Genomic DNA, 222,272 nt, shown 5'->3' on the forward strand with positions numbered 1-222,272 from the left:
AGAGGAGAGCACCCCTAAAATTGATTGGTCACACCAGATAAATGTTCTGCACTTAAATAGCACTTTTCTACCTATTGGTAGACACACACTCACACACTGATGGGGGAGCTGCTATGCAGCTGACCAACACTCACCGGGAGCAACTAAGTTGGGGTTCAGTGTCTTGCTCAAGGACACTTCGACATGTGACTGGAGGAGCTGGGGATTGAACCAACAACTGCGAGATTGGTGGATGACCGCTCTACCTTCCTACCTCACAGTGGCTCCTACAGATCCTAATTAGTTTTGATGCAGTTCTCTTTAAATTTGCAGAAATGTTCACCTCTCACCTCACCTGCAGTTGTTCACCTATGAATTCATTCAGATCAGTAAACTTGTTCCAGAAGCCGACATGAACCTCGGCATATGATACAACTTCATAGTGCTTCACAGATTAACTTTTGTGATTTGGACTGTTAGTAAATGCTTTCTTCCTTCACTCTTTGGCCTTTTCAGCTCTTTGGATGTTATTCTTGGTCTAAGTCGTCCATAAAACTTGGTTCCTTGGTACCTTTGAAGCTCATTTCTGCTTTATTTATTGCAAATCCCAACCTCGCTTTCTGACCGTTGAGGTTAAGGGGTATTTCTGCTTGTTAATGTGTTCTAATAGATTGTGTTGCCATCAGTCTTGCCTCTTGGACTTCGTTTTTGGGCATCTCTTCACATCTCTTTCAACAGTACATACATTTAGAACTTTCTCTGACTATGCACATGGAAAAACAAAAAGGTACAGAAAAACACAATTTTTAACTTAATACATAGTTAATACAAACAGCTAAAACCACATTATAAAAAAGCTTTAACAGACAATCATAAAAACTGTTTATTTACTAATGCATAGACTAAAATGTAAAGAACTACAAAACTGATATTTCATTATTCAGTTAATAAATCAGCTCATGAATTATTTTGATTTAAATTATTAATCTTTAATTAATAATTTATTAAATAAATAACCTCTGATTAAAAATACTAGCTGAATGTCAATACTTTCAACCTCATTTCCTGGACGTCAGGTTGTCCTCGTCCACCACTTTATTATACACTTTATTATATATTATTTTATTGTTTACTTTTTGTTAAGGGGACCATGATACATGTCTTTGTAAACATCCATCCATTACCTTTAACTTTTTTTTCCTGTTCAGGGTGATGGGGGCTGGATTATATACCACCTTTCATTGGGTGAGAGGCAGGGTCCAACCTGGAAGGTTCTCCAGTCTATCTCAGGGCCAACACACGGAGACATACACAGACAGACAACGCTTCACACCTGCGGGCAATTTAGAGTCACCAATTAACCTAACATTCATGTCTTCAGACTGTGGAAGGGAACCGGAGTACCTGGAGGAAACCCACGCAAACATGGGGAGAACATGCATGCATAAGTGGGTGGTCCTCACCCCAATCTAAAGCAGGATTATTCGGCTGAGGGAGCCGGACAGAAGCAAACGATTCCCAATAAAGTTTCCCTTAAAGACCTATGCTAGCTAAGCTGATCTTGAGCGAGTCGTGGTAGGTGAACAGTGATGGCTACGACAGCACCCATTGGCAGCCACAGCTAATCAGCTTGAACACTGCAAGTTTCTTCTCAGCAAGCTATGTATCTACAAAGTGCCACACATTTCAGTGAAACCTTTGTGCTAATGTATTGGTATTTAGCTAAGCGTAGTTATTGACAGATTGGTTATGTGTTGTGCAGCGCCAGGCATCGTCAACTAGGTCGCAAGACTGTCTGGACCCTATGGTATCATAGTGATGTTAGGCAGGACCCAAGAGATGAGACAGTGCGAGTGATAAAAAATAACTAAAGGCTTTTATTGACAGAAAACTTAAGGCAAACGGAAATCGCTCCTAACCGGTTAAGAACAAGACTAGACAAACTATCCACAGGATCAGAACACGAGGGGAGTTTACTTCATAGAAAACAAAATGACAACAGAACTAATCTTGAAAACAAGAGGGGAACACAATTTACTAAAATTAATACAACAAAGGCTCAGGGAATACACTAAACTAAATAGGACACGGGTAAGAAACAAATTACTAAAAAACAAAACGAACAAACAGGAAGGGACTAAGAACGTAATAAACAGAAAACACATCAAACCAGAGTCAGAGGTGTGTGTGTGTGTGTGTTCTGTTTTTTTCCAAGAATTCAGAGTGTAGATTGAGGGGCAACAAGGATCTGGCAGCAAAGCGTGGGGAAGACTGGACAAATAGGCATAACTAGGCACAGGAAGTGGGGAGAAGAGGCCACAAAATAAAAGTCCAGAGGGAGGAAAAGTGTGTCAGATCATGACACAAGGCGGAGATCCGTTGCTGTTCCCGTACTTAATTCTTACGTTCACTCCTTTTGCTCTCTTGAGGAATGAAACGTGGACTTCGTCCTCAGTCGATTCGCCAAGGAGAAACTTGCTGGTGCAGGGCTCGGAGAAAAACTCCTTACATTTCAAGGTTTGAAAGACATAATGATTTGATTTTTGTTTACGTGTCAGAGTATTTATAAAGTGGGTTAAATATTTAGATACAAGTCCAAGTTATTCCATATATACAAATCATATCTAACCCATAAGCTAATGTCTCATCAGTTTAAGACTCTAAAACCTTTTCATGTTAATAAATCAATAGATCTACTTTTAGTTCTTAGTCAGAACGTGCAGGTTTTGAAGCAATTAAGTTTGGAGAAAAGGCATACATGTTGATTACATGTTTAATATGCACAACTTATTTTCTTTGTTTTGTGAATGCTCACAAGTTTCTATCTGCTAATGTGAGGCGTGTATTATTTTCTCTTTTCAGGAAGCTACACAAATCCAGATGACTTCAAAGAGTTGAATTTAGAGGGACTTAGACAATTGGGAGAATTGAAGTCGCTCAGAATGTCTGGGACAACTAGAAGTCCCCAACTGATGCTTATTCCCTGTCCCAACGAGGGCTATCATGTGAGACATTTGAAAGATCCCCCAACCCTAATTGGACATGTTAACATTTTCATTCGTCCACTCCAAAGGAATCTGAATCTGGAACCTTTTTGGTTCTCTCTGAGCCCCCGAGCCTTGAAGAAGGAGATAATTGAGTGAGAGTGAAGCAACAGTGAGAACAACATCATGGAGGAAAGACTTAAACTTCTTGAGTCATGGATACTGCTGGTGTACACCTTAATCCGGTTAAGTGTGACACAGTACACTGGTCAGTGATATGTGCCCATGATGCGGGAGCTTGGGAAGCGGCAAAGATCAAGGACGTTTTCCTAACTGTTCCACCTTGGCAGCTACTGATATCTACTGTTGTATGTCTTATGGTTAAATTGTAATCAAAATGGGGGAAATTGTTTTGGAAAATCAAGGATGTATAATTTTAATGCTTATATTTGGTCTAGTTGGACTCATTGAATTTGCTCATTGTGAAAGATGTTTTATGGGGATGTTGTGAGACTTGGTTTGATATATATGTATTTGACCGGAGGAGTGTCTGTAGAGGTGAACACAGTCAGCTATATGATTGACTGCCCACACAGAGACATCTTCAGGTTGCACCAAGTTCCTATGTGCTTAACATATGTTGTAAAAGTTACCATAAAAAGGAGAAAGCTGGAGGCAGCCTGGGGGGGTAAATAGTATTCTGCCCAGTAACAGGAGGATATAAATTCATGTTAGACATGTTAAGACTCTAGAACTGCACGGGATGGAGACTTGAGACTCTGTTGGTGCACTTCTCTCTTGCAAGAAAATAAAACCCTTGAACACATCCTGGATGTGGAGGTTTCTTTAGTTATTAGGCTCAAGGAGTCTGTTGCCAGTAATTGTTGAATTGCCACGACAATTTATATTGCAACTCAAGATCGTTTGTGCTGTTATCAGTTATTACCAATCGTGCATTAAGTGTGCCAAGACTCTTGTAAAATTAATAAATTCTTATTTTTAATATTAGCCAGATGTAACAGCACAATTATCATCTGAAAAAAAGCAGATCATCAATGAGCTGTCTCTGTCCTGGAATTTGCCCCAAATCAATCATATAAAATCATATTAGCCTGACTCTGTTATTTTGTGAGATGACTCAGAGATGGGTGTCAAGAATATTTGGGCAAAACATCTTAGGATTTTTTGGTTCATTTGGCAGGTCGTTGAAAGAACTTTCAAGAGAGTCAAGCAACTACGGAGGGGTCTGAAAGAGACCTGATTCTGGCCTTTGCTAACAGAGAGTAGGGACAATTCCCCTTCCATTTCCATAAACATTTGATCTACACTGTACACCACAGGTAAGTGACAGATGCTCTTCGACAAGATAAAAATGGCCAAAAAGGGAATAAGATGAAGACAATGATGTGTCTTTGTAGGACACATGTAAGACCAGTGGATGTTGAAGTGGTGGAGAGCAACTTCCCAATGTGGTCTACCTGCTGTAAATTGCTAAACTTTCCAGGACATTACAAAGAGTAAAGTCTCTTTGAAGGAGACATACATAACTGTTCAAAATTTTAGACCTGAAATCTTCATTAATTTTAAGGGATGTGTATTATGCAATGCATCAAGTGTTATATAAGAAAACTGCTGTCAAATAAAATCCGTCTAAGTTTATTATTGCCATTTTTATGTTACTGAAGGCGTTTGAAAGTCAGTGCTTGGTAAATAATGCTATCAAAATCCTACTCTGGTATCAGAATTGCAAAGGCCTAGTACTTCAGGAACTAGAAACTTCTGAACACAGCTTAAGAAGCAAGAATCTATTGTAGCATTTCTGATAATAAGCTCACAATTTGTACATAGACATCCAGATTGTTGGACAGTGGGACATCGATGTCTCGAAGATGTTCAATTTCCTGCTCCACCAGTGAACGATGTAACTGATCTTCATGTCAACGGGTAATTGTTAAAAATTAATAAATAAATATTCAGCATTTCTAATATTTGTGGCAGTCATCCACATCAGTTTATTCCTTTTTATAGAACCTAGATTGAAAGAAATGTGGCAAACATTGTTGGTATGCTTCCATAAAAAATCTACAATTTTCTCTGAAATAATATAATATAATAAAATAAAAAGAAATTGGCAATATTTTTAAAATACTACAAAGCCAAACCAAATAGCATTGACTAAATCTTATTTAAATTGGCTAAATGAATGATTACAAGATTAAAGATTTTTTATGCTAATTACAGGAAAACCTAATAATATAATATAATATTATAATTTTATAAATTTATATAATTTTAATATTTATGATTTAACAAATGTCTGTGCCAGCATCATTTGTTGTAGTATTTCAAATATTCTCTTGATCCAAAAATTTATAGCAAATTTAAATCCATGCATTTTGTTTAATCAAAGTTAATTGTAGCAACACCTTAACTGAAAGTGCCTAAAATGTGCAGAAGCCCTTCCTCATAATGTCTCGCTGGAACAGGTTATGACAATAGAAAGTTTGAGTAAAATCACAAGGTAGGAATGGGAAAGTACAAATACAGTTACCATTTAAAAACTTTCCTGTTAAAGGTCTTGCTGGGCCTCATGCTCATGGGAAGTCCACAGTGGCAGAGGGGACTGTTGACAGTCAGTGAAAGTTCCAGCCACGCTGGAAAAACCAGGTGCTTCTGTGTGTGTGACAGAAAGCAACAGTGCAGAGCAAAGAGATGCACTTCGTTGTCAGGATTTAAGAGGCCTCCTCTCTCAAGGTTGGTAAAGATGATGTAGAAGAGATCAAGTGCTCCTGCATAAACATCTCTCTAGGGCCTTTCAATTTACCTCACTAGAATATTTATTATTCCTTTTAACAAAAACATTACAGGTAAAATTGCACTTTTCACCTTTTGCCTATTGTTTGATACAATACTGCCCACAATGAAAGGCCCAACATATGAAAACAGAATAAGGAGATGTTGTGGCTCTGTATTTAAATTAAGTTTACATAATATTTAATGTTAAGATTTAGTTTTAAAGACCCTCTATTGAAATTTGTGTTTCTTCTTTAATTCACTCTCATTTTCTGTTTATATTGAATGTGCAGTGTGAATTAATATGTAAAATTTCTCTGAAGCTCACCTTAAAACTTAAGGATGAAGAAGTATGAACATTATTTTGAAAGCTGGTCCCAGTCTAACATTATATACATTATAGATGAGGGGAAAAACTACAATACAGTCAATACAGTCGAAATGTTGAGTTAAGTGTGGGTACATTACTTTTGTATTAAAATGACCCTTTAAAATGTTAATCCACCTTCAATGTACTGTACATCATGTATAAATGGTAAACAAGTCAAAACTTCAAACGATCAAATAAAGTGAAGCCATTTATATTGCTATCTTTTACAAAAGTATAATGCTGATAAATGGAAGATTGTATAACCTTTGATTATGGACACTTCTGCCAGCAACTGCAAATTCCTGTTCAGTCCTCTGTTAGTCACCATGTAGCCTGCAACCTCAACATTTTCCCCCACCTTTATCAGACCTTACACATGATGGCACACCATAGACGCTTCCAGCTTCCAGGAAGCTCCTTAGGACTGTTGCTGCACGGTTGTTGGTGGTGGCTAAAACTGTAAACACCATCATGTACAACAATACACCATCTGAAAATGATATATATATATGTGCAGATTAAGATCAATACCACTGCCTACATTGTGCATTTCTAGACATGCAAGCTTAGGCCAGAGTGACACAAAACATACTGTGCATTTATCAGAGAGCTACTGAAATATTTAAACTTACATAAAACATTACATCACACTCAAAATATATAATGTAATGAAATTCTAGATAAGCATGTCTTCATATATAATTCCAATTGACACAAATCCGGTTGACATAAGGATTTACATTGCAACGCTGAACGCCACAGAAAACCTTAAAGGCAAAGTGTATTTATACACGGTTCTGATGAGTTATTTAAAATAGGCTTTGACTTACTACAGTATTACACAGTGCACTAATAAAGTATTAAGTCCCTGACAATATATCTCTGTACTCAAGCATGTTGAAATTACAATGAAAACCAAAGCGAGTACTGAGTAGAAAGTACTAACTACAAGCCCTAGTTTGTTTACTAGTGGCGAGTGTGGCGCAGGAAGGTAGAGGGGTTGTCTACCAATCTGACAGTTGTTGGGTCAATACCTGGTCTTCTGATCACATGTTGAAGTGTCCTTGAGCAAGATACTGAACCCCAACTTAGTTGGCCAGCTGCATAGGAACTGGTGTTTAAGTGTGTGAATGGGTGAATAAGAGGCAGTGTAAAGTGGTTTCAGTGCCAAGTGCTATATAAGTACAGACCATTTACCATTTAGTTGCACAGTGTGGGACTCAAAGCTCATTTTGTTATGATTACAGAGTTACCAGTGTTACCATGGGGATTATTGGCGACTCCATTGTTAGAGAAATCCGCTTAAAATCCTGGAGCCACTGTCACTGACATAGCGGAGAAAATTCCAAACCTGATATAAAGACATCCTATGGCAACAAAAGTCGTGATACGCGTTGGCCCAAAAGACACCAAACACCAGCAGTCTGAGTTGCTGAAACGTGACTTCATGTCACTTTTCAACTTACTATAGACTTTTCCCGACAGACGGTTTTTCATTTCCGTCCCAATTCCCACACTGGGTCGCGGTGTTGGCTGGTTCTCAAGACTCCTCAGCCTGTCATCTATTCATCATCTATTACTCTTTCCAAACGAAAGTGAACATAAGTCGTTTTGTGCACTGTTTTCTACATCATTTGCTAGTAATCTTAAATCATTTACAATGGCTTGTAATATAACTGCCATTATAGAACCAACCGATTAAAAATGCAAATGTGGAAAAAAGATTTGCAGATTTTTGCTGGTTCAATGGTAACAGTCCTGATGACGAAGTAGCTGCTTCAGCAAGGAAGAAGCAGTAGCACCCAATCAATGAAAACCACATAACCAATCCTGCTTTAGATTGGGATGAGGACCACCCACGTAATTAGCGTATGGACAACAAATTACAGAAATAAATAAATGTGAAAATGTATAAATAAATTTTGAAAAGTAGAAAAAAAATGAATGTAAGCGTAATGCAATGCGTATATCCACAAAGTACATTTATTTATTAATTCATTTATTTATGTATTTATTTTCAAGATATATTCATTTATTCTTTTATTTCTGTATTTTTTTTTATTCTGCATTTCCATATTTCTAAATAAGTCAGTTTTAGTCTTCCATACATTTGTTACTCAATTCTGTCTACAGAGAAAACTAATTACTTGAATAACCTAAAGCCTTAGTCAAGTCAAGTTTTATTGTCAGTTCTTCCACATGTACAGTACAAACATACAGGGATCTGAAATCGTGTTTCTCTCGGATCCATGGTGCGTACAGATAATTCTGACAGTGGCGCCTAAGATCTAGATCACATATAAATATAAAAATGTAAAATACAATTATACAATAAGGGCATTGAAGAGTAATACTAATAAAAGAAATAAATAAATAAAGTAAATAAGCAGCATAAGGCACATAGCAGATGGAGTGCAAACCAGTAAAGTGTAAATCAGTGCAGGTAACAGATTTAGTGCAAAAAAAGCTTTTTCAGTAGGAAGGGAATTGTAGATTTTTTTAATTTGATAATGCTGTTTCTACCTTAAGCACATAATGTTTTATGTTCAGCTTTGCTTTACAATGACCGTCTGACACTGATCAGCCATAACATTATGACCACCCAGCTGAAATTGTCCCCCTTTTGCAGCCAAAATAGTCCTGAGGCATAGTATCCAGTAGACCTCAATAAGATTCAGATGTGGAGAATCTGGTGGCCAAGTCAACACCTCAAACCTACCGTATGTCTATGAAACCATTCTTGAACAATTTCGCAGTTTGGCAGATTGCATTTTCTTGCTAAGAGAGGTCATCAGGAGAAGCGCAAGGCACGCGCACCCAGCCATGCACGAGGTTTCCAACACGTCGCTAGCGAGCTACCCACTTTCCAAGTAGCTCGCTAAAGGGTTAATGAATCCTACATAAATGTAAAAACCTAATTAGTTAAATTTGAGTGGTCACTCTGCAAACCAACTTACATGTATATCCAACCAAATTAATAAGTGTCCTGCCCCCTTCTTACACAAAAGGATTATTTGACAATTAGTCATCAAACAGTGTGCTGCTGTCAAGCTTGATGAGCCAGAGGTGATCAGTGTTTTTTTCCTTAAGCTGTATTTAGATATGTAACAAATAATTTGACATTGAACAATCATGTACAGTTTACAGTTGTACAACAAAAACAAAGCACAATTTGTAATTGGCAGTATATTATCATATAACAGAATAGCATGTAAAGATAGCACATTAAAGGAGAAAAATAAAAGTACAGTAAAATAAATAGGAAAATTGGGTGGGGTGGTTTGCTAGAGGATACAGTCATGTGTCATTTATAATGACAAAGTCCTGGCATATAAGCAAACATACAATTTTTCTTATCCATATATTTCAGAGAGGGAAAAAAGTTATTTTCAAGGTCTCTTAGGAAAACTGAAAATAGACTATTATTGAAATTCCTCATTTACATTTGTGAGTAAAAAATTCCAACTTACAGCAGGATATTTATAAGGAATTCAGATGGATCTTGGAGGTAGTGATATGCCAAATACAATATTTTGACTGAAGGGCAGGTATTTTGGAAGCACACCAATCATGCATGTCATTCCAGAAAGTTGATGACTGGTCACAGAAGACAAATAAATTACCTCCTTCAAAGTTATCACAGAAAATGCAATTTTTGTGATCAATGCCAAATATTTTTCTTTGGAGCTTTTTTGATGGATAGAGAATTCTATAATGGATTTCTTTTGCCTTAGATAGTATAGTAGTAGAATTTTTGATATTTTTTCTTAATATTTTAACATCCCCTTTTGAAAAAAAATGTTATTCCTATTAGAAATTGCTAGATGAATATTTGTGAGATAACAGGTATTTGTTAGTAAATTTTTGCATCTTAAAAATAGTTATTGAGGGAGGTGGGATGAGCTATAGGTATGTTTTGTACCAAGCACCAGTGAACTAGGGATAACTTTTATCATAGAATTGAAGTGCTATTTTGTACAATTCAGGTTATATTTAATGCAAAAATCTGACCAAATGTCTTTTTTCATCCACTCCTCAAAATATATTAGATTTTTTATATGTACAGTACATCTGTGGTTCCATATTAGTGATGATTCTTATGATTGTTATGATATGATTGATTGTCTACCTGCTGGTAGAATAAGGACAGTTTGAGCATCAATTTGGAAGTCACACTTTAGAAAATGATCAATACCCAAGTTTTTTTAAATAAAGCTCTGGGAATGTAAAACCAAATGCTGTTGCCATCTTTCATAAAGTGCTTAAGCCAATACATTTTGAAAGTTCCATTAATACATTAGAAGTCTTTTGCTTGTACTCCACCATTACTGTAGTTTTTTTATAAGTTCTGCTTTTTTGATAGTGTGGCGCTTTTCAAAAACAAATAATTAGAAATGTAACTGATCAGTGGCTTTACTGGCTTTTGTAGAAATGGATAAAGAGGATGCAGGGTAAATACACCTTGCCAGACTTTCAATTTTGGTTGAGTAGATTCTTCCTTAAGTCACAGTATTGGTGTGCATGAAAATCCCTTTCAGTGAATATATTGTTGTTAATACTTTAGAAGTCTGTGACGCTTGATTTAATAAATCAGTGTGATCCATGAACACGTGGTCAAGGTTAGCCTTGCAATTCCTTCAGGATCTTTTAGAAAAATTTATGTCTCATCTGCAAGTTGAGTGACTTGGATTCGGTGGTCACATATAGTAAGCTTATTCTGATCTGAGTTATATATATATTAAGTATCGCAAGTAATTCTGCTGTGATAAAGAGATAGTGAAATGAGACACCCTTGCTTTACGCCTCATTCAATTTCAAATCTGGGTGATGAGCCCTCTGATAAGCAGGCATAAATGTTGCAGACGTTTTTGCCAAAATAGTTCTAAGATACAGAAGATAAGGGAGTGTTCGAGAGAATCAAAAGCTTTGTAAAAGTCTAGAAAGAGAATTAGCCATCATCTTCTAATAAGTCACTATGATCAAATCCTGTATTAATTAATTTTGTGATATGAGCAACCCTTTACAAGTCCTGATTGAGTTACACTTATATGAGGGAATAATGTTCAGGCGAAGTTTTGAACGAATCTTTTATAATCATTGTTTAATAGGGAAATAGATTCCTTACATAGATTATAAGTTTACAGTTATTGTCTGGTTTATGACAAAGCATATAACCTTGTCTCAGTCACTGGAAGAATTTGGTTATTAATACATTCTGGAGCGGGACTTTTGTCCAAAGTTAAACAGTTGTAGAAGGAACTTTAGTTTCTACTTCCTCAAACCATTTAGCTCTTGATCGTATATATGCACGTTTTTCTTTTAATTAAAGGTCATCCAGTTTTCCTTGGAAGGTTCATAATTGCATTTTGTAATTTACTGAGATTGGGTTTACTACAGCAATTTGTAATGTGCTAGTTTTGGGGTAGGACCCAATAAAGGTGCTTGACAAAACTTCTCAGTTCTAATAAAGCTTATCATAGAATGTAACTGTTGGCAAAGCAGGATGATGATGTTGTAAGTCCTCCGACTCACTAAATGGCGCTCATCTCCAGTATATGAGGGAGGACACAGATGAGTACTTGGCACTGACTTGTGGGATATGGAGTCTAAACAAGAGACAAGACTTACTAGAGTGCGTGAGGAGACAAGCCGAGTCTGGATCTTACTGGGAGGGGTGGAGTATGGTCCTGGCAGTCTGGCAGGGATGAGTAGCTTGAAAAAAAAAAAGGGTAGGGGAACAATGGGGGAAGGGTCCACTGGGCAAGATGTAGTGGTCTGGGTCCGTAGCGCAGAGATCAGGTCTGGTATTGAGTGCGTGGAACGTAGCCGTGGTGGATCTCCAATCCCCGACGTGAAAAGAACTCTAATCTCTTTAGTGACACAATATAAAACTCCAATGATGCGAGATGTGGAAAACCAAGAGCACAATTCCAGAATCCTATCATTTCTGTTCATGAACGTAAAGTGATTCACAGTAATAGTGTGCATGAAAATCCCTTTCAGTGAATATTTAGTTGGTAATACTTTATTAAATCAAGCGTCACGGACTTCTAATCAGTGTGATCCATGAACACGTAGTCAAACACTCGTCTGATTGGCAGATACATATACATGGCGTAAATCAAAGCATAGCATGGAAAACGTTCTCCTTACATTGCCATGGTTACAAAGGTCCGCGATGATCTTGATTCCTTATGGGCATTTAGCAGTTTTCATAATCCTTAGCGTAATTTTTATGGTCGGCAACAGTGAGAGTCAATAGGTAGCTGTTACTCACTAACCAGAGCGGCAGGCAGAGCCAGGTCAACGAACATAGCGTGGTCCGAACCGTGGACAGCAACGATGAAGGCTGGAAAGTCGCGCAGCTTGATGAGGGAACTGAGGCGGTATATAAGCAGAGAGGTGAGAGCAGGGGAAACTGATTACCGGTGATTAGTAAAGCGAAGAAAATGCGATGCTTGTGATATGTAATGCTTTTAGGTTTTTGATGAAGTTCATAGATAAACATTTTATATTTGATGGATTCCCGTAAGAAACCAGTATCTTTTGCCGTTTCTAATATAGTTAGTTTTACTCCTTTGCAAAACTTATAACTTACAAAAACTAAACGATTCTTTAAGAGGCTGGTGTTGAATTTGAGTCAACATTTTTTTTTGGGGGGGGGGGTGCTTAAATTGCATGGTAATAAGTCAGTGATCTGTGAGTAAAACTGGTGATATAGATGTGGTCGGATAGAGGATGAGAAACCCACTAATAGCCAATCCTAGGTTTTATGGAGCCATCTGGTTTAAGCCAGGATAATTGTTTACAGTGTGGGTTAAGGCCTCTCCAGGAGTCCGAAAGATTTAGATTATTGCAAAAGTTCTCCATAGTAGGATTAAGGAGATAAACTGAAGTTTTGGGTGGGGATCTGTCCATCCATCCATTCATTTTCGATATTGAAGTCACCTACTATTATAATGAAAATAGATTTTTTTTTTGTTTGTATCTCAGTCTGAATTTGTAGTATTAATAATTTGTTTTGGCTCATATTGTTGCGACCATACACATGTCCTAAGATTATAAATGAGTCACACAGCAGCCAGATAATTACTTCCCAGGACAGTCATTAAAAAGAAAGGCGACACTTGCTTATCGTGATGTGCCATGTGAAAATAAACCTTATCGCCCATTGATTTGACTAATTTGACTCTTGAATTAGAGTGCAATGTGCCTTTTGGTCTTTAAAAAACATAAACACAGCTTTTCTTTTGGTACTGTCAATGTTTTGAATTAAGGTAGATCCATGTGAACAGACAGTAAGAGGGAGTAAACTAAATAACTTATGAAACATAACTTATGAAAAATTACAAGGCAGGTAGCAGAAATACATACTACACTGAACAAAAATACTAAACCTAGACTACAAACTAGTAAACAGAATAAGAAATAGACCAAGACCGAGTTCAGACTCCCAATTAGACAGGTCAGGTAAACCAAGGAGCAAGGTTTACTGTCCGGGAGTAAGACGAGGTTCTAGCAGTGAACTGTGGGGAGAACTGGGTCTAAATAGTGAGGGGAACAGGTGTGAACAATAATGACTGATGATGAATTTTGGAATAAACAGGGAACAGAAAGTGGTGTAATTATCCACCACCAACCCCAGGCAAGCATTCTGGCCCATCCCTACTTCACTGAGATTTCCTATGGTGGCCATCTATCTACAAGGGTTTGCCAACGACCCGGCTAAGCCTAAGGCTCCGGTTTCCACCTCGCCCCCATCACCAAGTCGGAGGATCTCACCAACAATGGCTTTCTGCCAGTCCCGACCGTGGAACCAAGCCATGCCACTCTCTTCGGAATGAAATACAACCTCAGAGTTGGCCGGTGCCCCACCCCGCCCTCTCCTATGGATGCCTTGCAACCCGCCTCGCTGATCGCTCCCATCGATGCATGGTTCAATCTGCGGTGGCAGCTAACAACATCTTTATTTTAGCAAGGCTCTGCTACCCGACGCTCTTCCCGCCAAATATGTTGCAAGCTCTCCAGCTCCATCCTTGCCATGTGTACCCATTCATCTCTCTTCCATCGCAAATGCCATCAGAAAGAATATGCTGGAGGGACCTATCTGCCCTGATGGTCTTATTTTCAGCACCTCATGAAGGACATGCAGACAGTGTCCTATTTGCCGCCATGTCACAGCTCAGATTTCCCTCAGGCTCCTCCCATGGAAGACAGCACTTATTTTGGTCCTCACCTTCATGAAGAGAGTGAGTGGCCTCTCTGCCCTTTCAGTCTCCCTGGAGTGTCTCTCCATCCGCAGAGACCTCAAGTCTGGATGTTCTGGCTGTGCCCCCTCACACTTCTGAGAACATGCTTCCTCTCATATAGCGCGCCAGATGGGAGGCATGTCCGCTATACAGCTTTCCGAGCGCCTTTTTTTGCATTACAAGGAGGGCTCTGCGGGACTCTTTCCGCTCAGCACCTGGCCCACTGGCTGTGTGGAGCCATTTCTCAGGCATATCAATCCTCTGGGGCACAGACTCCAGAGGTCATCTGGGCACACTCCACAAGAGGAATGCTTCCTCTGTGGGGCTGCTCAGACGGATGTTGTTGGAGGACATATGCCTGGTGGCATTTTAGTCCTCCGCGTGCTCTTTCGTCCAGTTTTATCTTTGAGCCATTTCAAGCCCCTCACTCTCCAGTTCCAGAGTGCACACTTTGGTGACGGTTAGTTGTCTTGTCTCTATATTCTGGTTCCCAGGCCCGTAGCGTACATAGCAAGTGCTTGGCACCCCTCCCCCACTTTCTCTTTCTGCTTTCCCACTGTCTGCTGGTGAATTCACAGCTGTGACCCCCCCACCCCTTTTACTTTTCACGGTTTGGGGCAGTCCAGCTGTGAAGCAGGGTTCTGTTTTTCCTGCTCCAAGCTGCTGTATGTCAGTACTGGCCCCACTAGTACAGTATGCTGGCTAAGGGAAAAAGGTCCGTTTGAGGGAAGATCTTCATAAAAGCTGCTCTTTTATGGTGCGACTGACGACATAATTGATTGCACCATGAGAGTGAGAAAGTAGCAACTTTTTTGGCCCACGTAATGGTGGGCGTAGACTATGCTTCTTCAGTTGGCATAGTGCGAACAGGGAGTGATTAATTACGCTACAGCCAGAGAGCTGCGCAACATAGTCATAGAAGCTAGCGTAACAATACTTAACCATCGTTATCATCTCTGAGAATCATGACAGATAATTGTCAATCATATAATGCATGTTTAAAGAGAAAACATTGGTTTGAACAAAAAAAGTCTTTTGGAAAAGTAAAGCCTAGATCAGATCCAGTTTATTAAGTTGTCGTCTTTTTCTGACAAAGTATTTGGTGGAAATTAACTGTGAACGTGTGATTTATTTGTCTTTGAATGTCTCCATTATTTAGGGGATTTTTTAGCCTGTTAGGCTGCGATTATCTGACCATTTATAACGGCAGTGTTACCTCTGAAGAAAGCTAATTTACAATTCTGGGCCAAGTGGCTGCCGAATTCCTTGCAGATTTCCAGACAGCATCCTTATGTTGTCTCGTCACAGATGGTATGATAATCTGTCGCATTTTACCCTCTTGTTTCCCTCCCGTCCAATGCACTGTGTTGATGATATTATCCATCGGCGTAGCCCCTTGCAGTGTTATTTTGGAGATAATGTGTATCATGCTGTCTCGTGTTTTCACCTTCTTGTTCCCAGAGACCGGAGATTGTATCCCCCTTATTTTAGAGTTTTTTCTCTTACTGCAGGGTTTTCTTTCATTACATCGGACAGCTGCTTCTCTTGCACCTTTATTTGTTCTTTGCATTTGTTTATTTCCGGTCCGGTTGGGAATTGGGAGCTGAGGTCTTCCATCTTTGAGGTTAGGTTGTTTAAAGATGAGAGGATTACATTGGAGATTTCTTCCCCCCCCCTTCCCCCCCTATTCTTAGGAGGAGGAGTTGTTTTAGATGGTGAGGGTACTAGTGGTCACAAGAGTCCATCAGATGAAGAGGTTTCCATTAGGGCCGGGGCTGTGTAGTTGTGCTGGTTTGTAATAACAATGTTAGCTTCTCCGGTTGTTCGTTCCTTTGTTTGCAGTGCTGTCCATGACACTTCAGGCTGTCAGGATTTCTAATGAATACAGTTCTGTTGAGTTGTAATGTTTACAGTAAATCAGTGGCACTGTTTAGAGTGGTATTAGGACCTGGACATGCAGGAAGCCACCGCTGGTATCCATACCAGTAAGAGAATACAAGAGAAAGAAATGCACACAGAAACACTAAATGCAAAAATACATACAGAAAAATCTTTTCTGTGTATCAAGCACAAAGAGTGAAAACCCATATTGATGTGTTTGTCGGTTTGAGATAAATCACGTGATGGATACAGCTGCTGTGTTGTAAGGAAGTGAAGCACCAAATTGTGTTTATCAGGATCACTACTTTTGACTGTATCCATGGTTAAAGGAGGAGACTGATATTTATGTAACCATCTGGGATCATTTCGATATTTTAACGCCACATAAAGTTTCCACTTTTGCTCAGTTTTTATTTAAGTTAATTGTGAGATATGTTAATATATATTAATTTTGAGAATTGTGTGATATGGAACCATAAGGTAATTTATATAGGGTTTTAAATTCTATTCTAGATTTAATGGGAAGCCAATGGAGAGAAGCTAGTGAAGGTGAAATATGATCTTTCTTGCTGGTTCCAGTCAGCACTCTTGCTGCAGGATTTTGGAATAATTGCAGACTTTTTTGGGAGTTAATGGGGCATTCCAAAAATTGGACAATAGTCCAAGAAGTAACAAATGCATGGACTTTTTTGGCATCACTTTAAGGCAGGATTCTCCTAATTTTGGAAATTTAGGTGGAAGAAGGCTGCTCTACAGACTTGTTTTATATGTTAAGGAAAAATCCTAGTCAAAAATAACTCCAAGGTTCCTTGCAGTAGTACTAGAGGCCAGATTTATGCCATTTTAGATATGGTTGGACATCATATTTCTGAGATTTTTGGGCCCAAATACTAGTGGGAGTGCATTGTGGGTTCTGACACCCTTCTATCAGAACCAGTATAATCTTTTTTTCCCAATTTGAGGTACATTAGCTTTTCTACTGGAGTGACCTACGCAGGCCAGTCTTAACTCCCCATCTGCATCACTCACCCTTGGCCACTCCTGATGCGTTAGGTCTGGACCACTGAAGACTGAGAACATACCACATGAGCTGCAGTTGTCTAACCATTACAATTTGGCCCTTGACAGTTACCCAAATACTTAGGCTTGCCCATGATTTCTGCTTCCAACACATCAACTTCACAGAACTAAATGTCATCTTGTTGCCTAATGGTATATCCCACCAACTTCTAATGAGATAAATACTGTGTTTCCTTTCATTCGTTGTTGTCCTAATGTAACGGCTGATCGGTGTATAAAAGTTTGCCTGATGATGAAGACAAAGTAGGTCAAAATGTAGCGTTAAAAATTTGTTAACAATTAGTTAGTTTTTTTAATTCCAGTGGAGAAAATATTCTTTTTTCTTTCTATTCAAAACCTATCAGCATTTTGAACAGGTCATCTTTTCTCCCATCTGGTAGAGTGAAGACAAATCTTGCATCTGGGTATAAAATTAATCCCTTTAAGTATCACTTAAGCCAAATGTGTATATGTAAAACATTTATTGTGTACAAAAAGTAGTTCCACAAGTTAATCATTGAAAAAAATGGACATTTGGCATGCCCCCCCCCCCAATGTGAACAATACCACATTTCTGCTTTAGTGATTAAGACTTGGGTGTTTAAAGCTCAACAGATCTATAAAAGTCAAATCTACTACTACACTATAAACAGAACTAGTTGGATCAAACACATTCAACTTTTCCTCTAGAATCTGAGCATGATTTCACTGTAATTTCAACCACTAAATGTAACCATTTTAAGAATAAACACGATAATCATGCATACTAATATGCAACAAAAGCTGCAGAATAACAAAAAAAACATCCTTTCATGGAGATAATTTTGTAATTTAATTTGACTTTGGTTTGCCAACAAAGTTAAATTCAGTTTGACCAGTTCTGGCAAAAATGTTGGTAATTAAAAAAAGCTATTGCAGCAGGGACTGACTGAATTTACGGCTTTTCATACCAGTTGCTGAAATTAATTTCTGGAGGAACTTAGATACCAGTGAATATAAAGACTTTACAATATCTCTGTTCTACAGACTAATCGATATCAGAGTATTAACTTAAGTCACAATTCAACACTATCAGACCTTATAAATCAGTTGCTAGACACACAGTTGAAGCCTCTGACAAAAATGAAAGTCAGAAGGGGAAAGACTTTCTTATTCAGCATTACAGTGCGTAGTGTTTCATATTTTATCAAAATGCTGAAATATATATTAAATCCACACAATTACTTTTTAGCCTTCTGTTTAGACAATGAACACCCAACCTTAATTAACCGCACAACAATTTCTAAACACAAAATCATAAATGAAGCGTTTCATGTAAACAAGTTGATTACATAACACAAGGACTCTCCAAGAGAAAATAGTAATGTAAAGCACAGCATACAAACAAGATAAAATAAGTCTCCCAAAATGATGCACAAGGTGTGAGGCCAACACTCAGAGACAATGCAGAGAATACAGAGCTGGATATTGCAGTCCCTGAGTATCACCTCACACACAACCAAACAGTGGCAATCTTGTGTCAGCTTTTAGATTGACAAAGCCAGTCACAAGTCATTTGTTCGCATCATTACTTCAGCTGCACAGCCATTGAAACTAAACACAAAACCCACATGCATCATTATAGATCCAGCCACATTTTGGCTTTTGTTTTAAGGTCAGCAATGTTTCTTGGCTGGGGGGTGGTAGTAGGGGGTATCTGGATGAGTTGGTTTCAGTGCACTACCAGCAAAGAAAACAAGGGGACTTATTACATTACAGTTGAAATGTCTAACACTTGACATGTAACCATGACCAACATATTTTATGGTTGCAAACACTCTTGTCCAACAGACCATCAATTCCATAAAGAAGACATAAGTAGACCCATCTATCAGGGCTGTGACACACCGATCTGACTGTGGGCCAATGGTAAGAGTAACTATTGGCCTCCTCTTTGCATTGTGTCCTGCATTATCTAAAGCTTTTTGTCCAATCTGAAGTTTTATTGGGGTTTACGTGTCAGTGAGTGAGCCGAAACATAACACCCAGCATCAAGAAAGCCTGAGAACCACAATTTCACATGGTTGTTGGAAAAGAAATATAAGCCAATGTTGGACTCACAGTTAACAAAAGGCAAAGCAAAGGACTGACTTGCAGTTTTAATGACAAACTTCACCCCCCTCCCAAAAAGAAAAGCTTTAATAAAGCTTAGTAGTTTTGCCCTCAGTTAGGAATTTTACTGAAGTGATATTTGTTGTAGGTCTCTGGATTTCAGTGTGCACTTTAACAAATTGGCAAGCAGGATGTCGAGCCAGGAATCCTAGGCAGCACAACAGGTTGCGTACAAGTTCACTTTCTTGCAAAAGTGGCTGACATCATTCAGTATCGAAAAGATTTTTACTGAGCTGCCTAGAGGATCTGAGTCAACACCTTGCTTTCCATTTTACATCACATTTTCTTTGCACCAGAGACCACACAAATGCAGCAGGGACAACGGATTCTCTGCTTATGTAATTGCCATCAGAATTAAAATTGTCAGTCAAGAAAAACCTGTAGAGACCATCTACAGATAGTATCAACAGTTAATTGTCAAACTTTGTTGATTCTTTAAAGAAGTTCTTGATTTGAGAGTTTAAAAACTGCAACATCTAAAAGCTGTTCATAACGCTGAAGTAATTATTTAATTGTATTTGTTTGCTCTCCAAAACAATATTAAGATCTGCTCTTAATTTTTTTAACGCTAAACTAAAATTATTTGCTTACGTTTATATTGACAGAGCAGAGGCCCTTATCCTGAGAATCTAAGTAACAGGCTCTTTCTTTTTATTTTTGTTACACAATGCTGCTGATCCAATACAAACAAATCTGTACAGTACTATTAGCAGTGGTGCAAATATTTAGTTGGGACACCACAGTTTGACTTTTTGGATTCATGGCCTTTGAGTAATACAAAGGGACTGGCATTGATAATTATTTTTTTAAAAAACACATTGAGTGGAGGCGAAATAGAGCCCAGTAGCTCAAAGGATTCTTTGTTTCATAAACAATAAAAACACCAAATTATGAGGGAGGAATCAAGATCGTATCCGAGGGCTTCCAGAGTAAAAAAAATTTTAAAATGGCAAAAGTAATGGCCATAAACTGAACACGTAAGCTTTACATGATGGCGCACTCTCTTGAAGACATTTTGCCCTGCAGAAAAAACAAGAAGTTTTGATCAAAGATTAATAGATTAACTTTGACTGGTTATTACATATCTATACTTAAGGATACTTAATATCAAAGACAGGCATGCTATACTTGTAACCACAAAGGGTCTGAATACTTCTGAAATTTCATTTGTTGTTGCATTGTCACTGTGGATTGAGTAGAAATTAATAGACAAAATGACTACTTCAGATTTTCAAATTCAGATTGAAAAGCTGAATTTGGGGGGTGAATACAACAACGTTTCATAGTCATATCTCAAATAGTCAGTCAAATATTTTAAAGAAGAGTGAATTCATCGTTAAGTAATGGAAAAATTATGGCAAAGACGTAAATCTGCCTAGAGCAGGCCATCCTTAAAATGTAATGACCATGGAAAAAGAGCTTCCTCTGTTGTTTGGAAATGGTTCCACAACAAATCAGATGTGTATCAAACATCTGTAATTTGCAATTATGGCAAATACATGAACCAAGAAGAGGTGGAAAATGCATCAAATGTGTTCCACCACCAAAAACATCAACAATATAAGGTGGTGGCCATGGCAGATGTTAAAGCAGTAACAGTAACTTCTTTTGTTCAGAAAAGGTAAATGGTCTGCACTTAAATAGCGCTTTTCTAAGTATTGGCACTCAAAGCACTTTACACTGCTTCTTATTCACCCATACGCACTAATAATCGATGGGGGAGCTGCTATGCAGCTGGGCAACACTCACCAGGAGCACCTAAGTCAGTGTCTTGCTCAAGGACACTTTGACATGTGACTGGAGGAGCTGGGGATTGAACCAACAACTGTGGGATTGGTGGATGCTCTACCGTCCTGTGCCACAGTCGCCCCAAACAGTAGCTTTAGATAACTGTTAATCTTGCTACTATGCCACTGTGATGGAACTCTGTCCTACTCACTCACATTGGATGACTTTGTTCAAATTCCTGCCACAACATTTTAATGGGGGTTGAGTCAAACTTTGATAGGGCCACTCCAAATCTTTAATTTTCTTTTCTTTTGAGCCACCAAAAGTGCTCTTAGCTCTGATGCTATGGATTACTGTCTTGAGGCTTGAGCTTCAAATTATGGACTAATGACCAGACATCCTTTGAATTTCCTAGTGGAAAACAGAAATCACGTTTTCCTCAGCTATAGCAAGTTGCCCATGTCCTAAAGCAGCAAAGATCCTCCTTATCTTTACACTACTGGCACCATGCTCAATCACAGAACCAATGTTATTTTTGTAATGCTGTTTGTAGTTTCAGCCAGATATAATGGAAACCTTGCTGTTGGTACATTGTATTATCTGAAGTAAATTAATAATTATAAATTGAAACACAATCCAAATAAGTATACTAACAGTTTGTGCTTCCTCTTCCTCATCCTCTCCATTTTCTATCTCCACCTGAGTTTTGGTAACACTCCTTCTGGCCACCTCCTGCAATCATAGTCAAAAGCTGATTCATAAAATTTCATTCATAATAACACTCAGGAACAGCATTTAATATACAGAATGATGTGGTAGACTGTGTAGCAAAAAAAAAAAAAAAAAAAAAGACAAATAATAATTCATGCATGAATGTCTTTACCTCGCCATCAGCGTTGATCAGTGAGGTAACAATGTAATTTCCTGTGCCCCAGGAAGCCTGGCTCTTCCATAGCAGATCAGAAGGAGGACTATGGGCCATACCAGCATCAGCAGACCACACCTGTACACACACATGCAGGTAAGTACATATAAAATGACCTGTTACAAAAAATCTGTACATAATATCAACATGGAATTAATAATATACTGACCCAGGTTAAAAAAAAATTGGTGCCTCAAATGTACTTAATTTTATATACGAGTGTAATTATTGATGTATTATTGTGTAAATGGCACATGTACAATCAAATTTTATTTTATTTAGTTTAATATATTTTTGGATTAGGAATAAAACCATATTTTGTATGTAGTCTAAAAAGTAACTGAAGCTGTGTTGCGGAGATGTCATGGCCACAGCCTCGGCCACACCAGCAAAAAAAAATTGACAATATTTTATCCAAGTTGTATTAACATAATTTTTGTTTTTCTTGGGTTACCAATCTGCTGGTTTGGGGAAGTTGGTCATCTGAATATAAGTTTGTACAGCGCACTTAAATAAATGTTCTGCACTTATATAGCGCTTTTCTACCTATTGGCACTCAAAGCGCTTTACACTGCTTCTTATTCACCCATTCACACTCACACACACTGATGCTGCTATGCAGCTGGCCAACACTCACCAGGAGCAACTAAGCTGGGGTTCAGTGTCTTGCTCAAGGACACTTCGACATGTGACCGGAGGAGCCGGGGATTGAACCAACAACTGTGAGATTGGTGGACAACCACTTAACCTTCCTGCACCACAGTAGTTTAAATACCTTCAACTATATATATATTTTATGTGTATGTGTATGTATGTTTTTATGTGTAAGAAAACCTCATTTGCTAGGATAATTTTGTTGCTTCTGTGTTGTGTAAATGTAAAGTTGTCTTGTCTGTATTTAAAGCAATAGGTCTACCCCTTATTTCCGTCACTGGTTTGACCAGGCAGTATAGTATACGTCACCCATTTTGTTAAAACATGTTAAAACTTTAAGGACACACAGATATTTTATACAACAACATATCAAATCAGGAACAACTAGAGGTTAACTGTGTCCTAGCAGAGTTAGGCGGCCACACAACGATTGACCCACCTCAATCCAGTATTCTAGTTCACATTTCTCACCGTGACTGACTGTCCAGCCTTGAGCACAAACTTTGGGGAGAACTTGTAGATGATCTCATCCCCATTGTCAATCTGTCTCTTCAACCTCCAGTTGCCCAAAAGCTGGTCCTGCAAATCACAAAAACCTTACTGTGAAAGTACAGAAACCTCTGTCCAAAATAAATTCACCCCCTCTCTGCGCATGCAAAACAGTTATTATTCATCCCTGTGGATTACTCCAGTCCCCAGTCAAAAACTGAAATATTTACTTAAAAATCTTAATACTGAAGAATTACTACATAAAAATATTAATTTAATCTATACCAGTGTGGCTGTGCAGAGACTCCAAAATGGTCAGTAAATGATATTCTGGGTCTTTAGAAGTGGATTATATCAAATGCTGCAGTTCAACCAGTATAGATGTGCTAAGTAGTATTGGGACAATGGTTTACACTGTTACAAATATAAGACTTTGTGCTTTAAAATGAAACTATCCAAGTTTGCCAAAGTTGGATAAATCCTAAATCTAAAGGGGTACAAAACTCACTCCCACATAAGGCCTTTTTTTTGGAATTAGAGTTCACACCAAACCTTTAAATTTAAAAATTCTTTGAATTAAATCACTGGTAATGAAGTAATTTATATTCAGTTTTTGCTGTGACACTAAGACACTACTAATCACCAAATGCTGGTCATCTGAAAACTTTCCGTCATGCAGTCTTACATACCTGCTCAGTATCATTGGTCAGTGTGACTGCATTTCCATCCATGTCAGTAGGCGATATGGTGACTGCTCCGCTAGCAGTAGCCTCTTCTGACACCAGCTGCTGCCCCTCTCCCCGTCCTATCTCCGGCAGATCCCTAGGCTCCACTTCCGCTCTCTTCCTCTTGGAGCGTGAGGAGGAAGATCCTGTTATCCTTGAAACAGTGACTCGGGGTGATGGGCTCGGGGAGAGCTTCAGTCTGAAAGAAGCACACCAGCAGCTAGTGAATTATATGCATAAGCTGAGCTGCAAGGGATTAGCAGAACTAGGTGTGGGTTAAAAACAACTCCTATATAAGCTACGGTTCAATTTCATCTACTATTCTTAACTGATATACATATTCCAATCAACTTTATTTACAGTCTCTAGCACCAATTCACAACAAAGTAATCTCAAGGAGCTTTACATAATAAAGATATATAGAGAAAACCCTACAAATCCCCCTTAAGCAAGCCCTTGGCAACAGTGAAGAATAAAAAATCCCTTTAAGGCTCAGGGTGGGCGGCCATCTGCCTTGAGCAGTTGAGGTGAATGGAAAGTGGAGACAAAAAAGAAAAAAAAAAACAAAAGGCCACAAAAAAACAAGTGGCAGGTTGGTAGGACTAGTAGTGGAGCACTGGAAAACACAGCTCAAAAGCCGGGTTACCTACAGAAAGGGACAGAGAGAGAGAAAGACAACTACAGGGGAAAAGCCTCTCTCTCTTTTTTGAAAGTTAATATTATTTGGTGGTGAAAAAAATGGGTGAATTGAGAGGAGAGAGGGACGAGAACAGGAAAGGTGCTCAGTGCATCAGAGAGTGGGTCCCCCAACAGTGTAAGCCTATAGCAACTAACTGTAAGTTTTATCAAGGATTAATGTTTTAAGCCTAGACTTAAAAGTAAAAGGGTGTCTGTTTCCTGAATATGAACTGGGAAGTTGTTCCACAGGAGAGGAGCTTGATAGCTAAAGGCTCTGCCTCCCATTCTACCTTTGGGGAATTAGGAAACCACTAGTAGACCACTTCTTTTTGGCTTTTACCAGTGTTGTTTCTGTACTATGATACTCTATGGTACTCTAAATCCTACTGAAAGCCTTGAGTGTTGAGAAAGGTGCCTAAAAAGAAAATGCGTTATTATGATTTCTGTACAGGTGTTTGTATAATTGATTTGAAACAACATTTTCAAGGATTTTAGACTTTTTAAAGTTGCAGTTTGATTAAAGCTACCTTATAGGCCTTTGGTCCTAGCCTGTTTCTAAAGATAAATTTGATTATATCGAATACAAATGTGTCTATTTAGGTTAAAGCATCCTTGAGCAGTCTACTTGGAATGCAAATGTTAATGATAATGAGGAAAAAAGGCAAACCTCAGACACAAGGTCAATGTGCAGCACAGGTAAAACATACAGCTACTTGATAAAGACCTTTGCAATATTAACATGGGGGATTTATTAAATGCTTTGCGCTGAATAACCAAAAGGACAAATACTGATGAAGGAGAGCACTAAACCATGGTAACAAAGGGAACCAGCTCAGCAGCACACACTACACAACTCTAGGGGGCAAAGAAAATGTACAATGTATTGTTTGGATAGTGTTGAGTCTTTCCGGTACCAATGCTGCGGCAGAAGCTGTTCTCCACTGCTCAAGACATAAGTTAATAACACCACAGAGCTCTGTTTTAAATGAGTGTCCACCTAAAGTCAGACTAAAAGTGAAATTAACACGAACACAAGTTTTTTAAATTAAAATAATTTTAAATTATTTCAGAGCATGATAATTAGGTACTTTTTAAATAGCATGAAAGCCGTTATTATATTTTAGCAGAACACGGTACCTTTTTTTTCCACTTTACAAAAAAAAAAAACCTATATTGCAATAAAACAATACAATCCATATTGCAATCCGTGCAATCATACAATGTAGAGCATTGTGATGATTGCAATAATCCGTTGGAAACAATGAAATGTATAAATTTATATGGTTTAAACATAGAAGTGTCTTGAGAAATTGTCTAAGCCTTAAAACAGAAATTAACAAACAAGGTCTGTAAGAAAACGGAAACTAAACTAGAAAAGCATAAAAAAAAGAAAATAAAAAAAAAGCACTGTGAATAAAAGGATTTTCCAAGCCATGCTGAAAATTCTATTGAAACAGCTGAACTGTTCGCTTTTGCTTAAAGCTGAATGTAAGCTCAACTGTTTAAAAAGCTTTTGCTGAAATAACTGACAATTTTATTTAAACAATGTAAATAGAAATTTGTTAATATAGAAAATAAGCTGAATTAAATCTTAACTGATTTTAAAAAATCTGAATCATTTTGCTTCAAGCAACTAACATAAAATAGTTGGATGGAAATCCTGAAAACTGTAGAAATGTAATAGTTGAGTGCAAAGATTAAGTCAAACACCTGAAGAATAGTAGAATTTATAAAATACTACCACTATTACAAAAGATGATCTGAAGTTAAAATCTTAGTAGGTCAGAGAATGCAGAACCATTTACATCTCAATCTAAAGAAAGATGAAGACGATTTTAACAATTATTTAATCTGAATACTGTAAAAAGTAAACAAAAGAATGTAAATAAGATGTATTTAAAAAGCTGAACCCTTATAATGTTGAAATCCCTTCAACTGCCTATCAAGCCTCAAAGTATTAACAGCATAGTGATAAAAAGTAATGAATCACATTTCATCATTCAGATCAATCTATTCTTCTGTCCTTTTCTTGTGAAAAAACACTTTTTTTAAGCAACCATTTAGGACGTACCAGATTTTGAGATTCTTATATTTCAGGTCACCATATTAGAATTGATCTGTTAAACAGATCAAAGACAGTTCACAATAGACCTTTATTCACACTTCTGCATTTCTCAACCACAAGCCGCCGAGAACAGGCTGCTTAACAGGCTTCTACACAAGCTATTGCTCATAACAGTAATTTGGTCTACATGCTCTACATTTTTGAGAGACAGTGACTGCTTCCATACAGATATGAGAGAGAGAGAGAGAGAGAGAGAGAGAGCGAGAGTAAGAGTTGAGATGGGAGGGAGACAACCAGCTGGAGTTTGTATGTCTCGGTTACATGTTATATACAGAAACATGACAGAAAAGACTCAAAACTTTGCCTCTGAAACAGGGCAGTAAAAAAGCCATATCTGAATAATTTCTTCGCCATGAGCGAAAGAAGGCTTCAAACTCAATGATATGCTTTATGTGAAGAAATTCTAAAACCTTAACTCACAGTCGCGAGTTACATACAGCCTTCAGCTGGGTCTGCTCAGAAAATTCTGGAACCCTCTCACAATAGCTTTTAATAGGGGAATTGGGTGGTATCGTCTGTCCTTTTGGTCATTTTCAACAGAGAACATACATTTCATATAAATGAGAAGTGCATTTTCTGGAAGATGACAATTTTCTCTACCGTTTATTGTATAATTTGTCTGTGAAAGTTAAAAACAGAGCAGAAGAGAAAAACCGAGGAAAAACAGTTTAAGAGCAAAAGAGCTTAAGCTACAGCGCATATTGTCATGAGAGCAGAAATTCCCAAAAACTCAGTGAGACTAAAACTGTGATTATTCAAAAACCGTAAAAGATATTAAAAAGGTTGAAGTATGCCTGACTAGTTAAAGCTGAAAGAAGACAAAGCTGAGGAGGAGCTAAAGAGTCTCTACATTAAGCTGAATGAGAAATAACTGCTGAAAAACGCTGAATACTATGAAAACTATAAAATATATAAAAAGCTAAATGGAAGCATGCATGTCCTTAATAAGCTAAACTTTTTCAAGTTTTGACAGTGCATCTAGCTGAAACTACCTCTAAATGTTGAAACTACATTAACATTAGTATGTACTGGTTACAGGCCTGCAAGTGTATTTTGTACCTGTGCTCCTCTCCCTCCAGAAGCTTCCTGTAGGCATTGATCTCCATATCTAGGGCAAGCTTCACATCCAATAACTCCTGGTATTCACTAAGTTGAGTGTTCATCCTTTCTCTTAGTTCACTCATCTCTATTTCTTTTCCTTCAATGGCTCGCCGGTGTTTGTCTCGCTCTGCTGACAGAATTTCTTCCAACTCTCTAATACGGTCTTCTGAGGTAGCCACCTACAAAATACACACATTTCCAGGCAGCATAATGAATTAGTAAAGCTAGTTATTGAATGGTGAAAATCTATGATTGTGTGGCCATGGAGATCATAAGGCAGTACAGTACCTGTTTCTGCAAGTTATTCAGCTGATATCCAAGGCTCTCTATTCTCATACGGGATTCCTGCAGTTCTTCTTTGGCTGTGTTCATTGCCTTGTCATTAATCTCTGAGGAGACCTTGGCATTATCCAGCTAGAGGGAGACGAACACAGACACTTGTTAGACACATGAGTCTAGGGCATTATTTAATAAAAATAAATAAAGGTTTGATTTTTACCTTGGCCCAGTAGGTTTGCTCCAATTCTTCTTTATAAAGAGAAACCTGCTCATCATGTTGTTTCCTTAAGTCCTATCAAGAAAGCACACACCTGATTAATGCTAATTTTCAAACAAAAGCTTGCTTAGGTGGTGGCTCACAGTAAATTTATCAAATTCCATATTTACAAAGCAACATCACACTGTTTTGGTTTCTGCTTCTACTTCGAAATTATCAAGTTGAATTTTCAATCAGAATCAGTATTAAAGAGTGAGAAGAGTTTATTCCAGTATTACTTTTTAAAGTAGTAGTGTAATGCAGTGCTTAGCATTTGGCTGCTAAGTGTTTATGCCCTTAAACTTTTGCTCATGTATTACAAAAAGAAATAAAATTCTAAATAAAATCATTTTGTCAAATTTGAGACCCTAGTTTCAGCAGGTCAAATTTAACACTTCTTAAGAATGTACTAAGAACATGTTGAATGTAATTAATGTAATGTTCCTAATCTATATCAATGCAAGTATCAAACGGAAAGCTGTTTAAAGTTTTAGCCCACACTGAGCTCTGCTACCTATAGAAGATGAAGCGATATCTATGCAACAGCGGAATTATGACAAGAGAAGGTGTAATGTTTTTGCTCCGTTATTGTCCAAAAACTATTCATCAGTCTGGGCAATGTGTTTTTAATAGTTTTTGGGACAACTGAGGTCTACAGCATCAATAAATGAGTGAATCCAGACAGCAGTCTGGCAACTACCTATATGTGAGTAGAGAAGATTCAGTGTTTGCTTTAATGTCTTCATGGCAATTGTGGACATTACGATTGTTTTTGAAAATGTCCAAATTTATCCTTTGAAGCTTTTTTAAAATGCATAACACGTAGTGAGATACTGACTCAACGGGAAAATTACTAAAGGTTTTCGAAACATAAGATAAACCAGGGAAAAAAAGCTTCAGTATAATTGGTTGACATCATGCTAAAAAGAATCCTGACACACTGTTTTATGGATAAATCTCTTTTCAAGTGGCAACAAGTTGACACGTTTTGAAAAGAAGTGGGGATGTGATTTTTCTCATATCAACAATTGAGTATTAAATTAAACACAAGAATTAATGTTTGTGAGCAACAAAAGGTTAGAATTTATTTATACACTCAAAAACTCCCTTGAATTAACATCTATATAAAATATAGTGCTGACATTAATGGGTAAAGTTTAACAGAATAAACGATAAGATTAAATTTACAGATGCTCTGTCCTCCTCTCTCTGATGAAGCAGTTCTATGAAGCAATATAACAAGGACGCCCGAAGCAGAGCTGAAAGACCACTTAAACGCTGCAATGTTGAGATCTAATAATCTCAGTCGCTGCCCTCTTTAGCTGCCAATACAATGTACCCAGTCTAGAAATGGGTATGCTGAGTAATGTTACCAAAGATTATAGAAATACACATTCTGATTCACTGCCTTGTTCCCGCTAATGCTACCAAACTCCTAAGCTGCACTGAGTGTTTTTTAAGCAGTCTTGTCTCTGCTAAAGGTAAAAAAAAAAAAAAAGTCAAACTGTGAAAACCAGCTATATACACAGAGCCAAGAACAGAATTCCTTAATTGTTCTTGTTCCTGTGTGTCACATTAACATGTTATTAGAGCTTTATGTGGCATCAGCATGACACAAAATCTAGGTGTGACTCGCAATTATTAAACTTTTACAATACATTCATTATTGTCTAACCACATTATTATAACTCGTAAATTTAAATCTGACCACACCACACAATCTAACCTGCCCTGTAGTAACTCCACTTTCCTTTCACCTCAGTCATCCTTTTCCAGAGCTCATTCAGTCCCAGTGCAGGGTATCTGGACACTTTTTAAAAGTAATACTCTATACTTTTTTAGACCTTCTTAAACACCTAAACATAGAACAGTTTATGCGTTTTTCATAGTGGAACAAATGTACTACAGGGCTCAGTGAGATATTTTAAAGGTATCACCATGCTTTTGACCTTAATAACAATTCTAAAATAAATATTTTAAATCAAGTTGGACAAAAAAAATTACTTACTTACTTTTTTTTGTCCATCACGTACATACAGCTGGCGCTTTCAAACCAAATCAGTCTAAGACTAAAGCCCACAAACCCCAAATAAGTCTGAGTGACTACCAGGACCAACAACAAAAGTATCTTTAAAAGACTTAAAAGACAACAGTTTACCTGGGCTCCACATAGACTGTTTTAAACATATGTACACATAGACTGCTGTCAAATGAAATCTAATTGCCCAACTACAGCACTATAATTTGCTTTAAGTCCTAATTGGACTTCATGTAACTTTTCCCAGACTGAAGCACAAGAATAACTACCCGACTTGCTAGTATCACATTTACATATTAAACTGCTTTTGTATTCTCTGTGACCATATCACCAATTCTGTTCAGTTGTAGATAATCTCAACTAAATTGAGGTAACTGCAATTTAGAACTTCTTTAGGATCTGTGGATACCTTGTAAAATTCCAGTATTGCTAGGTGCTTGGGGAAACTGCATATTTAATTTTTTTATTTTTTTTGCAGTGTGGGTTTTGGATTGAACTCTGCACCCTCTGATCATGAGACTTGTTAACCACTTAGCAAACATAATTAGACCCGTGAAGCGCTTCAAACACTAAAAGAGACTCAAAAGGATTTGAATAAGGCGAATTCAATAGAATATGGATAGGATAAATTATATTTGAGAATATACATATTTTCTAAAGTGCATATTTTTGAGGATGAAGAAAATAAAAACAAAGTGTGCTTTAAAAAAAAAAAAAAAAAGAAGCTATTTTTAGTCTGTTTGCTGCAATGGTTGTTTTTACTCCAGTCAACATGCAATAATATAAAATATGAAATATGTCCTGTTTCAAACTTTTGCATTCAACTAAGGCAAAGCTATATTTGTTTTGTTTTTCTAATGAATGTACTATATTCATACTGTTTGTTGTTGCTACCAAGCACTCCCTCAGACACGGAAGCAGTAGGAATGGCAGTTTAAATAAATCCATACATACCTGTAAAGCTTGCGCAAGTTTGAAATCATAGTCCTGTCTGGCTCCAGAATCCACCTCCACGATTCTCTGCTCTTGTCGTCGCCGAGACTCTTGCACCTCCTGAACACAAGGAGGAAAATGGGTTTAGTTATTTTATTCTACGGTGCATACAAAAAAATTTTGTTTGCTATTCTGAGGACAGAAAACAATTGGACAGAAGAATAATGGACGGCTTAGCTAAATTTGTTAAACATGAAGGACTTCTAACCTTAACGTTTTGTAATTCTGGCACTTAAGTTTGTGTACAGCTATTGCTGCCTGTGCAACTGCCTGTGCTATTTATGAGTTCAGACTAAAAAAGTCTGAGGGGAGAATTTGTCATTTCTACATGAGAAAGCAGAAACGTAACTAATACGTTGATTATTTAATAATTGTAAATAAAGATTTGTAGCAGTCCTACAAACATCATTGCCCATTCTCACACTGCTTACCTCTGCAAACATGCTCTTCCTGAACTCAAGCTCCTCCATAAGCGACTGACAGCGATTCTCCAAGTCTACACGCATGAGTGTCTCTGCCTCCAGCTGGCGCTTAGCCACAGCATGGCTTTCTTCTGCCTGAACACCACATCACATAATAGGAAACAATAACACACGAACAATCAAAACTTGTACATAACTGAGTTGACCATATTATAAACAAGATAGTGGAAAAGGTAAAAAAAAGATGCACCTGTTCACCTCTAGTTAGGTGTCATAATGTTTGTCATCATTTGAGCTAATACACTAAAAATGTACAAAGTTATTGTTTTGTTCATTTAAACAGGAAACCCTGCAGTGCAAACCTTAGCCAGCAGGTTCTTGACATCAGCCAGCTCAGAAGCCATAGCAGCATTCTCGCTTTGAGCTGTAGAAAGAGCTGCTTCACTCTTGTTCAGCTTGCCTTCCAAACCACTGGCCCTGGACATTGCTGCAGCGAGATCACCATCCTTCTTCTTGGCACTGGAAAAGAGAAGACAGGTATGGACTCCAACTTATCACCTAGTGCTCCCTCCCAGTCAATTCTAAATGCTTACTTATATCTGGTCTGATCTCAAACAATGTCGTTACCACTTCGACTTATCCTATAAGTTCAGGGTCACCACAGCAGATAATTAGCCTGCATCTTGATTTGGCTCAGTTTTTACACTGAACGCCCTTCCTGACACAAACCTCCCCAATTTCTACCAGCTTTGGGACTGGCACTGCACAGGGATGGGGATGGGCTGTTCAGTGGGTTCAATATCTTGCCCAGGGAAACTTCGAAATGTGGTCTGGAAGAGTGGGGTACAAACCTCCGACCCTATGGATGGCCACCATCTGAGACACTGCTGCTCCACCTCAATCTCAGACAATTTGTGATGCATAATAAGTAGGTGTACTGTCATCTCACCTGCGGGTGGCTTCCTCCAGCTCAGCCTGAGCCTTGCCAAGGTCTATCTGGAGCCTGGCTCTCTCTTTTGCAGTTTCATCCAAAACGCGACGAGCATCAGCTAACTCTGCCTCATACAGAGCCTTAAGGCCCGTCACCTAAAGAGAAGATGTGGTGGAATAGAGTAAAATTTGTCATATGGTTAGATAACAAGATGGGCTTATTGAAGATGTCACAGAGAGCATTAAAAGTCACAGGGTCTGTCATGTTTAGAGGAAAGCTTAAGATCACGTTGGGCACTTTGTTGTTATAAGGCCCCAAGGAATGTAGTAGATAGTGGGTCCTACAATTGTATTTAATTCAGATTCTTGGTATCCTGATTTTATTCGTGATTACTCTCAATTTGAATATGATAAAAATATTAAAAAAAAGCACCAAACCATTGATCATCTTCACACTGAGTTGCACATTGAACATAACTGACACTTAAACCAATTAGTTCTGACAAGGGTCATTGAGAAAAGCAGTAGAAAAAGGTGTGTGAGTGACTATGTAGCTTTTTTATTTGAGAAGATATTCAACTATATAAACAGGTTCTCTCCTACCCTGCTGGAAATCTGGTGCAGACCATTTTTGAAGAAAAAGAAAAAAGAAAAAGATAATGTCTATGGAAAACATCCTTCTTTAATTTTAGCTGTTCCTTTATTGGGACTTTTCTTTTGAACATCAAAACTGTCTCACTCCGACCAAACAAATGTAGACCATCACTTAGTTTCTTTGGTTTTAGTAAACTGCTTTGATAATGTAACAAAAATCGATACATTATTAGGGTTACAGTGATAACAGGCTAATGACTAACTCATTCTATAATGATATAGATAAAAATAACTGGTCAAAGGCTGTATCAGCTGTCTCCAACCCCTTCCCCCAAAAGCTACTTTTACAAAATGAGAATGGCGCATGAGGTACTCATGTTTTGTAAAATGTATTCTCTTTGTCTATTTCAACCTAAACAAGTTGATAAGCTGTTTTTCTGAACCTTAACAAATGTTGGTGTCTACAACTCACATTTTGCATTAAAAACATCACAAAAATATTTTTTTATGTATTTTTGCATTAGCGTCTCATTAGCGTATGCATTTCTTTCTATTGTATTCTCTTACTGGTATGAGCTAACAGCTCCAGTGTTCCTTTTACCACGGGTACCTCTTTGTAGCTTCACCTTCCACATCTTTTCTAACTCCTCTTTCAGCCCTTGGTATTTCCCGAGCGTCTGTTGTTCCTTCTTCCTGATGTTGCTATCACTTGGGATTGCTACATCTACCACTACAGCCTTGTTCTTCTGTTTGTCCACAACTACTATGTCGGGTTGGTTGGCCATTACCAGTTTGTCAGTCTGTATCTGGAAGTCCCACAGGATCTTTCATCCTCAACCGCCTTTGGACGTGTAACCCATTTTGACTTTGGGACTTCCAGCCTGTACACACAACAGATGTTTCGGTACACTATGCCAGCCACTTGGTTATGGTGTTGCATGCATGTTCTGCCTACTAGTATCTTGCAACCTGCTGTTATGTTCTGGATTGTCTCATAGGCATCTTTGCACAGCCTGCACCTGGAGTCCTGCCTGGTATAGTAGAACCCACCCTGATATGGTAGACTCCAGCCTGGTATGGTAGAATCCAGCCTCTATTGATCTTTTACTTAGATCCTGCTCCTGTGCTGCTAAGAGGACTGCCTATGTGCTGACTTTCATTCAAGCCTTCTCCAACCACTGGTAGGATTTTTTGATGGCCACATCATCAGTCAGACAGTGGTACATACTGTGCATGGGTTTGTCCTTCCATGAGGATTCCTGCCCTTCATTCATTTGAACTGGATAAGTGTGGTCGGATGGTAACAAGGAAAGGAACAGAAAGGCAGTCAGACCCGAGGGGATTGTACTACCAGAAGGCAAGATAGGAGATGTTGAGGAAAGCTACAAAAACCTTGGGATCCGACAGGCAAATGGTAACCAAAAAGAGTCTACAAGGAAAGGAGCTGACATCAAGAGAAGGAAGCTCCTTACAATGTATGGAGTGTTTTACTCCAAATCCAGCATCCTGAGACTGTACACTAAGCAGAATGAAGGAGTCAAAGGATCGGTGAGCTTCAGAGCCACTATGAAGGATGAAACAACCAAGATCCATGAACACATGAGGAAGATGGGCCCATGTGATGACGTGCTTAGTCAACAGGTGCATGGTTGTATTTATGCTGCTTGGTGAAGTCTGTCTTTTAAATGAACGTTTTTTTTTTTAGTTGAAATTCAGCCTTGTGTGTTTTGTGTTGTTACCACAAGCCACAATAACAGGCAGTTACCAGTTGGTAACCAGCACCAAATTCTTTCAAAACAACTTAAAAAATGTTGTGCTTTTCAATCATGATTTAATTAGTTTATTTTACAGTTTTCTAATGCAAATAAAGAAGCATAAGCTATAAAACAGTTGAGTTCAAAAGTTTGTATCCACTCCGTATTCTATTTATTAACATAATATTTAATGCATATCACCCAAGTATACATACACTACTCACAAAAGCTAGGGATATTCAAATTTTGGGTGAAATTTCAGAATGCACCTAAAATACCCTATAACCGTTACAGATGAACTTATTTTGATGTTCTCTAAACTTTTTAATGCAACTAGCAGTTCAATGTTTCAGTGCTTATTGTAAAACATGCTTTTCTCTAACGAGGTCATTAACGGCAAAAAACACAACTGGATACATAGATCACATCTGGTCCATGAATCAAAAGCTAAATGTTCTGGTTCAATGACACTTAACATTTAAAAAGTCCTCGTCATCGTGCCATTCAAATTTTGACATGATGAGACCAAGACAAAACATATCAATTGACAAGGTATTGAGACATTGACATTTTTGTTGTGGGATACCTGCTAAAGTTATTAGTTTTTGTTTCAGAAAATTATTTGAGATGAAAAAAGTACCATTACATGCTTCTACTTAAATGCCCTACTTTCATGATATAATATCACTGAAGCCCTTTTTACATTTTCCTTACATTTTACACGAAAGTTGAATATCCCTAACTTTTTGAGAGTGGTGTATGTTTATGAGAAATTAGTAAGATAAGAAGGGGGGGTGCAAACTTTGGCAATTATATTTATTATGTTACTATAACATTCTATACTCTTCTTGGACATTTTTGTTTTTTCTTAAGGTAAACATTTATATTAGCTAAATGAGCATTACTATGTTAGGTTTGTATATCCTTATATTCATTTCAAGGGAATGCAAACAACTCCCTAAAAAGATAACAATGCACCTTTAGCTGGTACAAATGTTTTTTCATTACGAGAAATAGAAGTTACCCTAGAAGAAGAATAATTATATTGTGCAAAGGTTTGCACAATAACTACTAACTTTAATAAAGTAACTTTATTTTACCTGGCATGTATTGGGAAAAAGATTTGCACTGCTTTATTTTATTAACATTGACATATTTCACTGCACTCGTATAACCGAGTGCCTGGGAATCACTTCTAGTCAACTTGTCACTAAAACTAAACACGCACAATTTCAGTATAACCTAGATACATTTAAATGAATATTTAGCGTTAGTAAAACGTCACGTTATAGTAAAGATATGTTGGTGCAGTTTCTCAATGGGTAAAGTAAACTGAGTAAAATAATTCTGGTCACAGTTGTAGATTGGCGCGATAACGTTAACACCCGCTCAATCCTCCATCGTTGTCACGTTTGAATTACGTTAGGGATACGGTAACGTGTAGCCTTCACGTGACGCCCAGGTTATTATTATCATTTACAAAGTTGTTCACCAAGTGAATAGTTATATGTTCTGATTAACTAAACTTGAGCAGAGCATTTGGCTGAAAATGATAAGTTTGTAAACTTGATCATTATCGCTATTATCGCCATAACGATAATACTAAACGTTATCTCTATTGTCACTGTTTTTAAGACTCACCTCTCTCGTTGTCACATCCTCCTTTTCACACACTTTGACCATAAGCCGCTCGTTCTCCACTTCTAGTGACCGGACCCGGTCGATATACACGGCCAGTCTATCATTTAGGTGCTGCAAATCTTGCTTCTCTTGTAAGCGAGAAATCCGGGTCGGGGAAAGAGTTGCAGAAAACGCCGAACGGGCTTCACGGCTTGGAGTAGCAGTCGCCATAGCTGTCTTTTGATAAACCGGAATTTGTTTCAGTGAGCAATAGAAAAAAACACGTATCTGCTGTCTTCGTTAAACGGGATACAAAAATAGTTGAAATCGTAAAGTAACGATGCGATGCAAACTAGTAAGTTTTATAATCATGCAAAGTGCCTGATGTCTGAAACGGTAATGTGATTCCAAGATGGCCGACGCCGCTATCAAGACCGCGCCAAAAGCAGACAACTATTCCTGCCTCGCAATGGATGATGGGAAACCCGTAGACCCGCCCGCTGAGACCCAGCTGCCGACAAGATGGCGTCTGACCGGAAGTTCTTCCTTTTTTTCGGACTTTGTTACGCTTTCCCGAAGTTGATTACAAAGACAAAAAACAAAACAAAAAACAAACAAACAAATATTTTGGGGGGGATTTTTGCATCCTTGTACATGTGCCACAGGGCAGAGCAGTAAAGATAAGCACTAAGAAACTTTGAAAGATAATTGAAAATATTATACATAGCGATCTGAAGTTTCATATACACTCTAATATTATTGTATCTTCTTATAATACATAAATGACAGTAAATGGGGTGACTGTGGTGCAAGAAGATAGAGCGGTTGTCTACCAGTCCTCCCAGTTGCTGTGTCAATCCCTGTCTCCTCCAGTCTCGTGTCAAAGTGTCCTTAAGCAAGACACTGAACACCAACTTAATTGCTCCCAGTGAGTGTTGGCCAGCTGCATAGCAGGTCGCCCATCGGTGTGTGATTGTGAGTGAAAATGGGTGAATAAGAAGCAGTGTAAGTCACTTTGAGTGTCAAAAGGTAGAAAAGCACTATAGACCATTTACCATAATAAGTATGTATCTATGTGTCAATGTTTAAGGCTTCACATTCAGAAATTTAAAGACTATGTCTCCAGTAAGTTACAATAAACTCAATGTCACTATTATAAACAAAATTAGCACACCCACCTGATGCCTGTTATTTCAGACAATCCAAAAGAGCCTGTGATATGCATGGAAGCCCAACTTTATCTAGTCAATCTTAATTTGACCCTGATTCTTGTCCTTGCTGGTGGTGGTCCCACAGGGTGGTGGCTCCATGTTATTTCTTTGGCCTGTGCAACCAAGCCCCATGGATGAAGGTCCATCAACCAGACTAATGAGCTCGGCCTCCCAGGTTTGGTTTTAAAAGGTTGTCCCAGTTTCTCTATTGTGGGGGAGTAACACATTGCTGTTCCATTTCCTGCCTCCCTGACTTTTATTTTGTATTCCCTGTTTCCACTTCCTGCCTTGTCTGTTCTGCTACTTTACATTAATCACCACACCTAATTGTCCTGCCTAGTTTGCCTGCCAGACTTCTCTGTGAAGCAACTCTCCAACTCACCTGCATGCCAGGTACTAGTCGAATTTGTACCTGAACCTGCTCACCTGTCTTACCCCCTGGCTTAAGTCTTTTTGATTATCTGAACTCTGCTTGACTGACTTGGATTCTGGATTTGTGTTTCTCTCTGGCCTTGCTCAGAACTATGATTTCATTGACTCTGTTTCTTGGATTGTGGACTTTTGCCTTAACTGTTCTGTGTCTACTTACTGGATCTGAACGTGAGTTTTCTGAACCTGACCCTGTGCTCTGTCAGTGCTCTAACCCTGTTGTGCTCTGCCCCAGTTTCCTGTCTCCCTAGTGTTTTCTGTCCAGTTCCTTTTTCCTGCAGTACTCGTTCAGACCTGACCCAATCTGCTCTTTGGACCTCAAACTCCCTGTCTAGACAGTGTCTGAAGACATCTGATCTGGCATTTGTCCAGCTCTGCTCATTTCTGCTCTGCCCACTCCCTCACCTGTTCCTCCAAGTGCACTGTATGTTCAATCCCCCGCTGTTTCTGGCTAAAAGTAAGCCCCTTTTGATTATCTGCATTTTGCCCCTCGAAGAAATGTATTATCACCTGTATCTCTTGTCCTCATTGCTTGGTCTCCCCTCTTCATTCGCACTGTAAACTGCATCCTGAAATCAGATTTCCCAGCTTTCGGATCTCCAATCATCTACTTCCACTATTAGCAATAAACTATCTTAAACCTTTCCCTTGTGTCCGTGCTTCTGGGTCCTATTACCTAAACTTATGACAGATTGATTAGAATTAGTTTTACTTTCTACTTTTTTTTTTCTTTACCCTTTTACTGAGAGTAAGGTGAATGACAAATGATTTCATATTTGAAAACGTGTTGAATACATAAGTGTTTACTCTAATAATACTGGTGACTTTCTAGCTGTTAGGCACAATAATATTACACGCTGCCACCATTCTGTTCATCAGTTAACAAATTATTTTATTGATTTGGCAAAAAATAGACGTAAAAACTTTTGCATCATTATTTAAAATTCTAATGAGTTTCTAATTCTCCTTTACCATTATTTGGTTTTGGAATAAAGGCTACAGCACTGTTTCAATGGTATAGGTAATTATTCCTGTGGGGAAGGGTCACCCCAGTGGATCATTTGTTCATGGCGCAACCCTCCTCAATTTCTACGAGGCTTGGGACCAGCACTGCACGGCTGGGGTTGGGGGTTTGGCTGTTGGGGGTTCAGAGTCTTGCGCAGGGACACTTCTACATGTGGTTGGGAAGAACCTTCGATGCTTAGGGGAATTGTATCTATGAGGTGTGTGTGTGTACAAATTATTCAAGTGTCCTCAAACAGATTGAATTTAGAAACAGAGTGAAAACCTCTTCACTGACTGTTTAAGGACAGATTAAAATGTTTTTTTTTTTTGTTGAAATCATTTGGGAATATGACGTCTAATTCAATTTTGATATTAGGCTCTGTTAGACTTCAGTCTTTTCCGAATACCAAGAAGGATGGCAACTGTATGGAAGACTTAACTTCTTAAAAATTGGCTCATTATAGAATAAAGTTAAAGTATTGATTTACTTTTACAAAAGAACATTTTGTGAAGCAAAAGAGCAAATTTTCAATAGCTAGGACAGAATCAGCCTAAACATATGGGAATAAGTACTATTACACAAGAGTTGATCAAAATCCTCAGTTCGCATTTCACAAAACGTACAACTAAAAGGCCCTTAATGAATTTTTGCAGAAAGATATCGGTAATGCCACTGATGATTTTGAAAAAAACTGCCTTTATCTTATTCATAATTAGATATTTAGGTGGCAAGTTTCAAATCTTCCAGATAAGAAGAAATAAGATTTTTCCCTTAAGACTTTACATATAGTACATAGACCGAATCATTTTGAAATATTGCACAAATGGTTACCACAGTAGTGTGTATAAATAACAAATATGTATAAAAATTACTCAGTTCCTGTAAAGCATTTGAACACCAAGCAACTGATGGCAAATTCATTTAGAGGTATGGTATATTTTCTGCACATATATAGCACTTTTCTACCCACTGACACCCGAAGTGCTTTACACTGCTTCTTATTCACCCATTTGCACTCACACACACACACACACTAATGGGGGAGATGCTATGCAGGTGGCCAACACTCACTGGGAGCAACAAAGTTTGAGTTCATGGTCTTGCTCAAAGACACTTTGACATGTGACTGGAGGAGCCGGGGATTGAACCAACAACTGTGAGATTGGTGGACAACCGCTCTACCTTCCTGCGCCACAGTACATCAAGACATAAGACTACAAAAATAAGTCTGGAAATTCCCTCTGCTTCACTAGAGAAAATTCCTATTCCTCTAGAAGACAGGTTTCTTTGCAGCCATCTAATAAACCTTTTTAGAATTTATCTAACAGAAAAACACATAAATTAGCAAAACACTGTGTAAGTGTAAATATAATGTTGAGAGCAACATGTTGTATGCAATTTGTTTCATATGAATTAGTATTTTATAATTTCTTTTCCCATACTAATAATACTAGATTTTATCTTAATAAACAGTGATAGCATAGTTTGTGTAGTTCTTTGGAGTGCACTCCAGCTGACTGAGAATTCGGATCCACCAAATAGGCCTAAATGTTAGGCATAGGTGCGCAAGGTCAGACAACAAACTACTGTCATTATAAGAATCGTGTACTTGATGAGCACTTGAGATGATTTACAGACATTACTGAGAATTGAGAGCAAAATCTTAAAATAGGGAACACTGACCACAGTGAGCTGTGTGCATAATTACAGATGACAGAATTAAATGTTAATCTTACAGTCCACTTGCCTGAAAAGAAAAGAGACTCAAAGATTGACTGTTGTTTTCTTCCTATGCGCTTTACTATATTGGAACCACTGGCTGCATTGGTTCCAATGAAATATGTGAAAATCCCAAAATTACAAAGAATAAAACTAATCACAGCTATTCTACATGAGAGCAAAATTCATATAGTATACAAGACAAACTACTCATTTGCCCTTACAAAATGAAAATCAGGCTGTCCAAGCTGAAGCAGAAAGTAGCTCTGCAATACAGTGTCCCAATACTGTATACTGCAATGGGATGCAAATGTGGAGTTCACAACAGTTAAAGGGATCATTTGAATTTCTTGTCACAAGATTGTATGAGTTACTAACCAGTAGTGATGTAGTTTTATCAACCTAAACTCTGGCTCTATATTTCTCAACCAGCCCCAGCTTGGAAGGACAACAGCTGCATCAGACAATACCCCATACTACCTTTAGTACTCCCTACTAAAAATGTTGTTGTCAAGGTTTAAAAGGTTCTTCAGCAACTGACCTTTTCTGCTGCTGTTGTTGTTGCTGTGGAGATGTTGGGAATTCTCTAAAAAAATTACTTCTTTAAAACTGGTGTAAGTCTCCTTATATCTTGATTAACACCCCCACCCATATATAAATGTTAGTGCAAACCCGATACAAATGATAGGACAATTAAATTTCAGGCTTTTTCAATTCAAAATATTTTAACTAGTTAATTCACCAAATAGCTCAGATTGGCCCGTGTTTCTGCAGAACTACTTGCAAATGTTCTGCCATACCATTGTAAAACAAGGAAGTGCAGTGGGATACACAGAGAATTTGGGTGAATAACTTCTTTCATCTACAAAAAATCAAAGTAAAGAGATTTTGACTCCATAAATGAGCAGAGGTTTACTGTTTTTTCTCAATTTTAAAATATATGTCACATATATATAGGTGGTTCAATTTTAGGGTCAGATTTAGATATGAAAAATCTCTGTTTTAAATACATGACAGAGCATAAAGCTGCACTTTAACACGCTGTGTGGACACAGGGTTAAAAAACTCACCAGTGGATCCCAGAACAAACAGAACAGTGGAGGAAAGGAAGGACAGACTTGGATCACTGGCTGGTGTCTGCAGGCCGGAGACTTCTACTGCTCACGTGGTCCAGGCTGTTACCTGCTGCTCAATCTCTAATAAAAGCAAATGTCCTCTCACTTCTGTCAACCAAAGACTCACAGACTATATCACATTGAGCTAGTTTAAGCTTTAGACAGTAGCCAATACCACTGAATGCACTGTTAATGTCGCTAGCTTGTCACTAGCATGCTAATAAACCAATTACATTATAACGCTATAAAAACTGCACGGAATTAATACAATATTACAAATGTACACATGTAGTTACCTTCTGAAAATTGCAATAAGGTCTTAACTAGGCAGTATTACTTTAAATGATGCAAAGGTATGGAGTTATTTACACAAAGCCTTATTGTAACTAGTCTTTTCCGATGCTGATTTTGTTCAGTTATAGACAAACTGGCAGCTTTACTCTGCAGTGTTGCTGGGGTCACCAAAAAATTACTCCTCTGCTTCAGTCAGCAAATGTTCTTGTTCCTTGTTTAAATTCAACCGCACCAACAGTACTCAGCTGTAATGTGCATTATCTACAGTCACGTTTTTGGTATTGAGCAATATATTATTTTGGAAAAATGTTGTTAGCAACTGAAATGTTTTTTTTTACCCATAAAGCATTGCAATATTCAGTTAAACTTTGCAAAATGACAGAACAAGAAGTTATTGTAAAATAGTACTGTAGAAATTATAGCAATGTGTTACAGTGTATGCGTTACTCACACTTCCAGTTTTTTTTTCTAATATGTCCAATGGCAAGTGAAATATCCACATTAGGTGGAAAAACAGGGAATTTGCTTGCAAATGGCATTTTCAGAGAAGATTGGTCTGTTGTACTGAACACATTGGATTATTAGTTATACTGTAATTGAAACGTGTATCCTGAAGCATTCACATGAAGCTTAGGGTACTGTCAATTGGGCAGCGAATGCTGGGGAACATATAAGTTAGTTGTACTAGTTGGTTGCTATGGTAATGGGCTTGTGATTGAACTCAAAACTGGAGAAATGGGCCAAACAAGGTGAACTGACTAAACATGGGCATACCACACATTATATATATATTTTTGGTAGGGTTATTGTAACTCTTGGTACTGCTCTAGCCCCAACTACCCACCCCCTGATGTACCTATGCTCACAAGACTGTGTAATTCTTCATACATCCGTGTTAAGATGCTAAACTGGCTGTAATGTAACACAGTGTGATGTAATTGTCTATAGAAATCAAAGGCTGGTTGTCTTTCTCTCGCATCCTAAACCTATAAATTCCCCAGTGCTTTTAACTGTGTGCAAAGATGCAATTTATTTTCCTGTTCAGATGGTGCCACTGATAATGGGAAACATTTGGATGTTGAATATTACTTTAATAGGACAATTTTTAATATAAGGAAGTGAACCTTTTCAATTGCAGATTAATTCGAACTAAATCAATATGCTTGATTACACTCAACAAACAACTTTATCTTGTTCAGACCTGCCATGCAAGGTCTGAACAAACATAATACTCTCGATTATTGCATAACTTGGATCCCTACTTCACCGACAGTACCTCCTCCAGTCGGCGAGGGGCAATATTCTGCCAATGATCAAAATCATCTTCCGGGTTAAACGTTCCATCCCCCTGCCTCGCTCACCATACAATCCTTCCGGTTTGACCGCCATCGTAGACACCAGGTAGGAATTTTAGGGTCATGTCTGCCAGTTAAAACCAATAAAAAATCTTCGCCATCCGTCACTTTTTTTTAAGTAAGCTGAACATATTACATTATACTGACTTAGCTCAGTATCTGTGTCCATTATTGTCAATTGTTTACTGTAAATTTTACACTTGTTAGGTCTGAACAGCATCGCCGGTTGTGTTCCGCTAACATCACTAACAGCAGTAGATAGGTAGCGGTGCACGTATGGAACATTACACATTGCTGCCAGCCACAACCAGTAATAATTTGTGTAACGTTAATTGGCTTAACCAACATCGAGCTAGAGTTTCAATGCGGTTTTTATCTTCGAAGTTAGCGAGAAGTTAATGTGGGCTAACGTTAGCACCAATCCAGTCGATTCCTGGACGCTGTGGGTGCACTGTCAGATAATGAGAAACCTAAATGATAGGACTTTGCTTTGATGTTTCCTGCTTGACTTAGGTTTTTGCTGCCTTGTACCTCACTTCTAAGTCGCTTTGGATAAAAGCGTCTGCTAAATGACTAAATGTAAATGAATTCGTTCATTTTGCTTTGACTGAACGTTACACTCGCTACATTATCATCACTGTACTGGAAGTGGGACCAGAGCAGTAAATGTTACAATTTGTCGTGATTTTTAGTGAGTTGTTTCAATGGCTGCCAAGGCTCAACAGTTAGTATTCTAGCTCATACTGGCACATTTATAGAAATACTCATTAACGTTCAGCGTTAATAAAATAAATAATGAAGTCCTTGGTTTATGACGTGGGGTGCTGGAATGTGGAGAAAACAACTGAAGCCACTGAATGCTGTTGTGTAGCTTTAGCTCAAACTACTTTGTTTGTGTGGTCTTTTGCAGACATGGCCATTCGCTACCCAATGGCCGTTGGCCTTAACAAAGGGCATCCAGTTACTAAAAATGTAACTGCTCCCAAACACAGCCGCCGGCGTGGGGTGAGTATTTTTTTCAAACTGAAATAAGGTTGTTTAGAGTAGCTGGGATAAGTCAAACTCTTGTCTGTATGTATCAGCTATTCTAAAGCACTGATGTTGTCTCACATACACCATCGTTTCCAGTAGGCCAAATAATGTCGTGAATGCACTAGCAAAAGTGCATCACGGTTTAACCACCATTATTGCCTTGAAGGCATTTGATGTCTTATGTGCGTGTTAAACTTTATGCTGCAGATGCTACCTGTTTTAAATGAACATGGATAGAATTGGCTTGGATGCTACCTGTGTTAAATGAACTCTGGAGCACCTTTATCAGCAGTGCTTCCTCTAAAGTTTTTGGGGCATGGTCTCATTAGCATGGTGTCCTACCATGCCTCTACTATTAAACAAAAACACTGCACTAGTTTTTAGGTCGGTGTGAATTAACATACGCGCCATACTAAAGGGCCAGCTGAACACCAATACGGCAGAGTTTGTATTTTGATTCCAATTCAATTAGAATTGGCTTTGAATCATTTTGGCAGCAGAAATATTAAAAGGACTCAGTGACTATCATGCTTTACTTCCACTGATAACTGATTAAATATGAAATGATCAGTAATTTCCACTGTGTACAGATATACTTTAACTATACCTTGTTTTTCCTGTGCAGCGTTTGACCAAACACAGCAAGTTTGTTCGGGACATGATCCGTGAGGTGTGTGGTTTTGCGCCATATGAGAGGCGAGCCATGGAGCTGCTGAAGGTGTCAAAGGACAAGAGAGCCCTCAAGTTTATCAAAAAGAGGGTGAGTTTGTCATGTCACTCATATTTGTCAACTGTGTGAGTGGACTTGTATAGCGGTTTTCTACCCATTGGCACTCAATAGGTAGGGGTGGCTGTAGCTCAGCTGGTAAGGCAGTCGTACATGGACCCCAGGGTCAGTGGTTCGATCCCCGCTCCTGGCTACATGTTGAAGTGTCCTCGGGCAAGACACTGAACCTGGTGTTGCTCCCGGTGGGTCAGCACCTTGCATGGCAGCCACTGCCATCGGTGTGTGTGTGTGAATGGGTGAATGAAAATCAACGTTGTTTATAACCACTCAAAGCGCTTTACAACATTGTGTTTCTTATTCACACAATCACTCTCACACACCGATGGGGGAGCTGGTATGCAGCTGTTCAACACTCACCAGGAGCAACTAAGTTGGGATTCAGTGTCTTCCTCGAGGACACTTCGACATGTGACAGAGGAGCCGGGTATTAAACCAATAACTGCAGAATTGGTGGGTGACTGCTCTACCTTCCTGCACCACAGGCACCTACAATGTGTGACCATAGTACACATTAATATGGCAGAATAGTACACAAAATGTATATCTTGCAAATATGGCTTTTCACAGCAGTATATTATTTTTTTTATTTGGACAATGCTTTTTGTTCTCGCACATGGCATGTATACAGGCAAGGTATTTGCATGAAGATAACACCAAATAAAGGTTACAAAACAGGGTAATTCCAAACAGCCTGTCTTTTAGCCAGATACTGTGACATGCTGATGGCAGGTCTGCCATGCAAGGTCTGATCTACCAGAAGCCAATTGGCCATCAAATGACTGAGCTACTGTTTACATATATCTATATTCATGTGTATAATTGTTTGTATGTAAACACTTGGAAGACTGTAGCAGGGATTTAGTGTGCAAAAGGTTGTAGTCTAGGTTTGCCTTCTGAGGGGCACATGGAGCATTACACTGACAACACAACTCAGCAGAGAAAGTGGAAATTACACACTGCTGAATCAAGTCCAGTCCTAATGTTGCTGTCTTTCATCCCCAGATTGGAACTCACATTCGGGCTAAAAGAAAGAGAGAGGAGCTGAGCAACGTGCTGGCTGCAATGAGAAAGGCCGCTGCCAAGAAGGACTAATCTGTCACTTAAATAAAAGTTTGCTTAAATAACACAACAACCAATCTGGGTTATTTCTCTGGTGCTTTGCCACCGTGCTTCTGTTCTTTTCGGCATATCTTTCTTCCTAATGTGCAGATTTTCATATACAATCTACAACTACAAATCCTCAGTTTGTTTCAACTTGGTTTACCATGACAGTGGGCCATATTGAGGGTAAGCAGAGAACTGTTGAAGCAGTGTAGGAATAAAAAGTTGTTGGGCTGATGCGTTTATTTATTTTTATTACCCCTCTGTCTCTGCTTTTACAGTTGCTGTAGTTGTGCTTGTCAGTGTTTATACTGACAAGTGGACATAATGATATTTTATTTCTACACCATAATACAACTCTTTTCAGATGAGCTGATATACTTCAGGCTATCAGTGCTTGTTTACTGATGATTACACCTAAACACTACTCATGTAAAGTGAGAAATACATTCTGTTATACATAAACTTTCACGAGAATCCAAACCAACTAATGGTTATAGTAATAAAGGCTAAACTTCACTATATAAAATCCAAATAACACCTTACTGATTTTTTTATATATGTTGATTTCAGTCTATATATCGGTAGGATGCTGAGGTTGGAGCTGCCAGGCAGGAGGTCTAGAGGAAGACCAAAGAGGAGATTTATGGATGTAGTGAGAGAGGACATGAAGTTAGTTGGTGTGAGAGAAGAGGATGCAGAGGATAGTTAGATGGAGGCACATGATTCGCTGTGGCGACACCTGAAAGGGAACAGCCGAAAGGAAAAGAAGAAGTAGTTTGTAATATTGAAATGTTTGTACTTTGGACGAACTTGGCAATATATTTTGACTAAGATGTAACAAAAAACAGACAACAGCTAGCGGCAAAATTACCACACAGCTTACTCAGATTTCTCCCTCGGGATTTAAAATGATGATACACTTAGATCCTCCAAAAGCTGGCATTGCAACATGACGACTGTCGCATCTGGCAGAATGAATTCAAATTATAAATTTAATTTAGATAAACAGATCACATGCTATAAATCTAAATGGGTGTTTTCTCACATGAAAAACAAAATAATGTTGCGAGATAGCATTATTAGGATAGAACTGATTAGTGATCTTGGCTCAAACCACTCTGCGAACACCTGGTGCGCAAACCATCCTGGGATAACTAGCTACCACAAATCTGCCCAAGTCAACTGCCAAAGCTTTTTTTCTCAATTATCCTAATTAAACAATGGTTATGGCATTACAATGTCAAGACAAATATAAAGCTGCAACAATATGTTCATTAAAACAGTTGAGTACAACATTCATAACTCGACATCAGTGAATATTGTTTGGCCTAAACATTTAAGCAGTTATTAAGCATTTCTAGTTTTCTTTACTACATGTTACTACATATTATTTTAAAACAAGTGACTTTAGGTTTACGGTTCTCACAAAGGACAGTTGTGGCACAGTAAGTCTTGGTGAACTGTAAGATACGCTGGTACGTAGTAGTGTTAAGAAAACTGCACATAAAATATCTTGTAATCTGCAGAGCACCTTCTCCAGAGCACTTAGGCATTAGAGCAGGCTATGCCATAAACTGAAGATCACTTCATAAAAAATATAATTTATAAGGATGCAGGAACTTTGACAGTGTTCTTTATCGTTACCTCCATTAGTGTCTTCGATAAAAAAAGACCAAGCAAATCCAAATGTAAACTATAAAAAGAGTCCATAGATGTAGCAATTGCAAAATATGAAGCATATAATTCGCCCATCGGACCCTATTGGCTGCTTCCTTCAAAATAATAATAATAATAGTTCATTTTATTTATAAAGCACTTTATGTTTGTTGACAAATCTCACAGTGCTACACTACACTAAGATTAAGAGCAAGAATAAAACATAAAAAATATGTAAAGGATAGAGATATATAAAACATAAAATAGCATACCTAAATTTTAAAAAGTAATGATCACTACAAAATGCTTTTCTGCACAGAAAAGTCTTTAACTGTTTTTTTTAAACAATCCACAGTCTGTGTTGCCCCTCAGGTTCTCAGGCAGAGCGTTCCAGAGCCGTGGAGCAGCTGCTGACAAAGCTCAGTCTCCCATTGTGTGGACTTTGGTTCTGGAGGGGTAGAGGCAATAAGTGTTGGTGGAACGAAAATGTCTTGTTGTAGTTTGTGATGTGATGGGTTCTTTAAGATATTGTGGCGCATTTCCATAGATGCACTGGTGGGTAAGTAGACAGAGTTTGAATTCAATGCGAAGGTGCATGGGGAGCCATTGAAGTGTCCGGAGAACAAAAGTGATGTGCTCCTGTTTCTGCACCCTCATAAGGATCCTGGCAGCACTGTTTTAAATGTATTGGAGCTTTTGAAGGTTCTGAGAGGTCAATCTCACGCAGAGCTGAGTATCATCAGCATAGCAGTGGATGGAGACTCCATGCTTGCCAATGACGTGGCCTAGTGGGAGCACATAGAATGGGTGAATGAGATTTGGCATCACCTAGGGCTACGTACTCAGCTCTTTTTGTGAGATAGGACCCAAACCACCCCAGAGCAGTGCCAGAAAATCCAACGACATGCTGTAGACGATGAAGAAGAATTTTGTGGTCAAACCGGGAGTGAGATCCAGAAGAATGAGAAGTGATGGGAAGCCCTGGTCAGCAGGCATTAGGAGGTCATTTGTGACCCTGACCAGGGTTGTCTCTGTGCTGTGGGAGGTGCCAGATTGTCATTTTTAAACAGATTGTATCAGTTGAGGTGATCCTGAAGCTAGGCTTAGACAGCTTTTTCCAGGAGCTTTGACAGGAATGGAAGGTTGGAGATTGGACGGTAGTTAGCCATAACTTCAGGTTCCAGCAGGTTTTTTTAGATGTGGTGAAATTATTGCAGTTTTCAATGATGTTGGGACTGTGCCACTCTGGAGGGAGTAATTAATGATGCTGGTGATAAGGGGGCTTATGTCTAAGACATTAGCTTTTACCAAGGCAGTGGGGAGAGGGTCCAAGGTGCACGTTTAGGGTTTTGGAGACAGACAGTGGTTTTCACCTTAGTGGTGAAATGTGCAATGAAACTGTTGCACTGCTCCTCTGTGATACTGCTGTCAGTGTGGGTTTGAAGTAATGCGAGGGTTTTCCTAAATAATTTACTTTAATTATTACTTTCAAAAAAAAAGGGGTACGCACACACGCCGCCTAGCCCTAAGACCAACCGTGTGTGGCGTTGCCCCTGGTGACGCGTCCGTATTTGCGTGTAGTCCCACCCATGCTCGTCATTTTCGACTTGTGATTGGCTGTCGGGCTAAGGTTAGCTCTCGGTTAGTTAGCTGTCTATATTTAGCTGATTGCATTATCGGATCAGATTCAACCTGCAGTTGTACAACATATAACGTTAGTCAAGTATATCAATTTTATGTTTTTTTCCGCCGAACATAAACTGCCATTGTTGTGAGCAAATTGTTCAAGCGAACATCGACAGTTGCATCGTTAACGACATATCAGCAGAGCTTGAGTTTTCCGTAAGAAGCGAGGACAGGAGATTTCTGAAATGTCTTCAGACGAAGACAGGGCCAAGGAAATTTTGAAGGGCTTCAAACTGTATCCTTTTTATTGCATGTTTAGTGATGGTCTGCTATCGGTGCCGTTGTCTGTTACTATAACGTCATCAAACATTAGCAAGATGGTAGTTACAAGTGATGTCTGTTGTTGTCTAATGTACGAGCTTAGCTGCAGTTTATGAATCATCTGATTTAGCCAGTGATACACACAACCGATGCTGGTGCTTAGTTGGTGTGTTAATGTGAAGCATGTAAAATGTCCCTGAAGTTACAGAGCTAGCTAACTTCGTTCACATCTGAATCATGGCCAGACAGCTCCAGTAACTGAGCATGGCCTGTAGCTAACTTGCCGGGCTAACTGCTCAGGTTGCCCAAGTTTATATGGAATTGGTGAAACGGTTTCTTTTCTTTAAAAACAGTACATTTCGTTTTTGCTTTGCATGAAGATCATACCAGTGTATTTTCATATACACATATCTTCCACCAAAAGTTAAGTATACTTTATCTTATATTCCAATTTCAAATTAGTAATTTAAGACGATTATTACTTTACCAACAATTGAATTTGTGTAATCCCATTGAACCAGGGTTTATATTATGCTTATTCTCTGGCACCCCGTCTACATTGTCCCATTTTATTGTTCACGGTATTCAGCACATTGCCTGTAATACATAGTATACAGACATGTTGGAAAGAGAAAAACATGAGAAGGAAGAGCGATTTGGGAACTTAAATGTATTGCTAGCCAAAGTTATCAGGTGTCAGAATACAGTGAATCATAGCTTGTTGTGTTTGATCAAACGTGTAAAATTTATATGGGCTGTGTCCCACATTAATTGGACATTACAGTGCCCTTCTTGTAATTTAGTTGGTATATATATATCATAGCACTCAGTAGTTGTTGGCGGAACACTCTGATTCATCCACTTTTGTTGCCTCAATCCCTGACTTAAAATAGATTTTTAATGGCAAGATCATCTGCAAAATACTTACCAGGGTAGGTAGGGTAGGTACCAGGGTTACCTCAGAGCAAGAAAGCACACAGAAATTGCTTAGTGAAGTAATGTTACATTTTAAAATGTCAAGTGTAAACATGGTCAAAGAAGTCAGCTGGTTTTACAAAAATGAACTGGTTCGGCCATCAGATTAGATGGAATGGCGACCTTTTGAATTAGTTTGATTTCTATAAACTTTCTTTTATATATACTTAAAAATTAATGAATGTATGCTTTTAATGGGTTTGAGTCAATAGACAAAGAGGTAACTGCAATTTGTAAAAAAATCACAACAAAGTGAACACAGAGGGTTCTACATAAATAAATAGATAATAGATAAATAGAAAATAAATAAAGTAAAAAGGATGTCTAAACACCACTTGAACATCTCATGAGAGGTCAAGACACCCAGACTCTGTGCAAAAAGTCATGATAATTTCCCCATTTCTTGACATAGAATTCCTATAATTATTTGGAGACTGACTACTCAACCAAAATGCCTGCATTTATGGTCAGTCCCATATCATATAGATCAGAATGCCTTTCTGTGCCAGCATCAGATCCTTAGCCAGCCTCACTTTGTGGAGTCTGTCGGGCATCCAAAAGACTGTTTATAATCATAAATTGTCTGATTTTCAGTTCTCTTGACATATTTTTTCATTTTTAAGTGATACACTTAAATCAAAATCTTTGAAATTGTACTAAAATGGGCAGAAGGTGTGGAAAGTAGAGCCATAGTAGAAGAACGAGGAGTACGAGAAGCAGTTCATGCTCTGAAAGATATGGGGGAGCAATGATATAAAGATATAAAAAATAAATAATTACAATATTTGAGGGGAAGCCAGTGAAGCTGTTAAAAGAGAATGGGTAACATCCAGTATAGTATGATGGGAGTCGGAGTAATAATACAAGCAGCATGAGAGTTCTGATATAAAAGATATGGTGCTTTCAAAGAGAAAACCCAAATTGTTAATCTGGGTGGAAGGGGAGACAGACAATTTATCAATGGGAAGCGAGAAAGTCTCAAACTTTAACATGAAATTGAGTCCTTGCTGTAAAAAAAAAAAAAATCAAGACGACTTAAATTGTATCACAGTACATGCCAATTTTTACAAAAAGTGGAGCTGCGGTGTTTGTGTTGGTGCGTGTTTCTTGGTAAAGTTGTGTTTCTTGCTGTTCTCTGGCATATGCCTGAATCCATCATTTAAAGCATCAGAGTTTTATGCCACCAGCTGTCCATACAGATATTAAAACCAGGACAGGGTTACAACAGAGCATCTGTAGGATTGCCATACAAGCAGAAGCACTTGCTTCAGTTAGCTACTGACCGTCGGATATATTCAAACCCAAAGTCTGGCATTGTTGGGAGAGAGGTTATGGCATGTTGTTATACATTTCATTAAATACAAATTTTGAAATAATTGCAAAAACAACTATTACAAATGTTTGTTTGCAGCTTAACAGACCCAGTCCTCTTACAATGATTTAAAGTGTAAAGAAATGTGGACAGGTTCCAATCCTTTTTTCTAAGTCTCACTTTGCTCTGCAATTGGCATGGATTTGGTTTATCCAACAGCATTCGTGTAGCTACATATTACAGTATTACTATAGTTTTCTAATATTGAATAAAAATATACTCCTGAGTTTAGATGTGTTTAAGGACTTACTGTGATGATATGCTTATGAACTGTAAGTGTTCAGTAGCTGTGTGTTGGGGCTGTTGTTAGTATAGTTAGGGATCAGGAAGCTAGCTGTACTTGAGCTATTAACATGTCTTTAAAAATAAATTCAGACTAAACCATGACAGCATCTTTTCACTAGGGACTCATTAACTGGTGCGTGTGTGTGTGTGTGTGTGTGTGTGTGTGTGTTCTGTCAGATTCGTGCAGGCTCCCTAGTGGTTTACACACACACAACCTGCTGCTAGCTGTGGGGAGGCTATGTATCAACCTCATATTATGTTGACAGAGCTTGCATCAGTTTGTGAGGAAGTGAGAAAGAAAAGTGCACACATTTTCTGAACAGACTACATGGGTGATGGGTTTTCCTTACTCAAGCTGATCAAGTCTCCCACTCTTTTGCAGATTTTTGTGTTGCTGTTTTTATAGTGAGGCCACTGACATCATAGACCTCCTACTGAAATGAAGCAGAATGGTCTTTTTCACAGTAAAACACATTTAGAGATTAGAGTAGCCAACCTGGAGCTAGCAGCATCAGAGAGAAGGACATTGACATCCAGTCTGGATTATTCAGGAAGGTGTAGAGGATCAGGTTGATGTAGGGGACTGGATTAAGTTAGACTTGAGAGGATTAGAGAAAGCATTTAATTTAGCACACTTCTAGAAAGTCAGTGGAAAAGGTGGGGGATGATGGAGTCGGTAGAATTCTGTTGTAGCATCTGACTTTTCAGCATGAAACAACATCCAATGTGTTATGTTAGATGAATATTTAATGTGCAGTATGAATATTTAATTACAATTATGACCTTTTAATGAAAAAACTCAAAATCAAGTACTCTTATTAATACAACAGATGTGAAATGCTGATGAAATATTTATTTAAACAAGTATTCAACCAGATGATGGTAGTATTTGAGATGCTGAAGTTGTTTGAGTGTGTGTTATTGAAGCTGTTTGTATTAGATTCCTAGTTTACTTTATGGAATAACTGTCCAAGTCTGTTGTGATAAACTTAAAAATTATATGACCGTTGAGCAGTAGGATGTTTTTTCTAGCAGATGCTTGTTGTTTATTTATTTATTGTGTACCTAGATAAATATAGAGCCACATACAGCCACAACTGTAACTGTATAATATGTTCAGTGTTTATCAGGACCAGGCTTATTTTGTGATCTCACCATAGGTATTGTAGATTCCATCCATCCATCTTAACTGCTTATCCTGTACCAGCTGTCATTGGGTGAGAGGCGGGGTTTACCCTGGCAAGGTCGACAGTCTATCTCTGGGCCAACACAGAGAGACGTACACAGACAGACAAGCATTCACACTCACATTCACACCTATCAATGTCAATTTATCACCAGCAACATTTCAATTTGCTTATGCAACTTTCTTGTGCATAGTAATATAGATAACAGTACATATAGATAAGTGAAGTTCTTGAATCTAGTGTTCTTTAAGCTGGTTCATTGTGGGGAGGTGGGAGGACAGGCTTCCCAGATGGTGTGAAACTGAAGCACTTTGACACTAAGTAGTATGTTATGGTGGCACGAGGCTCAGTGGAGAATCTTCTCATAGAATCCTATGAGTGTGATTTCCAAAAATACTTTGTGTTTCTTTGTCCTAGGTGTTATCAGTATGCTTTCTGCCTGCCTTTCCACACATCTCTTCTAGTAAAACCTGCAATGGAATTAAAATGGTGTTTAAATAAACAGAAAAATATTATTGTGAAAAATCACGAGATAAAACTCTTAAGTGTGTCTGAAGATAGAAGAACTTTACCACTTTAAAACACCAGCATTTTTTGGGTCCGCAAATTGTTTCTATAGTAGAGGATGTGAGTTTCATCTCTGCTTATTTTCAGTTTTTATCTACTATAGTAGCCACGTACAATATTTAGGACTTTTGTTTTTTATAGAACACCACCAATTGGACGAAACACAGACCCAGCTTTAGCAAAAAAAATGCTGTAAATGCAGCAAAATCAATCAAATCCTAAAATTAACCACTTCCAAGAGGAACAAATAACAGACAAGTTTGATAACTAGTTCATTTTCCAACACCAGTCTGCTTCTGTAGCTTTGAGTCACCACCATAACTGCTGACTTTTTCCAATGAAACAACTGTGAGTTAATGAATATTTCAGTAGTTGATACTGTATTGTTTTTTTTCTATTCTTTAGTTGTAGTCACTTAACCTTTTCCTGACAGAAACTGGATGAATCTTCGAGATGCAGAGACAGGCAAAGTGCTGTGGCAGGGAACTGAAGACCTGTCTGTACCAGGAGTAGAACATGAAGGTAAATTCATATAAAACACAAACATTAAAAATTTTTGTCTTTTTGGAACAAAGAATTAAATATTCACAGTACTGGTGGGGAAAAATAAGTGAATCCTTGATGGCAAATCTGACATATATTTAATGCTTAATGTGTGATTACACGCTAGTAATTAAATAGATGGTTTACTATTGAAACTAAAATCTGGCAATATTTCAAGAGAAATGTTTAAATACTGTAAATGCAGGAAAGTAAAAAGGTTGACATGACCAAAGCAGCATTTTCTCCATAGACCACATTTATGAAAGAGACATATGTGCATTTTTGAACAACAAACGTCAATTAATACCCACTATTATAAATGGTTTTGTATTCGTAAAATGTTCCCAGAGCCTAGAAAAGTAGGTTTCATTTTTCTCATATCATAATCTAAACTCTGCCCTTTAACATACATGTACAGTGGGGCAGACAAGACAAAAACAAACCTGGAAGGTGGAAAACTCTGTCTAGCTCATTCCCCAGGTGAACAGTTTTAATTCATGTCACAGTAGCTTTTGCTTATCGGTACTGTGCTCATGGAAGGGAAACATTGTTCTGCAGCTGAATAATACTCTCACGTAACTTAACAACATCCTTTTATCCAACATTTCAATACTTTTACTATAAACTTAGGAATATGACTGTATTTCTCATTGCATTTTCATTTATTATCATTATTATGACTCATCTGCTGGTGTGGTTTCTTGCTCATTATGCTTGTTCATTCAAGCATTTACAAAATCACTACTCTCTCACTATCATTTTAAAAGCAACACTAACGTGTGTTCTACATCCAACTGGACATCACCTCATGCCTCTAAAACTGGCAGTGTGTAACAACCATTGTCTAAAACAGGCAAATGAGATGCTGTAGAAAAGAAGTACTTTTTTTGTTTGTTGTTTTTCAAAATGCTTGACTAACACTAAATAAATATAGAAAAAAAAAGAACTGGACAAAATTATAAAAATGTAAAATATAAATCTTACAAATTTGTTGTTAAAAGGCTAACAGCACTAGTAGGAATAATAACTTTGATCATTAGACTTTCTGTGCGTTTAAACTGTTATATGGTAGATATACACTGTTTTATTTGTGAAAATGTGAAGATTTTGGTTAACAAAATAAAGTGCAGAAATTTCCTGATGATTAAATCATCATCAAGCTCTAAGAAATCATCATCCCAGTGATGTGCTCATGCATGGTCGGTCATTTCACTAAAGTAGAAAATGCTGAGGTGGATGGATTGTAGCATTTTGTGATCGAATGTTTCAACAAATCTGTTAGGGTTGAAGTATGGTTGGAATCGATACTGTATAACCAAAGGCTGTCTTCAGCAGGCCACATTCTACCAGTGCCATACATGCTTTCAATCTAGCTAAAGCTTTTAGAGCTCAGTCAATAATAGTTTTTTACTGTCTCTCTAGCTCGTGTCCCAAAGAAGATTCTGAAGTGTAAAGCAGTGTCCAGAGAGCTCAACTTTTCTTCCTCTGAGAAACTCGAGAAATTCAGGCTGGAGCAGAAAGTTTTCTTCAAAGGACAGTGTCTAGAAGGTAATCGACCAAAATAGTGGACCTGAAGGTCTTTCAGTTGGTATTCAATGGTACCCTATGGAGTTCTGACCAAAAGTAGTCACAGTCTCCTTTTGGTTTACCATACACAGACTTCATGGAAACACACAGTGTGTTTTGATGAGAAATGCTGAATATAAACATGCAGAAACTTTTTTGTTTTATAAATTGTTTCAGATTTGAAAGGAAAGGCCAATGTCAATAGACTGGGCGATCCAACAGAGACTTCTACAACATGTCTAGCATGTCTGACATGTGGGTATAGTCCGTTTCTTAAAGAAGAATATAAGGTCATTAGGCAGAAAACAATGTTACTATGATGCTACAAGATACTATTTTGTCTCATGGGACTGTAAATGATGTGCAGTGTCTTGGCAACAAAAAAAACTTTGACAACATTAGAAAACACTCCATAAAATTCCATTACTATGCTAATGACACCCAGCTATATCGAACTATGGAACCAGATATAAAAAATAACATTAAATCAAACAAGACATAAAGCCCTGGATGTCCTACACTTCTAAACTCAAACAAAACTGAAGTCATAGACTTTGGGCCTAAAAATCACAGAAATATGCTGTCTAATCATATCATTATTCTAGTTGGCATAACTCTGACCCCTAGTACTACTGCAAGGAACCTCTGAATTATTTTTGACCAGGATTTGTCCTTAACTTTACATAGACAGAATACATGTGTGTGAATGAGAGGGACTCAAGTGGAACGGTGAGGTTACAGGGAGCAGAGGTGAAGAAGGTGCAGGACTTTAAGTACTTAGCGTCAACGGTAAGATGGAGAGTGTGAAAAGAAGTGAAGAGCCGAGTGCAAGCAGATTGGACCAGAAAGAAAGTGTCAGGTGTGCTGTGTGATAAAAGAGTATCAGCAAGAATAACAGGAAAGGTGTTCGAGATGGTTGTGAGATCAGCGATGATGTACGAAAAGACAGGAGGCAGGGCTGGAGGTAGCACTGCTTAAGATGTTGAAGTTCTCTTTGGGAGTGACGAGGATGGACAGTATCAGGAATGAGGACATCAGAGGGGCAGCTCATGTTAGATGTTTGGGAGATGAAGTTAGAGAGGCTGTATTGAGGTGGTTTGCACATGTTCAGAGGAGAGACTGTGAATATATCAATCAAATGAGGCTGAGGGTGGAGCTGCCAGGCAGGAAGTCTAGAGAAAGACCAAAGAGGAGATTTATGGATATAGTGAGAGAGTCAGGATCAATTCCTTCTTCAAGACTTTTATTTTGCAGTCACTTCCTGTTCCTGGTCCCTTCACGTTTACTCCGCTTAACTAATCACCGGTAATCCATTTCACCTGCTCTCATTCCTTTGTTTATATACCTCCTCGGTTCACTTACCAAAGTGCCAGATCGTCTGCATTCTAACAGCGACTTTCCAGCTCTCGTCAAGTTCATCATTGCTATCTACGATTCGGACCACATACAATTATCGACCTGACTCTGTCTACTACTCTGGTTTTGTGAGTAACTGCTTCCTATTCGCTCTCTGTTGCCGACCTAATGATTGACTAAGGATTATGAGTACTGTTATCTGCCCATGAGGAATCAAGATTATCAAGAGCCCTTCTAACCACATCATTATAAGGTGAAGATTACCATGTCATGTCTATGCTTTAATCATGCCATGCACACGTTTTTACCAAGCCATCTGATTATCTGACTATAACTTATACGGAGCTCAGAAAAGTGTCCATCATGTGTTCAAGTATTCCATTACCACGCACTCATTACCAGGCCTGCCTCTGTGTTACAGATTCAGACCACTACATCGTCCTCAGTGGACACTCTCCCCACCTATCTTTTCTTTAAGTTAATCATCCTCGCTGCATCTAAGGATCTACCTACAGTACCAGGATCATACTCCGCTCTTAAGACATAAGACCCCTGTCTCCTCCAGACTCTGCTTCTCTCCCCACTCACTCTATTTAGTCTTGTTTCATGTTTAGACTCCATATCCCACAAGTCATTGCTAAGATACTCATCTGCATGTCCTCTCTCATAGACTGGAGTTCAGCACCACCTAGTGAGTCAGAGGACTTACTACATCTTCATCTTGCTTTGCCAAATATATTTTATAATAAACTTTATTTAAACTGAGCGGTTGTGTCGAAGAAGGAGCGGTCAAAGTCGAAGAAGGAGAGGAGAAAAGTGTGTTTGTAGGCAGAGAGAGAAGAGAAAAGCTAAGAATGTAGGACTGACAGTAGGGACTTTGAATGTTGGGAATATGACAGGGAAGGCTGGAGAGCTGGTTGACATGATGCAGAGAAGGAAGGTGGATATACTGTATGTCCAGGAGACCAGGTGGAAAGGTAGCAACGCTAGAAGCTTAGGAGCAGGGTTCAAGTTGTTCTACCATGGGTCAGATAGAAAGAGAAATGGAGTAGGAGTTATCCTGAAAGAGGAGTTGGTGAGGAATGTTCTAGAGGTGAAAAGAGTATCAGACAGGTGGATTCTGAAGCTGGAAATTGAAGGGGTGACGTTCAATGTTGTGAGTGGTTATGCCCCACAGGTAGGATGTGAGTTAGAAGAGAAGGAGAAATTCTGGAGTGAGTTAGATGAAGTGATGCAGAACATCCCCAAAGGTGAGAGAGTGGTGATTAGTGCAGATTTCAATGGACATGTAGGTGAAGGGAAAAGAGGTGATGAGAATGTGATGGGCAGATGGTGGTAGACTTTGTAAAGAGGATGGAAATGGCTGTAGTGAACACTTTCTTCCAGAAGAGGCAGGAACATAAGGTGACATATAAGAGCGGAGGGAGAAGCACTCAGGTAGACTACATCTTAAGCCGACAGTGTAAGAGATCAGTGACTGCAAAGTATTGGTAGGGGAGAGAGTAGCTAGACAACACAGTTTGGAGCTGCAAGGCAGGAGGTCTAGAGGAAGACCAAAGAGGAGATTTATGGATGTAGTGACAGAAGACGTGAAGTTAGTTGGTAGAGAATGCAAAGGATAGAGTTGGATGGAGGCACATGATTCTCTGTGGCGTCCCCTGAAAGGGAACGGTCGGAAAAAAAAAGAGGAATATGGTTTCATGCCTAGAAAGAGTACAACAGATGCAGTATTTGCTTTGAGGATGCTGATGGAGAGAGTGGTGATTGGTGCAGATTTCAATGGACATGTAGGGGAAGGGAACAGAGGTGATGAGACTGTGATGGGCAGGGTTGGTCTTCAGGACAGATGGTGGTAGACTTTGCAACGAGGATGGAAATGGCTGTAGTGAACACTTTCTTCCAGAAGAGGCAGGAACAAAGGGTGACATATAAGAGAGGAGGTAGAAGAACTCAGGTGGACGCATCTTGTGTAGACGTTGTAATCTGAAAGAGACCAGTGACTGTAAAGTGTTGGTAGGGGAGAGTGTAGCCAGACAACACAGGATGGTGGTGTATAAAATTATGGCGGTTGGTGAGGAAGATTACGAGGACGAAGGCAGAAAAGAGGACGAAGTGGTGGAAGGTAAAAAAGAAGAATGTTGTGTAGTTTTCAGGGAGGAGCTGAGACGTGCTCCCAGATGAGCACGTCTCATCTGGGAGCACGGCTGCAGGACCACTACAGCTCCCTGTGATCAGGGAGACAGGTAGGAGGGTACTCGGTGTGTCATCTGGAAAGAGGAAAGTGGACAAGGAGACAAGTTCAGGAGTGTATACAGACAAAGAGGTTAGCTAAGAAGAAGTGGGACACTGAGAGGACTGAAGAGAGTAGACAGGAGAACAGGGAGATGTAGCGTAAGGTGAAGGTAGAGGTGGTAAAGGCAAAACAAAGAGCATATGAGGACTTGTATGCTAGGTTGGACACTAAAGAGGGAGAGGTGGATTTGTACAGGTTGGCCAGACAAAGAGATAGAGATGGAAGGATGTGGAGCAAGTTAGTGTGATTAAAGAATAAGGATGGAAATGTATTGACAGGTGCCAGGAGTGTGATGGGAATATGGAAGGAGAACTTTTTAAGAATTGATGAATGAGGAAAATTAAAGGAAAGAGAGTAGAAGAGGTGACTGGTGTGGAGCAGGAAGTAGCAAAGATTAGTAAGAGTGAAGTGAGGAGGACGTTGAAGATGATGAAGAGTGGAAAGGCAGTTGGTCCTGATGACATACCTGTGGAGGTATGGAAGTGTCTAGGAGAGGTGGCAGTAGAGTTTCTGACTAGTTTGTTTAACAAGATCTTGGAGAGTGAGAGGATGCTGAGGACTGGAGGAGAAGTGTACTGGTGCCCATTTTTAAGAACAAGGGAGATGTGCAGAGCTGTGGCAACTACAGAGGAATAAAGCTGATGAGCCACACAATGAAGTTGTGGGAAAGAGTAGTGGAAGCTCGGCTAAGGGCAGAGGTGAACATTTGTGAGCAGCAATATGGTTTCATGCCTAGAAAGAGTAAAACAGATGCAGTATTTCCTTTGAGGATTCTGATGGAGAAGTACAGAGAAGGTCAGGGGGAGTTGCATTGTGTCTTTGTAGATTTAGAGAAAGCGTATGACAGGGTGCAGAGAGAGGAGCTGTGGTATTGTATGAGGACGTCTGGAGCGGCAGAGAAGTATGTTAGAGTGGTGCAGAACATGTATGAAAGCAGTGGAGGTGGGTCTGCATCAAGGATCGGCTCTGAGCCCCTTCTTTTTTGCTCTGGTGATGGACAGGCTGACAGATGAGGTTAGACAGGAATCTCCGTGGACTATGATCTTTGCGGATGACATTGTGATTTGTAGTGAGAGCAGGGAGCAGGTGGAGGAAAATCTAGAGAGGTGGAGGTCTGCTCTGGAAAACAGAGGAACGAAGCTTGGCCGCAGTAAGACAGAATACATGTCAATGAGAGGGACCCAGGTGGAACGGTGAGGTTACAGGGAGCAGAGGTGAAGAAGGTGCAGGACTTTAAGTACTTAGGGTCAACGGTTCAGAGCAACGGTGAGTGTGGAAAAGAGGTGAAGAGGCGAGTGCAGGCAGGTTGGAACGGGTGGAGAAAAGTGTCAGGTGTGTTGTGTGATTAAAGAGTATCAGCGAGAATGAAAGGAAAGTTGTTCAAGACGGTGGTGAGACCAGCAATGTTGTTCGGCTTAGAGACAGTGGCACTGAAGAAAAGACAGGAGGCAGAGTTGGAGGTAGCAGAGCTTAAGATGTTGAGGTTCTTATTGGGAGTGACGAGGATGGACAGGATCAGGAATGAGGACATCAGATGGACAGCTCATATTTTCGATGTTTTGAAGATAGTCATAGAAGCCAGATTGAGGTGGTTTGGACATGTTCAGAGGAGTAAATGTGAATATATTGGTAGAAGGAGCTGCCAGGCAGGAGATCTAGAGGAAGACATGAAGTTAGGAGAGAGAGAGAGAGAGAGAGAGAGAGAGAGAGAGGGTGTGAGAGAATGCAGAGGACTTGAGGTTAGTTGGAGGCATATGCTTTGGTGTGGCGACCCCTGAAAGGTAGCAGCCTCAAGGTTAAGAAGATTAGTCCATGCATTCGTTACTTCCAGGTTGGATTGGTCCCCTACTTTTAGGATGTCCCAGTAACTCCCTAAAAAGCCTACAATTAATCCAAAATACTTCAGTTAGACTGCTAAATGGAATTAGAACCTCATAGTATCATATCATCCAAATAGACCACTTCAATCTCAGAATGCAGGCCTTCTTGTGGTTCCCAGAAATTTAAAAGGTAGGCAGAGCCTTTAGCTATCAAGCTTCTCTTCTGTGGAACCAGAGGATGCAGACACCCTCTGTACCTTTAAGTCTAGGCTTAAAACCTTCTTTGATAAAGCTTATAGTTAGTCATAGTCATACTGCTATAGGCTTAGACTGCTCGGGGACCCAACCCTGATGCACTGAGCTCCTTTCCCTCCATAGTATTGAATTTATTGTTTAAAGTGCCTTGAGATGACTTTGTTGGGAATGGTGCTATATAAATAAAGTTGAATTGAAATTTAAACAGTTTATCGATATTGAGGATTTTCTAATTCAAATTTCATAAAGGATATACTGTATATAAAAATGTAAAGGTTCTAATTTCATTTTAGTCAAATATAATGCTGTCTTCAAATGTTGGAAATTTACAGCTGTTAAAAATTCTCCCTGAACTCTTTTATTGCAAAATAACAGTTGCAAAGTAGCTCAAGAAAGTAGGATAAAAGGAGAAACTGTTTGCAGCCAAAGGATTTGAGCATCATTGTTAATGTTACTAAACACACCTGCTCATAGTTGGGCGTGATCTCCAATCACGTCAGCATTCAGACCAGTTAACTGTGAATGTGTTACCACTTCCTTGTTACTTTGGGTTAGGTGTGCTGTCCCAGGGGCCTGCTGAGGAGAGGCTACAGAAACCAAACCCCCAAGGGACAACACACAGTCCTCACCAACACAACATGTTTGTGCTATTTGTTCTACCAGAGAGAGAGAGTGACATCTCTGGACCATTATTCACACCTATCTGCCACAACATTATATCTACCTGGTAGGGAAAATGTAGTGAACAGGGGTCAGCGTAGTCACTCTGGTCTGTGGCTACACAGCCACATTTAGAGCAAGTTGTTCTGACAGCTGTTCATTTTGACCAGCCATACATTTTCCCATGCTACTCCCTGTCTAGACTATTAATACCTCCTGGTGGTATTAAAGTTGTGGTTCATGGTCTACAACATAATAGTATACTAAAACAAATAAACATATTGTATGATGAACTGAGTTATTTCTCTGTCTGTGTCTCTTGGTCCAGAATGGTTCTTTGAGTTTGGTTTTGTTATCCCCAACTCCACCAACACATGGCAGTCTCTGATAGAAGCAGCTCCAGAGTCCCAGATGATGCCAGCAAATGTTTTAACGTAAGTCTTCTCTCAGATGGCCTTTATTTGTCCTATGAATCATGTTCCTGTACTGCTGACACATGCAGTATTTCTTTTGTCAACTTAGGTAGAGGTTAGTAACATGTACAATACAGTGTATCCAGAAAGTATTCACCAAAATATCTATCGATTATTGTATTAATTATTTTCGTCAACATTCTACAAACAAACCCTCATAATCTCAATGTGAAAGAAGTTTGTTTGAAATCTTTGGTAATTTATTAAAGATAAAAAAACCACATCACATGTACATGCCTGCTCCAAAAATCACATGTACATAAGTATACACAGCCTTTGCCATGACACTCAAAATTACACTCTGATGTCTCCTATTTTCACTGATCATTCATTAAATGTTTCTACAACTTGATTGGAGTTTACCTGTGGGAAATTCAGTTAATTGAACATACACCTGTCTATATAGGGTCCCAGTTAACAGTGCATATTAGAGCACAAACCCAGCAATAAAGTCCAAGGAAATTGTCTGTAGACCTCCAAAACAGGATTATATCGAGGCCCAGATCTGGTGAAGGGTACAGAATAGTTTTTGCAGCATTTGCCTGTACCGACAGTCCCTACAGTAAAGCATGGTGGTGGTAGCATCATGTTGTGGGGAAGTCTTTTAATGGCAGGAACTGGGAGACTAGTCAGGATTGAGGGAAAGACGAATGCAGCAATGTACAGAGACATCCTTTATGAAATGCTGTTCCACAGCCTTCTGGACCTCAGATTGGGGTCACAGTTTTTCTTTCAACAGGACAACAGTAAGAATACAGCCAAGATAACAAGGTAGTGGGTATGGGACTCTGTGAATGTCCTTATCTCAGACTTGAACCCAATTGAACATCTCTGAAGGGATCTGAAAATGGCTGTGCACCGATGCTCCCCATCCGACCTGATGGAGATTGAGAGGTAGTGCAAAGAAGAATGGGAGAAACTACCCAGAGATAGGTGTGCTAAGCTTATAGCATCATACTCAAAAAGATTTGAGGCTGTAACTGGTGCTAAAGGTGCTTCAAAAAAGTAGTAGGCAAAGGCAGTAAAAACGTATGTACATGTGATTTTTTTTTTTTTTGTATTTATTTTTTAAAGACATTTAATATATTTGCAAAGATTTGAAACAAACTTTTTCATGTTGTCATTATGGGGTATTGTTTGTAGAATTGCGAGGAAAATAATGAATTTAATCTGATTTGGAATAAGGCTGTAACAAAACAAAATGTGGAAAAATACTTTCTGGATGCACTATGAAAACTATGAATATGGTTATATGACATAATATTTTCTGTGGACATACTGCAATTGAGCAAATAATGTTGGAATGCTAAAAAATAATTTGTACAATCTGGACTTGTGTCTATGTGTATGTTCATCATTTCTGTTGGCCTGTAGTATTTCTCATCTGGGAGCACAGTCCCACTATGAAAATCAAACAAAGACTCATTTATTTGGAGAGAACTCCAAATAAAAGGTAAAAGGTGAAATGATTGCTTTCCCTTGCTATTTCCTGCTTTAACTTGATCTTTTATGTGCATCAGTTTTTATGGTGCAGTGTAGTAATGTTTTCCAAAAAATGTGTGCACTTCCACTTACCTCTGAAACTTCTGTGTCAAACTTTATCTTTATGATGTCGCCAAGTTCTTTTAGGCCTTTAACTGTGTGTTGAATTGTAGATTCATAAAATGTAGTATAGTGTACACGTGTTTTTGTGGCAGTGAAACTGTCAGACAGTGATATTAAAGTTGACTTTTGTTTGCATTCCAGTGGAAATGTGATCATAGAGACCAAGTTCTACGATGATGACCTTCATGTCAGTACCTCCAGGGTACGGCTTTTCTACGTCTGACCCCTGACCCAAGACTCTTCCTTAAAATATGCTGACATCTGCCAAGGTCTTTAAATTTCCAAGGTTAGCTACAATTTGCGGCAGTAAACGGTTCACTGCTGATATGGGATCAGCACATCTGTGTGAAACCCAGAGAAGTGAGCTTTGGTTCTTCTATTGTTTGTGACCTAAAAACTTTCTAGAACTTTGGGGGGGAGGGTGGGGAAGAGGAGGAGAGAGATCTTCCCATGACCTAAGATCATTTGTCTCTGGATATTCTCCTCCAGACTGTTCCACTGTACATAAATTAGCACTGATCACAACTCAGCCAGGAAGCCACTCGGAAATGACACGATTTGTGCATTTTTTTTTTTTTTTTTTTTTTTTTTAGAATTCTACCTTGTCTCACTCCAAGGTTGCATTTACTCAGGAACAGAATGTTAGACTTGTAATCTTCTGTGATTTGATCTTCTTTCTTTCTGAACATGAAAACACTCCTATGACGTGTTGTCTGTTTAAACATCAGCCTCATATTAGTCCTGAGTGAAGTTTCTGTCCTGAGCTACATTCAAGATGTCTTTATCATTAAACACTAGGTAATATTACCTCTAGCTTTGATGCATTCTAGAGGCAACTACAATTCGAGTCTCCATTTACTTCCTCCCACCATGGGGAAGTAGGGCTGTTCCCTCCCAAAGGCCCAGTAAAATGCATTTGTAGGCCACCTTTCCTGTTTTCTGACTACATGAGGTAGTGTAGTGGTTTTTAGGTTAATGTGATGAAGGACCAAGTACCTGTTTCTGCTCCAGTCCACTACAAGAACCAATAGTTTACAGAATTGACAAACTATATTTTACCCTCATCAGCAAACACAATTATAATTAGATTGTTAATGTAAAATAGTAATATTAAACTTTGAGCTAACTCATCATCAGGTGTCAAGTAAAACTGGCATTATTTCTTCTAGACAGTTCATCAGATTACAATTGTATCTGAACTTAAGCCTGATGTTAACAGCTGCTCAGCTGTACTCCATTCATCTTGACGACATTTTTAACTTTGGTGTCTCGTCCAATTCACTGCATTTATCTCATTGTTTTCTCTTAGCTGCTAACTGAGCTGTGTAAAATAGACATGTTTTACTATAACAAAAGTTGTGGATTAAAGTCACCTGATGTTGTAATAATATGATGTGTGTTTGTTTGGTCTTTACTGTATTGTCATTTTTGCCCGGGAAAACTAAAAATATTTCATGTATTCAAATGCCAAGTGTGTGATCCAACCAGGGTTTGCCTTTATAGTTTACCTTTTTAAGGTTGTTTAACCAGTTGTCTTAGAAACAGTGTATTTAGAAATATTTAGAAATCAGCTTTGGGAAAGAATAGACGCAGCTATAGGAGCTGCAAGATACAGCTATTAGAGATTTAAGTTAAGCTATTAAATCTGATAGAACAGACTACAATGTAGTGGGGACAAGGTATAAGTGAAAGGTTCACTGTGTGGCTGTGGAGGCACAGGGTTTCTTACCTGGAATTGATTTATGAACGTTTTTGTGAAATCACTATTCATAAACGTGTGCTGTAGAATTACGGCTAAGTTGAAAAATTAAATGTTCAGTGTTCTCTGGAGCGGATTTTTAGACCAATGGATAATAGAACGATCGCCTTTCATGGAACCTCATGAGAAACTGATGACATGTACTGAATTTTTTAGAGTGGAAACTTGTGAAATCGGTCAGATATGACCGGATCATAACAGGAGGGTTAACGAAAAGACGAGGAAGAAGAAGTTGGACTACATGTTCCAGCAAACCTTTCGTTTGCGAGGAAGGGGAGGGGCTTGTCTCGACCTTGGAGTCTGAGGTATTGCAGCATGGCGAGCAGGGAGCCCAATGTAAGTGTTAGAAATGTTAATTATTATTACTGAAAGAGGTTTTGTATGCGTCCTTTGTGACGTCGTTAGTAAGACTTAAAGAAGGTAATAGTGGATCAGTGAGTTAACACTAACAAAGCTAATCACATAACTCTTAAACGGGTCGGTCAGTTAGCATGTGGTATTAACTGTTGTGCAAACTCGTGTGTCCGTGAACCTGTCAGACAGTATTGTTAACGAGATTGTAACGGAATTGTAACATAATGACATACAGTGTAATGGTTGTTATGAAGCATTTATTTTCTGATGCTTTAGACAGATACGGAGTGGAAATGGCCAGTAGGCCTTGGCTTATTAGTTTATGAATGAATTAAAGTCCAGACTGGTTGATACAAGACTTCATTGTCCAATATAATCTAATTTCACCTTATACTTCAGTTAACTGAAAAACTCCCCTTAATCCCCTTAACGTTACTTTAAAATGGCAAAAATAGGAAATTTAATATTATTCTTGATATAAGTAATAATTTTTTGATCAACATAACATTTAATGCTCATTCAGCTAGTATAAATGTTCCCTCATCATCAGAAGTAACAGAAATGGTAAGGAGCGTATAAAAATAACTTTTTAGTAAAAGAATGAAAATTATATTATTTCACCCCCCTTCATGAAACATTCTCTAATACTCTTTATGTCGTGTCTTTCCCTTTATACTCTTCCCCAGCCTCCTTGGCTACCTTCTAACTTAACCCCATTCGTCCACCTGATGGTTGGTTGGCAAACATGTATAGCCTTCTTTAAATCTATCCCCTGGTTCTCAATGATATTTAAGTCTAAAGACTGGAAAGGCCATGGTAAAACAAACCTAATTCTTTTTAAACCTTAAAACTTAAAACAACTTTCCATTTTCCTTTGGACAATTGTCATGTTAAAGGATCCACTGCCTCTTCATTTTTAGCTTTGTGTATTATGGCAGGAGGCTTAGCTTTAATATCTTCTGATGTTAGGTTGCATTCTTTATTCCTTATACCTTTTGCAGTGCTCCAGTTCCTGCTGCAGACACCCCCAAAAGATTAGCGAGCCTTCATATTTCCATGACCAAATAATTAGGGTTCAGCAGACCACATAATCTGACAGTGCAGATGTGGAGTTTTATTCCAGTTGCCACTAAGAACTTCATATCTCCTGCTGTTTGGTTTTTATTCTTATGTATTTCTCAAAAGAGATTCCTAGCTCCTTCTTTATGGTATTGTTCTTGGTCTTCCACTTCTTGGAAGGGTCTTGGGTCCTGTCACTTATTTTATGTCCAGTTCCAGTCTTGAGGTTTTGTCTCTATAACATCCTAACTTTCTCTCTCTTCTGTCACCTTATTTCATTAAACCTCTGACGTGATCACTTTATTAGGTACATTTTGGAACTACTAGATTAGATCCCCTTTTGCCTCCAGAACTCCCTTAATTTATTCGTGGTATAAATTCAACAAGGTGCTGAAATGATTCCCCAGAAATTCTGGTCTATATTCACATGATATCATAACAAAGCTGTTGGAGATTTGTTGGCTGCACATCCATGATGTTCTGACAGGTCTTCCATCCCTGCTGCCCATTGTGCCCTGCCAATGAATGGCATGTGGTAGTCCCATTATCACACAGCAAAAGAGCCCAAGCAAAGCTCTTCGGCTTAATCATCCCATGATGGTGGAACAAGCTGCCAAATTCTGAATGCTCAGCAGCTTTCCTCTCAATTTTAAAAAGTAGTGGTAACAATAATGATAATAATAATATAATAATAATACATTTTTGGTTCAGAGATTAGGCAGTTAAGAGCAAAATTGTTTTGTAAACACAAAAAAGTATCTTAAATATTTTAAAAAAAGTATAATGAACAAGTCTGACAGGGCTTCGTCTATTCCCCATCCTCATTTCAAATGATTCACCAGCAATTGAGAATCAGTCAAGAAAATGTGTTTGGCCTATGGCCCCCTCTAGTCTTAAGATGAATAAATTACAAATACATTTTCTGGGAGCCACAGTTTAATTGACTTGAAACTGCAGTCTGTTGACCTTTTTTACATTGTGTATTGTTACATATTTAAATCACAAAATTATGTGTCAGTGCTTTGTTACACCACTAGCTTATTAGCTGCTGCTCTTAGCATGCAGGATTAATATTGGATTAATATTTCACACATCATTAGCCACTTGATCTCGTCTTTTGTTGTCTCTTTTGTGATTTTTGTCTGGCTTTGTATAGATTAGGCTCTGTTTTTTTCATTAAAAATAAATCAATTTTGTTTTATTTTATTTTGCTTAATTTTATTTAATTTTGCTTGTCACATTTAAAAAAATATTTTGACTACAGGTCACCATGATATGAATTAAAGAAAGATTATCGTCACAATTTACTAATCACTTACTTAGGTAATTGTAACTTAACTTACTTAATTGTAGGCCATCCCTAATGTTCACTTCATACAAGAACATGATTGTGATCTTTTATTGTCTCTTATCCACACACACACACACACACACACACACACACACACAATTACATACACACAGCGCTTTGTCCAAAAGCTAAAGGGTCTAGCAGGTTGGATGTCTTCCTCTGGTGGTAGAGGGGCTGGATTAGGACTGAAGCTGCTACTTGGAGCTGGTGCTTTGGCATATGGCGTTAAAGAAGCTACCTACACAGGTAAATACATTTGTATTTAATATTTTTCCTTCAAGCTATCACTTTGTGACAAATGTAAGCAGAGGGGCACTGATATTCCAGAAAATATACCCAAAGTTTAGGGGGCCAAAGTTTAAGCGGTTGTCCACAGACCACAGGGTCAGTGGTTCGATCCCTGGCCCTGGCTATATGTTGAAGTGTCTCTGGCAAGACACTGAACCCCTAACAGCCCATTCCCCTTCCCAGCTGTGCAGTGCCGGTCCAAGCCCGGTAGAAATTGAGGAGGGTTGCATCAGGAAGGGCATCCAGCGTAAAAACTGTGCCAAACTGTGCCAAATCAACATGCGGACAATGATCCGCTGTAGCGACCCTGAACTCACGGGATAAGCCGAAAGGACAGAAAAATAAATAAAAAATACCCAAAGTTTCCTTTTTATAAAACTATGTTGTATCTTTCACAGAGCTTACATATACATAATAATCTTACACAAATACTGTGTGTGTGTGTGTGTGTGTGTGTGTGTGTGTGTGTGTGTGTTGGAGAGCAGTTGAGGGTGGTCAAAGAGCCATCATTTTTAACAGGATTGGAGGGATGCAGATGGACACTGTTCTGGCTGAGGGGCTTCATTTCAGGTAGGATCAGCTCAAATCAAATTAAATTGTGTTAGTCAAATTCCCAAAATCCAAAATTTGTCTCTGTTGAACCTTTAATTGGAAAAAAATGGAAGAATCTTCAGAAAGAGCAACAGATGAGAAATCCCTCCTCCAAGACAGACAGACATGTAATAGATGTCAACAAAGTCTATTTATATTTGTTGACAGGAAAACAACAATACAAATTATTTTAAGATGCAGTGTGCAACATTTTTCAGGAGGCGTATTCTCTTAAGGTTTTGGAACATGGTGTGCCTTTCTGACCAATCGGAATAGGATGAGTTCTACTTGATTAGCTAGTTTTGTAGCTTCTACTTATTGTATTTTGATAAAGACTAATACCTGTAGGGCTGTAGAGAGTTTAAAGAGCAAACCAAAAATGTGTTACAGCACAGACTGAGAGAGCTGGGCTTAGCTGAGCGGACTTCTTTTTCAGTCGAATTCATTTTAAGCCACAAACTGTAGCTTTAAGTACACAGCCAAAATAAAATACAATAAAAATAAAATAACTAGCCATGTACAGAAAGTGAGTGTGCAATGGGAGGTAGTGCAACTTGAAAAAGTGGGTGACTGTCCATGAGTAGGGGGGGGTTATCTGGGGGGGATTTGGCCACTGTGCAGCAGACTGACTTCGATGGGGAACAAACTTCTTGTTACGTGAGGTCCTGGTTTTGATGGACCGGAGCCTCTTGCCAGAGGAGGAGCTGAAACAGTTTGTGTCTGTGATCAGAGGGGTCAGCTGCAATCCTGTCTGCCCTTCTTCGGGTCCACCAGACGGTCCATCTCAATGCTGTAGGCCTACTCGTCTCCATCAGAGATGAGGCCGATGAGGGAGTTGTCATCTCCAAACTTCAGGAGTTTTGACAATGTCCAGATGTACAGCTGTTGGTATACGGGGAGAATAACAGAGGAGATAGGACGCAGCCTTGCGGGGATCCAGTGCTGATGGTTATTGAATCCGAGATGTATTTCCCCCTCTGTATTGAAAGCAGAGCTGAAGTCCACAAACAGTATCCTGGTGTAGGATCCTGGGGAGTCCAGATGCTGGGGGATGAAGTGGACGGCCATGTTTTCAATGTTGTCTACAGAGCTGTTGGCTCTGCAGGGGGTCCAGAAGGTGGTCTGTTATATCCCTTGAGGTGGGACAAGACGAGATGCTCAAAAGACTTCTTGACCACAGAAGTCAGGACAATGGGTCTGTAATCATTAAGTCCCATCCTCCTTGCCTTTTTGGGGGCTGGTACAGTGGCTGATGTCTTAAAACAGACTGACACATGGCGGATCTACACGGAGGTGTTAAAAATGCCTGTGAACACCGGAGACAACTGATTGGCAACAGTGCTTCAGGGTGGAAGACAGACTTCGGGCCCGCAGTTTTACGAGGGTTTAGCTGTTTAAATAGTCTATTCACATCTCCTTCTTTGATGGTGAGAGGTGTGAGGGACGGAGGGGAGGGGGCACACTGAGGTGTGAAGCAGTGTGGGTGATCCAGGTGAGGAAGTGGATGGAGGGGGGCTGCTGCTGATCAGTGGTTGGTGGGGTGTATCAGGTTCTTCCCAATGTCTTTCAAAGCGGCAATAAAACTGGCTGTTGGCAAGGCGCCAGCCATACACAGAGTGGGGGGCTCTAAGCTTGTAGCTAGTGATGCTTTCAGCCCTTTCCAGACAGAGTTGTTGGCTGGGAATTGCTGTTCCATTCTCTCGGCATGTGCTGATTTAGCTCTGCTCACCTCTTTGCGAAATCTGTACTTAGCCTCTCTGTATTTGTCTTTGTCTCAGCTTCTGATGCGGCCTCTCTCTCTGACCTCAGCTGTCTGAGATTAGCTGTAAACCAGGGTTTATCATTGTTATAACTCACCCTGGTGCAAGATGAAATGACGCTGTCCTCACAGAAGTTAATGTAGGACGTCACAGTGTCTGTGTACTCATCGAGACTGGTAGTGGCAGAGCTATTGAGAAGCATTGCAGATGGTGGTGTAGCAATGGTCTAAGACATTTTCCTCTCTGGCCCCGCACTTAATAAACCGTTTGTATTTTGGGAGTTTTTTGAGAGAGATTACCCTCGTTAAAGTCTCCTAGGACAATAACCAAGGAGTCTGGGTTTGACCGTTTCACACACATATCTCCTCAGCCAGCACGCTGCACCTCACGCACATTGCCTAGTGGCGGAAGGAAAACACTAACAAAGATGAATAAGGAGAATTCACGGGGTGAACAAAAAGGCTTGTAGTTACTGATAAAGGGCTCCAGGTCCAAGGAGCAGTGCATAGACAGTACCAAAACATTGTTGCACGTTAGAGAGGAATACACTCGGGAGCGCGGTGCGTAATCCGCACTGACAGAGACGCACATGCACACCTGAGCATTTACCTCTTCTCCGGGGCTTCACTTTGTTGTGCACCTCCTTAATCAAAACAGCAAGTAAATCTGCAGTAGAAGTAGAAGCAGTTCTAGCAGTTCTAATGTTCAGGAGTTCTTCCCTGGAGTAAGGGCCACCAGAACTTTTGCAGAAAACCAAATGAAAACACAAAACAATACAAAGTAGAGCGCACCAAAACACAGAGGCTGCCATCTTTGATGACATGACAGTGCACTTAATGTCAACTAAAGGTTGGCTGTCTTTCGTTGTTTTATGCTCAAATTATTAGGTTAAAAAGTTCCCAATTGCCGCCATATTTGTTTTGGCATTAGAACACATGAGACATTTCCATTCTCATGGCATTTGGGGCTGTGTCTATTTCCAAGAGCGAGCCTCTTATAGCATAGTTCTTACAGTATAGCCAGCCCAGTTGGCACTAGTTAGACCTCTATTGGCAACCTCTTTTTTTTCTTATTTTTTATTTTACATTAAATTATTGACCCAACAAAAAGCAGGCCACAAGGAGACCTCCTGACCTTCCCCACTAGCCACACCAGCATTGATCACAGATTAAAGAATCTCAGTGTACGATTTCTATTTCAAGAAGCAGGTTACTACCCTAAAACTACCCTAATCATGCAGTTGAGAGAGTGATGATGAAGAAGATGCCTAACAGTGCATAATGGGTTGAGCTTTCCAGGGTTCAAGAAAGGCTTAAGCGTTTTCTTTTTAAGTAGTAGTTGGTAATCAAGTCATTCAGTTTATGCTGTAGCTGGTCCAGCTATTAGGCACAGTGGGTATTAATTTCATTACAACACCTTATTATACCAGAAATTTGAAATTTTAATCTATGTTATAGGATCCCTTGGTTCCAGTACCCTATCATCTATGACATCAGAGCCAAACCCAGGAAGATCTCATCTTTGACTGGCAGCAAAGGTAACGAACACTGGACACGTATACACATGCTGGTCTCCCTGTCTTTGTGAGGACCCTTTAACAAAATACCTAACTTAAAACCTTTATCCTAATATGGTCCTTATAACATTGACACAGAATGAATTACTCATAATTAACCATTTGAAGCACAGTCGCAAAGGAACTGCCAGAATATCCGCTTTACATACATGTCCTCGCTAGCGACTGTTGCTTAGAAGGTAAAGCGGTCATCCGCCAATCCCACAGTTGTTGGTTCGATCCCCGGCTCCTCCGGTCACATGTCAAATTGTCCTTGAGCAAGACACTGAACTTCAACTTAGTTGCACTCGGTGAGTGTTGACCAGCTGCATAGAATGGGTGAATGAGAAGCAGTGTAAAGTGCTTTCAGTACCAATAGGTAGAAAAGTGCTATTTAATTGCAGAACATTTACAAGCATTATTTTGAAGTCCTTGTAAAGCAGAAATAAACAGGTGTTGTGGTTTTGCCACTCCATAAAATTAGGTTTCAAATGAATATATAAGCAGTAGTCTTCTCTGAGATGCTGGGGTGTGGTGGTTGAAACACGAGTGAATACTCATGTCACATCGATTCGTCTACGTCTATAAAACTCCTCACCGCTCTCTTCCAAAGTAATTATTTGAGAGTTCTAGCTGTTTCTAATTTCTGCTGTCTATAAACCTCTGCATAATTTAGTCCTCTTTCTCTAGCTGGTAATCCAAAAACTGAACTTGCTGTGAACCAGTGACATTTTGGGTTTGGCTCATTTGATGACCAGTGGCATGTAGCATGTGAATGCTGCGAGGGCTCACGAGGAATGATGTCCTTTAAAGACCACTACAAAACTTAATATTAGATAAATATATATTGAAATGTTATACAAACATGTACGTACATACAATACAAATGTAAACAATGTTTTATAGCTAGCTGAATACATTAAAACTATTTATTATTTATACAATAAATGCCTTTGGCATGTCTCTGCATATATGGGAATCATTCCAGTGCATTTATATCATTAAAACATGTCACAAGGAAACTACAACAGTAGAGGCAACTGTAAAAGAGGAGGTAAAGCAGTCGTCCATCAATCCCACAGTTGTTGGTTCGATCCCCAGTCCCATGTTGAAGTGTCCTTAAGCAAGACACTGAACCCCAACCTTGTTGCTCCTGGTGTGACTATGAGTGTGAATGAGAAGCAGTGTAAAGCGCTTTGAGTACCAATAGGTAGAAGTGGGCTATATAAGTGCAAACCATTTACATGACACAGATACCTTGTGTATACTTATTATTTATTTATGTTTATATTTATTTATTATTCACCCCCTTTTATTGTTTTATGCCACTGAATGATGCTTTATTTTTTTAGCTCTTTTTGACATTAAAAAATAAAACAGATCTCTTAAAGGGATCCATATTATAAACAAAATAAGTCATTGCATCGTCCTCTGATAATAGGACCCATACATTGTTGCTGTTTGCCAATGCTTACGTATAGACAACAGCACCGTCATGTTAAATAGCCCCCCACCACACACTGGAATGGCTCAACTTGCCTAAGATCTCCACAGAATTAGACGTTGTTTTGTTTTCTCTGCCTTCGATGAGGCTTTGGGATTCTGAAAAACTCCCAAAAAGTTATTTCTGACAATTGGCACAGACCTTTGCAAACAAAAGATATTATTTAACTAGTTAAATGGTCTGAACGAATATAGCGCTTTAAACTGCTTCTCATTTACCCATTCACACTCACCAGGAGAAACCAAGTTAGGGTTCAGTGTCTTGCTGAAGGACACTTCATCAAATAGCCGGAAGAGCCGAGGATCGAACCAGAAAATGGGGGATTGGTGGATGACCGCACTGCCTTCCTAAGTCACAGTCACATAGTTGTCCCTATGCACCCCCAGACAGCTCTGCAGAGTTCAGAAACTTTATGAACAAATCAAGCTTCAATACCAAAACCATAAACAAACTAATTTACGGTACACAACAGCGGCCTGGTCATTCTAGATTGTGTGTGTTTGTGTGTGTGTAGATTTACAGATGGTGAATATAGCGGTGCGAGTCTTGTCTAGGCCCATGGCGTCAAGGCTGCCTTCTATGTACCAACAGCTGGGCAAAGACTATGATGAGAGAGTCCTACCCTCTATTGTCAATGAGGTCCTCAAGTCTGTAGTGGCGAAGTTTAATGCCTCGCAGCTCATCACACAGAGAGCACAGGTACCGCTGTCATCACACTGTCGGCACACTGCTGGAATGCTTATTAATGATATTTCCTCTTTTTATAAATATACCTATTTTGTTCCTTGTAGCCTAGATTTTACATTTACTTGCTCTACACCAGTGTCTGCATCTGTCAGAAAGAGGTGGTCTGCTGCATCTTATAAGTTAGGTGCATTCACATTAGATGTGTGGTTCAACTGTAGTGAACCAGAAATAGCTTTGTATGAGGCGTTCAGGCAGCAGGTGTCAGTACAGAGTTTATATTGTGCAACCCCCTCAAAATAATATTGTTTATTGGTAGATAATATTGTTTATTTTCATTTTTAATAATTTCTCTCTATCATTAATGTTAACAATATTGATCACTTACTTTTAACCATGTTATATAATAACTCTCTCAGCTTTACCCATAGCAATTAATAACGCTGTTAAACTTAAATCCTTTTTGCTCTCAGGTATTCAAACCATGCAGTAATATCACGAATATCTGTGATACTGTCAGTTTGGTGCTATTTCACTTGGGATACATTTCTTTCTAGTTGAATTATCATAACTAAAGCTGGTTTCTTGACATTCATGGTTAATACCTGAACTTATTTTTATTGTAATTCTTTTTTTAAAGCAATATTTATGAAAATAGCACGGTTAAACTTTGCCTTTAATAACTGGTAGGATGAATAGATATTCTGTTGTATATGGCATCAGCATAAACATCCCAGAGGGCTTTAATTGAGGCCCCCAGTGAAACATACAGGAGAAATTATTTACATGCAATAAATACATATTAATAATATTCACTTTGTTTTACTTGACCCTTGCATGGAATTAAGCAAGCAAAGGTGTTGCATGAGAAATAAATACCAACATTTCTTATGTGTGTCAGTACAGAACCTCTATTATATTCTTGCCCCCGTGACAGAATTTTTTTCTGGGGGGAACACTGTGTGTTACTCCAGGCTTTAGATATCTGTCCTGCAGTCTGACTGCCCTGGTACTTTGTAGCTGGTGCCACCAAATAAATTGGTGATGTGGAATTATTAGTTCATAAACTTCATAAACCCCTAAATGAACATATTTTAGTGTTGTCTCTGTTTAAAAACATACCTAGTAGGTTTTTGTTGAGAGTTAGATTTAGATTATGATGAAAGCAAATATTAATAGTAATAAAATGTCATCTTTACTTCATTCTGTTAACCATCTTTACTTTCTCCATGTTTCTGTAGCATTCTGACTTTCTCCTCCTCTCCACTCCCTCTAAAATAGGAAACCTCTCTGTTTTAAAAAAATCATTAAGCAGTAATGTTAATGTATTATGTAGTGTGTGTATAGGTTAGCAGCTGTGGAGTTAATATTAAGGTAACTAAAGTATAACGTAGCAATGACAATGTGACACTGTGTAAAATTACTCTACATTAAGGACTCCTATCTAACATTGTGATTTTTCATTTAAAATGAATTTGTAAAAGCTACACACTACTGACTAAAGACTTGAAACCTGTTCAAGTTCATACATACATATGTGCTACTGTTGAAGTGTTGAGTGATGATATGATTCTGTGTTGTTGTCTAGGTGTCCCTACTGGTCCGCAGGGAACTGTTTGAGAGAGCCAAAGACTTTAACATCATTCTTGATGATGTAGCCATTACTGAGTTAAGCTTCAGTAGCCAGTACACTGCTGCTGTGGAGGCTAAGCAAGTGGGTAAGGATCAATATACTGTACCAGACCTATCTTGTCAGTTAGTGTGGCCATTGTGTTGCATGTTTATGCTGTTCATCGGCCTTAATAATCTTAAATTAATCTTAAATTAATCTTAAGAATTTTATATACCTTATATGCATTTAGTTTGATCATAACTGGAAACTCAGATTTTTTTTATGCCCAAATAAGCATATTGAGATACCAATTGTAACTTCAATCTACCTGAGCCAATAATTAATAGGGTTTGTGATGTAAATTACTATCAGATAATGAAATTAAGTAATTGGTGGTAAGTGGTCAGCATAGTGAGTCTCTGTCAACAGTTAATGGTTTTTGGATCAGTGTGTACAAAAGGTTAAGATGTTGTTGCATGTATATAAATGCACACAGCTGCTAAACTCGCATCTAATTGTATTAAAGATGTACACTGTCAAGAAAAAGTTTAGAAACGCCAACATAGTTTTATATTTCTATTATCTTTTATTGTTTTTTTATTTAATCAAATGGTTGTAAATGGTTCACAAACACACACAAAAATAGACTAATCACTTTTAAGTTTATTTGAGTAACGAGTAATAGTCAAATCAAATCTGGATGTTAAACTTTACTTTCATTAAAAAAACTCCCCTTTGCAGCAGTAACTGCATCATCCCAGGCCTTCAGTAGCACTTCACAAAGGTCTGCCTTGCTGGGTGGGCAGTATTCCTTTACTTTTGTCCAGCCTCACCGCACCACCTTGATAGATCACGTTTCCATCTGCTTGCTTTACTAATGGTGTTGGGCAGGCATCTATCTTGTCTTCATGAGCTCTGCATATTCGCTTGTATCCAGTCACCTAAACTTTGATTCATCAGTCTACAAGACATTGTTTGAGTCATCTAAACTCCCCTGTTTGTACATCTACAACCTTTTCTTCCAATTTGGTAGCCAAAGTAGGGTTTTTGTCTCTCTTCCCTCAAGGCTAGCTGATCAAAGTGTCCTACTTAGATTGTCTATGCACACTCTCTCTTGTTCTAGTCAAGGGTACAGCCAATTCAGGAGCAGTGAGGTGTCTAGTGTTTTTTTCTTTTCTTTTTTTTTAGCTAGGACCCACGTAAGTACTTGTCTTGAGCAGATGAGTGCTTGTAACTTCCTCTGTGTCTTCTGCCCTGATTGCATTCAGTTGCAGCATGTCTCTGGAGCATATAGTGTGCACCTTTTAAAGAAATCTTTAATTTCTGGCCTATGTTTATGGAGGAAGAGCCAAATATAAAGTCATTATTGGATTACTGGACATTCACTTATTTTAATGTGTTTAAACACCTGGGAGGGATATACATGATCCATTTTATACCATAAGCTCTTGAATTCATGGTAAAACTGAAAATTAGAAAGCCAAAGATTTGTCAGGCAGTTATAGCTGAAATCAAAATTTTAGATGCAAATTTGATTTAAATTGTCTTGTATAGTGCTTTACACTGCTTCTCATTTCCACATGTGCACTCACACACCAATGGGGGAGCTGCTATGCAGCTGGCCTACACTCACTGGGAGCAACTAAGTTGAAATCATTGAAAACCCAGCTGCTCCTTGATAGTCATGTCCAGGATGAGTTTATGTAATTATATAACCATAACCAGAAAACGAAGATTGCACATTGTTCACTTACATCTCGATGCCTTTTTATCTGTGCCAATAATTTTGCTCATATGAAAGCTGAAATTCTGAAATTTCATGTTATCATGTTTTCATGTTAAACCATGAAATCAGTGAACAGCAAAAACAAATATGGCATTTCATACATTTGGAGGGGAGTTTCTATGTCTCTTCATAGAAAGGTATTTTTACGTCATTAATGTGATTAGAATTTCTGAGAATATTTTTTGAATATTGTTTGCACCAAGATGAATTTAATCAGTGATTGTGTGTGTTTGTGCGTGTCCGTTTTAGCTCAACAAGAGGCCCAGCGAGCCCAATTCTATGTGGAGAAAGCCAAACAGGATCAGAGACAAAAAATCATACAGGCTGAAGGAGAATCTGAAGCTGCCAGAATGGTAACTGACATTGAATTATCTTGTTCACACTGTCACAGTGGTAAAGGCAGTGCTCAACCTCAGGAGTTTTATGGAGAAATAGATTTTAAATGTCTAAATAATACCATTGAACATCAACCACTGTGTAGTATGAAGAATAGTTCTGGTTTTGTTGTATAAATATAGTGCATCCAAAAGCATTTTTAAAAATTTTGTTATGTTACAGACTTATTCCAAAATTCATTATTTTCCTCTAAATTCTTCAAACAATACCCCATAATGACGTGAAAGAAATTTGTTTTAAATTTTGGCAAATTTTCTAAAATTAAAGAACGGGTGGGAAAAAAAATCACATGTATATAAGTATTCACCGCCTTTGCTTAATACTTCGTTGAAGCAACTTTATCACCAATTACAGCCTCGAGTCTATGATGCTACAAGCTCAGAACACCTATTTCTGGGTTGTTTCTCCCATTCTTCTTTGCAGTACCTCTCGAGCTTCATCAGGTTTGATGGGCAGCGTCTGTGCACAGCCATTTTTAGATCTCTCCAGAGATGTTCAATCGGCTTCAGCTCTGGGCCCTGGCGGTGCTCTCAAAGACTTTCAAATAGTTGTCCCATAGCCAGTTCTTTGTTATCTTGGCGGTGTGCTTAGGGTTGTTGTCCTTTTGAAAGATGAACCGTCACACCAATCTGCGATCTCAGAGCACTCTGCAAAAGTTTTTCATCACGGATGTTGGTAGGGAGGGTATTGGCCAGGTGGTCAGCGGTGCCTGGTTTCCTTCAGACATGACACTTGGCATTCAGGCCAGAGACTTTAATCTTTCATCAGACCAAAGAATTTTGTTTCTCATGGTCTGAGAGTCCTTCAGGTGGGCTGTCATGTGCCTCTTACTAAGGAGAGGTTTCCGTCTGGCAACTACCATACAGGCCTGACTGGTGGAGTGCTGTAGAGATGGTTGTTCGTCTGGAAGGTTCTCCTCTATCTACGGGGAAATGGTGGAGCTCTTTCAAAGTGACCATTGGTTTCAGGTCATCTCCCTGACTAAGGTTTTTCTCTCTTGACCGCTCAGTTTGGCTGGCCAGCCACTCTAGGGAGAGTCCTGGTGGTACCAAACTTCTTCTTACAGATGATAAGAGCCCACTTTACTCATTGGAACCTTCAATGCTGCAAAAATGTTTCTGTACCCTTCCCCAGATCTGTGCCTCAATTAAATTCTTTAAAAAAAATAACTGGACTTCATGGCTTGGTTTGAAATCTGACAACTGTGGGACCTTATATAGACACCAGTCACCAGAGTCTGGTTTTCCAATTCATGTCCAATCAACTGAATTTCCCACAGGTGGACTCCAATCAAGTTGTAGAAAACATCTAAAGGGTGATCATTGGAAACAGGATCCACTAGAGCTCAATTTTGATTGTCATGGCATGAAGGCTATGAATACCTATGTACATGTGATTTTATTTTATTTTTATTTATTTTTTATTGTTTTTTCTTCGTTTTAAAAAATGTGCAAAGATTTCAAACTAACTTCTTTCACATTGCCCTTATGGGGTATTGTTTGTAGAATTTTGAGAATGCAACGACAAGGGGACACAGGACAGTGTCTTCTTGCGCCAGTCCCAATTCTGGATAAATCAGAGGGTTGTGCCAAACTAAACATGTGAATGATGACTTACACACCGACACTGACTTCCATACCAGAACGGTTGGGGCCCAGGTTAACAAGGACCTCCACCGGTGCTGTTGACCTGCAGGATGCCAGTGGAAACTGGGCTACTGTTGGTCGAAGAAGGACAGGAGGAAGGTGTGTTCGTAGGCAAAAAGAGGTGAATAGGCATGTACAAGCAGGTTGGAATGGGTGTGTCAGGTGTGTTGTGTGATAAAAAAGTATTGTCGACAATGAAAGGAAAGGTGTTCACAACGGTGGTGAGACCAGCGATGTTGTTCGGCTTAGAGACAGTGGCACTGAAGAAAAGACAGGAGGCAGAGCTGGAGGTAGCAGAGCTTAAGATGTTCAGGTTCTCTTTGGGAGGGATGAGGATGGACAGGATCAGGAATGAGGACATCAGAGGGACAGCTCATGTTAGATGTGTTGGAGATAAAGTCAGAGAGGACAGATTGAGGTGGTTTGGACATGTTCAGAGGAGAAACCGTGAATATATCGGTAGAAGGATGCTGAGGTTGGAGCTGCCAGGCAGGAGGTCTAGAGGAAGAGCAAAGAGGAGATTTATGGATGTAGTGAGAGAGGACATGAAGTTAGTTGGTGTGAGAGAAGAGGATAAAGAAGATTAGTTGGAGGGCAAGGGTTAGATGGAGGCACATGACTTGCACACGATTCGCTGTGAATACTTTCTGAATGCACTGTATGTTTACAAAACTGTGTGTGTGTGTTTAAGTTGGGCCAAGCAGTGACCAAGAACCCCGGTTATCTGAAGCTGAGGCGAATTAGAGCAGCACAAAACATCGCTAAGACGGTTGGTCCTCTTGTTTTATCTACCATGAAAACATGTCTCTCTGTTCCACTCTAGATTTGATTGATGATACTGATTTCTCCTTCCAGGTTGCATCATCTCAGAACAAGGTGTACATTAATGCGGATAGTTTGGTCCTAAACCTACAAGACCAGGCATTTTTTAACGAGTAAGTTTGTGCACATTCACCTGCCCTTAAAACACAAAGCATTTCCTCTGAAGTCCGAGTGATTGGTTTTCAGTCAGTAAGCTCTCACGCAGGTTACATACTATGTTATGGTAACTGCTACTGTAGGAGGGAAGTCCCAATCATTGACGTTCAGGAGCTCACCACAGCTCCTTCCATAACGCATCAGGACACGTTTTTGCTTTTTAAACAAATGTTACAAAAGGAAACGGTATTTGTAACTGTTTAAGGAACTATCAGTCAGAACCATCAGTTGGATAAGAGCATTTTTATAAAAGAATTTAAAATGCACGATTATAACTCAGCCGCTTATCAGTTGTTAAACAGTGATTGTGCTCATACTGTGCACACGCCCTATTCTTATTTGTGTAACTGCTCTCCAACACTGTAGTTGAAATTGTGGGCCAGCGACAGCTGGTATTAAGCTGCTAGAAACTTGAGTTGTGCATGTGTGTATCAAGGTAGGATTGCATGAAATAAATGACTAATTTCAGCTATTTAAAATGCTTAGGAATGTCCACACGAGGCCTCTCATTGACAGTACCCCCCCAAAAAACTGCTTTCCTCCTCTTTTGTGACAGTACTGGCTAATGAACTAATGAATGAACTGTTTTTCAGCTTTTCATTATGCACAAAGAAATGATGAAGAGACATGGAGGGAGAAGGCAGAAGTGTCCGTGTCATCAGTTTTGTTTTGTTTGTGAGACATAATGAACAAACAGGACTCAAGGGACAAGTGTGAAAATTGTGGAAAAGAAAGAAGAAATTTGTTTTTGTTTTTTTTTAAGTCCCTCATATCTTTGGGAGGGGTATGTGTTATCCTAAATGTTTTACGGGGAATTTAAGTGTAACAAGAACCCTAATGAAAAAAAGTGTTTTTTAAATAAAATACAACAAACTCATAAAATAAAACTCATCAAACTGTAAGGATGACCATATATTGCCTGATATTTTTAACTTTTGTAATTTCAGTTTATAAAAATTTAACATAAGATTCATCACTACTTCAAAATAAGATTAACTTTTACTACTTATATCTCTTAAGGCACAAATGTCAGATGAAGCATGAGACATGAGTGTTCTCCTCTGTGTCATGTTTTACTCCAAATGACAGATTTCACTGCTGTGTTCAGTCTTAGATGCCAATCTCCATAGATAACAAACCAAATCATAGAGTACCAGTTTCAAGCGCTTGCAAGAATGTTAATAGAACGCTAATATCATTTATAGAGCATCAACTTCAAAGCTGTTCTTTTCTGCTTTGCCACCCATCTGTATTTTTTGCAATATCAATTCAATCAAGTTACTCATTGGGATTTAGGGTTAATTTGTCCCACACAAAGCCAGACCAGGAACCAACATCTTTCAATACATTTTGTATAACAAACCTATTCCAGTGGTTATTTCAACACCAACACTATGACATAAAAAGGTAAATGTTCAACCTTATAGTGTATTGATTTAACAATATGTGTTTTTACAGTTTTTTTTTAAAGAAATTAAATGATTGATGTAACTGATATAATTGCTCATTGAAGAGTTTGAAGTTCCTGGAGTAATGTGATCCATCATAATGAAATCTCTGGATTCCTTATTCTGAAAGTTGTATTGCTTGATGTAACTCTGACTGCGTACTATCAGTGTATGGTAATTTAAAGCAGACTTTTTAAATCAGTCTGGCCTTGCACTGTCTTACCATTTACATTTAATCATTTAGCAGATGCTTTTATCCAAAGCGAATTACAACTGAGGTAGAAGGCTGCAAAAAACTAAGTCAAGGAGATAATGTAAAAGACAATGCAGACTTTATTAAGCACTTTGATAGACTGCACATTTTAAGTCCTAAATAATGTTTATCAATCTTGAGATTCACATGAATAAATTCAACTTTATTTATATACAAAGTCATCTCAAGACACTTTACAGAATAAAGTTAAGACTATAAAGATGTATAGAGAAAACCAACAATCCCCTTGAGCGAGCCCAGTAGAGTGTAAAAACTTTTAACAGAAGAAACCTCCAGCAGAACCAGGCTCAGGGTGGACGACCATCTGCCTCGACCGGTTGGGGCGAGTGTAAAGTGAAGAGAGAAAAGAACAGAGCAACAAAAAGCAACAACAAAACATCGGGCAGGTTGATAGGACCAGTAGCTGCACGCTGGAAAACACACAGCTTCAAAGCCGGGGACACCTGCAGAAAGGGACAGAGAGAGGGGGACAGAGGAGGACAAAGACAACTACGGGAGAGAACACAAAGTTAATGTCATACAGTGGTGACAATATGACAATTACTGTATGTTGGATTGTAATAGATGGACAAACACCTGCTATGCTGTATTGGTCACTTAATTTGAAAATGGAACAGGTCAACTTGTGCATCAAGTGCTCAAACTGCACTCATCTATATGACTGCATGCTGAATTTTTTCTATTGGAGCTAAAAGACATCTTGACAGACAGAAAGCTAACCCCAGGGGTTTAGGGTTAGGTAAATGTAACAAAGGTCAAATTAGTTGCTAAAGATTCAGATTCCTGCTTTTTTGCATAATGGTTCAGTGACATGACGTTGTGGGACACGTAAATAGGTTCACATGAATAGATTTCCAAGCAGCTTCGTGGCAGTTCAAATGTGGCATAAATACAAACCCCATTTCCAGAAAGGGTGGGCTGTTTTCTTAAAAGCAGTAAAAATTTTAATCTGTGCTTAATTTTCTTAACAAAAGTTAAAAGAAAAGATTCTTAGTGTTTGCAACTTGATTATGTTTTGTCAAAAGAACAAAATAAGACTATGGGTAGTGTCATTTGATTTTTCAAATTGGACAGAGATGGTGGTGGCCCTCGGTAAACAGGGTGACACCTGGTGGGGGGGATTTGATCCCACTGCCTTCTGTATCCCAACCCAATAGTCTACACATTGAGTCACCAGGCCCCCTACAGGCTGCTACTTACAGTTTTTTTTATTGCTAAACGACAGCAGGCACAACTGGAGTCACATGTGCAAAACTCTAGGTAATTTTTCTTTGCTTGAACACAGTTTTCAAAACACACTTAGTCTACACACTTATTCCATGACTTAAACCACAACCTGCACAACACTGTGGATTTACAGCAGTTTGTTCAAATGTTAACACACTGCTGTCAAAACTGTGAACCACACATTCAAAACAGATAAAATTTCAGCCTTGTGCCTTTCAAACACTGCTGATTGCAATTTCAGCTGAAAGGTTAAGCAGGTGTCTTGTTTTAGACTTGTTAGTTCTGAAAGACAAATTTTGGAAATGGAACAAGGAAGACGGGTTCGTGGAGGGAGAAGCGGGGCAGGGAGAGGGGACAAAGAAGACAAATTGCTGTTATTTCAGAAGAAATAAGGGCTTCACTTATAGACCATGTCGTGAACCATGGTCTCTCATTGAGAGAGGCAGGGTTGAGGGTGCAAAGATCCACAGTGGCATCTGTAATGCGAGTTTTCCATCATACAAACAGGTGAGAGTTACATCCTTACAGTAAATGAAAACATTACAGGAATTTATTTGGTATTGCAATTATAGAATATTTACACAGATACAGTTATTTTGACTGTAAAATATGACTTCACATCAGAACCCAAAGGTTGCCCCCAACAGGAGGAAGAGGAAAAATATTTTCAGATGTGCAGGAAAATGCTATTCTTGACTTGGTTGTTGTCAACAATGCAATAAAACTGCGGGAGATTCAAGATAGAGAGCTGGCTGATAATGATATATTTGAAAATGTTACTGTAATTCTGTCAGCAATTTTGTTTCTACCTTTTTTTTCTCATTACTGTAATTCTTTAAATTACTACAGACTATTGAAGCAAACTGCTAATTTTCATTTACCTTAAAGAATTGTCATGTTCTTAAAATTTAAATAAATCATGTGAAAGAATGTCACTCTTTTCTTTGAAGAAAATATTACTTTGTATGAAGTCACTGAAATTGTTGAAACTGTAAAGTTGAAAAGTTGAAAAGTTTGTATTTTCTATATTGGTGTTTGATGCTAGTATATTTACTCTCAGTGTGTTCTGAGGGACAGTGTGTGTTATCTCAGGGAGGGTTGTGCATAGTGTTTGGCTGCACTGAGCCTGTTTTGAGCCATGTGTTAAGAGTTGTGTTGCTTGGAATGAGTTTTGCAGATGATGTGAACTGTTTAGCTCAGGTGACTGTTGGTAGTTTAGACTGTGGTTAGAGTTTGGCACATGTAGCTCCAGTTGTGCTCACTGTCGTTTAGCAACAGAAAAAAACTGTAAAAGCCAAACAAATTGAGATGATTCAACAATATTAGCACCTGTATGGTTTGTATGGTATATACATAATTTTTGTTTTGTATAAATATTTTTTTTAAATGACCAAAGTTATCTTCTGTAATATTTTCATTTCATTTGCATTTTAGAAAAAGTCACACATTTTGGGGAGATGGGGTTCATAGCAAACATACTTAGTTATTTCCGTGTCTATAAAAAGTTTTTACTTTTTTTGTCCTTTATCCCTTGAGTTCAGTGTTGCCACAGCGGATCATTTGTCTGCATGTTGATCTGGCACAGTTTTTATGCCAGATGTCCTTCCTGACGTAACCCTCCCCATCTAATTTAGTAGCAGACATCAGGATAGATACGAAAACATTTCCAAGTCACCGAGTTCCTTTTGGAGAAAAATTACATTTACACCTTAGAAGTGGAAAAAACATGAAAGTGTCACAGGTGTAAATCTGTTCCCGCCATTCCCACTCACATTCACACCAACCGGCAATTTAGAGTCACCAAGTATGTCTTAAGACTGTGGGAGGCAACTCACGCAAGCATTGGGATAACATGCAAACCCCACAAAGAAATGCAACAGCAGTGGGATTCAAACCAGGGACCTTCTAGAGTGGCGGCTCGAAGCGCTCCACTACTGTGCTTCTCATTGGTTAATATAATTCACAACGATTACTGCAAAAACTACATTGTGGTAGTGAGGTATGTAGAATGGCCTCCTGTGAAGAGATCTTTAGTCATTTTGTGTTTTTATGTGCTGTTTAACAATCTCCCCTACTGTTAGGATCTGTTGACTCAACATCATTTTGATCAGTAATTCAGATGGAACCTCCATCCATGTCCAAAGAAATCAGCACATCAATAACAACAAAACTGTGTATGTTAGCAACTAGGAATTAAATAAAACTTTTATATATAAAGGCAATATTATACTATTATATAAAAGTGAATTGAAGACTTGATGGTCTTCAACTTACACCTACTGTGAATAAATTGTGTCTTGAAACCTAATTCATCATGTAGGAGACATGACAACCTAAATTATGATTTAAACTTTGGCTCTCTAGAACTGATCAATGTCTCGCTCAGAATGGGCTGGGACATCAATTTGTAAACATATACTGTAATAATTAAGAAGTTTTAATGCCCTGTCTCTTGCCTACAGGGTGATCACCTCTGCAGCTCCTGCTTACCTGAATTCCCTCATTCAGGTTTACAATCCCTTCCATCTGCTGCAGTCTGTCACTGAATGACGTGTGTTGGTCCCAGCACCACACAGAAGACACCAAACAAAACTCTTAAGCGCAATGATCCCATGATGGTGGAACAAGCTACCAAACTCTGCAAACTCACCACCAATATTCAAAAAATTGCTGAAAACAGCACCTATCCACCTAAATCTATTAAAAGCAAAAAAAAAAAAAAAAAAAAAAAAAAAAAAAAAAATTCTGCTCTTTCTCGCACTTTTTTCAGGAATTGTCAACACTTTTCTGATAGGACTTTGCTTTGATCTTTTCTCCTTGACTTAGATTTTTGCTGCCTTGTACCTCAATTGTAAGTTGCTTTGGATAAAAGTGTCTGCTTAATGACTAAATGTAAATGTAAAGAACATTGATCCAGGACCGACCGTTGGTGCTTTGCGACCAACACAGGGTTGCAAAACATGTTGAAGACAAAACACACATTAACTGCAAGACATGTAAAAAATTCAAGTATTAATATTTCAGGAACTCTTTAGCATCCAGTGCCTTTATTTTCCAGACCTGCAACCTTCCTAGAATCTGCAGAACCACATGGTGCAAGGTCTTCATCAAGAATGGGCCAACCAATACGTTGCTGTGTACTTCATTGTGGTGATAAACTCTAAATACTACTGCAAGGGGTGAATGTGGCGGGAGGTAGAGCAGTCATCCACCAATCCTAGTGTTGTTGGTTCGATCCCTAGCTCCTCCTGTCACATTTTAAAGTGTCCTTGAGCAAGACCCGAACCCCAGACTACTTGGTCCTTGTAAGTGTTGGTCAGCTGCATAGCAGCTCCCCCATCGGTGTGGGGCTGTGAGTGCAAATGTGTGAATAAGAAGCAGTTTAAAGTACTTTGAGTACCAATAGGCTCACTATACTATATATAGTACTATATAAGTGCAGACCTTTTACCATTTACCGTAATCCATTAGTTTCTGCTGAAGTCTGTATTATTCAAACAGACCCTCTCATGTATCCAAGTACGCCACCGGTTGGCTGGCCAAAAGGACCCAAATACACACACACACACACACACTTACTCAGTGTGAAGGACAACATTGTCAACTATTATTATTGACTTTCTAACTCCTTTTATTGACTGACTTTCAACATTTATTTAAAGTTATTAAAATGTGAAAATGTAGTGTGATAGTGTCTACTTGCTAAAGCTACATTAATGATGGTAATTTATTTGTCACCCTTTTTATTTATTATTTTATTATTTATTATTTATTTGTCACATATTTCAGATTCAAACATCCTTTTTGAGAAGCACTTTGAACTTACATTAAAGGCTTTTCCTGTATCCATTATTTACACACACTCACACCACCCTAGTAAATCAGGTAGAAAGTAACAGTTAAACTAAACTACAATATGGTTTTAAGGTACTACTTCATTCTGTGTCTTCACTAGATTTCAGAGGCAAATATAATACTTTTATGCTATTGATTTAACTGTAATTACTAGTTATTAGTAATGATAAATAAAGTGGTGATCAGAGGTGTAGAGTGTAACGTAGTGCACCTACGCTGCTCATCACCACCTCAGAGACATCTCATCTGAGCAGACAGACAGTGGGCACCACAATGTCGTCTGTGGAAACATGCATTTTTGCTGGTGTAGAGAGACAAAGAAGTTGACTCTCCAAATGACAGGAGGCCATAAACCTTAGAAAGATGATAGGACTGCAAACCTAAAATGTTTATTGTGTGGTTGCCTTTAGACACATATTTTACGGTACCTCTATCCATAGGTGAAATTGCTTTACTGGAACTTTATTAATATTTATTTTAATTGTTTGGCTTGTCCTTGTGTGTGTGTGTGTGTGTGTGTGTGTGTGTGTGTGTTTTGATACCCTGTTCCACCTGGCTACATGTCACAATGTTCTTGAGCAACACTGAACCACAAATTTAGTTGCTCCCGGTTAGTGTTGTTGGTGCGTGAGTAAAGCACTTTAGGTACCAATAGGTAGATACCAACATTTACCATTTATTCACCAACAGTGTGATACTCCTGCTATAACCACAGTCTCTTTGTTATTTACATGTTTCTGTCTGGACAGTTGAAATGAATAAGGCATGTTAAATTCTGTATTCCATCCAAAATAATCAATAAAAAAGCAACACATCTTACAAACCATCTGAGTGGTTTTAATCCATTAATAATGTTTCTTGGTGTGGGCACAGTGTGTGGGAAAGCAGCAGACTCTGTATTTATCTGGTTGTCACACTGTATCCTTCAGCATTTTCACACCCTTCCATCCAGCTCCACCTTGTACTGCAGCTCCACTCTGGGTTTTCCATGCAGCCACTCTGCAGTGCTGCTGCTCTCCTCTTCTCTCCTCCGCCATTTCAAGCAGTCTGTCTCTGTCTTCCTCCATCACGGGATGGAAGAGAAAAGCACTGTTGAGAAGCAAAAGAGGATGAAGGGAGGGAATGGAAGGAGATCAGACAGGACACCACTGCTGCAAACAGCAACACAGTTACTCTGCTCTAGAACTGAGGGAAATCAAAGAGTCAAGGAAAAGTTGCAACATTTGGTAAAATTGAATTCTCCTTTGAAACAAAACACTCAAGATTCAAATTTAATTCAAACTTAAATGCCAATAAAAAGCAAAAGGACATGATTAATAAGTATTGCAAGACCACCTCCAACCTCTGGTATATGGGGGGCATACAGTATAGGTCTTTGTCTAATAAATGCTGTTAACGAATTTAAGGAAATTATTCATCATCTTCATCATTTACTTCAGTGCTATGTATCAATACAATGAAGAGCTGTCGCATTAACTTTAGTCCCATACCAATCCCAAATAAATTACCTTGTCAATAATTCTGCTGCCTCACTGCATAATGTATCTGTATTATGTACCAGAGACTTGTAAGGTTGCTGTGATCAAATTACATTTAAAATAATCTTCTCTTGACCCATGTGTTTTTGCCAATTATAGGCTGATATCCAATGTGCTTTATTTCTAAAACCTTTGAAAAAGAAATTGCAAAAATTATTAATGTCTTAATAACTTAATAAAAAATAATAAATAATCCAAAATGCTGCAGCAATACTGACTGGTATATTAGCAAGAGAGATCATTTTTCCCCTTCAATAGCTTCTCTCTATAAAATTAAGAATAGAATTTAAACCCTCGTCCTTACATACAAGGCCCTTAATAGCCAAGCTCCATTGGATCTTAAATCTGATAGTATCATATTATCTCAATACAACACTTTAGTCTAAGTGTGCAAACCAGCTTGTGGTTCCTAGAATTTCCACATGTAGAATGGGAGGCAGAGCCTTTAGTTACCAAGCTCCTCTCCTGTGGAAAGTCCACCGTGAGCATGGTTCTGGCCAAGGTTTCAATTGTCAGACACTTTTTCTGTTCCGCTTTCACCTTTGTGCTTGCTCATGGGGGATTTATTAATGTTTTTTTCAGAAAACCTGTCTAGTCTTGACTTTATTATGTAAAGTCCCTAAGATGATTTTGTTGTGACTTGGCGCTGTAATAAAGCTAAAGGGAATTGAAAAAACTGATCAGTGCAATTAAGCCAATTTCTAACCAAATGACTGAAAGTGTCAATTTCCCATTTGATCAAGAATGCGCTGTGTTTGTGTGTGAGTGTGAAAGGGGCAGGACATTGATCAACATTGGCTCTAATTTAACTGACAGCATTCACCCAATGTTGCACCCAAGGTTTCATTTTAAGTCATTTTTAATTAAAAAACATTTGTAATAGCTAATCGTGCATTAAAAAATATCTTTGTTTACTCTTTTTGTCATTTCAAAATAAGGGAGTAGTGACTTTTGCATTTGACAGTAGTTTTATGGAAATTTCAGGTACCCTGTCATTTTTAGCATATTTTACTCTATTGTTTTATTTTGAAATGTGTTTATTTTGAAATTAATGCAACACATTTTTCTACTCAACACACAATGGAAACCTAACCCATAAAGAAAACTTCTGTAAATGTATTAGTCAAATACTAAAATACATCCTTTCCCTTGGTTAAGTCTTGTAAAATTCTCACAGTTTTCCCATTCTACCTGACAGATCCTCTAAACTAACTAACTAACTAACTTTGACAGTATAATGTATTAATAAAGCAGAAAACAATCCTGAAGAAATGTAATGTTTCAGTAGTGGTCTGTGGTCCCCTGCTTGCCTGCATAACCAACAGAGTAATTTTCTATTACGGCATGTAGCTATTTGCTATGAGCTGAATTGGGGATCACAATGGAAAATGTTAAAAAGTAGGTTTAAAGTTTGAAAAACAATTTAACTCGATCCAAATATTTGAAAATAAGATCTGAATAGCAAAGTCATGTGACGTCGCAGTGTAATCCGGACAGGACGTCCCCATGGAGTAAAGTCTGTTAGTGGATCCTACACAAAGTTCATGTTACTGTGTAATACAAGATTTGGTCACCTAAAATTATTTGGCTGCAGTTACTAAACTACAAACGGGGGAAAAGTTATGGAAAAAATAAAGACCTTGACCCTACACTGAGGGGATACGGTGGCTCTGTTACACTGTGGGGATATATTGCTGGCAGGTTTGGGTCCCTTAGAGTGAAAGCTCCCTGCAAATCAATACAAAGTTTTTATGCTACCCTCCAATTGTCCCTTCCAAGGATGTTAATGAGGTATTACACTAAAAACTGGTCCACAATTCCCATAGGTGTTTAGTTAGATTGAGATCTGGCGACTGCCAACACCATAACATATGATTTAAATGGTAAATGGTAACTATAGTATCTATTGGTACTCAAGGTCTCAAGGTGATCACTCAGAATATCTTGGACTGATTTGTGACCCTCAGATGCCCTCAGGCATCAAGCATTTAAGGCTTTTTCTTTAATATGTCACTGATGTGTATTTAGCTAAGCTGGTGTAAAGTGATCTTCTGTTCTTCTGTAGCGTTTCGGTGAACAAGTCTACTAACAAATACTGCTGTGGATGTGCTGTGGGCTGTTCACCACTGATGTCTGCATGGGGCCTTCAAAACATGGCCACTTTTTGTGTCTCCAACTTTACATACCAACAGCCAGCTGCCGATTTTATCTTACGCACGAAAATGTGATTTGCTCATGAGGACTAAACCGTTGGACTTTTTTAGGATTTTAAAGTTTTAAGTAATCATTAATAAACCAAATGACTTGTTTCCTTTTAAAGATGAATTAAAACATTTATATCAAAACATCTACTGCATTACAACTTTAATGTTTGTTATTTGAATTTATTGTTTATTGAAAAAAATAAAGACCTTGACCCTACACTGAGGGGATACGGTGGCTCTTGTACACTGTATACTGTATGTACTGTACACCTAATGGATAAAGCACTGGCCTCCTAAGGCAGGGATTGTGGGTTCGAGTCCCATCTGGGGTGGTTGAAAGCAGAGTGGCTCAGCAGAAGTGTGCTGGGCCCATAACCCAGAGGTCGATGGATCGAAACCATTCTCTGCTAACTGTGTGTTATAAGCTGACTTAGGGCCTTTATGACTTGGGGCGGCTGTAGCTGAGTTGGTAAGGCAATTGACCATGGACCACAGGGTCAGTGGTTCAATCCCCGCTCCTGGCTACAAGTTGAACCCCAAGTTGCTCCCGGTGGGTCAGGTGAGCACCTTGCATGGCAGCCTCCGCCATCGGTGTGTGAGTGTGTGTGTGAATGGGAATCAACATTGTAAAGTGCTTTGGATAAAAGCGCTATATAAGTTACTATTTACCATTTATAACTATGACTATTTACACTGTGGGGATACAGGTTTGGGTCCCTTAGAGTGAAAGCTCACTGCAAATCAATACAAAGTTTTTATGCTATCCTCCAAGGATGTTAATGAGGTATTACACTAAAAACTGGTCCACAATCTCCCATAGGTGTTTAGTTAGATTGAGATCTGGCGACTGCCAACACCATAACATATGATTTAAATACGTTTAAATTACGTGATTAGACATAGGCCGCAAAAATAGTGAAAAACATTTAAACAGCATAAGCTCATATAATTCCATATAAGCTTTTAATTGACTTTTAAAGATGATACTAATATACTAATACATACTATACATATTAATAGTTAAGTTAGAGTTATGCTATCTGAAAATCTGAACTTTCAGAAATCCATGACTTTTGAACATTGCTACACTTAGATTTTAAGGTATGAAAAGTACCATCAATAATAAGGGAAAATTTCACAGTATGAAAACATTCATACTAAGGTCAAACACTGATCATGTAAAATGTTGAAGTACATAACTTTGTTCAGTTACTGCATTTCAAAGTGAATATAACTACAACATGTTGATTGAATTGTTTGATCATTTGGGAAACTATTGAACTGCTGTTTTATACAGACATGTTTTGTTATTTACCATAACCTCACCAATATCAATGTTACTTTAAAAAGCAACATCAGAGACTATTTGTCTCTTCCATTATCAAATCGTTCAATGTCTTTGGCCCTCTGAGTGAAATGTTTCAAATGAAGGAGAAACCAAACTTAATAATTACTCTAATCCCAACTGACTGAAGAAAGGCAACGAGCTGTAGGTTTCATTGCAGGTCAAAATACTGTACATCCCTTATTATATAAGTAATAATTGATAAACTGTGTTGAGTCTTCTAACACTTTACTGAAGCCTCAGTGACTGAAAAAGTCTGACACGTTTCATCACTAATGTTTGTCTCTACAACGTTATTTTACCAAATGCAAGCCAAAAGCAGCATAACTATAAGCTTTATTAACTGTTAAGCCTGGACTTAAAACTAGAGAAGGTGTTTGCTTCCTGAATCTAAACTGGGAGCTGGTTCCATAGAAGAGGAGCTTGATAGATAAACCCTCTGCCTCCCATTCTACCTTTGGAAACCACAAGTAGGCCTGCATTCTGAGATAGGGATGATATGGTGCTATGAATTTTTTTAGCTATGATGGAGCTTGACTGTTTATACCTTTATATATGTAAGAATCAGGGTTTTAAAAGTAAAAGTACTCCACAAAGTTAAGAATGTATTTTTAACAATACCGATTATGATAATTAAGGTAAAACATGTACAGTAATGAATAAAAATAATGTACTATGGTCACTTTGGTTGAACTGATACTTATGCATTTGTTAGATCTTAATATTTCAGAAAAAACATTTTATATTTTTGTATTAAAACCACAGGTTGTATTAGTGTTGGTGATGATCTTTGTATTTCAAACAGTTGCATCAATAATTCATTAGTAGAGCTTCTGCTATTCCATTTATCCATTATCTCTCTAGCCGCTTATCCTGTTCAGGGTGTGGGGGGAGCCTATCCCATTTGTCAATATGCAAGAGACGGAGTCCACCCTGGACAGGTCTTCAGTCTCCAGTCTCACGGTCAACACAGACAGCCAACCACTAACACTCAAATTCACACCTATGAACAATGTTGAGTTATCATTTAACCTAACATGCATGTCTTTGGACTGTGGGGGGAAACCGGAGTACTCGGAGGAAACCCATGCAAGCACGGGGAGAAGACCCACACTCCACACAGAAAGGCCACAGCTGGGAATTTCAACTGGGAACCTTCTAACTTTGAAATGGTAACGATAACCACTCCGACACAGGAGACTGTGGTGCAGAAAAATAGAGCGGTTGTCCACACAATCTTGCAGTTGTTGGTACAATCCTCAGCTCCTCTGGTCACATGTTGAAGTGTCCTTGAGCAACACACTGAACCCCAACTTAGTTGCTCCCGGTGAGTGTTGGGCAGCTACACAGCAGCTCCCCCATCGGTGTATGTGTGTGTGTGTGATTGTGAGTGTGAATGGGTGAATAAGAAGCAGTGTAAAGCGCTTTGAGTGCCAATAGGTAGAAAAGCGCTATATAAGTGTAAGTGCAGAGCATTTACCATTTACTCCACCACTGTGCTGCTTAGGTCAAGACCTTACAGATTTACAAAGGAAACCCTGGATTAAGCAGTAGGTGACAGTGCAGAGGAAAACTCCTATTGACATAAAGAACCTCCAATAGAACCAGGCTCACGGTGGCCGGCTATCTGCCTGAATGGTTGGGGTGACTGGATGCAGAGAGGGAAAGAAAAGAAGAGCAACAAGGTGCAATGGAAAAAAATGGCAGGTTGGTAGGACCAGTAACACACAGAAACAAACAATTCAAGAGTTGTCTCAACCTCTCTGTGAAGACACAGAGGTAGAAACACAACTACAGGAGAAAGACCACACAATGTCATGCAATGCTGACTTATAAGTGCACAGAGAAGAGAGGAGAGTTTCTCAGTGCATCAAAGGACTAACACCACTAGTTTCTAACAGTTCACTTACACTCACCCTAGGGTCTGTCCATTGTCTGTCCAACACTGCTCCCTGCTGTCAAGTTGCCAGAAGGACACTAATATATAGACTACAAACAAAGACCTAATCCTGAAAAGCCCATAGGCCTCAGTAACAATGGCAACATCTAGGCTAATTGGTTTTAAAAAAAAGGTGGGGTTTAGTGTCTTGCTCAGTTAATCTCAACATGTGACAGGAAGCCGGAAATCGAACCAGCGACTCTGGTACTGGTGAGCAACTAATAATCCGCGGGGTGGCGTTTTATTGTCATATGGCTTATTAGCGTATGATCCTGTCTGTCTCGAAATTGATGCTAGCGTCATCAAACACCCGCCCACTTTTACAGCTCTGGCTGATTGGCAGCAGTATCAGCCACTCATAGGGCGCAAAGCGTCACCCTTATATCCACTACAGCTCAGTAACCAATCAGCCGAAATGCTCAACAATCACGACGCCATATGGACTCTGAAGACCGCCATGTTTGTGAGGGACACGAAACACAACGCTGCTCACTCTCTTTCAAATGAGGAGCGTTTACAGGGAAACGCCAGTGTAACGACAAAAACAAACAAACTAGAATAATGGAGCTGCAAAACAGAAGTGTTTGTACTGTGTCTTAACATACAGTAATTCTGTGTGATCCACAGTCTTACATTAGGAGAACTTCAAATCTGTCCCATTTCTATCTCTCTGTCTCCCTATTACTTTATTAGCTGCTGTTGAACCTTCTCCCTTCTTCCTCACTGGCCATCATTCACCCACTGTCTAATTCCTTCTTTCTCACTCTCCATCTGTGCTCTTTCTCCTTCTCTCTCACTTTTTAGTCCTCTCTCCATCTGTGCCACTAGTTCTAATTCTACAGACTGTATCTGTATCTATCATACAGCAATCAGCCACATCATTTAAACAACCAGTGTCATTTAGCCATCACTATCTGAAACTTGTCAAAGTTGCTCCCATCCTTACTCTATTTGTCCTGGACTGAGCACATCAACTTCAGAATCTCACTTCCTGTGTTATATATATCCCACCCCTTGACAGGTGCCATCGTAACAAGGTTTCTAGTGTTCACCTGTCAGTGGTTTCAGGTTTGGCTTATTGCTGTACATCTGTATGTGCTGCAATTATGAAAAACAGCTGTAGAATAAAACCTGCACAAACAGTTATAAAAAAAGATCAATGAGGAACAGAACAAAAAGTAGAAGAGTTTATTAACCACATATTTTGGTTTAACCAGTAGTTGTCATTCCAGTGGCAATTGTGTAATAATTATAAGAGTAGTAGTTAATGCAGTAGCTTAATAACAGTGGTAGTGCCAGTAATATTGTAATACCAGTACCACCAGCAGTAAGCTAATAGAAATACAAATACATAAAGCAACTTAAGTAATGGATGGTTTGTTCATCCAACAGTTAAGAGACAAGGATTCCACACTCAATCTAAAGCATTTAATACATTCAGAAATAAAATTATAAAAATTACAATAGGTAGATCAAACAGTATATAAATGTATATAAATAATGACTACTTTTATTTTATAAAGTAAATAAGTTAACAGATCTATAATAATATAGATTCTCACTTTTATTTATTAATTTTTTAATGCAGAACCATTACTATTACCACAAAAAAATCATTGTACTACCAGTATACGAGTTGCACAGTCGGTAGTAGAACCAGCAGTTGTTTGTCACAGTGAGGAGCTGAGAGATGACAGTAATGAAAATGCGGCGGGACGCACACTCTAAGCTGTAGATGTAACGTGGGTGCGTCTGTGTGTTAGACATCAGAGGGCAGGTGTGAGAGTGGATAAAAACAAAATCTGCTCATTTTCGAGGCAACACACAAACACACACACACACACGTCTTTTGTTTCCTTATGGCCAATAGCAGGCTGCATATCCTCGAGGCTAATCGACCAATCCCTGGATGCTCCAGACACAGGTCTCCTCCCAGTGCTCAATAAACGAGGAGCTCCGGTTGGACACGCCGCTTTCGTTTAATACCAACTTAAAGAAAATACTCTTGGTCCTTCTCTAAATTTCGCAATATTCTGGGGGGATATTCATTCCTTTTTCTATCTTTAACATGGCGGACAGTAAAGTAGAGGCAAGCGGAGAACTGAGCACCAAGGTAAGGACAGGAGAAGATTATAGGCACCCAGCGCTTTGTGGAGCCAAAGTCCTGCCTCCATGTCCAACTATGTTAGTAATTCATTATTTTACGCACAATGTAGAGATAGAAAATACGTTTATTAAATACTATGCAACCACGTTGTAGCTGTTGAGCTTCATGACAGAAGCTCTTGAGTATTGCATTCCACGGAAATGTGCACTGTGTGAATGGATGAGTGAAGACAGGCTGGACAAGGGACCGAAAATTTTATTTTTATTTACGAAAAATAGTCTACATCAGCCGCCTTAGTAGGTCTCCTCATGAAATGTCCCCTAATGTCCCTTGACAAACTAGGTTTCCAAGCTCCCCTGATACTCGCTCCAGGTTGGTGACTCTGTAGAAGGCAGTTCGTACCAATTTGTCGCCGAACTAACTGAAACATTTTGCTAATTCAGTGGACAAAATCAGTAAGTGTAGGGACGTGTTCCAATGTATACTATCGTAATGAAATGGAGCCGCTTTTAATTAGTCCAACAAAGTGGTGAAAATAAAGGTTTCCCTCCGCTGATTCGCTTCGCTCAGTGTCTCTATGAAGGACCGGGAATGACCGCGGAGGCCAATAAATTAGAAAACGCATTGCTGAAACCACGCGTTTTGCTTTTGAAACTGACCTAAAGAAATACCCGCTGGTGTTTCCAGCACGATTTCTTTTCGATTTTGGACACTTATGTTCACCAAATAAGAATTGTAAGCTTATTAGCTGACATGTCGGAGATGGAGCAGGCTCTACAGTGACAGCGATGATGATGCCTATAGCAGCCAGCTTAAGTCTCTGCAGGCTGTAGTTCGCTGACGGTGACAGAACAATAACAGTTTGTTCGTTCTGACTTCTCCAGGCTGTCGGTGAGTGATCATTGGAAACGCGCGTGGCTTTGTTGATTACTAATTTTGTATTTGTAAAATCCAGTTTCGCTTTATGCCACACGCCCGACACACGACACATAGGCTGCTTAGTTGGAACAATGTACAGTTGTATTGTCCCAGAAAAAGTAAAATATAAATAATTGGAACTATATCACTACATCGTGAAATGTCGCTCCCTCCTTTACTCGTTTTTTGAATTGGGAAGATTTCCCGAACTCCGTCGTCCCCCCTGGACCTGCTGGCTATGCTGATGCCCAGGCAGTTCCTGTGAGTCCACTTGTGTTTCTGAGCTGCTGCAATACGATGTGATGGGTAACAATTTGAAACATAGTGAAACATTGTATGTACCATAAAGCCCGCGTTCCCCTCAGTTACTTCAAGGAGCGCGTGCGCGAGGATCAGGATCGTGTCTTCCAGTCGCGCGTGCAGCGCTCGGGCAGACTGCAAGCCACAGGAGGTCGCGAGGGAAAACGACTTGCAAAAACAAGAGTAGGGTACTGTCACTGGGATGACAGAAAGACAGACAGGTGAAGATATGGCAGGTATTGTACAGTGTGTGCAGGAAAAGAAGCCACAGTCTCTGGGATACGATAAACTGCAAGTATGTGTAGTAGGCTGCAAACGTTTGTTCAGGTGAAGTGACACTGAATTGAAACCCTGATAGACCAGGCTCAGGTCATCTGTTTGACGAGCTTTCAAAAAAGAAAAACTTGCTCTGGCACCTGTTCTAACTGTTACAGAACAATCAGCTGCCGTGCGGTTGAGAGTAGCCGTCTTTGAACTGGTGTGTGTGTGTGTGTGTGTGTGGTTTCCCCACCAGGCTCCGCTCACTGCAGCGGTGTCAGGATTCAGGCAGCCAGCAGCAGCTGGGAGGGACTTAGAAAGAACTGACCAATGGGTGTCTGAGCTAAGCGCAGCCAGTCTGTAAAGTCAGCTTTCAGCGCGGCTTCAGGAAGGTGAGGAGGATGGAGAGGAAAACATCTGTCAGAGTTTCCCTCTTCTTTCAGCAGGACAGACTTGTGTTTGTTACAGAGAGCATGGGAAAGCCCAACTAAGAACTGGATCTGAAACTGAACCGCATCTAGGCTACAACTGCAACAAACTGCATTTTCACGTGCTGCCAATTGATTTCTTGCTGAGCTTATGTATGAAAATATGTTTGATTTTAGGAGCTGAAAGACAAGAAACAGGCGGAAGAGACTGAGAATGGAAAGGATGCTGCAGCCAATGGCAGAACTGTATGAACAGCTCCTCCTGCTCTTCTCTTAGCTAGAGCATGATTGCTTGTCTATCTGCAGGTGTCCAATATAACTCTGTCTCCCCTTGTCAGGACGAGGAGAATGGTGGATTGGGGAATGAGGTAGAGGAGGATGAGGAGGATGTGGGAGAAGACGAAGATGAGGAGGAAGGAGAGGGTAGGCCATTTACCATTTACAGAAAGACTATGACACCCGGCCAAGGCACAACTCACACTATTCATATGAAACATTTGGATAACAAACATTTTAACAATGAGCATTGGCAACCAAGAAGTTTTTTAGAGTTATGGGAAATTATCAGTCACCTTCAGTATGTGCAACAGCAACTCATTCTCATATTTACAGCATATAACTCTGACACAATAGTATCTCTCAGACAAGATTTCTTTTACAGGCGCATAGTCAGTTGACTCAGACTGTTCACTTCGGTCACTTTTTCCAATTCAAACTGTATTTTGGTGTCGTGTGAACATGGTGTTATTTAATTTGCACAGTTAATGTTTTCACAGGAGAAGGGTTGGCCTGCCACCTGCTGGGCAGACTATGTAACTGCATAATGTATTTTAGATGACAGCTACAACATTAATACTACTTGATGGTTTTAATATAAAAATATTCTTATAAATGCTGATGTCTTATTCTGGGTTTCCACCTGTCAGCACATGTTCACACAGCAAGTGTTAAAATCAGTTCCACCTTTAGCAACAGTTATCTTTGAAACTTTTTTAACTATTGTTCATATTTTGTCATAATTCCAATACATAATCAACATTGTTTAAAGTACATTGTTTTCAGACTAGAGTACTTGAATTTTGTACTAAGGTAAATTTAAATAACATGTTTAGTACTTTTATGAGTGAAAGTTTTGAAGTAGTACTTTTGTAGTGTAGTGACTTTTTAGGTCATTAGTTCCACTTTTACTTTAGACATACTTAATCAAAACTTTGGGTTTAAGTAACTTAATAAGTAGCTCTGATGTTTACTTCCATGCCACCCAGACCTGTGAACCAGCTCACTACCTCTGGACAGTGGTGTCCACTGTACTTAGCTCCAGAATCCCCGTATCTCCATCTCTATGTCTGCTTGGTGACAATACAGATGTTGACTATCTCCCCTAAATATAGGAACCCACTCCAAAATAATAGTTCCAAACTGGAAGAATATAAACTACATTTTGATCACTGGATCATGGTTCTTGTTGAACACATAACTTTTTATGATTTTATCATAATTATTGCTGTTTCATTAGCCAATGCATAATAAACTCTTCAGAACTAATAAGATCTTCCTTTAAATAAACCTATTTCACTACACCACACATTACACCAATTATTTTCAACCTCTTCCTATTCTACACATGAATGATCATAACACATTGATTTCATGTCTGCTATTGATATTAATTGCTATGAATAAAACCACATGTATGCACACAACTCTTTTCTGTCTAGTTTGTCTTGTTTTTCATGTTCTGTCCTTGAGACAAAAACAAAAATTCTTTTGGGGGAAATTGTGTACCATTGTTAAAAGTAGTATGTAGAATGTTTACAATGAAGATTCAATATAAACACTGAGTAAAGATGTGAATTGGTGTTATTTACCACGATGTCCTCTACAAAAGGTCTCTACTTCAGTGTATGTGTGCAAAAATGCCTTGTTAGAAACCAGGGCTTTCATTGTTAATGAAGCTATAGTGTGTTTAATGAATCCTCACACTAAGATTGTTTGTATATTTGTGTATAACATAATATTGTGTGGCTCTGTCTTGAAAAAACAGAAAAATACATATATAACATAATTTACTGAGTTTACCTGTGTGTATGCAGGTGATGAGGGGGAGGATGAAGATGATGATCTTGATAGGCCAAGGGGGAAGAGAGCAGCTGAGGATGATGATGATGACGAAGAGGTGAGGAAGAGGCACATCATAAAAGAGGATTTCAGTAACAGGGAGAACAGAAACAAAAGAACACGTGCTGTACAGATGTCATTGTATCCTTATTGTTTAAAACACTCATTATTTTAATAATGCATGATGGAAAGTGAATTTCACACAAAAGTACAGGTTGATTGCTAACAGATTTACTGATTCCATTGAAAGTGTAATTCCATTGAAAGTTTTAAACGCTTTTGAACTATTTTTATACATAAAACTGATCTCCAAAAACTAGTGGTGGCAACTGTGATTCAGTTGGTACAGCAGTTGTTTATTGGTCCTATTTTTGGTGGTTTGATTCCTGGTTTCTCCTGGCCACATTATAAAGGATTCTTAGAGGAGCCACTGAATCCCACATAGTAACATTATGAAGTTTAATAATAATGATTATTAATAAAAGGGTTAAATGCATAAATTATGTTTTTCCTGCCTAAGCACTGGAGAGCCCTTTATAATGCTATATTTTCTCATATTTTAATGTTCTTTTGTGATTAACCATTAACAGTGCCCCCTCGTGAGCTGTAATATATTGTAATGTTTGTGAAGCTCATGTCAGACAGCTGTTTTTTTAAATGTGTTCAAACCTCTGAAGAAGCATAGCTAGGTGTGGTTACTAGAGAGATACTAAAGAGAGATGACCACCTTGTTCTCACTTATTTCCAGGATGAAGGGGAAACCAAGAAGCAGAAGACAGATAAGTAGAGTGTGTACTTGCTACGTCTAGAGGACCACAACATGAAGATACAGCCAATGTTTCAGCAAACCAACACCTCAGTCCTCCCTTCTTAACAAGAATACTTTAAAAAAAAGAGAATTTGTTTGTATTTTTATTTACATTTTATACTTTTGTAAATACTGTAAGGAGGTTGGTCATTTTCCAACAGTGATCTTTCTGGTGCTTTCAGGACTTTCAGATCCAGACTCATCATCAGCTGTCCACATGCTGTTTGAACTAATAAGAAGCATCCAGCTCTTTATTCCATCAACAAACACACACATGCTTTTATTACAATATAAGATTCAAGGGTCTAGAAACAAGATATGTAGTCACATAGAGGAGTTAAAGTCACCCAGCAATGAGTGTGTGCTGAGTGTGTATTAGTGATAGTTCTGAGATTCCAAGGCTGCAGTTTCTAAAGTCATCTGTCTTTGTCTGCCATGTCTGGATTTAAATATTTTTGTCTGTGCCATATTCTTTGTTGAACAATAAACATACATTTGATTTTGTTTGTAACTATGTTAGTTTATATTAGTTGTATGTGCTCAAAGAAAAAAGGAAAAAAAGAGAATAAATCCGTTGTCAGTGATGTGTGGGCTCTTCACCAGGGATTAATGCTCAGCTATGACTCCAAGTGGCTGCGTGTGTACAGTTGAACAAAAAATATCACATCACAGCCAATATCTCTGGACAGCTATAAAAAAATGTAGTGAGCTCCTTGATGCTGACAAACCAACCCATGAAAAGTTTAGAGGCTATCTTCATAATTTTCTTTTGAAAAATGTTCTGCTTGCCAGTTTCAATAAAGTTTGTTGAAAAAAAGTCTGGAAGCCACGTCTCTTCATAGTGTAACAAGTGAGTGAACCAATAAACAAGGCACATAGATCTTTCATCATCTATAGCTACATATCCAGTGAAGAGCTGCAAAGACTTGCGAGGTGACCTACATTCAAAATCGCTTGTTGATCTTCTCAGCAAAAGTTGAATTCACCTTTACAGTTTTCAGAAAACATTTTGATTAAAATGCAAAGCTGTATCTAACAATTATATTTACAATTAATTTATACATGTGTCAAAAAATATCAAGAGGAGATGTTGCGACATGAACATTGGTGAGGAATAATGCAAATCTTTCAGTCTATTCGAATGTAGATCATAGTACGTTGTGGAAAAATTACATTAGTGAAGATTTTATTTTTTTGGACTGAAAACATACTCAAAACAGTTGGCTGACTGTTAATTAGCTGACAAAGGCCAGGTTTAGGTTTATCAGCTATTCACACCCATGTTATGAAAAGAACTTTTTGCAGTGCTTGAGTGAAAAAACAAAAAACAAAACTATACACATTAAGCCAGCGGGAGTCATATGTGAGCAATAACCCCTGGTGAAAAGCCCACACATCACTGACAATGGATTCTCTTCTTTCCTTTGTATGGTGAGCACAAACAACTGATATAAACTCACATAGTTATTGTTCAACCAAGAATATGCTACAGACAAAAATATTTAAAACCAGCTGTTCCTTAACTTTATTAAATTAAGTGTTTGTGTCACTCAGTAAAATTATGGTTGCCTAAAAATATTTAACACATCCATACATTCTTAATAACTGCAGGCGGAAACCTTGGCTTCTGTGGTACTGTGTAAACAATTCATCAACCATCAATCCATTTTTGTTACTCCTGATGATAACAGGACATTTGTCGTAGCTGAATGGGAAGTAAATTTTGTTTCCATAAAAAAAAATAAAAAAATTCTGAAAATAATTTGTTTTGTTGTTTTTTCCTTTCCAAATATGAGTAGGAAACACACACACATACATAGATATAAACACACACATATACACTGATGTACACACACACACACAGTCTGGAAGTCCTAATAAGATTTGTGTTGATTACTATGGTGGAGTAGTCTTAGCTGAGGTCGGGGTCAGGTAGGTATGCGGCTGCGGAGGTATTCCAACACTGCATCTGTCCCTTTGGCCAGGATGGCTGTTCTTGGTGTCCGGAAAGGATTCCCCTCAAGACTGAGACACCTGAAGGACAACACAGGCTTTGAGTTATGTTGTCTATGGGATTTTTTCACCTATTTTACAGTGAAGGGTTCAGAAAATGTAGGTTTTAAGGCACAGGATAGTGTGTAGACATTTTGACCAGGTGTGATTCCTACCTAAGGTTGGTACAGAGGCCCAGTTCAGGGGGGATGTTAAGTAGGTCATTGTTTGACAGATCAAGTGTGGACAGATGAGTCAACTTCATCAGATGACTAGGGTCCACTGCACCCACCTGATTGTTACCAAGCAACACAGTCTCCAAGGTAACAATATGATAGAGGACTTCAGGGAAAGACTTGAACCTGTGATAAGTACAAAGACAGCAGACAGTTCACGTGGCTGAGCCAAAATGGATGCTAGTTGGGCTTTAAATGGTCTGCACTTACATAGGTCTTTTCTAACTTGTCTGGACTTATAACACATTGCTTCTCATTCACCCATTCATTCTCGCAATCACATTAACACTCTGACGGGAGAGCTTGGCAACTTAATCCTCCCGTTCCCCCCCCCCAAAAAAAAGCCAGAGATTATGCTTTTCGTGCCATAGTCCAGGGGTTGGCAGCAGACAATTACCTTAGATGGAAGATAAGGTAGCAGGTCAAGTAAAAAGTATATTTTAAATAAAAATTAGGAGACAGAAAAGTCCAGAGGGTACTTAACTACATACATTAAAGTGATTCATAATAATAAAACCTTGTCTAACAGACGGGACAATCTTTTGAGTTTGGTTCACCATCCTGCCAGAAATCAAACCATTGACTCTGCAATTGGCGGACAACTGTTTTACCTACTAAGTCATAGTAGCTCACTCCTACTACCTACTTATGGTTCACAGAATATCGAAAAGTAGAATGGGACGCAGTGTGTTTTGTGCAGCTACTGGTCTTTACCAACCTGCCTAATGTTTTGTTGTTGCTCTTTTCTCTACTTCTCCACTTTCCACTCATCCCAACCTGTCAGGGCAGATGGCCACCCACCCTGAGCCAGGTTCTGCTGGAGGCTTCTTCCGATAAAGGGAGTTGTTGGGTTTTCTCTATATAGCTGTCTTGACTTTATTCTGTAAAGTGCCTTGAGATGACTTTGTCATAAATTGGGACTATATAAATAAAGTTAAATTGAATGAGGTGGGCAAAACATTAAAACCATTTCTTCTTATAATGCACTCCAATACAACTCCACTACCCAGGAAAGGCAGATCACTGTATCTTACTGTGTCTTTTAATATTGTAACATTAAAAAAAAAAAAAAAGCATTGTGTTAAATTGTAGTATCAATTTAAAAATGATTACTCATTCAGCCCTAATTACACCTTAAGCTAACTGAAAATGTATTTCACCTACTAAAGAGGAGACTAAGGGGAGAAAGCACTAATAGCAAACAGCTGAACGGGACGGCAGTAAAATACTTAAAAAGCCTACACTATAGAAACAAAAAAGTCTTTGGTGATGTGTTGGAGCTTAGCAGTACCCTCTGGTGGACAGAAATGATAACGACACCCAGTGACTGCTGCCTGACCAATACCGCTGTCACATGTACTGTGGTCACGTTAGGAGTGAGCAGATGGACAAAGTGTTGCATGTGCGTTCATTAAACGATGTATGATTATTAACACGCTACACATAATTTTTGTTTAGCTTTGAGTCGATCTGTAATTTAGTTAAGTTGTTAGTTCTGGAAACTTCTTAAATGGCTTAATTGGCAGGATGTAGCAACTTATTAGCCTTAATCTCGCAGTACCAAGATGAATTTAAAGTGCTTCCATAAAGTATTTACAGCGCTCATCTTTTGCCACTTTTTGTTTTGTTACAGCCTTATTTCAAAATGGATGAAATTCATTATTTCATCATAATTCTACAAACAATACCCCATAATGACAACGTGAAAGAAGTTTGTTTGAAATCTTTGCAAATGCATTAAAAAAAATTAAAAATAAAATCACATGTACATAAGTATTCATGGCCTTTACCATTACACTCAAAATTGAGTTCTGGTGCCTCCTGTTTCGATCATCGACGATCATCACTGAAATGTTTCTACAGCTTGATTGGAGTCCACCTGTGGGAAATTGAGCTCATTGGACATGATTTGGAAAAGCATTCACCAGTCTACATATCGTTCCACAGTTAACAGTGCATGTTAACAGAGCAACAAAACAGGCAATTTAGTCCAAGGAATTGTCTGTACACCTCCAAGAAAGGATTATATTGAGGCACAGATCTGGTGAAGGGTACAGAAAACTTTCTGTAGTATTGAAGTTCCCAATGAGCACAGTGACCTCCATCATCCGTAAATTGAAGAAATTTGGAAACACCAGGACTCCACCTGGTCTGAAGAAACCAAGATTTAACTCTTTGGCCTGAATGCTAAGTGATGTCTGGAGGACACCGCTCACCACCTGGCCAATACTATCCCTACAGTAGGCATGGTGGTGGTAGTATAACGCTATGGGGATGATTTTCAGCAGCGGAACTGGGAGACTAGTCAGGATTGAGAGGAAAGATGAACGCAGCAATTTACAGAGACATCTTTGATGAAAACCTGTTCCAGAGTGTTCTGGATCTCAGACTGGGGTGATCTTCTTTCAACAAAACAACAACCCTAAGCACACAGCCAAGATAACAAAGGACTGGCTTACAGAAAACTATGTGAAAGTCCTTGAGTGGCTCAGCCAGAACCCGGCCTTGAACCCAATTGAACATCTCTGGAGACATCTGAAAATGGCTGTGCACCGATGCTCCCAACCCAACCTGATGGAGCTTGAGAGGTATTGCAAAGAAGAATCAGAGAAACAGGGCAAAAATAGCAGTGCCAAGCTTGTAGCATCATACTCAAAAACACTTGAGGCTGTAAGTAAGCAAAAGCAGTGAATACTAATGTACATGTGATTAGTTTTGTTTTTGTTTTATTTGATTTCCATCAAACATCTTTCACATTGTTACTATGGAGTATTGTTTGTAGAATTTTGAAGAAACTAATTTAATTTATTTTAGAATATGGCTCTAACATAACAAAATGTTAAAAAAGTTCTCTGAATATTTTCTGGATAGACCAAGCAACAACATCATGGATGTTGTTGCTTGTTACTAAGAAAATGTATATGAATAATTTGTTATTTTTCTGTATAACTCAGTATTTGAAACTAAAGATTGAATCCTAAGTTCAATTGCTGAGTTTGCTATGGTTTAAGATTGAAAATTCTACCAGGGCGACTGAAGCGCAGGAAGGTAGAGCGGTTGTCCACCAATCTCGCAGTTGTTGCTTCGATCCCCGGCTCCTCCGGTCACATGTCGAAAGTGTCCCTGAGCGAGATACTGAACCCCAACTTAGTTGCTCCCAGTGAGTGTTGGCCAGCTGCATAGTAGCTCCCCCATCGGTGTATGAGTGTGTGTGTGATTGAGAGTGTGATTGGGTGAATAAGAAGCAGTGTAAAGCGCTTTGAGAACCAATAGGTAGAAAAGCGCTATATAAGTGCAGAACATTTACCATTTACATTTACCATACTGTGTCATCATTATAGTGGCAGACTGGGTTACTACATGCTAATTGTGTTAATTGTATCACATAACTTTGATATTTCTGGAATATTACCTTGTTATTATGTTAGTTATGTTATGTTAATATTAGGCATTATTGTTTATTACTCACCCTGTTGATAGATTTTTCTATATTCTCTGTTCTCACAAACACACATACACCAATACACACATACACATACACACACACACACACGGCCAACCCTTGCATCCCAAATGGGGCTGAGCTGAAACTGAAAATAAACAATAGAAACAACATCCTTTCTCAAGAGCCCGATTCTTTGACAGGAATCTGTGTCCATATTGGCCATTAAACAACCATCTTTCAACAAGACAACAAACCTTGTTTAATGTTGTGTATTGGAATGTAAATACTATTAAAGAGAAGCTAAAATTCAGAACCTTCATTTTATATCCATATTTTGATCTTCAGCCCAAACATCTTTGGTGTATGACTAAAACAAATGTTGGTGTTGCTGTTTCTATACTTTTAGAGGAGCCTGTTTGGTCATGTATGACATCTACTGTACATGTAATTAAATATTTGGCAGCAGTAACAAAACACACATACACTCCTTTGAGCTCAATACTAATCCATCCATCATCTTTAACCAATCATCCTTTTCAGGGTTGCAGAAGGACTGGATAATAACATTCTTTGTAAAATGCTCCAGTCTGTCAGTTAAAAAGTGTGTTTGGAGCTAATATGAACTTTAGTTTTATATAAGAGATTCCAGCAAATTTAGAATTTGTCTGGTTGTTAAAATAGAAAATTACCTGTTGTAATTGAGAATAATGGATGTCAATCTAGTTAACGCCTTCATCTCAGATGGCAGTTCACTTAGCTGGTTATTCCTGAAAAAAACCAACAAACCAACATCCATTACTGGTAGTTGTGCAGTCTTTGAAGATCTAATTCCCATCGCATCCCAACTCAGCCACTACTAAAGATCTTCACATTCCAAAAGCATCAGTTCAAACAACTGTACATAAATAAAAATTACTGGGAAGTCTAGTCATTTTCCAGGGTCTGTAACTGTCTCACTCAGATGAGAGGACAAGTTTAGAATTTTTCATAGGGCCTTGCCCAAGGACACTTTGATGTGCAGCAAGTAGGAACTGGAAATCAATAGGTGTGATGTACGTGTAGTTTTGCGCCATACATTTAAGGTTGTGCACCAAATTTGTGGTGCTTTCTTTTAAAGACCCATGTTAATCATTATGCGTCTGACAATAAAAATAAATAATAAACAAATCTAATCAACTCTGGATATCCTGGTAAATACCATAATATCCAGGTCATTCATTAGAACCAATATAGAATTCCAGAAACTGTCAAAACATTAGGAGCAAAAAAAAGCAAGAATATTTATTAACAAACTAGCAATGGGGAAAAAAGCTAAGAGTGGGAGACTGATGGTTACTGTGTTGTCAGTGTCTCTAATGTGAATAATTATTTTACTGTTAACTGAATATTTGGGGATTTGGACTGTGGGACAAATTAAGACAATTAAAGAATTCCCTTAGCATCCTAGGAAACTGGAGTGGCCATATACTAGTTTCTGAGGTTTTATAGAAAATTAAATTCATCAACAAAATAAAAAAAATTGACATTACCTAAATATGCCTGAGTTGCTTCCCTACATGCGAATATTGTATAAGCAGAACTCATGTTCAACATACATACAAAATTCTATGGAGGAGTCTAAACATAGTATGTGTGTTGATCTTTCCACATGTGTACCTGAGGTCGATGTGTCTCAACTGCAGACATGTGAAGATGTTGGGAGAAAAGGAGTTTAGTCTGTTGAATCCCAGATTGATATCTGACAGTGAGGAGTGGAACTCCACCAGTCTACACACACACACACACACACACACAAACACACACACAATACAGTAACTACATGTTTTCTGGACAGTACACAACAGCACAGTGCATAACAAAAACCTGTGCAACCTTCACTCTGTACAGGAACCCTAGTAACATCCTATTAGAACTGATCCTGGTGTATTTAAATGTCATCAGATCAGCCTTTACTCTTTTTACAGAATGATGTGTGGAGATTATTACATTGATTAAAAAAACATTGGAAGTTTTCACCTTCAATAATTTTATAACATTAAATCTTGGTTGACTTAATTCGACTTTTCTGGAGCAAATATTTAGACTAACAAAATACTACATAATTTCATTATATTTTTTGAAACAGATCTCTACTGAGTAATGTAATAAAAACAAAACTAAAAATCAAATTATTGCCTAAAAGCTGAACCCCTCACCTAAACCATCAGTAGTGTGGCCATTAATTAATTGCTAGTAGACATCACCTAAATTAAGTGAATCTGTTTAAAGGATTACAGTCTACATTCAAGAGTTACTGGTCCAGTCACTAGTTTCAGTATCTTGACCAAAACTACACCATGAAGACAAAAGAACATTCTATTAAAAGATTATGGAAAAGCAGAATTCAGTGGATTGATAAAAAAAACCCTATTCAATAAATATTTCTTGGCACACAATACATTCATAAGTAAGAAATGAAAGGCTGGAGGGAACACTAACTTGATTTAATGTGAGCTGTATAGCCAGCTTTGCACTAATAAAAAGGGTCCAATGACCAAACTTCAAAATAAAAGTAAAATCTCTTCAGGACTTATCTTACAATGCTGACATCAGCATGACCAATGCTCAGTGTATGTGTGTGAGTTGTGTGTTTACCTCGAAGGTATGGAAGTCAGGTGGTTCTTGCTGAAGTCAACCGCAGTAACACTTTGACCATCTGCAGCATTAAACAGCTCATCTGGAATATTATCTGCCTGCTTGCCACTAAACACAAACAGTTTCGTTACAGTCAAATTACTTACACATGTAGACCAGCAACATGTTGATATAAACATGGAATCAATTGATAAAGTTGTTTCAGTTCTAAAACTTAATAAATATTCAAGCTTTAAAAGGAACATTTTTTTTAAATGTAAACTTATATTATTACATTATAAGTTTAAATTTTTATAATAATTATAAGAATCTTATTTCTGTGTGTTGTATTTCAGTCACCATAATGCTGCACTCAGCAATGTAAACACTAGGAAGTTTGATGGGTCAATATATAGGAGCAGACAGATGATCAAGTTAGAAACATAATACAAATCTATGCATATCTTCTATATCACTTTATTTTGAGGTCAAATTGAAAGTGAGTTTATGTTAAAAAAAGTCACTAATAGGTGCTCAACCCTCACACAATTACAGAATGCACAGCAATTTAGCTGAAGCAGAAAAGATGCTGGGTTTTTTAAGTCGATACTGACCTAAAAAATAGTCATAAAATATCAAGGCTTTTTCTCCCATTTACACACTTTGGATAAGTATGGTCAACTGATTGCAAATAAAATCCCAAAGAATTGACTCACAAGGTTACTCTTTTGCCTTTTTGGTTGCCAAGTTTACTCTTGACATTTAAGAAAAGTGTGTGTGTATATGTATATGTCTATTACTAACCTGTATTCCAATAACTTGAGAGTTTTAATTTTATGTTCATTGATCGTGGCCTGGCTGGGTAATGTCATCGCTGTAAGTCCTTCATCCGCTCTCTCAGGCTTCTCTGCAAATTCACAAACATAACTATATGTACACTCGTACACACACATATGTATGAATCATTTGGGTCTACTGTTGATCTTAGATTGTAATGGTTCAAAGCTTTACTGTACTGTTTACAATAACAGTTATGTACATGGAAACTCAACATGGTGACTAAGTTTACTTTGTTTTGCTAGTGATTTGATCCACAGCCAATTTAATTCAATTATGCTGCAATATACTAAACAACGTCAGCGTGCTGCACATGTTTTTGGAGAACAATAGCTTCCTCTGTGGTGTCTTGCCATGGATACCATGCCTGTTTAATATTTTGCATATGGTTGACTCATGAACAGAGATTTTAAGACACTTGAATCAAATAATCCTACAAGTCCTTAGTTGTTGTGTCACTGGCCTTTCTGTATTGGGCCTTTGTAGTTACCTTGGATGGGTGTCTACTTCTTTGGAGAGTAGCCAAACTACAAAATAGTCTCCTTTTATAGATAATGTTTCTAACTGTGGACTGATGGATATCTAAAGTCTTTGAGATTTCTCTGTAGGCCTTTCCATCTCCAGAAGAATTAACTGATGTAGTAGTTATTCTCTGAAGAAAAGATAAATAAATACTTATGGAAGACACAGTTTCAGTTCAGAAACATTTGGATAATAAGTGGGAAAGAAACAACAGATTTTTTTGTTTTTTGATGTTTGCAATTAAGTCAGAAAATAATATAGAAAATAAAATACTGTTCATCGCAAACAATGGAAATCTGTACCTTCAATTCGTCCTCTTAAGTATTTCAGAAGCTCATTGGTTCCTTTCTGTTAAGCAGACAACACAAAAAGTATGTTAGCAGTTAGAAAATGCAAAATTATGTTTCCCACCTGATTAGAAATAGTGCTGAAATTCTAAAAATACACAACCACCACTTAACTTCTAAATTACAACATCTGCAGTGTACTGCATTACATGTCTAGCTTACATAAAATGTTCACAATCTACAATTATAGATGCATATCGTGTGCATAACCTTTTGCAAACTATTAATGATTAATCTTTAAAATGAAGAATTTAACCTTTCTTAGAAGAGTCTGTATCTTATAAGAGTCTTTACAGGCAAATATGTTGAACATTGTTGATAATGGGCTGAACAACCTTTAAACGGAGGAAGTTAATTTTCTTTGGGCAGCCATTCTCAGAACACGGTCTCATAAAATGGTCTTTACATATATAGCGCTTTTCTAGCTTGGTGGTTATCGAGTTATACTGCTCACCATTTACTCATTATTTCATGAGTTTCTGTTAAGCACTAATATAAAAACAGGATATAATTTTTTTAAGTTAAGAAATAATCACAATTTATAGTATAGTTCTTTTGATAGGACTCGAAGATTCTTTCTGAAATTGATAGTAACATTAAAAGCTAGTAGAACACAACTGTTTTTAACTCTGTGTTTCTGTCTAGTTTGCCACCTACAGTGAGCAGGTCTCTTCTGATTCCTCGAAGAGGGTTTCCCTCCAACAGTAACACCTTCAGATTGGGCAACAGGCTGAGAGATGCTGGAAGCCTAATAAAAATTGATACCAGGTAAAATGTAAATGTATGGCTTGCATGCCTCATCAAACTGAAATATTTTAGGATTACATCAAATCAAATACATTTTTATTAACGTAGCCAGAAAAAATATTTATAAGTAAATATAAATAACTTCTAGATGGAGCAAAGCATACTGATTGCATTTATTTTCTAATTCATTATTTCAGTCGAGTTGAGACTGACACATGAGCATAAACACTGGTCATGGTGCCTGTGACTTACGTGGTAACATCATTGTTGGTGAGGTCGAGGCGTGTGAGTGTACTCAGTAAGGTGATGTGTTCAGGGAGGGTTTTGATCTTGTTGTCTCTGACTTCTAGAATGGAGATGGCTGTCAGGGTTGCCAGCTGCTCTGTCTCCAACTGCTCAATCTGGTTGTTTCCAACATACAACTCCTGCACATATAAATAGCAATATTCCTTGAATACCTAATGAGCAAAAATAACTAAGGCAATGTACAGTGTGGATGCAATTCAGAATGTGCCAGAAACAACCCACATGGGTCAGTCTGTGAGATCACAAACAACATAATTACACTTGGGGAAGCTAGTGTTGCTATGTTTACCTTAAGTGCAGGTGCTGACAGCTGTGGGAGAAAGCGGAGCTTGTTGTGTCTAAGGTAGAGCTGCTCCAGAGCAAGCATCTCTGATAGGCTGGCAGGAATGTCAGTCAGTTGGTTGTTGCTGCAATCCAACAGCTTAACATCTGCAAAATCAAATCAGAACTACAGTCATACAGGCTGGGTTTTTGTCCTGAAAGAGTAATATCCTTCATTTTAATTTGGTTGTTATGATTTAATCCTCTTTTTTGGACAAAAACATATAATTTGGGTAGTCAGTGAGCAGGCACAGTCTTATGGGTATTTGGGCATTTTTAAGAAGATGTTGGAGGGAGAGAGGAGTGTAGGACTAGATTTCCACTGACTGGAGCTTAACTCTGTGCTACCATGCTTTAAGTTGCTGTACACTACCTAAACAGCCAGTTAAAGGACCACATGCAGCTATACAACGATGTTAATCCAGGTTTCAACTATCTAGTTAATAGGTTATGAGGTTATTGCTGTTTTTTGTCTTGGCATGGATGAACCACCAGCTGTAGTCAATCATGATTACTAATAATGAAAATTAAGGGGCCAAAAGCTTGGCACATTTCAACCTTTCAGCATCACAGAATTAATATTCCTTGTGGGTATACTAGTATGCATAGTTTTGACCTGTATGTAGAATTTTAATCTAGTGTTGACATCAGAAACCAAACCAAAAAAATGAAATAAACCCTGTCCAACAAATTCTTGGGGTTTTTAGTTATTGAAGATTTACTGGATTTTATACTCCAATTGACCACTGACAGTCACACCTGTGTTGAGTGTTTGTAAACCTATAACCCCAAATGTAACTTCTGCAGATAAAGTTCTGTAGAATTTGTACTGTGGGAGGGTTATGGGAATAGCAGGCCATTGAAACTGTACTTTAGCCCTAATTGCCTGATAAAAACTTTTCAAATAAACACAGATGTGGACAATGTTTCTTTCTCTTCCTCAGGGAATGAAATATGATCATATGATTCCAAAACATTCTATTAATGTCCCAACTGTGCACCAATTTCATTAGATGTTGATGTACCAGATGATAACATACATAAATGGAAAACATTGCAAATAAAAGCATTCAGGCTAATTAATAAATTCAGGCTTTTTATTTAATTACAAGTGTGAAAGGAAGCAGAGTTAGCTGGCCTTACTTCTGAGCTGGCCCAGGCTGCCAGGCAGACAGCTGAGCTTGTTGTGACACAGGTTTAACTTCTGCAGACAGGTGAGATAGCCCAGGCTAGATGGTAGGCCGTTTAAATAGTTGTTGGATAGGTCCTAAAACCAAACACAAGAGACAGGACACCTCTGTCAGCCAATCACTCAACATAGAAGAAAATGCCAGGTGGGAGGGTGTAACACAGAGTAAGTAACACAGAGTTTGTTACTTACCAGCTCAGTCAGGTTCTCCAGGTGCCCCAGTTCCTCTGGCAGGCTCTCCAACAGGTTTTGCTGCATTGTGAGGCTGCGGAGGTTCTTCAGAGTACACAGCTCCACTGGCAATGATGTCAACTTGTTATGACTGGCCACATAGGTGATCAAAGACGCATTAGATTTAAGTTTATTATAAACTCATTATATATGTCACATAATTTTTCCCTTCAGATCCTCATAGGTGTGATCAGACTGAATGAGAGGTGCCTATAAACTACTATCTCTACACATTTTCTGTGTTTTTTTTATGGCTGGGCTTTGAGTGGACAACTCAGTGACAGAGACATGTCCTGAAGCCACTTCAGTGTTGTCTTTGGTGTTTGCTTCAGTTCACAGACATGCAAGGTGAACAATCTCAGGTTCCAAGAACTCTAAAGTTGTTGTCATTAAAAATGTCTGAATTCATCATCATTAAATTCTGACCAGGTTCCCCATCTGTGCCTCACCACATTATGTTACTGAGGGCAGGTCTACACTAAGTTCCTTGGACCTTATGTCTTGGTTTATGTCCTTAGATGCAGTCCTAATTATGGGTCCTTATATAAATTATGTCCAGTCAATACTTGCCATACTTAAAGAAACATAATCTATAATGTTTTTTTATACATCATAACCACATTATAATATAATATCCAAGTACAAAGCTTGATACCTCGAATATCAGGTCTAAAACGTTTGTATCTGTAAGGTGGAATAATGGTTAGCTTTGTATCTTCACAGCAAGGAAATAAAGTGCTTAAACCTGAATAGGCCTTCTCCCTTCTGTGTAAATGGTCTGTACTTATATAGTGCTCTCAAAGTGCTTTACACTGCTTCTTATTGACCCATTTGCACCCACAATCACATACCAATGGGGGAGCAACCTGTTTTCTAATGCCAGTGTGGGTTTCCTCTCACAGTCCAAAGACATGTAATGAGGTTAATGGTGCCTAAACTGCACTCAGGTATCAATTTGAGTGTGGAATGTCTACCTCTGTGTGTAGCGCTGTGATACAATGGTGATCTGTACAGTGTGCATCTGCCTAATGCCCCATTTCCTGTGACCCTAGGATTTGTGTGTGTGTGTGTGTACCTGAGTCGCAACTGCTGGAGCTCCTGCAGTTCTCCCAAAGCACTCGGTAAACTGCTCAGCTGATTGTCATGGAGCTGATGAAGCAAAATTAAAATATTACACACCTTATGTTACTAACCAGTCTTATTAGTAGCACTACATTTATCAAATGGTAAATGTTCTGCACTTATATAGTGCTTTTCTACCTATTGGCACTCAAAGCGCTTTACACTCCTTCTCATTCACCTATCCGCACTCACAATCACACATACGGTCATGGCCAAAAATATTGGCACCCCTGCAACTCTGTCAGAAAATGCAATCCTTCTCTCAGAAAATTGTTCAAATGGAAATATTTTTTCTATTCACATTTATATTGTTTTTGTTTGCACTAGAACACCCAAAGAAAAATCAACAAAAGTCAAACTAATCAAAAATGGACTAGAAAAAAACCTTGTCAAAATTGTAAGAAATTATTGCTTTTTAAGCATGTGATGTTCCTGTAATTTGTATTTAGACACACCTGTGGCAAGTAACAGGTGTAATCACACTTGCAACTACATAAAATGGAGAAAAGTTGACTTTTCAAACTGAGCATGGATAAATGAAAGAAGTGTAAAGAGATGTCTGTGGATATGAAAGATTAGTGGAAAAACATGGACAATCTCAAGGCTAGAAGTCCATCTCCAGAGATCTTAATGTTCCTGTATCTACTGTGCTCAATATCATCCATAGCTTTACAGCTCATGGCACTGTAAGCTAACCTCTCTGGACGTTGACAGAAAAGAAAAGAAAAAGAAAAATGAAAAATTTTGTTTATTTTGAAGGCTTGATAAAGAACCCAAGTTAATTTCCATACAAATTCAAGCTGATCTGCAGACACAGGGTACAACAGTGTCAGCTCACACTATCAGTTGCCATCTGAATGAAAAGGGACACTATGGTAGGAGACCAAGGAGGCCACCACTGCTGACACAAAGGCATAAAAAAGTGGACTGGATTTTCCCAAAACTTTATCTGACAAAACCACAATCCTTCTGGGAGAACGTACTGTGGACAGAAAAGTAGAGCTTTTTAGTAAAGGACATCATGACACTGTTTACAGAAAAAGAAATGAGGCCTTCAAAGAAAAGAACATAGTTCTACAGTCAAACATGGTGGAGGTTGAAATATGTTTTGGTGTTGCTTTGCTGCTTCTAGCATTAGATGCCTGGAGAGTTCTGGAATGGCCAGCAATAAGCCCAGATCTGAATCCCATAGAAAAACTGTGGAGAGGTCTCAAGACAGCAGTTGGGAGAAGGCATCCTTCAAATCTCAATGGCCTGGAGCAGTTTGCAATAGAAGAGTGGTTCAAAACTCCAGTAGAGAGGTGTAGACACTCATTCATGGTTACAGGAGGCATTTGATTTCAGTTATTTTTTCCCAAAGGGGGTGCTACCAAATACTAAGTTAAGGGTTCCAATAATTTTTTCCAGTGCATTTTTTGGGTTCTGTGTGGAATTTTTTGTGGACTTTAGTTTTTTCGTGTTGTGACAATGCAAACAAAACAATTAAGCACGTAAATACCAATACTACTTTGCAATTTTCTGAGAGAAGGGTTGCCTTTTCTAAGAGAATTGCAAGGGTGCCAATACTTTTGGCCATGACTGTACACACACACAGATAGGGCAGCTGCTGAGCAGCTGGCCAACACTCACTCAACTAAGTTAGGGTTCAGTATATTGCTCGACACTTTGACATATGACATGTGACCAGAGGAGCCTATCAAACCAACGACTATGAGATTGGTGGACGACCGCTGTACCTTCCTGCACCACAGTTGCCCCGAAAAGTCTACAGGAATAAAACCCAGACAAAGGTGATGCTTCTTTATGTATTTGTTACGTAATTTAGGGACTCAGTTCAGGGCTTAACATTACATAACAGCTTTTGACCACTTGCACTTCAGACTAGCTTGAAAGCCACACTTGTCTAAAACAGAAAATGTAGAGATATTATTTTTATTATATTTATTATTGCTCTTTATTTTATTAAAAGTAAAATAATAATTAATAATAAATAATTAATAATATTAATTTCAATAAAATTGAAATGTAATCTCTTTACTTTTCAAATCTATTATTTCAAATTTACTTTTAAAGTAGGGGCAACTTTAACAATATAAAACTTCAGAAAAAAGTATTACATATCATTACTTAATCTGTCTTCAGATGACACCTGTATTTTGGAAGGGTATTGCCATAAAATAGACTACCTTATAGTTAAGTTTTAACAGTTACAATATTTTAGGCCATATGTTAAATTATAAAATATTAAATTTTGGTGGAGTCAACACAAATCTCTGGGGGGTTGTCCACGGACCACAGGGTGAGTGGTTTGATCCCCGGCCCTGGCTATATGTCGAAGTGTCCCTGGGCAAGACACTGAACCCCTAATAGCCCATACCCCTCCCCAGCTGTGCAGTGCCGGTCCAAGCCTGGTAGAAATTGGGGAGGGTTGCGTCAGGAAGGGCATCCGGTGTAAAAACTTTGCCAACTCAACATGCGGACAATGATCCGCTGGGGCGACCCCGAAAGGATGTGTGTGTGTGTGGTGGAGTTGACACAAATCACATTTAGGAGAGTTGCTTTGCTTTGATCTGATCAATTCTAATTAAATCCAGCCAAAATCGTCTGTTTCAACAAACTAGTTAACTTATTGGTGACATTTAAATATACACCAATCTGCCATAACATTATGACCACCTGTCCAATTTAATACAATCCAATACAATGGCTCTGCCATGAATTCTACTTTTACAAAGTTATAATTTCTCAGTTTTTAAGCTAAAACTGTCAGAAAGGTGATAATTCTACTGTGTTTAATATTGAGTGCATATTAACAAGAGGTGGTTCTTGGCCACCTCATTAATTTTAAATACAGTGAACAGCCTCATCCTAATATGCACTCCAGTATGACTCCACTACCCACTTTGACCTCAATAATAAACACTGTTTATGTGTCTGCCTGATGATGGTAGGATTATGTCAGCATTTTGCCACTACAACATTTTGTATAAAACAAACATGAGGAAACAACCCCATTGCTTACAAGAACTTGAATCCGTGACCAAAACCTGTAACATATTTTACATAATGCCCTGCAAATCTGCGTGAGTCCGCGCGCACTAACAACCTCTACAGTCTTATGGGTATTGGCAGGAAATGTACGTATGCTAAATAGGAACTACTAGAACACACCTTCAACACTTTCTTCAGAAAAATATTAGCAAATGAGATCCACTGTCAAATACGAGCTGACGTTACTTACATCCAGCGTACTCAGTGCAGCCAGTAACTTGATGTCATCAGATAGTTGTGTGAGTTGATTGGATGAGAGCAGTAGTTTGGTGAGGTCAGTTTGTTCCCACCAGCGATCTGATGCTCCGAAGGACAAATTCTGCTGTGCGTCCTCTGGTGTGTCAGCGTTCAGACGATAGACATTCTGAGGAACTGTGGCATTTAATTTTATTATTTAATATAGTGCTAACTTGCAACAAAAAAAAAACTTTAATATTGTTAACAGACTGAAATCTCCAGAGGCTCAAAGCTTTAACTGCTACCAAATGTGCATCTACTAAAAACTGACTTAATTGAACAATGTAATTGACATTTGCTTGTAGAATTTTTTCATCGACTTGAAAGATACTTTTACAGTTTTTGTGAAAAAGCCAAATAAAAATTGGTTTCAATATTGTAAAAAAAAAAATTAATTAAAAAAAAAAAAACTTGTGTAAGTGTAAACTTTTTAAGCACTGTATAATTATATTTTTATCATAAAGACAGGCTTTAAATAAAAAAAAATAAAATAAAATAAAATAAAATTAAAACAGTATTCTAACCTAAACACAAGAGGTAAGGTTGCAGCTCTAACAGACATAAAATTAAAACATTGCATTCACACACACAGATATAAAAGCATGTGGAGTAGCTTCTAATTGACAATAATTATGTAGTACATCAAAAGAGGCAGGCTTATTCGTATTCGTTGGTCCAAAAATGATCCATTCCATAGGTCACTGTATATGACTAACAATAAACATTTGTTGAATTCCACGTTCCACAATTGAGCTCATAACAAAGTATTTCCACAGAAAATGTTGAGATGAAAACCAATCAAGTGCATAAACACATTCCAAACACTGATTCCACAGAACATGTTCTTCTAGTCTCCACCACTTCACACACTGTAGAGCTGTCTGATCTTGGTTATGAGGTATCAAGCTCGTTAATCTTTGTATTGATATGAGCCTTGATATGTTCACATTCAAATTGCAGCTTATTGATAATTTATCTGTGCATAATGTGGCTGTTCTCCCAGGATCCGAGAATGCATACAAACTAACTACTTTGTTGCCTTTCCCTTTACTCTGACAGGAACTATGGCAAGAATGCGCTCTGTGTTCCCAGGCCTGGTATGAAAATGCTGACTACGTCTGGTTTTCACTAATCCACTCATCACTGACTGTTCATCACCATCCACAGATTGCCTTTCCTTAATAGTTGTGTTTTCCTTGAATTTTACGTGCAGCAATGTGGGGTGTGTCCGTAAGCAAATCTTTTTTACTCATATGCCCTGGTTTCAGACAACTGAAGCATGCTCTTGAGGAAGGCCTTGTTAGAACTGGGCTCTATGTTCACATGCTCTTTATATTTACGGGCTTTGCAGTGATGATGAAGCTCCTCTCTGCTCTCTCTGGCTTGACACTTAAAGAATATTCTATGTGTTTTTTGGGTTTGTCCCTTATGTCTCCAAACAAAGGGTGCAGTGCAACCTTGGCTTGTTTGTTTGCAAAAATCCACTACGTCTTTAAATGTAGCCTTGCGCTCATTTTTCTCATGAATGTTAAAAGCAACATTCCTCCACTTCTTTCTCAACGTGTACAGAAGTGTAGAAACAATAGCCTGCATGTTGGCACCAATAAGCTCTTCCATAAATTCCAAATTCGTCATTGCATTTCCACAACTGGCCACATAAAGAGCAAATGAGTTGAGCACTTCATCAGCTTTAATTGTTTGCCAACTTCAGGTCTTATCCATGTAGGCTACAGAGATCTTATATTCATTGCCAAAATGCTCTTTTAAATATATCTTGGCCCTTTTGTGTCCTCGGTCCGGTAACATGTGAAAACAACTTTGCACACTCTCTCTTGTTTGCCCACTTATACTATAAGTATACTGCTTCTAGAAAAATAGAGCCGATTATTCTCTGTTTTGCTCTCCGCCCCGTGTTCAAATGCTCTGATGAAAAGTCTATAGTCCAGAGGATCACCTCTAACTAATATTTTGAGGAAATAGCATAGACATCCTTTGGCGCTGCATTTAGTGAAGCATGCTGAATTTCTGAAACTGGAAGATGGCTTGCTTGGGAACCACAGTGGCCTGTTTCTGTCCTTGGATTCCCACTGGCCTTAGCACTAACATACCTCACATTAGGCTCATCGCTCACTACTTGACACTGTGCAAATGATAAATGGTAATTATTCGCTTATATAGCGCTTTTATCCAAAGCGCTTTACAATGTTGATTCCCATTCACACACACACACTCCCACAACGATAGCGGTGGCTGCCATGCTCACCTGAACCACCGGGCGCAACTTGGGGTTTAGTGTCTTGCCCAAGGACACTTCGACATGTAGCTGGGAGCGGGGATCCATTGATCCATTGACAACCATTGACACTGTGGTCTTTGGTCAACTGTCTTACCAACTGAGCTACAGCCACCCAACAGCATTGATAACAGCAGTACCAGGTACGTTATCCATTGCACTTGTTGTCTGTATATGATTTGATTTGAAATTGTCCCTGCTGCTCTTCGAGCCAACCAACACCACCACCTTTATATTTCTGCAAAATCTCAAGTTGAGCATTAGTAGCAGCAAGTGCAGCCTTCACTTCCAATTGTTCTTTCTTTACTCTAACTTTTAATTCCAATTCCTACTTTTCTGCCTTGTTTTTCTCCTTTTCTGCCTGAAGCTTAACTTCTTGCTGTGCCAGAGCATGTTTTTGCTTTAATTCCACAGCCTTAGCTAATAAAGGCATACTGATAAAGCTGAAGATGCAACAAGGTGCACACAACTTGTTTTGGATTTCCTGGATCTCCTAGAGGACGCCACAGACCCACTGACCTCAGGACTTACATGCTCACTTGCATTGTTTGCTTATTTAATTCACTAATGTGACCCCTTAATCCAAAGAGCAACATCATCACAAAATGTTCTGAATGAATTTGCCCTTGCCTCAAACCAGCACTGCTGATTACATCTCTTGTTGGCTCACACAACACCTAAACGTGAACACCTATAAATAAACAGTAATATCACAAACTTCTACATAGTTTAAAACATTACACAGTTTTGCTAGAATAAAAATGTAGCATTATGAAGACTCGAAATGCAACGATAACGTTAGTTAAATACTAGCTACAATGTTGAAGATATGTATTTGTATATGTATTTTTCAGTTGTTACGGTTACTCTTAACGATGCATAGCTAGCTGCCACTTTTACCTTCAGTCAGCCCTCGGCCGGACAGATTGAGCTGGCCGCTTTTCCTGGCTGCCTTCAGCAGAGCATACGGAATGGCCGGTTCTGTCTTCACCGTCTTAAAACCCACCAGAGAATCGATTTTATCCACTCTTTTAAATCTAGACATTTTAAATGCGAAACAAACGCACACCATAGACCGAGTCCACGCTAACACGAGAAACCCTCACGTCCAAACGGTTGTTGTGTTCCGCCCGTCAGCAGCAGAAAAAAAAATAAAATTCCTCATCCGTCCAGAAACCTTCAGAATAAAAGCACTGAGCTCGTTTCGAGAGGAGTAAACTTTGTGCAGATTCGATCACTGGTGATATTGAACAGACACTTAAGTGGGGTGATAAAACAAAAGAACATTTATTGTACACAATCATTAAACACTGGAAAAATCATTACCTCTCATTCATTTTTATTAGGGTCGCCAAAACATTAGAATCATCTCTTCTTATAATGCACCCAATTACGACTCCACCAACCACTATGACCTTAATAATAAACAGAGTAGAATTATAACCTTGCTGACAGTTTCAACATAAAAACTGAAAAATTGTAACATTGTAAAAATATAATTCATGGCTGCTGTGTTGGATTACATAGGGGTGATTGTGGCGTTCAAAGCTATAATGGTCGTCCACTAATCTCACAGATGTTGGTTCAATCCCCGGTGTGTCACCGAGCAAGACACTGAATCCCAAGTGCAGATCATTTACCATTCGATTGTACAGGTGTACCTAATATACTGGCCATTGAGTGTATATTACACAGAATTAAAGCTTTTAACAGGAATCCCGCAACTAGGCAAACCCTACGGGTTATTATACAATGGGTTTCTTTGATGTTTGAGGAAATAGGGAGTAATTTAACCCAAATTCCAAATAAGTTGGGACAATGTGTAAAAGGTAAATAAAAACAGAGTGCAATGATTTGCAAAGGAGACTATTTTTAGGAGAGGAATGTTGTCCCATTCTTGTCGGATGCATATTCTAGCATTTTATGATGTGCCAAATGTTTTCTACTGGTGAAGGTCTGGACTGCAGGCAGGCCAGTTCAGCACACTGACTCGTCTCCTGTGAATCCATGCTGTTGTGATGGATGCAATATGTGGTTTAGCACTGTCTTGCTGAAATGTTCAAGGCTTCTCTTGAAAAAAAAAAAAAAACATCGTCTGGATGGGAGCATCTGTTGCTCTGAAACCTGTATGTCCTTTTCAGCATTGACTTCAGCTTTTTTGCATATTACGGCTTTAACGTATATTTGTGTATCATATAGCAAACTGTCCTCAACTGTGCTTTCAGCCAGTGATTTCAGGAAGCCCCTGCAGTGATGTCCAGTAGAAATGATGCCTGTTTTTAATGCAGTGCCACCTGAGGGCCAAAGATCATGTGCATCCAGTTTTGACCTTCGGCTTTGCCCTATGTGCACAGAGAGATTCTCTGAATCTATGGATGACATTATATACTGTAGATGGTGGGATCTTCAAAGGCTGATGTGCAATGAATATTATGTAGAATATCTATTGTAATTATTTTTGACAAAATAAGGGGATGCTAACTTTTACAGCCAACTGTAACTGTACACCAGAAAGCTAGAGTTTACCTGACGGCAGATTTAAGCAGATAACATAGCAAGTTAGACTTTGTATTGCAGCGTATGTAGTTACAAAAACGTATTCGAATTTCAGTCTATGTGGTTATAGAAAGAGTTGGGTTGATTATACAGAATTCTATTTATATTAATGTGAAAACATGTTTAAATGTTGAATGCATTTAATATCGTTTATGTACAAGTTCTTGATGAACATTACCATGATCATGAAATTTCCACTTATAAATTTCACCAAACTAAAACTAGTATAAAACCAACATAGTCACATACAACTTCTGTGAAATAACTGATGAAGTCTGAAGCATTCAGCTATTGTCTAAGAAGTCTAGACTAAATTTCTGGAGGCTGTATCTGCTGCTGCTGAATAATAGTAATTTGAGGATTTTTTCTTTAGCCTTCAGAATAATTTTATGAAGTATGGGCATTTTGCAAAATAATACTTGTGTGCATGTTTTCTGGGTGACCGTGGGGGTCTTGCAGGTATGTGAGGGCATGAACAGAGTGGCAGGTAGAAAGCCACATTACAGGGAGTCAGCTTGCTATACAAACATTTTCCAAAAGACTTCAGTTAAATATATATATGTCAATTTGAAATGTATCTTCAAAACAAATCATTGATGCAAAACACTACATTGTGTAAGGTGGGTAAAATCCCTATGCTAGCTATTGGTCTAGGTCTGCCCTTTATGATATTGCCCAGGCCGAAAACCATTAATAGAGAACTAACAAACCTGTTTTTTTAACAAACCATCACCCCATCCCATCTTCCTGCCGTCTCCTATAAAAGCAACTTCTGTCTGTCATTTAGACTGTGGAGAGTCGAGAGGTTTGAGGTTTAAGTTTAGCAATAGAACAGTTAGAATGCAGAGATTTAAAATGTGTTTAAACATTAGTCAACATTAGCCCTCTAGGTGACAGAGGGGGAAAGTACATTTACTCAAGTGCTCCTCTTCCGTACATTGTGTATTTTACTGGAATATTTCCAATTGCCTCTACTTTTACTCGTACTCCACCACCATGTCTTCTAGACCCGCTCGTCCCTCAGCTTCTAATCTATGGCTCACTGACTGGATCTGTGAGCAACGTACCACGCTTAGGAGTGCTGAGAGGAAGTGGTTCAAATTCGAGACTCCATCTGCTCTTGGTGAGTATCAGGATCTGCTTGGATCTTTTTCTTACAGTGTCACCAGGAGAAGCTCAGCAACACCATCTACCCACCTCCACCTCTGTCACTGCTGACGACTTTGCCGGCTTCTTTACTAATAAGGTGGCAGCCATCATCTCACAGTTCTGTCCTCAAGATGATCACATCCTGCTCACTTTTTCATCGATCCCTTCACCTCTCTTTCAAGCAGTTGGTCTGCAATTTGTAGAGTCACTGTTGTAATAAATAATTTATCAAAACGTTATGACAAAAAGATCATTAAGAATGTTGATTGTTGCCAGAAAAACTAGGCTTTGGAAATTGTAATTGTGTAATTAATACCATAAAATGTCAATATTTACTAAAATGTCAATATTTACTTTAAAATTAAATCATATAAAATATTTGGGGATTATAAATTTGTCTCAATCTTGTAAACTCAGCTCATTTCTTTGCAAATGATACTAAGAGTTGTTTGCTGATAGATTAGTAGCACACACTTTATTATACAATAAATCAGTTTTTAAGGGAGTCATTTATCACCATTTCTAATCTTCCATAATTGGACCATAAATGCTCTGCTCGAAAATATGCTTCCCTGAGCATGTGAGCATGAATGCAGTAAGTGTGATGAAGTGCGACGAAGTTGCAAGGCGAGCAGCTCAGACAAGCGGTCTGCTGCGCGCCCGGTGCCTGGCACCCTGGCCAAGCGCGTTGCTCTGGGCCGGGGGTCCCTGGGACCCCTCCTGTACGCAATGCCGCGGGGGTCCCTGGGACCCCTCGGGAGAGCACGAGGGTTAAGGTACTGCAGTTAAAAGCTTACATTATGCTTTCCCTTCCTTTAGAGAAATGTCTTTTAAAAAAGACCACGAAAGGACCTCCCCTTTTTTGTCCGAGGTCGGGACCGGCACCAACGTTGCCCTTGGTGGCTGGGTGGGGCCACACCTGGTGCTACCTCCAGCTCTCCCTCCTGTCTTTTATTCAGTGCCAATGTCTCTAAGCTGTACAACATTGCTGGTCTCACCAATGTCTTAAACCCCTTTCTTTTCATTCTCGCTGATACTCTTTTATCACACAACACACAATGGCAAAATCCAATGTCTGTTTGTGCCAGTCCCAAGATTGGTCATGGCCCGGGTTAAAAATGGCCACCACAGGTGCTGTTGACCTACAGGGTGCCAATGGAGATAGGCTAATGTTGGTTGAAGGAGATGAGGAAGGTGTGTTCATAGACAAAGAGAGAAGAGGAAAGCCAAGACTGTAGGACTGACAGTAGGTACTTTGAATGCTGGGACAATGACAGGGAAGGTTAGAGAGTTGGTTAACATGATGCAAAGAAAGAAGGTGGATATATGGTGTGTCCAGGAGACCAGGTGGAAAGGTAGCAAGGCTCAAAGCTTCGGACCAGGGTTCAAGTTGTTTTACCATGGTGTGGATAGGAAGAGAAATGGTGTAGGAGTTATCCTGAAAGAGTAGTTTGTGAGGAATGTTCTAGATGTTAAAGGAGTATTAGACAGGTTCATGAGTCAGAAGTTGGAAATTCAAGGCATGATATTCAATGCTAGTGCTTATGCCCCACAGGAAGGATGTAAGTTAGAAGAGAAGGAGAAATTCTGGAGTGAGTTAGTTAAAGTGATGCAGAGCATCCCCAGAGGTGAGACAGTGATGATTGGTGCAGATTTCAATGGACTTGTTTGTGAAGGAAACTGAGGTGATGAGAATGTGATGGGCAGGTTTGGTCTTCAGGACAGGAATGGTTTTGCAAAGGGATGGAAATGGGTGTAGTGAATAATTTCTTCCAGAAGAGCCAGGAACATAGGGTAACATATAAGAGCAGAGGTAGAAGCACTCAGGTGGACGACATCCTGTGTCAACATTGTAATCTGAAAGAGATCGGTGATTGCAAAATATCGTTGGACACTAAGGAGGGAGAGGTGCACTTGTACAGGTTGGCAAGATAAAGAGATAGACATGAGAAGGATGTGCAACAGGTTATGGAGATTATAGATAAGATGGAAATTTATTGGCCGTCTGGAGTGGCAGAGAAGTATGTTAGAGTGGTGCAGGACATGTATGAGAGCTGTAAGACAGTGGTGAGGTGCTGTAGGTGTGACAGAGGAGTTCAAGGTGGAGGTGGGTCTGTAGCTACAGCAATATAGAATATCTGTGTGAATGAGATGGACCTAAGTGGAACAGTGAGGTCACAAGGAGCAGAGGTAAAGAAGCTGCACTACTTGAGGTCAATGGTTCAGAGCAATGGAGAGTGTGGAAAAGAGGTGAAGAGGCAAGTGCAAGCAGGTTGGAACGGGTGGAGAAAAGTGTCAGGTGTGATAAAAGAGTATCAGGTAGAATGAAAGGAAAGGTTTTCAAGACGGTGGTGAGACCAGAGATGTTGTTTGGCTTAGAGACAGTGGCACTGAAGAAAAGATGGGAGGCAGAGCTGGAGGTAGCAGAGCTTAAGATGTTGAGGTTTTCTTTGGGAGTGACGAGGATGGACAGGATCAGGAATGAGGACATCAGATGGACAGCTCGTGTTAGAAAAAGTCAGAGAGGCCAGATTGAGGTTGTTTGGACATGTTTGGAGAAACTGTGAATATATTGGTTGAAGGATGCTGAGGTTGAAGCTGCCAGGCAGGAGGTCTAATGGAAGACCAAAGAGGAGATTTATGGATGTAGTGAGGGAGGACATGAAGTTAGTTGGTGTGAGTGAAGAAGATGGGGTTAGATGGGGCACATGATTTGCTGTGGTGACCCCTGAAAGGGAACAGCCAAAAATACCTTGATTTTTATAAATGAGTGTTAGTACACAATCTATAAAGGTATTTTATTTTACTTCCCATTTTTACTTTTATTTATTACCTTCTTCTCCGGTGTATCACCGGTGCCCCTTTCAGCACCTGGCCTCACTATGACCAGAGGCAGTGGGCAGTACCAGGTGTTGGGTTGTTGTAAATGTTGTGCTCATAAGTTGTACTGCTGGTCTGCTTATATAGTGCTATTTAATATTGTTTTTCATTCATCCATTCTCTCTCTCTCTCTCTCTCTCTCTCTCTCTCTCTCTCACCCACACCCACTCACAGACCAATGGTGGTGGCTGCCATGCAAGGTGCTCACTTTACCCATCCGGAGCAACTTGGGGTCCAGTCTCTTGCCCAAGAACACATGCCAGGAGGGACTTGTAGTTGAAGCACTGGCCCCATGTCAACTAGGCTACAGTCGTGTTGTAGCAGGGCCTGGGATTTATGATAGGCAGAGCAGGGAGCAACATGATCAGAGCTCCTGTCCAATCAGTCAGTGGACTTGGCTAGTGAGAAACCAGAGTGTTATGTGAGAAGCTTTTCTGCCTTCAAAAAGCCTATTAGAAGACTTTTAACAGGCAGGCTTTCAACACGCTGGCTGTTACAAGGAGGATTCTGACCTGTGTGTTGGAAAGAGTTAAAATACTGACAAATTATTACACTGAGCATAGTCCAACTGAGCATTTATGATTACAATTTATATCAGACAGGCAGGGTAGACACATCTTTGATTTTCAGAAAAAAGCATGTGTGTGTGGAGCCAGAAAGACACCTGCTTATATTATATTAAGATTTAATTATAATTAACATATTATATTGTATATTAACTCTTCTATGTAATTTCTATCCACTACACCTGCAGGGTAGAGGAAATGGCAGCTCTAAAAAAAGCATGTAAAGTCAGGGTTTTTCTCTTTGAGAGGAAGGAGCCAGTTCAGAAAGTTCCATATATTCTCTTTATGTTTCTTTTCCCAAATGGTACATTTATTCAGTTCTCTCATAAAATAAAGAGCATCCTGGGTTAGTTTGACATTTGAATCATTTATTAAACCAACATCTCGTACACTTCCAGTCTTCTGTTGGACAGAGTGAGTGACAGTGGACTTTACAAAACAACTGAAAAACCTGGAGGATTGAGGTGGAAGTGAAGATCAGTTTCACATCAGCTGTCTCACACCTTGTCTTCATTGTCAGTTTCTTCACATTAGACTAACAGCATTGACACCCACAACCAATTCATCATTAGTAGGAACCAAGTAGAAAACACAATCAGAAAAATGGATTAAAAAGAGCATCATCTTTTTCTTAGTGGATAAAGCTAAATACTGTAACACTTCTTCTCTGTAAATTCTGTTGTCCATGTGTATTGTCAGGTTTTATTAAATTCAAGTCTTAGAGAGTGAAGACTCTACATCTGCATGCTAGTTAGTTGATCTGTTGGGTCTATCTACAACCATCTTGGACATAAAACAAAGATTCTGTCACAGACACACACTCATATACTAACATACACAGCGCCACAAAGTTTCAGCCTTTTCTGGCTAAAGCCAATGCTTGTTTAATAAACGGAAAGAAAATTCAATCATTTGTCAAGATTCATACCTCTATAAAGAAGTCACCTGTTCAATAAAGAAGCTACGTGTTCTAATGTTAGTTATTCGTTTTTCTCAAGTAACTTTAATAGTAATATTTTTGCCTTTTTGGTCTTATCAGTCAAAATAACACAATATTAACGATAGAAAAAAATTGGGGTTTTGTGTAGCCACTTTGAAATGAGGTACCTGTACATAAGACATCTTCGGAGTTATTTGAAGGAAGTGGATCAGCTTTGACAAAGCTAAGCTATGTGCTGCTTGGCTCAAATCTTCAAACTTGCTATATCTTTACAGTATGCACAGATATAAACTGATATAAATGTGGGGATCCTTTGCACAAAGAACTTGAACAGCATCTTTAACTAGTTTCCCACACACAACTCTGACATTGATAACCAGTAACTGACAGTTTTCCCAAACTGACAATCCACAACCTCCACTTTATCCACCACCTTATGTTAGTACATATTGCTAATGTAGATACTACTTAAACCTAACTTCTGAATAGGGTCAGTTTAACTTTTCTACATAAAACCAACTTCTTTATGTGAAGAAAAAGTCTCATTGGTCCTCAGCCCTTCCCGGAAGTTAATGCAAATTCAGGAAATTCCTAACATTGCAAGTTTTGTCCAATGACCACATATTTCACCTACAATCTGTACGGTTCCTGAACACCTCACGAGTACACCTCACCACAGCTGCTGATTAGAGTGAAATAATGCTGCTGAAAGGAAAATGCATTTACAAGGCAAATGACAGCTCCACTTATGAGAGAAACTTACAGAAGAAATCTCTGAATTCCCATCACATATAATGTGCTGGACTTACTAATAATATGCAGGAAACTACAGGAATGATTGGATGTCTGCAAAAAGGTCATTCAATTGTGGCAATTCAAGGCAATTCAATGATGTTCTGTTTTGCACCACCTACAAAACATTGGGGTGGAAGATAAATGAAACTCATCAACTGACACTTTTCTCTCATTACTCATTCTCATCACACTTGAAGAACGGCTAAAATGTGCTGTATTTAGATCTTTTGCAAGTGCATGTGAGTGTATGTTACAGTCAGCAGTGAGATTTCTTCTCACTGAAATAAATTCCCTTTGTTTTTTTAACTAATTATAAATAAATATCAAGATTTTGCAATTTTCACTTGCTCACACATGCATCAGAAGTTTTTAGAAAACCTCGTGTTTTCACAAAAGTAATCGCTATAAGTTCTCTTTCATTCCAACTTCTGCTGCTCTGCTAAATAAATCTGCTTAACAAATCTCTGGTTTACTAAAGTTATTTTATCATTATGTTTATCATTTTTAAAGTGTTAGATTGGAGGTTAAAGGGTTAGGGCTTTTCCAAAATTGTCTGTTTTTATTTTCTTATCGATAAACCTTAAGTTATAGCTTGTCTCCTAAATTGCATGTCCTTTGGTTTGTCTTGTACAAATAGTAGCTCTATTACTGTACTACGGTTCTAAGTAAGAGCTATAATTTTGTCCAATTCATTTTATTGTTTTTCACCACAATGATCCGCATGTGCAAAGGTTGCAATACGTTACGAGAGTGCTGCAATTATCATACTGTAAACTGTGTAGACTGTTCCTTCTCTCAAGGCTTGTCAGACATGTGTGTACTGTTGATATATTCACAGCTGCTACCCAGATAACAATACATACATGTAGGTAAACTATAGTAAGATTAAACTGATGAAGCTAAAATCAAAAATGTGTCATTTCAACCCAAACCTTTAAAAAGGGGCATGCTCCCTTAAGATAATCACTTCTTTGTAGAGGATGAATCAGACCTAATGTTACAGAAATTGAGGCTCTATAAACAACTTCTTGTACTTGAATCGATGATGGGTACAAACCTCATGGTAGACTGTTCTGAGGTTTTAAATAGCCACTTTTTCTATTTATGTAAGCAAAATTGACACTTTAACAAGACTTAAAAACTAGCCCTCACCCTCTTATATCATCTTCCACAGCAAGTTCCAATGTTACATATGGTGATTTTTACGTCTCATCTCTGTATATACTGTACGTATTTTTACATAGTCTGTACACTGTCAAAGTACATGGTATCTATGTGGAGTGTGTATGTCAGAGTGAGTGTACAGCACATCACATCACATGACATCACACACACACACACACACGCACGCACACACACACACACACACACACACACAGCCAAAGATTTAATGTTAGACTAAGTCTCTGTCACCTGGACCTTAACAATTGAAATCAGTGTTTTTCCATGAATGTCCATGAATCATTCAGTCATGTGTTCAGTTGTGTCACAAAAGACAAAATCAAACTGCTACAGCAAGATCCACACAGTTATACATAAACACATATGTGAAAACTGCACACTTACACCTCCACACGCACACATACACTCACGCTGTAACAAAAACACACTGGAGCCTACAATACAGTATCTCGAAGGCATTAAGGAAATTTCCCCAAATAAATATAAATAAATTATATCATATAAAATGAATGGGTTAAAAAAACATAGAAATTTTGTTAAATGCAGCAATAATAATGAAGAAATGTAATAAACAACAGTACTTGCTCGTAGAGACAGACGCCATGGATATAAGAAATTGACACATTTTGTAAACAATGACAGGAAGACAGACAAGCACAAAGACAGGTAGACACATTCAATAAGTGAGCAGAAAGGCGGAGGTGGTGGGGTTGGGTGGGGTGGGATAATGGGGCTAGGGGAAGGCTGGCACTTCTCAAAACCCTCCCAGGAAGTAGGGGGATGCTGTGCTGTGTTGAAACATGGGAAATAGGACCTTACTGGCAGTGACGCTGTCATCCAGCCTATTGTATCTGTTGCTCATGGGTTCAGAGGAAAGCGGTGGACAGCCAACATGCCTGAACAACACCAAGAACTGTGGCAGAGTGGACAAACAAGACCCCATCGCTAGTTCCAACCAGGGAGAAGTGATCACGACTAAAGTCACTGGATGTTTTCTTTAGTTAGCAGAGGAGCTTTTATTTGCCTCCTTATCATTCGATTGCCCACCTCTGTGTTAAGCTATTAGAACACGGACACCAAAAATGACCTGTACTGTAGGTCACTGACACCAGGTAGCTTTAACAAATAATATATAATAATTATCTATAATATTAAACGCAAACATAACAGTTTTGCACTTAGGCTGGAGCCTATCCCAGCTGTCACAGGGTGAGAAATGTCACCAGCCCATATCAAGAAAATGTATTCATTAACTGAAATATGATAAACCAATGTAAATAAAAGGACGGATGTATATATGTATGTATGTCCTATATGTTTATTATAGTGAATAAATCCCATAAAAACACCAAAACCAATTAAACCATCACTTCTTTCTTGGGGAAATGCATTTCAGAGACAAAAAAGGGATGGTCATAGTTTTTTGGAGCTCTAAATTAAAAATAAATAAATAAATAAATAAAGACAATTACATTTTTAAAGAGGAATAAACATATTACCCAGTGCTAATGTTTTTTAACTTGTTGAACTATAACAGACCTGAACAAGCTGTTATCAATCTATTAATTAATCTTTATTTATATAGCACTTTAAAAATAACCAGGAGTTGACCAAAGTGCTATAAATACAAAAAAGGAAGATAAAAAGGGATAAAATGATAAAAACAATATGATTAAAACAATAATTTATAAAAATTGAAAGTATTTAAATAAATTAAATAGTTTAAAAACACACAAAATATGTCCACACTACTATAAATAATTAGCAGCTTGGATTTAAAACATGCCAAATCTGTAATGCAGTGATGTCCCCATCTTCTCATCTGGATTTTGGAACTTCTAAAAGAAGTTGAGCAAATGTCCGAAGTACTCTGCCATGTTTGCAGAACTATTAATTCACTTAAAAACAAACAGCAACAGTTTAAAATCTATTCTAAAATGAACTGAAAGACAATGGAGTGACTGAAGAATGAGTTTTGTGTTCACGCTTGGGGATCTTGTTTAAAAGTCGAGCAGCAGCATTTTGAACCAGTTGGAGGCGAGATAGTGAAGACTAGCTGACTATGACATAAAGTGCGTTGCAATAATCCAGTTTTGAGCTGATAAAGGCATGAATTGCCTTTTGAAGATCTTTTTGGGATAAGATTGGCTTAACTTTTGCCAGGAGACGAAGCTGACAAACGCTGCCTTTTACAACAGAATTAATCTGTTTATGAAATCTTAGGTCAGTGTCCCCAGATTCTTTACTTTTCTTATGTTCTAAGATAAGTGGCTAGACTACCAAGATCCACGTTTAAGCCATTATCCTTAACAGATGAGCCAAACAGACTCTCTCTTGCAAATCATCTGTGTAACAGTGGAAGGAGAGATTTTGCTTGTGGATGATTGACCCAAGTCGGAGCATATACAGCAAAAACAGGACGGGGCCGAGAATGGAACCCTGTGGGACCAAAGGAGAGAGATGCACAGGAAGAGGACGTGTCCCCTATCATTACAGAAAACTTCCTATTAGATAAATAGGACTGGAACCATCTAAGAACAGTGCCCTGGATACCTACACACTGGGCAAGGCGAGAGATGAGGGCTGCATGATCCAGTTTCAAAGGCAGCTGTAAGATGCAGAAGCACCAATACAGCAAGGTTCCCTGCATCCACAGATAAAACAATATCCTTATGAACCCTCGGAAAGCTGACTCAGTACTATGTCTAAATCTAAAGCCAGATTGGAATTTCTCAAAAACGTTATTTTCCAGAAAAGCAATTGATTAAAAACAGTCTTTTCTAGAACTTTTGAGAGAAAGGGAAGATGAAACACAGGTACAAAATAAGATAAAACGACTTATCAAGGTGAGGCTTTTTAAGAAGTGGCATTACCACTGCATGCTTAAAAACATCTGGTACAACTCCTGAGCTAAGATAGTTCTTAATAATTGTAAGAAAACATGGCCCTACAATATTAAAAACCTCTTTTAAAACCTTAGCTGGAACAATATCCAAAGGACAATGGGTAGGTTTCATGTGCCTCACCATCTCAGCAAGAGCTAGGAGAATATAGACTCAAATGCTCAAATACAACAGAGCATGTGGGGTAGCAGACAAGTCAAGAGTAACATTATTTTTATCCTGTCTAACTGTGGCTATTTTCTCAATACAATGAATAAGAAACCTATCACAGGTAGCTCTTGGTACATCTGTCAGCACAGATATACACTGATTAATTACAGACATTATGTTGGTAAATAACACTCTAGGAGGATGACAGCTGTTATTAATAAGACTGGATGAATATTGAAATTTAGCAGCTTTTACAGCCTTCTGATAGTCTGACAAAGAGTCCTTCAGAATATCCAGAGATACATATAATTTTCTTCATTCCACCTCCGCCTCTTGCCTGCAGGGCTGTCTGGGAGTACGTGTGGTGTCATTTAGACGAGGTTCTATTGTTGATTTTGAAGATTTGTGCCTTAAAGGGGCAACAGAGTTCAGAATAGCAGCGTAGGTCGAGTTAAAAGAAGAGAGAAAATCCTATGGGCCTGAGTGAGCAACCGACCCCCCCACTGCATAAATCTCAGTTAGTTTCCTTCAGTTAATGAAGTGATGGCGTAGTACGATGGCGACACAAAGAGATTGTAAAAATTGTAAATGGTAAATTGTCTGCACTTTACACTGCTTCTCATTCACAATCCCACACACACACACACACACCGATGAGGAGCTGCTATACAGCAGGCCAACACTCAGCAAGAGCAACTAAGTTGACGTTCAGTGTCTTTCTCAAAGACATGTGATTGGAAAGGCCGGGCATCAAACCAGCAACTGGGGGGATTGGTGCGTTACCTCTACCTCCTGCTCCATAATCTGAAATATTATGGGGAAGTGATCAGAAATACCAAACTGAAGAGAAACTCCTAGGTGATGACAAGATCCAAAGTATGTCCATGCTGATGTGTGGGTCTCTGTACGGCCTGAGTGAGGTCAAAAGAGTCCAATAAACATTTAAAATCATTCGCTAATAGATTAGAAGCTCAACAGGAAGGACATGACTGTTAAAATCCCAACATATTGGAAGCTTTTCTTTAGGGATGACCCCAGCTAAAAACTCTGACAACTCATTATAAAAGTCCATATTAAATTTCTGTGGACACATAACAGGGCAAAGAAGTTAACCACAAAGAGCTGTAGCTCAAAACTTTAATAATTATCTGAGGATATTAAGCGGCAGTTAAAGTTATTTTTAAAAACAGCAGCCAGGCCTCCACCTCAACCTGAAAACGGCGGTGTGCTAAAAAATGAACAACCAGGTGGAAGAAGCTTTAGAGAAGGCGCTGGTTGCAGCATCCCGCAGTCAGAAACCCGGAGCCACATGGTAGCTCTACTCCAAGGAGGGTTAGATAAAGAGTCCAAACTTTGTGGAACAGCGAAGTGGTAAACTGTGGAAATCATGCCCAGAGTGCGATCGCAGGTAAGCCATAATTCTCAGGAGCACTCCTCCTCCTCTGCGCTTGTTATGGTGAGAGATGTTGGGCAGATCCCGAAGACCAGGTGGTATTTATATCACAGCAATAGTGGGGAAGTTTTCCAATGTCCATTTAAGCCATAAAACGGTAGCTTCTCGACAGAGGAGCAGATGTTGAGGAGGAGTCTGGGGATCATAGATTAGTCGTGATGACACATTTTGGGCATAAAGCACTGAAACACATAAGAAAGTTCAGACGGCAGGCCACACACACAGGCGCCATCTTTAATCTATATCAGCTTCTGTTTTTACAGATATTACAGTGAGTTAGCCCAGGTCATGGTTGGTCTTTTTATGGGATTTGAAAATAAAAAAATCAAAGATTTTTTTGAGATGAAGTCATTTCAAGATAGATGCCCCACTGTAGTTGGGAGTAACACAGCAGTGCACAGCAGCCACTTGCACGCACAATCCATCCCTACCGCACACTAACATTACGGCTCACAACTGGCAGGAGAAATGATTAGACGTTTATATTATATTGTGGTGAATTTATTATTTATAAATACTTTTAATGGGCTACAGGTAAACTGAATAAAATAACTTATGGTTGCGGTCATTCCGTACATCTGATATGACGAAAAAGCAAACAACCTGAACATACTATGCTAATGTGTAGTAAAAGTGTTGAAACCAAAAAACAGCCGGGAATCACCTAGTGTCCACATTCTTCTGAGTTAAGGATGCCTTCACTGATTCCGCTTCTTTTGGTTCTAGTTTGGGTAATACATGTAAATAAATGCCATTAAACTTCCCTATAGTAAAATATCTCTACTTCTAGCTGGAATATGCCTCCACATGACATCACATGGAAGAACCTTCAGGTCAGATTATGTTATTTTTTTGCTCTTCCCATGAAGTTTGTTATTATGGTCAACCAAAAACTTCAGATGATGTCATCTGGGGTTGCTCTACAAAAAAGCTCCCCCAGATGACATCATCTGAAGTTTTTTCAGGTAGAAGCAGAAAAATATTTGGATTTTAGAAGTTTGGATGGAAGTTTAAAAGCATAAGTTGAAAATTGGAAAATTTTAATTTAATGGCTAACTGACCAACCGATCATCATATCCATGTCTTTCATCCTTTGTGGCTACACTCTTTTTAAAGTCAGGGAACATCTGAGCATCTAAAAGACATCATGGTTTCACCCAAATTGTTTTACTTATGTTTTCCGTCCCTTCAGAGAAAAAAGATGACCACGCAGGGGAGAAGTAAAGAGCCTCGGGGTTTTCAGCTTCCACGATGTAGTGGCAATGTAAAATATTTGGATGGCTAATTGTTGGACACAGCTTCACCTTACAACACCAGACGCTCAATCTGTTACAGTAAACCCCTGATGAAATGGTGTAGTTAGGCTTTGTATCTCATAAATCTAGTGCTGAACCAATGTAATGCTTTGCTTAGCAAGTGATCCCAACATGTACAACTGTATGTTTGAGAGACCCCTGTGGAAGAACATGTTTGGCGCATATTATGTGATGAAAGAATGCAAGGATGGTTTTTGCTGCATGTTAAATGGTATTGTACATTGCAGAAAAACTTAAAAAAGAATGGTTCCTGATTTTTGAAGCTGGTCTTATTACAGTCTGTTTCATATGTCACGTTCAGTGTGCATATATTTTTAAATGGTCTGTACTTATATGGCGCTTTTTTAAGTATTGGTACTCAAAGCGCTTTACACTGGTTCTCATTCACCCATTCCCGCAACAATGGGGGATCTGCTATGCAGCTGGCCAACACTCACCGGGAGCAACTAAAGTTAGGGTTCAGTGTCTTGCTGAAGGACACTTCGAAATGTAATGGGAGGAGCTGGGGATCAAACCAACAACTGTGGGATTGAGGGACAACCGTTCTAACTCCTGTGCCACAGTCATAGTAGCCACAGGTGCAAGACAAGTCTTGGAAGGTATAGCTGTTTGTGTTTTCCTCAGTGTTGGTAAAATTGTTTTACTAGGAATCTGACTTCTGTAATAAATGGGTGACAACATGTTCAGCCTTTACCCTGTGCAAAATTCTGGAAACTCCTATAAAATTTTAACAGTCCCACTAAGCTAAATTGAAAGGGGATATTTCCAAGATACAGTAAACCTAAACTAATTTCCTTTTGCTTTTCAAGCTTTGTTGGAGGGATAACTTCTAATCAACAAAAAAAAAGGGTAGTTTGTGTTAAAAACACTGCATCTTTTAAAGATGTAGTTTAGTGGAACTGATAAAGTTTCCTGGAAGTCTCAGCCAGAAAGAAAAAGAAACAATGAATCAAAGAAATGCATAACAAAACCACAATATGATGCAAAACAACTAAAAAATGACCTAAAAATTTTAAAAACAGGCTCCAAATGACAGAAAAGAGAGAGTATGGGGCCAATCACATAATATGCCCATGGGCGCAGCTAAACTTTGGAATGAGTTTTATATCGGCTGCTCTGCAGAGCAGAAAGATTAATAGTTACTTTAGTTACTGTCTGATACAAATTGGAACCTTTATGCATTATTGTAAAATACTTTTACTTTCTTAATATATGCACTTTTTCTAGTCTGAGTTTATCCACATCATTACCAAGATTATATACATATGTTTGAAGGCTCAACACTGTATTAAGATCAGCATGAAAAATTGCGAACCATTCCCTTATTATTTTAGCGTGTTCATGTGTTGATACTAAAATGTGTGTGTTAAGCAGGGGAAATAAAGGAAAGGTCAGTTCATATAAAACAAGTAAGATTAAAATGAACAGTGGGGGAGTGTGTGAAACTAACATGGGAATCCAGTGATGTTATGAGGTCCCTGCTTAGTCCTTCATACTGTGTGAACTGGATTTGTGTATGTGAAGGCACACACAGTACTGTTATCATTTGAAAGCTTTGTAACTTCAACACTGGTGTTTTTCTAATGTAAATGTCACATGTATAGTGACAGAAACAAATAATGAAACAACTGAAAATGTACAGTGGACAAACTCAAATCAAGGCAGTTATTGTTAGTTCCAGAGAGTAAACTTGTTGAAAATGCATGGTATTCACCCAGCAGCAACACTGTGTACATGGGGAGTGAGTAGAGGCCTGTCATGGAGGAGGCTGACAGCAGTGTAAAGGGAGGCTGAGGGATAGAGTATGGATAGTGTGTGTGTGTGTGTATGTGTGAGTGTGTGTGTTGTTGGGCTATAGGATTCCATCCATGAAGCTGGTGTCCAGCCGCTGGATAAGCACCCGGATGAAGGACATCTCTTTGCGAGTGTTCTCGAAGATCACCCTGGGGTCGTCGGACTGGCAGCGCAGACAGTTGGGAGCCATGACCATGGCCAGGTTGTTGACATCCATCTTGGTGATTGCCACATTGGCAGGCTGGGCGAATACCTGCACAGAGTACAACACAGTACTGTAAAGGTCTTAAGTGCCTTACACTTAATTTGAGACATTTTAACGCCTTTCTGAAGCTTTCTAAGGTTAGAGTTAAGGCAGAACTTAGGCCATCCAGTCCCAACATTATATCCCTCAAGGGTGCGAATTACCAGGGGGGGATTCACCCATTTAAGACTCCACCCCCCCTTAAAATATTTATGCATTCTCTACAAATTCATAACTATAATATTATACATTACCAGTCCCTTTGGCCTGAAGAAGCATATGATATGAAATCACACACCGCTTCAGTGGACCATATATATGTCTATGGTTCAAGTAAGTTTATGGATTTGTGTAGATGAAAATGTGTTATTTAACACAAACAAAAACAACTACAATTAGATAACTTCTTAGACAGAAGTACACAATGATTCTTCTTACAAAGGCAAGTATCTTTGTGTTACCTGCAGGAAGCGGATGAGGTAGCAGAGCACCAGTTTGTTGATGTGTGGCAGGCCTAACACCACATTGACAGCTGCCTCTGGGTTGTCATAGTTACTGATACACTCCTCATAAAACTCATGAGGGATCAGTGGCTCTTCCAGCTCCCTGTACCAAAGCTTTAATAGTGATGCTGGGGAGGACACACAGGACGATACAGAGAAAGCACATTAGCCTTGTTTGTACTGTATAACCAGGTAGAACCAGAACCAGGTCCACAGATTAGCAGTCATATACAGTAAGTTAGTGCATGTGTGTACCTGGGATGTGTGGGTCTTCCAGTCCTGTAGGGATTTTCCACTGATCCACTTGCAGCTTGAGGGCATTGACTTCATCTATGTCCCCTGGTACCCTGAAGGTCGAAGGTCACATGATTGTTACTCTTTAGCCCCCGGTCTTTCCAGTCACTGTTTATTATTTAAGCAGTTGATCGTGTTCCCGCATAACCATTTTTGGGATAAAATCAAATTTTCAGATGTATAAATCCTAAATCCTAAAAAAAAAACCAACATCTGGAAAGTAACAGAGTTGTTTCTGTGACCTGCTACTTGTACAGAGCTGAACTCTGCCTAAAGAGGTCAGATTATGTAGCTGATGTTTTTAGATTAAAGCTAGATATAGAGTTCAATATTCAATACCTGAAACTTTAATAAGGTCTAGGAGCAGTAATCAATCTTTTTGCATGTCCAACCTGAGGCTGAAGGGATTTAATTGTTTTAGTTGTTACACAATGTGAAACGATTTGACACAGCATTAACAAAGAAGAAGGGGAGTGATTATCACTCTTACTCAAGGATCATCATTGATTCTTTATGTTTTAATGCCACCGTTGAAAGACTAATACATTTATTTCAAACAGTCTACTCTGCTCTCTCCTCCCATTCACCTGAAGATGCCTTCTGTCTGGTCTCCATTGAGACCCAGAACCTCCTCAGAGAGGCGAGTCTGCACCCAGGGCAGCTGGCGATCTGGATACCGTTCCTTCTGCAATACCATCACTTCCTCCAGGGAGGATCCGAACATAGAGGGACTGAAGATGGCATTCCTGGCATGCTTGATCTCTTCCAGACAAGGCTTCTGCAGGCCCTGAACACAGACACACACAGGGGAGCTGGTGTTAATGCAACACGGCAGATGAAAAGCAGCTTGAATGTTGGAGGGATACAGTAGAAGCAGAAAGCAGTGGGAGCTGAAGACAGCCAAATATTCAGATGTGAGTGACAAGGACATCCATCCACAGGACACGCAGGCCATTACTGGGCTGCTGGAGGTTAACACCAGTAAAACACAGCAGAGGCCGAAAGGTGACAAATCATCTCTGTTATGACCTGCTGAGGTTCTGGCACTTCAAGCTCTGAACAAGCTGCTCCCTGCCAACACACACACTCACACAAAGTACACATGCATGAGATGTAATGCCAAACCCATGGGCATTCATCAGCTGCTATATCAACGGGATTAATGCCAGAGCCAGCCTGTGGCTTGAATCTTCAGTTAGCGGAAACATCTGCATTGTCCTAAAATACCTAGTTTGTATAATGACTTTATATCAGTGGAACTAATATGAATATGAAACCCAGGAACATTGTTTAAAATGTGGGTTGTGCTCAAATTAGAATTATGGTTCAACTGTTGTGAATGAGTCCATTATCATTCCCACTGCTTTTAACTTATATGTACATATAGTATAGTCTATATTATCTGTTTATTATTCTAATAATTATATAATGTTGTTTATTATTAAGGTCAAACCTCAATAATAGTTTATGAATAATAAAGTTTAATCAACAAAGAGGAGAATTATCACTTTTCTGAAAGTTTCAAGTTAAAAGACTGAGAAATTGAACAGTAAAAGTAGAATTCATGCAAGGGATTGTACAGGTTCACCTAGTAAAGTAGCCAGTGAGTGTGTGTGTGTGTGTGTGTGTGTGTGTATATAAAGGGGCATATGATCCGTGTACCAAAAATGTAGAGGAGTTTTAGAGACATTTACGTTTCCAGGAACCACTGGGCTTGACACTTAGGGCCACAGTCAGGGCAGAGAAAGTCTTACAATGTGGTTTTAACCTGGTTTAATCCTTCTATTAGGATGTGCTGATAATAAACATATTGACATTTGCAGACAAATTCTGTGATAATCGAGTTTTAAACAGCAGAAACAACAACATAAAGACAGAAGCTGCTTACCTTCTTGGCTCCAGTCAGAGCAGCTTTTGTCAGTTTCCTGTAGCAGTATTTAGCATAGCTGCTAATGGCCACTCCTGGAGCAGCAAAAAAATAAATAAAAAAAAAAGAGGCCATTAACACCATAAGAAGGTCACTATCTTGTCCTTTTGCATGAAATGAAAGTTAATTTGTTACTTTAGAAACTTCTCAGCTTACTAGCTTTTATCCGGGTTTTCAAACTAACCTAGCTCAGTTGTCATCCCTTGAGAAACCACGATTAAGTGGACCCTAATTAAATGTAGGTTTGTATATTTGTGTGTGAGAGAGAGAGCACGAGACAGACGTGATACATACATGTACCATATCATTTTGATCACATGTAAAACATGGTATAAACTACAGGCCTTGGATGGACTTACCTTCAGAAGAACCCACCTTTTTTTTTTCCTGGTTTTACTACAGCTCATAACCATTTATGTTGAAAATAAACCAACCACAAGAAAACTGAATGGACTGCTATGGTCTCTCATTTAATCAATCACGGTGCCAAAACATACCAGTTAGCAGAGTTTTCACGGAGGACAACTGAATACACTTTTACTCTAGACTAGTGCTAAGCCTGATCAGTTATTCATAGTGCCCACCTGTAGGGGGAAGCAGAGCACAAGCATGTCATTCTGTCTTCCAGAGAATGAAAATGAAAACTATTTAATACTGTTGGTATTGATGTCTTTCCACGTGTCACCTGCTCTCGGATGCAAGTCACGGGACATGATTTTGTAGTTGACATGTTGCAAATTGGGCTTTAGTGCACAGTGTCCTACATCAACTGATATTCTACATGGGACATGAGTTAGCAGCTTATTGATTTTCTGTTTAGAACAAGAGTAGTAAATGCTCTGAAGATTTGTGCTGGGTTCAACATGTGTATCAGCTTCCTTCTTATCTGATATTTCATACTGCAGTTTCCCAGTACTGTCTTAAGTGCAGCTCAAATCAATATCCTCCATCCATTGTTCACTTAACACTTGTTAAAGGTTTGGCAAAGGTGCTGGACTGATTTTCAATATTGAAAAAAATCAATAACTAATATGTGGCTGTTTTTTTACAATTGAACTGCACCTACTTTTTTCCTAACATTAACCACATTTAGTAAACCTGGATGTTAGATGCATGTGGTGCGACAATTTGTGCACTTACCAACCAGACAAATTTCCGTGTTGTATAATCCAGGCAGCAATTACATTTTCTCCAAATGACAAATCCATTAGGTGGAGTATAAACATCATTTTAAGTAGAAATGCTTAACATACTGATAATTTGTTGCTTGGAATGTGCTCAGAACATTTCACTGCAATTTCCTCGTTAGATTTTAATTGTTCACATGTACTGAAAATATTCTGAAGTAAGGCCAGAACACATGAAGACCAATTTAAAGAACTAGTGGTGATGAAGGCCCACTGTAAATCTGGGCAAAATGGAGCACCTGAACACAACACACCCTACAGCCAATAGCTAACTAGCATGTACTATACATTCTCTGCTCAAAGCAGAAATGTCTTTACCATTATGACCAATGTCCACCAATGTCACTCACCACAGATGGTTTATAGCTATTATTGATATAAAATATGTTCTCAAAAATATTCTCATATTGAACTGCTTCAGATAGGATGAGGAAGGAAAATGTCTCCACTTGTAGACGGATTTGCTAAGCTGAACAGCCAAACGTAGCACTCACGGCCCAATAAGGACCACGGCTTAACCATTTAAGAAGCCACTTACTTCTCTTTCTAGCAATAATAGTGCCGGATAGAACACGTAAATTTAGGCATCAGGCACCAGAAGCTGGCTAACAGCTGCAGTTTGGCTTGGTAGAAAAATCAATGTAGGTAGGTTCCCTTGGAAACATTATTATCATTACATTACATAATTGTCCACCAAAATGTTGGTTAAGGGAGTATGTGTATGTGTGTGTGTGTGTTTGTGTGTGTGTGTGTGTGGTTTGCTCCCTCACCCTTAGTGTCGTTGAGGGGGTCCATGTGTCGGTAGATGTAACCCTCCAGGTAGTTGTGGAAGCGGGGTGTGGGTGGGAAGAAGGCCAGACAGATGGCCATCAGCTCCCAGCCTCGCTCCAGGCTGTCGTAGCGGAAGTTCTCTGTGGTTTGGCGACATAGCTGGATGTAGAGCTCATCTCGCAGACCCTGGTTACTCCAGCCACGCACCACTACCTGATAAACCGGCAGACAGACATGTAAGATAAAGAGAAAAGTTATGACTGCAGCTGTTGAATTACTTAATGATGATCACCTTCACCTAAGATGCTATATGTTGAAATGTATTGTTATTCTGAAAGGTCTATGGTTGATTTGATATTAACACTTTTTTATTAACAGGGATCCTTTCAAAGGCCTTCTTTAACATTTCATTAACAACTTTGAATTTAATATTTGAAATGTACTTAAAGTAAAAAAAGTAGTGCAGTGAGAACGTGTCTGGGATCCATTGTGTTACTTATAAAAACAAAGCATTTTAAACAATCTTGATTTTGATGCTGTTGATAGCATGAAGTCTATCCACGTGTTCCATGTGTGCCTTATATATAAGGTCTCAGCAGAGATCTAAAATGTGCGGGTCTTCTGTATTTTAATTCACGTACAACAAGAGAACCACTTCAAAATTCTGTCTTTGAACTATTTAATTTATACTGTCACTCTAGTAACTTTATGTAAATATAGTACTTGGATAAATGTGCTGAGTTGTTTTACACTTCTGGCCTGAATGCATCCTAAACAAACCCTGAATAAAACTGCTGGTGTTGCTCTAATTACATAGGTGGTGTATATATATTTATTACTTCCTCTTGACAGTCATGTATGATCGTCCTGTCAGTACCCAAGTAGGGATCTTAACCACTATATGGTAAATGGTCTGCACTTTTCTACCTATTGGCACTCAAAGCACTTTAAACTGCTTCTTTATACCCCTGTCGCACAGCGATGCAGAAGCTGCTATGCAGCTGGCCAACACTCACCGGAGCAACTAAGTTGGGAATTCCGTGTCTTGCTCAAGGACACTTCGACATGTGACCGGAGGAGCCGGGGATCGAACCAACAACTGCAAGATTCCCTCTACAGAAACCTTCAGATTCTGTTGGTTTACTTTTTGCTTTACTTTACTGTCTTCAACTTGGATGCTTTGGTTGAGTCTCTCATTAACTATTATATATATACAGAAAGCTGTTTTAAGTGAAAGGGCTCTGCCACCAACAGTTAACCATCTAGGACCTAGAGAGTCAGATATTTATCTCAGGATTTGATGAAAACCTATTTCGGAGCTCACAGGCTGGATACAGGACTAATGATTATTTGGGGGAGAGTAGTGTGCAGACTATGAGGCTCATCTGCATGAGCATATTTTCAAGATGATTGTGTAAGTAAAAGGTATTATTAGTGAAAATGTGCATGATTTATGAATAGGATTAGATTTTCCTGTGTGCCACTTCTGTTTTTGTATGCAAATAAACCTTTGATATAATTCCTATTCAGAGCCCCCGGTGTGTTAAAGATTTAAGAGTCACTTCATTGTATGAAGCTGCTTGTCCTTCTGTACACTACAGCAGTACTGCAGAGAAAAGAGACAAGTTTGATATGTGGAGACAATTCCTAACACTTCTGCACTCATCCAAACCAGGTCTGGTAATTATATTGTGCATGAGTGAATGGGTTTCAGGAATGTGATGTTAGAGGCTGAGCCAGGGCACAGCTGTTTACAGACCTCCAGAGCCACAGAGAGGGGATCAGCCTTAGAGCGACGGTCTCCCATGTAGGTCTGTATGAGCTTGAAGATGTCCACTGCCTCCTTCTTCACGGTGCGGTCTGCAGTCACAATCATTGGCTTCTTGATGGGCTCACTGCTCCAGGCCAGCATGTTTGCAATGGGTACCTTTCTTCTAAAGAGTCCCTGAGAAAACACCAAAACGAACAAATGAGGAGAGAAACAGATGAGGGAATATGAGTGAAAGACAAATACTGTTAGGATTTTCTCAAGTATATTAATTACTAAATTAAGTACTGTATGTAAAGGAAGCAGTACACAGTAAAAGGCATGCACAAATAGATTTGGTAGCAAAGGGATGCATCAGCATCACTTATCATTCAAGCTTCTTCAGCTTCAGGAATATTATTTAGGATTACTTTGAGAAATCTGTGTTCACTTTGACATGATCCATCCGTCCATTATCTGTAACTGCTTATCTTGTTTAGGATCTCGGAGGGCTAGAACCTATTCCAGCCAGTCTATCTCAGGTCGAACACAAGAGACATACACAGACAGACAACCATTCACACTCATACTCACAGCATAGCAGTGCTGACCACTCCACCATCATGCTGTCTGACATGATAGTCTTTTTTTGTATTGTGTTGTCAAAAAAGGCCAAATAACTTGACCGTAATTCCATGTTTAAAATTTGTTTTCTAAAATATAAGTTAAATAAATATGTGTATATAAAGAAGCGTGCTGATTATATATGCTACTTATTGCTTATTGAGTCTAGATGGTTGGGTCCATACGATAGTGAGTGCACAGTTGAAGACAGTGGTGGTGGAGATAGAGGGGGCTGATAAAGGGGGCTGGCAGTGGCACCAGTAGGTTTATATTTCATGGTATACACAAGGACTTCTCGTCCACTTGTAGGTTACCATTTTGTATAGATCTAACAAACAGCTTTGCACCTTTGATGAACACACGAACATCTACCTACTCAGTAAGTGAGACAGCAGGCAAGCAAGAGCGAGTTCATTCTGCATCCCCAGGCTAAATCCGACATTGCAAACAGGATGGTTAAACTGTAGACATTTTGATCATGTCATTACCACTGTGTTCTAGTGAAAGAAATATTGAACAAAACCATCAAAAGAAAAAGCAGGTGCAAACATGATAATGCCTGCCAGTGTCACTCTGGGCTGAGGCAGGTTGTTAAAGAGAGTGATAACCCTGAGGCAAAAGCAGTTCAGGTGTCTGGTGATTCTGGTCCTGATGGAGCTGATATGACAGCGACACAGGAAGAGACAATGACCTGGGTGGGTCCTCACCATCACACCAGAAAAAATAGGGATTGTTTTGAGTGTAGGGACAAGGATGATTATTTTGTGGACAGCAATGTGCTATGATTATGAAAGGCACTGATCACTCTGTGACTGAGCAAATATTTTAACCCTAAAACTGTTGATAAGAAGAGATTAGTAGAAAGCTGTAATATTTTAATTTCAACATCTTTTGGTCTTGTATGTGGAAATAAATATGCACACTGTATGTGACATATGAGACAGATATACCATAAGAGAATACAACAGTGACATTACAAGTCAACAAAGGGACACTGCACAATGTCATACACACATATCGGTCAGATGCAGACATCCTCTACCTGTGTGTGTTTGTTAAAGTGTTTGGATGCCCAGTTCTCAATGTCAGTCTCAGATGAGGGCTTTCTCAGGGTGAATTCCGGAAAAATGCCACAGCTGGCGCTCGGCATCATATTCCTGGCATTTCGACTGGCCTCAAACTGGATACAGGCTCCAAGGTCCTCCGACTGACAGGAAACACAAGGAGTACAAAACACAGTCACAAATTGTCACTCATCTCATCGATGCTAGTGCAGAACATTAAAAGAGGTTTGAGACCTGGAGAGAGTTTCTTTAGTGTCCCAGAGGTGACTGGGATTAATACTGATGTGTTAATGCATCAATTTGCATCTTGATTGAAAATTCTATACAAATACTGTAGCTGTAGACAACAATCCGATGCAGGAAAAGCTGTTCTAAGACAGTCATAACCATCACAGTTACCTAAAGCTTTCTCATTTTCTCCGACTTTAAGAGGGTGATGGTGATTCACATAATGATGAATCCTCCATGCACACAAAGGTTAGCTATGGAGTTCCACAAGGCTCTGTGTTAGGACCAATACTTTTTACTTTATATATGTCTCCTTTAGGGAACATTATTAGAAAACACTCCATACATTTCCACTGCTATGCTGATGATACCCAGCTATATTTATCTATGGAACCAGATGAAAATAATCAGTTAATAAAGCTTTAAGCCTACAAGACATAACAATTTTTTACTTCTAAACTCAGACAAAACTGAAGTCATAGTATTTGGGCCCAAAAATCTCAGAAATCTAATGTCCAACCATATTGTTACTCTAGATGGCATAAGTCTGGCCTCCAGTACTACTGCAAAGAACCTTGGAGTTATTTTTGACCAGGATTTGTACTTTACCTCACATATTAAACAAATCTCTAGAACAGCCTTCTTCCACCTACGGAACATTGCCAAAATTAGGAGCATCCTGTCTCAAAGTGATGCCGAAAAACTGGTCCATGCATTTGTTACCTCTAGGTTGTAATTCCCTACTTTCAGGGTGCCCCAGTAGCTCCCTAAAGAGCCTGCAATTAATCCAAAATTCTGCAGCAAGATTGCTCTTCACTTTCCACTCATCCCAACTGGTCGAGGCAGATGGCCGTCCACCCTGAGCCTGGTTCTGCTAGAGGTTTCTTCCGTTAAAGGGAGTTTTCCCTCCCCACTGTTGCCTATGGCTTGCTCCAGGTGGAATTGTTGGGTTCTCTCTACACATCTTTATAATCTTGACTTTATTCTGTAAAGTGCCCTGAGATGACTTTGTGGTGGATTGGTGCTATATAAATAAATAAAGTTGAATTGAATTGAATTGATTAGCTGCAAGCGATTCCAGTTCAATTTTAGGCAACCAAAATGAATGGTGGCTCTCATTCAGAGTGTAATTATTGCCACGATATGGGACATTGGAAGACAGACTGTCCTATGTTTACCTAAAACAAGGGTAATTGTGCAGGAGCTAAACCTGTAAAACCTGCAGCTCTAATAGCTCCAATTAGAAAAAAGCCTGTATGTTTCACGAAAACCCAACATGCAGTTAAATCTGGTACTGAAAAACACTTTTGAAGCATTTGTTTCAGATGGCTTTGTGTCTCTTACATATAGTAGAGTTAATGTCCCTGTAAAAACTTTACAAGATACTGGTGCAAAATTCTTTTATCCTACAGTCTGTGCTGCCTTTTCCTGAAGCAATGGATATTGGTGATTGTGTATTAGTACGAGGAATGGGATTAGCTACGTTGTGTGTTCCTTTACATAAAGTCAACCTGTCTTGTAGCCTTGTGGACAGTTCGTCCAGAACTGCCAGTTGATGGCATCGATGTGATTCTAGGGAATGATTTGGCTGGAAACTGGGTTTTGCCTGCTAGGTCTTCATTAATCAAATCCATACCTATGTGTTTGAAAGATTTGGATAACTGTAAACAAGAGTTTCCTGATGTTTTTACATCTTGTGCTGTCACACGAGCTGCCAGAGAGGTGTGTCATGACAATATTTAAAATATAATAGTTGTCAAAATCTCAGTCTAACATGAAACACTGGTATGATCACAATTCAGAGACAATTCAATTTAGTCCAGGTGATCAACTTCTTGTTTTACTGCCAGTTGAGGCATCGCCATTTTAGGCAAAGTTTATAGGACTGTCAGACCAAAACTACCTTATTGCTACTCCTGATTGCAGGAAAAGGAACCATCTCCGCCATGTGAATTTGTTGAAACCATAATACGCATGTTCAGCTTCTCCGGATGGGCCTGAACATTTGACTTCATCTTCCCCAGAAGTGCATTCAGTTGTGGCCGCTTCTACCGTACTGCAGCCGTCATATTCTGGTGACACACCTTCTAAAACAAACTTGCTAGAGCATGACATTGATGTTGGTGATGCAGCACCAATTCGCCAGTGTTACTATAGGGTTTCAGAACAGAAAAGGAAAACCTTTGATGCTCAAGTGAAATACATGCTTGATAATAATATTGCTGTGGTTTCTTCTTCAAGTGCTGCATCACCCTGTTTGTTGGTGGAAAAAGCTGCTAAATCAACATGCTGTTGCACAGATTTTTCGCTTTGCAGCATTTTCAAGTTTATCTTGATTCAACAAGGCCAATAGTTGTATATACTGACCATAACCCACTTACATTCTTGAACTCTCTTTAGAATCCTAATCAGAATTGGGCTCTGTTTTTGCAGCATTATAACCTGGTTATTAAACATATTAAGGGTAAAGATAACACCATGGCAGATGCTCTTTCCCGTGCACCTATATAATGCTTACTATCATTGTTAGTAAGACTTTTTTCTGTTTTTTTGTAGTCTGTTTTTCTCCTCTTAAATTGCTCCCAGGCACAAGGGTTGCTGAGATGGGAGATGTGGATCCTTTTAGAATGGGGAGTTGTAAGTTGTTAGTGTGTGTGGGAAGATTGTCTCAGGTAAGCTCTATTAATTCTTGTGTTGAGTAGCCCTGAGTTTATGTACCTGATTAACGCCAGAATACGCTGTTCAACTGTTAATTTGTTTCAACTAAAATTGAAATGGTAATAAGGTCCTGGGTAGGAACCCTGTCTTACAGGGGGGTGGAGTGTGATGGCCTAAGCCACATCTGGGTTCTGTCTTTGTCCATGTGTGGTTGGCTTTGTTTTTTCTTGTTTTCCAGGAAGCCAGTGGGTGGAGCTGAGATTTAGGCCGTACACCTGGGTCAATTGGGTTGAGGTTCCTATAAAGGAGGCCTTAAAGATGGGCTCATTCTCTTCCCCTGGGCCTGCTTGCTGAGTTCTCTTTTTGTTTTGTCTACATGTCTTTTACACCTTCCATCCAACATTGCATACAACACTGATTTGCTTACAAAGTCGAATCTTTATGTACTCAGTTAAAATATGTTGAGTTACTTGAGACCCTTGTGTGGCCTCCCTTCTTTGTTGCATACTGTTGAGCCAGGTCGTGACATTCTGTTGGTCGAAGAAGAAGAGGAGGAAGTCGTGTTCGTAGGCAGAGAGAGAAGGCAAAAGCCAAGAATGTTGTTTAAAATGACTCTGTTGGTGAGGAAGATGAAGAAGACTGAGCCAGAGTAGAGGACAAAGTGGTGGAAGGTGAAAAAGGAAGAATGTCGTGTAGTTTTCAGGGAGGAGCTGAGATAGACTCTGGGTGGTCAGGAGGTGCTTCCAGATGACTGGACCACTACAGCTGAGATTGTTTGGAATAAAGGGTACTCGGTGTGTCATCGGGAAAGAGGAAAGTGGACAAGGAAATTTGGTGGTGGAACGAGGAAGTTGGAAATGTAAGGAGTGTTATGGACAGATGGAAGGAGTACTTTGAAGAGTTGATAAATGAAGGAAATAAAAGGGAATGAAGAGTAGAGCAGGAAGTAGCAAAGATTAGTAAGAGTGAAGTGAGGAGGGCGTTGAAGAGGATGAAGAGCGGAAAGGCAGTTGGTCCTGATGACAAACCTGTGGAGGTATGGAAGTGTCTAGGAGAGGTGGCAGTAGAGTTTCTGACTAGTTTGTTTAACAAGATCTTGGAGAGTGAGAGGATGCTGAGGACTGGAGGAGAAGTGTACTGGTACCAATTTTTAAAAATAAGTGAGATATGCAGAGCCGTTTGGACATGTTCAGAGGAGAGATGGTAAATAATTCGGTAGAAGGATGCTGAGGTTGGAGCTGCCAGGCAGGAGGTCTAGAGGACGACCAAAGAGGAGATTTATGGATGTAGTGAGAGAGGACATGAAGTTAGTTGGTGTGAGAGAAGAGGATGCTGAGGACAGAGTTAGATGGAGGCACATGATTCGCTGTGGTGACGCCTGAAAGGGAACAGCCCAAAGGAAAAGAAGAGGATTGCATGTTAAAATACTTAAATTGACTTCCTTTCACTATGTTCATTTATTGATTGATGTCACTGAGATTGTTTTTGGAATAAAGGTTAATTCACATTTTTCCCCATCACAACTTTAGTGTGGTTTATGAATTTCTCTTATTCTCTGCTTTTATGTCCCTGATCATTTCACCATCTTTTCTCTCTCTTCTCTTCTCTCTCCCCTTCGTCCACTGATGTTCTTTAAGCTTTAAATTCAAGAGTTGCATTGCGGAATTTAAAAAGAGAAACACAGAGAGAGCCAAAACATTAAGATGAGATTATTATGTGGATACTGTGACCAGTCTGCAGCTGAAATGCCCTGGGTGTTTGGACGCCTGTTAATCATGGTCAGTATTCCATTTTCCCCTGCAGCGTCCAGGCCATTACGACATATAAAGCTAGAGATGTAGCAGAGTGGTGTATATAACAGGTAGCTTGTGTTTTGGGTAAACTCACCCTGCTGTCAGACTGAAGACCAACCATTACATCACACATTTATGTCACACAGACACTTTCTAAGGGAGATAATCACTTTCAATTTACCGTGACCGCAAGTTTAGGTCAACTGCTTCAGATTAAAACAGATTTAAGTGTTCCTTGCTTGTAAACTACCATCAGCCCTACAGCCCTAATTGCTTAAACAGAATTTTAGGACAAAAATTGTTTCTGCTCCACGCAGACCTCATTATGTCTTTGACTACAGCAAAACACTGTTTCGTTTCACTGCCTAATCCCTGTTAGTACTTTAGATATGAGCCTTATTATAGTGGTTACTTGATTTGAAGTCGTACATATTACAAGTCGTACTGTGTCCTTATGGTAAAGCCCCTAAAAAAAAATGCAATGTATTTGTCATGGACTTTGAAAAAAACGGCAAAACTATTCTTATCTGTTTCATATATTGCATATATCCCACTTAAAGCTCCATTCAGAAGCTGTCTTCACTCACAAATGTTTAGTTATGGCTCGCAATAGACTGTGTTTCTTACTACTTTCTTTCATTCATAATACAAATTAATCTGTATTAACATCAGATCTGAAAAAACATCTGAACATTGTTTAGAACATGTGTGTATAATGGGTAATGAGATCACAAAAAAGGGTCCTATTTTAGTAGTTTTGTCCACCACTTTTATTAGTCTACAACTATCTTCTCAATCACTCAACTATGTAAAAAAGACTGAAGCAACCTGAAACTATCCTTTAAATATGGACACAGACTTCCAGCATGCAGTAGTACCTGTGAGGGGTGAAGGTAGGGCTCAGGGGAGGCTAGGTTAGTCTGGACAGAGAGGCTTTTCTCCAGCAGGGCCTGAGGGAAGCCCAACCGATCGAAGGTACTGCGTTTCCAGTGATGACCGTCGCTCTGTGCCAGTGCCTCGTCTTCACTGAATGCCCTGACTACAGGTCCTGGTAATGGTAGAGGCACCGCTCCATCGCTCTCGTAGCCGTCTTTGGAGCCACTTCCCTGGGCTGACCCTCCTCCCTGCCCTGAGTCCCAACTGCTCCTCTGTTTCATTACCTGCTGAGCCTCCCATGCCAGCCTGGCCTGGGCCAGCATTGCCTCAGATGCTGTGCCTGCCAACTCCCCCTCTAGCCCAGCACAGCGTGCCAACTCCTGAGGGAGAGACGGTTTGCGGCTCTTGCGTTTGCGGTTGCCTCCAGGAGAGAAAGCACCAGGACCGCCTGTAGAGGAAGAGGAGAGGGAGTGGGTCTGGTTGGATGTCCAGGATATGGAGTCCTCATAAAGCAATCTCTGGCCTCCCTCTCCACCCTCCCCACTGTAGTCTAATAGTAGGCGGGGATCCCTGATCAAAGACTGGCTGTGCTGCAGAGTATAGGACCCCCCATATGAGCCACCATAACCCCCTGTAGTGCCATAACGCAGCAGGCGATCAGCAGTCTTGAAGCGAGGGCTGGAAGTTGACTGCTCAACATACACAAGTTGTTTGACATACTCCTTCCCCACAGGACTGTACTCCAGACTCTGGGTCTTTTCTGGACACTTCTGCCTGGTCAGAACCAGCTGCCCATAGGGTGACTGGCCCTGCTTGGGGGAGTGATAGAGGGGAGCAGAAGACTTGCGAGCAGGTGACTTCCCAGTGCCATAGAAGGATGGGTCAGAAAGATGCATGTCAGTGGGAGGTTCCTCATAGATGGGAGGGGGCTGGTACTCCGAGGGTGGCTCCTCGTACAGGGGGGGCTCATAGGCATAGCGTGGCGAAGGAGGCTGTGAGTCTGCAGAGGAGCGGCGGTGGGTGCCAGTGCCACCGAGCTCCGCCCGCTTCAGGAAGGGCGACTGACGCCGGTCAGCATAGAGAACAGGGGAGCTGTCGGGTTCCATCGGTGGGTTTCCTCCAGAGGAACGCCGCGTTCGTGAGGTGGTGCCACCTCCAGAAGGCACACCAGGAGTGGGGGGGTCACATGGGGAGTAACCATTTCCCTGGTGGGCCAAGAAGCTGGGTTCTCTGTCTGTCACTTTGATCAACATTCGCTCTTTAGTACCAGTGTTCCACCTGAAGGGAGAGGTTCTGAGGATAGAAGACGAGGAGACAGGAGAGGAGAGATTTCATTAACACTGTGTCTACATAAAAGGCATAATGTTAGCAGAATGTCAACAGGGAAGCACCAGCTTCAGTGCTGCATGTGTGTTTAGACTGGATACATTCAGGTACAGTATTCAGTGTAGACACAATGTGTAGGGAGCACATTCACTGAAATATAACAGATCTTTATATGTTTCAGAAATGGTTTATCTCTAACATACAACTTCAAAATATTTAAACCTACAAATTGCAAAGTAAAGTAACATTATTTACCTTTTTTGGGATAATTTTTTGTAGAGATATACTCCAAAACATATGTTAATGTGAAGAGGGGCAGTCGAAGTCTGCTATAAGGTACATATTTGACATTTACCTCACTTATAAGGTGCTTTGGATAAAAGCATCTGCCAAATGACTTAATCTTCTTCTTATCCCTTCAGCTGTTCCATTTCCGGGGTTGTCACAGCAATTCATCTGCCTCCATCTAACTCTGTCCTCTGCATCCTCTTCTCTCACACCAACTAACTTCATGTCCTCTCACACTACATCCATAAATCTCCTCTTTGCTCTTCCTCTAGACCTCCTCCCTTGCAGCTCCAACCTCAGCATCCTTCTACCGATATATTCACAGTTTCTCCAATGAACATGTCCAAACCACCTCAATCTGGCCTCTCTGACTTTATCTCCAACACATCTAACATGAGCTGTCCCTCTGATGTCCTCATTCCTGATCCTGTCCATCCTCGTCACTCCCAAAGAGAACCTCAACATCTTAAGCTCTGCTACCTCCAGCTCTGCCTCCTGTCTTTTCTTCAGTGCCACTGTACAACTTTGCTGGTCTCACCACCCCCTTAAACACTTTCCTTTCATTCTCGCTGCTACTTTTATCACAGAACACAGCTTTTTTCCACCCGTTCCAACCTGCTTGCACATGCCAAATGACTAAATGTAAATTGTAAATTTATTATAGCACTAGCATTAGAATTGGAATCAGCCTACTCTGCTACACCTAGGTTTCCCTCTGCCTGCTCTGCTACACTCTGCACGGTGCTTTAGGTAGTCACCCTATGAAATTACAATATATCTCAATGCTCTGAATGCTTATGAGCAGAAATCCTTCAAATTCTCTAAGCAATTCCCTAAGATTCTACCAGCTTGAAATAGCATTATGTTCACTAGATCTAAATAAACGTTTTCACAGTGTGGTGGAGGAGCATTTCAGGAGCAAATGCCTGAAAAAAAAGTACTATGGTAAAATTGAAACAATTGTGCCCAACTATAATCTATTTTAGTTTTCTTAGAGTAAAGCTTGCAGAAGGTTTAATTGCAACAATATTTCAAGCAGGGAGAGTCCACAGCTAATGTCCACCACTAAGCAGTCCAATTGAAGCCCTTTAATACATTGCTTCACATTTACTCAGTATATCCAAACAGTGATCATTCTACTTGTTTATCAGACAATAGGAAGAAGGAGGAGGGAGAGCAGTGTGGGATGAAGAATAAAAGGTGAACTGAGCTAGAAGGACCGAAGTGTGAAATTAATTGCAGCATTGGCCAGCTTCCATCTCCAAATACTTCCACTCAGTGATCCCCAGGACTGCTGCTCAAAAGTGGCTGTGTGTGTGTTGTTTGTGTGTGTGTGTGCGCGTGCATGTAAAACATCGAAAGAAAGAGGACAGGATTAGGCATCACGGTGCTGTGCTGGCATCTATCACAACACGCTCCATGCTGTAACCCACTTTCTTTCTCCTTCTTCCTCATCGATCCACATCTCTGCTCTAAATCTTCTGTTTTTCTATTCCACTTATTCAAGCTGCAGACCTGTTCCCTTGTCTGCATGTCCAAACAACACACTGAGCATGAATTCTTCTCTCCTTTTCCTTTAATTAATAACAATTTGACCTTGACATCAAGTTACACATTATTCATATATATTAAGTCCAATATGCAAAATGTACTTGGATCAAGGACTCACTCCAATTGTATCTGCTCTTTCAATAACAGGGAATAATGACACTCAAAGAACAGGCATTCAAACAGAATTTCAGTCATCCTGCAGATTTGTCTTTCTTAGCCTGGCAAGTAAATGAAATAACAGTGAGTGTTTTATTTAATCTTGTGAAGCAAATAAAGTTTTAGCAAGTAACACTATTTTTAGTCTGTGGAGAACACGAATGTAACATGAATGTAATGAAAAGTGAATAGACTGAACATACAGATGGTTTAAGTCCAGGCTAAACATGTGGTAATTTATGATTTACGTAGCACATCACATTTTGCATAAAAAGATAAGATAATAGAATCTAAGACTATCTACTGAAAATATAATTTAAATTGCTGTTACTTACAGTAGTCCAGATCTACCTGTGCTGTCTATTAGACTACATAACTGATACTGTACATTAATCAATCATTAAAACTACTTGCAGCATCATGTGCAATATTTTTTTAACCCAAAATTTAACTTGATATTAACAAACAATAAACACAAAAAAAGAACAAAGGGCCTTCACTATATCATATCAGATTAGAAGCCACTGCTGTAAATGTTTCATGCCACCCATTAACACAGATCTCTCTGCAGCTCCATGTAAATGGGCAGTGGGGAAAAAACAAGACCGAGACCAGTGTTTGATACTGAGAGACAGAGGTGATTTCCATTGAGTGACCACTATCTGTAACCTGAGCCATTAAGATCCTTCTGACATTGATGGTTTCTGTTCAGCACTGTACCCAGGCTGACTAAGAGCAATAGTTCTGTTCAGTCTAGTTTTCCCTTAACTCTGAGCAGCAATGCGTTTCTGACTTTCTTTCTGAATAAAATTGTAGCTGTTAGAGAAAAAAATCACTAGATCCTCCCCCCAAATATTACATATAAATCTTTATGTACAACAGCGCTAGAATCCTCAATAACACCCCAAAACCCTCTTAGACTGCTGTTTACCCATAGATATCGCTGAGCTAACTTCAAATATTACTTCATCAAATCTAACAACCTGTCCCCTAGACCCTATTCCAACTTGATTGCTTAAGTGAGCTTAACCCTTAATGTAAAGCTATGTACCAAAGGCCTATAAGGTAGCTGTAATCAAACGACTATTTAAAAAACCTATTTGGCCCAGGTGTTTTAGCCAATTACAGACCAATATCTAATCTCCTCTTTATTTCCAAAAGTCTTGAAAAAATAGCTGCAAACCACCTGTACAGAACTAATTAGTTTGAAGACAAAGTTGGGATTCGGAGTTCATCAAAGTACTGAAACAGCACTGGTAAAAGTCACCAACGTTCTTCTCTTGGCTTCAGATAATGAGCTCTTCCCTACACTTGCTCTGTTAGATCTTAATGCTACATTCCACACCATTGATCAACATTTTATTATAGAGACTGGAACATGAAATTGGGATTAAAGGAATTTTAATCCAAATGTCCCCGTGGACATTTGTTGCACTTTTCTTTTCTCTATATATCTTTATAGTCTTGACTATTATGTAAAACGCCTCGGGATGACTTTGTTGTGAATTGGCGCTATATAAATAAAGTTGAATTAAATTGAATTAATTCAATACGTAATGATAACATCAAAAACACCTATGGTCACAGGCACAGTGCAAAACAAAGAAATGTGACAGCCCAGAAGCTACTTCATTTTAAAAAGGCACTAAAGAACAGTCCCACATCATGTAAATCAAGGTGCCAGGACAATTTAATATGACAATATAGATGGCTTCGATTAGACGCATCTTTAATGTTTTTACAGGTGACATCCTTGTCAAATTGGGGATCAATATTAGGTCAATGCCATCGCAATATTGTAGATAGGGTCTTATCAGCCGATCCCTAGGAGTGTCAGTCACGTTACTGACCTGTGCCCAGTTAACCTAATTAGTTGTCAAATGCTCCTCCATTTGTTCTTTACTTGAAGCAATACATTTTCCAGCCTTTTGTTGCACCTCTTCCAAGTTTTCTGAGATGTGTTGCTGCCATCAAATTCAAAACGAACTAATGATTTTCCATGAAATGGTAAAATGTCTGAGTGTGAACATCTGATATGTTGTTTATGTTCTATTGTGAATAAAATATGGCTTAATGAGATTTGCAACTCACTGCATTCTGTTGTTACTTGCGTTTTACACAACTTTTTTGAACTGGGGTTGTACGTCAGAATACAACTTTCTTGTTGTGGTTAGCATGCACAATGATCTTGTACAGATTATTGTACAAGATTGTTACAGAAAGCTGTTTACATCGCTACGTCATGCTGCTGCTATTGTACTATTCAGTTTGATAAGAAATAAAAAAAGCCAGAGTCACATATATAATGTATATATTTATTATTGCTGTAACATGTCAGTCAGTATACATGTTTGGTTTCTGACATTTTCTTTGCTGGTTTAGTAGCAGCTTCAGCTTATTAACAAATGCAAACCTCAACTGGTTTTAATGACAAAAATAAAGTACACTCAGAAAGAGCAGGCTGAGACAAAAAGCAAATGTACTAAATCCTGATTATTGTGGCTGTTAAGATGCTTCCAAACAGCCTAAATGGCAGGTCAGTTATATGAATATAGAAATTCAATTCGTGCATGCTGTATGTCTTTGTTTTGGCAGTTCTGCCCCAAGGTCATCAAGGTTATTGCATCCATTAAGGAAAAACAATTAAGTTTAAAAATAGATTTAAAATACTGTAAGTAATGTACAACTGTACTCATACAGTATCTTATTGATACAATCATCAACTGCATCCTTTTACTAGAGAAGAAGCCACAGAACATAAAAAGAGTTATGATCAGTTTCCATGTGGTCCAGACTACATGGTGACTGTGACTCCAGAGGCTAATTTCCACTGCTGCTCCTGTGTTTGTGCATGTGTGTATGTATGTGAGAAAGCGAGAGCGAGACTAAGAGACTTGGTGGATACTGCAAATACTGTATAACAAGATCAATTAAAGGATGGGTGAGAGCAGATCTTCCAGCCATCTGGGGTGACAGTCTATGGCTGTGTCACTAGGTCTCTCACAAGACACACATGAGTGCACACTCACATTGGATCAAAGACTTGAGGACAAGAGTAGCTTCAAGGCCAGGATTCTGGACTATCCACAAAAAATTCCCTTTTACATAAGAGGTTAACACAGAGGCAGATAAAAGGTAAAAGCCAGGTGCAGGAGGGGGAATGACACTGGCAATTCCAAATTTTTGTGCATTTGGACTTGGAACTGAACATACATTTTAGACTTTTTCACTGATTAAAGCCTGCTGACCTGCTGTTTTATAGATGTTCTGAACCAATCATCTTCTTCTTTTCCTTTGGGCTGTTCCCTTTCAGGAGTCACCACAGCGAATCATGTGCCTCCATCTAACTCTGTCCTCAGCATCCTCTTCTCTCACACCAATTAACTTCATGTCCTCTCTCACTACATCCATAAATCTCCTCTTTGGTCTTCAACATCTTTCCTTTCATTCTTGCTGATACTCTTTTATCACACAACACACCTGACACTTTTCTCCACCTGTTCCAACCTGCCTGCACTCGCCTCTTCACCTCTTTTCCACACTCTCCGTTGCTCTGAACCGTTGACCCTAAGTACTTAAAGTCCTGCACCTTCTTCACCTCTGCTCCCTGTAACCTCACTGTTCCACCTGGGTCCCTCTCATTCACACACATGTATTCTGTCTTGCTGCGGCTAAGCTTCATTCCTCTGTTTTCCAGAGCAGACCTCCACCTCTCTAGATTTTCCTCCACCTGCTCCCTGCTCTCACTACAAATCACAATATCATCTGCAAACATCATAGTCCATGGAGATTCTTGTCTAACCTCATCTGTCAGCCTGTCCATCACCAGAGTAAACAAGAAGGGGCTCAGAGCTGATCCTTGATGCAGACCCACCTCCACCTTGAACTCCTCTGTCACACCTACAGCACCTCACCACGGTCTTTCTGCTTTCATACATGTCCTGCACCACTCTAACATACTTCTCTGCCACTTCAGACGTCCTCATACACACACAGCTCCTCTCTCTGCACCCTGTCATACGCTTTTTCTAAATCTACGATGACACAATGCAACTTCTCTGTACTTCTCCATCAGTATCCTCAAGCAAATACTGCATCTACTTAGTTGCTCCCGGTGAGTGTTGGCCAGCTGCATAGCAGCTCTCCCACCAGTGTGTGAGTGTGTGCAATTGTGAGTGTGAATGGGTGAATAAGAAGCAGTGTAAAGTGCTTTGAGTGCCAATAGGTAGAAAAGCACTATATAAGTGCAGACTACTTCTCCTCCAGTCATCAGCATCCTCTCACTCTCCAAGATCTTGTTAAACAAAGTAGTCAGAAACTCTACTGCCACCTCTCCTAGACACTTCCATACCTCCACAGGTTTGTCATCAGGACCAACTGCCTTTCCACTCTTCATCCTCTTCAACATCTTCCTCACTTAACTCTTACTAATCTTTGCTACTTCCTGCTCCACACCAGTCACCTCTTCTACTCTTTGTTTGGCCTTTGCCACATCTACCTTCACCTTACGCTGTATCTCCCTGTACTCCTGTCGAGTCTCTTCAGTCCTCTCAGTGTCCCACTTCTTCTTAGCTAACCTCTTTCTCTGTATACACTCCTGAACTTCCTTGTTCCACCACCAAGTCTCCTTGTCCACTTTCCTCTTTCCAGATGACACACCGAGTACCCTCCTACCTGTCTTCCTGATCACATTAGTTGTAGTGGTCCAGTCATCTGGAAGCACCTCCAAACCACCCAGATTCTGTCTCAGCTCTTCCCTTAAAGCTACACAACATTCTTCCTATTTCAACTTCCACTACTTTCTCCTCTGCTCTGCCTTTGTCCTCTTCATCTTCCTCACCACTAGAGTAATTTTAGACATGACCATCCTGTGTTGTCTGGCTACACTCTCCCCTACCAATACTTTACAGTCACTGATCTCTTTTAGATTATAACGTCTACACAAGATGTCGTCCTACCTTCTACCTCGGCTCTTATATGTTACCCTATGTTCCTGCCTCTTCTGGAAGAAAGTGTTCACTACAGCCATTTCCATCCTCTTTACAAAGTCTACCATGCTCTGTCCTTCTGTGTTCCTGTCCTGCACCAATCATCACTGTCTCACCTCTGGGGATGCTCTGCATCACTTCATCTAACTCACTCCAGAATTTCTCCTTCTCTTCTAACTCACATCCTACCTGTGGGGCATAACCACTAACAACATTGGACATCACCCCTTCGACTTCCAGCTTCAGACTCATCAACCTGTCTGATACTCTAATGACCTCTAGAACATTCCTCACAAAATCCTCTTTCAGGATAACTCCTCCATGGTAGAACAACTTGAACCCTGCTCCTAAGCTTCTAGCCTTGCTACCTTTCCACCTGGTCTCCTGGACACACAGTATGCCCACCTTCCTTCACTGCATCATGTCGATCAACTCCCTAGCCTTCCCTGTCATCGTACCAACATTCAAAGTCCCTACTGTCAGTCCTACATTCTTAGCTTTCCTCTTCTCTCTCTGCCTACGAACACACCTTCCTCCTCTCGTTTTTCGACCAACAGTAGTCCAATTTACCCTGTAGGTCAACAGCACCGGTGGCGGTCATTGTTAACCCGGCCCCGATGGATCCGGTATGGGAGTCATTTTCGGTGTGAAAGTCATGATTCGCATTTTTTAATTTGGCATGTGTTTTACGTCGGATGCCCTTCCTGACACAACCCTCTGAATTTAACTAGACTTGGGACTGGCACAAGAAGACACTGGCTTGTGCCCCCTTGTGGTTGCATTTTCTGAACCAATCATCTAATCCTTACAATTAGCTTTCCAAAACCATTCAGATCCTTAAGTTTTTTGGCCGACCACATGTTGAAGTGCCACTTGGCAAGACACTGAATTCCCAACAGCCCATCCCCATCCCCAGCTGTGCAGTGCCGGTCCCACGGCCGGTAGAAATTGGGGAGGGTTGCGTCAGGAAGGGCAAGTCAATAAGCCAAGATAAGCCAAGAGGACAAAAAAATAAATAAATAAAAATCTATGTTATTTATTTAACCTATCAAGGGTTACAATGCTGTGGCTGATATGGTTTATTATAATGATGAATGCTAATCTGTAGAAAATTATGCTCAGTGCCAACTCCTTCTTTTCATTACTTTATTATTTCTGGATGCATTCTGTTGATTGTTGTAGCTACAGCAGTCTTAACGTTCAACTGGCTGTTTAAGTTCATTGTGTGAGTAGGGATGTAAATATTAAGCTATCTTCTTTTATTTTCATCATTAACAATCCATAATACTTTGTTAACAAGATAAGAAATAAGAAACAAAAATAAAGTTCATAATAAAAAGTTTAGCCATTGATATTAATCAGTAAATTTGTATTTAGGAACAGATTAGGAAATTCCAAGTTATATGAATTGTAATTTAAACAGCTAAATTAGTAAATTTAAAACTACTGAGCTTCCACTCCTGTATGTAACTATTCAGCCACTGTCTAGAATATTTCAGAAAATTAAAGATAAATGATGCTCTGGAAATTTATCTACGCTCTCCACTGTGTAACACTCAGCTCCAAGCCTGCAATAAAGACCAGCTGCTTGGGTTGATTACTTGCACTAACATGAGCTTCAAATAACTTATCTTCTCGTCAGTTAGCTAATCCAGTGTCTTCATTGGTGCTATACAATAAAGGCAAATGATTAATATAAAGTATCTCTACACAGGCATTTTTCTGATCTGCTAAATAACTGTTCCTATGCAGGGTTTTACAATATGAACTGGCAGATGTGCATTCATTGTACAGTAGGTTTCTGTGATAACTGATAATTGGATTTCCAGCTTTCTATCTTGCACAGATGAATGAAAAGATTCTAATTTACATCGCATGTGACAGAAGGGCAACCATCCAGACTAAAAGAGAAACAATTACTTTTCATTTATACTTTTTTCTTTTTATTGTGACCTTTATCATTATGTCCCCCTCTGTCTTTCTTTCTCTTCGTTTGTCTCTCAGTCACTCCCTCCTTTAACGAGATCCTTGGTGTGTAGGGGAAGGTAGAGCTGTGTAGAGGTCAATAGCTCCCATCTGTCACAGAGGAAGCTCTGTGCTCTATGACAAACTACCTGTCTCGCTCTCCTTAACAGCATTCACTCTCTCCAGAGGCCATCTTTAGCCTGATGCTCTAGTCTCTGCACACACACTTCCCAACTGCTAAATGCTAAATCTAAATGCAGAAGTTAAGCTACTTATGCAAGAGGTCATTCATACCATTTGATTCTCTTTTCAAGATTTATTATCAAGACATAATAATCGCCTTAGGTACCAATAAGGTAGAAAAGCGGCATATAAGTGCACACCATTTACCATTTACAGACAAAAAATAAATAAACTAAAACCAAACAAAGCTATTGTTAGATGTAAGAGAACTAAAATAAAATAATAAAAGCCATATTGTCTATATATGGCTGGAATGGATTATTAATCAGTGTCGCACTCTAAACACTTCAGTTAACTGTGCCCGTGACCTAGAAACCTAGAAAAATCTTTAAAGGTAAAAGGGTGTTACACAAGTTGAAAGAAAGAAAGTTACAAAAGCTGAAAGAAAAAACAGTGAGGGAAAAGTCAAAATCTAGCAACAGCAGACAAGGTCAGTGGTGACCAGCACCAATCGATAAACCACACTTGTCAATTAGTCCACTAATTCAACCAGGTAATTCAAACAGGCAATGTAACAAACAAGCTTCAAAGAATTGTGTACTACACTTCAAATTTAAAACTCAGACTACTTAATTCCAATTAAAATGCAAAGAGGAACTCAGATTGTCAGTCTGTTATTAATGTTTTTAGGTAAACACAAAAAATGTCCATGTTGATTTTTGTTTCTATGATTTCTTTGTTCATGAATCTAGTCCTGCATTTAAAGTAAGATTTGCCAGTCTAAAACTAAAGTATTGTAGTCTTCATGCATCTATAAGTGCATGAATCTTCATGATCAGTACATCTTTTTTCACATTACACTGGTCCTTGGCAACCTTTTTCCTAAGCTAAAATTAGTAAAATGTAAAATATAAAATAAAGTAAAATCAACAAAATAGAAATGATTCCATAAAAACTAAACTAAAACTAATAAAACCACTAGTGAAACGAACTAAAACCGCCACTAAAACCAAATTCAGGTTGAATTCAAAAAATATTATCAAAATAAAAACTAATTTTAAAACACAAAACTATAACACCTCTCTGGTGGGTAGATGGATAAGTACATGAGCCAACTGACATATCCATGATGAGATTTAAAATAGATTTCATTTTCAGAACATTTCCTAAATTAGGGAATTTGGTTTCAATGTGTGGAGAAAGTACAAAGTGAGCATGACTGTACTACTGTCAATAACCAACTGAGTACAATTGCATGAGTTGCATGATGCTTTGTTTCTCACCAAGCATGCTAAGATTTATAGTATGAGAAGTATAGTGTAAGTATGCTTAAAACAGATCCACAGTGAAATAGTGCTACATGTAGTATACGTTTTTTAGGTCAACTAAGACTGAACAATATGGGGGAGACAAGCTTTAAAAAGATGCAACATTAGCAGCAATTTTCCACTGCAGGTAAACTAACGTGCCGGTCACCAAACTGAGTATGTTAAACGCCTCAGTACTGACGATGGATGGGATCCCATGATAGAACAGCTTGCTTAACATACCTGGAGCAACAACAAGCACTCAGACATGTGACACAGACATTGGACCAAACCAAAGTCGACGAGTGCATAACATTGCTGAAATAAAGCCATAATGCAGGAATTGACAGATTGATACCAAGGGGGGTAAAACAAATGTCACCTAGATAACTGTATTGGAGCAGAGGGTTTCGCTGGAGCTTGTGGCAGCTAAATGACTGAGAGAGAAAGTTACCAACCGGCTGAAGAAACAAAGAGGCTTGAACAGGCATTGTGGTTGTTTATGAACTAGAAACAGACTGTGTGCATTTTTAAAATTATTTTATAATTCTGAAAATAGTATTATGGATTTTTACTTTATTATATCCCACCATGAGTTTTTGGTGTCATTACATTCCTCTCAACATGCACTCCATCCATCCATCCATCATCAGGGTTTATGTCAAGGCTAACACAGAGAGACATACACAGACAGACAACCATTCACGCCTAGGGGCAATTTAGAGTCACCAATTAACCTAACGTACAAGCACGAGCAGAACATGCAAACGTGACACAGAAAGGCCATAAGTGGCAGGTGGATTTGAACTGAGGACCTTCTAGGTGTTAGGTGGCAGCACTAACAACCCCTTCACCGTGCTGCCCCCAACATGCACTGTCATCATGTAGACCAAAGAGAGAGAAGCAAACCTTATCATTCTTTGCACAACTTTCTGTTCTTCTTTCTCTATGTCAATACTCACACATCCCACACATACAGTTCATTGCTTCTATAAAAGACTGGATTATCCAGGTCCGAGCTAACAAATCCCTTTCTTAATCTAACATCAGTGTTTTCATGTTTTTATTCATCTTGTTGTAATGCATTTCCACAACTGACATATGGCCTCATTGAACCGCTAGAGATGGGTTTTTGTGGCATTACCTGACCACCGAATTAGTACAACACCTGCTCCTGTTGTGTATCCTCTGGTATAAAACCAAAATAGGTCCAGATGATGTCGAGGCTAATAGGACCGATGCAAAACTAGTTTATTTCCACCCTCACTAACTTCCTCTACAGGGTTCATGCTGTCTGCAGGGGAGGACAGAGTGTCTGCATATGAAGCAATGCCGAAAAAAGCTTAAATCTAAGCCTTTCATTTTGGAAATTACGATGTTAAATTGCAACATTGATTGGGAAATGATTAATCATTTAATATAATATTTAATATTCCGTTAGTTCGGATCAAATCTCTTGGCAATTAGAGACCAGATTGTCTGATGCTGTTTCTGCTAACCTCTTCTAGCGCCACCATCAGGCCAGAACTAAAAACAAACAACAACATACAAATCTAATGGGGGATTGTCATGCATTTTACTGAATCCTCTCTGCGACTCATAAGAACAGAGCTTTTAAAATCATCAGCTGATCAGCAGGTCAGTAAAGGGTTAATAAAATTGCAGCATTACTCTGTCAAATCTGCACCACTCCACATATTCACCTTGAGCTACATGCAGACAGAGTCTATATTTGTCTATAAGAGCAGTGATTTGCTGTTTCAAAGTGTACACAATGTGAATAACTGGCTTAGAAAAGCTACTCCGTGGGAACTCACTGTGTACTCCGTGTTTGTGTGTGTCCTAATGCTGAGGCAGGACACAGGACACTGTGACCCCAGCCAGGCACATACACGAATCACTGCCGACTGCAGCAGATTACTGCAAACCCACAAACCAGGAGCGGTTAGACAGAGGGGAAGGAATGATAGGATCCTGAGGATGAAATAGAGAGCTAGAAAATGAGTGGTGAGAGGCTATGAAGGTGAGAGAGGAGAGAAATTAATGGACAGCGACAGACACAGAAAGGAGGAGACAAGATGCTGAGAGAGAAAGAGAGAGAAGAAAGAGACTCAAGGATGAGATTATGGGCAATGTAATTCTAACCTTTCTCTATAAGGGAGAACTACAGGTGGCATGTAAATTAGGGTTATTTACACTTGGCTTATTTCTACAACTTGGTCATCACAGAGGATCATCAGAATCATGTAAGAAAATGTGACTTTATACTGTGACCCCCTTTCTCTCCTTACCTCTCTCGTCCTCCTATTTGTTCATTCATTTACTTTACTTTGTTCTGCTTAGTGACTATGAACTGTTTAGTGTTTAGGATCACTAAACACATTGTACTAAATGAAATACAACATCAAAGTGTTTGATAGCACAACAGCTATTTTACTGTCCCGTTCAAATATCTATGATAGAAAATTCTGCAGACTTCAAACTCATCAGCATGAAATACAGAACTCATCATACATGTCTAGAACATTTTAACTTAAGCACTGTGGTGCAAACCAGTTATAAAATGTAAATTTGAAAAAAGAATGCAATGATTTGTGAATTATTTGAAACCAAGTGTAAAGTGCAAATAGTATATAGACAACAAATTGAATTTTTCACATGCTCATTTTGATATGCTAGCAACACATTTTCTGTAAAAAAAACAAACAAAACACATTTACATATATATATATAGAGAGAGAGACAGAAAGAAAAAGAGATAGAAAAATCTTATTGAATTACTTTAAACAGGTGCTGACCAATAACATGTATTTTATTTATACTTGCTATAAATTAGCGGATGCATGTAAACATTTGGTTTCACCACTGCAAGAATCATTTTTTGGCAAATGAGATCAACAGAAAGTATAGTTGTGGCGATCACAGTGCAGTCTCTCTCTGCACTACACTTGATGACACGCACACTAAACGTTTAGCAAGTAAAACAACAATGCAAGTAATTTATCAAAAGCCACAGTCTGCCGCAGTGTTTCATAGTGTCACCAAGTCAAAAACTGAATGCTACCAGGATACTAACACCAGGAAGATGTTTTCCACTTTCAAATCACTCCTCCAACCCCTTTTGCATCCTCCATCTTCCTCTTTCACTGCTGATGGATTTTTCACTGATAAGGTGGCAGCTGTTAGCTCACAGTTCTCCCAACCATGGCAACATCCTGCTAACTTCATCTAGCAGCTTTGATATGATGAATGATATGTTTATTTGTTATCTGAACAATCTCCTTGATTTCAACCAGTCCAGCTTCAGGAGCGGTAGTTTTACAGAAACGGCTCTCCTGATGGTTGTGGTATCCATGGGAGCTGCAAAAGCTGTGGTTCAATCTTCCATCCTAATCTTTCTTGATCTATCAGCAGCCTTTGACACTGTGAACCACCACATTCTTCTGCCTGTACTCTGACTTAGGCATCTCTAATACTGTACAGCTTCGGACTGGCTTATGTCTTATCTGGACAAACCTTCAAGGTAACTCGGCAGGGGCAAGTTTCTAACCTCTCCCCCGGTGTGCCAAAGGGCTTGGCTCGGCTTGGTCCTCTCCTTTTTACCTTCTACTACAGCCCTGGGTTCTACCATCCACCTCTCTAGATGATCCAACATGCAGCAGGAAGTCTCGCTGAATTCCAGGAGCCACATGCATCCGGTTCAAAGCTTTGACACTTGCTTACAATTAGTCGACTCAAAAACACCTGCCTACTTAAACACCACCCCAAGTCAACCATCCCATCCCTTTGCTCTGCCAATGAACAGTCACTGGTGGTCCCTACATCACACAGCAAGAGATCCAAAGCAAAGCTTTCAGTTCAGTGGTCCCACAAGTGGTGGAACAAGCTACTAAACTATTCTAAATATAGTTGAAAAGAGAACTTTTTCACAAACTCCTATGGACTATAGGGAAAAAATCCTATCTGTTCTTTCCTGCACTATGAAACTTAAACATTTTTCTCATGGCATTACACTTTGATGTTTTCTGTACTTACTTCACAGACACAGCATAATATGTGTCACTATGCCGCAGAATTCACGGTAGTGGTGTGAAAACTGCAGTGAATCTAGTTGCAATTGCTATCTGTTAAAAGCTCCCACACATATTGCGTCTGCACCAGAAAACAAAAGTGACACTTAATGTAACCAATATTGAATTTATGCATAATGTGGTAAATCCTTAAATGGTTTAAGTGGCTTCTACAACAACTCTTTTCACAAATAAACTGTATATGCTCCGATACCTGTAAACACACCAGTGTTTCTGAGACCAGCAGTCTTACCTGTCTCCCTCTTCTCTATTGCCCTGTTTTTCAGACAGCTCCTGGTCCAGGGATGAGGAGGTACTTCCTTCTCGGCTGACCCCGCTGTTGCGGCCTGGGCTGTTGTCGGCCGATGCTCTGCCACCTCCTCCGCTAGAAGGACGGGGGTTGCCGGCATCGGTATTCTGCTTCAGAGTCTGCAACTTAGCCAGGGGGATGATGTCGCAGCCCTGGGGCCGGTGCCACACTGTACGCTGGGTGGAGGCATTGTAGTAGTAGAAGCGGGAGGTGTTGGGGTCAAAAAGCTCCCACCACTGGTTGTCACCGGTGCGCTTGATGCGAACACCCTGCGGGGGATCCCATACGCACTCGCCTGTAAGCAAGTTGGCATACATCCGCTCCCTGGTGCGTGGCTCAATGATCTCCACCCACTCCAACCTGCAGGGGGAAGAGTTCAGAATGAGTTTCTTGGCAAACTAACCTGGATGCTGTTCACTCCGTGCACCTATAAAGTGACCATAAACAAGTACAATGATGGAGTACTTTAAGTAAGTACTTTGGATTTGACAGTACAGCAACAACAATCCATCTTCAGAGCTTAAACATGAAGCATTACCTTTCATTGTATTAATTTGAGTATAAAGGCCCACGCAAATTTAATGGGAATCAATATACTACCTCTAAAAACGCTGCTAATCCAGCATGTGTAAACACCAACCCTACAGAAAACAATAAACCCAATTTTATCAATGTTTCCATCCATTGAAGCTATAACATGATTAGGGAAAGAATACCAATAAGACTGAGCCGCTGTAAATACCAGAATGTGATTATCCTTTTAATACTTCTATGTAGAGATACGGGGAGCACTCTGATTTCATTAGGCTCCTGGAACAGTATTGGGGTCTTACTTCTAACATGTCTGTGTGGACAAGCAGCTATATGCAAGCCACTTCCTGCTTATTGTGCATATCTAAAGCTGTTTTGACTTTTCTTCGGTTGCCTTTATTTTTTTTACGGAGAAAAGCTCTCGACTACAGCCAAAGTGTGTTCTACTGCTCTCTATACTCACTGCAGCAGTATGGGCTTTGATGCTTTGCTGAAAGGCACCTGAGCAACAGTACTGAGGAAGTGACAAGTGCTGCCATTTCATTTTTCAGCCTCAGCTGTTTTCGAGCTGCTTTGTATTGGGTACCATAAAATACTTTGTGTTAAACCAATATCCATCGTAACATATTATCAGTTGCTGATAATGTTGTGGCTGGTCATTGTAATTCTTAAAAATCAACTCTTTAATAACTGCAAGGCGTAATTTACTGTGCTGCAGACTCTGTTTTCAGGTTTTCTTTGGAGTATCCACATTTATTTCTTTTGGCTAAGATCTTCACTTGCTATTTGTTTTGAACAATTACACATCACGGACCAAGTGAATAAACATGTTTTGTTCAGTAAGAGCAGCAATGGAAGATAAAAGTGCACAGCAGGTTGTTAATGGGGTACAACAACACAGAATTGCAAAGGGATTACACAAAGCTACAACATATTATGAATAATATAATAGAAGCCCACTCACATTGCTCTCTACAAAGCAGTCTGCTCATGCATATGCCTTCACACACTCTTTCTCTCCCTCTCTCTCTGTGTCTCTCATCTGTCTTTAGCATTAATGCAGCTGTTCATAGTTCAGGGAGAGGGAGGGACGTTTTAATATGACTAACATACACCTACTGAGCAAAACAGACATATTTATATCCCAAAATACTTGAACACATATAAGTCTTTCTCCTATCTTATGGCTTTTACATAATGCATTCTCTGGCCCCTGACACCAACATTAACAAAACAGAAATGACACAAACACACACACGCGCGCACCCACACCCACACACACACAACATTTAAACAGCATTATGAAACCACATAGCGTGCGTGTTTGTGAACCTGCGAACTTATGAGCAGCTGTTGTTGAATAAGAGGTCCATCAATAGCAGAGAGAGGGTGGATACCTATGTGTCAGACCAGCTGAGGAGGATGCAGCAATGCAGAGAGGATCCTGGCAAAGACTTCAGCACCAGTCATTTCATGCTGTTACACTGGCTGATAGGCTGATATGTTCTTTCATCACTATCAATACTTGATTTCGACACAGTCACACATACATCTGCTTTTTGCCAAAAATGTTTACCAGAGCACTAAATGTGGATTCATCCGCCAATGAAACTGAGTAAGTTCATTAAAACCTACAGAACCCGATGTTTTAGGGAATTAGTTAGCTTTTTGAATAATGAAACTATGAATTCATGAGGTACCCTCACCAGTCACTTTATTAAATACACCATGTTTTTGCAAATATCCAATCAGCCAATCATTCATTCATTCAGCCATTCATTTAGGCACATGGTGAAGATGATATGCTGATGTTCAAACAGAGCATCAGAATGGGGAAAGGTGATTTAAGTGGCTTTAAATTTGGTTTGTTGTGGCATACGAGTATCTCAGTATTTCAGAAACTGATAATCTACTGGGATATTCACCCAACCACCTCTAGGGTTTACAGAGAATAGTCTGATGAAGAGAAAATGGCAAAAATGCCTCTGCTTCTGATGATCCTTGGATCGAAGGGTCCGACTTTGGCTTAAACAACACAAAAGCATGCATCCATCTTGCCTTGTATCAATGGCTCAGGTGGTGGTGTAATGGTGTGGGGAATATTTTCTGGCACACTTTAGCACCAACTGAGCATTGTTGAAATGCCACAATCTGCCTATTGTTTTGTTGCTGCCCATGTTCATCCCTTTATGACTACAGTCACAAAGCTGAAATCATCTCACACTGGTTTCTTCAACATGATGATGAGTTCACTGTACTCAAATGGCCTCACTCACCAGATTTTGATTGAATGGAGCAGCTTTGGGATGTGGTGGTGGAAGTATAGATTGGCATCATGGATGTGCAGCCGACAATTCACAACTGTGTGATGCTTTCATGTCAATATGGACCAAATCTTCTAAGGAATGTTTCCAGCAAATGGTTGAAACTATGCCACAAACAATTAAGGCTGTTCTGAAGGCAAAAGGGGGCCAAACCTGGCACTAACAAGGCGCATCTAATAAAGTGGTTAGTGAGTTCATTTAAAAGATGTTTTTCAGAAGGAAACAATGGGTTTGAGGCAGAGAGCCACACAGGGGGGTAGGAAAACTCAGAGAGTGTAATGTTGACAATCAAATGTTGAAGACAAACCTTTAAATAAAGTTTAAAGTCTTTATAGTCATTATAAACTTAAATGAGGTGAAACCATTCATCATTATTGAAAATATTGCCAGGTGTGTACTGTATTTGGACACAGTTCTATTTCTAAATCTGCATCTAGCCAGTGAGGGAATTCTTAATGCATGGAAATTTAGATGTTGAGGCGAGGGTCCAAAACATGGACAACAAGGACACAGTGACCTCTACAACTGCCCAAGTTGTAAGGAGACCATTTCAGAAGGTGTCCCACATAACACTAAATTAAAAATGTATTTGAGTCATAGAGAAAAATGTACATTCTTAGTTTAAGTTAGCTCTGCTGTGTCGATCGGGGGCATCAAGTACAATTGACACACTGAAACAGGAGCCAGGAAGTCCACATAAAGTTATCCTGGATTTTATGGCTTCTCAGACGCTTCAATATTTTTTTACTCAATTCAACTTTATTTATATACAATGCTGTACAAGACATTTTTTGAAATGTATCATATCACCTTGTTGTGTGATATTACTTTTTTTTTTTTTTTTTGTCCTTTCAGCTTATCCCGTGAGTTCAGGGTCTCCACAGCAGATCAATGTCCGCATGTTGATTTGGCACAGTTTTTACGCCAGATGCGTTTCCTGACGCAACCCTCCCAAATTTCTACCGGGCTCGGACCGGCACTGAACAGCTGGGGAGGGGAATGGGCTGTTAGTGGTTCAGTGTCTTGCCCAGGGACACTTCGACATATAGCCAGGGCCGGGGATCGAACCCGACTGCCTTTACCAGCTGAGCTACAGCCGCCCTATTGTGTGATGTTACATTATAGCAAAGAATATGCCAGGTTTTGCTGGACAATGGTGTAGTGATTAGCCAGAAACCTTTCAGCGGGTCATCAGATGGCATATGTCAGTCTGAACAGCCTTTTTTAAAATTCACTGAAAATTCAGTAATTACATCTGCTGAACTGCTTTTAACAGAGCAACATAGTGGCTAATGTGTGAATCTGAATCTGATCCACTCAGACATGAGCATAGCGTAGCGTAGCTTAATGGCTAGATCCTGTCCTGCCCAGTATTGACCACAGTCCTGACAGCTGATGTATCACACAGGAACTGACATGCAATTAATGCAGAACAAGTCCTATTTAATACCTATGATGCATCCATTCCTCTAGCACTACTGTATTCCTATGTATTATGTAAACATAAGAAGTATAACAGTAAATATGTAAATAAAGTCAGTTGCTGGTCAGATGATAAATCATTTTTACATTTTTATTTTGAAGGATAAAATTTGAGCACAACTCATTACCCTTAATTTTGTAGGTATTCAGGGAAGATAATATTGTACTAAATAAATGACTGAAATCAGTAAAAAATGAGCAAATCATATGAAGCACATATGAAGTTTATTTACAAATTAAAGTATTCTCTTATCTCACCTTATTATAGAAAAGATACCAAAATAATTGTGATTATTTTTAATCACAATTACAGTAATTGTGAGACTGAAATTATGGTCACCATTTTTGTAGTTTCTTTGACAGTTTCCTTATGATTCTAAAATATTTCCATCAGCCAGTAGAGTTCTCTGCCAGTGCGAATCATCTCAGCTCTTTAAGCGGGACAGGCTTGTTGAACACTGAGGCAGCCACAGTTACTGCTACAGCTACTGTGGTTGAGAAGGAAAGAGAGAGAAAGAAATGGTACATCAACTGTCAGAGTGAATGCTCATCAAATGGAGCAGAACAGGCCAGTGGAATAGAGAGATCGAGAGTGGAGATTGTAGGATTAATTGGCAATAATTGGTTGTGTGGGGATCCAACTGACCCAGTTTGGCTGACAAGTCCATGTCTCCCTGTGCACTGCAGAGACGGTCTCTGTGTCACTGTTAGCATACACACAAGTTGCTAATGTGAAAACTTTACAACAGGGGTTTAAAAACATATCATATCAAGGATCCTCACACATTAGATTTTGAATCTTGACCTAGAAAAGTGTCAGCTACATTGACTTGCTGGCAGTCTTGTCTGAGCCATGATGTTGCTAGGCATCCAGCAGACTCCAGAATATTCCTGCACCTAACTATAAGTCATATTAAAGTATTAACCTTGTGGGTTCCAACAACAGTTAAGTCCTTCCACTGTGTAACTTTTTCTGCTTGTAATCACTTTGCTCACTAGTTATGTCTGGCTACTTCACTATGCATCCCAGAAAACTCTTCTAATGTTTTATGGTCCCCATCACACAGGAATACCTGCTTACTCAGACCCTTCATAGACAAAAAAACAAACAAAAAAACAAGAAGACTAAGTCACTGTTGTCATGCTCCCCAGAATTTATAAATCTGGGTCACCATGACAATACAAGCAGGTGGGGTTATAATATCTTTAATTTATACACCAGTTGAGCCTGATCTACCAACCTTTCTGTTATAATCACGTTAATTATGTCAACTTAAATCCATTAACTAGTTGTGTGATTAAAACAATGTATGTACATTCTAAGCACTGTTACATAATTGTTCCACATGTTACACACACTCCAAGTATTTAATTTGCACTGTGGACAAAGCCAGCAGCCAACATTCAGATGTCAGGAAAGTACCAAATTGTGTGAGTGTTACTGGTGATTTAGTGTTGGTCCAGGTTTAGGTTGATTGGACACATTAGTTAGTTCAAAGCACACCTGTCAGTCCCAGGACACTTTTCCCAGAGAAAACACTGCAGAGCACACTTCCAAACCAAATCTAGAGCTCTTTATACCCACTAGTACAAGGAAGCACTGTGCATTATAGCTTATTTATTGTCACAGTTCCCGCTTCTGGACTTCAGTTTCCTTTAGTTCTACTTCCTTCTCCTGGCTTTTATTTTGTTAACTCTCAGCACCACTCCCCAGTTAGTTTCTTTAGCTAATTGTTTCTCATTAACCCTGATTGTTTTCACCTGTGCCCCCTTGTACTTATACCCAGCTTTCCACACTGTTTGCTGCCAGATTGTCTGTCCCTCCTCCTCTGTGAATGGTCCTGTGCTGAGTCTATGCTTTTGGACCCTTTCCATGACCTGCCTGAGCCTTGTGTTTGGACTCTCCCACTTATGTTTTGGTCTGAGGTTTGCTTTCCTGTTTGTCTCTGTGTCTAGGTTTTGTCTTTTGTTATCTCCGCTTGTTAGGCCCTGAGTGTTCATTTGTCCACTTCAGTCTGTCAGTTTGTTCGTGTGTGCCTCCCCTTAGTTATTGAGTTAGTTCCCTCGTACTTTTATTTAGTTTATCTTTTCCGCTCAATGTGTTTAAGTTCATGTTGTGTGTTATTCCTGCCCTCCTCATGGAGGGATTTTGAGTTGTTTTTATCCTTTTGTTAATAAACTCCGTTTTCACATTTCAAATCTCCTATTTTCGGGTCCTACTAAAATTAAATATACACAATTTATTACACTGGTAATAGTTGGTTAATTAAGGGTAAAAGTTTATTAGTTCTGCCCTGGAACAAAGTGCTCTCCCCATGTCCAATTGTAAACCACTAAATACATTTAAATTACATTTTACTCTGGCTGCTCTGACAAAATATAATTTAATTTGTACTTACAAATAAAGACAAGAAGAGACTTTAGGTTTAGATTACATTAGGTCTGACCCACTGTGAGATCTCCATCACAATAAAGCATCATCCAAAACCGGCAATTGAAGCCCTGACTCTCACAGTGCTGATTGCTCCTCTACAATCTCTTCTTAAGGTTAGTTTGCACTTCTGCCAGAGCATTTCTCAGTCCAAAATCGCTGCAGCTCTGTTGCTGGGAGACTACATAGAATCCTGGCAACACTTTTATTAAGGTATGAATAGAAAGAGGGTATTTGACAAGGACAGAAGTACTAATGAGCAGTGGAGGTGGTGGGGATAGAGAGGCAGACAGACAGGACTAATTCCTGTTCAATATTATAAAAACACATTTGATTAATTCCTCATCACTCTTTCAGTCTCTATCTGTATAGTCTTTAAATGGTTCACATTTGTACCAGTACTAACCTCTTTTAGGAGACAGGCTTTCATTTAGAAGGTCCCCAGTTTTAGAGGTTTATGTTGTATTTTAGTGACAAATGTCCCCCTTCTGATCTGAGCTATTCCTCTGGTTAGTAATGTACAGCTGACTGCAAATATAACATTTTTAGTGTAGGAAACACAGTTGTAGCAGGGGGACAGTTATAACATACATTTTTATCAGCTTGTGTACAACAATAAAACATTTAGACTTAGGTTGTGTCTCACTCTGTGTCAACCCTTATAGAGTGGTGATTTCAGGAGCTTTAAGTTAAAGTAAGTATAAAGTCATGATTGTTTTCATGTGTATAAAACATACCCATCAAACATGAAAACAGATGGTGAAAAAAACTAATGAAAATGCTGTTTTAATAAAGGGTTGAATGGTTAGCAACCATACTTTGCTTCTGGGAAATGTTTTCTTGCTAGTGTGCAATTTTTGTTTTTTATGATGTATGTAGTGAACTGTTGTGTTCTTCTCAAAAAAATTCTACCTTTGTTTCAACTCTCCCCAAGACATTTTCACAGTATATTTCACAGTCTTTAGCTATTACTCTAGGGATCTTTTTTACTTTACTGAACATTCTGTCTTGTGCCTTTGAAATTAACTTAGCTAGGTAGCCCCTTTTTAGCTACATGCAAATCAAGTACTCTTGATTATCTAGTAGGACTTCTAAGATGTATTTTTTTTTTAATTAACTGATATTGCTTGTGAATAGCACGCTGACACTGGATTTCTATTACAAATAAAGGTATTTCTAAAACACACCTCCATTCTCATTTTATTGATTACACAGAAAAACTTAATTAGGATATGACTTATTTTAAACTAGGGTATCAAATTTCAGTACTTTTATGGGAGAGACTAAACTGCTTAAATACAATCAAGAATAGAAAAAGTCCTAGTCAATCAGCATCAAAGCTCAGTAACTATACATGCCTAGTTACTGGGAAACAGGATAGCTTTAACAAGTGTATTTTAATCAAGAATCAAGTTACAGTGGTCAACACAGCCAGTAAAATTACTTGAAACCCTCAGAACTTGCTTGGAGACTTGTATACAACTACAAAGCCAACTATAATCTATTTGAGTGGCTGACTGTACAAAGCAGCAGGCCATTTCTGTATACTCTTAAAAAAGATCCAGGGAGGCCAAAAGACCTACGGTGGGATGATAAGCTGGTCTCCACAGATGGTAACATGACAAGGAGCTCTGTCTAAACCTGTTGTATGAAGAAAATCTGTATGCTGTAAGACATCAGTTCACACCTGTGAAAGTTGCTGAGTGACACCTTCTCAAATGATCGGAGCCTCTTGGCCCCCAAAAATAAATAGTCCCATGGCTCTTCTGTTCTTTACTAACAATAGTGTTTTCATCACACCTACATCTAGTAACATATGCATTTCTTACTGGAGGAAAATAGTGCACTTTAATAGAAGCAGAATTCTTACATCTCTCTCTCTCTCTCACACACACACACACACACACACACACACACACACACACACACACACACACACACACACACACACACACACACACACACACACACACAACACACATTGACGTCTTCAAAATTCTGTGAATTTGTTGCTTAAGATTTTCAACTATGGTGAGCAATAGAGTAGGGGTTTATTGGGTTTTATTATTGTCTTCTCTTACATATGAAAGGTGTAAGAAAAGATCATGATGACAATGAACAACAAAAATGCACAGAAAGTAAGGGACTGTATGTTCGTAACAAACCTAAAGCATCGCTCTGTGTCTTTGAACAGCATGTCGTGTGGTGTGCTACAGCTGTGCTCTGACAAAGCTCACCTCCCTTTGCAGTCACACAGACAATCCTCACCTCTCATTTACATTTTAGAATAACAACAGTCTTGCTGCAAAAGAAGAAATGAATAACCATTTATCATGTAAATGAAGAGGAATAACTGGCCAGGGAACACTTCTACCTTGTTTGGAGAAAGAATTGAGCAGAATATAAACAATACACCTTCTGGGAAAGTGTGTGTGTGTGTGTTTGTGCATGTACATGCATGTTTGGCACATTATTACTCTTCTCTGTGGCTATGGTTTAAAGGAGCAGAAGAAGAATGAAAATAGGTTAGTTTACAGAAGCACGATTTCCAAGACCAAGAATTCTTTTGTAAAATATAGTTTCGTTCACTGACTTACATTTACATTTAGTCATTTAACAGACGCTTTTATCCAATGCGACTTACAAGTGAGGTATCAGGCAAGCAAGAATCTAAGTCAAGGAGAAAACATCAAAGCAAAGTCCTATCAGAAAAGTGTTAACATTTCACGAGATGCAAGTGTGACGAAGAGAAGAAAGAAAGTTTTTTTGTTTTTTCTTTCATTTAAAAAAAATGTATTTAATTGCAAAGGAAGGTGCGGAAGAGTTCTGTTTTTCAACCTGTTGCGAGCAGCTACAGGAAGCCTAAGCCTGTAGAGATCTAAAGAGAGGTGTTACATGGGTCCTTTTTGGCAGATAAAAAATGAGGCGAGCTGCTGCGTTTTGGATTATCAGGTTTGATTGTGGATAACAGTAACCCCATCAACAAAGCGTTGCAGTAATCAAGACGAGATATGACCAGGACCTGTACAATGAGTTGGGTTGTATATTCCATGATGTAGGGTCTGATCTTCCTGATGTTGTAGAGGGCAAATCTGCATGTCCTCTAGACTGAGGAGATGTGGTCCTTAAAGCTCATTTGGTCGTCTATGATGACTCCCAGATTTTTGGCCAACTTAGTGGGGACAATCACTGTAGCTCCAATGTTGATGCTGATGTGTTGCAATGAAGGTCTGGCTGGGAAGACAAGGACTTCGGTCTTAGAGATGTTGAGCTGAAGATGCCTCTGTCTCATCCAGGCAGAGATGTCTGAGAGACAGGCAAAAATGCGTGATGAGACAATGGAGTCGTCTGGTGGAAAGGACAGGAAGAGTTGTGTGTCATCAGCATAGCAGTGATAGGAAAGACCATGTGAGTAAATGATAGAACCCAGGGATTCAGTATAGACAGAAAAAAGAAGAGGACCAAGAACCTCTGCCCTGTGGCACACTGGTAGAGAGGCTATGAGAGTGAGAAACATGCCTCCCCAGGATACCTTGAAGTTTCGTCCCGATAGGTAAGAATGAAGCCAGGCTAGAGCTGATCCAGAGATGTCTAAGTCAGAGATTGTGGAGTTTCGGATGGTTCACAGTGTCAAAGGCTAAAGATAGATCAAGGAGGATTAAGACAGAAGTCTGACCTGTGGGTTTTGCAGCTCGAAGAGATTCCACAACAGACAGGAGTGGCGTTTATGTGGAGTGACCCTCCTTGAAGCCAGATTGGTTGACGTTGAGGAAGTTGTTCTTGGAAAGAAAGTCTGAGAGTCCATTGTAAACTGCTCGTTCCATTGTCTTGGCCAAATATGGAAGAAGGGAGACAGGTCGTTAATTCTCCACAAGAGAAGCTGTCTGTGGCTAGATCTGCATCGAGATTGAAGAGGTCCTGTGTTGGGGGCAGAGTTGTGGAGACCAGCGAAGAGATCCGGGTTGAGAGACCTGAGGTCACGACGGGATGTTACAAGTGTGGTGGTAGAATGCGAAGGTCTAGGGCTGAAGACTGTGAATTGAATAAAGAAATGATCCGATAAATGCAGAGGAGTGACCAACATGTTTTCTGCAGTGCAGTTCCGGGCGAGGTTTTTGCCAGCTTTGTGGGTCAAACGTCTTTAGGAGAGCAAACACGTCAGCCGCCTGTGGTTTGTCAAGGTGGATGTTCAGGTCTCCCATGACAATGAGAGAAGTGCCATCTTCAGGGAAGTGGGACAGCAACACGTCAAGCTCATCCCAGAAGTTCCCCAGCTTGCCCGGTGGTCGATATATCACAATCCCCTGGACTGTAATCGGTAAGTGACTCTGAGCAAAGGTATGGAGTTCAGGCTACATGAGAGGTTCCCAGGATTGAACCTAAAACCTTGCACTTCAGAGATGAACAATAGGCAGTTGTCTCTCTTTGATTATGTTAGCGATAACCCTGCTGGAGTCTAATACTGTATGATGGATGACTGAGCATCTGGGAGACTGGCTTCTGTGTTGTATCCTTCATCATTGATACTAGCCAGATGCTTATTCTCTCACTGACGCAGCTGATGTCAGTGTCTCGGTGTCTCTCCTTAACCATAACATTTAAAATGTACAACTCCAGTATTTAAAATAAAGTCCACTAGATTTATCATGTACACCGACAGCAGAAATGTGGAAAACTACCATGTAATTGCTCAGACATTTAATCAGCAGTCAGCAACACAGATGACCAAAATTTAATTCAATCACATCGTCCAGGAGCAGGTTAATTGGTCATTCATTTATTGTTCAGGCTGCACATGAGACAATACTCGAGAAGTACAAGCAAATTGTAGCAAAAATCTATTCAATTCCATACAGTGTCTGTGTACATGTAATATTAGCAAGGAATCATCTACTCACTGTGGTAAAATAGAGCAAATTTAGTCATGAAGGTTAGAATTTAAGACAATGTACAGCATCTACATTTATATCCATAAAAAAGGGTTTGTTCTTTGTTGAGCCCAGAAGGATGTAACAGATGATGGATCTTGAGGGTGAAAGGTCTAAGGTACAGAAGGTATAAAATGAGAAACTGTGGTGTTTTTCCCTATGCAGACATACAGTATGTTAAATTAAAATGGTTCATCATGCTTCGCACCTTGCTTTTTCTGACCAATGTCCTTTCATCATTTCTTCAAAGATCTAGTATAAAGAATAGGACAAATGTCTACAACATTACCTGTGCACATTACATTACCTACACAATCACAACAGCATTGTTTCAAGATATGCTCAAGTATCTACAACCAGACTACCATACTTTAGAAGCTTTTGGTAAAAACATCAGGAGATCGGCCTGTGAACGGTAATTTTACTATGGACAGTCAGGGTAATAAATTGTCTTAGTGTCTGAGAGTTTGAGACTTAGGGTCTGAGTTTTCTGGAAGAAGTTTCACTGGTAGAACTACAGCAAACCTGTCAATGACATAAGTTTGATTTAAATTCAATTCTCAAACACTTAGCTTAGGTAGGTTTTAATCTATCTCAGTGCCAGTAAAACTTCCAAATACATACTAAGACTTCCAGTAAATATGTTTCCGTATCTCTATCTGATTATCAATGAGCTCTGCTGGATGCTCCGGTTATCTAATGTAGTGTTAGGACAGACACTGTCACTGCAGGCCTACACATTCACACATCTGGGAAAGAAAGCAGCTATTAAATGTATTATAAAACTAAAATTTCACAGTGAGCAAGCACTGTTTGTTCAGAGCATAGCACAAATGACTGCAGCCAGGATGTCTGACTGTCCAATAGGACAGTTGGTCCCAGCATATTTGCACAAAGATGCGATAAACCTTCACACATTTTAACTGGATCAACAATGTGTGTGTCATAAGTCTGTTCTGTTTAGCTTGAAAGTAAATTTGATGTTCTGCACTGAATCTAATTATAGTGTGTATAGTGGAAAACCACATCACATGTGCAGGACAGACAGGCAGGCTTCCAGAAAACATATACGTGGAAAATACATCAAGTAAATCCAACGGGCCAACACACACACAGATTGCAACACATGTTCTTTTTCAATTTACATGTTATGACAGACGCTGATTTGATGTATAAACAGCAGGCGTATTTCACTGTCAGCTGTGATCCATTCAAATCTAGTGAAAAGTACAAACAATCCAGAAGAGGAAGAAGAGGAAGAAGAAGAAAAAGAAGAGGAAACATAATAATATGTTGATTAATCAGGCACTTAATTTGTAGGAAAAAAAATCACAATTATTTCATCCTTTTTTTCCAAGTAAAAAAAGAGTTAGATAGACAAATACCGGAAGATTCTCAGCGTAAACAAAGAAAGAAGTTGCAAATTTTTTGTTGTTGGTGGGTTTACAATACAGTGTCTCATAGACAAAATATTCAAGTTAGTCAATCAAAAGATCAAAAACAACCAGCAGAAAAATCCCTAATTCAAATAATAGATGTGAGAGTTTAGGAACACAACACGATTGGTGAGCTGCAGGAGGCAGTCGAAGCTCCATAACAAGCCAATAAAAGTAGTTTATTACAATACACTATAATAAAAATTAATAATAAATAATAATAATTTCAGCTTTCCCTATGGTTTTCCATCAACCGTCACTATGTGTCGGTTCAATGGATCAATGAGTGAGAGTGACTGATTTCTATTCTTCTTTATCCTTTTTAAACTTCATCCAGTGATCAATGTCAGAACCACTTTTCATTTCATAAAGATTTTATATTTAAAGGATAATGAGTCTGAGATGTTGTTATTGTAGAAATGATAAATCTAGTTTTTTTGGGTTCACCAAACTAAAACTAACTCAGTCTAATCCATCAGTTTTATAGTACAATCTACTTCATGAAGGTGAAAACTGTTTTCAGTGTCATCCGTAATTGCAGCCTTACAAATTTCTTTAAGCTACTCGTTTTGTTCTCTTTGTGTTCTTGCAGTCTGTTGTGCCACATACTGCAGGTTTGACTTGTTTGCCCTTGTCCTTCTTCAATCCATCTCTCTTCTCTGCTCTGCTAAGCAGTATTGAGCAGAGCGAGACTCTGAATCTAATCAAGATTAAATATTGTATTCTGTGTGAGAGTATGTGTGTGTGTGTGTGTGTTCTGAGAGGTTGGGCATCTAGACAGTAAAGAGGAGAGAAGAAAAGGTTTACAGATATGCACAGAGAAAAGGGATTTAAAGCACTGGTGTTACGTCAACTTGGTCTCTTTTACCTATATTTTTTCTATTAAAGGAGCTAGAATAATATCTTTTTATAAACATTGGATATATATATATATATATATATATATATGGCTTGAAATGTGCGTATTAAAAAACCTGCATAGAAATATAACCAACCCTGAAGTTGCCCCCAGTTTAAGTTTTTTACTGTAGCCTTTTGTTACAGCCACAGCTGGTTTCAGAGAAAACTGTCCACATCCTGCTCAGCAAACCTTAGCAGGGGCAACAGACAGAATGAACAGAGCAGGAGATGCCACATGTACAAGGTGGAGCAACATAACAGATCTATATTATGGACAATCAGAATGACAACACAGATTGTAGACATATTGTAAATGTATTTAAATTTTGAAAAAAGACACTTTGCACACGTTCTCTCCATCTGTATACAAGGCTACTCACACCTCTGCTGTTACAGCATCTTTAATTGGATATAGACAGGTTTCAGTAATGATCATGAAGCACGCAAACATTCACCAACCTGAAAGCTGTAATGCAAATGGCAGTGGCAGTGAAACTTTAACAACGTTAATCTACAGGATCCTCAGGCAGGACGAGAAAAAGTTTTACTGCTTCCGGACATCATAGCAATGCTTTCTGTTTAAAATCTAGATATGAGTGTCTACTTAAGATGAGAATTAAAGACAGTGTGGCTGTGTTAGTGTACACAAACATGCATCAGCTTCACATATATTATAAGTTTGGGTTATATATAGAAAGAGAGCTCTGAGAGATGATGTGACCCCATCCCAGAATTCATCTGTCAAATGACAACACCACCACGATTAACATGTCATACAAAATTTCATGACAACATCCACCTCTTTAACCACTGTGTTGGCATGTGGGGTTGCAGTGTCTGGTACATTTGTACCTAAATTTAATCTTCATGCTTTATACAAACTAGCAGCTTCAGAAAGACATCTCTCTATAACTTTTGACACAGATTGAGAAACAAGTTTAAATTGTATTATTATAAGTTAATGCCATTGCACATATTGTTTCGTTGGATTATATTAGACACAAGCTGAGACATAAAGCATGTCACAGCTCGCCCTTTATGTAGCACCATTTACAGTCAGTGTTATACTACTAACCTGAGTAAAAGCTGCTGTTGTCATCCACAACTCATCTCCCCATTGCCAAGACCAGGGACACCCACACTGCTGGTTAAGGTGCTTTGCTCTCAAACATCGTGCATCCCTCTGCTTTCAGTATTATGACCTGAATCTTTATTATTGTTACACACTGTTGTTTTTAAGCATTTGTTGTAAGTCACGGCGTTGGAAGCAATTAAAACAAACATATATTAATATTAATTAGCGTTAGCATGTAACGTCCGCACTGGAGGGTAAATACCTAAATGGCACTAAAATGTGTGTGGACATCTAATCAAAGCTACCAACTGTATACACCACCAGTTTCAGCACCCATTCCTGTTCCTGGTACAGCACACACATACAGATTCTACACACTGTTGTGAGCTCCTGTGATATTGCTCTTACTCTGCTTTGTGTGTCTGCATGACAGCTGAGGGAAATAGCTGCCATTCAGCTTAATTACAGTACATGATCCTGCAGCTATTTTCCTCACTAGTTCTCCTGTGTGTGTTGTATAAAAAACAACAGAAGCTCAAAACTTTCATACTCCACCTATTCACTGTTTGAGAGGGAACTACAGAAACAGTCTATCCTAAGTATCCTGTAGAGTGGTGCATCTCACATCATAAACTATCTTTGTTTGACACAGTAAAACCATGATGAACTGTTTCTCTCATGCATTATCTACAAAGAAAGCATTTTAGTCACATTTTCAGTTGTGTGGCTCAGTGGTAGAGTGGCTGCCCACTGACCATAGGGGTTAAGGTTCACACCCTGCTCTTTCCGACCACATGTTGAAGTCTCACTGAACAAGACACTGAACCCCCAACAGCCCATCCCCAGCTGGGCAGTGCCGATCCTTAGCCTGGTATAAATTGGGGAAGGTTGTTTCAGGAAGTCATCCAGTGTAAAAACTGTGCCAAATCAAAATGCGGACTAATGATCCGCTGTGGTGACCCTGAACGTACGGGATTAGCCGAAAGGACAAAGAATACAAAACAGAAATGTTTTTTAAATTCAGCGTTGTACACAGAGGGTGACTTGAAGCCCAGAGAATCAGGGCTGGATAGTGATGCAGTTTTAGTTTTAGTCTTAGTCATCAAAATTTAGTCATCGAATTTTTTTTCTAATTTTCACCTGTGATAAATTAGTTTAATTTCTCTCTATATTTATACATTATTAATAATGAGGAGTGAAAGTTTGATTCCAAATATTCTGTAGGTTAGTGATAAAGACTTTGCAATAAAACACTTTCCCTTATCTCCATTTTTCCCTCTTTCACATTATTGTTCAGTTTGTATTCGTTGACGAATAATGTCAAATTGGTTGTCATTCATTTGCAAAGGATAATTTTGTTTACATTTTATTTTGTTATTGTCTGTTGTAAAAAAATGGTTGTCAACAAATAATTTTTGTCATCATTTCAGTAAAAAAAATTAACAATGATAGTGGCTGGTAGTTGTACTGCGACTTCTATGTTGATCATGTGACACACTCAAGGCTCAAAAGTTTTAGCCATTGAATCACATTGAATCACTCAATTTGTCAGAGTGAAAAAAACCCAACAAAGTTTTTTTATGATCAATTTGATTAATTCAGTCCAATTCATTGTTTAGAATATATCCATGGCTCACGTGTCATCCAAGCTATAGGCGAGAGTAACCACAACTCATTGTCTGGACTTTGCACAGCAATGATGCATTGACTGACTGACAGCATTCAGGAGAGGGACCATCCACAGTATCTTGAGCCCAGTTGAAGTAACAGATTTGTGTGTTTAAAAGTTACTAGACACCAAAAAACAGCACTGTGGTTTGTAATACTCACAGACAAACTGTTATCTGTGTGATAATGCAGGGAAAATGTGTGTATGCAGCCTTGTGGCTGCTGCGCTTCTTACCATCTTACCACCTGTTACCATTGTGAGAAGAGGAGGCAGCAGGGGGTGCGGGGAGCCCTATTCATACTGTGGAGAGTAACAGGGGGGCCTCCATGTCCTCTGACCTTAGGAGGTTCCTCCCTCACCACCTCCTCTGTTACACTTTAAAGTGTGGGAACAAAAACAATTCTCACAATGATGTATGTGTCGGTGTGTGTGTGTGTGTGTGTGTGTGTGAGAAAACCACGGAAGGAAAACAATTGTTTCATCACTTCCTACTCTCACGCTTAGCATTTTTTATTCTCCAGAAGCTAAAACCATGTCTACTTTAAGCCAAGTAAATCTGTTACTGTTATTTATCCCATAAACCGGAGCTTTTCCGAACCAGCGTTCAGGCTGTGTGAATCTTACACCCACTGGCTTGACATTGTAGTGTACTTGAGGAAAATAGAACTGGTAGAAATGCTGTTATATTCCTACCCCAACAGGTGGCAGTAGTAGAGTGGCATTTTTCTCTTCAAGCAGTCGAACAGCTTTCTCTGGCTGGATGGTTGATCTGCTTGTACCTTGATGCTGTTCTCTGCTAGTTCAGTGGTAAAGCTGGAACTTGACTACTACTGCTAAACATGGTGCAGACTGGCAATTATTTCTTCTCCTTCGTTGGATTACTTGAAACTTGAGCCTAAAACTATCTTAATTCTAACTTTAATTCCCCTTAAATGCTTCACATAAAGGAAATATACAACTGCTGCAGACTTCCATCATTGAAACCTGACTGTAAACCCCGAGAGACACTATAACAGCAGAGAGGAAGGGAAAGTTTTACAGTCTGCATTGTAATTGTTTGAAATTGCTACGATTGTGTGTAACATTGTAAGTGGTAGATTTGCAGGGATCATTAAAATAAGTTTGCCTTTGCTCCCCTACCTCAGACTAATCCCTAAATTAATGATAACACTGCCCAATGCTGTGTTCCACACTGGCACCTTATTGCAGCTACTTGCTAAATATTAGTGGATAAGGTCAGTGATTTCCAGTATTTTTGTTATTGTTAACAAATCCCAGAATAAGACTAAAAGCACCAATTTGTGTCTAACTAGTGTCTGTAAATGCAGAACATGATTTTAGCTTATTGCGCAAAAGAGCTATATTGTGGTTCAGAACTGTTATAAACATGTCTTTGAGACACACTGTCACATTGCGTGACATGTTTCTTTCTTACAACATACATCTTTTTTTAAGTAAAGAGCTCCAAAGGCTTAGAACACCCTTCACTTATTACAGTTACAGTTACAAGCAAGAAGAGGTTCAATAAAAATTGATGGTTGTTCTTAACTTTTGGAGCTCTCTCTTTTTAAAATACTTCCATCATTGAAACCTGACTGTAAACCCCGAGAGACACTATAACAGCAGAGAGGAAGGGAAAGTTTTACAGTCTGCATTGTAATTGTTTGAAATTGCTACGATTGTGTGTAACATTGTAAGTGGTAGATTTGCAGGGATCATTAAAATAAGTTTGCCTTTGCTCCCCTACCTCAGACTAATCCCTAAATTAATGATAACACTGCCCAATGCTGTGTTCCACACTGGCACCTTATTGCAGCTACTTGCTAAATATTAGTGGATAAGGTCAGTGATTTCCAGTATTTTTGTTATTGTTAACAAATCCCAGAATAAGACTAAAAGCACCAATTTGTGTCTAACTAGTGTCTGTAAATGCAGAACATGATTTTAGCTTATTGCGCAAAAGAGCTATATTGTGGTTCAGAACTGTTATAAACATGTCTTTGAGACACACTGTCACATTGCGTGACATGTTTCTTTCTTACAACATACATCTTTTTTTAAGTAAAGAGCTCCAAAGGCTTAGAACACCCTTCACTTATTACAGTTACAGTTACAAGCAAGAAGAGGTTCAATAAAAATTGATGGTTGTTCTTAACTTTTGGAGCTCTCTCTTTTTAAAATACAACTTTTTTCCGCTATTTTCTTTTCCTCTTACATTTTAACAACCCTCTGGTAATATTTCCCCTTTCTACAGCAGCACAGTCGAGCTCTAACATCCTGTCCACACACTCCAGCTTATCAGCAGCCAGGAGCTCTTAGCACTGCTGCCTGCCCCTCTTAGGGATGGTTTAAAGTATTTTATCTTGGCAGCAGAGAGGCAGATCAACCTGATGGGCTCTGGTGTGGGATCAGATCATCAGATCCCCTGACTGTCTTGAGCTCAGCAAACACAATCTAGAAATGTCAGCCAGGAACATTTCTTAGTATAGACCTATATCGGTTCCACTGTCTGCCGAGTGGTACAGTCTTCAGAGTTTTCATTAGCTTAACAATCACCAGGTTCTCAGAAATGTTTGCACTCACATATACTGTATTTTACAAAGGGAACTGTTAAGGTGTAATGGTGATCTTGAATGTAACCACTAGGTTTGAAATGTTACGCCAAATTCCCAGTGTTTACAGACAATTATTCAGGTGTGTTTCAACTTCTGTCATAATGCCACATTGAAACAGGGTAATATCCAAGATGACAGTGGATAAACCCATGCAAATGCTTCCTTCCATTAACCACGAACATCAGAAATCAGACTAACTGTAACATAACATCATATGAATTAGCCGTGTACTGGTACACCAACCACAGAGGGAGGTCATCCATTACGATAGCGGTTTATAGCCAAGTTAGCAAATACGTAGTATTTTGGGCATAAACTACAGATAGAAGTTAGACAGTACTATGTATATGACTGCTGTCATGTTATGCCAATATAATAAAAGTACAGGTACCTAAAGCTGCCATTATTCCAGCGTGTTGACTGGCAAAGTTCACATACATGTAGGCACCTCCAAGGAAGTGGTATGTAAAACCACTGGTGCAGGAAGGTAGAGGGGTCGTCCACCAATCCCCCAGTATCTGGTTCAATCCCTGGCTCATCCAGTCACATGTCAAACTGTCCTTGAGCAAGACACTGATCTGCAACTTAGTTTTTTCTGGTGTTGGCCAGCTGCATAGCAGCTCCACCACGTATGAGTGAGTGTGTGTGATTGTGAGTGCAAATGAGTGAATGAGAAGCAGTGTAAAGCACTTAAAGTGCCAATAGGTAGAAAAGTGCTATATATGTGCAGATCATTTACTGTTTAAAATGTTACTGCAGGGAAAGTACCAATCTGAATTTTGGTATTTAGGCAGTTTTCCATAAATGTAGTTATTTTTTTAAAGTAAAATCAAATTAAAACAATGGTTGATCGACAATGTTTTCCACCATGTTCAGATTCTGTTGTCCTTCAGGTTTCAAATTGTTAATCACACCACACTCCTTTGTTTGCGTTAGAAAAAAACACTATTCTCAGTCATTTAATGAGTTTTTAGTAGCAGCACCAGTGAAACAAAACTTCTCCACTGATGGTACTGCATTGAAATCAAGGCTACACATCTGCATTGTACTGGCATAAACAGGCATATGGGTCCAAGCAAGTAGATGAGATCATGTTGCCACTTGAGTTTGCACAAAGAGGTACATGTGATAAGCCTGCAGTGAGTCAGGGAGAGAAGGAAGCAGCAGGGATGAAGAGAGTGAGGGTGTGAGCAATGAAGGAGTCAAGAGGGGGAGTTGCAGTTTCATGACTGAGAAAAAAGGGGTCGGTGGAGACAAAGTGAGAGAGAATAAAAATGAGGATGCAGGGGGTAAAGATGGAAAAGCAACTAGTGCTTGCAAATGAATGGGGCGGGGAGCAGGATAAAGAACAGGAGGCAAAAAGAAAGACAATGGAGAAAGAACATTCATGGACCTCAGGCATCTGAAGCCATTTGTGCAATTAGCATTTGTGTACTGATCGAGCATGTATGTGGGGGGAAATATGCATTTCTTTCCTGGGCAGATTTACTTTTTCCTTCATTTTAAAACCTGAATGACCAACTAATAAAAAGACACAGCCCTTATCATTTAATACTACTTTGAATACTACACAACAACCAATAGATGATTGTAAAATACCATAATGATGTAACAGGTGTGCATCTGTCCCTATGTTAATTCAGTGAAGAGCTTGTTTTGTGGTGTGAAAAGAGGCCAACTGAACAGAGTCTTTGATGGAATTCAGCAGATGGAGCTTTACTCCACATTGCTCTTGAGTATAGGGTCTAGACATCATCCAGGCTCTGCTGGTGTTATTGTTCCCTCATGGCGGAGCACCAGTAGGACTCAAGCTTCCCCTTTCACTCGGCCCTTTGTTTCAATTAATCTGACCTCAATTGGTTCAATCAGTGCCGCTGTTAGGGCCAACTGGCCTGGTGCTGGAGGTTTACAACACAGTGGGAAGAGAAGAGAAAAGAGAAGAAAAAAGAGAAAAGAGAAAAGAGAAGAGAGAAAAGAAGTTTTGAATGAGACTGCAGGGACTCTTTCCCTTCCCCCCTCCCCCCACCATACCTTAATAAACTTAAAAGGTTATACATAGCCTATGTGTTTACACCTATAGTCACTTCTATGTACTGTGTGTAGCCACTTTTACACATGGACTGGAATTCTGACATTATGTACTTTGTCAGGTGTGGGTGCATATGTGAACGTACATGCACCCGCTGAAGACATTATCTGGACTTTATCCTTCAAATTCCTATGGCAAGGTCCATATTATGTGCATGAGCTTGTGTGTCTCTCCCTAATCCTGGGGAGGATTAAAAGCGAGCGACCAGACATGTTGGTACTCAACTGCTGTTATAGTCGAGTAATTGAAACTTCTTTATTAGATGCATAGCTCTGATTTTCTGTAATAAAAACACTGTTTCCCACAGCTTAGATTTTATATCATGTTTTGCCTTCTGTGCGCAATGATCGCACATGGAAATCAAGCAGATTTTCACACAAGTAGAAGCCTCTCACTCAGGCAATCTCTGGCTGTGAGTTAGACGTCTGAAAGGCCCCTCTGGAGAATGTCCAAGGCTGAATCCTCCAAACATTAAGATGTAACAGTAACATGACTGGGCACAAAAGGGGCATTTCAGTGAGGCAGAGCCTCTCAAATGTAATGATGGGCAGAGGTTCACCAATGTGTGACAAACTGCACTTTAAAGATCCCACCCCTCTATAATATATAATATCATCAAAGGATTCAGAGAATCACGAGGAATCTCTATGCACAAGGGAAAAGGCTGGTCAAAACTGGAGGCATCTTTAGGCCCTCAGATTAAAAATAGTATTAAAAATCTCTATTGGACATCACTGCATGGGCTCAGGAACACTTCCAGAAATCACTGTGCAATCCACAAATGTAATTGGAAGTTGTGTCCTGCGGACTAAAGAGGAGATGGAAGATCCAGCTTGTTATCAGTGGACGGTTCAAAAGCCTGCATCTCTGATGGTGTGGGGTGCATTAGTGCCTATGATGTGGGCAGCTTACACATCTGGAAAGGCACCGTCAATGGCGAAAAGTACATAGAGGTTTTAGAGCAACATATGCTTCCATCCGCGCAACATCTCTTTCAGGGAAGACCTTGCATATTTCAGGACTGCATCCATCACAACAGCATGGCTTCACAGGAGCAGAGTCTGGGTGCTTAACTGGCCTGCAGTCCAGACCTTTCAGCATTAGAAACGATTTGTTGAATCATAAAACAAAGAATCCGGCATAAGACACATTCCTCTCCAAAAACTCCAGCAACTGGTCTGCTCACTTCCCAGACGATTAAAGACAGTTGTTAAAAGAAGAAAAGATGCTAGAAAATGGTAAACATCACCCTGTTCCAACTTTTTTGAGGTGAGTTGCTGCCTATAAGTTCAAAGTGAGCTAATATTTTCCATGAAATGGTAAAATGTCTCAGCTTCAACATGTGATATGTTGTTTATGTTCTACTATAAATAAAATATGGGTTGATGAGATTTGCAAATCTCATGTGTGGGGAGTTTGCATGTTCTCCCCGTGCTTTTGTGGGTTTCTTTCAGGTACTCCGGTTTCCTATCACAGTCCAAAGACATGCATGTTAGGTGAATTGGTGACTCTAAATTGCCTGTAGGTGTGAATGTGAGTCTAAATGGTTGTCTGTCTGTGTATGTCTCTCGGTGTTGGCCCTGAGACAGACTGGAGAACTGTCGGGGAGGACACTGACCTCTGACTGCTGGGATAGACTCAAGTCACTCGAACCGAAACAATATAAGTTGTTATAGATAATGGATGGAAGGATGCTTTTTTAATGTATGGTTCAATGTCTAATAATGTATCTTATAGGTTTAAAAATAAACATAAAAAGTATACAAAATATGTGAGACTACCCAAAACTGTAGTTTTAGTAAATCTCATATACCCTGCTATAATCATTTATAAATTGTCATCATAATCTTCGAAATATCTATCATGTATTATCCATTCTAATGTTAAACCAGGGCTTGAGCTATTAAGTGTTTTTATAATGGAGTATTCTTATTTTTTTCTTTTATTAATCAAGTAATCAGAACAGAAAAAAAATGCTTTATTAAAGATCTATAGTGAATATGCCAAAAAAATAAAATAAAATAAAACAGCTCCCATAAAATGAAAAACTAACTGGGATAAAAAATAGAACATTTTTTATTGCTCAAAAAGCAGACTAGTATTATCTGTCAAATCCATTTAGTGGTAATAATATAATAGTATATCTTTCTTATTAATTGATTATGTTTGTATTATGATTTTTTGTATAAATCTGTAACTAAAGTAAAAGCTGTCAGATAAATATAATGTTGCTTTGAGTTCTAAAGTAAGGTAACTTAAAATAGTCAAGTATTCAAGTTCTTGCAGTTATAGTTTACTAAATTTTTTTCATTACTAATCTGAAATGATTTAAAGATTAAGTAATTTGCAATAAACTGTACAATACATCAGATAGGATTTGCCTAACAAAGGCAAACACTGAGTTTGGGGTGACCCCTTGCACAGACTGGTTGGTGAAATCAAGACCACCCAGTCTGGGAAGCTTGTAGTAATACTGCCAATATTAAATACCCCTTAAAAAAACACTCAAAATGACAGGTCTCTAAATGAAACTATGAAGAAAATATCATTTTAATTTTGCTTTGTTCATTGTAGAAACAGTGGTTCTGCATAAGGCTACAATGAGACCACAAAGTCACAGCAAAAGGAGTTAAATAAATAATGACATTACTTTAGCTGTGCAGAAAAAAGCCTCTCATCAATCTGGAAACACACACCAATGACTATCATAATAGCTCACATCGAGCTGCTCAGGGTCTGGCCCTGGGTTACACTTCCCCCCTTTGGACTTTTATTTTGCAGCCCTGCTTCCTGTTGCTTTAGCTTTACCGTTCGTTATCCCTAATTGTTTGCACCTGTTCCCCTCACTAAGTCCACATTTCCCCAGTTAGAGGTTTCTTTTGACGTGTGGTGTCTTTGTTTGTAATCCAATGTTTTCTGTTACCTGTCGTGGTTTTCTTTGTACCCTCCTGTTACGAGCGATTGCAGTTTAAATTTTTACCAATAAGCGTGTTTGTTAGTCCAGTCCCTCTCACAGTCTCCTCACTTGGGTCTGGCTTTGCCCCAATTGTGATACAGGGTTTCACAAACTCAGCATTTGCAGCATTTTACTTTCTGTGATTATTATCTTGAGGATAATCATGGGACATCATTACTTACAAGCAAACTGATTTGCATTAAATGACAATAACATCAATGACCTTGCTTTTTGTGCTGTGATGCTGCAGCATTGATGCAATGTTGTGGTTGGCTGGTTCAGATTTACATGTTAGTGGCATGAGTTTTTTCAGCTGGAGTGATCCCAGGTCTTTGACACTGTGCTGTTCGCTGGCCTGTCTTCTCTTTTCCGCCTTACGTGTCTCTGTCTTTTCCATTTTAAATCCACGTTATCACTCAAATGTAGCTTGTTGTGCTACAGCAATAATCATCCTTCCAAAACACAATGAACTGTAGTCATGTGGCTTAAACAAAGACATATTTTAGTCTTTGAGTTACTCAAGGAATCATTTCATCCCAGAATGTCAGTAAAATGACATGACTGTCCTGCTCTTAGCCACTGAAAAATCCATAATCGATTAACTAGATTTACCTACTATAAAAAGCAATATGTGTAACTGCACAACTTTATCTCCTAATTCTATTGTCACATACAGTGGTACAAAGACACAACAGCCCTGGTGAAGACAACTTGGACCTACAGCTCCTCAACCCTCCATTAAGCTCCAACGCTTGCATAATGGACACTTGTGACCTCAACAACTATTAACCCATAACAATAATAGCCTGTCCTCAGAAAGGCTCAGCTGTGGATGTATTTCCTACAACAGCTGAGGAACTTTGATCAGCCACAGGAGCTGCTGATCCAGTTCTACACTGCTGTCATTGAGTCTGTCCTGTGCTCCTCCATCACAGTCTGGTTGGAGCATCCACCAAACAGGAGAAGAACAGACGTCAGCGACAGTAAGAAGTGCAGAATAAATCCTGGGTGCTCCACTTCCCACTCTCCAGGACTTGTACACATCAAGAGCCACTAACCAGGCAAATAAAATCACCACTGACCCCCCTCACCCTTGACACAGCCTCTTCCAACTTCTGCCCTCTGGCAGGTGCTACAAACCTCTTTTGGTCAAAACCAGCAGACACTAAAACAGTTTCTTTCTTCAGGCCATCACACTCATTAACAGCTGACCTCGTACTCACTGATACATTGCTACTATCTATGCTACTGTATACTTTGGATACACAAACACTTGTTCATGTTAGTCACTGGCTAAGCTGAACATATGGTACATTTTTTTGTATTCATTGAATCTCACCAAGAATTTCATGTAAGAATCTTGCTGTGGTCACGGATGCTGATGATATTGACTCCCTAGGTAATTTGTAAGTGAATGACATGGCATTTTTCAATACTTGATAGTATTTAATAGTAAATGGTAAACAGTCTGCACTTACATAGCACTTTTCTACCTATTGGTACCCAAAGCGCTTTACACTGCTTCTCATTCACCCACTCACACTTGCACTCTCACACTCACACACCGATTGGAGGAGCTGCTATACAGCCGGCCAACACTCACCCGGAGCAACTAAGTTAGGGTGCAGAGTCTTGCTCAAGGACACTTTGGCATATGACAGGAGGAGCCAGGGATCAAACCAACAACCCTGGGATTGGTGGACGACCGCTCTACCTCCTACATAACAAGCAATTCGCTCTATGCCATAAAAGTGCTGGAGTTCTGTACCCAGTCCCACTCATTCCTGTTAAGTTAATTGTAGTTTCAAAATAATAACTCGGTCTTAAAAGGTGTTCTGCAAATCAATTAAAACTTATATTTGATTGCAAAACTACACAGACAACAAATCACGGTTTGCATTTAAGTATCCGCTGTGTATTTTTCAAACTACACCATTTAATTACAGTGCTTGTAATTATTTATTGCAGGGCTGTTTTGGGGTTTGACCACCCAGTAAAATGGTGGTCCAAGCCTATGAAGAACAATGCTACAACTAGTCACGCTAGTAACTAGTCAGGCCATAATTCCAACAAACAACACTGTTTTTAATAATAGCAGTTTAAAACTGTCAGGGCTTCTCCTTAGCAGACAGGCAGATTGTAGTGTCTATAGACAAGTGTGACAGGACACATCTGTGTTACACTCACATATATGCACACATACAACACAGTATGATATCTGCTGTTAGACTGTACCCCAGTGAAAGGGGGACATGGGAACCAGAGGGGACTGTGACATGTTAAAATGTTAAACATGATCAGACATTAACAACGTCACAGTGCCCTATTATTAAATTAGTAAAGGTATTGCACAAATTTCACTCATTTCCATACTAGCATGCACACAGGCTAATAAACTGTGGATTTAATGAAATATTCAAGGCTGCTTCTTCTCATGTTAAATGCATGAGCAGCTCTTTCACTTTCTAAATGCACCCTCTGTCACTTATCTTGATATTAGCAATAAGTAGCTGATTGATTGAGGTGAAGAATTACCGGCCTGACTGATCATCAACTCACCGTAATACCAGCGGATTCGCCTATGTTTGAGGGTGCTCGCTTGAAATGTTCAAAACCACCTCCAAATGATCAATATTCCCATTATCACTAATTTATTTACTTTATATGAATAATTTATTTTCATATGCACTATTATATTGTGCCAGTCAAATATGACATATTCCTGCACTGTTGCAATAGTTCTGTTTCCCTGTTTCTGTTGTTGCTCTCATCCATGTTTAGTTTTAGCAGTTGTGAGGGGCTGACATGGACCTGCACAAAACACCAATAGAAATTTTCATCTTTCACCATTCATTATTTTGTTATAACACTGAATCATGGTCCATTTAATTACCATAAAATTATTTATTTGTCTTTCATGACAAATGAAAACAGATATCTACAAAGTAATGTCAACCAATTACAATACATAATAAATAAATATATAATTTAAATTAAGTATTCAACCACTATAAGCTACCTCACTTGAATCCTTACTGTTGCAGTCAATTAACACAATGAGTGACTGTAATACTTAACTACTACTACAATGCTGAACTGTTCACAGTTTGCAGTTAACAGAATTGAGCCTCATCAAAGATCAGCAGCTTTGGGCCTGTCCTTGCAGGGGTTGCCACAGCAGAACATTGATTTGGTATGAGTTTTTACACCCGTTGCCTTTTCTGCCACAACCCTCCCATTTTATCTGGTCTCAGGACCAGCACCAAGGTGGCCCTTGATGGCTGGGCGGGGCCACACCTCGTGGGGTGGGATTCGACCTTGCAGCCTTTTCGTCCTAACATGATGCTCTAATCGTTGATCCACAGGTAACTGTGGCGCAGGAAGTGGTTGTCCACCAATATCACAGTTGTTGGTTCAATCCCTGGCTCCTCTGGTCACACGTCGAAGTGTCCTTGAGCAAGACACTGAACCCCAATTAGTTGCTCCCGGTGAGTGTTGGCCAGCTGCATAGCAGCTCCCCCATCGGTGTGTGAGTGTGTGTGTGTGATTGAGAGTGTGAATGGGTGAATAAGAAGCGGTGTAAAGCGCTTTGAGTGCATAGGAATAGGTGAATAGGTAGAAAAGCGCTACATAAGTGCAGACCATTTACCACTAGGCCCTCTGGAATTCAGCCTCATGAATTGGTTTAAACTTTTCCATCCAGGTATAATTTTACCATCTCTCTTTCTCATTTGAAACTTGATCCCTGCAAAAGGATCTTACATAATACCCATCATAGCTTAAAAACTGGCTAAACAAGCAAGCACCACTGAGGAGACATGCTAACATTATTACTTACTGTAGACTTGACTTTTTACAGCTTTACACCACAAAGACACTATAAAAAACCAGCCACGAGACTGCAACTTGAATTTACTGTATTTTAGCATTTAAGTAACATGTCTTACTTCCAGACTTCCTTCGACAATCCAAAACCAAAAAAGAAACAACAAGAGAACATTTGCACAGTGTTCTGATATGAGAATATGATTTACCCAGTTCTCACAGTGATATGTGGCACATTGAGGTCAGCAGCTGCAACAAGTTTAGAGGTTAGCACCAGCAGCTTAGAGACATGTTGTCTATCTAAATGGTAAATGCTCTGCACTTATATAGCGCTTTTCTACATATTGGTTCTCAAAGCACTTTACACTGCTTCTTATTCACCCATTCATACTCACAATCACACACACTCATACACCGATGGGGGAGCTACTATGCAGCTGGCCAACGGAGCAATTCAGTTGGGGTTCTGTCTTGCTCAAGGACACTTCAACATGTGACCGGAGGAGCCGGAGATCAAGCCGGCGACTGGGGGATTGACTCCTCATCCTCATCATGTTATTCTGCTAAGTGTTCCCTGTGGCTGGCAGCTGTGAAAACCTAATGAATTAGGTCAAACACAATGGCTGTCATCCCAAGTGACAGTAAAGAGTGTCAGCGTCTTGGGGGTTTCCTGTAAGGGTGTGATTACTTCAGGTCACACATGACAACATAATTACTATATGTGTTCCAACAATAATGTCCTCTTTTGTCGACAAGCCGCAAAAAAAAAAAAGAGTAAAAACTGATTGGAAACGTGCTCCTATAACACGCACATTACATGCATGATGACAATCAACATTCTATACAAGCTGCTTCTCTATACAAGAAGCGTTATAATATTATCTTGACATTAGTACTGACTATAAAAAAGCTGCTGTTCGCTGCTACTTCCAACACAACCAAATGTGCTAAATTCACTAATAATATTTTCTGTGTTATTATGTCACTACAACTAGTCAGTGGTTCGATCCCCGGTCCCGGCTGTATGTCTGGCTATCCTGTTAGGGTCATTATAACATCGGTGAGTCTTCACTGTATTTTTTGCAATGAGATAGTCAGACCCCTCTGAGGTATTGTAATAACAACACCAGTACAATTGTTAACCTCAAATGACAGACATTATCCATTATAAGTAGCTGTAAACCTTGGGCACGCTGATACCCTAATGACCAAGGCACATGTTGGATAATAGCATCACCCTGGGTTCGATCCGGCTCAAGACCTTTACTACATGTCCCTTCTATGTTTCCTGTCTACTCTCTAATGCTATACCTTTTCAAAATGGGTTATAAAACATCTGTGGTGAGAAAGAAAGGTGGAAAGATGGTAATCTTATATTTAGTTTGCAGTTTGTTCGTACGCAATCCCATGGTAGCTACCAGATCCGCTCAGGGTCAAGCACTTACAGCTGATGTCACAAGAAATGACTGATTGAACATTGAAAATTGTATGAGGATTGTCTGAATGGCTGTCATGGGATTTGAGTGAACAACTGTCTGCGAATATTAAAATTAAAAATACAAATAAATAATACACATTTTAATACATAAAGATAAAGATAAATAATAAATTTAACCTAGTAAACAAGCCCTAGCTCTTTGCACTATTAGGGTGTATTATCATTTACTTATTTAATTTCAAACACCTGTTCCTTATATCGTGAGAGGATTTTAAGCCACTAAACTTATAAAACTTGCATCTAAAACCTAAGGGGTTGTTAGTAACAGCCTCCTAACAGGGTTTTCTGAAAAATGTAATGCATACAACGGTGACTAAAACCTCCATTTTAGATAAAAACACCAATTTATTTAAAGGTTAAATATTTGGCTTTAACTAGAAATTTGTTTTGATCATAAAACCAATAAAAAGGACAAGAAAAATACACTTGTGGCATTGTAAGAAAATTGACACTGAAATGATGCATGTTACATTGGAATCTTCCATCATCATTAGACCTAACATTTGACATCAGCATTAATGCAGGACCCCCGCGCTGATCTGGCTACTTATTGACCATAGTCGTGACGGTGTGTTCAAATGCTACTTGTTGGCCTAGACAAAAGGCAATGCAGCAGTTGGCCTTCTCTGTCTTAACAGACACCTGAGTCATCACCTGGTACAGTTTGCCTTTGATAAAGATTTATTTCGGCTAGTGTGTCAATGTTTCACTTGTAATGCTTTATTTCTAGTCCTCTTACTTTGCACTTATCATCAGTATCCGAACCTATAAGAAATAGTTTGTTCATTACACACTATAAAGTAGTTGGTCACAGTTATACAGTAGAGCACATTTGTCGTTTATTATTATTGTATAGAATTCTAACTTCTCCGATGAGAACATAATGAATATTACCAGTCAGTCATTATCTGGTTATACAGCAGCTCACACCTGGTGGTGTATAAAGGATTTAGAGCTACAGTATTCAACTTTTTTCAAAAGTATTTTTAGTTTGCCAAAAAAATACAAGCGGAGAACAAAAAACAAACTTAGGTGGGCACTGATCAACCAAAAAATGAACACATGCACAAACAAAGCAGGTGGGGAATCGAAATGAAAAGCAAAATCCAACCGGGTGATATTTCACTAACAGTGAAGACAGTGTGACTGAGCTACCGATAAGAACGACAAAAACAATAACCAAACCTCAGACCAAGATCCAAATAACAGAAGTCTACTGGAATAAGAGTCATAAATTGAAAAACCATGTGACAGGTAAACTCGAAGACAGGTCTGGGATGAATGACAAAGACAATGATCTGACAGAGAACAAACAGGAGAGCTGGGTTTAAAAAGGCAGGGGATCAGGCGAAAACAATTGTGAACATTGACGAGTGGTAAAGGTGGAGAAACAAACTGGGAACAGGAAGTGGAGAGAAGAGGTACAAAATAAAAGTCCAGAACAGAAAGTGAAGGGGGCCAGATCATGATAAATATACTGTACTAAAGTGTTTGTATTGAAATGAGTTCAATGTTTTAAACTAAGAAATTAAACTGAAGCATTGATCAATCACCGGTGGCTGCATTCTGCTGGAGCCTGTTTCTCTCCACCAGTGTGCAGGGAGCTAACACACAGATATCACTTTCATTTATTGTCATCAATTAAAACATTAAGGTTCCCAACAGCTCATCCGAGCTGCTGTTTCACATTTCAGGCAGAATTGTACAGGTGCGGTAGAATGAGGGAAAAAACCAGTCCTCTAGTTAATGAGTAGCAGATAGCATCATTCTCTTAAAGCCATATACACAGTGATGCCAGCTGTAAATATATGCAGCCCACCCAAGTCTTTAGTGAGTGTGGGAAAAACTGTCCTGCATTCAGGATGTTACCTAAGTAAAAGCATTATCCATATGTATACCAACCAAAAGAAAAAGTACTCATTCATATTAATATTATTTTAGAATATGTTATTATTTTTAGGAGGTTATAATTATAGTTTTTTTAATGGTGATATTGTATCTTACAGGTGGAACTGATTTTACATTTAGGACAGTTGTGTGTGATTGGGTGGCACATAAAGATATTAAAATCTCTAATATATCGTAGCCTGATAGCACTTCTGATGCCACATTGACTATGATTCTTGCTAACAGCCTGTCTGAGGTATCCAGCAACATCTGTACCCATGAATGTCATGCACCGTGCAAAGAGATTAGCCTGAGGCTGCTCTGTATAAGACCCTTCGCTCTTCTTCTCATTTCCTTAATTAACAGATCAATAATGTTGACTCTCCTGCTTGACAAACATTTAGCTGTGGAATTATCTCTTATGTGTTCTGCCATAATCTCCTACACGGAGCTGAAGATAGATACATGACAGATATTGGGAAATTAACTGACAATTTTAAGACTGCAGCGTCTACAATGGCCCAGGCTGGGACATATGCCGGAAATACATAATTTTATCCAACCAAATAAAAGTAATACCAGCCCTAAATGGCATTTGTGTAAGCGATAACACACCATCTCTAGCTATAGAATTAGGATGATGCGAATACATCCCTTCCATCTTTAAAGAAGGCTAATTTATCCCTAGCAACATTTTTAATCCCAAGACTAAAACACATTTCATTTTAAGTTTCTTTCATCTTCAGTGAATGTGGTCATCCTAAAAGATAATATTGCAATATTTGTTAAGCACAATCACAATCTATAATCAGATTTTTTTCGCAATTTTGAAATGTACTTTGGAGAACATTAAAACCAGAAACAAGGAGGCAAGTAGTTTATTATACAAGTAAATTATTAAAACTAATAAATAAAGTTGTCATGTGAAGATTGCAAACAGGAGGATGACTATGCTGTGGATAATTCAGTACACTACTCACTGCAATGGCCAGTCACACATTATCATCTCATGATTATGACTTGTCCTCACTTTTACACTTTAAATACTGTTAAAAGACGGTATTTAAATAAAAGCTAGTGGGACAAGCTATTTTGAGGCACTAACGGTTGCAAGTAAAGTCCTATTATTTTAAGACAAGGTTACATAATTGTAGCTCTACTAATGCTTGAATCAACATGAAAAACATTACGCCGACATTACAGTTGTTATTTATAATGCTGAGGGCTTTGCCATATCCTATCATCCACAATATATTGTCATAATATCTCACCATTATAAAAATATTTCATTTAGAGATAGTATTGTTATAGCTGCATGATGAGTTGTTTGCACCATGATTCTCACATGAGCCGGCAAACACAACCAATATGGTGGAAGGTTGAGCTGTCATACTGAGAAGACTCAGAGGAAGAAAAAAAGTCATTCTGAAGTGGTTCAGCAAAAAATTAGACATGAATCAATTACAAGTGATATGCTAGTTGTGTCAGAAACTTGAACTGACAAGAGTGGGCACATGAATGGAATCAGATCCACCACCTCAAGCTCGAACAGCAGACATATAACGGAGAAAATCTTGGAACACTGTGTTTGGCAGTCGCTTTTCCTGCAATAAAAGAAATCAAGGCTGGAATGGAATGATTGTTGCAGTACTAACACGAGCACATAATGCCTCGAAATCTAAAATGTTCACAAGGATTCAGGAGCTATGAACAACAGAATATGCTGTGAGGAAAATGTTTCATTCAGATTTTTTTTAGCTTACATCACTTTGTTTACTTTAGTTTTGTATTTAACAATGGTAAGTGGTATTTTTACTGTTTATGCTGATGTGACCTATATTGCCATTTATATACAGACATCCTGTAAGATATTATGATATTGTTTTAAGGCTATATTACACATAGCTGTTTTAGTGCAAATGATAATGATACAAAATGATAAAATTTCTGGAACACCATTAACCCCAGGGTGCATTTCAGGAAGAATTTTTTAATCATGAATCCCAACAGTCTGCGTGCTGGTGGGAGCAAAGAGTCATAGAATTATGTTAAGTAGCAACATAAACTGTAACTGGAGGTTACTAACTTAGCTTTAGCACAGATGTTCCTAACACAAAGAAACCAGTGCACTTATGTTTAAAGTTCAGGGGTCTAGTTCGTGAATAAAGTCAACATGGTGCTTTCGTTATCTAGCTGTAAAACCAGAAGTTTGTCATTTAACTTACACAAGTATGTAGCCATGGGCTTTTGAGGGTGACGTTACAATGAGTACAGTTTCTAAACAACTTGGCTGGACTTTAAAAATTTTGAATAACTTGAAAAGTATTCAGAAATATTACAGCACAGCAGTCTCCTACTATCATCTTAATTTATCACAAAGCTTATTCTTCCTGTTTTCTAAAATGCTTCTTAAAGGATTACACACACTTCCTACCCTGTATGGGCACATTTCACCCCCATAAGTTGGCCCACTTGTCTTGTGTGAGCACTTCCTGTTGTGCCCAGGCACATTTCAGCATACTTATATCCTGGCCCACCTAAAAGAGTGGGAACAGTTTAGTGGACTTACAGACACCACATTACAGATCTAGTGTGATCGCAAAATGTGGCTGAGGCCAAAACAAAAGTGCTGTGTATATCAAAGAGTAAGAGCACTTTGTAGTAGATTATGGTCTGGAGAAAATTGATTTTACTGCCTATCACACTATCTTCAGCAACTCTAGCATTTTATGCCAAAGTAACCTGTGCTACAGCTGATTTTAAATTAAAGACAATCTATATGTTCACAGTATTACATCCTTTAGAACAATAATGCAATTATGCCATGTTTTTGTTTCCATTCTCCAATGGATTTCTAACTCCAGTCTGTACTAACCTACTGATTTAAATGACTCCAGACATATCGGCTTAAAAGTGTCTTCCTTGCTGTGGTTCCTGTGGTCGCTATAGTCCTAGGAGTACAATCTTTTGAACCCTCAGACATCACCAATGAAATCCTCTGGTGCCTATGGCCATCCCATGATCATTTGGAACACAGTTGCAGCAGTTTCCCACCCCTACTGGTTGTATCTGCATGTTAAACACCTGCAGCACTGTTACTTAGTCTCATGTTATCAGCTTCTATTCTTCATCACTACCCCCACCCTTCCTGTGCGATGATGGTGGAGTCTCTGCAGAGCTTCTACAATCTGGTAGATGTGATCTGGACCTCTAAACACCCACACACTAAAAATAGCTGCAGCAGCAGAAGTAGCAGCAGTGTGTTCAAATACTGGGGACAGCCAGCCTCCCAACAGCAGCACTGGGAAACACATTTTACTCTGTAGCTTTACAGGGCATGCAAGAACCATGCTGTCTTTTCACACAGTTCAGCAGACCTCCATACTACCGAAAAACATCCCTTTGCTCAATCCAGTTTATTAAAATGTGAAAGACCCGCACCATTTTCTAGTATCACAGGGAATTCCAACCAAACTGATGTGTACAGCTTCACTTATTAGTAATTCTCCTGCTAAAATAGGACAAAATAAGCATTCGACATGTCATATTGGCAACATGGTTCATTTAAATGCACGCTATCAATGACATAATCAAAACAATTAAATGCTGTAAAATGCTGTTGAGATATAATGTTGTATTTATCATATAAAACTAAAGCTCAACAGAAAATAATTTTATAGTAATTAATAGTTTCAATCCCTTTTTAAGTAAAAATGCAAAACAAATTGTGTTCCAGACAATAATGTGGACAATAATCCAGTGTTACACAATAATGAGAACAATTAATTATTTCATCATATTCCAAAGATAACTTAACCCTCCACTCAAATTAATTCGAAATTCCAGCACCTGCAGATCATCTGAGTTACTTTCGTATGATTCCTGTGTGAAGCTGTTATTAAATAAATAGAGTAGTAGTCTGACCCAATCACTGCTGTACAGACATATATGATGTAGTGTCTTTAGCAGGGAAACCATTTCATTACAGCGATGCTTCAGCCATCTGTGTCTGCTCCCTGTTTACACACCATCTCCCATGTGTGTGTGTGAAACGCTTTGTGAGTTTGTGAGTCTGTAGGTGTGATGTGGTACTTTATGCTGGAAGCTCTTAAACATAAAAGCGTGACAAGATGGTCTCCTAGCAACTGTGGCCTCAGCAATCCTGTGACCCTTAGGCGCTGCACGTGTGGTGCATGTAGAAAATGAATATGGGCCACAGACGGTATTAACTCAAACTGTCAGACAAACAGAGACCCAGGCCCCAGATAGACATGTATCAGTAATCAGTCTAATAGGTGAATTACAACCACTATGTATAAATACATTTTTGATGCAAATACTTACATATAGTGTAACTACAGATAAGAAAAGGGTAAGAATATCTACTTTAAATTACAGCCCCCATTAGTTGTACTTGTAATTTAACTACTGTGTAACTACGGATAAAGAGGTTAAAAGATTTAACTTTAAACCTATTTCACCTATCATGTTATATTTAGTTATATATCAATAAGTCTTTAGAATAATAAAGTTCAACTGATTTAAATTAGTTTTCAATGCTTGGAGGCAGTAAAAATAAAAGCTTACTTGCTATTTATTCTGTCAAAAATTCATAAATCTAAACCCCTTTGTTACCTGTTCTTATACAGTAGGTAAATCAAATGAGGGCTGTAATTTAAAGTGGAACCTCTTACCCTCTTATCTGTAGCTACACAGTAGTTACACCGTGAGTACAACTAATGAGGACTGTAATTTAAAGTGGAGCATCCTGCCCTCATCCTATCTGTAGTTACACAGCTATCATGTAATTTTTTAAATACGTACTTCTTAACTGCAAAATACTTACACTGTAGGTATTTCTGCTAATTGTTTAAAGTAACAGCAAGTATGTATCCATAGGTACAGTGAATGTACACAGTTGTTACTGTAATCTAAAGCATTCCGAGCCTTTAGAGCCCTTTAAAATCTTTAAATCAATTACCACTGAGAGACACTAGGAGTTGTGCAACTTTCCCAAACTTCAGAAACAAATCTCTCCAGAGGCCACAGGCAGCAAGAACAATCAGTCTGGTGGACCCCAAAGCTTCAAAGTGCTCTATAGGAGAGCTGCCATCCACAGCAACCAAATTGTGTACATATCAAACCACTGGCACATATTTATCATGTTTACATTTATACATGCAGAACACAGAAGAATAATTGTATTTTTCTATATTGATTAGGGCTGAATTTAACTCTACTGTTTAAAAAAGCTACTTAATTGGGTTGGCATTAAATTGCTACACGCACAGACACAGGCTGTTTACCGGACTCTGGATTCTTGAGATCCTGGTTCAAATGCTCTGCTATGGTCTCTGCACTGGAAATAAATATAGAACTTTTGCACTTTGTGAAAGAAGCTGAAAAGTTTTACCTGCTTACTAGACAAACTTCTCTAAACCAGACAAATCTACCCAATTAAAGTAAATAAAATAAACAAGGATTAAGACAATGTTTATTTTAATAAAATAAAAAGCATCAATTTAGAGGTAATAATGATATATAATCTCTACCTATCAAAATTGTTTTTTCGAAATAAACATTAAAAGTGTGGCTCACCTGGTAGAAAGGGTCAACCATTATTCCTGTGACTGACAGATTAAATGATATATTTGTATTTTTTTGCTATCAGAGAAGGCAGAAATACTACAGTTTTGTAGTAAAGTATGAATATTGATCGCAGGACATGATGAAAATGAGATGAACAGCAAACAAAAATGATTAAATGTGGGCAGCACAGTTGTGCCCACTGTGTACGTCAGCCTCACAGCTCAGAATCCCCCTGGTTTGACTACACTTAACCACAACAGTAGTTGAGTGATAGAAAAGACATCTGCATGCCCTTTGCTTTAAGTGCTCCCAACAATTTGGGACAATTTGGTATTGTATTCTAGGGCATAAGTGGCTTTTGACAGTCTTTGCCAGTCTTCAAGTGTGTCCCTGGCTTTAACTGGTAAGTCCAAATGGCCTCACCTCTCGTCCAGTGACAGCTGGGATAGGCTCTAGGCCCCGCGAGACCCTAAACAGGATAAGTGGTTAAGAAAAATGGATGCTTGGATGATTAAAATTACTGTAATGATTGTCGTCTGACTTTATACCTTATAATTAACAAGCTAATTGATACAAATAAAGGGCCTTGTTTGCAAATTTTATGTTTTGCAGCTAAATGTTGACATAACATCAAAAGTGTAAAGGTGCCTTTGAATAATGCATAGTGTGTTACTGGACATATGAGTGTTATTGCATTTTCAATTTTTATAGAAAATACATCTTATTTAAAACAATCAGCTTTTTTATTGGCTGACTTTCCATTTAGTAGATCAGTAAAAAACAGACGATTCCTTACTTGACACACCAACGGCTGCAGAGAAACCTGCAGCTAGCACCTGTGTTTTCGATAGTTATTCATAGTAAAATAACCTACTGCACTGTGAAGTTTTTTTGCCAGTCGCAAAATTTTCAGCCAACTGCTAAAAATCTTATTAACCCAGACTTTATCTATGTCAATTGTGAACTTTTAATACAAAATAAGCTAATTAAGGAAAAAGTTCAGGCAGCTTATTTCAGTCTGTGGCAGACTTTGGTCTTTCAGAGGGGAGAGGTTTAAATACTGTGTCTTTGTTTGTCACTGCACTATAAAGTTCTGTTTTAACCATAATTACCATCAATCAGCAATGAACAATGAGCAAAATCTGAAGCTACTCTATGAATATTTTCTACACTTTCCAACAGTAAGCAATTATGCAACCACCTGTACAAGAATAATTTGACTTTCCATCAGAATTTATATTTCATCATAGTACAGAAACAGCACTGGTACGAGTCACCAACAATTTTCTCTTGGCTTCAGACGATGGACTCATCTATACTTGTTCTGTTAGATCTTAGTGCTGCATTTGACACCAATGATCCATTTATGCAGCTGTCTCCAGCTTTGGAGCTGTGTGTTTTTCAGTGGTCCTACCAACCTTCCCAATTATTTGTTTCTGCTTTTTGTTGCTCTTTTTTTTCTCTCTCTTCACTTTTCACTTAGCCCAACTGGTGCTCAGGTTGGATTTGTTGGATCTTCTCTATACATCTTTATAGTCCTGAGTTTATTATGTAAATTGCCTTGAGATGACTTTGTTGTGAATTGGCGCTATATAAATAAAGTTGAATTTAATTGAATTGAATCGCTTCATTTGAAATGAGAAATTGTGAATAAAATCAAACATTCTGCAGGCACCTACGATGAAATAAGAGTTTAACCATTTTTTAAAAATATAAAAACAGCAAATCCATATGTAGCAGTTGGTGTTGACATTGTGCACAAAAGACCATCACATTAATTTTTCTCTTGCCCAACTGGGCAACTGCTTGGCATTATTATTATTTGCAATATGAGGCTCACTTGATTAGGACCCGTACAAGCTCTACAGCTGTGGTGTCCCCACTGTGTCAGCAGTTGTGTACCCCATTCCCAGTTTTTTCATGCAGAGTGAAGGTTTGTCATTACACGACCTTAACAGTGTACAAATCAAAGTGTTCCACTTCAGCTTCCTGTCTCGCTCTGTCACTTTCTCCTCACCCAAACCCTAACAACAACAATGCCTGACGGGGATATTTCATTTCCCCATGATGTCAGCGTCCTTAGTGTGTGTTTGTGAGTGCCTGTGATCCTCACATAAAGCTGATTAGTTCTTCAACAGCAGCATGGCTAATTAATACTGCCACCTGCTTGTTGACTACCCCATCCTGTGCGAGGTTACTCTCTAAGGATCCTGCATTGCCGGAAATTCTTTCAGACCACAGGCCTCGGTGATACATAGTTAATTCATCAAAACACACACACACACTGAACAAACAACCGTTTACTGTAAATAAATAATGATTGATTGATGTCACAAAAATAAATGTCATATTTTTCATGTGGTCAAGATAGTTCATCTACGTGTTAATGTATTCATAACCAATCTAAATGTTTGTCTTGTAAAGACAAACAGATAGGACATACAAGAACTGGTTCCAGTCAGGACTCTGGACAGCAAGTGACCTTTAGAGTGTAAAAGTAGATACTGAACTTCACAGTATTTGTGTGTGCATGTACATGGCATGCAAATGGAAAATGTAATGAAGCAGTGAGACGGAATTGAGGTTACATCCTGCCACATATCAATTTCCCCCAAACCCCCACCTACAGAACTAATCAATATCTATTCATTGACAACATGACATGCCTGGCGGGGTAAAAAACAAACAAACAAACAACTAATCGAAGTATCATTTGTGACTCTAATATTTCTAACTGAGAACAAAACCACCCTCCGCTGTGTAAGATATATGTTTTCCACATAGACAGCCGTGTATTCTGCAGACCTACTGAATACATAGGGTGGCTTGCAGCTACATAGGCATCTTCTTCTATGGTTGTGTGATTGACAGAAGGCCTCAGCAGGTGATTCCCTTGGTATAAGGATCAAACCCCCTTAAAGCCTTTCAGCCCCCACACCCATTAGACGATAACACATAGAGAATACTACATGAAAAAGCTCCAAAAGGAAGTTTACTGATTTCATTGGTTTTCTATCTGTGTATGTAGACTGTGGCAAATGGGAGCAGACAAGCCGGCAGGCAGAGTTGAGGACAAGGAGCAGCACTGACACAGAAGCCGACGTGCCAATGAGATCTCTCTACACTACAGGCCAATTTTTTAAATCTAATAATATAAAGTAGTGTTTTTCTGGTTCTTTTTCTGGTTTTTCCCTTGCATGGATAATCTTCCTGGTTACACAAAATTCCAATGTGGCAAAATATATTAAAACAGCTTAAATGTACATGATAATTAAATATAATTTATTTATAATGGTATTAATTCTTTTCCTTCATATTTGGTCAGTCTACCTTGTGCTGAAAGTTGTATAGCAGCTTTTCACCTTAGCAGGGCATGAGATTTTGGAGGTGGCCAGCCCCACTCCCTGCCCCCGTTCTGGCACCGCCTCTGCTTGTGGGTAGAAACGAAGGGATCCCAGCCCTCAGTAAATCATGGAAATAAAACCTTATTTTCTGATTATTTGAAAGTGGTTATGTTCTAAAACACAAATGAATAAAGAAACAAATAACAACATAAACGAGAATCATCCCAAACAAAATGTCTTGAGTTGTGTCAAAAATAAATAACATAATGGTAACTAATAATAATAATGGTAACTGCAAAATAAATGTGCATTGAATGTATCTAGTAGTAATCAAAATTACTATGTAATTATTTGGTCAGACAGACCTTTACAGAGCATACATCATGTTAGTATGTTGGCTAAAAAGCTGATGCCTTTATTTACCCCAATGTAACATATACAAAGAAATTTAAATGTACTAACAAAATCTGGGCCCTAAAAGAGGTCAACAAAAAAAAGCTAAACTCAAACTATCAAACTGAAATTACCATTATCCATTAACCATTATCCAATTATTTAAATATGCAAAAGCAATAACAAAATAAAGAGAAATTTAAAAAAGAGAAATTAAATTAACACAACTTAAACTTAATAGCAAGAAACTAAACTTAAGGTAAAAGGTAAGTGAAAACATTTCCAAACAAACTTAGGGTGTGGCCGAGGTTGTGGCCATCACACCTGTCCATCCACCAAGTGAGCGTGTGGGGGTCTGTGAATCGGATAAAATAAAAGCCAACAAATCTTGAAAGAGCGGTCAGCCAGTGAGAGGCATGCACCAGGAAAGCACACCTTCTCAAATGATGTACCAGAGGAGGCCTGCAGGGTTTTGCACCACCTTGTCCAATAAGCATGATTATAGTCTGAGACTGCTTATACTATGGCATGTGGTGCAACATAACTAAAACATGCCTACTGCATTTTACACAAACATTAATGCTTGTTTCCTTTCCCTCTCAGCCACTAGGTGGGCGAATCGTATACACGCACAGATTTGAAAAGCTGTAGGCGCCGCCCATAAAAAAATACGTTTAGAAAATAATCCTATTTGAGGGGGAAAATGCTATCTCTCTTTATCCGTCAATACTCCCTCCATCTTCCCCAGCCGTCCCTCTCCTCCTCTATCACTTCCAATTCCAGTCAACGGGCTGGTATCTCTGCTCACTTTCATATTCTAACTCACACAGGCTTTGCAGCAGCCATGAGCAATCAGCGTCCAACAACAGGAGCAGAGAGCTCAACAATGTGTCAGATTCGTTTTGTGATGGAGGTGACATGCTGCTCTAACTGCACTGCTGTTCAGTCAGCATTGCTGCTACTTTTCCACTGTACAGCCTGTCAATATTCCCTCATAGCTTTGTCTCATTCCCTCTCTCTATCTTCTTCTTCATCCTCTGCCCACCCCCTCCTCTCAGCTCTCTGCCAGCCTACTGCCAAGCTAACAGCTACAGACTAAAGCTGCAGCTTTTCAGCGAATGATTCTACACACTGCAGATCAAATATGACATGCAAGTGACATGTTTGAAGTAGCTGCAATACCAGTGCAACCTTTTACTGTAAAGGGAAATCATCCCTAATACAAATTGATTTCTTATGAAATGGTGTTTGACAGTCATCGTCCTCCATCTCAAATATTATGGCATGATTTGCTGGAAGATTGATAAGACTGCCCTTTCTTCAGCTTTAACTCAACTAATGTGTAATCACTTGTTTTTATTACATATTATTTCATATTATTCAATATTCTTAGCTGAACTGACCACCCAAAGCTTTCTCTATTGTCTCTGTCCATTGTCCAGAGGTAGCCAATAAAAAGCAATGTGTCATTTGTCATTTTGAGGATAAAATCTATTCCCTTCAGAATTTAATACATTTGATAAAATTGTGGTAGTAAGTGGAAAAAAGTAACCTCCTCAAGTATAGAAAAACATCACTGCTGAGTGTTAACAGTAACAGAACCATGTGCAGAGACATTTCGTTTTCATCCGAACAGGTGAACATGCTTCTGTCACTAACATAACTTTTACTACACAATCATTACAAAAAACAACCCATTACCTGTTTGATCTAATTCATCTTGATTCTTTCAGCATTTTCAATAGATCTGGATGCAGCAGCCTTTAGCACGGTGATGTGTTGCTATGATTCAGTCATTCCCCAGTAGAATTAGTATTTGTTAATCCACGATTTTCAGTAACTACAAATGTTAAGCAGAATTCACAGGAACTGGGTGAATTTGCATTAATTGTTGTGATTGCAACATTGCAAATTCCTGGAGGGATGGAAAATATATCAAGGACCATTCTGGCAAAAAAAAAAAATCTCTGACAATTGAGATAAACTCAACACAAAACTTCACTAACATGCAATTGTTTCACATAGGCAAATATGCATTAGGCCATGATTAGATGTTAAACAATTTATTTCTGCACAGGTTGTACACAGGTATCAACCCAGCATGATTAACAAAACATCTTAATTACAGAATGAAACTATTGCATCTTCAGCACAATCATACAAGCAAGCAGACTAATGTGCACAGGCAACTGAAGTTTTAATTTTGGAGTCTTTGAGAGTTTGCCACCTTTAGACAGACATAACATGACCGGAGTGCATTTTAATGTTGTTCCACTGGCAGTGGCAGCACCAAAACATTGTGGCTCGGGAGCTTAATTAGTGATAGCAGGACATTTTTCTCTAAAATACTCAATGTGACAACAACAGTCTGTGTACTAAAGTTCTATATACCACCTGCTCTCATTCTGGTAAAAGTTGCTTTGTTTTGTGGTAGAAACTATTAATCTGTCAATTTGCTGCACAGAAAAGCAATAATGTTAATAAAGCTATGTAAGAGCACAATGCCACGTACTAAGGTATGAACAGAGATTTATAGGTGCTGTGACATGAACATTGCTTTTCTCAATCTGGAGACCAATGCATTGATCCTGCTGCTGTGCATGTGCCAAACACAGGTATTGCAGCACACACACTGCACATTCTTTTGCGTGCAAAACTATCAATTTATTAATTACTCACACGAATATATTATTCCGTCACTTACTCGCGCTTTGCCGGAAGTAAAACACCCTTCGTGCAGCTTGCTGACACTAGCATCAAACACAGCGTAAACATCAGGGCTGTCATGGGACAGAAAGTGAGTTCAGAGGACAGATTCTTATAAGTAGTTTAAGTAGCTTTAGTTAGATGTGAGGCCTTCACTTTGTCACACTCTTGCAGTGCCTGCACAGCACCTGTATCCACACTGCATGCTTGAAGTGCTGCTTCATGGACTGTTGGATTTTTAATACTGAGGTGGTTTATATTTCAGAGAGTGGATGAAGGGAGGGGCGACATAAGAGGGGGAAGAAAGATTGCAACGAGAACATGAAGGGCATTTCTATACTGACACATTACCTTAAAAACAACATGCCAGTCATTCTTTTGTTCCAAATAGTTATTTAATTATCTGGTGAAAAATTCAGCATTTTTCACATATTCCAAGGGAAAATAATGCTAAGTAATTTTATTTTCAATATTATAGAGCCCGGTTTATTTGCATATAAGCAAAACTATGTCATTTCCTTAACCACAACCAAAGAGCGCTAGTTGGCTAAACTTTAGCCCTGTTTCCAGTCAGGTGTGTGTTTTGTGCACCTGCCAACAAACCCACCACCTTCTTCTGACTTCTGAAAACTGAACTTAGTCCAGCTATTTCCTACACAACTTTGTTTTTGTTGTTGTTTAGTTGTAAATGTCACCAGGCTTTTTCTGGGATACAGTGACGTTTCTGCCTCACAATTCTTCCTCCTACTACTCTGCTCACAACTTACATGGATGAAAAATTAATAGTTCAGACTGCAGCATTGAACACACTGCTGTCCACTTCAGCAGAAACTCTACAGTTTGTTGATTCTGTCATGTGGGTAATGAGAGAGGGAGGAGGAGTGGGGACTGTTTCATGGCAATTCACTATTTGTGTACATGTGTAAAATAACTAATCGTTTCACCACAACCCCCCACAAAGTTAAAGGACAGCTCTCCAGACATGAGTTAGGACAGCAGAGTGGATTATCAGGTCTCTTTAGACATGATGGCCCATAACTACAAGAACATACCTAAGGCCATTATCAGACGCCCACACATCCCTGGATGCTCTTTGATTAGGTGGAGAAACTCAGGCTACAGGACTAGATTTACCAACAGCCTCACTAGCATCAGACCATGGACTGCTTCTTAAGGACATTCAGGCTGGGCTGAGCCAGCCCCACCTCCACTGCAATGAGACTCTTCATCGTCATACTCCACCTCACAAGCACACACACACACACACACACACTGTCTCAGTACTTTAATGTCCTCCTGTCTCTTGTAAAAACTGACTAAGGGAACGTGTTCAATTGTACCTCAGCAAACTGCTAATAAAGAACTGGATTTTTATGTTTATGTCGGCCTCCAAAGAGGATGTTTAGCCCACTGCTGCTTACAGTTGATAGGTTACCTCAGTTCTCAGGTCAGTTTCACCCACATATGCATCATCTCAATGAGTTATTTTCAAATGCGCTGTATAGGTACAAATCCTTGTGAACTAGATTTTTATAATATTTATTAACTGCAGCTGGGAGCTTGTGCAGGAGAGAGATGCTACTGTCTCCTCTGGTAGACTGCTTGTCTCAGTAGCTTTACCATCAGTGCCAAATTCATAGATAATCTGAGGTCTTTGTGGTCTCCCACTAGTACATTTTATAATACTACTGCACTGTAATGATGCAGCAGACATTTGAGCAGTGGGGGGCAAGTGTAAGAGAGACGGAGTTACGGGTGCACACAGATAAAGAGAAAAACCTCCTGGACTCGATCAAAACTATAGACTCTAAGAGCCATAACAGGACCAAAACAGGATCTTATTGAACATTTTTGTATAATAATTAATTTATTGTGGTCTGTTGTTTATAGAATCGTGGGCCTGCCGTGTTTATTTGAAATGGTACAAGCAATGATCAGCTGAATATAACGCTGCTACCTGAATGTTTTGTACACTGTGCTGGGTGTGGTTGGGATCACTATTACTCATTCATTCTCTCATATGCTCATGTGGTTTCACGGGTGCTGCTGGTAGAGGGAGGAGGGGCTGGGTTGGAAGTGGAGGGCAAGTCCACAACAGCTTGTGGCAAAATAGGCTAAACTGTTTGTGTACATCCAAGCAGCTTTCACTTTGGCTTCTCCATAGCAGCTATCAGCATAACAAGTTCACTAAGGGTAACATGCACTGGTGGAGGGACTGGAAAGAAAAGCTGAAATGGCCACTTTCATGCAAACTTTGGCTTGTTTAACTTTAACTGTTCGAAAAATGGGATAAGCAAAGATGCTGTCAACTAATAATACTTTTAAACAGATGTAACCATCTTCTCTGCCAGCTCTCAGCCTTGCTGTCCACTCCGTAACAGAGAAGCTGAGCTCCACCTTCAGTGTTTCTCAGCGCACCAGTGTTTTTTCTTTTTCAGGACATTACAACGTGTTGGCTATGTCTAATGTTTGTGCAATGCCTCGAATAGTCTTTTCCAAATAACAAGCAAATGGGGGGACTAGAGGTCAGTTGGTAGAGCAATCTAGAGTAATCGAAGCACAAGCCAAGTCTGATGTTGAACCCCAACTTGCTCCTCGTGTGAACTACCAACCTGTACCATAAAGATTGTCTATCTAATATAAGAGGAGAATAAATGGCTGAAGTATCTGTAACAGCTCACAACAACCAGTGGACTAGGTGTCCATGGGAAGTTGTCAAGTAATCAGGCCGATCTTTGACCTTTTTCATTAATCAGCATTGGCTGCTATCTCCGCTCACACTGCCCATTTAACGACAATACGTGCTGACACTTCTGCAGCCTCCACTGCCACATTTCATTTCTCACACATGTAACTGAAAGTTAGAGTCGGTTTCTGTAAACATTGTTTGAGGTAACTTAACCAAGTGCATGTTCCTGGCACATGGGTTAAGCAGTGAGGGAGATTAGCGAACCTGAAAATATAGTTTTGTTCATTCTCCTCTCTGTCTCCACCGTGACCGAGGGCAGAGCTCAGTGGCTTAGCAGAGAGGAGAAAGGACGGAAGGAGTCCAGTTGAGGTCAGACTACACTTTAATTCTAACTGTATGTGCGTCAGCGCTACAAGTGAGGAAAAAGCGAATAAAAATTTTGTTGGCACATATGTTCACCAAGCAAAAGTCTTAGAACAACAGTAACATCATCTCTGCCCACATTCTTGCATTCACCATTGTTTCATCACAGCGGCCTTGTTGGCTGATTGTGAATTACTGTGGTTGCACTTAACTATAAGCTGATTGTATGTAGGTTACTGTACCCAACCATTTATTCCAGTTTACTACAAAGCTGAGCAGGTTCTGGTGGACTTTCTGACTTTTGGCAGGCCACACTCAGAATCAGAATCAGAGCAGTAGTTAGTGATACTTCTGATTTGGGTACTTTTAAACTTCACCCAGTGATTAATGTAAGGACTATGTATTTTATCTAGAGTATGTGGAATTTAAAGGAGCTACCTGTCTATGTTGTTTTCTACACTCTTGTGCAGAAATTATTTCATTTTCACCCATTTGTCTGTTTATTAGGGACACCTACAGCTATAAATCAGTTTTTTGGACTGTTGGTTTATGAAGATAATAATGTTCAGTCTTTTTTTAAACCATTTTAGGAGCTGATTCAGCTGTTGTATGATCATTGTGAAAGATAGCTTCATAGATACAGATGTAATAAAATAAATGACACTACAGTCTCCACTTAGTCAGCACATATGAAACAATTTCAACATCAATGGGAAATTGTAAGCTTCTTGAGGTGAGACTTTATTAGAGTGGATTCGTTTCAGCCATGTGTAACCAACTGTGTGTATTTTAGGATTTTAAAAATACAGTAAAGTAGTTGATCAGATATTGTTGATGCTGCTCTACAAGTAATGTTTGAAAGATAGAAATACATTTTAATCTGCTTCTGAAATCATTTTAGTTTGCTCAATACTAATTGTTTATTTAAAGTTATTTCTAATATACTAAACCACTACTCCCCCAAAAAACAAAGACCTCTTCTCTCTTCTGAATCTTTAAATTTAAATGTTCATATCACATCAAGAAATCAGTTAAACAAAGTGTAGTTCTAAATCAAGATATTAAATAGTCCTTTTAAAGCAAGTAGCTTTTACAAAATGCAAACATACAGCATATAATTAATATTTGTACAATGGTCTTATATCGTATATATAGCTTTAATATTTTGTCAGTACACAAAGCACTTCACGCTGCTTTCACATTCACCCTCACACACACAGATGGAAGAGCACCCTGGCGTCACCACCAGGAGCAACTAATGTGGGGTCAAGCATCCTACTCAAGGACACGCTGACCTATGACAGAAAGAGCTGGGAATCAAACCACCGACCATGTGATTGGAGGACGACTGCCCTACCACCTAAACCACAGCTGTCCAAGCTTCACATATGAAGCCCAAAGCTTAAACAACGAGTAGTAACTATGAACAATTTACTGTTTGAACAACAAGTTAAACTTAGGTGCCTAAAGCTTAACAGTTGGGGCTGGATTTCATTCAAAACGAATCCAACACTACAACATGCAACAAACGCTTAAAAACAGCAGTATGTAAAGTTAATTAAGCATATAGCAATGCTCTGCATAACACTGAAGCCAGAGGGATGGAGCACATCAGCCCACAGTATGGGTTTCATCAGGTTAGTAATGGAACCCTGATTGCAAATGTTGCATTTATAAAACAGGGAACAGGTGCCCAGTGTTAGTAATGGGGCTTTGGTCACAGTGAGATGAGTCAGTCAATAGGATCAGGTGTGTTTTACACAACAATGTTTGGAAGCTATACTTTTGTTGAGCAGCCCCACCCTGGCCTCCACCTGGCCTCTTTATTTTCCCAAGCAGATGCAGATGATAGCATGTATGACTGATATGGCAGCAGCTCAGTTGCACCAGCGTGATGATATGAATATTTCAACCACATGCTACTGCCACAACACATGAGCTCAGTGCCCCACCCTGCAGCCAGGATCAAATGTCAAGCTGGCTGCCAGACGTGTGGAGGCGTGCAGTGTAGATGAGCCATGTGTGGGTTAATACATGCTGTATGTGAGCGCCATCACTCAGGACAGTCTCAAATACAGCACTCATCATTACCTGAGTCAGGAACAGTAAGAGCGTTAAAAAACATCCTCACAGTTTGCTCTTAAGTTCTTTACTCACTACAGTCTTTTCTTTACTGAGAATAAATGGCCACTGCACCTCAAAGGGTTTAAGCAGAATTCCCATTTACTGCTTAATTAATAAGTATTATTAGTCACATTGTTAAACAGTCATGCTGGGAGAAAAGATGCACAGGCAGTAACTCAATAGTGGTCTGTGACAATTCAGTGCAACATAACTCATGCTGAGACTTGAGTCTGGACAGCAGCTGCAATCACACCAATGTTAACCTGCACTATTTATACACATATATGCCTAACTTGGCTGCAAACTTAAAATGCAGTCAGGCATTCAACGTATGTTTCAAATCATTTGAAAAGCATTGTGTTCTTTTTCTTACTAACATGTGATAAGCCTCCCAACTTCATCAAAGACGTAGCTACACTACGCGCCCTAAAAATGCTGCTGTTATTCCTGTGATTTTCTTTTCTCTTGAGTCTGATTGCGATCAATGCACGATGCATGTCCGCTTACAGAAGCCCCAAGCTAACTCATTCTGAAACAAACCCTCTTCCACGAAGGTGTTAATGTTCAGTTTGTGTTCAAAATCATTTTGGAGGAGGCAGTTGTGGTGCCAGTAACTGCACTGCATTATAGTGAAAGGTGTTCCTATTATTGTGATCACACCACATCTTTCAGTAAGGCTGTAAATCACATCACAGTTTAACAGCAGCACACACTGTATCCTCCTACGTTACCATACATCTTCCAGGTGATGGATTTATTGTGTAACGGTTGAAGCAGAAGGATTTAGTTGACAACCGACATCTAATAAACTGACAAGCCCCAACAAAGAGCACAGTAACAAATTCATATTTGTTCTAATAATCACAAACATTTCCAGAAAACACCCCCCATCCACGCGCCGCAAAACCCGTATGTACAACAACTGATCCCATCAGTTCACTAAATGCTGCCTCAACAGTCATCAATTATTACAGCACTTGTCAACCATGACAATGCATTTTGACTAAATCAATGGGCTGAGTGAACTAAGCCCCTGGTCTGCCCCCAAGCCAGGACACACACAACGCCCCAGTGCATCCAGTGCGGCCCTGCAGTAGTGATTTACATGACGCTGAATGACCCCTGCAACACAAATTTAACAGTCATCAATTATTAACCCTTAGCAGGCCTGATTGTCCTGCTCGATGCTGGTGAGAGACGGACACTGTCTGTGTTTAAGATGCTGTCTACACCCTCGCTTTAAAAATCTGATACAGATTTCAATCCTATGCCTTGTGCAGCTACAGAACTTGGAGGGTCTGGAGAGCCGAGCTTGGTTTGGCCGGTGTTCTGTGTGCAGGAGCACCCAGCTCAAAACCAACTGTTTCAATGCAGTGTATTATCTCAGCCCAGCACCAGCTTATACTGTAGTTTACCTAACATAAGATAATCCAATCAACCAATCAACTATTAATCCAGGACTTTTCCTCACCATCTCTCTCCACAGTGGAGGATTACGACAACATGATGCGCATCTGAAAATGGGCATTTCACGAGAATCATGTCGTTCTTTCTTGAATTCTAAGCCGAGCCACGCAGACAAGCTATGATTAAGAAATTGCTGTTGAGTTGGATCATGGAAATCCGGTGAATTTGCCAGCAGGGAAGCTAATATGAAATGGAAGGATATTTCAGCAAACATCAGGGAAAAGCCAGGTTATTTCTACATCTTGACAACTACAGAGAAACACCAGAGCTCGGAGAGGAAGCAGAATGGTGCCACACTTCTCTATTCCGGCTGCCTCCTCCATCCAGTGGAAAGGATGAGGGGTGATGCTGCGAGGAAGGTTTGGAGAAGCCGGCGCGCCAAGCATCGCCCCACACGGACTAAGGCTTCCTGGGTAGATTTGCAGCTAGCATCCAGCTACAAGGGCAGGTTAGCTGCATTCCAGCAAAGAGACGGCAATTTAGACCGACAGGTGCAACAGCATCATCCTCCAGCTGTACAGCCGCCTCCGACCGCTCCTTCCACCCTCACAAATATCGATAGAATCATGCAATAACCAGTAAAGCCAGCGAGCGGACACCGAACACGGGGGACAGTTCACAGATATGAATTCTAGTATGGAAATTGTTAAATGGTGTAAGCGAAATAGTGGCGAGCTAGCTAAGAGCCGCCTTCAGCGCAGCCACCAACCGAACCGCTGTTAGCCTCGGTGCTGCGCCGGCTGCCTCCTTCTACTCTGACATGAGGCATCGCATGGAACAAATACAGCGTACATGTCGTTAGACTGACCTCTCTGCCATTTCCCCGACTCTTCTTAAATTCCGTTTAGAATAAATCCCACAACGTCTCCCATGTTGCCGAAATTGCGGTCGCTGCAGTCAACGAGTCACTCCTTGTAGATCAGTGGTAAGTTCTCTGAAGTTACGGCCACAGCGTCCGGTTAGGACCTTCACAATAAAGGCCGGTCACCAAAGATGCAGCTATTTTGGAAAAACCTCGAATTTTTAAATAACACTGTACTTACACATAAAAGTACAACGCTTCCATGATACGTACATGCAGATATACTAAAAAAGACAATCAAACATTTGTTAATTATGAAATAAAACCATTAGCTTGAATGGTAATAGTAAAAATCCACTAGTTTGGCCGATGACGACCTTGCAGACACATCTAGAGCAAAAATAAATTATATGTTTATAAGGAAGCATGATATCAGT

At 39.2% G+C, this 222,272-nt stretch overlaps 7 protein-coding genes across 15 annotated transcripts; 4 read left to right on the forward strand and 3 right to left on the reverse strand.

Moving 5' to 3' along the window:
- Positions 1-17,778: 17,778 nt before the first annotated feature.
- lmnb2 (lamin B2) lies at positions 17,779-37,225 on the reverse strand. Its single transcript, XM_067513260.1, has 13 exons — positions 36,799-37,225; positions 32,829-32,965; positions 32,242-32,398; positions 31,889-32,014; positions 31,419-31,517; positions 28,391-28,462; positions 28,180-28,305; positions 27,850-28,070; positions 23,952-24,186; positions 23,245-23,352; positions 22,078-22,197; positions 21,849-21,926; positions 17,779-20,486 (listed from the first exon to the last, which is right to left on the reverse strand). Exons 1-13 carry the CDS (start codon positions 37,006-37,008, stop codon positions 20,451-20,453), a joined length of 1,725 nt encoding a protein of 574 aa, XP_067369361.1. The 5' UTR covers positions 37,009-37,225; the 3' UTR covers positions 17,779-20,450.
- A 6,640-nt stretch (positions 37,226-43,865) lies between these two features.
- On the forward strand, positions 43,866-46,857 carry rpl36 (ribosomal protein L36). The gene is made up of 4 exons (XM_067513587.1): positions 43,866-43,952; positions 44,817-44,911; positions 45,564-45,698; positions 46,728-46,857. Exons 2-4 carry the CDS (start codon positions 44,819-44,821, stop codon positions 46,815-46,817), a joined length of 318 nt encoding a protein of 105 aa, XP_067369688.1. The 5' UTR covers positions 43,866-43,952; positions 44,817-44,818; the 3' UTR covers positions 46,818-46,857.
- Positions 46,858-50,078: 3,221 nt separating this feature from the next.
- On the forward strand, positions 50,079-66,777 carry pde6d (phosphodiesterase 6D, cGMP-specific, rod, delta). The gene is made up of 5 exons (XM_067513586.1): positions 50,079-50,406; positions 55,252-55,340; positions 56,784-56,909; positions 63,640-63,745; positions 65,531-66,777. The coding sequence occupies exons 1-5, from the start codon at positions 50,357-50,359 to the stop codon at positions 65,610-65,612; spliced, it is 453 nt and encodes a 150-aa protein (XP_067369687.1). The 5' UTR covers positions 50,079-50,356; the 3' UTR covers positions 65,613-66,777.
- A 574-nt stretch (positions 66,778-67,351) lies between these two features.
- Positions 67,352-88,301, forward strand: phb2b (prohibitin 2b). Of its 3 annotated transcripts, none has more exons than XM_067512105.1 (10): positions 67,352-67,484; positions 70,026-70,158; positions 70,686-70,770; positions 74,009-74,088; positions 76,125-76,309; positions 77,883-78,012; positions 79,942-80,045; positions 82,426-82,503; positions 82,590-82,669; positions 88,124-88,301. In XM_067512105.1, the coding sequence occupies exons 1-10, from the start codon at positions 67,464-67,466 to the stop codon at positions 88,209-88,211; spliced, it is 984 nt and encodes a 327-aa protein (XP_067368206.1). In that variant the 5' UTR covers positions 67,352-67,463; the 3' UTR covers positions 88,212-88,301. The 3 variants fall into 3 exon arrangements, with proteins under 3 accessions (XP_067368206.1, XP_067368209.1, XP_067368208.1); XM_067512107.1 differs by lacking the exon at positions 88,124-88,301 and adding an exon at positions 83,306-84,172 and having other exon boundaries at positions 67,353-67,484; XM_067512108.1 differs by lacking the exons at positions 82,426-82,503; positions 82,590-82,669; positions 88,124-88,301 and adding an exon at positions 81,594-81,732.
- Positions 88,302-98,443: 10,142 nt separating this feature from the next.
- Positions 98,444-103,990, forward strand: ptmaa (prothymosin alpha a). 2 transcript variants are annotated; one of them, XM_067512109.1, is made up of 5 exons: positions 98,444-98,655; positions 100,731-100,799; positions 100,892-100,976; positions 102,647-102,729; positions 103,420-103,990. In XM_067512109.1, the coding sequence occupies exons 1-5, from the start codon at positions 98,611-98,613 to the stop codon at positions 103,456-103,458; spliced, it is 321 nt and encodes a 106-aa protein (XP_067368210.1). In that variant the 5' UTR covers positions 98,444-98,610; the 3' UTR covers positions 103,459-103,990. The 2 variants fall into 2 exon arrangements, with proteins under 2 accessions (XP_067368210.1, XP_067368211.1); XM_067512110.1 differs by lacking the exon at positions 98,444-98,655 and adding an exon at positions 98,656-98,726.
- lrrc40 (leucine rich repeat containing 40) lies at positions 103,700-124,103 on the reverse strand. 6 transcript variants are annotated; one of them, XR_010914967.1, is made up of 17 exons: positions 123,869-124,103; positions 120,629-120,810; positions 117,341-117,414; positions 116,227-116,356; positions 115,989-116,112; positions 114,814-114,953; positions 114,471-114,643; positions 114,129-114,219; positions 113,427-113,472; positions 112,570-112,672; positions 111,787-111,894; positions 110,809-110,919; positions 109,842-109,919; positions 108,733-109,297; positions 108,167-108,287; positions 107,498-107,586; positions 105,811-105,833 (listed from the first exon to the last, which is right to left on the reverse strand). XR_010914967.1 is itself a non-coding variant. In XM_067512102.1 (15 exons), the coding sequence occupies exons 1-15, from the start codon at positions 124,038-124,040 to the stop codon at positions 105,408-105,410; spliced, it is 1,824 nt and encodes a 607-aa protein (XP_067368203.1). In that variant the 5' UTR covers positions 124,041-124,103; the 3' UTR covers positions 103,700-105,407. The 6 variants fall into 6 exon arrangements, 3 of the variants coding, with proteins under 3 accessions (XP_067368203.1, XP_067368205.1, XP_067368204.1); XR_010914966.1 differs by having other exon boundaries at positions 105,803-105,833; positions 108,167-109,297; XM_067512102.1 differs by lacking the exons at positions 107,498-107,586; positions 108,167-108,287; positions 108,733-109,297 and adding an exon at positions 103,700-105,513 and having other exon boundaries at positions 105,648-105,833.
- A 143-nt stretch (positions 124,104-124,246) lies between these two features.
- On the reverse strand, positions 124,247-221,963 carry arhgap39 (Rho GTPase activating protein 39). Its single transcript, XM_067512101.1, has 11 exons — positions 221,842-221,963; positions 170,656-171,072; positions 154,571-155,861; positions 148,992-149,156; positions 147,338-147,523; positions 145,578-145,791; positions 143,582-143,655; positions 142,281-142,480; positions 141,655-141,746; positions 141,358-141,527; positions 124,247-140,905 (listed from the first exon to the last, which is right to left on the reverse strand). Exons 1-11 carry the CDS (start codon positions 221,850-221,852, stop codon positions 140,711-140,713), a joined length of 3,015 nt encoding a protein of 1,004 aa, XP_067368202.1. The 5' UTR covers positions 221,853-221,963; the 3' UTR covers positions 124,247-140,710.
- Between the last annotated feature and the right edge of the window lie 309 nt (positions 221,964-222,272).

Source organism: Channa argus, chromosome 8, assembly GCF_033026475.1.
Source record: "Channa argus isolate prfri chromosome 8, Channa argus male v1.0, whole genome shotgun sequence".
Classification (NCBI taxonomy): Eukaryota; Metazoa; Chordata; class Actinopteri; order Anabantiformes; family Channidae; genus Channa; species Channa argus.

Excerpts from the sequence above, each read along its gene's own strand:
- lmnb2 (XM_067513260.1), bottom strand. The coding sequence starts at position 37,008 with ATGGCGACTGCTACTCCAAGCCGTGAAGCCCGTTCGGCGTTTTCTGCA. Across the intron at positions 31,518-31,888 it reads GGAAGAGCATGTTTGCAGAG|GAGGTGCAAGAGTCTCGGCG; the intron begins GTAAGCAGTGTG and ends CCTTGTGTTCAG. Across the intron at positions 21,927-22,077 it reads TGATCAACGCTGATGGCGAG|GAGGTGGCCAGAAGGAGTGT; the intron begins GTAAAGACATTC and ends CTATGATTGCAG.
- rpl36 (XM_067513587.1), top strand. The coding sequence starts at position 44,819 with ATGGCCATTCGCTACCCAATGGCCGTTGGCCTTAACAAAGGGCATCCA. Across the intron at positions 44,912-45,563 it reads AACACAGCCGCCGGCGTGGG|CGTTTGACCAAACACAGCAA; the intron begins GTGAGTATTTTT and ends TTTCCTGTGCAG. Across the intron at positions 45,699-46,727 it reads TCAAGTTTATCAAAAAGAGG|ATTGGAACTCACATTCGGGC; the intron begins GTGAGTTTGTCA and ends TTTCATCCCCAG.
- pde6d (XM_067513586.1), top strand. The coding sequence starts at position 50,357 with ATGTCTTCAGACGAAGACAGGGCCAAGGAAATTTTGAAGGGCTTCAAA. Across the intron at positions 56,910-63,639 it reads CAAAGGACAGTGTCTAGAAG|AATGGTTCTTTGAGTTTGGT; the intron begins GTAATCGACCAA and ends CTCTTGGTCCAG. Across the intron at positions 63,746-65,530 it reads ATGCCAGCAAATGTTTTAAC|TGGAAATGTGATCATAGAGA; the intron begins GTAAGTCTTCTC and ends TTTGCATTCCAG.
- phb2b (XM_067512105.1), top strand. The coding sequence starts at position 67,464 with ATGGCGAGCAGGGAGCCCAAT. Across the intron at positions 78,013-79,941 it reads TGTGGAGGCTAAGCAAGTGG|CTCAACAAGAGGCCCAGCGA; the intron begins GTAAGGATCAAT and ends TGTCCGTTTTAG. Across the intron at positions 82,670-88,123 it reads GACCAGGCATTTTTTAACGA|GGTGATCACCTCTGCAGCTC; the intron begins GTAAGTTTGTGC and ends TCTTGCCTACAG.
- ptmaa (XM_067512109.1), top strand. The coding sequence starts at position 98,611 with ATGGCGGACAGTAAAGTAGAGGCAAGCGGAGAACTGAGCACCAAG. Across the intron at positions 98,656-100,730 it reads GCGGAGAACTGAGCACCAAG|GAGCTGAAAGACAAGAAACA; the intron begins GTAAGGACAGGA and ends GTTTGATTTTAG. Across the intron at positions 102,730-103,419 it reads ATGATGATGATGACGAAGAG|GATGAAGGGGAAACCAAGAA; the intron begins GTGAGGAAGAGG and ends ACTTATTTCCAG.
- lrrc40 (XM_067512102.1), bottom strand. The coding sequence starts at position 124,040 with ATGGTGTGCGTTTGTTTCGCATTTAAAATGTCTAGATTTAAAAGAGTG. Across the intron at positions 116,113-116,226 it reads TGGAGAACCTGACTGAGCTG|GACCTATCCAACAACTATTT; the intron begins GTAAGTAACAAA and ends GTTTGGTTTTAG. Across the intron at positions 114,220-114,470 it reads ACCAACAATGATGTTACCAC|GCTTCCAGCATCTCTCAGCC; the intron begins GTAAGTCACAGG and ends AATTTTTATTAG.
- arhgap39 (XM_067512101.1), bottom strand. Across the intron at positions 145,792-147,337 it reads CCCTCTCTGTGGCTCTGGAG|GTAGTGGTGCGTGGCTGGAG; the intron begins GTCTGTAAACAG and ends CCGGTTTATCAG. Across the intron at positions 142,481-143,581 it reads CTCTGACTGGAGCCAAGAAG|GGCCTGCAGAAGCCTTGTCT; the intron begins GTAAGCAGCTTC and ends GTCTGTGTTCAG.